Raw genomic sequence first — 244,613 nt, 5'->3', positions numbered from 1 at the left:
ACCGCATCACAGGCAGTAGGCTCTATGGCACCATTAACGGCGCGCTCCCTGAGTAACAGATTGATGTCAATCACACTTTCCCCCAATGAGAAGTGTTTGATCTTTGCGTTCGGCGTCAGGTCTGTGTTCCTGGGCGGAACTTTCCCAGGTTCCAGGCGTGAAGACGTTGTGCACGGCACGAGTTACATATATACTGTATTCGAGTAGACATCCAATAACATATATACATGCGATTAGATTATCACTCAGCATACAAGCCATTATTAAATACCACACATCTAAACCACATTCGTGTAGCTCCTGTAACTATTTGTAATGTATTTAATAACTATTCAATTGACATGTGTGCTGTAATATAGTTTAGTAGGGGTTTCGCTTCGGAAAACATTTTGGAAATTGATTTTACAGATACATAAAGATCTGGTTGGTTTGAATAAAACCTCCTATTGCTCCGGTTTCCAGCACTGTGCATGTGTTTGCGCATCATTATAGTACTGCCTCGGGTTTCATGCTCTCAATAGAACAGCTGGAGTTGGAGTGGGAAACCCTGCTGAAAGTTGTCCTCTATTCTGTGGGTGATGTTTGGACATCCTTAGAGCAGCTCTTCCAGATGTCACAGATGCAGCTTTCCTCTTCTTGCCGGTAGAGTCTGTGAGTAAAAAGCTGCTCCGTGTTTCCCGCACTTTGCGCTGTGCTGTGCTCGATACAGGACAAAAGAATGCCGCATTAGTGACGGTAAGTGGGTCTGTATGGTATGATAGCGAGGGCCTTACGTCACAGACCATCTGGAGGATAAGGCGATCAGAGGCTGATGGCTTTTCAATAATATCTATTGGTGATTAAGAAATCGGGATCTGTCTTCTATACAGGACATGAGATTCATAATATCCAAAAGGAAATGATTTATGGACAGGTTGCATTACTGCTGTAATCCAGTGGACATCACAAACCCTTAACATTAAACCTTTTAGAATAAGTGCAGGCATTAGCGATGGGGCGAATACAGCGGTTCCGAATGATTTTCCTTTAAGGTCTCACTGAACCGACACATTTCAATTGAAGGAAAATCATTCAGAACCGCTGTATTCGTCCCAGCCCTAGCAGGTCTGCATAAAGACAGGTATCTTATATTGAAATGAGTAATGGGAGAGGGTGTTTATCAATAATAACTCCAGGGAGATGTGTGTCTTTAGGGCACAGTATTATAACAGGACACATTTCTCACCTCAATGCAATAGCACCCAACTGTGATGACAGCACCAGAGAGTTATGTCATCCCTATACACCCAGAGATAAAGACTGACAGATGCCAATGGCATTGTGGGGCCTTAATGACATTATAACTTGTGACTTTACTCTCCAGAGTTTTCCCACACTCTGCCCATTCAGAGAGTGCAGGCTTGCACAAAGGAAGTGTGCCTTGTTAAATGCTAATCTGTATTTAGAAAGGCATCTTCAGCAACAGCACACTTGGGAATAAGCTGAGGTTAATATATTTCAATGAAGAGCCTGATGTACCCAAGCAACATCTTAAACTCATTTCCAAATAATAATGACACTTCATATAGAGTATGGGCAGCCTAATTAGTCCAGTGAGGACGCAAGTCTTTACGTTGTATACAGTCCAGACCATTTCTTAGCTTTTATTACATCTTCAGAAACAACCTGTGATGTGTTTGTATACTGAAAAAAACCTGAATATATTAATTACCTAGAGACCATTTAACAAGCAGTACTTGGTGTTGGTGAATGACAAATTGTTTAATAGATATTTTATATAGAAAACAACGTCTTTCTAAATCACAAATGATTACATATTGAAAGAACTGTTTCCACTTGGGATCCGAATCTCTGTAATATTTTGTAGTAACAAATAAGTGAGCCCCTCCTCTCCCTCTCCTCATCACTGGCATGTGTGCGGGATAACAAGCTTCATGGCCTGTCTCTGTGGGGGTGGGGACACTGGGATCTGTGAGGGAGTTTTCCACTGTTTCCCACACTCTCTATCCATTCATTGCATTCAATTGGGTAACAAAAGAAGTGTGTCTTGTTACACATTACATTAGTGATGGTGTTTGATCTCCCATTGTTGCTAAAGGAAAGCTTACTCCCAGCAGACCATCTGGATCCCAATATATGTCATCCTCCAGAGTCCGGCAAGCTTTTGAAAGTCACTTCACCTGTTGCTGTTTCACTCTTTCAAGCTGTTGCAATGTGTTAATTTTCTCTTCTAGCTTTACCTTTATAACTGATAAACCCAGCGAGATGTCAGAGCGCTCTGTTATCACTCTCTCTTGGAAGAGTACAAGTACAGTAACACTTATTTAAGATTATACTTTTTGAATGTGTCTGTTTGGACCCAGTTACAGGTTCATATGCCTATCTGTATACTACAAGCCATGCATCTTAATATCAGTACTGTAACATTACAATTACATTAGGTATTGCTGTGCATATTACATAGTTTTTTTTACAAATGAATGGCAGGGTAGGGTACTGTGTTTGAGAGACTGAGGCTGAAGAAACTGGCCAATACAGTAAAGCATAGATCTACTATATATCATGTATTCATCTGCAGATTATTTTCTGCTACAGTATTACTCTTTGTTTTCCTGATATTGATCCTGTTCTAGAGAATATTCCTTTGTATGCAGTTTTAGCTCTGTCCCGTATCCCAACACATCAGCCCTCAAGCACTCCCCATTGTATCACTCACCTCAATTCAGCAGCAGGAGGTCTATTGTTCTCCCGCATTGTGCTGTCAGTTTAGCAAGTCTTGGATAAAGATTTCCCTATCGTCCCTCTGAATGCATTGCTTGTGCACCAGTGTGGGAAACTCCAGACTTGCAGGGACCCACAGATTGATATGCAGATCTCATAGAGTAAATGGAAGTGTTTAATGTCAGGTATAGCTGAATATCAAGGTATGTGTGTGTAATATACAGTATGAGCAGATATGTGTGTGTAATATTCACTGCTGATCAGAGCAGTGATTATATTTAAGAAAAGAAGAGACGCACAGTAAAGAAATATAGTTCAGTTGTTTTATTTGATTCACATATGAGACACGTGTCATTCACAGATTTCAATGCTGGATTCATCAGACAGTTCTGCCAATACACTGCATTGATAATGCCTTCATACAGGCTACTCGAACAGTCCATTTCTACAGATACCCTGCACTCTGATTTACAAAATCACTACCACACCTTGAAGGAAACTTCAAGACAACATATTTCATATAAGATTCGCTCAGCATGAGCTACTCTTTGAGATACTGCCTTTATCAAAGGCACAGATACACAATATACAGTATATAAAATACACATTATACAGTATATAAAACACTTCCTTCAGTGTTTTTTTACAGATACATTTTGAGACAGTCACTCTTTAAAATGCTTTTCATCAAAGCACACACGCTTCTTGTCTAACAAGATACAATAAGAGGATATTGCCTTCTCAGAAGACACACACATAACTATAAGTTTCTTAGTATTTCTTTACAATGAAAGATCAAGTTCAAATTTTGGGAATATTATTTTTCATCAATAATACAGATTTCTTGTGTAACAAGATACACTAAAGAGATGCCACCTTCAGAACAGGTCGTTATATAAATACTGTTTGAAATATTTCAGTGTTACTTTATAAAGAAATACCAAACAGTTTCAGCAATGCATACACACTTCCTGTGTAATTATATACAATTACAGATATATTGCCTTCACAAGAGGCATCAATACCAATACTATTTAAAATAATTCCTCTACAAAGAAAAATAACTTTTAAACAATTCAAAAATCATTAGCATTAGCTATGCACATACAATTCTTACGAGACAAGATACTATTCAGGATATAGTGCCTTCACAGAGGACATAAAACCCATGTTTTAATTATCATAATATTTCTAGGAACAGAAATGACTTTTAACTCAATAGCGTCATCGCTGCATACACACTCCTTGTATAACAAGAATGATCAAATCCTATCGCACACAATATTGCCCCAACACTGGGTAACTATTGTGTTTCCTTTCAATCAATGAAAGTAGCATTCAAATCTTCTGCACAAGCAAAACAGGAAGGAAAACACCCCCTACACAATGAGAATTACTGGATATGTCCATCATAGACAGGCATGTTGAATTCTGTATGTTCAAAGTGACGGTGTCCGTTGTGATCTACCAGGGCCGCCAGAGGGCACTCTTCACCGGGGTCGCCTCTTTGACGGGGCTCTGATGCACTGGAGAATTCTGCGCAGCTTGGAAATGGTTCAGTAGTTTTCTCTGGGTTTCTGTCTTCATTTCATCCCGGGAAAGGAAGTGCACGATTTCTTGCACACACCTGGAGTAGCCTTCGTTTCCCGTCGCTGGCCGGGGGGAGGCGCTCTGTCTCAGGTAGCAGACGGTCATTTCCAGGATGTCCGCTTTCTCCAGTTTGGAATCGGGCTGCTGCTTCACGAATTCTTTTCCCAGTAACGTCTTGAGCTGCTCGATGCTGCTGTTGATACGATCTCTGCGCATCTTTTCAACCACCGGTTTTCTCAACTGCAAAAAAGAACAAGGCACACATTCAGTTAATAACCAGTTCGTGAGGAATAACAATTGAAGTTTTAAAAACACAAAACATTTCAAAAATAATCACACGTGCTCATTTGGTCTCAACTTACTTTGTTGGTCATTGTCACGTGTCCCTGTGAGTATCCCATAGCTGCAGCGATTGTAGGTGCCATTGCTGGAGTCACGGTGCTGTTAATATCGGTTTCTCTGGAGCTTAGAAGTCTCGGATCTGCTGGTTTTAGCTGCAAGCATCTCCCCTATTTATACTCCCCAGTCTCCATATGGATGTGTGGGTCTCGGGCTTGTTGGAGTTTCTCACACTCGGTAGCCAATCGGCGCGCTCGGGAGGACAATGGGAGAAGCTGGAACTGCCACACGCTGGATTAAGCGCTTATTGACGGAGGATAAAAGCCAACTCCCAGGAGAGCAGGTGGAGGGGGTGGGAGGGGGCAATAGCGAGTGACTTGCAGGGGGTTGTATGAATCTCGGAAAGTGCTGACCCCACCAAAAGATCAGATCTGCAGCCTGATGTTGGGATCAATGACACTGAAACATCACAGGGCTGGTAACTGAAATAAACACCGGCATGTGCCACATATGTTTGGATAGTAGCAAATGAGCAACGTGGAGAAGCATTATTATCCGATATGACAGAAATGGCGTTTTACTGCACGGGAAAGGAAACCACATCACAGGCAGTAGGCTCTATGGCACCATTAACGGCGTGCTCCCTGAGCAACAGATTGATGTCAATCACACTTTCCCCCAATGAGAAGTGTTTGATCTTTGCGTTCGGCGTCAGGTCTGTGTTCCTGGGCGGAACTTTCCCAGGTTCCAGGCGTGAAGACGTTGTGCACGGCACGAGTTACATATATACTGTATTCGAGTAGACATCCAATAACATATATACATGCGATTAGATTATCACTCAACATACAAGCCATTATTAAATACCAGACATCTAAACCACATTCGTGTAGTTCCTGTAACTATTTGTAATGTATTTAATAACTATTCAATTGACATGTGTGTTGTAATCTAGTTTAGTAGGGGTTTCGCTTCGGAGAACAGTTTGGAAATTGATTTTACAGATATATAAAGATCTGGTTGGTTTGAATAAAACCTCCTATTGCTCCGGTTTCCAGCACTGTGCATGTGTTTGCGCATCATTATATTACTGCCTCGGGTTTCTTGCTCTCAATAGAACAGCTGGAGTTGGAGTGGGAAACCCTGCTGAAAGTTGTCCTCTATTCTGTGGGTGATGTTTGGACATCCTTAGAGCAGCTCTTCCAGATGTCACAGATGCAGCTTTCCTCTTCTTGCCGGTAGAGTCTGTGAGTAAAAAGCTGCTCCGAGTTTCCCGCACTTTGCGCTGTGCTGTGCTCCATACATGACAAAAGCAGCGCGCCGTGCAGAATGCCGCATTAGTGACGGTAAGTGGGTCTGTATTGTATGATAGCGAGGGCCTTACGTCATGGACCATCTGGAGGGAAAGGCGATCAGAGGCTGATGGCTTTTCAATAATATCTATTGGCGATTAAGAAATCGGGATCTGTCTTCTATACAGGACATGAGATTCAAAATATCCAAAAGGAAATGATTTATGGACAGGTTGCATTACTGCTGTAATCCAGTGGACATCACAAACCCTTAACATTAAACCTTTTAGAATAAGTGTAGGCATTAGCGATGGGACGAATACAGCGGTTCCGAATGATTTTCCTTTAAGGACTCACTGAACCGATACATTTCAATTGAAAGCTGGTTAGACTTTTAAATCACACAAATAGGTTGTGCTGTGTGTATAATCTCCAAAGTGCTTTCAATTAAAAACAAATTGTCGCCTTTTAATCTGTAGTCAGGTGAGTTTCGCGTGGCCGACGCAGGTCCTCATTATAAACACACAAGCATAACAATAGTGAGTAACGTCTTCAGGTACGGTTTAAAAAATCCCTCTTGTTACAATTCTTCGACCTATTGATGTTGAGGTTTAAAAGTTTGAAACTGAGATGAGGCAAAACATACGTGATGATAATTGGCCAGTTAAAAGCGACAATTGTCTTTCAATAAAAAGCACTGCAGAACCTCGTGACATCATTTAAGAGCGTCACCATGTTCAAATCAAATGCCGGTTCCTTTTTTTTTTAAACCCTACACGAAGACGTTACAGACTATTGTTGGGCTAATGTGTTTAAAATGTGGTTCTGTGAGACCTTAAAGGAAAATCATTCGGAACCGCTGTATTCGTCCCATCCCTAGCAGTGCTGCATAAAGACAGGTATCTTATATTGAAATGAGTAATGAGAGAGGGTGTTTATCAATAATAACTCCAGGGAGATGTGTGTCTTTAGGGCACAGTATTATAACAGGACACATTTCTTACCTCAGTGCAATAGCACCCAATGACTGTGACCAGAGAGTGACGTCATCCCCTATACAACCGGAGATAAAGACTGACAGATGCCAATGGCATTGTGGGGCCTTAATGACATTATAACTTGTGACTTTACTCTCCAGAGTTTTCCCACACTCTGCCCATTCAGAGAGTTCAGGCTTCCACAAAGGAAGTGTGCCTTGTTAAATGCTAATCTGTATTTAGAAAGGCATCTTCAGCAACAGCACACTTGGGAATACGCTGAGGTTAATATATTTCAATGAAGAGCCTGATGTACACAAGCAACATCTTAAACTCATTTCCAAATAATAATGACACTTCATATAGAGTATGGGCAGCCTAATTAGTCCAGTGAGGACGCAAGTCTTTACGTTGTATACAGTCCAGACCCTTTCTTAGCTTTTATTCTATCTTCAGAAACAACCTGTGATGTGTTTGAATACTCAATAAAACCTGAATATATTAATTACCTAGAGACCATTTAACAAGCAGTACTTGGTGTTGGTGAATGACAAATTGTTTAACAGATATTTTATATAGAAAACGACCTCTTTCTAAATCACAAAGGATTACATATTGAAAGAACTGTTTCCACTTGTGATCCGAATCTCTGTAATATTTTGTAGTAACAAATAAGTGAGCCACTCCTCTCCCTCTCCTCATCACTGGCATGCGTGCGGGATAACAAGCTTCATGGCCTGTCTCTGTGGGGGTGGGGACACTGGGATCTGTGAGGGAGTTTTCCACTGTTTCCCACACTCTCTATCCATTCATTGCATTCAATTGGGTAACAAAAGAAGTGTGTCTTGTTACACATTACATTAGTGATGGTGTTTGATCTCCCATTGTCCTAAAGGAAAGCTTACTCCCAGCAGACCATCTGGATCCTAATATATGTCATCCTCCAGAGTCCGGCAAGCTTTTGAAAGTCACTTCACCTGTTGCTGTTTCACTCTTTCAAGCTGTTGCAATGTGTTAATTTTCTCTTCTAGCTTTACCTTTATAACTGATAAACCCAGCGAGATGTCAGAGCGCTCTGTTATCACTCTCTCTTGGAAGAGTACAAGTACAGTAACACTTATTTAAGATTATACTTTTTGAATGTGTCTGTCTGGACCCAGTTACAGGTTCATATGCCTATCTGTACACTACAAGCCATGCATCTTAATATCAGTACTGTAACATTACAATTACATTATGTATTGCTGTGCATATTACATAGTTTTTTTTATAAATGAATGGCAGGGTAGGGTACTGTGTTTGAGAGACTGAGGCTGAAGAAACTGGCCAATACATTAAGGCATAGATCTACTATATATCATGTATTCATCTGCAGATTATTTTCTGCTACAGTATTACTCTTTGATGTCCTGATATTGATCCTGTTCTAGAGAATATTCCTTCGTATGCATTTTTAGCTGTGACCCTCATCCCAACACATCAGCCCTCAAGCACTCCCCATTGTATCACACACCTCTATTCAGCAGCAGGAGGTCTATTGTTCTCCCGCATTGTGCTGTCAGTTTAGCAAGTCTTGGATAAAGATTTCCCTATAGTCCCTCCGAATGCATTGATTGTGCACCAGTGTGGGAAACTCCAGCCTTGCAGGGACCCACAGATTGATATGCAGATCTCATAGAGTAAATGGAAGTGTTTAATGTCAGGTATAGCTGAATATCAAGGTATGTGTGTGTAATATACAGTATGAGCAGGTTTGTATGTATTTAAAGAAGTTCAGCACCAAGGATAGCACCTGTTAGCCCAACAGGCAGCCCTCTCCCTCACTGTCTTCACTGCTGATCAGAGCAGTGATTATATTTAAGAAAAGAAGAGATGCACAGTAAAGAAATATAGTTCAATTGTTTTATTTGATTCACACATGAGACACGTGTCATTCACAGATTTCAATGCTGGATTCATCAGACAGTTCTGCCAATACACTGCATTGATAATGCCTTCATACAGGCTACTCGAACAGTCCATTTCTACAGATACTCTGCACTCTGATTTACAAAATCACTACCACACCTTGAAGAAAACTTCAAGACAACATATTTCTTATAAGATTCGCTCAGCATGAGCTACTCTTTGAGATACTGCCTTTATAAAAGGCACAGATACACATTATACAGTATATAAAATACACATTACACAGTATATAAAACACTTCCTTCAGTATTTTTTTACAAATGCATTTTGAGACAGTCACTCTTTAAAATGCTTTTCATCAAAGCACACACGCTTCTTGTCTAACAAGATACAATTAGAGGATATTGCCTTCTCAGAAGACACACACATAACTATAAGTTTCTTAATATTTCTTTACAATGAAAGATCAAGTTCATATTTTGGGAATATGATTTTTCATTAATAATACAGATTTCTTGTGTAACAAGATACACTAAAGAGATGCCACCTTCAGAACAGGTCGTTATATAAATACTGTTTGAAATATTTCAGTGTTACTTTATAAAGAAATACCAAACAGTTTCAGCAATGCATACACACTTCCTGTGTAATTATATACAATTACAGATATATTGCCATCACAAGAGGCATCAATACCCATACTATTTAAAATAATTCCTCTACAAAGAAAAATAACTTTTAAACAATTCAAAAATTCATTAGCTATGCACACACAATTCTTACGAGACAAGATAGTATTCAGGATATAATGCCTTCACAGAGGACATGAAACCCATGTTTTAATCATCATAATATTTCTATAAACAGAAATGACTTTTAACTCAATAGCGTCATCGCTGCATACACACTCCTTGTATAACAAGAATGAACAAATCCTATCACACACAATATTGCCCCAACACTGGGTAACTATTGTGTTTCCTTTCAACCAATGAAAGTAGCATTCAAATCTTCTGCACAAGCAAAACAGGAAGGAAAACACCCCCTACACAATGAGAATTACTGGATATGTCCATCATAGACAGGCATGTTGAATTCTGTATGTTCAAAGTGACAGTGTCCGTTGTGATCTACCAGGGCCGCCAGAGGGCACTCTTCACCGGGGTCGCCTCTTTGACGGGGCTCTGATGCGCTGGAGAATTCTGCGCAGCTTGGAAATGGTTCAGTAGTTTCCTCTGGGTTTCTGTCTTCATTTCATCCCGGGAAAGGAAGTGCACGATTTCTTGCACACACCTGGAGTAGCCTTCGTTTCCCGTCGCTGGCCGGGGGAAGGCGCTCTGTCTCAGGTAGCAGACGGTCATTTCCAGGATGTCCGCTTTCTCCAGTTTGGAATCGGGCTGCTGCTTCACGAATTCTTTTCCCAGTAACGTCTTGAGCTGCTCGATGCTGCTGTTGATACGATCTCTGCGCATCTTTTCAACCACCGGTTTTCTCAACTGCAAAAAAGAACAAGGCACACATTCAGTTAATAACCAGTTCGTGAGGAATAACAATTGAAGTTTTAAAAACACAAAACATTATCACAAAAATAATCACACGTGCTCATTTAGTCTCAACTTACTTTGTTTGTCATTGTCACGTGTCCCTGTGAGTATCCAGTAGCTGCAGCGATTGTAGGTGCCATTGCTGGAGTCACGGTGCTGTTAATATCGGTTTCTCTGGAGCTTAGAAGTCTCGGATCTGCTGGTTTTAGCTGCAAGCATCTCCCCTATTTATACTCTCCAGTCTCCATACGCATGTGTGGGTCTCGGGCTTGTTGGAGTTTCTCACACTCGGTAGCCAATCGGCGCGCTCGGGAGGACAATGGGAGAAACTGGAACTGCCACACGCTGGATTAAGTGCTTATTGGCGGAGGATAAAAGCCAACTCCCAGGAGAGCAGGTGGAGGGGGTGGGAGGGGGCAATAGCGAGTGACTTGCAGGGGGTTGTGTGAATCTGGGAAAGTGCTGACCCCACCAAAAGATCAGATCTGCAGCCTGATGTTGGGAACAATGACATTGAAACATCACAGGGCTGGTAACTGAAATAAACACCGGCATGTGCCACATATGTTTGGATAGTAGCAAATGAGCAACGCGGAGAAGCATTATTATCCGATATGACAGAAATGGCGTTTTACTGCACGGGAAAGGAAACCACATTACAGGCAGTAGGCTCTATGGCACCATTAACGGCGCGCTCCCTGAGTAACAGATTGATGTCAATCACACTTTCCCCCAATGAGAAGTGTTTGATCTTTGCGTTCGGCGTCAGGTCTGTGTTCCTGGGCGGAACTTTCCCAGGTTCCAGGCGTGAAGACGTTGTGCACGGCACGAGTTACATATATACTGTATTCGAGTAGACATCCAATAACATATATACATGCGATTAGATTATCACTCAACATACAAGCCATTATTAAATACCAGACATCTAAACCACATTCGTGTAGTTCCTGTAACTATTTGTAATGTATTTAATAACTATTCAATTGACATGTGTGTTGTAATCTAGTTTAGTAGGGGTTTCGCTTCGGAGAACAGTTTGGAAATTGATTTTACAGATATATAAAGATCTGGTTGGTTTGAATAAAACCTCCTATTGCTCCGGTTTCCAGCACTGTGCATGTGTTTGCGCATCATTATAGTACTGCCTCGGGTTTCTTGCTCTCAATAGAACAGCTGGAGTTGGAGTGGGAAACCCTGCTGAAAGTTGTCCTCTATTCTGTGGGTGATGTTTGGACATCCTTAGAGCAGCTCTTCCAGATGTCACAGATGCAGCTTTCCTCTTCTTGCCGGTAGAGTCTGTGAGTAAAAAGCTGCTCCGTGTTTCCCGCACTTTGCGCTGTGCTGTGCTCGATACAGGACAAAAGCAGCGCGCCGTGCAGAATGCCTCATTAGTGACGGTAAGTGGGTCTGTATGGTATGATAGCGAGGACCTTACGTCACAGACCATCTGGAGGGAAAGGCGATCAGAGGCTGGTGGCTTTTCAATAATATCTATTGGCGATTAAGAAATCGGGATCTGTCTTCTATACAGGACATGAGATTCAAAATATCCAAAAGGAAATGATTTATGGACAGGTTGCATTACTGCTGTAGTCCACTGGAAATCACAAACCCTTAACATTAAACCTTTTAGAATAAGTGTAGGCATTAGCGATGGGACGAATACAGCGGTTCCGAATGATTTTCCTTTAAGGTCTCACTGAACCGATACATTTCAATTGAAAGCTGGTTAGACTTCTAAATCACACAAATAGGTTGTGCTGTGTGTATAATCTCCAAAGTGCTTTCAATTAAAAACAAATTGTCGCCTTTTAATCTGTAGTCAGGTGAGTTTCGCGTGGCCGACGCAGGTCCTCATTATAAACACACAAGCATAACAATAGTGAGTAACGTCTTCAGGTACGGTTTAAAAAATCCCTCTTGTTACAATTCTTCGACCTATTGCTGTTGAGGTTTAAAAGTTTGAAACTGAGATGAGGCAAAAAATACGTGATGATAATAGGCCAGTTAAAAGCGACAATTCTCTTTCAATAAAAAGCACTGCAGAACCTCGTGACATCATTTAAGAGCGTCACCATGTTCAAATCAAATGCCGGTTCCTTTTTTTTTTTTTTTAAATCCTACACAAAGACGTTACAAACTATTGTTGGGCTAATGTGTTTAAAATGTGGTTCTGTGAGACCTTAAAGGAAAATCATTCAGAACCGCTGTATTCGTCCCATCCCTAGCGGGTCTGCATAAAGACAGGTATCTTATATTGAAATGAGTAATGAGAGAGGGTGTTTATCAATAATAACTCCAGGGAGATGTGTGTCTTTAGGGCACAGTATTATAACAGGACACATTTCTCACCTCAATGCAATAGCACCCAATGACTGTGATGACAGCACCAGAGAGTGTTGTCATCCCTATACACCCAGAGATAAAGACTGACAGATGCCAATGGCATTGTGGGGCCTTAATGACATTATAACTTGTGACTTTACTCTCCAGAGTTTTCCCACACTCTGCCCATTCAGAGAGTTCAGGCTTGCACAAAGGAAGTGTGCCTTGTTAAATGCTAATCTGTATTTAGAAAGGCATCTTCAGCAACAGCACACTTGGGAATACGCTGAGGATAATATATTTCAATGAAGAGCCTGATGTACACAAGCAATATCTTAAACTCATTTCCAAATAATAATGACACTTCATATAGAGTATGGGCAGCCTAATTAGTCCAGTGAGGACGCAAGTCTTTACGTTGTATACAGTCCAGACCATTTCTTAGCTTTTATTCTATCTTCAGAAACAACCTGTGATGTGTTTGTATACTGAATAAAACCTGAATATATTGATTACCTAGAGACCATTTAACAAGCAGTACTTGGTGTTGGTGAATGACATCGTGTTTAACAGATATTTTATATAGAAAACGACCTCTTTCTAAATCACAAATCATTACATATTGAAAGAACTGTTTCAACTTGGGATCCGAATCTCTGTAATATTTTGTAGTAACAAATAAGTGAGCCACTCCTCTCCCTCTCCTCATCACTGGATAACAAGCTTCATGGCCTGTCTCTGTGGGGATGGGGACACTGGGATCTGTGAGGGAGTTTTCCACTGTTTCCCACACTCTCTATCCATTCATTGCATTCAATTGGGTAACAAAAGAAGTGTGTCTTGTTACACATTACATTAGTGATGGTGTTTGATCTCCCATTGTTGCTAAAGGAAAGCTTACTCCCAGCAGACCATCTGGATCCCAATATATGTCATCCTCCAGAGTCCGGCAAGCTTTTGAAAGTCACTTCACCTGTTGCTGTTTCACTCTTTCAAGCTATTGCAATGTGTTAGTTTTCTCTTCTAGCTTTACCTTTATAACTGATAAACCCAGCGAGATCTCAGAGCGCTCTGTTATCACTCTCTCTTGGAAGAGTACAAGTACAGTAACACTTATTTAAGATTATACTTTTTGAATGTGTCTGTTTGGACCCAGTTACAGGTTCATATGCCTATCTGTATACTACAAGCCATGCATCTTAATATCAGTACTGTAACATTACAATTACATTATGTATTGCTGTGCATATTACATAGTTTTTTTATATAAATGAATGGCAGGGTAGGGTACTGTGTTTGAGAGACTGAGGCTGAAGAAATTGGCCAATACAGTAAAGCATAGATCTACTATATATCATGTATTCATCTGCAGATTATTTTCTGCTACAATATTACTCTTTGATATCCCGATATTGATCCTGTTCTAGAGAATATTCCTTCGTATGTAGTTTTAGCTCTGTCCCTTGTCCCAACACATCAGCCCTCAAGCACTCCCCATTGTATCACTCACCTCTATTCAGCAGCAAGAGGTCTATTGTTCTCCCGCATTGTGCTGTCAATTTAGCAAGTCTTGGATAAAGATTTCCCTATTGTCCCTCTGAATGCATTGATTGTGCACCAGTGTGGGAAACTCCAGCCTTGCAGGGACCCACAGATTGATATGCAGATTTCATAGAGTAAATGGAAGTGTTTAATGTCAGGTGTAGCTGAATATCAAGGTATTTGTGTGTAATATACAGTATGAGCAGGTTTGTATGTATTTAAAGAAGTTCAGCACCAAGGATAGCACCTGTTAGCCCAACAGGCAGCCCTCTCCCTCACTGTCTTCACTGCTGATCAGAGCAGGAATTATATTTAAGAAAAGAAGAGATGCACAGTAAAGAAATATAGTTCAATTGTTTTATTTGATTCACACATGAGACACGTGTCATTCACAGATTTCAATGCTGGATTCATCAGACAGTTCTGCCAATACACTGCATTGATAATGCCTTCATACAGGCTACTCGAACAGTCCATTTCTACAGATACCCTGCACTCTGATTTACAAAATCACTACCACACCTTGAAGGAAACTTCAAGACAACATATTTCATATAAGATTCACTCAGTGTGAGCTACTCTTTGAGATACTGCCTTTATAAAAGGCACAGATACACAATATACAGTATATAAAATACAGATTATACAGTATTTAAAACACCTCAGTATTTCTTTACAAAGGAATATAGAGACAGCGATTTATATGAAAAAAATGTTTTTCATCAAAGCACACACGCTTCTTGTCTAACAAGATACAATAAAAGGATATTGCCTTCTCAGAAGACACACACATAACTATAAGTTTCTTAATACTTCTTTACAATGAAAGATCAAGTTCATATTTTAGGAATATTATTTTCATTAATAATACAGATTTCTTGTGTAACAAGATACACTAAAGAGATGCCACCTTCAGAACAGGTTGTTATATAAATACTGTTTGAAATATTTCAGTGTTACTTTATAAAGAAATACCAAACAGTTTCAGCAATGCATACACACTTCCTGTGTAATTATATACAATGACAGATATATTGCCTTCAAAAGAGGCATCAATACCCATACTATTTAAAATAATTCCTCTACAAAAAAGAATGACTTTTAAATAAATCAAAATTCATTAGCATTAGCTATGCACACACAATTCTTACGAGACAAGATACTATTCAGGATATAGTGCCTTCAACAGAGGACATAAAACCCATGTTTTAATCATCATAATATTTCTATGAACAGAAATGACTTTTAACTCAATAGCGTCATCGCTGCATACACACTCCTTGTATAACAAGAATGAACAAATCCTATCGCACACAATATTGCCCCAACACTGGGTAACTATTGTGTTTCCTTTCAATCAATGAAAGTAGCATTCAAATCTTCTGCACAAGCAAAACAGGAAGGAAAACACCCCTACACAATGAGAATTACTGGATATGTCCATCATAGACAGGCATGTTGAATTCTGTGTGTTCAAAGTGACAGTGTCCGTTGTGATCTACCAGGGCCGCCAGAGGGCACTCTTCACCGGGGTCGCCTCTTTGACGGGGCTCTGATGCACTGGAGAATTCTGCGCAGCTTGGAAATGGTTCAGTAGTTTCCTCTGGGTTTCTGTCTTCATTTCACCCCGGGAAAGGAAGTGCACGATTTCTTGCACACACCTGGAGTAGCCTTCGTTTCCCGTCGCTGGCCGGGGGGAGGCGCTCTGTCTCAGGTAGCAGACGGTCATTTCCAGGATGTCCGCTTTCTCCAGTTTGGAATCGGGCTGCTGCTTCACGAATTCTTTTCCCAGTAACGTCTTGAGCTGCTCGATGCTGCTGTTGATACGATCTCTGCGCATCTTTTCAACCACCGGTTTTCTCAACTGCAAAAAAGAACAAGGCACACATTCAGTTAATAACCAGTTCGTGAGGAATAACAATTGAAGTTTTAAAAACACAAAACATTTCAAAAATAATCACACGTGCTCATTTAGTCTCAACTTACTTTGTTGGTCATTGTCACGTGTCCCTGTGAGTATCCCATAGCTGCAGCGATTGTAGGTGCCATTGCTGGAGTCACGGTGCTGTTAATATCGGTTTCTCTGGAGCTTAGAAGTCTCGGATCTGCTGGTTTTAGCTGCAAGCATCTCCCCTATTTATACTCTCCAGTCTCCATACGCATGTGTGGGTCTCGGGCTTGTTGGAGTTTCTCACACTCGGTAGCCAATCAGCGCGCTCGGGAGGACAATGGGAGAAGCTGGAATTGCCACACGCTGGATTAAGCGCTTATTGATGGAGGATAAAAGCCAACTCCCAGGAGAGCAGGTGGAGGGGGTGGGAGGGGGCAATAGCGAGTGACTTGCAGGGGGTTGTGTGAATCTGGGAAAGTGCTGACCCCACCAAAAGATCAGATCTGCAGCCTGATGTTGGGAACAATGACATTGAAACATCACAGGGCTGGTAACTGAAATAAACACCGGCATGTGCCACATATGTTTGGATAGTAGCAAATGAGCAACGTGGAGAAGCATTATTGTCCGATATGACAGAAATGGCGTTTTACTGCACGGGAAAGGAAACCGCATCACAGGCAGTAGGCTCTATGGCACCATTAACGGCGCGCTCCCTGAGTAACAGATTGATGTCAATCACACTTTCCCCCAATGAGAAGTGTTTGATCTTTGCGTTCGGCGTCAGGTCTGTGTTCCTGGGCGGAACTTTCCCAGGTTCCAGGCGTGAAGACGTTGTGCACGGCACGAGTTACATATATACTGTATTCGAGTAGACATCCAATAACATATATACATGCGATTAGATTATCACTCAGCATACAAGCCATTATTAAATACCACACATCTAAACCACATTCGTGTAGCTCCTGTAACTATTTGTAATGTATTTAATAACTATTCAATTGACATGTGTGCTGTAATATAGTTTAGTAGGGGTTTCGCTTCGGAAAACATTTTGGAAATTGATTTTACAGATACATAAAGATCTGGTTGGTTTGAATAAAACCTCCTATTGCTCCGGTTTCCAGCACTGTGCATGTGTTTGCGCATCATTATAGTACTGCCTCGGGTTTCATGCTCTCAATAGAACAGCTGGAGTTGGAGTGGGAAACCCTGCTGAAAGTTGTCCTCTATTCTGTGGGTGATGTTTGGACATCCTTAGAGCAGCTCTTCCAGATGTCACAGATGCAGCTTTCCTCTTCTTGCCGGTAGAGTCTGTGAGTAAAAAGCTGCTCCGTGTTTCCCGCACTTTGCGCTGTGCTGTGCTCGATACAGGACAAAAGAATGCCGCATTAGTGACGGTAAGTGGGTCTGTATGGTATGATAGCGAGGGCCTTACGTCACAGACCATCTGGAGGATAAGGCGATCAGAGGCTGATGGCTTTTCAATAATATCTATTGGTGATTAAGAAATCGGGATCTGTCTTCTATACAGGACATGAGATTCATAATATCCAAAAGGAAATGATTTATGGACAGGTTGCATTACTGCTGTAATCCAGTGGACATCACAAACCCTTAACATTAAACCTTTTAGAATAAGTGCAGGCATTAGCGATGGGGCGAATACAGCGGTTCCGAATGATTTTCCTTTAAGGTCTCACTGAACCGACACATTTCAATTGAAGGAAAATCATTCAGAACCGCTGTATTCGTCCCAGCCCTAGCAGGTCTGCATAAAGACAGGTATCTTATATTGAAATGAGTAATGGGAGAGGGTGTTTATCAATAATAACTCCAGGGAGATGTGTGTCTTTAGGGCACAGTATTATAACAGGACACATTTCTCACCTCAATGCAATAGCACCCAACTGTGATGACAGCACCAGAGAGTTATGTCATCCCTATACACCCAGAGATAAAGACTGACAGATGCCAATGGCATTGTGGGGCCTTAATGACATTATAACTTGTGACTTTACTCTCCAGAGTTTTCCCACACTCTGCCCATTCAGAGAGTGCAGGCTTGCACAAAGGAAGTGTGCCTTGTTAAATGCTAATCTGTATTTAGAAAGGCATCTTCAGCAACAGCACACTTGGGAATAAGCTGAGGTTAATATATTTCAATGAAGAGCCTGATGTACCCAAGCAACATCTTAAACTCATTTCCAAATAATAATGACACTTCATATAGAGTATGGGCAGCCTAATTAGTCCAGTGAGGACGCAAGTCTTTACGTTGTATACAGTCCAGACCATTTCTTAGCTTTTATTACATCTTCAGAAACAACCTGTGATGTGTTTGTATACTGAAAAAAACCTGAATATATTAATTACCTAGAGACCATTTAACAAGCAGTACTTGGTGTTGGTGAATGACAAATTGTTTAATAGATATTTTATATAGAAAACAACGTCTTTCTAAATCACAAATGATTACATATTGAAAGAACTGTTTCCACTTGGGATCCGAATCTCTGTAATATTTTGTAGTAACAAATAAGTGAGCCCCTCCTCTCCCTCTCCTCATCACTGGCATGTGTGCGGGATAACAAGCTTCATGGCCTGTCTCTGTGGGGGTGGGGACACTGGGATCTGTGAGGGAGTTTTCCACTGTTTCCCACACTCTCTATCCATTCATTGCATTCAATTGGGTAACAAAAGAAGTGTGTCTTGTTACACATTACATTAGTGATGGTGTTTGATCTCCCATTGTTGCTAAAGGAAAGCTTACTCCCAGCAGACCATCTGGATCCCAATATATGTCATCCTCCAGAGTCCGGCAAGCTTTTGAAAGTCACTTCACCTGTTGCTGTTTCACTCTTTCAAGCTGTTGCAATGTGTTAATTTTCTCTTCTAACTTTACCTTTATAACTGATAAACCCAGCGAGATGTCAGAGCGCTCTGTTATCACTCTCTCTTGGAAGAGTACAAGTACAGTAACACTTATTTAAGATTATACTTTTTGAATGTGTCTGTTTGGACCCAGTTACAGGTTCATATGCCTATCTGTATACTACAAGCCATGCATCTTAATATCAGTACTGTAACATTACAATTACATTAGGTATTGCTGTGCATATTACATAGTTTTTTTTACAAATGAATGGCAGGGTAGGGTATTCATGTATTCATCTGCAGATTATTTTCTGCTACAGTATTACTCTTTGTTGTCCTGATATTGATCCTGTTCTAGAGAATATTCCTTTGTATGCAGTTTTAGCTCTGTCCCGTATCCCAACACATCAGCCCTCAAGCACTCCCCATTGTATCACACACCTCAATTCAGCAGCAGGAGGTCTATTGTTCTCCCGCATTGTGCTGTCAGTTTAGCAAGTCTTGGATAAAGATTTCCCTATCGTCCCTCTGAATGCATTGATTGTGCACCAGTGTGGGAAACTCCAGCCTTGCAGGGACCCACAGATTGATATGCAGATCTCATAGAGTAAAAAGAAGTGTTTAATGTCAGGTATAGCTGAATATCAAGGTATGTGTGTGTGTATAATATACAGTATGAGCAGATATGTGTGTGTAATATTCACTGCTGATCAGAGCAGTGATTATATTTAAGAAAAGAAGAGACGCACAGTAAAGAAATATAGTTCAATTGTTTTATTTGATTCACACATGAGACACGTGTCATTCACAGATTTCAATGCTGGATTCATCAGACAGTTCTGCCAATACACTGCATTGATAATGCCTTCATACAGGCTACTCGAACAGTCCATTTCTACAGATACCCTGCACTCTGATTTACAAAATAACTACCACACCTTGAAGGAAACTTCAAGACAACATATTTCTTATAAGATTCGCTCAGCATGAGCTACTCTTTGAGATACTGCCTTTATAAAAGGCACAGATGCACATTATACAGTGTATAAAATACACATTATACAGTATATAAAACACTTCCTTCAGTGTTTTTTTTACAGATACATTTTGAGACAGTCACTCTTTAAAATGCTTTTCATCAAAGCACACACGCTTCTTGTCTAACAAGATACAATAAGAGGATATTGCCTTCTCAGAAGACACACACATAACTATAAGTTTCTAAGTATTTCTTTACAATGAAAGATCAAGTTCATATTTTGGGAATATTATTTTTCATCAATAATACAGATTTCTTGTGTAACAAGATACACTAAAGAGATGCCACCTTCAGAACAGGTCGTTATATAAATACTGTTTGAAATATTTCAGTGTTACTTTATAAAGAAATACCAAACAGTTTCAGCAATGCATACACACTTCCTGTGTAATTATATACAACTACAGATACATTGCCTTCACAAGAGGCATCAATACCAATACTATTTAAAATAATTCCTCTACAAAAAAGAATGACTTTTAAATAAATCAAAATTCATTAGCATTAGCTATGCACACACAATTCTTACGAGACAAGATACTATTCAGGATATAGTGCCTTCACAGAGGACATAATACCCATGTTTTAATTACCATAATATTTCTATAAACAGAAATGACTTTTAACTCAATAGCGTCATCGCTGCATACACACTCCTTGTATAACAAGAATGAACAAATCCTATCGCACACAATATTGCCCCAACACTGGGTAACTATTGTGTTTCCTTTCAATCAATGAAAGTAGCATTCAAATCTTCTGCACAAGCAAAACAGGAAGGAAAACACCCCCTACACAATGAGAATTACTGGATATGTCCATCATAGACAGGCATGTTGAATTCTGTGTGTTCAAAGTGACAGTGTCCGTTGCGATCTACCAGGGCCGCCAGAGGGCACTCTTCACCGGGGTCGCCTCTTTGACGGGGCTCTGATGCACTGGAGAATTCTGCGCAGCTTGGAAATGGTTCAGTAGTTTCCTCTGGGTTTCTGTCTTCATTTCATCCCGGGAAAGGAAGTGCACGATTTCTTGCACACACCTGGAGTAGCCTTCGTTTCCCGTCGCTGGCCGGGGGGAGGCGCTCTGTCTCAGGTAGCAGACGGTCATTTCCAGGATGTCCGCTTTCTCCAGTTTGGAATCGGGCTGCTGCTTCACGAATTCTTTTCCCAGTAACGTCTTGAGCTGCTCGATGCTGCTGTTGATACGATCTCTGCGCATCTTTTCAACCACCGGTTTTCTCAACTGCAAAAAAGAACAAGGCACACATTCAGTTAATAACGAGTTCGTGAGGAATAACAATTGAAGTTTTAAAAACACGAAACATTTCAAAAATAATCACACGTGCTCATTTAGTCTCAACTTACTTTGTTTGTCATTGTCACGTGTCCCTGTGAGTATCCCATAGCTGCAGCGATTGTAGGTGCCATTGCTGGAGTCACGGTGCTGTTAATATCGGTTTCTCTGGAGCTTAGAAGTCTCGGATCTGCTGGTTTTAGCTGCAAGCATCTCCCCTATTTATACTCTCCAGTCTCCATACGCATGTGTGGGTCTCGGGCTTGTTGGAGTTTCTCACACTCGGTAGCCAATCGGCGCGCTCGGGAGGACAATGGGAGAAGCTGGAACTGCCACACGCTGGATTAAGCGCTTATTGACGGAGGATAAAAACCAACTCCCGGGAGAGCAGGTGGAGGGGGTGGGAGGGGGCAATAGCGAGTGACTTGCAGGGGGTTGTGTGAATCTGGGAAAGTGCTGACCCCACCAAAAGATCAGATCTGCAGCCTGATGTTGGGATCAATGACATTGAAACATCACAGGGCTGGTAACTGAAATAAACACGGGCATGTGCCACATATCTTTGGATAGTAGCAAATGAGCAACGTGGAGAAGCATTATTATCCGATATGACAGAAATGGCGTTTTACTGCACGGGAAAGGAAACCACATCACAGGCAGTAGGCTCTATGGCACCATTAACGGCGCGCTCCCTGAGTAACAGATTGATGTCAATCACACTTTCCCCCAATGAGAAGTGTTTGATCTTTGCGTTCGGCGTCAGGTCTGTGTTCCTGGGCGGAACTTTCCCAGGTTCCAGGCGTGAAGACGTTGTGCACGGCACGAGTTACATATATACCGTATTCGAGTAGACATCCAATAACATATATACATGCGATTAGATTATCACTCAACACACAAGCCGTTATTAAATACCACACATCTAAACCACATTCATGTACCTCCTGTAACTATTTGTAATGTATTTAATAACTATTCAATTGACATGTGTGCTGTAATATAGTTTAGTAGGGGTTTCGCTTCGGAGAACAGCTTGGAAATTGATTTTACAGATATATAAAGATCTGGTTGGTTTGAATAAAACCTCCTATTGCTCCGGTTTCCAGCACTGTGCATGTGTTTGCGCATCATTATAGTACTGCCTCGGGTTTCTTGCTCTCAATAGAACAGCTGGAGTTGGAGTGGGAAACCCTGCTGAAAGTTGTCCTCTATTCTGTGGGTGATGTTTGGACATCCTTAGAGCAGCTCTTCCAGATGTCACAGATGCAGCTTTCCTCTTCTTGCCGGTAGAGTCTGTGAGTAAAAAGCTGCTCCGAGTTTCCCGCACTTTGCGCTGTGCTGTGCTCGATACAGGACAAAAGCAGCGCGCCGTGCAGAATGACGCATTAGTGACGGTAAGTGGGTCTGTATGGTATGATAGCGAGGGCCTTACGTCACAGACCATCTGGAGGGAAAGGTGAGTGTTTTCTGATATTCCGATTGCTGTCAGTTAGCAGTATCGATCGCTTTTATGTACTCCTGACGAGCCTTACACTGACTCGGGAAATCTGTCAAATAATAAATAGACACTTAAATGTCTTTTTTTAATGACCGTTTGCGCATATCTTCGTTGTATGGAAAACGCCCGTCTTGTGACATTAGATAAGTATTAATAATAATAATAATAATAATAATAATAATAATAATAATAATAATAATAATAAATGCAGGTGTATTTACTTTAGCCCCATCTTTCATTATTGTGTCGATAACATTCCCCTGTGGTATTGAGTAAGTCTGCACTGTAGGCATCTGGGAGTCGTTACAAAGTCTTCATAAACATTATGAACCAACACATGTTGCTGAGATTATGGCATCGTAACTGGTGACTTTACTCTCCAGCGCTTTCCCACACTTCACCGGGTCAGAGAGTTCACACATTCACACAAAAGACGCGTGCCTTGTTAAATGCGAATCTGAATTAGAAAGATATCCTGGCGACATCCTTTCCATTGACACAGAACCAGTAACATAATGTATGATAATGTATGCAAACACAGTATTTAAATAAGCAGGAAATACCTGGTAATCATTTATAGCAAAAACGGTGTTACTGTACCTAGTTTCTGTATTAGAAACACGCTATCACCTTCAATGTGACACTAACATCTTTTATTACGTTCCCAAAGTTAGTTTTATTTGTAGATTCAAACGTCTTTTTTTGTTCTTCACCTTTTTCGATTTCTCATCATAAGAAGATACATTATTCTATAGGGCGAGTGTATATTCTATAGGGATTCTGCAGATTCTATATGAAAAAGTATCACCAATAAAACGGTATCTGTGCTATCTCTTCCAAGGTGTTGCTTAGGGAACGCGTTCTGATAGGAACCGGCTTATTGGCACTGCTGCCATCACCGCAGATCCTTTCCTGTCATGACGTGCTTCTGCTTTCATGACAAACGCCCAGTGCAATCTATTCATTCGAGTAACACATTCACACAAGATCAGCCTGCAATGGATGTCAGGGTCGCTTGTGTGTGGAGCCCCGGGGTCAGCTCCTTCCCAGAGCCGAACAAACCAGTGAACAGACTGCCTCTCGAGTCCCTGCCACCCCTCCGCCTGCCCACGGGGGTAGAGGGGGGATTAGACTGCAGCTCACGCGGTTCATTTCCCATGTGGGGATTCCAGCTGCTCCCATTGTCTTGCTGAATGCATGTGTGTGTGAGAAACTGCACGGAGTGCAAGATCCACACTTCTAGCGGTCTGTTCAACCCTGAGGCCAGGGAGACTGCTACTGACCTAGCAGACTGGGAGTCAGTGCTGTAGTAGGGAGTAGCAACTTCAGGAAGTTACAATTTGGCTCCTGATCATATGACCTGTTAGGTATTCTTTATTGATGTGTTTATTGGGACTAATAATAGCTGAAAACAGGAATGCTTTAGTTTATTTTAAACGTCTTCATAATAGAAAGCGTCAGCACCATCAGGGGAGTGGGACGGGACGGGACGGGATATGATATTCTGTGACCTGAGAACAGACTGCAGAACGTTCCGAGTCCGTCACATTCCAAACACACGTGCAGCTTGGTGCGAGAAACACACCGGCGCATTTTATACTTTGCAATGCTTATTTTGGTAACATCAGTGTTCTATGTTTAATTATGTAAAACGATTGCGTAGAGACAGATGAGAAGTGAACATGGAATGGTTGAGAGAAGATCTTGAGATAGATGGGTTATGAATACGAGTAACGCTGTCAGTTATTCCCACACGTATGGTCTTTGGGGTGTAGCGTTTCTAATATTCACAATCAAAAGGACACCTATGTGAATTATGTGCTGTGTAACGAGGCACGCGTCTATTGTTATAGTGTCCAAAGCAATGAATAGGAGCGGCAGTGGGAAGCTTTGCGCAGCGTAGGCTCCCACGTTCAATGAAAGCTGGAGTTGCATTATTATACCGTGGAGAGACTGGAGGTCTCTTCTAGGAGTTGCTGTTCAGCTGTGCTTCTTGTGACAGTTCTAGAACTCGTGTCTGTCGAAGACACTTTGCCGTGCATCGTGCACAACGTCTTCACACTCCAATGTGGTTTAGATGTCTGGTATTTAATAATGGCTTGTATGTTGAGTGATAATCTAATCGCATGTATATATGTTATTGGATGTCTACTCGAATACAGTATATATGTAACTCGTGCCGTGCACAACGTCTTCACGCCTGGAACCTGGGAAAGTTCCGCCCAGGAACACAGACCTGACGCCGAACGCAAAGATCAAACACTTCTCATTGGGGGAAAGTGTGATTGACATCAATCTGTTACTCAGGGAGCGCGCCGTTAATGGTGCCATAGAGCCTACTGCCTGTGATGTGGTTTCCTTTCCCGTGCAGTAAAACGCCATTTCTGTCACATCGGATAATAATGCTTCTCCGCGTTGCTCATTTGCTACTATCCAAACATATGTGGCACATGCCGGTGTTTATTTCAGTTACCAGCCCTGTGATGTTTCATTGTCATTGATCCCAACATCAGGCTGCAGATCTGATCTTTTGGTGGGGTCAGCACTTTCCCAGATTCATACAACCCCCTGCAAGTCACTCGCTATTGCCCCCTCCCACCCCCTCCACCTGCTCTCCTGGGAGTTGGCTTTTATCCTCCGTCAATAAGCGCTTAATCCAGCGTGTGGCAGTTCCAGCTTCTCCCATTGTCCTCCCGAGCGCGCCGATTGGCTGCCGAGTGTGAGAAACTCCAACAAGCCCGAGACCCACACATGCGTATGGAGACTGGAGAGTATAAATAGGGGAGATGCTTGCAGCTAAAACCAGCAGATCCGAGACTTCTAAGCTCCAGAGAAACCGATATTAACAGCACCGTGACTCCAGCAATGGCACCTACAATCGCTGCAGCTATGGGATACTCACAGGGACACGTGACAATGACCAACAAAGTAAGTTGAGACTAAATGAGCACGTGTGATTATTTTTGAAATGTTTCGTGTTTTTAAAACTTCAATTGTTATTCCTCATGAACTGGTTATTAACTGAATGTGTGCCTTGTTCTTTTTTGCAGTTGAGAAAACCGGTGGTTGAAAAGATGCGCAGAGATCGTATCAACAGCAGTATCGAGCAGCTCAAGACGTTACTGGGAAAAGAATTCGTGAAGCAGCAGCCCGATTCCAAACTGGAGAAAGCGGACATCCTGGAAATGACCGTCTGCTACCTGAGACAGAGCGCCTCCCCCCGGCCAGCGACGGGAAACGAAGGCTACTCCAGGTGTGTGCAAGAAATCGTGCACTTCCTTTCCCGGGATGAAATGAAGACAGAAACCCAGAGGAAACTACTGAACCATTTCCAAGCTGCGCAGAATTCTCCAGTGCATCAGAGCCCCGTCAAAGAGGCGACCCCGGTGAAGAGTGCCCTCTGGCGGCCCTGGTAGATCACAACGGACACTGTCACTTTGAACATACAGAATTCAACATGTCTGTCTATGATGGACATATCCAGTAATTCTCATTGTGTAGGGGGTGTTTTCCTTCCTGTTTTGCTTGTGCAGAAGATTTGAATGCTACTTTCATTGATTGAAAGGAAACACAATAGTTACCCAGTGTTGGGGCAATATTGTGTGCGATAGGATTTGTTCATTCTTGTTATACAAGCAGTGTGTATGCAGCGATGACGCTATTGAGTTAAAAGTAATTTCTGTTTATGGAAATATTATGATGATTAAAACATGGGTTTCATGTCCTCTGTGAAGGCAGTATATCCTGAATAGTATCTTGTCTCGTAAGAATTGTGTGTGCATAGCTAATGCTAATGATTTTTGATTTATTTAAATGTCATTATTGTTTGCAGAGCCATTTTTTAAATAGTATATCAATACTATATCCTCTTATTGTATCTTGTTGGACAAGAAGCGTGTGTGCTTTGATGAAAAGCATTTCAAAGAGTGACTGTCTCAAAATGCATTTGTAAAAAAAACACTGAAGGAAGTGTTTTATATACTGTATAATGTGTATGTTATATACTGTATAATGTGTATCTGTGCCTTTGATAAAGGCAGTATCTCAAAGAGTAGCTCATGTTGAGTGAATCTTATATGAAATATGTTGTCTTGAAGTTTTCTTCAAGGTGTGGTAGTGATTTTGTAAATCAGAGTGCAGAGTATCTGTAGAAATGGACTGTTCGAGTAGCCTGCATGAAGGCATTATTGATGCAGTGTATTGTGTATCCTCAGAACTGTCTGATGAATCCAGCATTGAAATCTGTGAATGACACGTGTCTCATGTGTGACTCAAATAAAACAATTGAACTATATTTCTTTACTGTGTGTCTCTTCTTTTCTTAAATATAATTCCTGCTCTGATCAGCAGTGAAGACAGTGAGGGAGAGGGCTGCCTGTTGGGCTAACAGGTGCTATCCTTGGTGCTGAACTTCTTTAAATACATACAAACCTCCTCATACTGTATATTACACACACACACACATACCTTGATATTCAGCTATACCTGACATTAAACACTTCCATTTACTCTATGAGATCTGCATATCAATCTGTGGGTCCCTGCAAGGCTGGAGTTTCCCACACTGGTGCACAATCAATGCATTCAGAGGGACGATAGGGAAATCTTTATCCAAGACTTGCTAAATTGATAGCACAATGCAGGAGAACAATAGACCTCTTGCTGCTGAATAGAGGTGTGTGATACAATGGGGAGTGCTTGAGGGCTGATGTGTTGGGATACGGGACAGAGCTAAAACTGCATACGAAGGAATATTCTCTAGAACAGGATCAATATCAGGACCTCAAAGAGTAATACTGTAGCAGAAAATAATCTGCAGATGAATACATGATATATAGTATATCTATGCTTTACTGTTTTGGCCAATTTCTTCAGCCTCAGTCTCTCAAACACAGTACCCTACCCTGCCATTCATTTATAAAAAAAACTATGTAATATGCACAGCAATACATAATGTAATTGTAGTGTTACAGTACTGATATTAAGATGCATGGCTTGTAGTATACAGATAGGCATATGAACCTGTAACTGGGTCCAGACAGACACATTCAAAAAGTATAATCTTAAATAAGTGTTACTGTACTTGTACTCTTCCAAGAGACAGTGATAACAGAGCGCTCTGACATCTCGCTGGGTTTATCAGTTATAAAGGTAAAGCTAGAAGAGAAAATTAACACATTGCAACAGCTTGAAAGAGTGAAACAGCAACAGGTGAAGTGACTTTCAAAAGCTTGCCGGACTCTGGAGGATGACATATATTAGGATCCAGATGGTCTGCTGGGAGTAAGCTTTCCTTTAGCAACAATGGGAGATCAAACACCATCACTAATGTAATGTGTAACAAGACACACTTCTTTTGTTACCCAATTGAATGCAATGAATGGATAGAGAGTGTGGGAAACAGTGGAAAACTCCCTCACAGATCCCAGTGTCCCCACCCCCACAGAGACAGGCCATGAAGCTTGTTATCCCGCACGCATGCCAGTGATGAGGAGAGGGAGAGGTGTGGCTCACTTATTTGTTGCTACAAAATATTACAGAGATTCAGATCACAAGTGGAAACAGTTCTTTCAATATGTAATCATTTGTTATTTAGAAAGAGGTCGTTTTCTATATAAAATATCTATTAAACAATTTGTCATTCACCAACACCAAGTACTGCTTTTTAAATAGTCTCTAGGTAATTAATATATTCAGGTTTTATTCAGTATACAGACACATCACAGGTTGTTTCTGAAGATAGAATAAAAGCTAAGAAATGGTCTGGACTGTATACAACGTAAAGACTTGTGTCCTCACTGGACTAATTAGGCTGCCCATACTCTATATGAAGTGTCATTATTATTTGGAAATGAGTTTAAGATGTTGCTTGTGTACATCAGGCTCTTCATTGAAATATATTAACCTCAGCGTATTCCCAAGTGTGCTGTTGCTGAAGATGCCTTTCTAAATACAGATTAGCATTTAACAAGGCACACTTCCTTTGTGCAAGCCTGCACTCTCTGAATGGGCAGAGTGTGGGAAAACTCTGGAGAGGAAAGTCACAAGTTATAATGTCATTAAGGCCCCACAATGCCATTGGCATCTGTCAGTCTTTATCTCTGGGTGTATAGGGATGACGTCACTCTCTGGTCACAGTCATTGGGTGCTATTGCACTGAGGTAAGAAATGTGTCCTGTTATAATAACTGTGCCCTAAAGACACACATCTCCCTGGAGTTATTATTGATAAACACCCTCTCCCATTACTCATTTCAATATAAGATACCTGTCTTTATGCAGACCTGCTAGGGCTGGGACGAATACAGCGGTTCCGAATGATTTTCCTTCAATTGAAATGTGTTGGTTCAGTGAGACCTTAAAGGAAAATCATTCGGAACCGCTGTATTCGTCCCATCGCTAATGCCTACACTTATTCTAAAAGGTTTAATGTTAAGGGTTTGTGATGTCCACTGGATTACAGCAGTAATGCAACCTGTCCATAAATCATTTCCTTTTTGATATTTTGAATCTCATGTCCGGTATAGAAGACAGATCCCGATTTCTTAATCGCCAATAGATATTATTGAAAAGCCATCAGCCTCTGATCGCCTTTCCCTCCAGATGGTCTGTGACGTAAGGCCCTCGCTGTCATACCATACAGACCCACTTACCGTCACTAATGCGTCATTCTGCACGGCGCGCTGCTTTTGTCCTGTATCGAGCACAGCACAGCACAGTGTGGGAAACTCTGAGCAGCTTTTTACTCACAGACTCTACCGGCAAGAAGAGGAAAGCTGCATCTGTGACATCTGGAAGAGCTGCTCTAAGGATGTCCAAACATCACCCACAGAATAGAGGACAACTTTCAGCAGGGTTTCCCACTCCAACTCCAGCTGTTCTATTGAGAGCAAGAAACCCGAGGCAGTACTATAATGATGCGCAAACACATGCACAGTGCTGGAAACCGGAGCAATAGGAGGTTTTACTCAAACCAACCAGATCTTTATGTATCTGTAAAATCAATTTCCAAACTGTTCTCCGACGCGAAACGCCTACTAAACTATATTACAACACACATGTCAATTGCATAGTTATTAAACACATTACAAATAGTTACAGGATCTACACGAATGTGGTTTAGATGTCTGGTATTTAATAACGGCTTGTATGTTGAGTGATAATCTAATCGCATGTATATATGTTATTGGATGTCTACTCGAATACAGTATATATGTAACTCGTGCCGTGCACAACGTCTTCACGCCTGGAACCTGGGAAAGTTCCGCCCAGGAACACAGACCTGACGCCGAACGCAAAGATCAAACACTTCTCATTGGGGGAAAGTGTGATTGACATCAATCTGTTACTCAGGGAGCGCGCCGTTAATGGTGCCATAGAGCCTACTGCCTGTAATGTGGTTTCCTTTCCCGTGCAGTAAAACGCCATTTCTGTCATATCGGATAATAATGCTTCTCCACGTTGCTCATTTGCTACTATCCAAAGATATGTGGCACATGCCGGTGTTTATTTCAGTTACAAGTCCTGTGATGTTTCAATGTCATTGTTCCCAACATCAGGCTGCAGATCTGATCTTTTGGTGGGGTCAGCACTTTCCCAGATTCATACAACCCCCTGCAAGTCACTCGCTATTGCCCCCTCCCACCCCCTCCACCTGCTCTCCTGGGAGTTGGCTTTTATCCGTCAATAAGCGCTTAATCCAGCTTGTGGCAGTTCCAGCTTCTCCCATTGTCCTCCCGAGCGCGCCGATTGGCTGCCGAGTGTGAGAAACTCCAACAAGCCCGAGACCCACACACGCGTATGGAGACTGGAGAGTATAAATAGGGGAGATGCTTGCAGCTAAAACCAGCACATCCGAGACTTCTAAGCTCCAGAGAAACCGATATTAACAGCACCGTGACTCCAGCAATGGCACCTACAATCGCTGCAGCTATGGGATACTCACAGGGACACGTGACAATGACCAACAAAGTAAGTTGAGACTAAATGAGCACGTGTGATTATTTTTTAAATGTTTTGTGTTTTTAAAACTTCAATTGTTATTCCTCACGAACTGGTTATTAACTGAATGTGTGCCTTGTTCTTTTTTGCAGTTGAGAAAACCGGTGGTTGAAAAGATGCGCAGAGATCGTATCAACAGCAGCATCGAGCAGCTCAAGACGTTACTGGGAAAAGAATTCGTGAAGCAGCAGCCCGATTCCAAACTGGAGAAAGCGGACATCCTGGAAATGACCGTCTGCTACCTGAGACAGAGCGCCTCCCCCCGGCCAGCGACGGGAAACGAAGGCTACTCCAGGTGTGTGCAAGAAATCGTGAACTTCCTTTCCCGGGATGAAATGAAGACAGAAACCCAGAGGAAACTACTGAACCATTTCCAAGCTGCGCAGAATTCTCCAGTGCATCAGAGCACCGTCAAAGAGGCGACCCCGGTGAAGAGTGCCCTCTGGCAGCCCTGGTAGATCACAACGGACACTGTCACTTTGAACATACAGAATTCAACATGCCTGTCTATGATGGACATATCCAGTAATTCTCATTGTGTAGGGGGTGTTTTCCTTCCTGTTTTGCTTGTGCAGAAGATTTGAATGCTACTTTCATTGATTGAAAGGAAACATAATAGTTACCCAGTGTTGGGGCAATATTGTGTGCGATAGGATTTGATCATTCTTGTTATACAAGGAGTGTGTATGCAGCGATGACGCTATTGAGTTAAAAGTCATTTCTGTTTATGGAAATATTATGATGATTAAAACATGGGTTTTATGTCCTCTGTGAAGGCACTATATCCTGAATAGTATCTTGTCTCGTAAGAATTGTGTGTGCATAGCTAATGCTAATGATTTTTGAATTGTTTAAAAGTTATTTTTCTTTGTAGAGGAATTATTTTAAATAGTATGGGTATTGATGCCTCTTGTGAAGGCAATATATCTGTAATTGTATATAATTACACAGGACGTGTGTATGCATTGCTGAAACTGTTTGGTATTTCTTTATAAAGTAACACTGAAATATTTCAAACAGCATTTATATAACGACCTGTTCTGAAGGTGGCATCTCTTTAGTGTATCTTGTTACACAAGAAATCCGTATTATTGATGAAAAATAATATTCCCAAAATTTGAACTTGATCTTTCATTGTAAAGAAATACTAAGAAACTTATAGTTATGTGTGTGTCTTCTGAGAAGGCAATATCCTCTTATTGTATCTTGTTAGACAAGAAGCGTGTGTGCTTTGATGAAAAGCATTTTAAAGAGTGACTGTCTCAAAATGCATTTGTAAAAAAAATACTGAAGGAAGTGTTTTATGTACTGTGTAATGTGTATTTTATATACTGTATAATGTGTATCTGTGCCTTTTATAAAGGCAGTATCTCAAAGAGTAGCTCATGCTGAGCGAATCTTATAAGAAATATGTTGTCTTGAAGTTTCCTTCAAGGTGTGGTAGTGATTTTGTAAATCAGAGTGCAGAGTATCTGTAGAAATGGACTGTTCGAGTAGCCTGCATGAAGGCATTATCGATGCAGTGTATTGTGTATCCTCAGAACTGTCTGATGAATCTAGCATTGAAATCTGTGAATGACACGTGTCTCATGTGTGAATCATATAAAACAATTGAACTATATTTCTTTACTGTGCATCTCTTCTTTTCTTAAATATAATCACTGCTCTGATCAGCAGTGAAGACAGTGAGGGAGAGGGCAGCCTGTTGGGCTAACAGGTGCTAACCTTGGTGCTGAACTTCTTTAAATACATACAAACCTGCTCATACCGTATATTACACACACACACATACCTTGATATTCAGCTATACCTCACATTAAACACTTCCATTTACTCTATGAGATCTGCATATCAATCTGTGAGTCCCTGCAAGGCTGGAGTTTCCCACACTGGTGCACAATCAATGCATTCACAGGGACAATAGGGAAATCTTTATCCAAGACTTGCTAAATTGACAGCACAATGCGGGAGCACAATAGACCTCCTGCTGCTGAATAGAGGTGTGTGATACAATGGGGCGTGCTTGAGGGCTGATGTGTTGGGATAAGGGTCACAGCTAAAAATGCATACGAAGGAATATTCTCTAGAACAGGATCAATATCAGGACATCAAAGAGTAATACTGTAACAGAAAATAATCTGCAGATGAATACATGATATATAGTAGATCTATGCTTTACTGTATTGGCCAATTTATTCAGCCTCAGTCTCTCAAACGCAGTACCCTACCCTGCCATTCATTTATAAAAAAAACTATGTAATATGCACAGCAATACATAATGTAATTGTAATGTTACAGTACTGATATTAAGATGCATGGCTTGTAGTGTACAGATAGGCATATGAACCTGTAACTGGGTCCAGACAGACACACTCAAAAGGTATAATCTAAAATAAGTGTTACTGTACTTGTACTCTTCCAAGAGAGAGTGATAACAGAGCGCTCTGACATCTCGCTGGGTTTATCAGTTATAAAGGTAAAGCTAGAAGAGAAAATTAACACATTGCAACAGCTTGAAAGAGTGAAACAGCAACAGGTGAAGTGACTTTCAAAAGCTTGCCGGACTCTGGAGGATGACATATATTAGGATCCAGATGGTCTGCTGGGAGTAAGCTGTCCTTTAGGACAATGGGAGATCAAACACCATCACTAATGTAATGTGTAACAAGACACACTTCTTTTGTTACCCAATTGAATGCAATGAAGGGATAGAGAGTGTGGGAAACAGTGGAAAACTCCCTCACAGATCCCAGTGTCCCCACCCCCACAGAGACAGGCCATGAAGCTTGTTATGCCGCACGCATGCCAGTGATGAGGAGAGGGAGAGGAGTGGCTCACTTATTTGTTACTACAAAATATTACAGAGATTCGGATCACAAGTGGAAACAGTTCTTTCAATATGTAATCCTTTGTGATTTAGAAAGAGGTCGTTTTCTATATAAAATATCTGTTAAACAATTTGTCATTCACCAACACCAAGTACTGCTTGTTAAATGGTCTCTAGGTAATTAATATATTCAGGTTTTATTGAGTATTCAAACACATCACAGGTTGTTTCTGAAGATAGAATAAAAGCTAAGAAAGGGTCTGGACTGTATACAACGTAAAGACTTACGTCCTCACTGGACTAATTAGGCTGCCCATACTCTATATGAAGTGTCATTATTATTTGGAAATGAGTTTAAGATGTTGCTTGTGTACATCAGGCTCTTCATTGAAATATATTAACCTCAGCTTATTCCCAAGTGTGCTGTTGCTGAAGATGCCTTTCTAAATACAGATTAGCATTTAACAAGGCACACTTCCTTTGTGCAAGCCTGCACTCTCTGAATGGGCAGAGTGTGGGAAAACTCTGGAGAGTAAAGTCACAAGTTATAATGTCATTAAGGCCCCACAATGCCATTGGCATCTGTCAGTCTTTATCTCCGGTTGTATAGGGGATGACGTCACTCTCTGGTCACAGTCATTGGGTGCTATTGCACTGAGGTAAGAAATGTGTCCTGTTATAATACTGTGCCCTAAAGACACACATCTCCCTGGAGTTATTATTGATAAACACCCTCTCTCATTACTCATTTCAATATAAGATACCTGTCTTTATGCAGACCTGCTAGGGCTGGGACGAATACAGCGGTTCCGAATGATTTTCCTTCAATTGAAATGTGTCGATTCAGTCAGACCTTAAAGGAAAATCATTCGGAACAGCTGTATTCGTCCCATCGCTAATGCCTACACTTATTCTAAAAGGTTTAATGTTAAGGGTTTGTGATGTCCACTGGATTACAGCAGTAATGCAACCTGTCCATAAATCATTTCCTTTTGGATATTTTGAATCTCATGTCCTGTATAGAAGACAGATCCCGATTTCTTAATCGCCAATAGATATTATTGAAAAGCCATCAGCCTCTGATCGCCTTTCCCTCCAGATGGTCTGTTACGTAAGGCCCTCGCTATCATACAATACAGACCCACTTACCGTCACTAATGCGGCATTCTGCACGGCGCGCTGCTTTTGTCCTGTATCGAGCACAGCACAGCGCAAAGTGCGGGAAACTCTGAGCAGCTTTTTACTCACAGACTCTACCGGCAAGAAGAGGAAAGCTGCATCTGTGACATCTGGAAGAGCTGCTCTAAGGATGTCCAAACATCACCCACAGAATAGAGGACAACTTTCAGCAGGGTTTCCCACTCCAACTCCAGCTGTTCTATTGAGAGCAAGAAACCCGAGGCAGTACTATAATGATGCGCAAACACATGCACAGTGCTGGAAACCAGAGCAATAGGAGGTTTTATTCAAACCAACCAGATCTTTATATATCTGTAAAATCAATTTCCAAACTGTTCTCCGACGCGAAACGCCTACTAAACTATATTACAACACACATGTCAATTGAATAGTTATTCAAATAGTTACAGGAACTACACGAATGTGGTTTAGATGTGTGGTATTTAATAATGGCTTGTATGTTGAGTGATAATCTAATCGCATGTATATATGTTATTGGATGTCTACTCGAATACAGTATATATGTAACTCGTGCCGTGCACAACGTCTTCACGCCTGGAACCTGGGAAAGTTCCGCCCAGGAACACAGACCTGACGCCGAACGCAAAGATCAAACACTTCTCATTGGGGGAAAGTGTGATTGACATCAATCTGTTACTCAGGGAGCACGCCGTTAATGGTGCCATAGAGCCTACTGCCTGTAATGTGGTTTCCTTTCCCGTGCAGTAAAACGCCATTTCTGTCATATCGGATAATAATGCTTCTCCACGTTGCTCATTTGCTACTATCCAAACATATGTGGCACATGCCCGTGTTTATTTCATTTACCAGCCCTGTGATGTTTCAATGTCATTGATCCCAACATCAGGCTGCAGATCTGATCTTTTGGTGGGGACAGCACTTTCCCAGATTCACACAACCCCCTGCAAGTCACTCGCTATTGCCCCCTCCCACCCCCTCCACCTGCTCTCCCGGGAGTTGGCTTTTATCCTCCGTCAATAAGCGCTTAATCCAGCGTGTGGCAGTTCCAGCTTCTCCCATTGTCCTCCCGAGCGCGCCGATTGGCTACCGAGTGTGAGAAACTCCAACAAGCCCGAGACCCACACATGCGTATGGAGACTGGAGAGTATAAATAGGGGAGATGCTTACAACTAAAACCAGCAGATCCGAGACTTCTGAGCTCCAGAGAAACCGATATTAACAGCACCGTGACTCCAGCAATGGCACCTACAATCGCTGCAGCTATGGGATACTCACAGGGACACGTGACAATGACAAACAAAGTAAGTTGAGACTAAATGAGCACGGGTGATTATTTTTGAAATGTTTTGTGTTTTTAAAACTTCAATTGTTATTCCTCACGAACTGGTTATTAACTGAATGTGTGCCTTGTTCTTTTTTGCAGTTGAGAAAACCGGTGGTTGAAAAGATGCGCAGAGATCGTATCAACAGCAGCATCGAGCAGCTCAAGACGTTACTGGGAAAAGAATTCGTGAAGCAGCAGCCCGATTCCAAACTGGAGAAAGCGGACATCCTGGAAATGACCGTCTGCTACCTGAGACAGAGCGCCTTCCCCCGGCCAGCGACGGGAAACGAAGGCTACTCCAGGTGTGTGCAAGAAATCGTGCACTTCCTTTCACGGGGTGAAATGAAGACAGAAACCCAGAGGAAACTACTGAACCATTTCCAAGCTGCGCAGAATTCTCCAGTGCATCAGAGCCCCGTCAAAGAGGCGACCCCGGTGAAGAGTGCCCTCTGGCGGCCCTGGTAGATCACAACAGACACTGTCACTTCGAACATACAGAATTCAAAATGCCTGTCTATGATGGACATATCCAGTAATTCTCATTGTGTAGGGGGTGTTTTCCTTCCTGTTTTGCTTGTACAGAAGATTTGAATGCTACTTTCATTGATTGAAAGGAAACACAATAGTTACCCAGTGTTGGGGCAATATTGTGTGCGATAGGATTTGTTCATTCTTGTTATACAAGGAGTGTGTATGCAGCGATGACGCTATTGAGTAAAAAGTCATTTCTGTTTATAGAAATATTATGATAATTAAAATATGGGTTTTATATCCTCTGTGAAGGCACTATATCCTGAATAGTATCTTGTCTCGTAAGAATTGTGTGTGCATAGCTAATGAATTTTTGAATTGTTTAAAAGTTATTTTTCTTTGTAGAGGAATTATTTTAAATAGTATTGGTATTGATGCCTCTTGTGAAGGCAATGTATCTGTAATTGTATATAATTACACAGGAAGTGTGTATGCATTGCTGAAACTGTTTGGTATTTCTTTATAAAGTAACACTGAAATATTTCAAACAGTATTTATATAACGACCTGTTCTGAAGGTGGCATCTCTTTAGTGTATCTTGTTACACAAGAAATCTGTATTATTAATGAAAATAATATTCCTAAAATATGAACTTGATCTTTCATTGTAAAGAAGTATTAAGAAACATATAGTTATGTGTGTGTCTTCTGAGAAGGCAATATCCTCTTATTGTATCTTGTTAGACAAGAAGCGTGTGTGCTTTGATGAAAAGCATTTTAAAGAGTGACTGTAAAAAAACACTGAAGGAAGTGTTTTATATACTGTATAATGTGTATTTTATATACTGTATATTGTGTATCTGTGCCTTTGATAAAGGCAGTATCTCAAAGAGTAGCTCATGCTGAGCGAATCTTATAAGAAATACGTTGTCTTGAAGTTTCCTTCAAGGTGTGGTAGTGATTTTGTAAATCAGAGTGCAGAGTATCTGTAGAAATGGACTGTTCGAGTAGCCTGTATGAAGGCATTATCGATGCAGTGTATTGGCAGAACTGTCTGATGAATCCAGCATTGAAATCTGTGAATGACACGTGTCTCATGTGTGAATCAAATAAAACAATTGAACTATATTTCTTTACTGTGCGTCTCTTCTTTTCTTAAATATAATTCCTGCTCTGATCAGCAGTGAAGACAGTGAGGGAGAGGGCTGCCTGTTGGGCTAACAGGTGCTATCCTTGGTGCTGAACTTCTTTAAATACAAACACACCTGCTCATACTGAATATTACACACACACACACACACATACCTTGATATTCAGCTATACCTGACATTAAACACTTCCATTTACTCTATGATATCTGCATATCAATCTCTGGGTCCCTGCAAGGCTGGAGTTTCCCACACTGGTGCACAATCAATGCATTCAGAGGGACGATAGGGAAATCTTTATCCAAGACTTGCTAAACTGACAGCACAATGCGGGAGAACAATAGACCTCTTACTGCTGAAATGAGGTGTGTGATACAATGGGGAGTGCTTGAGGGCTGATGTGTTGAGATACGGGACAGAGCTAAAACTGCATACGAAGGAATATTCTCTAGAACAGGATCAATATCAGGACATCATAGAGTAATACTGTAGCAGAAAATAATCTGCAGATGAATACATGATATATAGTAGATCTATGCTTTACTGTATTGGCCAATTTCTTCAGCCTCAGTCTCTCAAACACAGTACCCTACCCTGCCATTCATTTGTAAAAAAAACTATGTAATATGCACAGCAATACATAATGTAATTGTAGTGTTACAGTACTGATATTAAGATGCATGGCTTGTAGTGTACAGATAGGCATATGAACCTGTAACTGGGTCCAGACAAACACATTCAAAAAGTATAATCTTAAATAAGTGTTACTGTACTTGTACTCTTCCAAGAGACAGTGATAACAGAGCGCTCTGACATCTCGCTGGGTTTATCAGTTATAAAGGTAAAGCTAGAAGAGAAAATTAACACATTGCAACAGCTTGAAAGAGTGAAACAGCAACAGGTGAAGTGACTTCCAAAAGCTTGCCGGACTCTGGAGGATGACATATATTGGGATCCAGATGGTCTGCTGGGAGTAAGCTTTCCTTTAGCAACAATGGGAGATCAAACACCATCACTAATGTAATGTGTAACAAGACACACTTCTTTTGTTACCCAATTGAATGCAATGAATGGATAGAGAGTGTGGGAAACAGTGGAAAACTCCCTCACAGATCCTAGTGTCCCCACCCCCACAGAGACAGGCCATGAAGCTTGTTATCCCGCACGCATGCCAGTGATGAGGAGAGGGAGAGGTGTGGCTCACTTATTTGTTGCTACAAAATATTACAGAGATTCAGATCACAAGTGGAAACAGTTCTTTCAATATGTAATCATTTGTTATTTAGAAAGAGGTCGTTTTCTATATAAAATATCTATTAAACAATTTGTCATTCACCAACACCAGGTACTGCTTTTTAAATAGTCTCTAGGTAATTAATATATTCAGGTTTTATTCAGTATACAGACACATCACAGGTTGATTCTGAAGATAGAATAAAAGCTAAGAAATGGTCTGGACTGTATACAACGTAAAGACTTGCGTCCTCACTGGACTAATTAGGCTGCCCATACTCTATATGAAGTTTCATTATTATTTGGAAATGAGTTTAAGATGTTGCTTGTGTACATCAGGCTCTTCATTGAAATATATTAACCTCAGCGTATTCCCAAGTGTGCTGTTGCTGAAGATGCCTTTCTAAATACAGATTAGCATTTAACAAGGCACACTTCCTTTGTGCAAGCCTGCACTCTCTGAATGGGCAGAGTGTGGGAAAACTCTGGAGAGGAAAGTCACAAGTTATAATGTCATTAAGGCCCCACAATGCCATTGGTATCTGTCAGTCTTTATCTCCGGTTCTATAGGGATGACGTCACTCTCTGGTCACAGTCATTGGGTGCTATTGCATTGAGGTGAGAAATGTGTCCTGTTATAATAACTGTGCCCTAAAGACACACATCTCCCTGGAGTTATTATTGATAAACACCCTCTCTCATTACTCATTTCAATATAAGATACCTGTCTTTATGCAGACCTGCTAGGGCTGGGACGAATACAGCGGTTCCGAATGATTTTCCTTCAATTGAAATGTGTCGGTTCAGTGAGACCTTAAAGGAAAATCATTCGGAACTGCTGTATTCGTCCCATCGCTAATGCCTACACTTATTCTAAAAGGTTTAATGTTAAGGGTTTGTGATGTCCAGTGGATTACAGCAGTAATGCAACCTGTCCATAAATCATTTCCTTTGGATATTTTGAATCTCATGTCCTGTATAGAAGACAGATCCCGATTTCTTAATCGCCAATAGATATTATTGAAAAGCCATCAGCCTCTGATCGCCTTTCCCTCCAGATGGTCTGTGACGTAAGGCCCTCGCTATCATACAATACAGACCCACTTACCGTCACTAATGCGGCATTCTGCACGGCGCGCTGCTTTTGTCCTGTATGGAGCACAGCACAGCGCAAAGTGTGGGAAACTCTGAGCAGCTTTTTACTCACAGACTCTACCGGCAAGAAGAGGAAAGCTGCATCTGTGACATCTGGAAGAGCTGCTCTAAGGATGTCCAAACATCACCCACAGAATAGAGGACAACTTTCAGCAGGGTTTCCCACTCCAACTCCAGCTGTTCTATTGAGAGCAAGAAACCCGAGGCAGTACTATAATGATGCGCAAACACATGCACAGTGCTGGAAACCGGAGCAATAGGAGGTTTTATTCAAACCAACCAGATCTTTATGTATCTGTAAAATCAATTTCCAAAATGTTCTCCGAAGCGAAACGCCAACTAAACTATATTACAGCACACATGTCAATTGAATAGTTATTAAACACATTACAAATAGTTACAGGAACTACACGAATGTGGTTTAGATGTCTGGTATTTAGTAATGGCTTGTATGTTGAGTGATAATCTAATCGCATGTATATATGTTATTGGATGTCTACTCGAATACAGTATATATGTAACTCGTGCCGTGCACAACGTCTTCACGCCTGGAACCTGGGAAAGTTCCGCCCAGGAACACAGACCTGACGCCGAACGCAAAGATCAAACACTTCTCATTGGGGGAAAGTGTGATTGACATCAATCTGTTACTCAGGGAGCACGCCGTTAATGGTGCCATAGAGCCTACTGCCTGTGATGTGGTTTCCTTTCCCGTGCAGTAAAACGCCATTTCTGTCATATCGGATAATAATGCTTCTCCACGTTGCTCATTTGCTACTATCCAAACATATGTGGCACATGCCCGTGTTTATTTCAGTTACCAGTCCTGTGATGTTTCAGTGTCATTGTTCCCAACATCAGGCTGCAGATCTGATCTTTTGGTGGGGTCAGCACTTTCCCAGATTCACACAACCCCCTGCAAGTCACTCGCTATTGCCCCCTCCCACCCCCTCCACCTGCTCTCCTGGGAGTTGGCTTTTATCCTCCGTCAATAAGCGCTTAATCCAGCGTGTGGCAGTTCCAGCTTCTCCCATTGTCCTCCCGAGCGCGCCGATTGGCTACTGAGTGTGAGAAACTCCAACAAGCCCGAGACCCACACATGCGTATGGAGACTGGAGAGTATAAATAGGGGAGATGCTTGCAGCTAAAACCAGCAGATCCGAGACTTCTAAGCTCCAGAGAAACCGATATTAACAGCACCGTGACTCCAGCAATGGCACTTACAATCGCTGCAGCTATGGGATACTCACAGGGACACGTGACAATGACCAACAAAGTAAGTTGAGACTAAATGAGCACGTGTGATTATTTTTTAAATTTTTTGTGTTTTTAAAACTTCAATTGTTACACGAACACGAACTGGTTATTAACTGAATGTGTGCCTTGTTCTTTTTTGCAGTTGAGAAAACCGGTGGTTGAAAAGATGCGCAGAGATCGTATCAACAGCAGTATCGAGCAGCTCAAGACGTTACTGGGAAAAGAATTCGTGAAGCAGCAGCCCGATTCCAAACTGGAGAAAGCGGACATCCTGGAAATGACCGTCTGCTACCTGAGACAGAGCGCCTCCCCCCGGCCAGCGACGGGAAACGAGGCTACTCCAGGTGTGTGCAAGAAATCGTGCACTTCCTTTCCCGGGATGAAATGAAGACAGAAACCCAGAGGAAACTACTGAACCATTTCCAAGCTGCGCAGAATTCTCCAGCGCATCAGAGCCCCGTCAAAGAGGCGACCCCGGTGAAGAGTGCCCTCTGGCGGCCCTGGTAGATCACAACGGACACTGTCACTTTGAACACACAGAATTCAACATGCCTGTCTATGATGGACATATCCAGTAATTCTCATTGTGTAGGGGGTGTTTTCCTTCCTGTTTTGCTTGTGCAGAAGATTTGAATGCTACTTTCATTGATTGAAAGGAAACACAATAGTTACCCAGTGTTGGGGCAATATTGTGTGCGATAGGATTTGTTCATTCTTGTTATACAAGCAGTGTGTATGCAGCGATGACGCTATTGAGTTAAAAGTCATTTCTGTTTATGGAAATATTATGATGATTAAAACATGGGTTTCATGTCCTCTGTGAAGGCACTATATCCTTAATAGTATCTTGTCTCGTAAGAATTGTGTGTGCATAGCTAATGCTAATGAATTTTGATTTATTTAAAAGTCATTCTTTTTTGTAGAGGAATTATTTTAAATAGTATTGGTATTGATGCCTCTTGTGAAGGCAATATATCTGTAATTGTATATAATTACACAGGAAGTGTGTATGCATTGCTGAAACTGTTTGGTATTTCTTTATAAAGTAACACTGAAATATTTCAAACAGTATTTATATAACGACCTGTTCTGAAGGTGGCATCTCTTTAGTGTATCTTGTTACACAAGAAATCTGTATTATTGATGAAAAATCATATTCCCAAAATATGAACTTGATCTTTCATTGTAAAGAAATACTAAGAAACTTATAGTTATGTGTGTGTCTTCTGAGAAGGCAATATCCTCTTATTGTATCTTGTTAGACAAGAAGCGTGTGTGCTTTGATGAAAAGCATTTTAAAGAGTGACTGTCTCAAAATGTATCTGTAAAAAAATACTGAAGGAAGTGTTTTATATACTGTATAATTTGTATTTTATATACTGTATATTGTGTATCTGTGCCTTTGATAAAGGCAGTATCTCAAAGAGTAGCTCATGTTGAGTGAATCTTATATGAAATATGTTGTCTTGAAGTTTCCTTCAAGGTGTGGTAGTGATTTTGTAAATCAGAGTGCAGGGTATCTGTAGAAATGGACTGTTCGAGTAGCCTGTATGAAGGCATTATCGATGCAGTGTATTGGCAGAACTGTCTGATGAATCCAGCATTGAAATCTGTGAATGACACGTGTCTCATGTGTGAATCAAATAAAACAATTGAACTATATTTCTTTACTGTGCGTCTCTTCTTTTCTTAAATATAATCACTGCTCTGATCAGCAGTGAATATTACACACACATATCTGCTCATACTGTATATTACACACACATACCTTGATATTCAGCTATACCTGACATTAAACACTTCCATTTACTCTATGATATCTGCATATCAATCTGTGGGTCCCTGCAAGGCTGGAGTTTCCCACACTGGTGCACAATCAATGCATTCACAGGGACGATAGGGAAATCTTTATCCAAGACTTGCTAAACTGACAGCACAATGCGGGAGAACAATAGACCTCCTGCTGCTGAATAGAGGTGTGTGATACAATGGGGAGTGCTTGAGGGCTGATGTGTTGGGATACGGGACAGAGCTAAAACTGCATACGAAGGAATATTCTCTAGAACAGGATCAATATCAGGACCTCAAAGAGTAATACTGTAGCAGAAAATAATCTGCAGATGAATACATGATATATAGTAGATCTATGCTTTACTGTATTGGCCAGTTTCTTCAGCCTCAGTCTCTCAAACACAGTACCCTACCCTGCCATTCATTTGTAAAAATTATGTAATATGCACAGCAATACCTAATGTAATTGTAATGTTACAGTACTGATATTAAGATGCATGGCTTGTAGTATACAGATAGGCATATGAACCTGTAACTGTATCCAAACAGACACATTCAAAAAGTATAATCTTAAATAAGTGTTACTGTACTTGTATTCTTCCAAGAGAGAGTGATAACAGAGCGCTCTGACATCTCGCTGGGTTTATCAGTTATAAAGGTAAAGTTAGAAGAGAAAATTAACACATTGCAATAGCTTGAAAGAGTGAAACAGCAACAGGTGAAGTGACTTTCAAAAGCTTGCCGGACTCTGGAGGATGACATATATTGGGATCCAGATGGTCTGCTGGGAGTAAGCTTTCCTTTAGCAACAATGGGAGATCAAACACCATCACTAATGTAATGTGTAACAAGACACACTTCTTTTGTTACCCAATTGAATGCAATGAATGGATAGAGAGTGTGGGAAACAGTGGAAAACTCCCTCACAGATCCCAGTGTCCCCACCCCCACAGAGGCAGGCCATGAAGCTTGTTATCCCGCACGCATGCCAGTGATGAGGAGAGGGAGAGGAGTGGCTCACATATTTGTTACTACAAAATATTACAGAGATTCGGATCACAAGTGGAAACAGTTCTTTCAATATGTAATCATTTGTGATTTAGAAAGAGGTCGTTTTCTATATAAAATATCTATTAAACAATTTGTCATTCACCAACACAAAGTACTGCTTGTTAAATGGTCTCTAGGTAATTAATATATTCAGGTTTTATTCAGTATACAAACACATCACAGGTTGTTTCTGAAGATGGAATAAAAGCTAAGAAATGGTCTGGACTGTATACAACGTAAAGACTTGCGTCCTCACTGGACTAATTAGGCTGCCCATACTCTATATGAAGTTTCATTATTATTTGGAAATGAGTTTAAGATGTTGCTTGTGTACATCAGGCTCTTCATTGAAATATATTAACCTCAGCTTATTCCCAAGTGTGCTGTTGCTGAAGATGCCTTTCTAAATACAGATTAGCATTTAACAAGGCACACTTCCTTTGTGCAAGCCTGCACTCTCTGAATGGGCAGAGTGTGGGAAAACTCTGGACAGGAAAGTCACAAGTTATAATGTCATTAAGGCCCCACAATGCCATTGGCATCTGTCAGTCTTTATCTCCGGTTGTATAGGGATGACGTCACTCTCTGGTCACAGTCATTGGGTGCTATTGCATTGAGGTGAGAAATGTGTCCTGTTATAATACTGTGCCCTAAAGACACACATCTCCCTGGAGTTATTATTGATAAACACCCTCTCTCATTACTCATTTCAATATAAGATACCTGTCTTTATGCAGACCTGCTAGGGCTGGGACGAATACAGCGGTTCCGAATGATTTTCCTTCAATTGAAATGTGTCGGTTCAGTGAGACCTTAAAGGAAAATCATTCGGAACCGCTGTATTCGTCCCATCGCTAATGCCTACACTTATTCTAAAAGGTTTAATGTTAAGGGTTTGTGATTTCCACTGGATTACAGCAGTAATGCAACCTGTCCATAAATAATTTCCTTTTGGATATTTTGAATCTCATGTCCTGTATAGAAGACAGATCCCGATTTCTTAATCGCCAATAGATATTATTGAAAAGCCATCAGCCTCTGATCGCCTTTCCCTCCAGATGGTCTGTGACGTAAGGCCCTCGCTATCATACAATACAGACCCACTTACCGTCACTAATGCGGCATTCTGCACGGCGCGCTACTTTTGTCCTGTATCGAGCACAGCACAGCGCAAAGTGCGGGAAACCCTGAGCAGCTTTTTACTCACAGACTCTACCGGCAAGAAGAGGAAAGCTGCATCTGTGACATCTGGAAGAGCTGCTCTAAGGATGTCCAAACATCACCCACAGAATAGAGGACAACTTTCAGCAGGGTTTCCCACTCCAACTCCAGCTGTTCTATTGAGAGCAAGAAACCCGAGGCAGTACTATAATGATGCGCAAACACATGCACAGTGCTGGAAACCGGAGCAATAGGAGGTTTTATTCAAACCAACCAGATCTTTATATATCTGTAAAATCAATTTCCAAACTGTTCTCCGAAGCGAAACCCCTACTAAACTATATTACAACACACATGTCAATTGAATAGTTATGAAATACATTACAAATAGTTACAGGAGGTACACGAATGTGGTTTAGATGTGTGGTATTTAATAACGGCTTGTATGTTGAGTGATAATCTAATCGCATGTATATATGTTATTGGATGTCTACTCGAATACAGTATATATGTAACTCGTGCCGTGCACAACGTCTTCACGTCTGGAACCTGGGAAAGTTCCGCCCAGGAACACAGACCTGACACCGAACGCAAAGATCAAACACTTCTCATTGGGGGAAAGTGTGATTGACATCAATCTGTTACTCAGGGAGCGCGCCGTTAATGGTGCCATAGAGCCTACTGCCTGTAATGTGGTTTCCTTTCCCGTGCAGTAATACGCCATTTCTGTCATATCGGATAATAATGCTTCTCCACGTTGCTCATTTGCTACTATCCAAACATATGTGGCACATGCCCGTGTTTATTTCAGTTACCAGTCCTGTGATGTTTCAATGTCATTGATCCCAACATCAGGCTGCAGATCTGATCTTTTGGTGGGGTCAGCACTTTCCCAGATTCACACAACCCCCTGCAAGTCACTCGCTATTGCCCCCTCCCACCCCCTCCACCTGCTCTCCTGGGAGTTGGCTTTTATCCTCCGTCAATAAGCGCTTAATCCAGCGTGTGGCAGTTCCAGCTTCTCCCATTGTCCTCCCGAGCGCGCCGATTGGCTACTGAGTGTGAGAAACTCCAACAAGCCCGAGACCCACACATGCGTATGGAGACTGGAGAGTATAAATAGGGGAGATGCTTGCAGCTAAAACCAGCAGATCCGAGACTTCTAAGCTCCAGAGAAACCGATATTAACAGCACCGTGACTCCAGCAATGGCACCTACAATCGCTGCAGCTATGGGATACTCACAGGGACACATGACAATGACAAACAAAGTAAGTTGAGACTAAATGAGCAAGTGTGATTATTTTTTAAATGTTTTGTGTTTTTAAAACTTCAATTGTTATTCCTCACGAACTGGTTATTAACTGAATGTGTGCCTTGTTCTTTTTTGCAGTTGAGAAAACCGGTGGTTGAAAAGATGCGCAGAGATCGTATCAACAGCAGCATCGAGCAGCTCAAGACGTTACTGGGAAAAGAATTCGTGAAGCAGCAGCCCGATTCCAAACTGGAGAAAGCGGACATCCTGGAAATGACCGTCTGCTACCTGAGACAGAGCGCCTCCCCCCGGCCAGCGACGGGAAACGAAGGCTACTCCAGGTGTGTGCAAGAAATCGTGCACTTCCTTTCCCGGGATGAAATGAAGACAGAAACCCAGAAGAAACTACTGAACCATTTCCAAGCTGCGCAGAATTCTCCAGTGCATCAGATCCCCGTCAAAGAGGCGACCCCGGTGAAGAGTGCCCTCTGGCGGCCCTGGTAGATCACAACGGACACTGTCACTTTGAACATACAGAATTCAACATGCCTGTCTATGATGGACATATCCAGTAATTCTCATTGTGTAGGGGGTGTTTTCCTTCCTGTTTTGCTTGTGCAGAAGATTTGAATGCTACTTTCATTGATTGAAAGGAAGCACAATAGTTACCCAGTGTTGGGGCAATATTGTGTGCGATAGGATTTGTTCATTCTTGTTATACAAGGAGTGTGTATGCAGCGATGACGCTATTGAGTTAAAAGTCATTTCTGTTTATAGAAATATTATGATAATTAAAACATGGGTTTTATGTCCTCTGTGAAGGCACTATATCCTGAATAGTATCTTGTCTAAGAATTGTGTGTGCATAGCTAATGCTAATGATTTTTGAATTGTTTAAAAGTTATTTTTCTTTGTAGAGGAATTATTTTAAATAGTATGTGTATTGATGCCTCTTGTGAAGGCAATATATCTGTAATTGTATATAATTACACAGGAAGTGTGTATGCATTGCTGAAACTGTTTGGTATTTCTTTATAAAGTAACACTGAAATATTTCAAACAGTATTTATATAACGACCTGTTCTGAAGGTGGCATCTCTTTAGTGTATCTTGTTACACAAGAAATCTGTATTATTGATGAAAAATAATATTCCCAAATATGAACTTGATCTTTCATTGTAAAGAAATACTAAGAAACTTATAGTTATGTGTGTGTCTTCTGAGAAGGCAATATCCTCTTATTGTATCTTGTTAGACAAGAAGCGTGTGTGCTTTGATGAAAAGCATTTTAAAGAGTGACTGTCTCAAAATGCATTTGTAAAAAAATTCTGAGGTGTTTTAAATACTGTATAATGTGTATTTTATACACTGTATAATGTGTATCTGTGCCTTTGATAAAGGCAGTATCTCAAAGAGTCGCTCACGCTGAGTGAATCTTGTATGAAATATGTTGTCTTGAAGTTTTCTTCAAGGTGTAGTAGTGATTTTGTAAATCAGACTAACTGTAGACTGGAGCTGCCTTTGTTACAGATCTCCCAGTCGATTACTGAAACGGTGCATTGATTGGTATGCTTGCTGAGATGTCTATTCAGGAAAGGTGAATAAAAATCATTGCGCTCTATATTTACAGTGTGTTCACTTTCTTTCGTTCTTGACTGTCAGTTCAGCACTAATGTAAAGAGGGTCACAGTTGTCAGTTTAATACTTCTGCCTTAATTTTAACTAGACAATCATATACTACTATAATAATAATAATAATAATAATAATAATAATAATAATAATAATAATAATAATAATTGCCGCCTAAGCTGCAGTTAATAGAACCTGTCTATATGTATAATGCGGCTCCTATCTGGATTTCAACAGCATCTGAAAAATGAAAAAAGCTAAATTAATGGGAGGGTTAACTACGCTACTTAAAAGTTAGTTTTCAAGAACTGGGTAACTTTTTGGTTCCTTCTCCCCTTTCAGTTCTCCAGATGGTTATTTTGTAGTTTTTTTCTAAGTTCGTTGCTGGGGTAAGCGGCGTCAGTGACGTGACATGTACCTCTGCACGCGGCTTTTGTACCCTGTTTCAATGCATTGAAGAGAGAAGTGTGTGGGACAGTCTGACAAACTCAGTCTCACGTGAAAACGGGATAAAGAGCCGGTGATCTCGCCGGCCGCGTAATGGTCTGCTCCTACTGAACTGACCGAGGAAGTGCAACACTAACTGAAAGCATGGTTTGCAAACCGAGATTTCTTTAAGACCCGTATACCCGGATGAGGAATGGAAGCGCACAAGAGGGTAAGATTTAGGGAATGTTGCCGCTAGCTCTCGGAGATGTGTTTTCACGTGCAGCAGCATGCCCAGCGCTTTCGCAGCGGCGGTGCAAACACCTGCCTGCTGTGGGGTAGAGCCTCTTATTTATTAACAGTGAGCCGTGAGTCTGAGCTGCGCTCTGTTTCCCACACTCTGTAGCCATTCATGCTTTTCAATCCCCGCAACAAAGGACGTGTGCCTTTCCCAGCACTCCCTTAGCGACGGGCTCCGACTTTCCTTTGTCCTGCCGGGGCAAATCCACTGCCGGCAGACCATCTGCTTGGTGCTTCTTTGAAAAGGGACATGACTTGAATCAACGTTAGTTAGCTCAAACAAACGGAGTTAGCCATGCCATGGAAAGGTCATATATTCGTCCCACTCTGACTCACACTTGCATGTCGTAGCTTATAAACTTTGAAACGTCTCAAACTCCGAAGTTCAGCAACCTGCTTGCAGCGGTTATGGCACTGGGTCGCATTGTTAGCGTGCAAACAGGTATCCCCAAGGGGTCCTATCAATCACAAATAAAGGTGAGTGATCCCCAGTGGATATTTAATTGGCAGAAACTTTGAAGTAGCTCGCTCATTATATATATATATAATGAGATATCCGTTTGAGCCATTCCAGGTTGAACTGTATTCACCTGAGCTTGTTACCTGTACGCCTTGGCTAACCATAAACCTGGAATGGATCTACCTGCTATGCAATGGGAGTCTCGTTTCCGTCCCTGAAGCATGTGAATTGGGCCCGTGGTTTGTAATGGATTGACAAACTGCTTCTTGTGCTGCATTAGTATCCCTGGAGGTAAATTAATTACACTGTCACAGTAAATATTTGGACAGGTGTCTGTCAAGGGAATGCATGGCAACACTGGCTGCATTATTTCTGGAACAATTCATTCGTTTTAGTCAAATCACCATTCATCAGTGTTGTAGGGCGGATTAATTAAGCCAGGGTGAGCTTGCAGGGTGCCTGTGGTGATTAAAAGCTCATTAGCAGACATTGCTCTACAGACCAAAGCCAGCCGTGTGCCTTTGATGTGTGAGCGCTCCATTGCAGCATTAAGCCACTCGGGACGGGGGACGAGGACGAGGACGAGGACGGGGACCGGGACGGGGACGGGGTGTAAAAAAACTGGAATAAGGGTACACGTCTGGAAATGAAGTGAGACACACTTAGGACTGAAGGTAGGAGACACTTTCCTCTTTGGACAAATCTGAAAAAAAGATCAAAAGAGTAAGGAAAATAATTTTTAAAATATATTTTTTAAAAAAATTAAAAGCTGATGTCTATTCTGGTCAGTATATATATATATATAGAGAGAGAGAGAGAGAGAGAGAGAGAGAGAGAGAGAGAGAGAGAGAGAGAGAGAGAGATGCGGTATTATAAATATGCAATCAATGGCACCCTTATCAAAGTTTAATATAGTAAAAGCATGGTAAAGCATAGACAGTTATTGTAAAGCCTGGAGAGGTATGGAAGAACATATTTAAAAAGATGGCGAACTACAGTAAATGCATAGTATAAAAGCATGGGAAAACCGCAGACTTTAACCAGGGCATACCGCCCGGTGTGCGATGGTATTTATATGCTAGCAGTCCTATCTGTGATGTCTCTAAAGCTGACCGGTCATTACTGCTTTTTTGTAACCAGATCTGTGAGTTCACCTTCTTTCCGAGGTTCCCACACTCCTTCCCATTGACTGTATTCAAGCAGCAGACAATGGAAGTGTGCCTTGGTGTATTATACATGCTGGCATTCTCTTGTGCTGCCTGGAAATCTTACCTGAGAACCATGGACCATATAAAACCAGAGGGTGGGCTCTGGCGCCATCGCGTGGCAGCCCTGTGTTCCTCTCCATGATGGATGATGATATTATCTTATTTCATATAGAGCTCCTACAGAACTTCACATTCTGCCCCTGTTTAATCACGGCGTGTGTTTTAAATTACGTCATGTGTTGTAATGATGTCATAAGGCTTAACCTGCTGCAGAGTCCTTACAATATTTGTATTGAGCATATTTCTATTCTATAGATAATTCTCAGTTATGATAAGGCATGGTTTGTAGTTCACCATGAAACCTTTGATACCGTCCTGTAGCATTTTGAGCTAGCTTATGGACTGTATGTACGACTTGTTTGGACCTGTTATCAAAACCCTTTGTTTCTGCATGTTTTAAAAGATTACAGTTTGCAGCTAGCTTCGCCCTGTATAATAAAAAGGACTGCCAGTGTGATAGCCTTTATTAACCCTTGAACGTATTGCAATGCGATATAATACTGCGTGAAGTTGTTCATGACGATGTCATTAGTGCACTTGCCGTTGTTTTAGTATTTAGTATAAAAAGAACGATTCTTTCTAATCTTATGTAAGTTTGTTCCCTTTTAATACAAGTTTGTTAGTAAGAGAAATAGATGCTCGATGTATTAGATTAGTGACACCGACTTGTAGTAGAAACACAGGACTGGTGTTGTTGCAGGCTTCAAACACTAGATGGAGACCTCGGACCTGTTTTGGTGCCAATTAGAATTCGGCTCCAGTTTTATTAGTTCTCTCTTCAGTACAAACTACAGTAGCCTGATGTGTGCGTTTCAGTTTAGCGTCATTAAAAAATAAAAAACAACAGGCAAAATGATAAGGAAAGTGACCATTCATAAATAACTCAACTTTAGAGGTTTACGATACATTGTAAGCTTTTGGAAAAATGTATCTGAGGAATTGTTACAACACGTAATTGTGTGAACACTGTACTGAAGTGTAGATAATGGTTTGTGAAGACTTACTGAAATGAAGTATATTCTACTTGGTTTTCAAACATCCTTTTTTCTGTCTATGGTTAATAAATAAACACATAATGAGAGGAATTATTTATTTATTTATTTATTTATTTATTTTAAGTTTGGCACACAAATTGGGTCTTTGGTCAGAACTTCAATAATCGTCATTACGCAACGCCCCACGTACTTGCGTGGATACTGAGCAAATATCCAAGATGGCGGCGTGTAGTCGGATAGGCGGAGGTGGTCACAGTATGGATAAAAGCATTACACTCCCGCCAGACGAGATCTTTCGCAACCTGGAGAACGCGAAGAGGTTCGCAATAGACATAGGTAACAGAGCCCAAAACAATGACATTTCTGTGCTTTGTCTGATACAGAAGTCACGCTGTAAAGCTAGCTGTTTGTGCTATTGGGGTAAAGGGGAGCTGGAGGCGGTTCGTTGTGCGGGGCACAGAGCGGGCTGTAGTCTTTGTGTGGGTTATTCTCCATGTATTGCAATACAAAAACTGTGGAATTCGGACTACAGTACCCAAGATGCGTCAGTGTATTGCCGTCGAAAGGGGTGTTCTGGGAGCTGTAGTTCTGTATTTCAGTGATTGTGTAGATGTATATGGAACGTTTTGTTCTGGTGGACTACACACCCCAGAGATCGCCAGGAAAAACACGGCGCATCGAGATTTAAAAGTACGAAAACAACATAGCGCTGTGGGATCTCTGTGTAAATTGTTGATAATATTTTATTTTTAAAATTTTTGAACTTAACACCTTGTACGTCGTAAACATTTTGATATTACAAAACTGCACTTTTGTGATAATATTGTGCAAGTTTAGCACGCTAAAAGATATACACAAAACAAAACCAAAATAATACAAATTAGCAAAACATTGTAAAATCTGTCAAAAATTCTACAAGCGTTATCATTCTCCCAATTAGGAACAGCAAATCGCCAGACCAATGCCTCGGTAGTTTCACAAGGTGCCAGTCAGAGAAGTAATTCGATGTAAGAAGCGGTCGCGCCTGATTTAGCCAGAGAAGATTAGAAGATGATGTTTCTGTGGGTTATTTTTGGAGCTGGTATATTTGGGTTTTGTATCGATGTGTTACAGTTGCATGTTGTTTTTCTCGAAGCGCAAAGGGTTAAATTATATTTGATAATGTTATACTGGCAAACCACTTGTTCAGGCCCGGATATCAACTTTGAATTGCTAAATATACACGTTGAAGATGTCCGTTACCCCAAAGAATAGCTAATATATCACCCTGACCTCAGCGAGCACACGTGGTTTGGTCATTTCAGATGACTTGTGTCGCACACGCATTATCCCACGTTTCAAATGACGCCTCGTTTGGCTGAGGTGATTCCTAATGTAAAGGTTTAGAATTCCCTAGTGTTGCAGGATCACGTGTATGTAATCACAAACGGGTGATTCAAGCAGGATTTACTGTAACCTTGAGCACCCCCCCCCCCCCCCCCCCCCCCATCTAATAAAGAACACTGAGCAGTCTGTAAATGCGTTCTACTTGCCCAAAGGCTATTGGAGAAGAATGCAGTTGACAATAAAGTTGCAGTTTGTTTTAGGCCACGCTGACAGCTTTGACATCCTTGTATATAACTGGCTTCTTGCTATATTAAGGAGTAATATTATGCTTTCTTGTTTGTTTTTAACAGGGGGATCTTTGACAAAACTTGCATATTATTCAACAGTTCAACATAAAGTAGCCAAAGTCCGGTCCTTTGACCACACTGGAAAGGCAAGTGAATTCTGCATGAATATAAATCCTTACAGATTCTATATTGGTACAGTATTACTGATGTGGGCTGGATTGCAGTTTGAAACATGAATTTGTGATCTGTACAGTGTGTCTTTAGTAAGACTGTCAAAATGCCAGGAGAGTGCTGCTCCCAGCCCTGGTTTCCCGTTAAGCCTTTCCCTGCTTCCGGTTGTCAGTCCCTTCCAGGCTATGAGCACGCATGAAGCTGACTGGATGAGCTTGGTTTATGCTATGTGCTGTTCCTGCTGGGAACATGCATCTAGGATCAGCCCATTGCATCAATAACACCCTGTTCTGGGGCAGGTGAAATGAACAGTGAGCTTTCAGGCAAGCCAGGAACGTGCGCCACCTTTAACGATGTCATAGGATTTTTAACGATGTCATATGTTTTAACGATGTCATAAGTTGTTCTGAACAGAACATATTTCAACACGTCACGTCTGTTTTATAGATCATTCTCCGCTACGATAAGAGACTTGAGTTGTAGTTCGCTGTTAAACTCAGGATATCGCTGTGTAGCATTATGAGCAGTCCTGTGAACTGTGAATTGTTTGTCTCTATTATCAAAACCCTTTGTTTTGTGAGCTACATTTTGCAGCCGGCTTTATAATAAAAAGGGCTGCAGTGTGTTGGCCTGAAACTTATTGCAATGCAATGTGAAGTTGTTAATGGCAATGTCATAGTATCTAAAACTAGAGCAACCCGAAACGCAAGTGAGATGAATTCAATGGCAAAGTGGTTCTTCCAGGAGACGGAGGACGAGCCCCTCTATGAGATCTCGGTGCAGGAGGAGATCACGGCTCGCCTCCACTTCATCAAGTTTGAGAACGCCTACATCGAGACCTGCCTGGACTTCGTCAAAGACCACCTGGTCAACACCGAGACCAAGGTCATCAAAGCCACTGGCGGCGGCGCCCACAAATTCAAAGACCTGCTTGAAAAGAAGCTCAAACTAAAGTAAGCACCAGAGTCCAGTCCTCGTGGATTTCACCAGTCTTTAGGAGTGATCCCTGTATAGCCGCAGATCAGTGGTTGATGCAGTCCAGCGTGTGATTCCACACTGCTGTAAAAACGATAGTATAAAATCCAGCAGGTGTGTATCCTAGCATGGTATAGCCTAGATGAAATCGCACTGCAGGAGCACAGTAATGGACTTGCTGGTGTCGCTACATCTTAAAATATCTTCAGTTATGTCATAAGTGTTCTATACTGTTTTAAGCAGTGCTTGGTGAAAAGGCTGCATCAGAGGACATGGACTTGCTCAGGTTAAAACAAGATCCATTTACTTCACACAGCTGTGATAACCTTTTCTACGCGCTTGTAACTTGAAACCGTTTCCTTGTTTTTTTTTTTGCGTCAGAGTTGACAAGGAGGACGAGATGTCCTGTCTCATTAAAGGCTGTAACTTTGTACTCAAGAACATCCCTCATGAAGCGTTTGTGTACGTGAAGCATGCAGAACCCGAGTTCCGATTCCAGACCACGCACCCGGACATCTTCCCTTACCTGCTCATCAACATCGGCTCGGGAGTCTCCATAGTGAAGGTGGGCTTGTCTTCAGGAGCTCAAGCAGTTCTCCCAGTTGATGCATCCCCATGTATGCTTTCTGTTGTGTTCGAAGGCTTTTTCTGAAGTGTCCACCTTTCTTTTTGCTACTTGCTTTTGAACGATGGAGTTCCCATTGATTGCACCTCCTGTAATAAGTACTGTGGGTTTGCAGGTAGAGTCGGAAGACAAGTTTGAGCGTATTGGTGGCAGTTCCATTGGAGGTGGTACATTTTGGGGTCTAGGAGCTTTACTGACCAAAACCAAGGTAATCATTTTATACTTCTTTTTTTTCTTTTGAGGTTGTTTCTGCTCAATCGAGCTCCTGTAATTGTACCATTCCTCCACTGGGGGTCCAGGGTCATTCTTTGAAATAGCAAAACATAAGAGAAACAGCCGAGACTGGAGCATGAAATGCTTTTCCTTCCTCATTCCAGTGAGCAGAATCAGATATCAGGGGCTGGCATGCTCAATCCAGTTAGTTTGTTTAGTGCTTTTTTTTTCCACTCATGTCAGCATAAATTTTCCAGAAAGACTATCCTTTTAAAAATGTTGTACATATGCCTTCTGTTATGTTTGGGTTAGTTCACTAGTGTGCTGCTTTGTGTGAAGTTATGTTTCCTATATTCCTGACGTGTCTGTTTCAACACGGCAGACCTTTAAAAATCATAATCAGTGTACAACAGAGTGGTGGCCTGACAGAATAGTGAGGATCGCACAACTCAAATGCATTTCTAGTGCAGGTCTTAAAAATCTACATTTAGGTATGCTTCAATAATTACAGCAATTACTTTATTTGCATAGGGGGCGAGGGGCTCCCCCCCAAAAAAAAGTGGTGTCCCCGCTATAAAAGTTTTGAGAACCACTGCTTTTATTTTCATTTCGTGTTTTCTGTCTCGCCACGGAAGAGGTTTGATGAACTACTGCAGCTCGCCTCCAGAGGGCAGCACACCAGTGTTGACATGCTGGTGAAGGACATCTATGGGGGAGCCTACGGGAGCCTGGGACTGACCGGGGATCTGATAGCGAGCAGCTTCGGCAAGTCTGCCACCGCGGATAAAGGTAGGAGCAAAACGGAGGGGAGGGAGTGAAACGCTGCAGCTGCTACCCCTCCACACAGGCATGAAAATGCAATCGTCACAAATGTTTTTAATGTGCCCAACGGGAGCATGCATTTACTGTTTGTGGTGTTGGCTTGTATCAGAGTTTTCCAAAGAAGATATGGCGAAGAGCTTACTGCACATGATCAGCAATGACATCGGCCAGCTGGCCTGTCTCTACGCTAAACTGCACAACCTGAGCCGAGTTTATTTCGGGGGGTTCTTTATCCGGGGACACCCCGTTACGATGCACACAATCACCTACAGCATCAACTTCTTCACCAAGGTAAACCAGCTAATAGAAAAATCAACATGCAAGCAACGGTTTGCATGGTAGGCAAATGACGTTACTAATTACATGCCTGGTTTTAGTTTTGTTTTGTTAAAACTTTGAACTGTTCTGTTTGTAATGAAGTATCTGGTTATTATTAATTGAGTTTCTGTCCTGATTTGGTGCATGTATTTGCACTGGGGGCTGTAGCAGTGTAACATGCATCCTGTCTTTTCCAGGGAGAAGTTCAGGCTTTGTTTCTGAGGCATGAAGGCTATCTGGGAGCAATCGGAGCCTTTTTAAAGGGGGCGGAGGAGGACAGTAAGTTTGAACTGCAGGGCAGGCGGCTGCGTTCTGTAGTTTATCTGGCATTCCTTAGCAAGGTGCTCAAATGGAATGGTATTTTTTTTACATTACGTTTTGCACCATCAAGGCAGGCCAGAGAAATGCAGAACAGTTTTGATTACACTGAGGCTGACTCTCCACCTAGAGGATGCTGAAGAGCAGCTTATCGTGTCCATGACTTGCATCCTGTAATAATTTGTTCGGGTGTGTCTGTCCTCCTATGAAGTGCAGCTGTTGTTCCAGTGATCAGGCATGCTTTTCTGAAAGGGAATGGGTTTGCTTGCCTGTTGACATGTCTCTGTGCCCGGTGCAGATCCTAACCAGTACAGCTGGGGGGAGAACTACGCTGGCAGCTCAGGCCTGATGAGTGTGTCCCCGGACATGTTCCCCATGCAGCGCACCCGCAGTGGAACGGTAAGGGCCAGCGCTGGCCATGCAAATAAATATCTGTGTGTGTTATTTGAGGCCAGTTACATACTAGTCTGCTGTGTTGAGTGGAACTACCTTCCATACACTAGAATGGCATTAGTGAGTTCTCTTATTTCCCGGACTGTTATACAGTACTTGTGTGCAGTGTTGAGTTAAATACAATGTTGAAGATACACATCGTTCACACACCCTGTGGCGTATATACTGAATGCTGTAGTGGTTACAGCATTCAGATCATTACAATTAACCCTATTTATTTATTATTTTAAATTGATACACGAAGCAGAATTTGATCCGATTGATTCAGTGAAATAGACTCGGATGTTTTTAACGTTGTGTTTGATCTATCGATCTCCCCCCTCCCACCCCCTCGTTCTCAGTGTGTGTGCTTGGTAGCTTCCATGTGCATTCATTTCTGAACGGTTTCATGTCTTTCTAACATGTCCTTGTTTTGATTTCTTTTTTTTTGTTCCCCCCCTCCTCTCCATCGCCATGCTCTCTTTATTTTCCTTCAGTTCTTCGTAAGTAATTCCCTCGTTCTGTTTTCTGTGTGTGACGTTCCATCACTGCGCTTGCGCACACTCACGCTGGCAGCACGCAAACTGCAGGCTATTGGTTTTTGTGGTTTTTAAAGACTGTACTGTACTGCATATGCAGAGTACTTTAAATAAGTGAGATGCTATTGACGGAAAAGAGTACCTGGAGTGTGAAATTTGGTGCATAGTTTATGAGACGAGTTGCATATTGCTGCATACAGATACAAGTACTACAACTGTGGAGACCAGAAGGCATCGCCCTGTGTACAGGACAGGGAGGCTTGTCGGACACAGCTACCTGATCCACAATAGCGCTGAATCCAGGGATCTGATCTCTACACACAGCCGCACAATTCAGAAGTGTTTGTACTGCAGAGATGATGAGAATTCTGTCGACCCCACATTAACCCATTTAACAAAGGGTAGACATCTGTCGCCTCCGCGTACTTTTAGGACAAATGTTAGGTTGGTATCTTGCAACCCGACCCGCACTTTCCCCTGAAGCAGGAAACCTCTGGTAACAGATGGGACCAGGTGCTGCTCAGCGGCTGCAGTGCTGTGAGGAAGCTACCAGATTCCTTTCCATTCTGCCTTCCAGGCATCTGCAGAGAGAACACGCCAGCGTGGTGTGGTCCTGCTGAGGGGAATAGGGCTGCAGAGTGAAACATAAGCCTAACAGAGCCAAAGAAGACCTGCCTCACACACTTTCATTGTTTTTTATTTTTGTATTTGTTTGTGTTGATTTGTTTTAATGTTGTAAGTACAGTGCAAAAGCCCTTTATAAAAGAGTATATGGGGAAAGCATTTTAAAACATTTTACCATGGGAAACCTGTATAAAGGGATGGAAGGAATCATTTTAAAAGGAAGAGAAATGGCAAATTGAGAGAGGAATAAACTAATCGTGATGGTATTGAAATAGGGAGCGGTTACATTATTGTTTCTTGCTAGTGTTATCAGGTTCAAATATTATATTTTCCCTTTGCTTTTGCACTTAGTGCTTGACTTGAGCACCCCAGTACGCACACACATGTACACACACACACACACACTAGCTTGGACGCAGCTGTAGATTTGTTTCATTGAAGCAATAATACTTCTCAGATTGACAGATTATTAGCAGTTGTTTTGGCTGCAATGCCAAACCAGTCCACTTAATGGAATCGCTGGTTAATTGAATCGGCTTCGTTTTGCAATCGAACCATTGCATTGTCTTTGACATTCAACCCAATTCAAAACGCTGTGCTTTGTGTGAAGGTATACAAACACAATCAGATGAAGAGGCTTTCACTCTATCCTAATGTCAAGAGTGTTATTGCTTCATTAATAGGTTAAACATGTTGCTGTTATTGTTATATATCCTCTTGCGACCCTGTGTACATTAATACTGTGCATTGTTGTCCATTGGTTATAACTGTTTTCTGAAGTTTAACAGGTGATTTTTTGGGATCTCAATTATCAGTAGTTCAAAGGGGAATGAAATCCAGTGAACAAGAGGTTATATGGGTTTTTTTATGCTATCAAAGTTGTTAATTTAAAATGCAATGGCTGAATCTCCCTCTCTCTTCCCCCTCCCTCCCTCTCTCTCTCCTCCCTCCCCGTCTCTCTCTCTCTCTCTCTCTCACTCTCTCCCTCCCTCCCCGTCTCTCTCTCTCTCTCATCCCCCTCCCCCCTCCCCGTCTCTCTCTCTCTCTCTCTCTCCTCCCTCCCTCCAGTTTGACATGCTGGAGATGGATCGTTTGGAGCGGCAGCTGGTGAACCTGCCCTTGCTGCTCGACTCCTCGTCCTACATTCCTGACACCATGGACCTGACTGAGGATGCCATGGCCCGCGAGTACTGGCTGTCCTGCTTCGAGGAGGCCCTGGACGGGGTGAGGACTCGCGGAGCCCCTGCTCTGTGCTCTGTGTCGGGGGTCGGGGGGGGGGGGTGCAGTCCGCTTGCTTATTAACCACAACCCCATCCGATTGTCATCAACCTTGCTTGGCTTATTGAGAGTATCACAACCTGTCCGTCTTCATGCACAGTATGTGTGATTACTGATAGTGTAATAGAAGAGCAGCCTGCCTCTGCAGCGCAGTTAGACGGACCGTTGCACGCAGGCACCGTTACATGCTGTCCTCTAGCCGCCTGGAATCCTGTTGTCTTGTTTTGTGCACAGGTTGTGAAACGCGCTGTCGCCAGCCAGCCTGACCTGCAGGACGCCAGGGAGCGAGCTGAGAAATTCCGTCTCAAATACCGACACAAGCTGCAGACGCTGAGGCATCAGCCCTGGTGAGTGTGCAGGTCCTAACGGGGTCAGCTCTGCTGGCCAGTGGAATTGCAGTAATGAACAGCACGCGCTGTATAAAACCACCTTGCGGTTTGTGGACCTGTCAAAGTGCCCTTGTTAGTTTCAGCGCTCTTTCTAACGTTTAGTTTTGTGCACGCTTGAAGTTTCTGTCCCTTTCTCTCTCTGTTTGCTCTTAGCGCCTACGGGTCCCTGACAGTAAGAAGCTTGTTAGACACCAGAGAACACTGTCTGAATGAGTTCAACTTTCCAGATCCTTATTCACAGGTGTGTGTGTGTGTGTATACATCTATATGTATCTTAAATACATTTTCAATGCAATTTGACCTCAAACATAAAGACCCTCATTGACAACACTGTAGCAGAGTTTATCCAGCATCTATTCTTGCGTGTGTGTGTGTCTTTGTCCCAGATTAAACAGAGAGAGAATGACCTGGCGCTCAGGTACTTTCAGAAAGTCGTGAGGTCTGTGGAGATGCTGAACTGGGAGGATCGTCAGTTTGCCCTGGTGAAGGGGCTGCTAGCCGGGAATATGTTTGACTGGGGAGCGAAGGCTGTCTCCGAGTAAGTAGAAACACGGGGAAGATGCTGACTACTCCCGTCAACACGATGAGGTTAAACATCTCGTTTTCTGTGTCATTTTACACAATTTTCTTTTTCTTTAAACAGCGTGCTTGAGACTGATCCGGCGTTCGGGTTTGATGAAGCTAAACGACAATTACAAGGTACTGCATTAGTCTGAGTTTGATCTCCGCGGTTTATCACGAGAGCGTAGTGCGGCTGTGGTTTCCTTGCAACATGTTTGAGCTGCTGTAATAAAGCACGGTCTGAGTTGAGTGCAGCCGCACTCCCCCTGCTGATTCTAACGCGTGTTCTCTACTCCCGCAGAACGTCCTTGGCTGGTGGATTCGTACAGCAAGTGGATTGAGAGGTTAAAGGTAGGAGTCTGTGATGTGTTTGCAAAATGTAAGAACTGGAAACTCCACAAGTGGCTTCCGAGTTCTGCAGGGAGAGTGATATTTTTTTAATTGCTCTTTTTAAATGGGCTCTGTTGCTCGGGTTATTGATGGTACGGAATTGGGAATTGGGAATTCAGAGATATGAAGTGTGTTTTGGTTCGAGCGAAGTTCGCTATTCATTTGTTTTATACCTTGCTTTCCCCATTTGTTCCAGAACACAGAAAGCACCACCCTAAGCTCTCATCTGCTTTAGTTTCTCATAAAAAGTGCTGTTTTTTTTATAAGACTTTGTTTGTTTGTTTGTTCCATGAAATCAGTGATTGAGTTCCGTGCATACTGGCTTTCTCTTTCAGGGTCCTCCTCACAAATGTGCCTTGTTTTTCGTAGATAATAGTGGAATAGACATCATTCTGGGAGTGTTTCCCCTTGTCAGGGAGCTTCTTTGCAGGGGCACTGAGGTAAGAGTTCACCGTCGTCTTCATCCTGTTCAGGTTTGCACCAAAATGTGATTTGTGGGTGACCTTTTTTTTACTGCACTGTTCCATAGGTTTGGCTATCTGTGTGCTTCATCAGAAACCAGACAGTGTTGGCTAGCCAGTTAGTTTGCATTAGTCTTACAGGGATGGAAATAAGACATTGAAGAGCAGTGATCCATCCCTGGTTTTCCTAGGAGTTTAGTAAGACACACCCAAGCTTGATACCAGTAAGCTTGTATTAAAACCTGGAATGGGTGCATCTTCGGCACGTGGATCTGTTTGGAGGGAGGGAGGGAGGAGGGTCCTGACGCTGCGGTTTACATTCTGAGTGTTTTTCCAAACACGTCCTTGTTTGTATCTCTTCAGGTTGTGTTAGCCAGTAACTCGGGGCCGGCTCTGAATGACGTCACCTATAACGAGCTGCAGATCCTAACGGAGAGGATAGCAGCAATGGACTCAGTCATACAGTAAGGGTTTCCTTCACGCATCTGAGCATCGCACTTCCACCCGAGGCAGAGCAGCATCCAAAACCAGGCAACCCTAACCCTGGTGCCTCTAGTACATGAGATTGTAATCACTAATGTTAATGAGTGCACATACCGTTACCTGCGCTCCGGCACAGCTGTTTGCATATTATTATTTGTTTATTTAGCAGACGCCTTTATCCAAGGCGATTTGCAGAGACTAGGGTGTGTGAACTGTGCATCAGCTGCAGAGTCACTTACAATTACGTCTCACCCGAAAGACGGAGCACAAGGAGGTTAAGTGACTTGTTCAGGGTCATACAATGAGTCAGTGGCTGAGGTTTGGATTTGAACCGGAGACCTCCTGATTACAAGCCCTTTTCTTTAACCACTGGACCACACAGCCTCCTAGCTAATCCTGGAGAGGTTGCACAGTTAAACATGTTTTTAATTGGTTTATTAACTGGCAGACTGTACCGTTGTGATGCACACCTCGTTTCTAAGGGGAGTGGCATGCACTGTATAATAATCGGGACTTTTTTTTTCTTTGTTTTTTGCAGTTCTGGGATCACGAAGGAGAGGTTGATTTTGGTTCAAAGTGGCTCCAGCTCCCCCTGTTTAGATTTGAGGTAGGTGTGTGCGGCTGGCCCTGCTGGGGCGATTCACTGACCCAGCTTAGAAATCTGTGAAGAATCACGGTTCTACGTTTTCAGGGTGTCTGCATTAATTTAGAAGTCGTTTTGGTTTAGATCATTCAAGGCGTCTCTTTTCCCCGCAGCCGCCTGGATAAAGGTTTGGCCACTCTGGTGCGGGAGAGGCACACTGACCTGGTCGTCATCGAGGGAATGGGCCGCGCCATCCACACCAATTACTACGCGGTGCTGCGCTGCGAGAGCCTCAAACTGGCCGTCATCAAGAACTCCTGGCTGGCTGAGCGACTGGGAGGGAAGATCTACAGCGTGGTGTTCAAATACGAGCAGCCCTCCAAATAACACGCGAGCACGTGACCGCGCTGGGGGGAGGGGCGAGACTTTTTAAAAAACACCACCACCTGTACTTCAACTTTTATTTTATTTCATAGATCTGTCTTTTTTTTTGTGCAAAATCTGGCTTCCGCAAATTGAAATCAGTAATCGGCCGGCTTTAGTGAACGGATCTCAGAAGAATGTAGAAATTGATTTGGCCCGGAATGGTACAAAATGATTTGCGCTCCATCTCCTAGACTGCTGAATACTCAACGATCGCAGCCACTTCCTGTTCTGAAAAGGGTGTTGGGCTTGTGGTGTTGCTCTGAATATACTCCCACCTTCATCGTTCCGTCCAGTGCTGGACGAAAATGGTCCTGCTTGTAGTGTCAAACTTTAATATCCGTCCGCGATGCCCCCGTGACTGTGTCTCTCTCCTTGCGGTGTTGGGAATGAAGCTCCCATTGCGTAGTTACTGCACTCAGTCCAGGTTGTACGTTGGATTGGATTGAAAGACATCTGTTCTGAATGTAGCATGCACAGCGGTCCCTGGTAAAACATGGACTGGCTCCCACCGCTGTGCAACGAGAGTCCAGTTCTTCAGTGCCTGGTAAATGCCTCTCGGCATTCCTGCCGTGTAACAGCACTTTTAAGTGCGAGGCAGGGCTGGGTATGTAGCTGGGTCCCAATGGCTAACGGTTCACCAGCTCAACAAATTTGGAGGCGAGTCAAGGTTTTGTCTGGTACACTGATATGAACCGAAATTTTTTAATTATTTTTTAATACTCCACATTTTGTCTCCAGTTACCAAAGATGATGCTCTTTAAGCCAAACCAGTGGAGAGTTCCCATAGTGTGCTGAACCCAGGCAGGCAGGAAGGAGTCTTACTCGCCACTTCTCAATGTGGCCACCAGGTGTCAGTGTTTCTGCACACAGTTGCTGCAGGTGCCTTTCACCTTTCACAAGCTGTGTGTTTGTTTGCAAGCCCTGGCTGCCTCACTGAAGGAGCACTCCCATTTAAAGCCTGACTTCTATTGATTTCTCTTGTATTATCTACATTTGTTCACATTCTGACAGCACCATTTGTTTCTGCAGGGATTTCTATGTTTTTTTTGTTAGTTTTCTTTCTCTAACTGACAGCTTATTGGTGCTTGCTGTGCGTCTCAGAAATAAGGCAGTTTGCGTTTCTGTGAAAGCCATTATTTTTTTTGTGATTTATAGGTCGGCCACTGCATCTTTGTGTAAACGCGAGCGTCTCTTTTTTTTTTTTTTTTTACCTTTTTAGAAAGAAGAAAAACAACCAAAACTGCACTTTTTCTCATGGACTTGAATCGTCGCTGAAGGCCACTCTCTCGAATCAGATTCACGTGTTTGTTTTGGCTTCTCCATTGAGGGCTATTCAGAAGTATTGATGCATCAGCCAGTCGCTTCGCTACGGCAACGTATTGCGTGATTTTTGCTGGTCTTGTGTTTTATCAGTGCTGTTAAATCTGGACGACTCGAACGTTTGATTTTGTGCAGCGCTGGAATATCGTTTCTACAGTGATTAGCAGAGTCGGGTCTAAAGCCTGTACATTACAATAGCGTGTTACTTTATAGACAGAGTTTCCCGGGGTATGAATGTGTCCGTCTGCCTTGGGGGGAGGCACGGGATATATATTGAAACGTATGCGTACTGTCTGTATCTATGTGTGTACATATATGTTTGATTCATTTCATTGATCTTGAGAAATCTTTATTTTAAGATACCCAGTGTTTGTGGAAAATGTATTATAATTATTAAATTGAATATTTGTTCTCTGGCAATCACATGTATTTAAATGTCAAATATATTTTTAAATGTCATCACTGGTTGTGCTTGTAAATTATTACCCCACATCTGTTGGATAAAGATCATACAACGGGTGTTATTCACAAAACATAAGGGTTGTCTTAAGGAATATTTTGTCAGGGTTATATATATTATTATTATTTATTTCTTAGCAGACGCCCTTATCCAGGGCGACTTACAATTGTTACAAGATATCACAATATACATTATTTCACATTATACAGATATCACATTATTTTTACATACAATTACCCATTTATACAGTTGGGTTTTTACTGGAGCAATCTAGGTAAAGTACCTTGCTCAAGGATACAGCAGCAGTGTCCCCCACTGGGGATTGAACCCACAACCCTCCGGTCAAGAGTCCAGAGCCCTAACCACTACTCCACACTGCTGCCCTATAGATATATTTTATTATTTTTTTATTTACTAGGTGAAGAAAAACTGGCACAAATCTCCCCTGGTCTCTTACTGAGCACCCAAGCAGGTATAGGGGTGACCTCCTGTGAAAGGACGTTTGATTTGAATAGGGCAGGAACACGGGTCACAAGCACTGCCCCTAGGATCCGTCTGAGAAGCATTGTGCCTTCATAATTCCATTCTGGAACCCATTATGTGTAGAACCCTGTTAATAGAACCTACCATAATGATTCTGTTGAGATTTATAATCCAAGTTACCAACGCTCCCTTGTGTAAGGACCAGCAGCAGTGTTTCAAATGATCGGAATAATAACACAACCTCCAAACGTAACGGTGAGTAATTAAATCGAAGCTGAAGCGAGCAAGCTGTCTTTGTGATTTGCCTTAGCCTTATTGTTTAAATGGAGATTAATGGAGGCAGATTCCTTTAGCTTTTAAACCATTTACAGTCATGTTTTAATATATTTGTGATTTATGTGTTTGCACAGGGACTTGTAATGTGGTGAATGATTCTGCCTCGTATTGCAAAGTTGCCATTTGACTTTATAATCACCAGTGCAGTTTAACTTAATAATGGGGTCAAAGAGAACAAGGCAAGCTAATTTAAAATATGCAAAGCAGCCCAAATAAAGGCCGTTTATTTTGAATTGTGCTTTGTCTTAGACTGAGGCCAGTCATTTTATGGAAAAGCCTGCGGCGTTCTGAATAACCCAACGCTTCATGAAAACCTCGGAGCGTTTCCGTTTCTGCGTCGTCTTCATTAATAGCTGGGTTATTGCCTTGTTTTATCAAGCTGCTTGGACTTCCTTGAAAAGAACACATGGTCTTGTATGTGGCAGGGAGAGGGTGTGATAAGAATTAAACTCAGTCCCCAGCCATTCCAAGTCTCCATAGAGCTGTCTACCCCAGTCTGTGCAGGACATGAGCAGTCAATGGGGATGCAAGACACCCCACTGGCAGACATGGGTGAGTCACACAAGGCAAAGGTATTACACACTGCTGGCACGCTCTTATAAAAGATTACCCTTCACGGTATGGCACAGAGAGGTATGGGAAAGCAAATTAAAAACTATGATAAAGGCATAGCATGGGGAAGCTGCAGAAATACAGGGTCCACTTTTATAATATCTTTAGATAGCACCTTTCATAGTGGACCCCCATCACAAAGCGCTTTACAGAGGTAGGCTGTGAACTGTACATTATATGCAGAGTCACTTAAAATAGCACATTGATTTAACATATCATCCGCAGGACGGAGCACAAGGAGGTGAAGTGACTTGCTCAGGGTCACAGTGGCAGGGGTGGGATCTGAACCCGTGACCTTCTGGTTACAAGCCTGGACCGCACTGTTATAAGGCAGTTAGAAAATCTTCCATCTCAACCTGATATTTCGTTTTTATGTAAATAGAAGCATGTTTCTGCAATATGATAACCGGGCGTCAGAGCTGTAACAAGTTGAAACTGGGACAGCCCTATGAGGCTCACGCAGGGGTCCTGACAGCTAAGATAATGGGAAACAAACCGGACTGCCAGTAAGGCCCGCTTTCTGATTTAGTCCTATATTAAACATGTGTAATGTAGATTTAAATGCATAACAAGTTTAACGTTGCAGCGGGACACTGTCGCTTTAAGAGCTTATACAGAAATTGGTCATGTTTGTACCGGGTGTCGGGGAAATATTTGAGTTGTTGTTTTATCGTTGTGTGTGGTCTTCCTAGTCTGTGTGTGTGGGATTACATTATATTAGTCAGCAATAAATACATAAAAACCAGGTCCTTATATGTTACATTTCTGTCACTTCCATTGAATCCTATACAGCAATTGTCTAGTTTGTTGGTACGGGTCTTTTTCACTTTACACTGTTTTGGTTTGTATTTCAAAGTTAATTTGTTCTTTGAATTCTTCAGTTTTATATTAGGTGCTCGTCAAACACTTTTGGGCGTGTCTCTTCAATTCTTTCCCTATTGCTGTACCCCACCCCGGTGTTTTGTGTCTCTCTTTGTTCACTAACCCTAAACCCCCGCCTCACCCCAGTCACTCCCAGAGCCCCTCCTCTTCAACTCTATAGAGCCGACGCTCTGTGTGCCCGTCGTGGATGCGCAGTGCGGCTGCGCGCACAGAGAGTCCGGCTCTGTAATAAAAGCAGTCCCCTCCCACTCCCACTCCCACACACAGACCGACAGACGCGCACATGCTGTCTGCGAACTCGGATCTGGCATCTTCAGCATCACTCTGAATCTGTCTGTCCCAGTCTGATCAGACATTTCACCCGAACATTTACAAATTAAAAAAAACAGGTAAGAATCAAATGCAAGTGTTTTATTTAATTGCTTATTTATTTTTATTATTATTATTATTATTATTATTATTATTAGTCTGACTTATTTACGTATCGCGTGTGTTTATATGTATTTGCTATTAACTTTAGTTTTGTGTGTGTGTGTGTGTGTGTGTGTGTAGATTTATGCTCTCTTTCCAGTTCATTCATTTTATATCAGTATATTTTCTTGCCTGTGCAGAATTTCAACTCTCTGCTGTGCTCAAAGCCAGTTTCTGCAATATTACTGTACTTTATTAAATTATTGTATCCAGACCATTTAATTCCTAACATAATACAGACAAGGGAGCGGCGCTGGTTTCTCCGGACCAGAAAGAGAACCGGACTGTCTAGCATTACCCCGTTTTGTAATTAGCCCTTCGGTTTGTAATGAAAATGTCACAGAAACAACCCGAAATGAGTCTTGTTGCAAGTGTCAGTCGGGTGCAGCAGCGGTATACACGTTTACCAGTCACGGCTGTCTAGTGGTCCTCAAACTTCGTATAGTCAACCGCTGCACGCTTTCCCGTGCGATTCTGACAGCGCCTGGTTCCTCTAATACTACGTTTACAAAGAAGTCCAGCGATTCGTTTTGCACTATCAAGCTAGCAAGCGCAGATTTATTGTCGTGCAGCGTTGCAGCGCGAGCTGAGGTTTGGACATCACCCCGTCGGCGTGCCATTGATGAAAGCGAGCGTCAGTGGGACAGATTCATTATAGCCGCTATTTCTCATTAACCTTGAGTGTGCAAGCTTCCTTCCCTACCGGCGTGGGCTGAATATAGTGCTTAAGCACCGTGGCAAGCTGTGTTCTAGGTAGCAAATGCTATACTTTCTTAAACGACATTTTTATATGCAAATTCAAAACTAATTTGTTGCAAAATTGCTGTAGATTGTGGTGAATGTTGAACCCACACAACATTTGGTCAGGGTGTGGTATACTGTCACACGCAGTTTCTTAGAACAGTTATTTACACAAATGTAAATCATTGCATTTTATTCTGCTGCCCTTCAGCTGCACGCTTTTGTGATTGTATGATTTATTTATTTTTTTAATCAGATTCGATTAAGACATTGATATAAATCAAAATCATAAACGGGCATCTGGTAGAATTACTTTTTTTTCTATAATGAATCTAATTGTTTTTTTGGTTTTTTTTAAAATATTGATTCTTACCCGAACACTTTGCTGTATGTTCTGCATAATGATGCCTCAAAGCAGGAAAGTGAATAGGAGTAATAATATCATTAGAAAGCCAAGCTCCTTTTATTATACAATGTACTCTGTGTTGCATTGTGAGGATGGGTCAGGAGGGAGACTCAAGCTTCATGAAGTCCAGCCACAGAAAGGTCAGAAATCCTTCTCTATCGTCAAAAAGAAATATTGCAGTTCTTAAATATTACTGGTCAGTTGGCTTGTCCAATAGAATACTCATTCTAGAACACTGAATATTCATTCTAGAATACAGAATGCCCTTCCGTGGTTCTCTTGTGTACTCCGTTGACAGAATGATTAAATTTTCCAGGTCTGCATGAATGGGGATGATTATAAGTGGCATGCAATATATTAACAAATGACATTACCAGTCACCAGTAGAAATCAGTGACCCACTCTTCCCAGTCTGTAATAAAGCCTATCTGTATGGAATTGCATACCTTCCCAACGCAGTCAACTGTCACACGGCACTGCCCTCTAATCCGGGTGCTATTGCTTAAGCAAAAGCATTGTAAAGTGTAGTACAGCACAGAGAATGCATGGGCAATCATAGTAAAGCACCCTGCTTATTTACCATGGCCTGCATTTCCAGTGTTGCATCTAATTGTAACACACCCTATAAAAACAGGGTGCCAGTTCAAGAGAGGACCTTATATTGTCCTATAGTTAGACATGGAAATGCGATCACACCCTGGCAGAGAGAAGCAGTGGATCACAGTCAAGACTCTGTCTGCTTTAAACTGCAAAGCCTTTACATTGTACCTGGCATCGGTCAAATCAGCCAGAAGTAACGGCAGCTTGGAAGCGATCCAGTTAAAATAGCATCTTTTCTCAGCTCATGTCTTTACTCCTAACACCGCCTCGTGCCTTTCCTAAGACGCACACACAAAAAAAACCCGCCTGGATCCGAAGCATCCAGTGAGTTTCAGTGTGGAAGACGAATGCTGCATCTTGTCTTTTTTGTGTTTCAGTTTCTTCTGAAACAAGCGAACTGCGTCGTGCTTGGAGCGAGCTCACTGGTTGCTGCTAGGGATTGTGGGAACAGATGGTCGTTGGAAGACAGGGGCTCAGCAGGTGGACTAGCACAGTCATTAACATACACAATACCATCCCCACTGCGATTGCATTGCTTCTGCTCTTGCAAAGTAGCCCAGGCCTTCATCCTTCTATTCACAGAGCATCTCTCCCCCCTTACCGCAGCGTGCAGGAGAAACAGAACCTTTCACTGCTCCGCATGATTCAGCCCCTACTGTCAAAGCGAATCACACAAGATAATCTCTCCTGTGGAAAAAAAAAACAACCACTATTTACAACACCCCCTTTCAATGTAGTCTTAAACGAGGCGCTGCGTTTTCTGCAGTGTTTGAGTTGATTGCTTTGTGTTTGAATGTAGCCCGAGGTGTCTATGCCGTGTGTATTGCTGGTTACCCTCTGTGTTTGCGTGTGCAGTGTTCTCTGTGTGTGCAGGGCAGGCGGAGCAGCGTTGAAATATTCTTTCAGTATTTCAAGCAAGCGCTCTTCTATAGAGTAGAACGGGGGATATTAATTTCACTCATCATTTCTGTATTGGTTTCCTTTGCATGCCATTTTTTTATACAGTGGTGCATAAATACATTATAAAAATGAACACGCTTTCTTGCAGCTGTAGCTGAGGTAGACTTTATTTCAAGCCACACTGTGTTTACAGTTAAAAGCATTATATAACAGTTTCACATTTCTGTCCCAAGTGCACTGCAAAACAACGCATATTTCAAACCTTTTAATGGCTTGAACAAAAGCTGAGACTGTCAGGGTTACCTGAGCACAGAGGTTGATGACCTCTGCTCTATCAGCACCATGTACAGTAACAGACAGTGTGATATATAGCGATGCACTGCTTCAATCTCAGAGTGGTCTGTTCCATATAAATCTCATCCTTTTTCATCACCAGGTTTATAATGTAATCAGGTGTTCTCGGTTGAAATATAGCCTTGTACTCCTGTAACCCGCACTCAGCCTATTAAAAACAATTGTGAATCATAACTGATTAATGCCTTTGCAAAGCGCCCCTCTGCCTGTTTTGTTGGTCTATAAAAAATTAAATCAGCCAGGTTGTGCATGAACTTGTTTTTGGTGGGTAGTTTTTTCCCCTCTTGTTGTCTTTAATGTTACAAGCACCTACCTTGAAGTGACCGGACCGGTAATTTACAGCTGTGACCCGATCCCTGGTTTAATGGGCACAGCCAGGTCCTGACCTGGCTGGAGGTTAGCTGTGAATCCAACAGCTAACGAGAGGCGGTGACTGTGGGGAGGGGGGTGGGGCATTTATAGACAGAAACACTAAACAAACACCTACAAGATGAAGAGTCAGGTATGAGAACTCAACCAGTGAACCGTCAGGGATTCGTCCAAACCTCACTACATTCCAGGCTATCCCTAGACAGCACAGCACAGCGCACAGACACACACACACACACACACAGCAAGTGCAGTAAGACAGGACAGTATAGCATGCATTGTGCTCTGTATAGAATTTCACTGTCCCAAACCGAATCTAAAGCTGGCTATTGTATTGAGCACAGCATTTCGATTCGAATATGCAGTTCATTCTCTGGGTGTCTATTGATTTCCTATAGCTGCCAACAACCCAGGCTACAGAAAACAAGCTGTTCTCTCCAGGATAGACAGGGTTTATGAAGGCGTATTGGCGTTGGCTAGATACAGCGACACACTTTAATACTACCCTCTCCATCCCAAAATAAATGAATTGTGGAAGATCTGTTGCACAGTAGACGCCTTTGGGCCGAATACCATCCGGTTTACCCCTGAGGTACCTCTTTTGAGCTCGAGGGTGCGAGAGGCAGCTGGCTTGCTTTTTGTGCTTCGTTTGTCTCCATCGGGTGGCTAAGTGGGGCAATGGGTTTTTAGCACATTTTATTGCCATTGTGTCTAAACGTTAATGCTTTTAAAAGCGCTTGGCGTGCAAAGTCCCTCGTCCCTTTGGCTGGGATCACGCTGTTGTGATTTAAAAAGGTCTGGGGGGTGTTCTGCGTCTCTCGAAGGAGCCAGGCTGTGGTGTTGCCTCTGTGTTAGCCTGGCTGCTAAGGCTAAGGGAGGAAAGTGTGTGCTTTTAAATCCTGATGACGGTGCAGTTGTATTAGTGGGAGCTGACCACTCCCTCCTTTCCCTGTGATCCGAGACGCCTTGTTAAAGCGGAGCCCGTGTGGAATTGGAATGTGATTGCCAGGGGAGGATTGGTTCAGTGCAGGGTCCTGTCACAAGCTAGACTGCACTGCAATCAGGAGGTCCATGGTTCGAATAATCTGCCATGTTTAGTGTTTACATTGTAGTAGGTGTGCAGTGTAGCCCGATTTTTTTATTTTACATTTCTTATTCCTTCACTGTGTTTTCCTTTTGCAATGAAATGCTGTACATATGCAGGTAGTCTTACACACCTAATTTTCCCAAAATGATTTTTTGCTATTGAACTCTTAAAGTCCATATTTCTTAAACAATCGCTGTGTCTAAATGCGTTTCAATGCCTTCCCCCCGTAGCACCCCTTCGGAGAGGATGGCTGCTCGTCCCTGGTGCCCAGCCCTGCTCCTCACCTTGCTGCTGGTGGGTGACTTCGCCCTGACGGACAGCGCCGAGCCCGGCTCTAGAAACAACAAGAGGGGCTCCTCCCAGCAGTTGACGGGCACTGCCAACTACCTCCAGAGCCCTGAGCTGTGGGCACAGCAGCCAGGGCACCACCGCAGACAGGGAGGCCGCAAGGACAAGGCCAGAGAGGTGCAGCAGCTGGGCCGTCCCGAGGATGACGGACCGGGCCTGGAGGGGCTGACCCCAGTGAGGCTGGAGCAGGGGGAGAGGGAGAGTCGGCCCTCGGCCCTACAGGACGAGCACCACGGAGGGGAGTTCCAGGGGTTCGGGCTCCCCTTCCACGAGCCAGACAACCACCCGCCCAGTGCAGAGTCCACGCTGAAGGGCAGGAAGCAGCACAAGAAGCACAGGGGCAAGGACAAGGCCAGGCACGACAAAGGTGAGGGGTCAGGAGCGTTCTATAAACACAGGGCCTAAGGGGTCAGGAGCATTCTATAAACACAGGGCCTGAGGAGTCAGGAGTGCTCTGTAAACGCAGGACCTGAGGGGTCAGGAGCGTTCTACAAACACAGGACCTGAGGGGTCAGGAGCGTTCTATAAACACAGGACCTGAGGGGTCAGGAGCGTTCTATACACACAGGACCTGAGGGGTCAGGAGCGTTCTGTAAACACAGGACCTGAGGGGTCAGGAGCGTTCTGTAAACACAGGACCTGAGGGGTCAGGAGCGTTCTGTAAACACAGGACCTGAGGGGTCAGGAGCGTTCTATACACACAGGACCTGAGGGGTCAGGAGCGTTCTATAAACACAGGACCTGAGGGGTCAGGAGCGTTCTGTAAACACAGGACCTGAGGGGTCAGGAGCGTTCTGTAAACACAGGGCCTGAGGGGTCAGGAGCGTTCTGTAAACACAGGGCCTGAGGGGTCAGGAGCGTTCTATAAACACAGGACCTGAGGGGTCAGGAACGTTCTATAAACACAGGACCTGAGGGTTCAGGAGCGCTCTGTAAACACAGGGCCTGAGGGGTCAGGAGCGTTCTATAAACACAGGACCTGAGGGGTCAGGAACGTTCTATAAACACAGGACCTGAGGGTTCAGGAGCGCTCTGTAAACACAGGACCTGAGGGGTCAGGAACATTCTGTTCACAGAGTTATTGAAAGGAGATGACAGGAGATTGGCTAGTCATGAAACTGTCCCATAATATTCCATGAATATCAAGCTGTATTTTATTCACAAAAACACAGTCTGTCCCTTATCTTTTCCAGGATCCTTTTTATAAAAAAAAATAAAAATAAAAAAGAAATAAAAATAAAATAAATTGCACAACATTTGCTCATTTGGAATATGATCAATTCCCTTAAAGGACGGTACCAATATGATAAAGGACGGTTTCACCAGGTACCCATATGAAAAAGGACGGTTTCACCAGGTACCCATATGATAAAGGACGGTTTCACCAGGTACCCATATGATAAAGGACGGTTTCACTGGGTGAGTTGCCAGTTTTCTGTTTGTTTGGGGAGTGGAAATGAAATTTGAGCAGCTTATTCAATTTCTAACATTATGTAGCGCAGAGAGGAGATTTTCCTTTCCGTTCCCTGGCTCCACACATCATTCAGATGAGATTTCCAGATGTCCTTGGGCTTCTAATACAATATATCATCATGGTTATCCATTCAGAACATGTCAGCACTTCACCGCGTTCATCCCACACAGCCAGTGACTCATCAATCTCAAGTATCTAAAGATGTGAAATGAGAAGCAAAGGAATTCTGAATGCTGATTGAATGCCGTTTATTAAAAAGCTCAGTAAATATGCAGCTCTGTCCTTCATGGATTCGAGCCATCATATCTCCAAGAACGACCAACTCTATTCCTATTCGTTCTGTGACATCAGAAAATGAAGAACTCTTCCAAACAATCCTCTAAATCAGCTGGAGCCTCAGCTTTTTGCTGTCGTGCTCCTCGTTTGTGGAACTCTGTTCCGGCTGACATTAGGCAGGTTCAAACACTGGATTCTTTTTAAGTCTAAATTGAAAACCTACTCTTTTGACTGCGCTTGTATATATTTGGTTGTGTTGTACATGTGGGCTCTCTTGCTTGGTTGTTTAAGTTTGTACAGGGTTCTGGGATGCCATGGTGTGAATGGCGCTGTATGGATTGTGTTGTGTTGCTCCAGCTCTAATGATCACACTCTAATCCTGCACCAGGGCGCCTTGTGGATCCAGAGCCGGGTTTGCTGTTCAAGCAGGTGGAGGTGTTTGATGAGCCCCCCCCCTCGGAGAGTGCCTCCCCCTCCTCACCCCCTGCACCCCCCTCCTTCAGCACCAGCTACACCACCACCACCACCACCCTGGTGACCATGGCAACGAGCCAGGAACCCCCTGCACCACCCCCCGCCGCTACACGACCAAAGGTATGTCCGTCCGTCTGACTGCCTGCCTGCCTGCCGGACTTCTGTCTATCTCCACTCGTTGCTTCCATATCACGCCTATATATATATATATATATATATATATATATATATATATATATATATATATATATATATTTTCTTTTTAGTCGTATTGTGGGTTATGAAATCTGTTCCTCTGCTACGTGATCTCTTAATTAAAGCTGATTGTGTCAGAAGTTAACTGACGTAATTAATTCCTGGCAGGTGTAGCGCTAAGTGAGCCAAGCTGGAGAATTTAATGAAATTGCTTTTCGGTTTATTCCGGGGGTATTGCTCCCCTAGGGTTGCCGCTACATCTGTCTGTTTTCACACCTTGCATTTCATAATGAGATTCCCCTGCACCTCGGTGTCTGTCAGTGCTGCTCACCGCTGCTGTGCAATGGCTCAGCATTGTATTCTGTACTGCTGCTAAGAGAGCTGATCAAAACTGTACTGCACCTGCTGACCGGAGCAGAATTACACTGCTAGCATATATATATATATATATATATATATATATATATATATATATATATAGGTAATACTGTTTAATAGGGTCTGCTGAATAGGTACATACGAGTATTTCAGCTGATCCAATTAAAAGAAATTGCCACAAAAAAGAAAACTATTTTACTTCTCCTAGATCACAGACAGCCCAGACCTGTCGTAACCAACCTGATTTGATCATGTCAGGCTGTAGAGAATGTGTCTGTCCCTTTAGCCCAGGTGCTACAGTGCCACACACACACTACGGTTCTCTCTGCTGTCGTCACGTTGTGTGCAGCGTGGGACTGTCTCGGCTTCTCTTCTTGTTGCTCTTTCTTTTTCCTCCCTGCTCTTGAATCATTAATCATCTCCAGCTTCCTTCAGCATTATCTGGCAGACGCGTTCTAATCATTGTTTCCGTGGGCTAATTATGTCTCAATAAAAGGCCGCTCTGCAGCCGTGGCTGTGGAGGGAACAGGCGCGCAGCAGCGTGGATGTCTGCAAGCTTGCTTTTAATAAGCTGAACCAATGTGTGGCAAGGGCCATTAGCATTTTCACACTTCACACAATACGCGCACGGCACAGCGGTGCCCAATTATCTGCCTTTGGTATAATGCTTGATCATTTATTTTTTGCTTTTATGAGCAGATTGGTGTTGACATGTGTTGGTACCACGGTGAGTGACTCGGGTCAGCACCCGTGACCCCTCGTTACAATGCCCTGTGTTCCCTTTCTCCCTGAGGGAGCTCCCCCTTGGGACGGTGAAATCCATTATTGTGTCTTGAATAGAACAGCTTTTCAGAATCGCTGGAGATAACTGGTTGTTACCAGACTGCATGGTCTAGTTTCTGTGGTGTAAGGGTTAGGGTTACTGGTCGATCCACCCAGAAATCATACTGCAAAGGGACAGAGTCCTGTTTTACTTGTTAGGGTTATCTGGGTGCACACAGCTAAAAAAAAGATGCAGAAGCTGTCAAGGTGCAGTACGGGGTTCTAAATAAAGAGCCCCAATCAAATGTTCCCATAGTAGAAGCCTAGTAAAGTGTAGTAAAGCATAGGTAAACATTGTAAATAATAGCGAGGTATGGTAAAACCTATTAATAAGCATGGCAAACAAAGGTAAACTATGGGACATGGATAGTAAAGTCCTGGGAAATGGAGGGTAACACTGTCAGAATACCCTGGGAAACTTTTAGAATGAATTTCAGTCACTCACCAGTACAGCCTAGTACCAGCGTTTCACTGTTTTCTGAAGTGATTTGTGTACAGCTGTGTCTCTGTTTTCAGAAACCCTCGCAGGGGCGTGTGAGGTCAGACGGTGATGTCATGCCAACGCTGGACATGGCCCTCTTTGATTGGACGGACTACGAGGACCTCAAACCAGCATGGCCCTCCTCCAGGAAGAAAGGCGAGACGCAATTCTGACTAAATATTTCAAAACAGTGTTCACACTTCTGCCTTGTCACTTATCATAAAGTGTTACCATGCAGGTACTCCAGTAGGGATGCAGGTAAGACTCCCATTGCATAGCACTTTGAGCCATTCCAGGTTCACTGGGAATTTAGGCAAACCACTAACTCTCAGTAAAACCAGGAACGTCTCAGACCGCTTTCCAATGGGATTCCTGTTTCCACCCCTGATTTTGAATGAAGTAATTCCACGTTGCTTACATGCAGCAATATCAACGCATTGAACTGCACCATACTAAAATGCTCTCTATGCAATCATTTCCCAGTGCAGTACCATGCATTCTGAGCACTGTGGGCAGGATCGGGGAGACTCCATTTCCACTAACTTTTGAAAATCAATTCCCAATTAAATCCCTTGGAAGGAATTTCAATTGGAATTGCTGTTTTAGAGACGTAATAATCACCGTGATTGGTCAGCTGCTTTTAAATTGAAGACAGTTTACTCCACTAACAATAAACTGTTGCCACTGTGAGAAGCTCATTTTACCAGAAAGCTGCTAATTGCAAATTTCGATCAATGATGAGTTGGAATTGATTTTAAAAAAAAAAGGGACTGGGAATTGTAATTGGAGGTTCGGAATTGATTTTAAAAAGGAACAGGAAATGACCCAACCCTCAGGTGTGTTGAGTGCCCTGCAGTATTACCAATGCAGTCTGGCAGCGTCCTTGACCGCAGTGTTTCCTGCAGACAAGCGGCGCAGTAAGAACCTCAGCAGCGGGAACGAGACTCTGGAGGGTGAGGCCGAAGCCGAACCATGTGACCACCACCTCGACTGCCTGCCCGGTGAGTGCCAGCCCAGGCTCCGCCCCTCTGTTTGTTGTTGTCTAGCCCTGCTTTTGGCAAAATACTTCACTGTGATTGGTTGATTTGCGCTCCCTCTCGCTTCCCCAGGGTCCTGCTGTGACCTCCGCCAGCACGTGTGCAAACCGCACAACCGCGGACTCAACAACAAGTGCTACGATGACTGCATGTGTGAGGAAGGTGAGTCCTGAGCACAGACCTGGCTTTGTAGACGTGCACAGAGGCTTGTAACGAACCTCCTCCGAGCGGCTGATGGGTTACTGACACCCGCGCGTGACCCTTGCTTCCCTCTCGACTACAGAGCTTGCTCTTTAGTTGAACGGTAAGGCGTTCGTCTTTGAACCGCGAGGTTAGCGCTTCGCGTCCAGTCCTCGCCTCTCTGTTCAATCCAATGGGATGAGATGCTGATTCATTGCAAGCTCAGGCTGGGATTGAAGCTTGTTCTTTGTTTCTCTGACCAGGACTCCGGTGTTACGCCAAATTCCACCGGAACAGGAGGGTGACACGGCGACGTGGCCGGTGCATCGATCCCGAGTCTGCCGACAACGACCAGGGCTCCTTCATGACGGTCTGAGAGCAGGAGGGAGCAGTGATGCTCCACGCCACACATATCCAGGCGTGCTAGAACAGCTGTCTCCACGCAAGGCCAACGCGACGTCAGCTGTTTCTATATTCAACGTTTCAGTTCTGCTTTATCGTGGATTTCTAGGGATCTTTCTTTTTGTAATATATAATACAGTATATCGAAGATTGTTACATTGTACAAGGATTTTGTCTTTTATTAAATGTGTTTTGTGTTCAGTTCAAGATGCCAAAACTGCTGTGAAATCACTGCCCTTTTTTTGTATAAAGAAAACGAATTTCATTTCCAGGTGTTTTTTATAATTTTTTTTTTTTTTTTTAACAATTCTGAAATATAGAAGAGATGAAAACTGAGATTTTATTTATTTATTTATTTATTTATTTGGGGGGGTTTATGTGCCGTAAACGACAGGCTGGTGAGCTTGTGTACATATACAGAAGGATTGCCATGGCCGAGTTCAAATCAGCATGAAGTTTTAACATCTACTCTCATGTAATGGAAATCATTGAATACTAATGAAGTTGAGGGTTTGTAATAAGTAAGATCCGGAGAGGGGTCTGGTGGATGCTGTGATGTTGTGACGTACTGCATGCATATCTCCAATGACTGTTAATAAAGAGAGGACTACTATCTAGTGCCTGTGAGACTGAAACCAATGTGAATGCATTTCCTTTTCTTGCTGTTGAACACCGGGGGATGGGGGTACGCCTCGGGTTATGTTGCTGTCATGTGATTATGTTATTTTAATCTGTAGTTTGTTTGTTAGAAATAAGCTTGTCTATTGACCTAGTTAAACCAGCCTGCTGAAGTGGTGCCAGGGGCAGCTGAAGCAAACTTGCGAGGAAGGGAGGAGAGGGGAAGGGAGAGGGAGAGGGAGAGGGAGAGGGGGAGGGGGAGGGGCACGCTCGTGCATCTTATTTCCACATGACCGCCTTTCACAGCTCGCTGTCATTGAGCTGGGGTCAGGGGGTCGGCAGAGGGTGACCCCGACACAGGGAAGCAGTGTATGGAACTGGCCCACCATCTGCCCCGATTGTGTAACAGGACAAAGAGATTTATTAACAGCAGAGTGTGAAAGACAAGAGAGAAGGAGAGAGCAGAGTGGAGACGCACAGCCCGAGTCCCTCAGCCACTCGCTCTCCCCAGACTGTTTAGCTGCCTCATTTATACAGCAATAGCCCTTCCGGAGCAAACAAAGCAGCTATGGTCAGTAGGGCTATCATGGTTTACTTGTCTGAGTCTAGGCTGGTGAACATCCAGCTTTCAATAAAGAAAGAAAGAAAGAAAGAACCTTTTTTCTCCTAATTCTCTAATTTTTCCACCATTTTATCAACAAGAAACACCCAACAGCAGAGTTAGAAAACCCCAAACAAGCAAGCGTCGCAGACGTTTCATTTAGGGGCTTGTGGGAAGTCTCATCTCATCGTTAAGTCAGTTTTAGAATTGGCATTAGTTTTAGCATTTGCTGGAAGATGAGAGGAAAACCAGGCTGTCACAATCCCAAGGTGTAAATTGCTAAAGCTGTTCTCAGCATCAGCAGTGCACAGCCGGTGCTATACATTATAAACACAGCATTCCTCAGCAATTTATACATAAAAAACACAGGCGTGAATTGAATCATACTTTAGGGAACCTGAAACTCACAGGTGTGAATTGAATCATACTTTAGGGAACCTGAAACACAAAGGTGTGAATTGAATCATACTTTAGGGAACCTGAAACACACATTTCTGCTGCTTTCAGAAGAGCTCAGGTGTTGGTATCCTGGTAAAATAAAGAGATCTGTGATTTTAAACATGAAACTGGATTTGAACGCAGGTAGGATCATTTCTCTACATAATTGTAACCAGCTCCTAAACTCCACTCCACAGATGACACATTAGAATTCACCACAGACACACAGCTGTACCTTATAAATACTGTATACTGTGTGTGTGTATATATATATATATATATATATATATATATATATATATATATATATATAGGCTATATACAGCACTGTACCAGGCATCACCAGAGTGACCAGAAGACAAACAAGCTCTTCAGAAACAACGTGAGGAGAGAGTCACGCTTGGGAGCCACAGGAGCAACGAACAGGGCATCTGGTCCATAGAACAAACAAACAGATGGACAGGAACTGGAACTGAATGGTGGTGAAAGAAAACAAAAAAGATTGGCATTATAAAGCTCTCTGCAGCCAACTTCAGTGGCTAGTTGTGCACACGAAGCTTGACACTAACAACTTATAAATGCAGACCCTACTTCCTCAGATTTAAATGCCATCAAAGAAGCTGCAGTTACAACATTCTGCCACCGTGTGGCACTGTGTGCTCTGCCAAGACCCCATTAAAAGTGAGCGCCAAAGAAAAATCGGCAGCTTGCTGTTGTGATCACTTTAACAACCTCTGTGCTGCATTTGAAAATTATTTCAGCTTTCACAAATAATGGTTTCAAAGGCATCAGACAATAACGCATGATGCATGCTGTAATGGTGCTATTATAGACATTAAAGTATCAGTATGATACCATTTTAGCACATTACTTCCACGAACCCAGCACTGGAACCAAACAAAATCAATAATTTGAAGAAAGCCGCTCCACTGTGGTTTTCATTGTTAATAGCCCAGTTACAGAGCCCAGCGGGAAACGTTTTGTTTGCGTGATGATTTTATGACACGTTCAAATTAAGATAAGTCTAAAAATAGAGAAAGAGGCGTGTGCAGTCATTATCACGTCAAAGAATGACACGCTGATAAAGAAAAAAAAGAAAATTATAAACGGTCTCTGCCTGGGCATTCAAAAGGGTTACATTTGTATTCAACCACACAGAGCAGAGAGAGAACGATGAATCACACAGCTATGGAAAAAAAATACATCTTTGTTGACTGTTAAAAAGCAAGTATTTCATGTGATCGTTTTATATCCAGTGGTGAAAGAGCACACAAACACCGACTCTTAATCAAAGGTCGTGTTTTTATTCAGACTCTGTAAAGGTTTGCGATGGTAAATTGACACAGTAACAGCTGCATTTTTAGACTTTCCGGTTACCACACTTCACCATGGTTTTACCACACGCTTTACTACACTTTACTGTGTTTTTTAGGCAGGGTTTACACCTTTGCACGGAAACACAGGTTTGGTGGGATATTCAAAATTAAACTGAAATGCAACTTTAAACTAAGTGGTTATGAAGTTATATTCCCTTCCTTATATTTACTTTAAGTATGTGACGCGTTATGCTTTGCCACTTTTTTCACCATAAAACGGTAAATAATTAAGAAAAACAAACCAAAAAATATTTAAGTGCCATTTAAGTCTTAGCCCTCAAGCTGATGGTCTCCTAGCAACCTTTTGGGCGGTGCGTGGTGCTGCAAAGCGACTGTGCGCGCGTTCACGGAGACCATTCTGCGCAGATTCTGAACAGTTTAGCCAATGGGCGCGTTCACGCAGATCATTCTTAGAAGATCATTGGCTGAATTTGGTCAGATTCTGCACAGTCTGCGCAGAATGATCTGCGTGAACGCACCCTGTGTTCTAATCACATGAAGGGACAGGCAGGAGTCACATGGTGTGAGTTTGCGTTGGACTGTAGAGACTGAGGAAGAGAGAGAGAAATAAGTTGCAACAACAGGGTGTACCCAAAGGACATGGAAATACCAGCAATAAACTTGAAGGTAAATACATATTATTTTGCATAGACAGCTATGGCTAAAAGTTTTGCATCACCCTATAGAATGAACACATTTTTGGCTTCATATTAAAGTCAAATGAACGCTGCTGAATAATGTTACGTTAACATATGGCATTACACCGCTTTGTATTTTTCCAGATACTTAACGAAAAACTGACAACAATAAAAAAGTGACATTTCGAAATCTAACATGAAGTAAAATTGTAGAGATGCGAAACTTTTGACCATAAGCTGTATATAACTAGTGTACAGCCGTCCCAGCACTGAATGTGTTAATAAGTCGTTTTAAATTCGTCTACACTTGATTAAAATGTCAGAATTAAGGAAGTGCCACCGCAATACACGGCCCTGAGTTGTTATACAGCACAGTTATTGTACTGTTCGTAAATACATGCCCTTTCTCACGTAATTGGTTCATATGTCAAATTCACCCTGAAAGTTCAGTGTTAAATGACATGTTTCAGGTGTGTTCAGTATGGCACACCTGGACTGAGCTAATGAACGAACTGAGGGGTTGCATGACGTTTAAACAGTTCTGTGTACTGTACAGCAAACTTAAGTACTAGTGTTCAGCACACACTGTAATAAACAACTGTGTCATAATCGCCATCTGAATATAATAATTATGATGATGACAATCCTTATCTCCACTCCAATTTCTCTTTCCTTTCTTCTGACACTAGGCTATCGTCTTTGTCCACTGGCTTCTAACAACATGGTGAGTGAGCTGAGCAAAAAGACACACCTTTCTTCTCCTGTTTTCCTTTTGCTGTTTCAAGGGTGGACTCCACCATGATTAGTAGAAATTAAAAGGGGGTTGGGTGGAGGGGTCCGTTTAGGGATAGAAGTACTAGAGGAGTTTATCATTGTCTTTTTGTGTTTAATTTTTTTTTTCAATTGTAAAGCATTGAAAATAATCCCAGTGTGATCCATCCCCTTGTGAGTCTGCTGTGCAGGTTCCCAGCCCAGGAGATGCAATGACAGCCTTGGATTGTACCCTGGTTATTCTGTCATGTGGAGTCACTGGTTTGAATACCCTGAAGCGGTTTAAAGTGTGTGTGTTATTTAGAAGGCCAGCTCATCAGCAGGTCTTGTGATTGTGAGCCTCACATGAGTGCGGTTTCTTCAGTTCAGCACTAGCTTTGTGTCCCTTTCTCTCTGAGCAGGAAAAAACGCTGTGAGATTAGCATCCAGCTGGGCAAATCTTATTCCGTCAAAGCTTGAAAAACATCCATGCTTTTTAAAACTGTGTTTTGCGCTGATCATGTCATGCCTGTTACACTCTAGGTGAACACCATATCTGCCTTGAATTTCATCAACATTTGTATCAGACTCCAGTCTACCTTTCTGATTGCATTTGCGTTTAATCCAATAAACTGTTGATTTTTATACAAATTTGTAAAGACTACTGTACTGTTTTATTTATTGTAGGGATGTCTATGAGTAATGGAATATACCAGCATTGTGTAACAAGCCCTTTCCAACCAAAAATGGTATTTCCATATAACTGAGGACCGTGCTAAAGGATTATTATATTTAGAGTAATGGGGTCGAGTTTAAAGAGCCTATCAAGCTTATTATTATTATTATTATTTATTTAACTGTATTAGGGTGGGACACTTCTTGTATACAATTTTGTGTGTGTCTTGTGCTTCCCAGGGGTTGTATGTACCCGTGGCTCCCTTTATCTTACGTTTGGGGTAACTTCACCATTCTTGCCATTGCGGTTTGGGCCATCGCTCAGAGGGATTCCATCGACGCTGTGCTCATGGTGAGTTTACAGATCTCTAACCTCATTCGAAACATGTCAGGAAACGAAAGGAGTTTCAGTTGTGAATGCAGCAGGGGATGGTGGAAATCACCCTGAACAGCCTACAGCAGCACAGAGATACTTTCCAATCCATTTGCAATGTCTTATTACTGTACAGTATGCTGTTGTACCCGGAACTCTTTCAGCTCCAAGTAACTGGGCAAAGAGATGCCGGCTAGTTCAATTGATTCAGTGTCTTTTTATAGGAGCTTATCCAAATCCGGTGCGGGTTAAGTGGTCTGCTGTGTTGAGCTGAAATTGTTGATGGAGATTCAGTTCAGAATGTAAAAAAAAAAAGGCTAATCTCTTGGATCGCTTCTACAATTGCTGCCCTTTTTCAGTCCTTTTTTTCCCCCCAACAATTTCTCTTCCCAGTTTTTGATTGGAATGTCGATAACCATCCTGACGGATATCATCCACTTCGGGATTTACTACCCCAGCGGGGCGATTGTGTCGTCCTTGTTCCGGTTCTGCGCCGGCATGGCGATTCTGAGTCTCATTCTCAAACCCGTGTCCTGCTTCTTCGTCTACCAGATGTACCGCGAGAGGGGCGGGGAGTACGTCGGCTTTGGTATGTAGTGTGAACACACCAGCAGCACAGCACGCAGGCGCAGGACTCTGTCCTGTACAATGCATCACCACACAACTGTTTTATTTAGTGATTGATTCAGAGTTATAGCGTATGGTACAATATAGCACAAGGTGGAACGGTTTCAATGCACACACAGAAACACTGGGGTTTCATCTGTAGGCTTGTTCTTTGTAAGTTAAATCAACAGCTTTGGAAAGAGATGGATTAAGGTCCCTCTCTCTCTCAGCCTAAACACACTGGCCCTTATCTTCCACTGTGGGCAAATTGCCCATGCAATACATTTAGTAGGGAATTTGCCTGTGGTTTGCCAGTGGGGGGAATATCAGGCACAGTTTTCAAAGTAAATTGATCATTCGGAGTACTGTAAAAGATGTCTGGATGGATTTGTGGAGAGATAGATAGATAGATAGATAGACAGACAGACAGACAGACAGACAACGCAACCAGAATTTTTTAAACAAAGCAAAAATGCAGGTTCTTTATTTAACAAGTACTCAACCTCAGTGCATTGTTTTGCTCATTGCATGAACATTGCATGAAATATATCTTTTTTTTTTAAATCCTTCTTTTACAGTATTCAAACTTTCTAGTCTGGTCCGTGAGGCTTTTCACACAAACGTCCTTCTCTGAGTTGCACTCGTTTGCATGTTCTTGTGTCATGTCTTGCTAAGATTATGTTTCTCAACTTCCTGACTCTCTTTTTTTCTCCTTTTCGGGTTTTCTTTTTGACCCTAAGACCTGGAGACTTCTTCTGTAGACAGCCGATACACGATGGACAGTGTTGAGAGTGTCCCCCACAGTCGTCACTGCTGAAACCACCACCCCATCGCCCTCCTTACCCCTCCTGCCCTACTGAACGGTCCTCTTGATCCTCTGTCTGTGATCTTCACCTCTGACCTTCATACCTCCACCTCTTCACCTCTTCATCCTTCACCCTCCTGAAGCGGGACAAGAGAGCTGCTTGATGTCTTGTGTGCCTCCTCGACCAATCACATGCTGCTTCCTTCCCCGTCAACCAATCCACTGCCAGTTCACACCCTGTTTCCATACGGCAAACCAATCCTTGTCCACGCTTTTCAATTTGCAGCCAACCAATCAAAGTCATTGCTGCTTGCCGGCAGCTCTGGGCTTCGCAGCTAGCTAATCCGATGGCTTTCTTTGTTTTTCCTTTTTGTCTTTGTAACAGTGCAGTGAAGGAGCTGCAACCTCTGCGTCCCGTCAGTTTGTGACGGCTGTGTGCTTTGCTTCGTCTCTCTGTGTTCCTGTCTCTGTCTTTGTGGTGTTGTTGTTCTTGTTGTTGCTTCTGAAGACTGTTGCAGGTATTTTAAGGCTGTTGTACTCAATGTTACATATTTAATATCTGGGACCCCCGAAAAAACAAACTGTTGAGTCTCGAGGATCCCAGTGCGCATTTGTTTGTTTTTTTAATAAAGCATTTTTAAATGTAATGTGTTGAATTTCCTAGCAGACCCTCTGACGGCTGTCTTCTGGTTTGTTTACTTGTTTATTTTTAGATAAAAATGATCTAATAAGTGGAAACAGTATTTATTTGCCTTTTACAAAAAAAAAAAGTTGATCAGCTTACTTATGGGAAGTGTTCGGGGGAAATAGAAAGGGAAGTAACATTGTTCAAAACCACAGTGTAGACAAGCCAGTACATCTGGATATTGTGTCACCTGTGACTTTGCAATCAAACTCAGTAATGCTATACAGCTTTAACCCTTTCAGTGCCGGCACCTCATCTCACCGCTCTTTACAGTTCTTAAAGTACTGACAGGACTTTAAAGTCCCATATGCCAAAATAAAAATAAAAATTTGCATTCTTCAGCTCGACAAAAATAATTCAGGACTGAAAGGGTTAAAGCTGGCAGCCCTGCAATGGAAAGGAACGGATGAGAATAGCCGCTGTAGCCCTGTGTCAGCGCTTCTTCACGATGAAGGTGATTATTTCTAGTCTTGTTAACGTTTTCTCTGACCCACGCTGTGTTTGTGCAGGTTTACCCAACGTGACTCCTAACAGAGACTCTTATCAGTCGATCGACCAGCAGAACTCAGGACCGGCCATCCCCCCCTATTCACAGGCAGGAGAGAGCAAGGCTGGACCCCAGGCATACTGAGGAGGGGAGAGAGAGCGGCCGTGATACTGCCCTCCCAGGACCAACGGAGGTGCTAAACGTTCAACGGAAAGTGACATTTCTGGGTCAATTTTACTAAGCTTCAGCTTGTGGGCAGAGTTTTCACACCATTATTTTTATGTATCCGGTGAGAAAGACTCCACAGACAGAGTTGTATCTCTTAACCGTATTTTGCTCAGTGTTACTGTCAGGCGGTATGCTGTTTGTGTATTTATTTAGTTTTAAATGTGACATGCACCAAAAGTTAAAAATCAACATCTGGGGCATGTAACAATAACTCATAAATAGTGTGCTGCCTACTGTAATTTCTTGAAAATGTTTTCTATTTGAACTGGAGCAGAGGTTTAGTGAACCTGACCATTGTCTTTGCTAGTACATCATCTGTCCTGGCTGTTTGCTACAAGATTAAAATGGCCCATATGCAGTAGTAAAAATATAAAAAATAATAATTCTGTATCACGTCTTCCAGACTTGAATATCTCTTCCAGCCACTAAAAGCCTCCACAGCATTGCACGGCAGTTTCACCCATTCCAGGTTTTACTATGAGCTTGATGTTTATGGGTAACAAGCTCAGATGTGTCTTATGAAACTCCTAGCAAAACCAGGAATGGATCAAATACCCATGCAGTGGGAGTCTTATTAACGTCCCTGGATCAGCAACCCAAACGTTTCACGTGTTTCATCTACTGTATCGCTTTTGTTTTGTATGTGTTAATCTGTTTCGCTTGTCTTTACTATAAAAAGAAAAATGATATTGTAATAATCAGACTCAATTTGTACATAGTTGTTGTTTTTACAGTCAGGAAGGTGATACATCCTCATACAGTACTTCAACCCGTCCCATTGATTTCTCATTCATGTCCACCGCCCAGATAGGGAGACGACATGCCTAAAGTGGGTGTCCTCTTACAATTTCACTTTCTCCAGTATAGCGCTGCTGTGCGGTAACAGGATAGTGCGGGTTTTGATTGGTACGTGCAAATGTGCTGACGGTGAGTGTTTTACAGCACTTCAGTTTCGGCTCATTGCCCTGCCTTTTAAAACAACGTGGCGTTGTGCTCGTGTGTATTATCCAGGGGGTGTATTTCTGTACAGTTTCTCTGTATTTGCCCTCGGAGAGAGAGAGAGAGAGAGAGAGAGAGATGTAATTAATACCCTTTCTTCTCCTTCCTGCCTGTGAAGATCATATCATATATATATTAACCCAAGGAGAGCTCCAGAGACCATGTGCCTTGTGTTTTGTTTTTCGACCTGAAGAAAATGATTTATCGCCAGGACCTCTCTGTGGTGCAGGGAGAACAGATTGGTTGTGGTCATAGGCTTTTTTCTGTGCAGTTTTAAGAAATCTGTGAAATAAAACATACGATTTTTCTTTCCAGGATGATGTGGTAGTGACCTTTCACAAAATGTGTGCACCCTATTCATTTTGTTTAATACGCTGCCTTTTCGTAGACTAGAGAATAACAGTGAATATTTAACTGGTAATTTTACGTGGCGGTGTTTTGCGTAAATCGCCTTTAATAAACTTGAAACGCATTAATGCAAGGCTTGTAATGCGAAACATATAAATTGCATCTGTATGGGTGACAGGAGGCGACTGGAAGCGTCTTCCTTTGTAAACGGCAGCGTGAGATCTTAATGAATGACTGACCGGGCTGTTAACGACTCCTCTCCGCAAACGATAACGAGCTGGAGACGCCGAGGTCAAAGACGGAGGGGGGCTGGTGAATTAAAAAGCCCGATGATTAATTGCCGACTCCTTGCCTTCATTGATATGTGAACCGCTTTTATAACAGCAAAGTCAATTCACAAGATTGATGCGCGCGGGAGCCGCGCGCTTCGTTAACCTTGATTGCAAATTAAATAAACAAACACTGTTTTAACCCTTTGGTGTCCAATATATTTGACATTGAGAAAATAGGTAAATAAACAGGTATGGGGACATAACCAGGGGCAGCGAAGCGTTAAAACAATTATGCAAACGCTGTTTTATCGAACCGGACGATTCAGCAAAAAACAGACCCGTGCACTCTTATAATACTCATTGCGTCCGAGTTAGGGAATTGTAGAGACCTGTAAACGATTTACAGAGGGAATGCTGTTAGTTATTTGGCCTTACCAGTTAATGCAAACAGCGTATGCAGGAGAGTGTCGTTTTTTGATGTCACCAGAGCGTTTCAGAATATCGCTGTATTGCATGTCAGTGATAGTTTGCATACAGATTTAAACCCTAAACTGTAAGCGAAAATAATCAAACATAAAAATGTAAACGTTTAATCGGGGAAACACCCTGTTTTATGAGTCTTGCATGTATTTATTTATTTATTTATCCTCAGTGCCATTGTTCTGCTTGAATAAAAACGATCAGTCTGCTGTACACTGGAAGCATTGATGCAACCAAGAAGAAAAAGCCCTAAGCTGTGAGATCATTTTCATTGTTATTAACATTGCGTGGCTGCCTTCCGTTTGTGTCTGTTCATGCCACAAGTTCTGTACAATAAATGTGTTCATTGTAAGTTATCCGAGTACGTCTTTTTTAAAATATTTTTTGTTTTTTTAAATGTTTTAAGTTACTGTGTAGAAATAAGTGGTTCTGTGGCTGCATAAAACAAAGTATTCTGTGCTTTTCTGTTTCATTCTTTTTTGCGGTGTGTGTTTTCTTTTTAATTATTCGTTTTTCGTGCTATTCTGTGTGTTTTGGGGGCTGGTTTCATAATTAGCTGCAGGGCTAACAAGCGGTTCTTTGTCATCAACGTCTCCCATTGAGAGACAGTGTTGATGAGCTGTCCCTATAGTCTATTAATTGGACTGAGGTGTGAAACCGGCGCTGTTCTCTGTGAAACTAGTCCCAACGGCTCCATCTGGATTGATCTGACACGGGCATCGTAATCCATCCCGTCTGGAAAACAAAGCGTGCATCACTGCAGAGCTGCGTGTACTGTACCGGCTGGAAATCGCCTCTGTAACTTTAGCGTGACCGTCACCCACTCAACAAGACAAGAGCAAACTTTTGGAAAATGTCAGGTTCCTTTAAATCCCTACCAGGTGTGAGTTCGACAACACAGGGTGTGTCTGTGCAGCCCACCCGATCTGATTGAGATCAGTCGGTTGAATGGGACGTTATCAAGCAAAATCATCCCACAGGAATGGTCCAGTAGATACCTACTAGCCTCCCAGCAGGTAGAGTCGGTCCGGATCAAGCGCTTTAATGGACGGCGGGTGTAGCAGCCGCTAGAGGGCGCTAAAAAGCGGTGTTCAAATAATAGTAAAAATGACTTCAATAGTAACACCGTTGGGTTTAAGGGTTGAGATTAGGTTGTAGGCATTAGGTTTAGGGGTAGAGGGTAGATTTAGGGGTTAGTAGACTAGTAGGTACTATGGGATGATTTTTGCTTGACAACGTCCCATTGAATCGACTGATCTCAATCAGATCGGGTGCCTAGACAGTGAAGTTGTCATCGCCTTTCATGTTTATTTTTTCGTACAGTCCAAATACAAGTTTTAAAAAAAAACTGGTTTTCAGTCTCTCCAGGTTTCGTAATTTTTTTTTTTTTTTTATATTGATATTTCTTCCTATTATTCAAGAGCGCGGATGTAATTTCACAGTTAACGTGCCCTTGGACTGATCCCGTGAGAGCTTCATAAAGAGTCGCGGCTGTAAAACGTAATTGTATTGTAATGGAAAATACCAGGTTCAATACCCTAGCTGTGAATTATACATCAAGGCTGAAATGAAATCGACCCCGCAAACCGGAGTGCGCTCTAATGTCGTGGTTATTATTTATATTCTTCCTCTTCCTCTTCTTCCTCTTCTTTACAGTTGGAAACAGAGGCTCTAAATAATACTGTCAACCCGCACATACGTCAGAGATGTAAACTGTGTGCATTAAAAGGGGCACCTCATTCAATTGCCCCTAAACTTGTATGAACGTTATGAAAAGGAATGCGTTCAGTTTACAGATTGCATGATTGGGGTGTTACGCAGCCGTGCTTGAGTGTAGATTAAACCACACCGAACGAGCATCGCTTCCTTGGTTTATACCCGCTGCGTTTTTAATCGTAGAAGTCCAAAAATTGACAACATTGCTAAGCTAATAAAACAAAAACAAAAAAAGTTGCACACGTGAAACAACCCATTGTGAATTCGATACCCCCTTCCCCTCCTCATCCCTGCTCCGTGCTGCCCCAGGGGGCGCCCTGTTCATATCTGTTCTTGTATTACATCATTCATCACGGTACCTAATAGTAATACCCCTCATGGCAATGTATTAGTGCATTAGCCGACAGAGTGTCTCCTGTACTCAGCTGGGGCACACATACATGACCCCTCCCACCCCACACACCTCGAGTGGCTGATCAGAGTCAAAGGTACCTCTGGTTGCCATTGATCTTTGTCCAGGGTTAGTGCTACACTATAGAGTCCAGTGTTGCGAGCGCTTAATTCTGAGGTTTGCGTCTCCGCCGTGACGCTGAAATACACATTAAAAGATGCAGTAGCTATAACTGTGCGTGCACTAAAGGCGCCCTATAACTAACGAGTAAACGGTCAAAGCGGCTCTCAGCGCCACCCCAGCTCCATCGTTAACACCTTTAACTCAAACCGCTGATGAAGGCATGACCTTTCCGAATGGAAAGACGCTACATTTTAAATCACAGCGCCGTCAATCTGCTTTCCGGGACCCGTGCAGTAATTAGAGCCCTGGGGATCGTTAGAAGGTTGTGAAAACAATCATTAATTAGCGTGGCTCTCTGGGGATTCAATCACAGAGCGCCCCTGACCCATTCACCTTTGACAGACCTCCCCCCTTCCGTATTCCCGATAGTTTTCAGAATAAAAGGCCGTTTGGAATAAAATGCATGCTAATGTCAATTATTGACATGCGGCTGTTCTAAGGTCAGCCGTGGAAAATCCCAGAGGAAATGCTTTAGCGCCGACAGTTTCACACCTTCTTAGATCTGAGCATACCTGACTCAAGAACACCAGCAGCTTGCAATGAGGATTAAAAAATAATAATAACAGTAATTATTTACGATTTCCTAATGTGAGTAACCTCGGATGATACTGTTGGGGTTGACGGGAAGCTAGAGAGAGAGAGAGAGAGAGAGAGAGAGAGAGAGAGAGAGAGAGAGAGAGAGAGAGAGAGAGAGAGAGAGAGAGAGAGAGAGAGAGAGAGAGAAAGGAGGGGGAGGGAGGAGAAAGAAGCGAAAGAAAAAGAGGGAAGGAGGGAGTCAGATTAAAAAAAACGGTGCCATTGCGCTGACACAAACAAATGAGCTGGCTGTGGAAATGAGACAAGAGGAAATTAATTTCTTAAACTGCTGGGGGGGGGGGGGGGGGGGGGAAGAAATGTTAACGGTCGCTGGAGAGAGAGAGAGAGAGAGAGAGAGGGGGGGGGGGGGAGTCCAGTGAACTGCTGCTGGGTAGCTATGGCAACAGAACAGGTCTTGCTTGGGGCCTTTATCTGTAGGCCCAAACAATATTTTAATTTTTGATTTAGTAATTATGTTAATAATAATAGTTTTTAAATCACTTGAGGCTGGTTTTATTTGATCACTTAGCAACAGTAGCCCTAGGGCAGCAGTGTGGCGTAGTGGTTAGGGCTCTGGACTCTTGACCGGAGGGTTGTGGGTTCAATCCCTGGTATGGTACACTGCTGCTGTACCCTTGAGCAAGGTACTTTACCTAGATTGCTCCAGTAAAAACCCAACTGTATAAATGGGTAATTGTATGTAAAAATAATGTGATATCTTGTAACAATTGTAAGTCGCCCTGGATAAGGGCGTCTGCTAAGAAATAAAAATAATAATAATAATATTAGTAGTTTTGGAATATAACATAGAAATATTGAATCACACTCCAGTCTCCAGTCTTGACAATTGATTCAGTATTGACCCTTTTAAAGTCTTTTAAAAAAGAAAACAATTTTTTGTGTCAAGCTGCCAATGTACTACTATAAACCTAACACAAACACTTCAAAGTATACATCCCATAATAAGTAGGTCAACTAATTTTAATATCAACTGGTAAGAGCCAGCATTAACTCCCATGTTAGTGTAAAATGCAACCCTGGCAGTCGCTTCATTGTTTACAACTACAATAAATGGATCCTGTTGCTGTAAACATGTTGCGGTGACTCCCCTCTAGTGGCCGATGAGCCGTACTGCAGCAGGTTGGTACATTCCAGCACAGTTCCATTCACATCGACGGGTTCCATAACCGCAGTGCACAAAGGAATTACTCCCGGAGTCACCTGGCATGCATGAAACCTGGCTACAAAAATCATTTTGCAGTTTAACAGATATTTCCCAAGCTGATATAGTGTTGTTTTTTTTTGCACAAGACTTTATATGCTTTGATATACTTTTGTATTTTTTATAGCGTATTCTTCCACCACAGTAATTATGAAGGGAAATAACCTTTCAAAGTGCACTGTAACACTGGAAAGAGGGACATTATTTCTAGGCATAGGGGACCTTGCTGTCTCACAGGCAGACGGAGCTTGACTTAGATGATTTGCATAATCGCGTGCGCTCTGGCTGTGGGAAAGAAAAAAAAAAGAAAACTCGCGATGTTTCAGCAGGGTCTCTCCTGGTCTCCAACATGGCTGGTATTAAGTTTGTTCCGGAGGGGCGAGCGAGTGTTTACAGCTTTGTCCTGGGTCTCGGTGCGGTCTGCATCCCGCTGCTGTCGGCTGCCGGCTCAGACATTGCGTGGGTGCAGACCCTGCTCCCCGGAATACGCACTAAAATAGCAATCGCTGTGTATGTCGCGTCGGTGAATGGACTGTTGCTAGTCCTGTACAAGGGACCGGTCTACCAGGTAACGCAACAAATTCTCACTCCTAACACTAACACGAGTTTTGTGTTTTAAATTTATTTTTTGTTAACATGTGCAGAGTGGTTGTCACTTTGCAATGGTAGCTGCAATGCTCGCTCATTTAAATGAAAGCAGACGAGAAATGCATTGCTTAAAATAATCTGGTGTACACAGCCACGTTCAAAGTTGTTAGTTGATCCTGTTGTTAAGCATTGAGCCGGATTTATCTCTGCTGTTCTGTCTATAGCACTGGTGAGTATTTCAGATAGAGACGCCCATTGTTATCTTCATTGAGACTTGAAACTAGAGCACAAGTTATATATTGTGGAGCACTGTTTTATTCCCACAGTGTGTATAGGATATGTTTGTAATAGTAATATGGAGTTGCTATTCGGATTATTTCCCGGTTATAATGTATTAACACAGAGAGACGGGGTAGTTTTCCATAATGAATGGGTATTAGTTGTTTTGGGGTTTTTTTTTTTATATAACTTCCTGTAAAGGTAGCTGGCTAGACCGCCCACTATCACACAACGATAGACTGCATATTTACAATGAATGACGTATGAACTTGAACATTCCACAGGCAATCATACATTGATGAAACTAATAGTAAAAACCAAAAAAGTCAGTTCTCAAATTACTTGTATCAAAAACAGTAACCTATTTTATAGTGCTTACTATTAAATTATTATTATTATTATTTATTTCTTAGCAGACGCCCTTATCCAGTGCGACTTACAAATGTTACAAGATATCACATTATACATTATTTCACATTATACAGATATCACATTATTATTTTTACATACAATGACCCATTTTACAGTTGGGTTTTTACTGGAGCAATCTAGGTAAAGTACCTTGCTCAAGGGTACAACAGCAGTGTCCCCCACTAGGGATTGAACCCACAACCCTCCGGTCAAGAGTCCAGAGCCCTAACCACTACTCCACACTGCTGCCATTCCATAAACCAATAGCAAATTGTGCTGATATACAATAACATTATTATTATTATTATTATTATTATTATTATTATTATTATTATTATTATTATTATTATACTTATACTTATACTTATTATACTTATACAGAAGTATTCTGTTGCATGCTAGCTGTCCTGTAGTGTGGTGCATTCTTACCCCGATTGAAAGAAGATCTCTTTGTGTAGCAGTTTGTTCTGGGAGTTGAGTTAGCACACCCTGAACCGGGACTGCTGTGCAATAGCAGGCTTCTTCCCAGCCCTGCAGTGCTTTCTTGAATCTGTTGCAGTAGCTGAGAGAACATGCTGCCTCAGTGAAGTGGAACGACGTGCTGAGACTCCCCTGCTCTCTCTCGCTCTTTACCAGGTTGCAGTGCGAGCCTGCTTCCTGGGGTTTGCCTTCGGCTGTGGTCTGCTGGTGAGCTTCAGCAAGACATCGTGGGGACCCTTCGGCTGGTGAGCGGCCTGCAGTGTTACACGCTAGTCTCCTTAACCACCTGACACAACCCCGTCCTGTTTTACCAGCTCCTGCGTGCTCACAGTATCCACAGTGCTGGCAGTTTCTGAAGTGTAATTGTTTTCTGATCGTCCTGTCTGTGAAGCCAGTGAATTCAGGGATGGGCTGTTTGCAGGTTTAACTCTAGATTGAAGACATTTAATAAGCTGCGTGTTTCATTGTATAGCAGCAATGGAAATAAGACTCCTATTGCAAAGCAGTTTCATCCAGTCCAGGTTTTAACACAAGCTCGATTAGCGACAGTGTATAGGTAACAAGCTCAGGTGAGTCTCATTAAACTCACAGTGAAACCAGGAATGACTCGCACTTCTATACAGTGGGAGTCTTATTTCCATTATTAATACCACTGATATTCAATTGTAGTTATTATTATTATTATTATTATTATTATACAACAATATTACATAGCATACCAGTTGTACTGTACTACTGTAGTCTGATATACACAAGCATGGCAATAAGATTCTCACTGCATAGCAGTTTGATCCACTCCAGGTTTTACTGAGTTTAATAAGACACACCTGAGCTTGTTACCTGCACACTGAGACTAATCAGTTAACGCCTGGGATGGATCACAGCGCTATGCAGTAGGAGTCTTATTGACTCCCTCCCTGTGTGTTGCTGCTCGCAGGTACATGTGCTCGCTGTCTTTCTTTCACTACTCGGAGTACCTGGTGACAGCGATCATCAACCCGCGCAGCCTGTCCCTCGACTCCTTCCTCCTCAACCACAGCCTGGAGTACAAAGTGGCAGCCGTGTCGTCCTGGGTGGAGTTCACTGTGGAGAAACTGCTCTTCCCAGGTCAGTCCGTCCTCATGCTGTAGCTGTGGAGTAAGTGTAGAGTAAAGGGTTTGTTTGGGGAGGGGAGGGTGGGTTGCATTGTTACAGATCTGCAGTCTCTCTCTCTCTCTCTGCTCTGTGAAGCGCCGTTGTTGTGGACAGGGCACAGCGGCTTCAGGAAAACAAGAGTGAAAAAAAATAACTTTTAGGAAATATCAGTGCTTGTGGGGATGTTTTGAGGGGGGGGGGGGGGGTTGAATGGAAGACCCTGACGTGCTTGTGGGGATGTTTTGAGGGGGGGGTTGAATGGAAGACCCTGATGTGCTTGTGGGGGTGTTTTGAGGAGGGGGTTGAATGGAAGACCCTGACGTGCTTGTGGGGATGTTTTGAGGGGGGGGTTGAATGGAAGACCCTGACGTGCTTGTGGGGATGTTTTGAGGAGGGGGTTGAATGGAAGACCCTGACGTGCTTGTGGGGATGTTTTGAGGAGGGGGTTGAATGGAAGACCCTGATGTGCTTGTGGGGGTGTTTTGAGGAGGGGGTTGAATGGAAGACCCTGACGTGCTTGTGGGGATGTTTTGAGGAGGGGGTTGAATGGAAGACCCTGACGTGCTTGTGGGGGTGTTTTGAGGAGGGGGTTGAATGGAAGACCCTGACGTGCTTGTGGGGATGTTTTGAGGAGGGGGTTGAATGGAAGACCCTGACGTGCTTGTGGGGATGTTTTGAGGGGGGGGTTGAATGGAAGACCCTGACGTGCTTGTGGGGATGTTTTGAGGAGGGGGTTGAATGGAAGACCCTGACGTGCTTGTGGGGGTGTTTTGAGGGGGGGGTTGAATGGAAGACCCTGACGTGCTTGTGGGGATGTTTTGAGGAGGGGGTTGGATGGAAGACCCTGACATGCTTGTGGGGATGTTTTGCTGCAGAGTTGAAGCCTCTTGCCTGGCTCAGCGCGCTGGGGCTGCTCATGGTGCTGATCGGGGAGTGCCTGCGCAAGTCTGCCATGCTCACCGCCGGCTCCAACTTCAACCACATCGTCCAGAATGAGAAGGCGCAGAGCCACGTGCTGGTGACCGCCGGGGTCTACTCCTGGTTCAGGCACCCCTCCTACGTGGGCTGGTTCTACTGGAGCATCGGCACGCAGGTGAGCCACGCGTGAACCCACCACGGGAAGCGTTGCAGTGCGCACAAGGAGAGGGGGGGTTCATGAGGAGAGCTGTAGGAAGAGAAAAGGAAACGGTCCCTTCTGATTCGCTCGCAGTACAGTCTGCCACGCCAGCGTTGCAAAACGGTTTGCTGAAATTGCAGTTACAATTACAGTGCTATTTGGTTCAGTTAGTTACAGTTCTCTTCATTTTAAATAACCAAGCAGTGATAATCTCAGCTACAAATACAGAAACAGAACTACGTCACTTATTTTTTTTTTCCAAACAAATGGGGTCACTGAAAGTGGTTGAAAATACAAGAATAATGATCGTATGACACACGTGTGTGCTTGAACTGGAGTCGATGGGTGATGTGATGCAGTTTCAGTTAGGCAGGTGTGTGCGGAGGTTCAGCTTCATTCCGGGTTGCACAGGTTTAATCGCCCCTGGTGTGGTTGTGGCTCTTGTTGCAGGTGCTGCTGTGTAACCCGCTGTGCGTGCTGGGATACGCCCTGGCCTCCTGGAGGTTCTTCCGGGAGCGCATCGAGGAAGAGGAGATCACGCTCATCCACTTCTTCGGAGAGGACTATCTGGAGTATAAGAGCAAGGTCCCCACGGGCCTGCCCTTCATCACAGGAATCAAGATGGAGCCCTAAACACAGACACCCCCCCCCCACCTCCCACCCGCTCACCCCTCCCCGCATACCCCACCCCTGCATCCTAAACAAACCGCCCTCCTCACCTTCACTCCCCTGGGGACGCACACCTCACCGAAGGCTTCTGAAGTGCGTAATGAATTTCAATTGAAGGGGTGGGGGAAGGCACTGACTGGGAGGTTTGGTGACCTCCTCAGGGAAGGGTCAGTTAAAACCCCTTTTTTGCCTCTGGGATCCCCTGTCACTGAAGGCTGCAGAGTGCGCATCAGGACTCGTCCCTTTACTTCATCTCAGAGCACGGTCGCCAGTGGCAGCTGGGTTTGCTTTGGTTGCTTTGCCGGTTATTCGTTGTCTTGTTGTTGCTTGGTTTCTGGACAGGGAGCTTTGTTGAATGAACTGCAGGTCGAGGGGGTTAATGATTTGGGGAATAAATCTACAAGGGCTCAGTGGAGTTGAGAGGCGGCGTTTGAATCGTGGTCCATGGCAGAGAGTCTCTTCAAATGTCCACAGCTCTGCGTTGAGTACTGTGTTCAGCTGTTGTGTTTTGAGAAAGCCCAAAGCTTGCTTACAAAATGTTCCACCCAACACACACACACAGACAGACAGACACAGACAGACACACAGAGACAGACAGACACAGACACAGACAGACACACAGAGACAGACAGACACAGAGACACACACACACACAGACACAGACACACACACAGAGACAGACAGACACAGACAGACACAGACACACACACAGAGACAGACAGACACACACACAGAGACAGACAGACACAGAGACAGACACACACAGACAGACACACACACAGGCACAGAGACAGACACACAGACAGACAGACAGACAGACACACACAGACACAGACACACACACACAGACAGACAGACACACACACAGGCACAGACACAGACAGACACAGACACACACACACACAGACAGACAGACACACACACAGGCACAGAGACAGACACACAGACAGACAGACAGACAGACACAGAGACACACAGACACAGACACACACACAGACACAGACAGACACACACACACACACAGAGACAGACAGACACAGACAGACACAGACACACACACACACACAGACAGACAGACACACACACAGGCACAGAGACAGACACACACACAGACAGACGAGTATTTCTTATACCTGATAATGTCCCCATTTTCGTTGACAGTGATGTTCTCTCTTGCTGTATTATTTATTTTGATTAAAATAAGGCAGGAACCCAGGCCTGTGGGGATGTTTTGTAGCTTCTTGTTTTATTGTTTAGTAAAAGCTCACTTCAAAAGGAGTTTGTGTTCAAATCAGCTTGCTTGAAGAAATGCAAACTCTTATTTTTATTTTTCTTTGCAGTGTAACCTGCACGACCACAATGCAAACCTTTGTCATGGACTCAGAATGTGCAACACTTTGAGAACAGACGACCAGTTTGTTGGAAATGTTTTTTAATGAATCAGGTTTTGAAAAGCCATCTGTTGCGTACAGCGTTCCTCCCAGTGTTAATACATTGCAAAGTGTCACGTGTCATTCATCATTTAAAAACCCAGGTGTGATTGTAAATATTGACTGTATTGGGAAGAGTTATATTATCCTTTTCTATTGTATTTTAATATAATTAAGAGATCCAGACTCTGGCGGAGGAGGGGATATGCAAATAAAGTGCTTGCATTACTAAATTCTTTTTTTTTTTTTTTCTTTGAGCATTCCTAGTTTTCACAATTGGCCGAAACCCCTTTTCAAGTCCCTGTGTTCCAGGGATGGAAATAAGACTCCCGTTGCATAGCAGTTTGATCCATTCCTGGCTTCACATTAAATTCTTCATATAATTATTAATGACCACAGACCCTGGACTGCAATTGAAACTGAAACAGGTTGGAATGAAAACCTGGACCGGAATATGGTTTTGGTGCCGGATGCGGAGTTTGTGCTGTAGAGCAATGTTTCTCAATCCCGGTCCTCGGGGGGGACCTCCATGTATTCTGGTTTTCATTCCAACTGAGCTCTCAATTACTTAACTAAACCTTTAACTAACAATTAGCTCAGTTGTTTTCAGCTCTTATAAAGAGTTGGAGATTTCAAGTTAACTGTAAAATCGTAGAAATAACTTAATCTGCAACGTGTTAGGAGCTGAGAACAGTTAAAAAGATCGAATTAAGCTAATTGTTAGTTCAGTTGAGGGGGTTCGAGGCCCGTGGTTGAGCGTCACTGCTGTAGAGTGTGCTGGCGTCTGCCTGCCTGCCTGCCTGTCTGTGTGTTTATGTATATGGTTTGGTATTGAAACAGATTTGCATGCTCCAGTGCATGTGCGGGACAGGAACCACTGGTTCAAGGGTGCCATCTAGGGGCAGGGCAGTATTTGTGATTTCTGAAAAAGGCTTTAATGTCACAGTCACTTTGATTAAATCCAAATTTGAAGAACACTTTCTTTCCTGTGATTTTTTTATTTTTTTTTATATAAAGACACTTCTTTAAACTCACTCTAAATGCTGAAATGTAATCGGGGGGGCAAGCAGGGTTAAAAGCCTTTTCATTTGTCTCATAGTAGTCTATCTTTTCTGAATTGCACACAATCACAGTTTTTTTGCTCCCCTCATCATCGTTATTAATTTGTCAGGTTGCACCATTCTTGTGTTTCCATTTGCAGCAGGCAGAACGGTTTACAGTTCGTGGTGCAGATGAAAACAATAGATTCAAACCATTTTGCATCGCTATCTGTATCCATTATCCGTAATGGTCACTAAAGTAGATTGGCTTTCTAATACAGTTTTTAGTGCATGCTCTGTACACTGCAAAACCATCACCAAGCGACAAGTTACAGAACCATCAATGGATTTAAAATTATATATGGATAATATTGCACATCTTTTACCTAAAAAAATAAATCTGTACTGGGAGTTCAGTTCAGTAAAGTCCTCAGTACTGAAGTACTAACATATATGTGTTACAGCAAACAATACAGTAATTGTGATACATTACAGCCTATAGAAAACTCTATACTTTAGAATAAGTTACTATAGTGATTTAAAGAACATTTTGACCTTTTATCAGAATTCTGCTTAAACAAATGCAGACTAAAGATATCTAAACCCCGCCTCTTCAGAAGAGTACTGCAATACTGTACTGTCCTTCAGTCCCGACATCTGCTCGCTTCCTTGGGTATATCTTCCAAGATCCTGTTCGCTTCTTCAACGCAAACGCCCGCCTGAAACCTAGTGGCAACGCCATTAATACCGTTACTGAGAGGCAAATTAACAAGCAGGATTCTACCCTGGGCTGTTCACCCAAGAGCAGGTCTACAGAACGATGCCAGGAGTTCCACTGGGTGACTTTCGCAGTATCAGGAGCGCACGGCTGTTTCGCAGCTCCCAAGGGAGCAGCCCTTCATCCTAAAGCATCCGTATATTCCGTCATGTGATGAGACTTGCGTCCGCTGGATTTCTTTTTGCCCCCTCAAAGAAAGATGCTAGTAAAAGTCTGTCCCTTCCCGCGTGTCGACGATGGCTGCGTGTCTCTGCTGAAGGACAGGAAGGGGGTTTGCGTCTCCGTTAGACGGGCAGTTCTTTTCTGCCGGGGGGGTCTCCGCTGTTTTTCTGCTTCCCCGAGCGGTAATAGTCTTTCGTCTTCAGCGCCGACTCCTCCGACAGGATGTTCAGAGAGCGGTTGTCGATTATCTTCTCTCGGTTCTCCGCCGTTTTGTCCCGGCATTCGTCGGCGCCGCACGTCAGGTCGTTTCTTTAAGACAAACAAAATTATTTCGGTTTGAGAACATGCCTGGAAAGGAAACGTACCCGTCTATTTTTAAATATAAAATTCTACAATACCTTTTCAAAAATTGCACCACAGTAGGTAAACGATCAAAGTCACGTTTCTGATATTTTTTTTGTGAGATTCAGTGTATTTTGTCACTGAAGTGGAACAACACAAAGGTCTAGAATAGGCACATGCAGATTATATGAATCTAGTTCTATAGATCAGGGGTAGTGCTGTTCCAGCTCCACCCCTCCTGCACAGTTCAACTCTCCAACACCCAGCTGAGGAACGGTAACGCAGAGTCACCTGTGCTGAGCCTCGCTGCACGCTGCACTGTCATCATAGATGTGCAGCATGGTCTCTGTCCGGTCATCCTTCAGCTCCTTGGACTCCTTCAGCCTGTGCAGAGGAGGGATGAGATGCTTATTAAACAATAATAGCAATGCAAGCCAAACTCTTGTTGAACAAGGATCTCCAGACAGCTTGTCCTCAGTTTCTTTTATAGTATTCACTTTACCACTCGAAACGGATACCAGGCTCTATTCGCAAAAGGTTGAACTCTTATGATATTTGCGAAACTGATCTCATAAAGAAGCCACTAGCAATTCAGAACAGTCTCATGAATATCAAACCGCATGTGAATATCCTTCTTTTAAATGACAAGTTGCGACTCGGGCGTACGCTGCCGTTACGGATGCAGCTGGCTGAGGCTGTTTTTCCGAGAGGTGGAGAGGCTCACTTCGACCCCAGCCTCTGCCCTGTTGTGCTGGCTTTGCTTTTTGCTCATCGGGAGGCCCCGCTGCACTGTGAGTAGGCTTGCGTTGCTCTTTTTGAAAGCGCTGTGCAATACGTTTTAAAGGAAGGGTCGGCGGCGGACCTGGGTTCGAGGCGCTCCTTGACCTTGGCGATGGAGCGGATGTAGGGACTGATCTGCTTGGTGATGGTGGTCAGGTAGGTGTTCTCCTGCCTGAGCTGCACCAGGTCGTGGAGCTGAGCTGTGCGGAGACGAGAGAGAGAGAGAGAGATTGAGTGTTTGTCGGCTTAAGGCCTCAGTATGGCAGTAAAAATGTCAGAGCCCCAGGAGGAAAGGAACATTTGCTGCCCTCAGTTGTAAAAGTGAGAGGAGGACAGCTTTTCTTGTTTTGAAATGAACACATTAATAGTGTTGTGAATTATTTAATACCTGACAATTTAAAGACTTCTTAAAGGCAAGTACTCAAACACACCCCTATCACTGAGTTATAGACAAATGAGTTTGGATTGGAGACTTTATTTATCGTCAGGTAACGCTGTCCTACATACACATCTCAATTTCAACACTGCAAGGTTGTTTACAGGTCCAGTAAGGATAACCATTAAAACCTGCAGACCTTTGCAGTATAGGGAAGACAACGCCACTCATAACTGCAAACCAGTAAACTAATCTAATGCTCTAAAGTGCATACTTTTTCCAATATAAGAAACAGATTTAATTACAGTTATCCTAGGGCGGTCGTCTTTCTGTAACTTAATACTTAGGAAAAGTGAAAGTGAAATTACCTTCATAAATCTCTTGTTCGTTTGCAACCCTCTGAAAAGTCTCTTCCCAAATCTAAATGAAACGAAAGAGACGTGAGAGTTCCGTTTCAGACCCGAGTCGCGTGTGGAACGCTGTTTCCGCGCTGGCCGGGATGCGGTCGCTATGAAGCAAAGGGTCCTACCTCCTCGAACATGGCGCGCATCATCTCCACAGAGGCGTACTCGGAGGCGATCTGCCCGTCCATCTGCAGGGATTTGTGCAGGACGTCCCCGATGGTGTCGGTGTTGACCAGGGAGTGGTGCTTGGTCAGGTCGCGATGCATCTCCTGCACCTGGTCCTTCAGCTTCTGGATCTCTGCTTGAAGGGTCTGCACGGAAACCAGGAAGACCCGTCGATCAAGCCTCAATCGCCACAGACCGCACAGGGATGTCCAGACACGGTCCTGGACAGCCGTTCCACTCCAGGTTTAACAGGTACAGCTATATCATTAACTACTTCAGGGTCTGGATGGAGGTTTCATTGGTTCAGTTAACAATTTAGAACAGGGTTTGAAGCAAAGACCAGGAGTGGAAGGGCCAGCCATGGACACCGTTGCTTAGGAGAGTTTCTGCATGCTGTACAAAGGTTGCACGGTATATACACAGTTTACTCGAGTAACAGTATTCTGTATTGCGGTGTATTATGATGTATTTGATAGGGCGGGCCACATGAGGTGCGTGTTATACAATAGGTGCATATCACTGAACTCAAAGTGGCGTAGTCGCTATACACAGGGTGCATGTTATACTCCGGTAATTAAGGTACACCGAGACCAACATGAGTGTTTCTCATTCAATCTGAAGCCATGCTGCATTAGATCCGGATCTTGCAAAGCACAGCAGCATTGCCACGCCTTGGTAAGTGTACCCGGTGCAGTGGTAACATCTCCAGCACTGGAGAGCATTCCCAAAACATCGCCTCTTTCTCTCTCTCCTCTCTCCTCTCTCTCTCCACTCTCCCTCTCTCCTCTCTCCCTCTCTCTCACTCTCTCGCTTCCTCTCTCCTCTCTCTCTCGCTCTCCTGTCTCCTCTCTTTCTCTCTCTCCTGTCTCCTCGCTCTCTCTCCTCTCTCGCTTCCTCTCTCCTCTCCTCTCCTCGCTCTCTCTCCTTACTCTCTCGCTCTCTCCTATCTCCTCTCTCTCTCCTCTCTCTCGCTTGCTCTCTCTCTCCTCTCTCTCACTCTCTCGCCTCCTCTCTCTCCTCTCTCCTCTCTCCTCCCTCTCTCCTCGCTCTCTCTCCTTACTCTCTCCCTCTCCCTCGCTCCTCTCCCCAGTGGAAACGTGTTCCTCTGGAGGGGCTGCTGCTCACCCTGTACTTGTTCTCATAGCTGCGGCAGTGCTCAGTGAAGGGGGTCTCGTCTCCTTCGGCCAGCAGGACCTTGGTGCTGATGTAGCGGTGCGCTGTGGGCTTGCGGACCACGGCCGCGGAGAGGGACATGTCGCTGGAGGAGGGGACCGTCAGGGAGAGGGGCGACTGCAGCCTGCAAGAACAGCACAAGGGAACACGTCAGCAAGGCCAGTGCACCGCGGCAGTCTGGGGCGTTGCCTTTCTGCACCTGATCTCTCATTTGCCTTTCCCTTAAAGCTTGCCACAAGGAAAGCGCAGTGAAATCTGAGAATAGCGAAAAGTGTATTACATAAAAAAAAATGCATAGGAAACGCATTACAAATGTAAAGAAGCCTTGTTAAAAGGAAACCTCTGTAACATAACCCCTCCACACCCCTTACAGAGTCTACATGTCCACGGTAGTTAAAAGCAGGATTAGGTGCATTTATCCTCCGAGACTCAGGCATTGCTTTGGCAGGGCTGCAGCTCTTCCTCTGGTTTCTTGTGCTCTCTCTCTGTTGTGCTGCTGGACACTAACCAGCCCAAACACATTCCACTACTGACCGAGTCCCTCCTGCGCAGGCTGTGCTGCCCTGGCACTGTGCAGTGGATTACTCACTATCTCCAGAGCTGTTTGAACACACGCAGACAACAACACACCACGCCAACGGCAGCTCAGGCATCGCAGGACATTCTGTTGCAATCGACTGCCTTGAATTTCCTCCAAATCTCCAAAACTCCTGTCGACCTATCTGACTTCCTTCAGATGCAAACCTGGCAAACTTACTAGGAAGCAAATTTTACAAATATTCATGGGACGTGTGTTTTAACCCTTTCGGTTCAAAGGACAGAAATCTTGACGTTGCACAGTGGAGGCGAGGTAGAAACTGCGTTTTCAGGTATGTCTGAATTCATTTCAACGTTCAGGGGGGTGCAGGTCCCATTCAGGGAGTGCAGTAGAAAGAGTAGTCAGCCATACACCAAGACATGCCTCACAGTATCAGCTAGTACACAAAGTCTGGTCTGATTCTACAGTAAGAAGCTAAGCCAGCAAAAGATGCTTAGTAATTTTCTTTCTTCCTGGGCATGCTAGAAATTGAAATCGTTTCCCAAGAAGAGTCCTTCCTAAGTATCAGAGAACTGAGCAGTGAATGAAGAAGGGCAGGGACATTCCAGCCCAAACAAACAGCTTTAATCCTTGCTGTAAAAAAAATCTGTAGCGTTTTACCTGGACTGAGTCGTGCTGTGAAGCAGTCCTGTGGATCTCTCTCGACTGCCCTGAGATATCCTTCAAGTGCTACTCACGAAATCTGGAGACTGCAAACCCTCCAGACATCTGGAAGCAGCGTAACATCAGCAGAACTAAATATATGTACAGAACACGCCTCATGCCCCCACCCCCCCCCGGAGTGCCTGCAGAGCGCTATCCTGGAGAGTTCTGTGAAATTCTGTACAGAGCACTCCCTCTGCCCTCCCAGAGTGCCTGCTGAGCGCTATCCTGGAGAGTTCTGTGAAATTCTGATAAAAATAGTCCTGGATCAGCCTCCTGCTGCTAAAGGGCCACCCAGCATTCATGAGCCGGCCAATCTCCTCGCAGCGCTCGCCAGGCAGGCTGAAAGCAGCGGCTGATTTATGTGGAAAATGTGAGGGGGACGTGCGTCACAGCTGCACTCGGGAGAGGGGAGAGCGGGGCGCGGACGGCTGTCGCTGTGCCTGCGAGAGACCCCAGCGGAAGTCACTTTCTATATAAAGGCAGGTTTGGGGCATCGTGATGCGCCCTGCATCATCTGGTACGGTCTGTCCTACTTGCTTTCTAAAGGTTTCGTATTCCTATTTCAGTGGACTTCCGATCTGCTCTCTTTACTCCATCCGCTGCACAGCAACAGACTGAAGGATCCTTGGGGGGGGGGGGGGAAATATACAGTCAAACTTGAACTTGCAACACCAACAGCTCAAAAAAAAAAAAAAAATTCAAAATACTTGACTCCTTGGTGAAAGCGTGTGTGTGTGTGTGTGAGAGAGATAGAGACTGCACAGCCCTTGTGACCTCCTCCTGAGTGTGCTCTGAAGCCAATGTCACAGTTGGCATCTATAAATATGTTGTTTCCCAGGACTGGATAACAGTGAGTTACTGAGAGAAACGGGGAGGGAGGAGGTGCAATGGATTATCAGAGTGCTCGCTGTGCCTCACACAGACACGGGAGGCCAGCCCAGATTCCAGCACCTTGACAGCACAAAGCGTGCCAATGGAGAGGGGGGGTGGAGGGTATGGGGTAGAGAGAGGGGGAGGGGGGGTGGAAGGTATGGGGTTAGGGGAGAGAGGGAGGATGGAGGGTATGGGGTAAGGAGAGAGGGAGGATGGAGGGTTTGGGGTAAGGAGAGAGGGAGGGAGGGTGGAGGGTATGGGGTAAGGAGAGAGGGAAGGTTTGGGGTAAGGAGCAAGAGAGGGAGGATGGAGGTTATGAGGTAAGGAGAGATGTAGGGAGGAGATGAGGTACAGAGGGAGAGCAGGAGAGGAAGAAATAAAGGGGAGGAGCGATCAGAATAATCTGCCAGATATACGATCTGGAGTAAGAGCTAACAATGCTCCTGTTGCCTGTGATCTTTTTAATGCAAGCTAACAGCTGTAATGATTAACAGCACAAACAGATCAAATAGCTGCTGCTTCCACGAAATCTGGATTAGAACCAGCTTGAGGAGCTGCTGCTGTGATGGTGCACTCGGGAGAGGAGGGGGAGGGGGGGGGAGAGCTGCTGTATCTCATTATTGTACACCAAAACAGGACTGACGCACAAAAATCAACTGCGGGCTGCGGTGTTAAAAACAATATCAACAGAAAGGAAACCGCGCAACTCGCATGACAAAAAATTACACTTTGAATGTCTTTTTCTAAGTAGTGTGTTTTTTTTTTTTTTTTTTTTTTTTTTTTTTTTTTTTTTTTTAAATACTGTGTGTGAGTTGCATGGTTTCCTTTTATCTCAGTATTGTCCCATTTAAACCATCTGGGACAGTTCACCTTAAAAAACAATACCAATAATAATACTGGTGTGTATTGATCAGAGGGCCCTGTGCTGCATTAACATCAGGGCACCATCTCTCTGTCTATCTATCTCTCTATCTATCTACCTCTCCTTCTGTGTATCCTTCTATCTATCTATCGCTCCTTCTGTATCTATCTGTATCTATCTATCCTTCTGTCTATCTATCTCCTGTCTCTATCCCTCTATCCTTTTGTCTCTATCTCTCAATGATTGTGCTTAAGTTTAGAGAAAGGGTAATAATATGAATTATTCTCCTTGACTTGGTTTGCTATAGTCTCACTGTACCTTAGCTGTGAGGTAGCGGGGCCCTGTGATCTGCACACAGCCAATCGGATAGCAGAAGACTCACAGTGCGCTGGCGTTGCTGATCCCTGAGGCTCCGCCCCCTCCTCCTGTCAGCGACACAGACCTGCGATGAGAAAGCAGCAGCAGGGGCTCCAGACAGCGAGCGAACTCCGAGCGGTACTCCGTGTTGATCTGTGCACATGTTAATAAATGTATTGTTGCCCATGCTGATATCGGTGCCAGTTTCCCAGAACCTCAATGTATCTCCAGCTCACCTTGCAGCTCTGTGTTGGTCTCAGCCTGTGAGGAAGCTTCACGATTTTCTTTAGCCGCTCCATCAGTTGCTACAGAAGAGAGTGGATGTACTTTACACTGAGTGTCTCCAGCTGCACTGTAATCGTTACATTGTACCTGTGTAGCGGGCGGTGTTGTGTGATGTGTCAGTGAAGCTGTTCTGTGTGGGTATCAAACGGGGGTGACACTAAAATAAACCAGTAAAGCTCTGTGGCAGTGTTTCAGTGTTTGTGCAGCAATGGATTGCTCAGGACTGTACTCACTGTCTATACTTACATAGCCTAGATCCAAGAACTCAAACTTGTTGGCGGAGCTCAGGAAAGCAGAGCAGGAGACCAGGTGGACCTCAAAACAAGGAGAAGACAGTTTCACTTTGAGAGTGTTGCACCGTACCAGCATGCCAAAGGTGAGAGACTTTCATTTTTGGAGCTTTCCTTGGTAGAAGGAGGCAGTCGAAGACCACAGGGCTGCTAGCTCCCCGCGGAGCCACTCAGAAGAGTTTCCCATGGTCAATGTTATGAAATTCCACGTACAAAGTGAAGTTGCTGCAGACGTTGCCTGGTTTACAGTATACTTTGTAAGGGGTGAGCCGTAGACTCTGAGCCCAGGGTCCTTACCTGCAGGGTGGGCAGCAGGGCGGCCAGGTGAGACAGCTGCTCCTTGAACGCTCGCTCCTTCTCCTCGTGCTGGCTGGGAAATGCAAGAGAGGACCCGTCACAGCTCTCTGTCGCAAACTAAGAGGTTAGGGCCAGGGCCACTAGCGACTGGAAACTAGCCAGTTCCTTCCTTAAAGCACTGTAAAAATGAGAACGACTTCGACTCCACCATGATCGGGGCTAGCAAAGCGCTCACCTTGATTGAACCTGCGTATGGAGCCCCGTGCAATACTCTCATTCCACAGTAGGGGGCAGCAAAGCCAACCAAAAACGCTCTTAAAAGTAAGAGCTTTGCTCCATCCAACACTCAGGTAGGCGAGGGTAAACAATACTGTATTGTATATTAAGCTTGCATTGTAACCCAGTACTTTATTGGTACTCGAGGTAGCTGTCACACAATGCCATAGGAATGCCAGCAGTGTGGACATTATTCTCAACAGACTATTCTCTACAGCATCAGGCCTGCATTGCAGGTATTTAGCCATCATTTCAGGGTTGCACACGCATCGAGTGGTGAGAATTGTCTTGTTTCAGCTACGGTATCTCGCTATGAACAGTTACCAGCAATCAGTGAAACATCACGGGATGCAGGGACCTGGAGATTGGATTTGTATTTACCTTCGGGCAGCCTTCAATAAGATCTTCTTTCTCTCTGCCAGCTTCTCCTAAAACAGACCAAAAAAACTCTTTAAGCCTTTTGACAGCCTGTGTCCTCCATGTAGCTCAGCTAAACTTGATAAAGAAATATGTCTAGCTGTGAGCTGGGACACTGCATGTTCCCAAAGGAAACAGTGACCCCTAGTGGAGATGAAGACACCTGCATGTTGGTGACGGTAATGGTTCAGATTCAGGACTGGATGTTGCATGTTGAGGTCCATGAGAGATGATCTTTACCTGCATGTTGTTGAAGAGGGTGCTGATGGCAGTCTCCTCCTCGTCCACATTGTCCCTCACCTCCTCGATCATGGCTTTGAGCAGGACGATGGCTTCACGAGCCGACGTCTGCAGCTCCTTCACTGCCTGCCAGGGCACAGGGCACAGGGCACAGGGCACAGCACTCAGTACAGTCTCAAAACCACAACCACTTTCCAATAACATGCTGTATAAAGACATGCCACCAGCAACCCATTCCTGATCAGCGGAAAACATGCATGTAATAACATTGAGAAAACTTTTATTATTAAAAAGTATAGAAAAAAATGTACATGCATGTGCTGCTAATATAATATATATATGTGAGGCCTCTACTAGGGCACCAGTGCGATTCATCAAGTGTAAAATAAAAGCTGTGGCGATCAGTAATCGATTAATGGCTTAGCTGTTAAAGGCTTCCCATTGCAATGTCTGTGTAAACAAATCTCCAGATCCTTTTTATAGCACTTCTGCAGTTGCACAGGCGCCACACCCGTGTGTTACTTACATCTGAATAAACAATCAGAAATGATAGCAATACATGTCTCTGTTTTGAATGCAGGGGCATAATTGCACACGCTGCTGGAGTCTAGCACCATTCCTCTCCCCGTTTCTACGCTGCTTGAATTACAAACCAGTGCCACTCTTACCAGGACGGCTTGGTCCAGCTTTTCACAGCCTTGCATATACGCTGTCTCAATATCAATGCAGTGCGCTCTGCTCTCCCTGTGCAGGGAGGAATGAACAGGGATGGGGAGTTACAATGGGAGATGCGCTTTCTTTAATAATCAGAAGCAATCAGAGTCTGAAAACAGGGATCCTTTACAAGTGAAAATAATCTAGTGCAGTGAATCCATGTGAATTAACAGGGGGCTGAATTCAAAACGAATGACTTCAGAACTCCGAGGAAGTGCAGATGATATTCAGGTGTGTGGGATTCATTTTGGATTTGCAGCCATTATTTGAAAGTGTGACCAAAAAGCTTTTTCATAGAGATTTCTCTGAAGGCTGATCAGCTCCTGCAATGAAAGCGCAGCTGTCTGCTTACACTTGCGTGTCTCTGAAGCAGTTGATGCAGAGCATGGACTTCTTCTCCGTGGAGAACATGATGTAGAGCTCCTCATGCAGGGCTGCAAACAGAGAGAGGGGCGGTTAGACCATCGCTGTGTCCTCCCAGAGAAGCAGATCTCCACTCAAATGTACACCCTCACGTCTGCAACGCCTTTACAAAGATACACAGCTCGGGACAAGAGCTTTGCCTCACCCTAGAGAATCAACTAATCTTGCTTCATAAAGTCCAGTGAAACCTGCTGAATCATGTTACGTTAACATACTGAATTGCATACCACTTTGTAGTTTTTCATATAGTTAACAAAAAAAACGTCAAAAATGGAAAAATGTGAAATTTGAACTCGAACATGAAATAGTACTGTACTAGACGGTAGACTTTTGCGATATCATTTTGTAGTTTCTTTGATTACATTATGTGAAATACAATTTCTAAATTACGTCTCAATCCTAAAATTCTAGGCGATGCAAAACTTTTGGCCAGAGCTGTACTTAATAAAATGTAGTATTCCTTCCATTTAGATTAAAACAACTTAAAACCTCTTAAAAGCCTCTAAATGAAATGTCTTGAGTTCTGTTTTCAGCTTGTTTTTCTCAATGTCTTCTCTGAGCCCTACTACTCAATCAATAGGTGCTCCAGAGTGTGTGTTGCTGTGCTGTAGCTGTGCACGGCTCTGTGTAGCTGTGCACGGCTCTGTGTTGCTGTGCACGGCTCTGTGTTGCTGTGCAGGGCTCTGTGTTGCTGTGCAGGGCTCTGTGTTGCTGTGCTGTAGCTGTGCACGGCTCTGTGTTGCTGTGCTGTAGCTGTGCACAGCTCTGTGTTGCTGTGCAGGGCTCTGTGTTGCTGTGCTGTAGCTGTGCACGGCTCTGTGTTGCTGTGCTGTAGCTGTGCACAGCTCTGTGTTGCTGTGCAGGGCTCTGTGTTGCTGTGCTGTAGCGCTGCAGGGCTCTGTGTTGCTGTAGCGATGCAGGGCTGTGTGCTGATGCAGCTGCAAGCAGATACTCACAGCACTTCTTGTGGATCTCCTTGGTGCGCTTGGCCAGGGACACGATCTCGTGGCGGGAGAACATTTTGGCCTTGTGGGTGTCCTCTCTGCAGGCGCCACACAGGGGCTGGTTACAAGTGTTGCAATAATACATTGCATCCACATCCTGCTGGCAACAGAGACAAGAGCACAGCAAGAGCCTTTTAAAACACTGCAGCACCCCTCCCTCTCCAAACCCTCCCCGAAATGAACAGGAGATGGGGGCCCTGAGTGCACTCCCTCCCTCCCGCCTACCTTCCCTCCCCGACCCCCAGGTCTTGAGTGAACAACACAGGAAAAACTAGAGAGCTTTCAAATCACAATGCTGTTCCATTGGGTTTCCCACACATGCTCCTGCCTGGGGATTATTAACACCTGTTGATTTGTATGTGCACTCAGGGTTACCGTGTGACTCCATGTACACCAGGCAGTTCAGGCTTTCCAGCTCACACCCCAGTGCATTCTGGTAAGTGAAGTCCTGCTGGGAAACAGGGAAAAAGGAACAAGAATGCATTGCGAGTTGAAAAAGCCCCAAACTAGTGTCCCAGTGCACACGGAGTCACGTAGTAACCCTGTGTGCACTGAAAAGCAGTGCAGATGTTAAAGAAGTCCCTAGCCTGGCTCCTGGGTACCTGTTTCTTGCACTCCAGGTCACAGTTGGCACACTGGACGGTCTCTTCGCAGTCTGCAGAGTTGTCCACCAGGAACTTGAGCAGCTTGTCCTCTGGGGGCAGCGCGTTGATTCCTTTCACTATCGATTGGTGTCTGAAACAGGGAAGCAGGGGTTCTCGTTCCTGAGCTGCTGAAACAGGATTGTGGAGCACTGCAGCTTTAAGCAGTGCTTGTGCTGTGGGGGTGGTGATCATACAAGTGAACAGCAGAGGGCGATCAAGCGGTATTTTGCATTTGTTCAGGGGCTGTTGGAAGGACTTGAATGGAATAAAGTCCAAATAAACTTGTAACTGAATTGCAATCCAACGCTGCCGAGGTTGATGCCACTTAATCACAATGTGAGAAATTATGAATTTGGAAAGGATTATGTAGAGAAATACTCAGAATTTCCAGAAGTATGACACCGAGCTCCTGTCATTTTAGGGATATAGATTTTGATTCAAATCTTGTTTGTTTCTTGTTGTTATTTCGTGATTGATTTAAACTTCAATGGACCCTTTCATTTAAACCCCTTGATGGTACACCACAGCGTGGCTGTAGGCTGATATCTGCGGTTTGTTTATTGTACACTAGCAGACGAATTGATCATTTATTGATGGGTTTGTTTCGCATGCAGTCAAGTTTGCAAAGCCAAAAAACATTATTTTTATTATTTTTTTTATTTCAAAACTAATTTTACAAACCGCCTGGCTTTAACCCTTTGTATCCTGCCTGGAAATGTATTGTCTTGACTAATACAGGTTCCAGCTGCTGTGTGGTACAAATGAGATGTCTGGTTCTTTAAAAACAATGACATCCACTTCCAAAACACATACATATTCCCAGCAGTCAAGCTGTATTAATTGCATTTTTGTTTTTATAATTAGCAACAGTGTAAAGAGCCGTAGGGAACCCTAAATCTGGGCACCACCTGATTAACCGCAACATCTACAGAAAAAGAACGCCAGCACGTCAACCCTCCCTAGCGACAGAGTTATTGTGTTCCAGAAATAGCAGCGTGCTGGATTCCTAGATTACACAAATCCTCCAGCGGCTACGACAGCTACTGGAATAGAAACAAACACACACACTGTTCCCTGACCATGTGCCCCTCAGACCTCTGGGCACTGAGCCTGCCTAAGGGCCTTTAATAAGGAAACTACAATTGCTGTAAGCAGAAACCATCTTGTTAATAAACAGCAGTGTACAGTAAAGTCAATTCCTCTGCTGCACCCTGCTGGAAAAAGACGGTATTGAGTTCGCTTCAAGCTGCAACGAACGCGGTAGAGATGGGCTTTCTTCGAGTTACCACGGTAGCCGCGGTACCGGGTGAATTTTTCAGTGGGACCCACTGCAGGAGGAACTGCAGATGTGGTTACATTGTGATTACTCAACCCTCACAGTACAGCGTGATCACAGAAGACTCCATACATTCTGTAAGCTCTCACAGTGAATGAAAGAATGGCATAGCGTGCCTGCCTATACTCGTGCATGCAGCGTTTAAAGAACACGCGTTGCAGAACAGGGGGGTGTTTGCACACGCGTTGTGGAGTGGGAGGATCCCATGCTGCCATTGACGCCTCTGCTCGGTCCCAGCCTGACACTTTGCAATGGCATGTGAACTTGTGACATTTTAATACAGGGAGCCGACAGAGTGCTTAACAGCTCAAGTCAACATTCTCCACATTCAAAATGCATTCATTCAAGATTACCCTTTTTTTTTTACAGTATTCAAACTGGATTCTAAATAGATGTCAAAAGGATTCCTTTTACTTTTTACTCATACTAGGGAACCCAGGATTAATCCACTCATTGTTTTGCGCTGTTATTTTACTGATGCATTATAATAATTGATTCATCGTCTGGCTGAAAAATAAAAAAAAAAGTTAATAATGCAAAAAATAACCTCTTTGAATGGAAACTTAATTGCTAAATTTAAAGCTGTCTGAAAATCCATTCTGAAGCTAATACAAATCAAGGCATTAGAAGGCACTCCCAAATGCATTTTGAATGCACCATCAGGCCCGTCCGTGGCACAGGTTCATGTCATATCCATGGAGTGCAGACATTGTGCAGAGGTGGGGAATGACAGCACCCCTCTGACTAGCACAGCACTCAGTGATGCTCCAGTCGTTTTTAAATAAAGCCAGACTGGAGAATTAACAAAAGCAATCATCCAGATTGCAGCTTCACTTCAGCCCTCTGTGCCAGATGGTGGGTGATGCATACACATATTAGGGACTGTCTGTGTCTCCAAACATAGCCAGAAAGAAGAACTACTGCAGCCAGGGGCCCTGCACAACACTGCTACAGACTACGACAGTGGGGTGAGACTATTGTTTGCACCAGATCACTGCAGTTGAACCACTGGGAGTGAATCTACATGAACTGTACATATGATCACATAATGATGCAGCCCTACGCTACAGTGATGTACTAGTTCCACAATTCATAATGCATATTAAATGACAGCGCCGAAGGACCTATAAATAGTGTGAAACTGATCCGCACACATCGCATAATTACCGTGCCGTACACAGCCTTTCACAGCCCTGAGTGCAGGAGTCCAAGCAGCGGCTGAGATTTCTAGAGTATAAATAATGGAATTGTAAATGCTGTGCAACAAATGACAAAGTTAATTTAGCCTGGTTCAGAAACCGGTAACGATCAAAAGCAAGAGTTACGATTAAAAATGAGCGTCAGCTTCCGTATGAGCGGACTTAGTCCCTAATTCCATTCAGTGCCTGCTTGTTTAGGATCAATTCATGTTGTTTACCTCAATGGAGTCTAACAGTAAATCACAGGCTTGTTCCCGTGTAAATACATTTGAATTCCACACACTTATTATAGAGTGTTACCAAAGTAGTAATGCAAAGCAGACCGGTTTGCGTCGCTCGTTTCTAGTCTAGAAGCTTTCTCCGCGTGCCTCCCATATACGTTGCAGTGGTGTGGTTTGCCGTGGCATTGCTCATGCTTGCCTGAGCTTCACCACGCGTTGCTTTACTTCGCTGTGCTATGCTTTTACCATGGAATACTTCAGCACTGTCTTTACAACCCCCGCTGCTTGCATGCTAACTGACTTAAAAAAAAAACAGCAAAGGAGAAGCACGCACATGTACTCATCTATCTCACTCAGGAGCATGCTGGAGAGGCCGCACTGTTCCTGCCGTCTGTCCTCCTTCTTCACTCTGGTAGCTCGCCCTTATAAAAGTCCGCAGTGAGCCGAGAGAAATAAAAAGAGAAAGAAGTCTGAGGGCTGCCTGTGACAATGTGAGCATCGCAAGGCATCGGCAGCAGCTCTCGAGACAAATATAGACTGAGAAGAAAGACTCTATCGAACCTGAAGCCGGGGTCACCCACCGAGGATAGTGTTACAGATGATATGGGGGGGGTTGCAGATAGCTGGCAGAAAAGATCTGCCCAGACCAGCTGGTGGCTGTTCATCACAACTCATAAAAAGGTCATTATAGTGAAATATAAGTGAGCCCGCAACGTGCTGAAATACAACCTGCGAGTGTTCTAGTGAAATGGATCTCGCTGCGCTCCGCGTAACAAACCAGTGACCTCCTTTTGATTTGATTAACTGAGCCACAGCTGGATTTTTATTTTTCAGAGCCTTTGAACACGCTGGGAGAATCGCCCTGGGTTGTATTGTTTACCTGTACTCGGCCAACCAGGTGCGTACCTGCAGCTGTACCCAGAGAAACAGCAGCCACACGCAGCTCGACTGCGACTCTGCTGCTTAGATGAGCTCCCCTTGCTCAGAATCCACTGCTTTATAGCTCTGATTGCAAGGGACAAAGTGAGGCAAGATTATCCTTCTTTCATCTAGCGTTTTATGTGTTTCTTATGAGTCGATACAGGCTTGCAATGCATATAAAGGGTCTAGTTCCTGCAATGCCAATAGAAACAGAGGAGGCCAATATCACTTACAAACACGGACTACAACACTGTTACAAACATGGTACTAAGATACAGGGCGTTGCAAGGTAGCACATGGACAGAATTATTTTTAATTTTTAATTTCAATTCAGTCATTTATTTTAACCAGGTTCGAAGACCCCTTGATGTGTGATGAGGTGTTTAAGTCACTGCAAAAAAAATCCTTAAAGGGGAATAAAACAAATATTGCCGATCCCGAGTAGATGCTTCAAGCAGATGTGCAGACCTGCGCTCAGGCATTGTTTTCAATTGATCTGCATTTATAACCAGCGTACCCTTCTGAGTCACTTCTCCGCATGCTAACAAAGAGAGTGTTGGCTAACCCTGTGATTAATGGGCAGCTGTCACTGGCACAAAGACCTAGTTATCTCTTTGTTATCTTGGTGTAACCCTTTACATGGGTATCCGAGTGGCATCAGGGCAGAGGCCTGCCTCAGAGATTGCTGTTTGCTGCAGTCCAGTAATCCCTTTATTTCACTCCAGTAACACATTACCTACAAGTTTTGCCAACTTGCTTTTGAGCCGCAGCTATTGTTTTTTGTTGTGTAGTACTGGTGTGTTACTCGTTCTCGACAGTATGGCCGACGGATACCCGTGGATACTTGTTACTCAGCACACCCATGATTGCTTGCTTGCTCAGTTAAACCTGCACTCATGAAGAAGACTCATAACTCGGCGTGTCCATGCAACGATGGCTGCACTTTTAAACATGGTAAAAGGCTAAGCGCAAAGCAATCTTTGTACCCTTTAAAATGAACACAATGGAGTGCGGCAGCGTACGCTGAGCTAAACCTTTAGAGACTTCCAGACAATACCAGTATGGAAGAGCGGGTACAGTAAACACAGTATTAATGACAGGGAGCTGGTGCCACAGTAATGGATATCTGTGTGTGTGTTTACTGTCAGTGTGACTGCATGCCAGCCTTATCTGTGCATGCTGTGGCAGCCCGTCACCTCGTCCTGCATTCCTGATCAGCTAAAAGTGGAACCGGATTTATACTGCAGCTGCCCATGAACTCAGCCCAGCGTGATTAGTTCTGTCAGGGGTGGGGTCTTTGAGACCCCAGTGCAATGGCACTGCTGCTTTCTCCGCTGTATGGGTGAAACATCACTATTTTGCTCAGCTGACGGAATACAAAATCAGCTGCCAAGCAAGCAGCCTGTGAAATCTTCAGTCTCACCTGTTACAAACGAAGCTGATGAACAGCAGGGAGATGCATCTTTTATGGATCACAGAACGCCACTCGGGTAACAAATCAAATCAGTCATGGGAAAATACACAAAAGTATATCTCTATATATACATGGAGTGAAGGCAGAGTTTCTACGGCAATGCAAAAGTTCAAAATTCTTTCAGATTTAAAATTACTTTAGATGCAATGATTATTCAATGTTTATTGATTGCATGGATTATTTAATTGACCCAGACATAAGATATTTAACTCATTGTTAACATAATTGGTATAAATGTAAAGCCAACTTTCAATTCACAATCAGTGTGACCCTGATGAAGACACGTTTGTGCAGAAACGCATTGTTTGTTTGTTTTTTACAATCATGTTTTTAAATTAATAAGGAGATTGTTTTTTTGAAGAAAACAAATCAGCAGGAGTTAAATAATGAATCCTTCTGAAGCAAAATGTGACCATGAAGGTCTCTACAGAAACTCTTTTGGTAAGCCATCTAAACTGAAAGCTTGGCTGAAAGAATTTGGAACTTTTGCATTGCCGTAGAGACTCTACCTTCATTACCTTATATTAGTCCGCACCTCGTCAATATATAAATATATGCAATGCATGTCCTTATTTAAATGAATCACAGCAACATACAAGAGCAGAATGTTGTGATTGGTGTATTTTCTGAGTGACAGGTTTTTGAGACCCCCTTTGCAGTTAATAGGGGCAAAAGATCACCTGTCACTTTCTCTGGGCTGCATTGCAGTCGTGTTTGTTCACTTTACTCTATTCAGGGGCTGCGGGGTCGAGCACAGTAAAGAGTGCTGTACAAGTCACAGGCCATGGGCTTGGGGCCGTCAGTGACAGCTCAGTCAGAGAGCTGAGGAGAGCTCAGGAACCCAGGTATGCACCTCCTACTCCTGCCACAGCTAGAGCTGACACACAGGGCTTTAATGAATCTGCTCTCCAGGCAGAGGAAGCAACACCACAGCCATTAACAGGCCACTGCAATTAACTGCTCTGTCAACAAGGTTGTTTCTTCAGTACAGAGCGTTGTCTACAGTGTGCCTCCCATGTAAAAGTTTACCACTGTAACGTTGCACAGTAATGTTGCAGTTTTTCCCCCTTGCTTTCCCCATGATTATATGAGGCATGGTTTGCCATGTTTTGAATGCACGTTACCACACCTCTCTGGGCTTCACAGTGGGTCACGGGCGCGCAGTACCAAGTCTTACCTGCAGAGGGGGCAGGTGAGGCGGCTGTCGAGGGCCCGGCCTCGCAGGCAGCTGGCACAGAAGGTGTGGTAGCAGTCCAGCAGGCAGGGCTGCTCGTACTGCTCGTGGCACAGGTGGCACACTAAAGGGTGGCAGTTGGCGTTGTCCAGGTTGTACAGGTTATCCAGAGGAGAGAAGATTCCTCCAGACATCTACAGGGGGAAAAAAGGAATCAGGAAGCGCTCAGCGGAGGAGAAAATGTGGATTTGCAAAACAAAGGGCATTCGTTTTAAACAGTCCTTATTACTGAAACACTCGACAGCACAGAGCTTTGAGTTCTCCCACTCTCTCCAAGTCGAAACATCTTTGCTTGTTTTTAAATTAATGATAACAGCCCACTTGTGTTGTGGCCAGCGCTATCAAAGGCTTATTTTAATACAGTTCATCCAATAGCCAAGGGGGCTGCTTGAAATGTGAGTGGGTTATCCAGCAGTCAGGTTTCTCATGGTTAACAAAGCTACACACACAGGCTGATACTGTAATTACCCTCCAACAAGTATTAGGACAATCAGTACGTAGGGGTAGAGCTCTGTACATGTTAGCCAAGACTCAAACAGGCCAGTGTACAGGAATACACGGCACAGTGTAATGGATCTGAAGACACAGAGTTCAAAAACATGACATACTGAAATACTATACCTTCAACACTAACAAAAAGGTAACTTCTATCAGCCAAGCTAGAACAGTGTGCAATAAACATACTTACATACATAAAGTGACATACTTTTAAGACTCAAGTTAATAGCACACAAGCACTGTGTATTTCTTAAAATGGAAAAAAATAGATATTAAATAATGCATACACCTTTCCAATGCCAAAACAATCACCAAGCTAGTTAGCAATCCCCCCCAAAAAAAAAAAAATTAACCCTTAATGCAAGACCCAGTGAGGCACAACCACAGCTGAACTGGACGAGTCTGAAAACAAATCAAATCTAAAGTTGTGAGAGAAGTGGAGGGTTAGTTTTTACTTTTCTCCAGCAGTCATTGCAATACAAAGCCTGCATGAGTCTGTACAGCAATCCCTACCTTGCTTAGGTCCTGTCTCTGAGCCCAGGCTGGAATGACAGAAATGTGTGAGCTCTTGAAGTTCAGCTGTGGATGCAGGGATATTGTTCTTGACGTCAGCAAGGCAGCCCACTCCCAGAAGGCTTTGCTCTAAACGAGGGGGGTGGGGGGGGGACAGCTTTTTGGCTTTTGTAATTAATGACAACAGGGACAGCAGATAGCACTGCTCTTCAATGGCATGACAAACTGCGCCTCCTATTTAATCCTCGCAGATACATCTATTTATAGAATGCTTAGAACTTTTGCTCCAAGGCCCTTGTCCTTGTGTTCTGAGCAGGATTTCGATTGGCTGGTACCTTGTTGATATCGGGGTCCCCTTTAGTAACAGGGACCCTACTGAATAGCTCTGCAGTACGCAGTGTGAAACCTGCCCCTTGCGTAAGGCTGCATCCATACCCGCATGTTAAAAAATACACAAGTCCTTGTAAAAGTTTGCTGAAAGTTGAGCAAAGTGTAGAGAAAGCACAATGAAGCACAGAGAGGTATGTGTGGTGAAGCCCATTTAAAAACCATTGCAAACCATGGAATTGACGAGACAACTAACTCAATAACAATTCATATATTTATTTTTGTCTTAATGGTGTTATATTCTTGTGCAGAGTCCCTATTGACAGAGACACTATAATATGCTAATATGCCTATTCATATATTGTCGTTGCAAAATATCGATATAATAATTAGGCATGGCATTGCATCCAGAGGTAGTTACAGTGTACTGTCCTGCAGTGTGCTTAGCTGTAATCGAGCACAGAGTGCAAGAGCGGCATCGATTCCCTCTGCCGTCGATTACAAGTTAGCCCCCCTCCTTCCCCAGATAGTGTCAAAGCGCATGCGCCGAGCTGGCTCTTCCTTTCTGCTATAGTTGTTCGCCATGGCTCCAGTGGTCAGTATTTCTATGCTTTGAAAATTGTCAGAATTATACTGTTATTTGTGTCCAGATCCGGCCAGCGATCCACTAATATAGTGTCTAAGACATTGGGGGCCACACATCCGGAGAATAATCCGAGAAATAATTGATGTTTGTTTTTTAAATGTGTGTTTTTGTTGGTGACTAGCTGTGTGCGAGGCCTGCTTTTTGAAAGCACGTTGTAGCTCTCTGAAACGTAACCCCCATCGTATCTGTGCACTCGGTCCTGTGTCGGTACCTTTTAATCGTGTGTTTAATGCGTGATATTCTGTGTTGGGTTTATTTACTGTACGAATCAGTTCTGTGTTCTGATCCAGTTATGGGAGTAATTGGTTTTAGTGAGGATGTTTTTCACTGCTGCTATAAAAGTTTTGTGTAAACCGGGTAAGGGGGGGATCGGGTTTAAACATCTATAATCATTATCCTGCGCTTTAATTTGTGCATGTAATTTTTAAAATGTGTAATCGAGAAAAAAAAATTGAGGAGGTTAAAAAAAAAAAGAAATAAAAAAACACAGTTGCTCGTGAACTGCCGCATTTACGTCCAGTTGGTGAAATTATTTTCTTGATACAGTATAGAAAAGTGCATTGGTGATCTTTAAAATAATAATAGCTACAGTATTAAAATCCTTTTGTGAATGAATCTTGTGTTTGTGCTGATCGTTGTGTGTTTGTTGAAGTTTGACGCTGCGTTGGTGCTGCACGGTTTTAATCGATACCGATTTGTTTTCTAGTTTAGTGTTACGGTATTACAACAGTATGAAAGATAGTTCATGAAAGTGTAAAGGTGTAGCGCAGTATAGAGGTCGCGCTGTAAAATGAAAATTTTATAAGTTTCATTGAATGAAATGCAGAGGTGTAGCTCACCATTAGATTTAGTGTTTTTAGTTAGTGTATTGCCACAAGCTGGTTTGAAAGCAGAGTGCTCCTTTTTAATCAGTTTATAAAATGTTTTTGATCAAGAAGTATTATGACAGAGTATTTCTTGAAGAAACGTTGTTTGACATGTTATTTGGCTGTGTTTTTGCAAGCTTACGGATCATGAACTAACTAATGTTACATTATGTAAGGTAATGCAAGATGTCGTGCCAATTGAGAACGGCACAGTGTCTGTTTCAAAATAGAATTTGGATAAAACGAACCTTTTAGCTTATTACCAAGAGCTTTATTTTAATGACATGCTGGGTTCTTGTTATGCAAGGGGAGGACCTGACTGTAAACAATTATTTTATCATAAGTAAAGCTTGAGTAATTCTGAGCCCCCCAACCACCGATACCTGAGCAAGGAACCGGGTTGATTCCTGGTGCTTGCTTCGTGCATGTGGGAGGGAGGGAGTGTTGATTTCTGTGTGAAGGAGCACTGCGCTGTGCACTGCTAGCTGTCAGTATCTTCATTATAGCACCTTGTGTTTGTGGGCAGACAGAGTGATGGAAGTGGGGTTGTAGCCACCAACCTGCAGGTTTCCCCAAAAAAAAGAAAATAAATTGCTGTTACAAGTTGAATAGTTTCCGTTTCATACTTTGCCCATTGTCCCAGGCAGATTTTGAAGGTTTGTCACAGAAAAAAAAAAACATTGCAAAGTGGACACCTGTACTTGGCTCAGCTTTCTGAATTGACTTCCTGGGAATATGACTCTGGTTTATGCACAGTCTGTTCAGTGGCAGGGCAAGTTACAGAGCTGTGATCATTTTTGCATTGCGTGATCTAGCTCAAGTCCAAAGGCAGAGTTGGGATCAAGATGTCGCTTGAGCACAGGTTTAGTTTTCTTCCTTATTTGAATTGCAGAAGAAGCTAGCAGCCAAGGGGGGCAAGAAGAAGAAGCAGCTCCTGAAATTCACCCTGGACTGCACCCACCCTGTGGAGGATGGCATCATGGATGCTGCCAACTTCGTAAGCATTGCACGCTTCATTTATTCAGCTCAACTGTTCCTGTGTTTGTAAACAGCAGACATTTCATCCCAGAAGCTTAACGCACAGCCGATGGTAGTGGACTGCCTGCCGATTTGAAGTGCTGTTTACTGTTTACTTTGTCATAATCCCACCTGTAGTGTTACATTTAAAACCAGGAAATAAGAAACGTCATTGGGCTTGAGAACAAGGATCTGGATTAACTGTATTCAAACATTTACTGGCAGTATTCAGGGAAGGAAATAAGATTCCTGTTGCATCAGTTTGATCCATTCCTGGTTTTACTATGAGTTTAATAAGACACACTTGAGCTTGTTGCCTATACACATTGGCTAAGCTTGTTGTAAAACCTCCTATGCACTAGTCTTATGTCCATCCCTGGTATTAAACTGGTAGGTGCCGTAGAAAGCTATGATAGAAGCTCCGATAGCTTCATAGTGTTTATTTGAGGGGGGCGAGCGCTCCTGTATGTTCATGCTGGGTCAGTGCCAGTTTCTGTCCTGACCTGTCGGGTGCTGTGCTTTCACAGGAGCAGTTCCTGCAGGAGCGGATCAAGGTAAACGGGAAAGCTGGGAACCTGGGCGGGGGAGTGGTGACCATTGAGAGGAGCAAGAGCAAAATCACAGTGTCCTCTGAGGTCCCTTTCTCCAAGAGGTGAGTGAAACCGCGTGGCAACGCACGACTCCCCATTACATAGCAGTCTGATCCAGTCCTGCTTTTACTATCCGTTTAATGAGACACACCTGAGCTTGTTACCTGTGCATATCCAGAAAGTAGCTAAGTGTGTTTGGGGTGGGGTGGGGTGCTTTTACAGCAGAAACGTGTCATGTTTGCAGTGCTGCTGGGTACAGTGTCTTCAGTGAGCACCTTGGTGGTTCTGGTTGTAAGGATATTAACATGTTCTACAGTGGTGTGTTTGTCTCGGGAGATTCCACAAGGCTGTGTTCTGTTCACTAGCAGTTCTGCTTTAGCTCTCTCATTGCAGATTTGATAAATCACTGCCCATGTCATTTGTGTGGTCATGGACCTGAATTTATATATGATCAGGTTATCTATCTGCTTGGGCTAAAAAGTGTACAAGAACGAATTTAAACAAATCTCCGCTCATTGCTGTAGTTACTTCACCCTAAAAGGATTGAGAATAGTACAGAGATATTCAGCACAGTCCTTTAATGAATTGAATGCCTCTCAAGTATTTTGATGGTATTATTATGAACCCTTGAATTCAGCACTGGTCACACCTTCCAGCAATGCTGGTGTCTTCTTTCAATGTATCTATAAAGGATCACTTACAGCCTACCTTAAAAACCTGTATTAAAACCTTAATATAAAATACACACACAATCCCTGTGACTTCCGAACTCCCAATGTAACTTTCAAGAGTTCTGTGGCATATTTCTGAAATGTTTTGGAATAGGCTTGTTTAATCGATGGTACTGGAAACACTTGATAATAAATTGTTTTGAGCACTGTTCAATATTAATGCCATTTGAATCTGCTTGAGCACGTTCTGCATGATTTTCCTGTATGGAATCTACATATCCAAGCATTCAGTATGCCTCACGCTTATTGCATTTAATATCCTGTCCATCTGGGCCAAGGGGGGGGATATAAAAATGTTGTTTTAGAGGAATAATTTGTTTGGACCTCCTACAGCAAACACAGTTGTTGAAGTGGGGACTCGTTCAGCCTAGACGAATTGTAATATTTAATACAGTTTAAAACTGGTCGTTGTGAACTGACCATTACAGAACTGGAGGTTAAAATGGGGGTAAACCTTGTTTTATATCTGGGGTCTGGGCTGATAGCATTTTAATCGGACTTGGCCATTACCTGGGTAATACCAGTGCCCCCATGTGAAGACTGAACCTGGCCTCTGCTGTTTGTTTTTCCCCTCCTCTCCCATTCAGGTACCTCAAATACCTGACCAAGAAATACCTAAAGAAGAACAACCTGCGTGACTGGCTGCGCGTGGTTGCGAACACCAAGGAGAGCTATGAACTGCGCTACTTCCAGATCAACCAGGACGAAGAGGAGGAGGAAGACGAGGATTAATTCTGCGCTACTCATCCGGGAGGATTTTGTACATTCACTTTAATAAAAAGCCAAACAAAAAAAAAAAAAAAAAAAAAGAAACGCTTGCTTCTGTTCACTTTGTTTATTCCTCTAAAAAGGGGTGATCATTAAGAAAAACGTGCGTTGGGTTGTGCTGCTGTAGAGATCTCTTTTAAAATATATATATACATACACACATACACAGGCGCTCCTCGACTTGCGACTCACAGCTCTTCCGACTCTTTTTCATTATTACCCTGCTTCGACTTTACGATATCGACACGGCGAGACGCGAGCCATGCGTCGTGTGTCTGATCCGCAGTACCTGTTGTCGTCCCCCGGACTCAGTCACTTAGCGTTTGTTTTTTTATGCATATAACTTTTTTTTTGTGTTTTTAGAATGTATTTGCCCTTAACAATGTCTGATAAGAGCGGTGAACTCAAAACCAAACCTAAGCTGTGAACTCTGTCACATGACGAGGGGCTTAACTTCAGGCGATCGTAGTTCCGCACACACACACTCAATATGTCATTGGAAAGCCCCGAGTCTGTACTTTTAAACAAGCCAGGTATGTGCCCGAGTAATTAGTGCGTAACCAAACTGAGCAGCTATGCAGAATGCTTCTGTAGGGACGTTTACTGTACCTTGATCAATCCTTTCTCCCACTTGTTTCAATACAAACCGCTTGGATGTTTCGCCTCAATCAGCTGACTGCGTCCAAAGCAAGCCAGCTTGGTGATTCTCAACATCCTATTTGTTTCAGATTGCTAATGCAATCTTCTCATTTTCCTAGCGGTTGTTAACCAGTGGCAGGTTTTTGGTTTCAAACAGTTACTCCTGTTTTGTATTTCTAGTATTTGCCCTCACTGCCTGCCTTTTAAGCTGGTCCTCGCAGTCTCTTATTGGGATGGCTGTTCATTCGGGCTCTGCTTGCGGTTCAAGGTGAAGTGCCCCCATGCAGTTTCTCCTTCACATCCTGAGCTGTACCAGTGATGCAGTGTGTTCATGTTCACCTTGTACTGATGCAAGCAGAAGCGTGCCTCTTGGTCTCGCTTGAGTAGCGCAGGGGCGTGCCAGGTTGTTGGGTGGAGGATGCTTGAGTTCAGATTCTCTGTCTGCCTCCGCAATGTAAACTAACTGGACTGTAATCGGGGTTGGCCTTTTATAGCCCTGTGCACAGAAGGCTGAACGGCGTGAGGTTAGCACACAGGCCCCAGTCTGAAACTGGGTCCAGGTAATTTTAAGAGTGACCCGTGGAGGAATGGAAACAATTCATCACTTCCATTTCTATGTGCAATTTTAATACTAATGTCACGGTTCTAACGCGTAAAATATTTTAATTACTCGTTCAAAGACCCAGCCTAGTGCTTTTGAGCTCCACCTCCTGTTTTAAGCAGGATATGAATTTTAAAGCCGCCTGCTCTCCCTTAGGGGGCACATTACACCAAGCTGTGATAGCACCATCACACTTCACAGGTTAGAATTGCTGTTGTGTGCACACTGGGGTGAGACGGCTATTACAGGAATACTTGACTGCAAAGAAGCAAGCTGTTTAGGTGTTGGGTTTGGGGAGGATCAGGAGTCCAGACTTGCAAAAAAAAAAAAAATAATGCTGTACTTTATATTAGCTATGGTGCCATCATGCATTTGACTTCTTGGTGTTCCTAAATTCAATTAAAAGGTGCATCTCACTGGGATGGGTGGCCTTCAGGACCGTTGGCAGCTGGTAGAATTCAAGGGGGGATGTTTTTGTGACACGTCCAGGTATTTGAGGTTTTATCCTTTTAATAGTAATTAGATTTTGGCAACAAAAAGATTCCATTATGGAACTGCTTGAAAGAATGCAGTCCCTTACACTTTGCCAACTGTCTCCATTCCATAATCTGGCAGGTGATGTCATTTCTCTTTATGCCATTTACCATAAATAAAGGTCCAATTGTATTAATGTGTGATAGGGGCCAATAGCAGATCTTCTGCTTGGATTCAGCAATGTTACCTCGAGTCCGAGACTGGTGCTAATTGAGGGTGATGATCCCACATGTTCAAGTCGTCCTGGCTGATGATTTTAAATCCCTTATTTGAAGTGCGGTTGGTACCCTTAGCGGTGCAGTTGAACCTTTCATCTTGGATGTGTTTTCTTCATCAGAGTTTAAGTGTTTAAAATTGCAGCAGTCGCACAGTTGAGTGTGTTGGACTGGTTTAGCTCCCTGAGGGAGATTCCAGCGCTGGTGTATGCTGTTGGTTTTCAGCTGGTAGTGCTGGTTAGGAACTGGTCGTTTTAATGTGTACTGTACAGTCGTATAGTGAACTGTTTGTGGTTTACACGCCTGTGTTAATCTATGATTTATACTCCTGTGAGTCTAAAGGATTAATTAATTCCTCACCCAGCTATTTTTTTTTTGAGTTTCTGAGTCGAGCATGTTATACATGACCAGGTGTCACATGAACCTCCATGGAGGTATGCTGTAAAGCGCAATACATTCTGTTATAAACAGCAGTGCTTAATCGCGTCACTTATCAACACCTTGACACCCAGAAAGAGCGAGTACGGTAATTGAAGGGTTAGACAGCTTTTTTATTTTATTTTTTGTTTGTTTTCTGCACCAAACGCAGATCATAAAAAAGTGCAACGAGAATGTATGAGCATGCTTTACAGAAAATGTTTAGCAAAATATATATATTTTTATATACACCAAAATTAAATACAAATAAATAAAATACACGAATGTCATTCTCCTAGAGATACAAAGTATGCATATTCAATTTAGATTACTGTTACGCTAAATAAACCGTGTACACAGCTTGCTGGTATTATGCAGTTTGTATATCAGTAACAGGGAGGGGGTAGACGTATCTAATGATAATAATTTGAAGTGACTGGTGCTGTGTGTGGAAAGTTTCCGCCTCGCTGTATACCGGTGTGACTATTTAAAATCTCACGGACTCCACAGACACAACCGCAGCCACTGCAATTTTTGCCATTTTTTAAAAACACAGTGGAGACGAAAAACTGGTAACTAGGCTGCACCGCTACTAACTAGTCGTGTTCAAAATGATGGGATGGGATTGCCATGGCAACAGACCGCACGTCACAATCTGGGCATGTGTGTTCCATTTTTGTCTCTTTATTTTCAGACTGGAGGATTTGAGAGAGAGAGAGCCAGCGAGAGAGAGAGAGAGAGGAGAGCGGGTTTTTTTACGCTCCTTAAAAAAAAAAAAAAAAGAAAAAAAAGGCAGCCATCTTTCTTAAAAAAAACCTCACCCTCTCTCTTGCCAACACAATTGTGTGCATGCAGTTCAAAAACCCGGCGAGGCTGGCATTCCCGAGGATAAGTTTCAATACTTTAGAGATATATATTATCGAATGGTGTATCATATGCGGTGAAGATGCCGGGGTCAGTGAGTAACGAAGGCGAAAGGCAAGACGAGATGGATTTTGGGGACGATATGCCAGGTAAGAGATGGTGGGAGGAGAGAGGAGGGGGGTGTGAGAGAGTGAGAGAGAGAGACAGAGAGAGCTGGCGTTTAGATACTGATATCACAACATCCCAATTGCCTGCGGGAGAAAAAAAACGGGCTTGCCTTGTGCATTTGTATATAGAAAAGCGAAAAGAAAAGATATATTGTTATCATAACGCTAGAAAGCTGCATGCTGGGGGTGCATTTCCACTCGCACAGCAAGCAGCTCGGGACCCGCAGCAGCGCGCAGCCTTTCCCAATTACATTACACGTCTTTGTAAATACACGACTAGGCGGTAGCATTTGATGGTGCAAACCGATTGCCGTGTTTTCAAGATGAGAAAGGAAAGCCAGGTCCTCCTCGGTCTGCATTGTGAGGTCGTGATTGCGCGGAAAGGGGAGGAGATGATGCTACAGCAGGACTAGGCGCTTCTGTGTTTTTGAAGTTGGCCACATCAGTGTTTTCTGCAAGCAGGAAGGTGAATTCAAATGAAAGAAATTGACTGTTGTAGTAGAGTCACTCGCGACTAGTATATAGCCGGATCATTATCTGTGTCATAAATCTGTAGGCAAGAATGACATTCAAGTTTATTTTTCTTAGCGATGCGTATGGAATGATATTATTATTATTATTATTATTATTATTATTATTATTATTATTATTATTATAATAATAATAATAATAATAATAATAATAATAATAATAATAATATCTTTTTATACAAGCGTGACTGCATTAAAAGAAAAAAAAACATATTTAAAAATATCTTCTGTCGGCACGGTTTTATCCATGAAAATAAAAAGTTAGTAAATTAATTAGCTATGGACGATACACAAAGCATTATTGTGGTGCAGTGATCCCCCCCCCCCTGTACAGTATGGCTCTTGCATTCCATTTCAAACTGCGTTCCAAAGTAACGTTCCATCAAAGACTGTAATAATGCTTTGATTGCAACGTAGCACGATGTAGACATGACGTGTAGATACCGAGCTGGAAAGTTCGCTTACTTTGTATTATTCCTTCTATCTGTATTGGCGTTAGTGGGTTGATCAAAGCACCTTAATATACTGTCTGAGTGCGTGTGTGTGTGTGTGTGTGCTGGCTGGCTGCATTGCTACAGAAACTAAACACCGCAACAGTGCTCTTCTCAAACCGTGCAATCTTAAGAGTGACGCGTTCAGTGAGTGACAGCGGTTTATTGACAGCAGCCACGTGCGACCTTGGAGGGAAAGCAGACTGCCGGTCCTGTCCCGTGCAGCGCTGCTGTGATGGGTCTTGCTTTATTGCCAGGCTGCTGCGTTTCGTCTTATTACCGGGCGGTGATCTCCAGTGGCTAGTTTGGAAAAGATGTATTGCTGAGCTGTCGTGGTCAAATCATTCCAAAACCTACAATTAAAATACTACCGCCATGAAGCACTGTCCTTACTATAGCGTACAGTAGTACATGCTGCCTTTTAGTGCTGGAGTGAGCATGGGGTTTTCATGCTGGAATGTTCATGCAAATGTTATTTTGAATTGTTTTTAATAAAAGCCTGCATCAGTCCAATCAGATCAATGATGGTTAACCACGACCTGTTGATCAAGACTAAATAGCGGCATTGTAAACTGCCATCAAAGGATGGTGAGTTTAATATTGGATTGCCATATGATACTCCGCCACCAGGTGGCACTGTGTGCTATGCAAAATTGTTTATTTATTCAAAAAGGTAGGTGGCGGGGCGGACTGAGTGTGAGGGGGAGGGGGGAGGGGAGGGGGTCTTTCTGGTTAATGCAGAATAGTCAGATGTCAGAAAAATGTTGATGGGGGGCTCCCGAGTGGCGCATCCTGTAAAGGCGCTCCGTGTGGAGTGCAGGATGCTCTCTATAGCCTGGACGTCGCCTGTTCGAACGGGCTTGTCTGTAAGCTGCCCTGAGCTGCGTTGTCCTCCGACGCTGTAGCTCAGAGTCGGCTGCACGGTGAGTCTGCAGTGCGTAAAGAAGCGGTCGGCTGACGGCACACGCTTCGGAGGACAGCGTGTGTTCGTCTTCGCCTCTCCCGAGTCAGCACAGGGGTAGTAGAGGTGAGCTGAGCCTAAAAAAATAATTGGATATTCTAAATTGGGAGAAAATACAAAAATTAATTGGTGACTACTAAATTAAAAAAGAAAAATGTTGAAGTGGTGAAGTGCTTTGCAGTGAGGGTGGAGTGAGTACAGTTTTTATACAACGCTGTCACTTAAGTCAATAAAATCAATGGATTCATACAAGTTTTTTTTTTTCCTAGCTTGTTCGGTGCCTTGCATGGAACATGCACTGAATTTAAATTGTATTGATTCTTTGTTTGCATAGACACCGGTGCTACAAACACGGCATTGAAATATATATATATATATATATATGTATATTTACCAGAGCAAAATTCTTCCCCAAATACCAGCCTCGTCACTTAATTCAAGGGAAAACTAGAGGGATTGGTGGCTCTGTCAGAACGAGTTAGTGGAAAAACAAAACCTGCGCGAGGTAAAGCAGTGCTGGGGAAATGAAGCCATCATCTCGGATTAGGAAACAGTTTCATCTCCTCAAGACAGCTTTGACAGGTACAGCAGAGGATTGCTCTCAGGATCCCCACACCAGGAGATGCTTGGCTTGAGCCTTGGGGTAACTTCACAGTGTCTGGGAGAGAGGACTAGCTAGCCCTTGAGACGCTGGGAAACATGCAGAGGATCTGCTTGCTGAAGTCTCGCTTCATCTGGGGGAAAAAAAAAAAAAAAAAAAACGTGTCAGATTTCAGAATAAAAAAAATTGAAAGTGTTTCTTTGAAGGCAGTTAGTGTAAGGAGCTCCACAATCTGATTTGCTAAGCAGAACTGGAGTTTTTGAGTGGGAAGTATTGGGTTTAAAACTCTTGACAGGCTGTTAACAAATAATAAACGCTGACGCTCACTCCAGCTGGGTCATGTTCCGCAGTGATGTTTACCATCGTACTCCTATCTCAAGTCTCATGCTTGCCCTGTGTGTTTTTACCACACTTCGGCATGCTTTTACCATGCTATACCAATTACCCCGATACAAGAAATAAGATTGGGCGGTAATGGTAAATTCAGTTAGCAGATGTGCAGACTCTCTCCCTAGGTGATTGCTCTTCATGTCACACATTTGTTGCTGGCTGTTGTTGGCTTTTTTTAAAATACTCCTACCACTGCCCCCTCTCCCAATATAGAGGGGAGGCAGCATTCAGCCGTACACACAATGACAAAGCCAGAACAGGCTCATTATACTCTGTGTTGATGCGCTGGCATCTCTGAAAACACAACCACAATTTTGGAGGTTAGGGACAGTGCTGCAGCAGGACTCTGAAAGGTCATACCAACCCTGAGTGTCATTTAGATTCTGTGCAGTACGTCTAAATAAATACAAACTAAAATAGAGGCTGTAATGAGATGCACGTTGTACAAGTCTGTGCATTAGTGGTCGGAGCACCATTAACTTGATATCTCTGCAGCTATCCTGTCTGCAGGCTAATGCATTTTCCTGTAAGCTGCACGCAGTATGTAATGCCTCTCCGAGCTGCTGAGCCCTTGTTGGAAGGTCAGGTCCTTGCTGGTGTCCGTGTCTCTCCACACGGCCCGTAACAAGAGGGCAGCTGACCTGCACAAGATCTGCAGCCTGTTCTCTCAGTATGGGGGCCCCCATTCTAATGACAAGCGGGCTGAGTCCCAGTGCGTTCCCCCAGTCTGTCTTCCTTGCATCACCCTGTAGAATGAACTCGTTTTGCTTCATAAAGTCGAATGAAACCTGCTGAATAATGTTGCGTTATCATATTGAATTACACAGCGCTTTCTAGTTATCCGTAGACTTGACGAAAGACTGACAAAAATGGAAAAATGTGACATTTCAAAATCTCCAGTGGCTGACAGCAGATAAGGGTTTTGGTTTTTCGTATGGTACAGTAGTAACACATTCTGTGTTGCATAACTCTGTTGATTCAAAGATTTAGTTCCTCCCAAATTACGGACGCCGTTGTTTTGTGTTGAGTGATGAACACGTTTAATCCCTTTTAATTAATACCTGAACAACTTCCGATTTCTTGAAGGTAATTACTGTTGGAATAGGGGTTTCTGCACAGCGCTGTGAGGGGAATGAGATCTGGTGGAGAAAGGGGATTAGAAAGACTTCAGGAAGCAGCATGTGTTTGCGATGCCTCTCGTCTGGGTTGTAAATTAGTAATAAGACCACGATTTCCAGTCTGGATGTTTCTACAACACTGACCTACATTGGCTCCTTAAGAAGTCTGCAGCACTCCCTGACTTCTGAACAAGGATCCTGCACTCTGTTTTACTTCCCGTGAAGCATAGGCGTGATCCCGGCCCTGTATTATAACACTGTAAACCCATCAAGGGGGTCTGAGGGATCAAAAAATTCCCCCTCAGATGGAATTACAGCGGTGAGCCATTCCTGCCCTTTGCTTATATAATGTACAATTTACCGTTTAAATGTTTGATTCCTTTTTTATTTATTTATTTATTTATTATTTAGAGTGACCAATTATTATTTTTATTTATTTCCCCCACCCCCCCCCAGATTTGGAATGTCCAGTTATGTTTTTTCTCGTTGCACCCCTACAGTGCCCCTGGCCCGCTCGCTGGGGGTCCTGTGAGATGAGTGTATTGTTGCACCCCTACAGTGCCCCGGCCTGCTCGCTGGGGGTCCTGTGAGATCAGTGTATCGTTGCACCCCTACAGTGCCCCTGGCCCGCTCGCTGGGGGTCTCGCTTATTTCTCTGCTGTTGTTGTTTCCCCAGACGAGGAGGAGGAGGAGGAGGATGAAGCAGAGCCGGCGCCAGTGCCCCTCGCTGCTCTCCAGGGATTCTTCAGAGAGGACGACCCAGTCAAACAGCAGCCCAAGAAGAAGAAGCCGTGCAAACCCAAGCAGGGCAAAACCACCCAGCTGAGCAAGAGGAAGAAGGAGGTGATGTGCTGACACTTCTCTTACTGAGAGTCATTTCAATCAATTCAGTAGCAAAAAGCCATGGCAGTGATGCTGATACTCAATTACCATCATTAGGGTTAGCATTAATAGCATTATTAGTATTATTAGTAAGAGTAGTAGTAGTAGGAGTAGTATTAAGGGTATTAATTTACATTTAATAAGTTAAACATTCACTTTTGTGTTAGGGTTACACTGAGACACACACGCACGCACATACTGAGACACACACACGCACACACACACTGAGACACACACAAACATACACACACACTGAGACAGACACATACACACACACTGAGACACACACAAACATACACACACACTGAGACAGACGCACACGCACACACACACTGAGACACACACAAACATACACAGACACACACACACACTGAGACACACACTGAGACAGACGCACACGCACACACATCGATTCCACTGGCTCGCTTGTCAGCAGTAAGATCTGTTGCTCTCTGTGGTAAATATTGACCTCCGCTTCACCTCGGACGCTGTTCCTGCCACTCCGGTGAATAAATCTTGCTATTGACCTGCAGCTCGAGTCAGCCTCTGTTTATTTAAGCGTGGATTTCTCCTGGGGCCTGTGAAGCAGTGCAGTCCTGCAGAGGCATGTTCAGCGGAGGGGGGATACACACAGTATTATTCAGCTAACCTTTCTCACTGAAGCAGCCCCCCGACAGCTGAACTTTAAAATGTGTTAACTTACAACATCTGTGGACGTTAAGAGCAAACTTGTTTTTTTTGTTTGCATTGTAACGCCGTAGAAGATGAAATCTTCCCATGGCTAATAATCTCTTGTGAGTGGCCACCTGCTTTTACCAGCCGCTTACAGTATTGCTCCATACAAGCGAACGAGGGAGGTACCTTGAATAAGCAGCCAGTGATGTCAAGGTGGCGTCTGGCTTCTCAAGACTGGATCCAGCTTCATTGCCTTGAAAGAATAGCAGTGCATATCAGTGACAGGCTGACAGTGTGAGCGTTTCTGCTTTGGTGAACACACAGCATGAAAATTGATTGCCAGCAGCATGCAGTACACACGGCACCAGTAGGTGGCGTGCTCTGGTGACTCCAGTGTGCTCCTCATCTACCCTTTCAGCAGCAGTGACTGCAGTACAGGAGAGCACACAGCCCTGTGGTCAGTCGAGATTTGAGGAAGCAGTGGAATGCATTCCTGCCATTGCCAGCTGCATTGTGTTCAACTTGAACCCTGCCCCTTTCTGCACAGACCATGAGCCTGTTTTTCAAACAAGACACAGGTGGACCATGTGGCTTCACACAGTGGGACATAAACAGCGCAGTTATAATCGGGCAGTTTTGTACTGTATTGACGGGCTAAACAAAGTGATCATTGGGGAATATAAACCAACTGGAGTGTCAACAGGGCACGCTCTCTCGGGTTACAATGTCACCAGAACCCTGCTGGAATTTAATTCAGTGTAAAACACTGTGATGCCATTGGCTTTCCTCACTGGTGTGCTAATGCTTGATTAACACAGCCCTATAATTTTATACACCTTTCGTCAATGTGCTGTCAGATTCTGAGTTTCATTTGAATTGTCTTAGTCTGCTCTACAGCACACTCCCTCAGACTGTTCATATTTCCATCTCTATTGTATTGTGAGTGAGATGAGGTGCTGCGGTCCCCCCCCCCCCCCCCCTTGTTGTCTAGACATGCTGTAGAGTACAGCCGCTTGCTACGATGGCTGGCCACATAACAAGCTCGTTATGCAAACGCATCTGATTGGATGCTGCGCTCTCATTGGCTGCGGGCGGAAAAGTCCAGGCACTGTACAGTCCAGTAACCATAGCAACGCAGATGGGCTGCTTGATGAGAAAGTGCTCGTCTGGCTCCTGCTGCTGCTGCTGCTGCTGTGAATCTGGCAGGGTCTGCACTGTACACTCCTACGTGAGCACAGCAGCTCTGTGAATCTGGCTGGGCCTGCACTGTACACTCCTACCTGAGCACAGCAGCTCTGTGAATCTGACTGGGTCTGCACTGTACACTCCTACCTGAGCACAGCAGCTCTGTGAATCTGGCAGGGTCTGCACTGTACACTCATACCTGAGCACAGCAGCTCTGTGAATCTGACTGGGTCTGCACTGTACACTCCTACCTGAGCACAGCAGCTCTGTGAATCTGGCAGGGTCTGCACTGTACACTCCTACCTGAGCACAGCAGCTCTGTGAATCTGGCTGGGTCTGCACTGTACACTCCTACCTGAGCACAGCAGCTCTGTGAATCTGACTGGGTCGGCACTGTACACTCCTACCTGAGCACAGCAGCTCTGTGAATCTGACAGGGTCTGCACTGAACACTGAGCACAGCCACAAACAACAGCTATATTCCAGTGTTTTATTATGAAACAAAGCACTGTTAATACCTGCAGAAATATATTATTATTATTATTGTTATTATTAGTATTATTATTACGCAGTTGATCTAAACTGTGGTATATTGGCACAGTTTAAACATGTGTAATTTGGTGAATGTTTTGTTAATGAATCGCAAGCCCTCTCCTGTTCCACATCATTATGCAGCATGCTTATTATGCATTTTAAAAGCTGCACTGTGCTAGGCACTCATTAATTCATGTCTGTATTTCTTAGATACATTTCATTTCAGATAAGCAGGACAAAACTGTTCTAATTACAGAGCCCCTTCCTTTGTTTTAATTCCAGTTAGTGGCTGTGGTCCCATTACTAGGTTGCAGGTAGGGGTGTAATTCTCCTTGGAATAGTCGCTATACTGTATTATTATTATTATTATTATTATTATTATTATTATTTTTTTTTTTTTTTGCTTTGTCTCAAGTCTGGAGCTTAGAGCATTTCACAAACACCATTTTAAAAAGTAACTTTCACTCTGTCTACAGTGAATATCACAAATGCCAGTATTGTAAAAGTACTGAACTTAGAATGATTCAAACTGCTGCACAATGGTCATTATTCCCAACCTGAGAACCGTTCTTCGCATTAAAAAGCTAGTTTCAGTTCAGCCTAATGTACATCCTTGTATACTGCTTAATGCTCCCATTCACAGATTCACTGTGTGCAATGCACAAGGGGGAAACCAATGCAAAGGAAACGCTGCACGTGTCCAAACAGCTGTGAAACAGGTTGGGGGTTTTGTTCTGCTGTGCTGAGCTGTACGTGAATGTGTGTGTCCACAGGGGGGCGGTAGTGAGGAGGAGGCGGCGCCCATGTGTCTGAAAGAGCTGGAGGGGGACAGGTCGGAGAGCGAGGGCAGTGACTACTCCCCCATCAAGAAGAAGAAGAAACCCAGGGAGAAGAAGGAGAAGAAGACCAGGCGGAAAAAGAAAGACGAGGAGGAGGAGGAGGAGGAGGAAGAGGAGGATGTGGGGCTCAAGGTGAGAGGAGGGGTCTCCCACCATCACTGTCACTGTCATACAGTACTGGGCACATTTATCACAACACCCCGTGGCTTCTGCGGGTTATTGGGCTCCATGCTTGACAAAAGAAAGTGTGTGAATGCGACTTCAAGAAAAGCGGACGTTATTGATGCCAAAGGTGGCCAGACTAAACTATAGCATTAAAGACGCTTTCAGACATAGCTGTGTCTTTAGTTTTGAATTAGCTTCATGTAAGATGAGTTTGCAAAAATGAAAAGTGGTTGCAGTAATAAAAAGGTGTCTTCTTTTAATCATCGCTGTGAAACTGTCCTTCAGGAGCCCAAGTCCTCTGCTCAGCTGATGGAGGAGTGGGGGCTGGAGAACGTGGACTATGCCTTCACAGAGGAGGACTACCACACTTTGACAAACTACAAAGCTTTCAGCCAGTTCCTGAGGTAAGAAGCACAGGGTTCAGGGTTCTGAACGGAGGGAGAGTTAAAAAAATCCTGGTAAACGAAGCCTTGGAAAAGTTCCTACAGTGAAAGACAGCAGAGTGTAACACAGCACAGTGAAAGCACAGCAGAGTGTAACACAGCACTGTGAAAGCACAGCAGAGTGTAACACAGCACAGTGAAAGCACAGCAGAGTAACACAGCACAGTGAAAGCACAGCAGAGAGTAACACAGCACAGTGAAAGCACAGCAGAGAGTAACACAGCACAGTGAAAGCACAGCAGAGTAACACAGCACAGTGAAAGCACAGCAGAGTGTAACACAGCACAGTGAAAGCACAGCAGAGTGTAACACAGCACAGTGAAAGCACAGCAGAGAGTAATACAGCACATTGAAAGCCTGCTCTGTGCCTCCCCAGGCCTCTCATTGCCAAGAAGAACCCCAAGATCCCCATGTCTAAGATGATGACGGTCCTGGGTGCGAAGTGGCGCGAGTTCAGCAGCAACAACCCGTTCAAGGGCCTGTCTGCCGCTGCTGCCGCCGCGGCCGTGGCTGCTGCCGTGGAAACCGTGGCTGTGTCCCCGCCCGTCCCTCAGCCCGCGCAGCCTGGAGCAGTCAGGAAAGCCAAGACCAAAGAAGGGAAAGGTAACCGCAAGACGCCGGGAGCCTGGTTCACTTTCCTTTTTTCTTCCTCTGTTTTTCTTTTGTGCTTTTTTTTCCTGACTTATTTGTTCTTTCTGTCTTTTTCTCTCTCTTCCTAATTTATATGTTCTTTCTTTTTTATTTCTTCTTTATTTCTTTCATTCTGTCATTCGGCTTTTTTGTTTATTGCATGCCCTCGTCGCTGTTGTGTTATTGTAATTTCATTCCTGGCTGTCCTCTCTTCCAGGCCCGGGGGCGAGAAAGAAAAGTAAAAACACGAAGGAAGCCAAAAAGAAAGGCAAGGGCAAGAAGATGAAAATCAGACTGGGCGGGTTCGGGAGCAAGAGGAAAAAGAGCTCCTCGGTACGAGACCGCTCCTTCACTCCCACCGTCGCTACCCCCTCACTCCCACCCTCGCTCCCACCCTCACTCCCACCCTCGCTACCCCCTCACTCCCACCGTCACTCCCACCCTCACTCCCACCCTCACTCCCACCCTCGCTACCCCCCTCACTCCCACCCTCACTCCCACCCTCACTCCCACCCTCGCTACCCCCTCACTCCCACCCTCACTCCCACCCTCGCTCCCACCCTCGCTACCCCCTCACTCCCACCCTCACTCCCACCCTCGCTACCCCCCTCACTCCCACCCTCACTCCCACCCTCACTCCCACCCTCGCTACCCCCTCACTCCCACCCTCACTCCCACCCTCACTCCCACCCTCGCTACCCCCCTCACTCCCACCCTCACTCCCACCCTCGCTACCCCCTCACTCCCACCCTCACTCCCACCCTCACTCCCACCCTCGCTACCCCCTCACTCCCACCCTCACTCCCACCCTCACTCCCACCCTCGCTCCCACCCTCGCTACCCCCTCACTTCCACCCTCACTCCCACCCTCGCTACCCCCTCACTCCCACCCTCACTCCCACCCTCACTCCCACCCTCGCTCCCACCCTCGCTCGCCCCCTCGCTCCCCTTCTCTTCCCCCTCGCTACCCCCTCACTCCCACCCTCGCTACCCCCTCACTCCCACCCTCACTCCCACCGTCACTCCCACCCTCGCTACCCCCTCACTCCCACCCTCACTCCCACCCTCACTCCCACCCTCGCTACCCCCTCACTCCCACCCTCGCTACCCCCTCGCTCCCACCCTCACTCCCACCCTCACTCCCACCCTCGCTACCCCCCTCGCTCCCACCCTCGCTCCCACCCTCGCTACCCCCTCACTCCCACCCTCGCTCCCACCCTCGCTCGCCCCCTCTCTCCCCTTCTCTACCCCCTCTCCCCTTCTCTCCCCTCTCTCCCCTTCACTCCCCCTTGTTCTCCCCTCGCTCCCCTTCTCTACCCCCTCGCTACCCCTCACTCCCTCCTTTCTCACTCCCCCTCTCTCCCTCCTCCCTCACTCCCTCATCTCTCCCCTCTCACTCCCATCGCTCCCCCTCTCTCCCTCTTCTCTCCTCCTCTCTCCCCCCTCACTCCACCTCTCTGCCCCCTCACTCCCTCCTCTCTCCCTCCTCTCTCACTCCCCCTCTCTCCCTCCTCTCTCTCTCCCCTCTCACTCCCCTGCAGTGCAGGCCCTGTAATGCCGAGCGCTTGTGTTTCACAGAGCGAGGAGGATGAGCGGGAGGAGTCTGATTTCGACGAGGGCAGCATCCACAGCACCTCGGTGCGCTCCGAGGCCTCCCTGCAGCAGAAGAGGAAGGGGCGCAAGGGCCAGCAGAAAAAAAAGAAGAGTAAGACTGGGGCTTTTTAACATGTGCTTAGTAGTTACAGTGTCAGCAACTCTGAGGGCCTGGTCTCTCTCTGTGAGCTGTGGTGATTGCATGTCCGCTCTGTGTTTGAGGGTCTGGTCTCTCTCTGTGAGCTGTGGTGATTGCATGTCCGCTCTGTGTTTGAGGGTCTGGTCTCTGTGAGCTGTGGTGATTGCATGTCTGCTCTGTGTTTGAGGATCTGGTCTCTGTGAGCTGTGGTGATTGCATGTCTGCTCTGTGTTTGAGGATCTGGTCTCTATGAGCTGTGGTGATTGCATGTCTGCTCTGTGTTTGAGGGTCTGGTCTGTCTCTGTGAGCTGTGGTGATTGCATGTCTGCTCTGTGTTTGAGGGTCTGGTCTCTGTGAGCTGTGGTGATTGCATGTCTGCTCTGTGTTTGAGGGTCTGGTCTCTGTGAGCTGTGGTGATTGCATGTCCGCTCTATGTTTGAGGGTCTGGTCTCTGTGAGCTGTGGTGATTGCATGTCTGCTCTGTGTTTGAGGGTCTGGTCTCTCTCTGTGAGCTGTGGTGATTGCATGTCTGCTCTGTGTTTGAGGGTCTGGTCTCTGTGAGCTGTGGTGATTGCATGTCTGCTCTGTGTTTTCCCGAGTTGAAGAAGGGGACGGTTACGAGACGGATCACCAGGATTACTGCGAGGTGTGCCAGCAGGGCGGAGAGATCATCCTGTGCGACACCTGTCCTCGAGCCTACCACCTGGTGTGCCTGGATCCCGAGCTGGAGAAGGCTCCTGAGGGGAAGTGGAGCTGCCCGCACTGCGTAAGCAAACCTCCGGTCAAGGGGTCAGATTGAAGCGGATTGAGTTCATTAGCATGTTAGCAAAATGTACCAGATCGGCAAGATTTCCTTCAAGATATTTCATGGGGAAGCTTGAGTTCTGGGCTCCGATCGGTTTGGATGAGAACCCGTAATAAACTATAAACGATAAGTTAACCCAGACTGGTCTAAAATCTGATTCTCTGGGAGAGTACTGCCGTTATGTGCACTAGAAACCAAAGCATGTTGAAAATGCGGGTTTGAGGTCCCCTGTAAAGAAAGCACACTGCAGTGACAAGAGATAAACTCAAGATCCATTATGTTTGTAAAACTTAACCTGAAGAGTGTGTCTGCTTGACGTGAATTCTCAGGAGTTTTCCATTGGAGTTGTTTGTAGTCACGTTGGTTCCTCAAGGTGTCTAACAGCAGGTTGTGTGCCGGCAGGAGAAGGAAGGGATCCAGTGGGAGCCCAAGGAGGAAGAGGAGGAAGAGGAGGAGATGGGGGAGGAGGAAGAGGACGACCACTTGGAGTTCTGCCGGGTGTGCAAGGACGGGGGGGAGCTGCTGTGCTGCGACACCTGCCCCTCCTCCTACCACCTCCACTGCCTCAACCCGCCCCTGCCAGAGATACCCAATGGGGAGTGGCTGTGCCCGCGATGCATGGTGAGTGACGCAGTTAAGTCTTCCGTCTCTCAATGATTGTTTTTGTGCTACCCACTTACTACCATCGCCCTGGGCTGTTCAAGCACTGCTATCCCACAGCCCAGCCACATGAGACTGCCTGTATCCACTCAAACACAGAGTCACGCTGTCTTGTCTTTCGTTTGGTTTCCAGTGCCCGCCCCTGAAAGGGAAGGTTCAGCGGATCCTGCACTGGATATGGGGGGAGCCCCCCCTGCCCCCGGAGTGCCCCCCAGCCTCTGGAGCTCCGGATCCCAGGGCCCCCCGGCCCCAGCCGCCCCTGAAGGGGCACCCTGAGAGGGAGCTGTATGTCAAGTGGGCCGGGCTGTCCTACTGGCACTGCTCGTGGGTCAGTGAGCTGCAGGTGAGTGCCAGCTCCAGCCAGGACTGCAGAACCATCGCAGATGAAGTTTAAAGGCTTCGCCCGCCACACTTTTCATTTAAATGCTACGGAAAAGCAATTTCTGAAAACCGAAGCTCTTGCAATAAACACGATCGGGGAACTTTTTTTTTTTCTATTATTATTATTCGTTGTACACATCATTAACGATCCACACCCACTTAATTTAAAATCTGTATTTCCTCTGTCTGCTGCCCCTCCCTCTCAGCTGGAGCTGTACCACACGGTGATGTATCGCAACTACCAGCGCAAGAACGACATGGACGAGCCCCCCCCCTACGACTACGGCTCGGAGAACGAGGAGATGAAGAGTGAGAAGCGCAAGAGCAAGGACCCCCAGTACACCCTCATGGAGGAGCGTTTCTATCGCTACGGGATCAAACCAGAGTGGATGATCATTCACAGGGTCTTCAACCACAGGTCAGGGGGAGGGCGAGGGGGAGTAGAAATGGGACTGGGACTGGGAGGCGAGCTGATCCAGTCTTTCTAACCCACACTGGGCAGATTGGCCCATAGGGGAAAATATGGGACTGTGTATTTAGGAATCGGGCGTACATTTACAGAACATGATTGGGTTCAATTTGAAAAGTGATTCCCCCCTGGCTGCTACTGAATACCGTTCAAGTGCTATTGTTCAGGGGGGTCGGCAGATACACATCACAGCATCTCTTTCAAACCAGTGGCACGCTGGGGGCTGCGTCCGTGTTGCAAAGCAGTTGGAAGCCTCCACGGCACCCCTTTATAAACAGCATCAGTCTGAGTCGTGTTGCACACGTGCTCTTTTTGTCTGTGCTGAAGTGCAGTCGGATGTATTGCTGGGAGTCTGTGGTAGCTGTGCCAAGCCTCCTCCTCCTTCTCCTGACACTAATCCGGAGAGATACAGCAGCTCCTCACAGCTCTGTCTCTCATCCAGACTGATCCGACACGCTCTGTAATACCAGGGCCCTGCAGAGTAGCTTCCTCCACTCAGCCAGACCATCATCCAGAGCCTGCAGCTGCTCCCCCTCCAGGAACCGCTTTTCAGCTCTGAGATCATCTGCACGACACCGAACGAAACCCGACGAATACAGATCACAGTGGGGTCCCCCTAGGACTTCTTTAGAGAGGGTGTCAGTTTATAAATCGCCTGTCAGAAATCAACCAATCACGTATAAAGAATAATAAATAAAAAATAAAAAAATACATTAGAAACAGCATTTAAAAAAGAACGCCTTTTTAAAAGTTAATACAAAAGCCGTTACAATATATAAATTCATGTGAAACATCCATTCTAAGTTAACAGCTAATGATATAAGTGTGTTTTAAGTGTAGATTTCAGTTCTTCTACAGAATCAAAGAGCAGGAGCACACAGAGAAGCCTCCACCTCCCAATGGAACAGATCTAGCTGCTGACAAGCCAGCCGCCCTGCGCCTGACAACATACAAATGCAATAAAGCTGTCAAATATGAAGGACCAGTTCCCTGGACAGCCTTATAGACACAGTAACACGCCCAGGTGTGTCATTAAATAGTACAAACCTGTCTGTTTGCTTGTCATTCTGCAGCTTCGATAACAATGGAGATGTCCACTACCTGATCAAGTGGAGAGACTTGCCTTACGATCAGTCCACCTGGGAGATTGACGACTTTGACATTCCAGAGTACAACCATTTCAAACAAGCCTACTGGAATCACAGGTGAGACATCATTCACGCACACACACACACACACACACACACACATCGGAGGCACGCCAGCCTTCCACGCCATTGAGTGACTTTATAGTTTTTACTGGATTTTACTCGGCCCATGCTTCGTTTGTTTTTTTTTTGCAATCTTTCCGAGTTGTTGTTGCAAATTAAATTTATTTATTACATTTATTTATTTTTTAATTTATATTGCGTTGATGTTTTCTGTGTTAAGGGCGCTTTGACCAGATCTATTGCAGTAATGTCCACTCAGAAGAATTGCATTGCAGTACAGGTCATGGTAAAGCTGACCCGGAGCTGAGGGTTGTGGTGTGGGAGGTGCTGATCTCTCTCTGTGTGCTCCGGGGCTCTGCAGGGACCTCATGCTGGGAGAGGACATCCGACCCCCAGGGATCAAGAAGGGGAGGAAGATGAAGGACGATAAGCCCCCGGAGACGCCCAATGTGGACGTGAGTGACCAGCAAAACTTCAACTACACGGTGATCAGGGGGGGCAGTGAAGCTGCTTCAGTTGACTGGCCATAAAAAATGGCTACGTTAATAAACAAAAAAACAAAAATGCTTTATAGTCCTTGAAGGCATTGATATAGACTTAGATACGAAATGTCTTTTTTTTTTAGTTCTTTTTAGTTCAGCAGTTCCGCATTCACTGCTGCTAACTACGTTACTAGCGTTTGAACAAAGATGTTTCAGTTTAACGTTTTGTTTCTGTCCAGGGATTGAATTGAACATCCCTCAGTTCGTTACCATGCTGGTTATTAACAGTGCAGGCTGTGCATTCTGTAGCTCTTTAAGCTTCCCCTCCCGCCTTCTCTCTTTCAGCCGACAATCAAGTTCGACAAGCAGCCGTGGTACATCGACTCGACGGGGGGCAGCCTGCACCCCTACCAGCTGGAGGGGCTGAACTGGCTGCGTTTCTCCTGGGCGCAGGGCACCGACACCATCCTGGCAGACGAGATGGGGCTGGGCAAGACTGTGCAGACCATCGTCTTCCTCTACTCGCTCTACAGAGAGGTGGGCAGCGCTCTCGGCTGGGCCTCGGTGCCCGAGCCCGGAACCAGACTCTGTGGCTCTGGGCTTGCAGGGGGATCCAACCAGACTCTGTGGCTCTGGGCTTGCAATAGCAGTTCATGAGTGCAATCTTAGTTTTTGCGATTCATAATAATCAGTTAATATGTCATGTATGGGGTCAGTTTCAGCAGGCAGAGGCTCTAGTCCAGACTGCAATAGCGGTCACTCTACCCGCGACGTGTTAACTGTTTGATTTGCCACTCAGGGACACTCCAAGGGGCCGTACCTGGTCAGCGCCCCGCTGTCCACCATCATCAACTGGGAGCGCGAGTTCGAGATGTGGGCGCCGGACTTCTACGTGGTCACCTACACAGGGGACAAGGACAGCCGTGCGGTCATCCGCGAGAACGAGTTCTCCTTCGAAGAGACCCCCGTCAAGATGGGCCGCAAGGTCTTTCGCATGAAGGTAGGAGTGCCGCGGGGGCTTGAAACTTGCTTCAATAAACTTGCTCTAAAAGTGTCCCCACAGTAACAGCACAGCAAAGTGTAACACAGCACAGCGAAAGCATGGCAAAGCATAGGGAAGCATTGTAAAGCACAGAGAGGTCTGGTAAAGCATAGGGAAGCATTGTAAAGCACAGAGAGGTCTGGTAAAGCATAGGGAAGCATTGTAAAGCACAGAGAGGTATGGTAAAGCATAGGGAAGCATTGTAAAGGACAGAGGTCTGGTAAAGCATAGGGAAGCATTGTAAAGCACAGAGAGGTGTGGTAAAGCATAGGGAAGCATTGTAAAGCACAGAGAGGTCTGGTAAAGCATAGGGAAGCATTGTAAAGCACAGAGAGGTGTGGTAAAGCATAGGGAAGCATTGTAAAGCACAGAGAGGTGTGGTAAAGCATAGGGAACCATTGTGAAGCACAGAGAGGAATGGTAAAGCATAGGGAATCATTGTAAAGCACAGAGAGGTGTGGTAAAGCATAGGGAAGCATTGTAAGCACAGAGAGGTGTGGTAAAGCATAGGGAAGCATTGTGAAGCACAGAGAGGTGTGGTAAAGCATAGGGAAGCATTGTAAAGCACAGAGAGGTCTGGTAAAGCATAGGGAAGCATTGTAAAGCACAGAGAGGTGTGGTAAAGCATAGGGAAGCATTGTAAAGCACAGAGAGGTCTGGTAAAGCATATAAAAAAAACAAAAAAAACATGGCAAATCAGGTTAAACGATGGTAAATGCAGTGTAACCATGGGGACAGCATGGGGTAAACCCCAGAAATACAGCGGTAGACTCTTGTAAGGGCTGGAGTGTGCAGCTCCTGCTGCCCCGTGCCTCTCTCGTGTCTCACTGCTGCTCTTGCCTCCCTGCAGAAGGACACTCCGATCAAGTTCCACGTGCTGCTCACCTCCTACGAGCTGATCACCATCGACCAGGCCATCCTGGGCTCCATCGAGTGGGCCTGCCTGGTGGTGGACGAGGCTCACCGGCTCAAGAACAACCAGTCAAAGGCAGGTGTCTGTGCACGTCTGCAAACCAAAGAACGACCCTTTCATTTCATCTTAAACCTGTGTGAAAGCTGTATGTGACTTTTTTTCTTCTCAATTTTTACTGTTCTGCTCCATGCTGATGGTTATGTTTTAGATTCGTTGTACTAACCCTGGTGAGGCTCCTGCACTAGCCCAGTAAACGCATGTAAAACTCTGGCTAGTTAGCTCTCCGCTTCTCCTCTCGTCTCTCCGCAGTTCTTTCGAGTGCTAAATGGCTACAAGATCTACTACAAGCTGCTGCTGACTGGGACCCCCCTGCAGAATAACCTGGAGGAGCTCTTCCACCTGCTCAACTTCCTCACCCCCGAGAGGTTCAAGTAAGCCAGCCGCGGTCACTTCAAACAGGGCTCCAGGGCACACAGGGCAGCAGGCACGGAGAGCTGGGATACTGGCCAGCCCAGTCTTGCAAAGCTCTGATGTGTCTGTGACGACTGCATTTAGGACAATCTCCCTTTCAGACGAAATATTATTTTGTGAATTATTTCCTGCAACCGGTAAATCCGGGCCAAATGAGCTGTTAACTGATCTTGAGAGGCTGAAACGTGTATCTGCTTGACTCGGTTTCCCGTGCTGTAGTTCCTCCTCAGAACCGGGATGGAATGTTTCTGAGGTTCTGGGTGTTCTCTCCTCCGTTGCAGTAACCTAGACGGATTCCTGGAGGAGTTCGCCGACATCTCGAAGGAGGACCAGATCAAGAAGCTGCACGACCTGCTGGGGCCCCACATGCTGAGGAGGCTGAAGGCCGACGTCTTCAAGAACATGCCGTCCAAGACGGAGCTGATCGTGCGGGTGGAGCTGAGCCCCATGCAGAAGTGAGTGTGGGGCTGAACCAGGGGGAGATACAGAGGCCCATTCAGTACATTATGGACATGGAAATAAGGCTCCGATTGCAGAGCAGTTTCACCCATTCCAGGTTTTAATATGAGCTTGATTAGCCACAGTGTGTGGGTAACAAGCTCAGGTGTGTCTGATTAAACTCATAGTGAAACCAGGCTTGGATCAACCTGCTATGCAATGGGAGTCAATGGGCTGGTTCATGCCTCTCCAGTCTGAGCTCTAGCCTCTCCAGTCTGAGCTCTAGTCTCTCCAGTCTGAGCTCTAGTCTCTCCAGTCTGAGCTCCAGCCTCTTGTCTGAAGTATGAAGCAGCCTGCAGCCCTGCTTTGCTGTATTTCTCACTCGGGGACTCTGTGACCCACAGGAAGTACTACAAGTTCATCCTGACGCGGAACTTCGAGGCTCTGAACTCGAAAGGGGGCGGGAACCAGGTGTCTCTCCTCAACATCATGATGGACCTGAAGAAGTGCTGCAACCACCCCTACCTGTTCCCCGTCGCCGCTGTGGTACGGGACCCCTTCACTGCTACAGGATACCCTGACACCTGAAGCACAAGCATAGCAAAGTGTATTAGAGCAGAGCTAAAGCATGGTGAAGCATAGGGAAGCATTGTAAAGCACAGAGAGGTCTGGTAAAGCATCGGGAAGCATTGTAAAGCACAGAAAGGGATGGTAAAGCACAGGGAAGCATTGTAAAGCACAGAGAGGTCTGGTAAAGCATAGGGAAGCATTGTAAAGCACAGAGAGGTATGGTAAAGCATAGGGAAGCATTGTAAAGCACAGAGAGGGATGGTAAAGCATCGGGAAGCATTGTAAAGCACAGAGAGGGATGGTAAAGCACAGGGAAGCATTGTAAAGCACAGAGAGGCCTGGTAAAGCATAGGGAAGCATTGTAAAGCACAGAGAGGTCTGGTAAAGCATAGGGAAGCATTGTAAAGCACAGAGAGGTCTGGTAAAGCATAGGGAAGCATTGTAAAGCACAGAGAGGTATTGTAAAGCGGAGAGAGGTACAATTTAAAAAAATCCTCTTAAAACCATGGTAAGCTGTAGTCACTGTAGTGGTTTCGACTCTACGAATCTGTACCGGTCTGTTTTTGAAAAGGTTTTCGGTGAATCAGGCTGACAGAAGACAGCTTGCACGATGCTGGGTGCTGGAGGGGCTTTGTGACTCTGCTGTGCTGTTTGTATGCAGGAGGCTCCGGTGCTCGCCAACGGCTCCTACGATGGGAACTCGCTGGTCAGGTCGTCGGGGAAGCTCACGCTGCTCCAGACCATGCTGAGGAAGCTGAAGGACGGAGGACACCGAGTCCTCATCTTCTCACAGGCGAGTCGCTTCTACCAGCATCACTGCCATTGCAACCTGCAGAGTCAGACAGCAACGCAGTGCCTGTATCCAACCAGAAATAAGAGGGAAACACCCGCCAGCCCTGCTGCACCCAGTCCTCCCCTTTTCTAGGGATGTTATTGAAACGACCTCGGTGAATCGGCTCTGAACTGATCGTACGCATCACAGTGCGACGAAGCCCCACCTGAGTCTGTAGGCTTTACTGATGGCAGCTAGAAAGGAGAAACACTTTATTTAACATCCTCCTGGGTCCTGATCGTGATGGTGACGCACATTTAACGAAGGTCGTTCTACAGGACTGGGTGCAGGGCTGGCGTGCGTTTTCAGGCAGTTGCTCTTGAGCTGGTCCTGAAGCTCTGGTTTAAACTCTGCCCTGCCCTTCGCTGTGCTTGCCTTGCAGATGACGAAGATGCTGGACCTGCTGGAGGACTTCCTGGAGTACGAGGGGTACAAGTACGAGAGGATCGACGGGGGGATCACAGGGGGGCTGCGGCAGGAAGCCATCGACCGCTTCAACGGTAAGAGCAGTGCTGCCGAGCCCAGCGGCTTTCCAAACAGCTTGAGAGGGACTTTCTCTGCCAGGTCCCAGGCGGGGAGAGTCCGCTTACCACTGGTCCTTAAAGGGGTTTCTGCCATCAATCCCTGGCTCCTTTGAGCTTCCTAGAGAAAAAGATACAGGGGTCTACCAGTGACAGTCTGTTACAAATTCAACTCTCTGTAAAATACAAAGTTAAACAAAATAATTATCATATTGTTAGTTGTGCATTTGAAAGTGGAAAAAATGCATACATGCATATATATATATATATATATATGTATATATATATACGCTGTGTGCTGGAGTAAAAGGTTAGTCCCATGGCCAGTATGCAGGTGTGTAGGTGCTGTGTTGTTGGGCATGCAGTATCCGAGTGTGCCACATGATGTCAGCACCCTCTTGTCTTCCCTCTTGCCTGGTGTGCCGTGCAGCTCCTGGCGCTCAGCAGTTCTGCTTCCTGCTCTCCACGCGGGCGGGGGGGCTGGGCATCAACCTGGCGACCGCCGACACGGTCATCATCTACGACTCGGACTGGAACCCCCACAACGACATCCAGGTGAACCCCCTTGCTGTGTTCTGGGCTTATTTCACCATTGCATATAATTCACAATCAGGCTATGTTGACAGTGAATTGGGATGTACTTTACTGCATAAGAGCCCTTCACTAATGCATTGCTTGAAGTAGTTTGAAATAATGTGTTGATGTGTGAATAGGATTGGGGAATTTACAGAGCTTTACCCAGTGTGTTAGGATTGAGCGTTTACAGTGTCTGACGAGCCCGTGGTGTGTGTGTGCGTGTGCGTGCGTCTCCATGGCAGGCGTTCAGCCGAGCTCACCGGATCGGGCAGAACAAGAAGGTGATGATCTATCGCTTCGTGACCCGGGCCTCGGTGGAGGAGCGCATCACGCAGGTGGCCAAGCGCAAGATGATGCTGACCCACCTGGTGGTGCGGCCTGGCCTGGGCTCCAAGACCGGCTCCATGTCCAAGCAGGAACTCGACGACATCCTCAAGTTCGGCACGGAGGAGCTGTTCAAGGACGATGTGGAGGGAGCCCGGGCCAACGGTAACCTGCTCTCACAGACACTGACACACACACCTGTCCCTTGGGAAAGCTTCCCCTAGTAAAGCAACCGCAGAGCAGTGTCATCCATTCCAGGTTTTTTACTTTACTGCTTGATTAGCCCCGGTGTGTGCAGGTAACAAGCTCAGGTGTGTCTTATTAGACTCACAGTAAGACCAGGATGGGACTCTTCTGCAATAGAAGTCTTATTTACATCCCTGTAAAGTAATGGCCAAGTGTAGTTAAAGCACAGTGAACGCGTGGTATAGCATAGGCATGCATTGTAAAACCCAGAGGGGTATGATAAAGCATAGAACAAAATGGCAAACCATAGTAAAATACTGTGCAGAAATACCATGGTAAATTTGTATAAGGGGCTGTCCACGGGTACTGTACTGAACCAGCCCCGTCTCCCCTCCTGTACTGAACCAGCCCCGTCTCCTCTCCTGTACTGAATCAGCCCTGTCTCCTCTCCTGTACTGAACCAGCCCCGTCTCCTCTCCTGTACTGAACCAGCCCCGTCTCCTGTCCTGTACTGAACCAGCCCCGTCTCCTCTCCTGTACTGAACCAGCCCCGTCTCCTCTCCTGTACTGAACCAGCCCCGTCTCCTCTCCTGTACTGAACCAGCCCCGTCTCCCCTCCTGTACTGAACCAGCCCCGTCTCCTCTCCTGTACTGAACCAGCCCCGTCTCCTCTCCTGTACTGAACCAGCCCCGTCTCCCCTCCTGTACTGAACCAGCCCCGTCTCCTCTCCTGTACTGAACCAGCCCCGTCTCCCCTCCTGTACTGAACCAGCCCCGTCTCCCCTCCTGTACTGAACCAGTCCCGTCTCCTCTCCTGTACTGAACCAGCGGGTCTCTGGCTCTGGTACTGAGAGCTGCTTGTCTCCCCCCTGCACAGGTGACAATAAGGACGGAGAGGAGGGCAACGTGATTCATTACGATGACAACGCCATCTCCACACTGCTGGACCGCAGCCAGGACGCCACCGACGACACGGAGCTGCAGAACATGAACGAGTACCTCAGCTCCTTTAAGGTGGCGCAGTACGTGGTGCGGGAGGAGGATGGTGAGGTGAGCCAGGGAACTGCACACTTCCACCTTAAAAAAAAAAATACATTAACTGTCACGCACTTGACCTAGTCGCGATGGGCATGCTTCCAAATCTGAGATTGCTGTGGTCGTGGCTGTTTTATCATGTGCAGTTATAGCAGGGGTGGACATACAAACTCCTATTGCTTAGCAGTTTCACCCATTCCAGCTTTTACTATGAGCTTGATTAGCCACTGTGTATAGGTAACAAGCTTAGTAAAACCAGGAATGGATCAAACCGCTATGCAACAGGAGTCTTATTTCCACCCCTGTAAAGTGTAATGACAGTTGTAATAAGTTCTCTGAAATGTTGGATTGATGCTTGTAACCCCTGTGCGTGTACGAGGGGCTGTCTTGTGTCCTGTGGCTCTGGTTGCTCTCTCCTGACGTGCTCCGGTCTCTCTGTGTGCAGGAGGAGGTGCAGCGAGAGATTATCAAGCAGGAGGAGAACGTGGATCCTGATTACTGGGAGAAGCTGCTGAGGCATCACTACGAGCAGCAGCAGGAAGACCTAGCCAGGAACCTGGGCAAGGGGAAGAGAGTGCGCAAGCAGGTCAACTATAACGATACCTCCCAGGAGGACCAAGGTAGAAGCCCTGCTCTGCTAACACACACACAAACACACACACCGCACTGCACACCGCACTGCACACCGGACTGCACTGCACAGACCGCACTGCACTGCACACCCTACTTCTCAAAGCTGCTTACTCCAATTCTGAAAGGACTGCTTTGTAACCCCAAGGATGGAAGTAAGACTCCCGTTGCATAGCAGTTTGATCCATTCCGGATTTTTACTAAGCAGTTGATAAGCAGTTGTTGCCTATATGCCGTGGCTAATCAAGCTGGTAGTAAAACCTGGAATGGGTGACACTGCTGTGCAGTAGGAGTCTTATTTTAGAATCTTTAGAGCTTTTAGAATCTGGCCCAATAGCTTCAGCTTGATTCAAAGATGTATTGTGTTTGCAAACAAGTTTATTCAAGAATAAACTCCGAATCCTCTTTAGAAACACCAGAGAAAGGTTTTAAGTCATTCAAAATGATGATCTTTAAAATAAAGCGATGGTCCAAATCTTCCCGCATTACTGCTCTCAGTTGAATCCAACTCTACTGAACTTAAAGTGCATGTCCTTTTACATGGTGGTTATCATCTATTTTAAGATATGCTGATACCTTAGTACATTTAACTGGGATGCAGAACTGAGACGTAAGCAAGTGTATTTTCAATACAGCTTAATAAAGGCAACTCCAGGACAGTGCCCCCTAGTGTGCAGCGTAGTTAGGGCAGTAGTGCTTAAGGACTCTGCCACAGCCTGTAATGCAGAATTGAATGCACTGTGCTGTTTCTCTCTGATCTGTGACTCAGAGTGGCAGGATGATCTTTCAGACAATCAGTCCGAGTACTCCGTGGGATCCGAAGATGAGGATGAAGATTTTGAGGAGAGACCGGAAGGTGGGTCCTGGTTTCAGATACCCTGCTAGAGGTCTTCACAGGTCCAGAATAACAAACCCACAGCTGTACTAACTTTACGTGTCCCTCTGTCCCGGTCAGTGACGGTGTCTCCCGTTGTTTTCAGGAGGACGCAGGCAGTCTCGCAGACAGCTCAAGAGTGACCGGGACAAACCACTCCCTCCGCTGCTGGCCAGAGTCGGGGGCAACATTGAGGTGTGGAACGCGGGGCCGTGGAACGCTGCAGGCAGTTTCTACCTTTTAAAAACAGGGGTGTCACGAAGCTTCATAGGGTGAACAACCAGCTCCATCACTGCACCAGCACGGAAGGCGCTGAGGAAGACTTCTTTTAGTATTGCTACAGATTCATTGAGCGTTTCACGGCTCCATTTCACACACTTAAACACGCCTGCATACACATGCATGCAAACATGTAAGCTGGTGTCTCTCGCAATGTAAGTGGCGGGCGAGGGGTCTGATGGGTCTGTGTCTCTGCCAGGTCCTGGGGTTCAATGCCCGGCAGCGGAAAGCCTTCCTGAATGCCATCATGCGCTGGGGGATGCCACCCCAAGATGCCTTCAACTCCCACTGGCTGGTGAGAGACCTGCGGGGCAAGAGTGAGAAGGACTTCAGGTAGTGCTCCCAGAGACCAGCATCTTATAACAAGTACTAGCGTGAGCTAGCAGAGGCTGCTGTGAGCGTGCGTCAGGGTTAGCGTGCGTGCGTCAGCAGTGTCTGTGTCTGTGCTCTCTCCAGCTCAGCCCTCTCTGCCTCTCTCCTCACAGGGCCTACGTGTCCCTCTTCATGCGACATCTGTGTGAGCCGGGGGCTGACGGAGCCGAGACCTTCGCAGACGGGGTCCCGCGAGAGGGGCTGTCCCGCCAGCACGTCCTCACGCGCATCGGGGTCATGTCTCTCGTGAGGAAGAAGGTAAGCCCAGGATCCGGCCCGGGACTCAGGGGGGTCTGAATCAGCTGGGACACGGCTAGCCGCCTGTCTGCATGTCCTGTGAATCCCGCTCGGTCATCTCGCCCTGTATTCGACAGCATTGCCGCAGTGCTGAAGGATCTGTGCAGGTCTGTTTGAGCCCAGCGACTCTGTTCTGCAGAGTCCTGCCGTGTCCCCTGATCTGTACCCCTCTGCGCTGGGCGCTGTGTACCTACAGTCAGGGTGGCAGCGCCTGTGCTGAGCAGTGCTGGCTGTGCTTGCCCGCCCAGGTCCAGGAGTTCGAGCACATCAACGGGAAGTACAGCACCCCTGACCTGATTCTCGACGGAGCCGAGATGAAGAAACTGACGGAGAGCATCTCATCGGACCCCAACACACCTGTACCTGCCAGCCCCGCCGCCACCCAGCCTGGTACACCTGTACCCACAGGTAAGGGGGTAGAGACTGGGCCAACGCTGGAGACAGCGAGAGCAGCATGCAGTGGAGTTAGTGTAGAAATACTCAAAGAAACTTCAGGGCTGCATTGAAGACACTGAGAAAGACTTTTAGTCCAACCGTTCGGCATTGAGTTTTGTTTCTGTTAGTATTTCTAAATGTGCCGCTGTTGAGTGTGTTATAGTTATGGGTGTAGTCAGATTGTAGTTAATACTGTGTGTACCACCACTAGATGTTAGCACCTCTTTCTATGGATCGTGTGATCAGTTGATAATGATAGTGAGTGGATACATGTGTTTCACTGGTCCAGGTGAGAATTGAAACATTGTAACTTGCATGACATGGAAGTCATGCAAGTTACAAGAATGTCCGAGATTGCTGTGTGTCTGTGGTCTTCACTGCTCCCCCTAGAGGCCGCCCTGTGTCTGGGCAGTTCCTTCCTTTTTGTTTTTAATACACAGCAGAAAAGACAGAGACTCCCTCGAGACCAGCAGAGGAGAAGGAGACCCCAGAGCTGGAGGTGAAGAAACCAGCCGGGCCTGAGGTCAGTTTGTGTGTCTGTCTGTCTGTGTGTCTGCCTGCCTGTCTGGCCATGCCTTTGTCTACTGCGTCCCGCTAATGTCTTGTTCACCTGTCTCAGTTCGGCTCTCTAACCACATGGCTCCCATTGAGATTAAACTTCGCTGTTTTGTCAGGCTGTGTGAAGTTGCCAATTATAGTCTGAATCGCTCCCACGGGTTGGCAAGGGAGTGTTTGTCTTCACTGTGTGTGTGTGAGAGAGTGAAGGGGCCCAGTCTGTCCTGTGTGTGTCTCAGTGAAGGGGCCCTGTCTGTCCTGTGTGTGTCTCAGTGACGGGGCCCTGTCTGTCCTGTGTGTGTCTCAGTGACCTGGCCCTGTCTGTCCTGTGTGTGTCTCAGTGAAGGCCTCTACCATGCTGTGCTCAGCAGGTCCCCAGCAGCAGCGAGTCTTCCCCCAGCTCAGAGAAGCCCCCCCCAGTGGAGGAGAGTAAGGAGCAGGTGAAGGAGGAGCGAGGGCTGGAGGAGAGTGAGAGTCCTGAACTGGCCCAGGAGGACCCTGGTACCACAGGTGAGCCTGCCAGAGTCTCTGTGTCTCGATCAGCAGGGCAGCGTTAGGAGGAGTTTTCTTTGCAATGTAACCACGATGCCCTGTGTCTAACCAGGGGAGGCTTGTAAAGAGGGAGAGAGACCCCCGGAGAAGGCAGAGAGCAACAGCGTCTCGAGCAGAGGAGAGGACAAGGACCCCCAGCCAGGTGAGGGTGTGAGCAGGGCAGCGTGGGGGAACGGCAGAGAGAGGGATAGATTCAGCTCATTTATGGAGGTGGGGTGCGCTCGGTCCGTTGGAGGCTGATGTTTTGGTGTCGCTGACAGGAGAGGAGGTAAAGAAGGAAGAGACGCCTGAAAACCAGCAGAACGGAGAGAAAGAAGGGAAGGAGGAAGAGGAGGGGAGGAAAGACGAGAAGAACGCCAAGATGAAGTTCATGTTCAACATCGCGGACGGTGGATTCACAGGTCAGTCCGTCCACTGTAACGTGATTGCCGTGGTTTGTGTTTTTTTTATATGCATTTCCATACCTCTCTGAGCTTTACAATGCTAGCCTATGCTGTGCCGTGCTTTCGCTGTGCTTTATTCCACTTGGCTATGGGAGGCTTGTCTCAGGCTAACGGCGTTCTGTGTTGTTGCTGCGTGGCAGAGCTGCACACGCTGTGGCAGAACGAGGAGCGAGCGGCCGTGTCGTCGGGGAAGATCTACGATATCTGGCACCGGAGACACGACTACTGGCTGCTCGCCGGCATCGTCACGTATCCTGAACTTGATTCTCAGTTTTTCAAAGCACGGTTTATGTTAACCCCGTAGCACAAACGCTCGGTCCCAGAGTGCCGAGTCACTTTCCTCACTGAAAGGTCTGTGTTGCCCTTGACTGCGCTGGCCTCAGGCACGGCTACGCGCGCTGGCAGGACATCCAGAACGACCCTCGCTACGTCATCCTCAACGAGCCCTTCAAGTCCGAGGTGCACAAGGGCAACTACCTGGAGATGAAGAACAAGTTCCTGGCGCGCCGCTTCAAGGTGGGGCAGAGTGTGTGTGTGAGTGCGCGAGAGTGACGGAGGTGTGTGCGTATTTCTGTCCCCTTGCAGAAGTAATGTGTGTGGGCTTGCTTGATACTGTTAGGTAACTGAGCGACTCAGAGGGAGAATTTTTCCCCTCACTCGGATCACAGATGAAATCTGCTCTGTGGCTCTGAGCTGCTCAGGAGGAGCGGGACTGAGCCTGTGGTTAGGCTGGTTCTTTCAGTGAGCTGCTCATGAGTCACATGAAAAAAATAAAGATATTACCTGCCATCTCTCTCTCTCTCTCTCTCTCTCTGTCTCTCTCTCCCTGTCTCTCTCCCTCTCTCTCTCCATCTCGCTCCCTGTTTCTCTCTCTCCCTATCTCTCTCCCTTCTCTCTCTCCCTGTCTCTCTCTCTCTCTCTCTCTCTCTCTCTCTCTCTCCCTCCCTCTCTCTCTCTCCCTCCCTCTCCCCCTCTCTCTCTAGCTGCTGGAGCAGGCCCTGGTGATTGAGGAGCAGCTCCGACGCGCTGCCTACCTCAACATGACGCAGGACTCCAGCCACCCTGCCATCGCTCTGAATGCCCGCTTCGCGGAGGTGGAGTGCCTGGCTGAGAGCCACCAGCACCTGTCCAAGGAGTCCCTGGCAGGGAACAAGCCCGCCAACGCCGTCCTACACAAGGGTGAGCACCGCACACCTGCCCCTGCTCCTCCTGCACGCCTTTTTTTTTTAAGCGACGTATTTGATTTTAAAATAATCTAGCAATGCTTCTCACGCTCGCACGCCCGCTCTCGCACCGGCTGTTCCCCGGGTGACAGTGCGTCCCTCTCTCGGGTGTTGTTTCAGTGCTGAACCAGCTGGAGGAGCTGCTGAGCGATATGAAGGCGGATGTGACGAGGCTGCCCTCTATGCTGTCGCGGATTCCACCCGTCGCGGCGCGCCTGCAGATGTCCGAGCGCAGCATCCTGAGCCGGCTGACCAACCGAGGCAACGAGCCCCCTCCCCAGCAGGTGAGCCACGTCCAGGAGGCCCAGGCCAGGTCATTGAGGGGCACTTAAAAAACCAGCACCCGCAGGCAGACAGTTCACAGGTGGAGAGGCGGCAGTGCTGGGTCCCCCCAGGGACTCACCTACCGGAGGCACTACTGCTCAGCCTGGGATAGTTCATCCTTGCTCTGGTGTCCAGGGCGATTGCGGTGCTCCAGTGGGTTGGTTTATTATTGCTCCTCTGTGTCTGTTCCAGCCCTTCCCTCAAGGCTCTTTCAGCTGCTCTCAGATGTACGGCAACAGCTTTGGGACAAGCTTCCGAGGGCCAGGAGCCGGGGGGATCGTCAACTACAGCCAGATGCCTTTAGGACCCTACGTGTCGGGTGAGTGCTGTGAGAACCGGGGCTCCACGCACTGCCTGCAGCATATGAGGCACTGCCTTTTAACATCATGTTGTCAAAGAAACTACAAAACGATACCGCAGAGGTCTACCGGAAGCCATAATAGCAGTGCAGTATTTCATGTTAGATTTCGAAATGTCACATTTTAGTAGATGGAAACACTACAAAGCGGTGTGTAATTCAATATGTTGACGTAACATTATTCAGCAGGTTTCATTCGACTTGACGAAGCAGAATGTGTTAATTCTGTAGGGTGATGCCAAACCTTTGGCCATGGCTGTACATTACCTGCAGGAAGTCCTGCCTTTGGACAGACAGGAAGGGGCCTCATTTCCTCTTGGTGAGTTTTGAATGCATTCGTGTTAATGTGCGTCTCTTCTGTCCCGCCAGCCTCTACCAACGGGCCTCCATCGAGCCACTCTGAGAAGAAGCTGAGCGAGTCTCTGAAGGACGGGGCCGCGCCGGAGCACAAAGGGGGCAAGCCCAGCGACGTGATCTGCATCGAAGACTAGCGAGAGAGAGGGAGGGAGGGGGAGGAAGGGAGGCAAACTATAGCCACTGTGCAGAACAAAAAAGAGTGCTTACAGAAAAAAAAAAACTTTCTAAAGGAGATTCCATCAATCTGTACATTGTATTGCACTTATTTTCCTTTCTCTCCCACACACACGCACGCATGCACACACGCACGCATGCACACACACACACACACACAGGCAGACAAACACACACGCACGCACGCACACACACAGACACACACGCACACACACACACGCACGCACACACACAGAGCAGACTCTGGTACAGGAGTATAGGATTGATTGCAGTGGCATGTTGCGTTCTTTATATGGAGGTTAGGGTCACTGAAGAAGGTTTGAATGGTTCGGACCCAGGTGAAGAGGTGGTACCGTGCCGAAGTGTTTGATGCCTCTGCTTCTTGGACATGGAAGGATTTCTTTATCTGTTGGATGGGAATCGTAAACGAGAGTGAAGCTGAAGTCTGTAGAGTTCTGTAATGAAGAATCTGTTTAAGTTTTCACCCCTCCAGCAATTTGTTTTGCTACTCGAAGGGACTTCGGTAAATCAGTGACTGGAACTGAAGTTTTTCTTTTTTTTTTTTTTTTTGCAAACGTGGCCACAAAGACCCTGAGCCCATGAGCTGACATACAGTAGATGTCTTTCCAGGACACTCTGCGACAGCAATGCATCTTCAGATCTCCCTTCATGAGTCTCCGGAGGGACTCACGGTGTGCGTTAGGTACTGTGCAGGAATCGAAACAGACGATTGGTCCTCTTCCAGGAGGACATTCCAAAAGGTTCTGGAAGTCGATCATTCCCAAGCTAAAAGGGTTGAACCGTCATCAGCTCATTGCTCCCTCAGCCAGCTCTGCTGCAAAGCCTAGGGGTGTCCGTTCTATCCAAGGCTTGGAGATTAAAAGCTATTGCACAGAAACACACTTACACACACATACACTGAGATACACTCTCACACACACTGAGACACACACACTCACTGAGACACACGCACACACACATACACACATACTGAGACACACACACTGAGAGACACACACACCTCACACATAATTGTATATAATAGATTGCTGAGCAGCGAGTGAAGGGCAGGGGTCGAACCTGGTTTCAAAACCCTCGACTTAACCCTCGTACCCGACACCGGAGAGTACGAGGGTCCCAGGAGGCGAACAGCACTTTTTGTATGCAATGCATGTTAATAGCAAGAAGCATTCAGCCCCTTTTCTGTGATCTCAGACTTCCAGCCACATCTAAAAGCAGGCTGTCTGTCTCTGTCAGCCATGTCCTTGTTATACTGCCATTACATTTCAGGCTGCCAGCTTCAGACTCACAGTAATTCTAAGCTTACTTTGGACACGCGGCTTGAAGCTTCATTAGCTAATTTAATGAGATTTGTAAAATAATGATTCTGAAGAGGAAACAGATGTGCACTACCTTTATTTTGCAATATGTGGATAATCAGATGTTCTGCAGGAGAGAGACCTGCTTGTGTTCTTTCCTTTTTATAACAAATTGTGTGTTGACAATTTTTTTTTTTTCATGAGAGAAGCATCGGTCAAAAAAAAAAAAAAAACTTTTCATAAAACCCCCGAAAAAGAACAAAAAAGATGTTGGATTTTGTAAGAATATGTACAACTTTCACCTTGAAAGGACTGGAGGGTTATCCTTGGAAGTTGTGCTTTATTAGGGTTAATGAAAAAGGTTGTGCTTGGTGTGGTTTCAGTAAATGTTTTGTAGAATTCCCCCCCCCCTCCCTCCCTCCCTCCAAGAAAGTGGACCTATAGGCTGTTTGTATGTGTATTAAAATGATAAGGTATTGAGGTCTGAATCAACAGGCAACTGAGAAAGACACCTACCTACTGCTAGCCGGTGTGGGTCCTGAAGAGAAGAGTGCTGTCAATAGGTGCTTGTGCTCATCCAGGTGGAGGTCTGACTTCAGATTGCAAAACCTCCCATGCAGTAGCTGCGATTCACCAGGAGCTTCACCAGGTGCTTGCTGGGTTTCTTGAGTTTGTGTAGTTTGAAAAGTACGAGGAATATCCTGTCTGTGGTAAGTTATATCAGACGGCACAGACAGCCTTTCTGTTAGTCCCTGATTCCCAGAACGAGGGTAGAAAGGGTGGAGCGGTGGAGCTAGCCCAGTTCTGTGCAATGCGTAGCTACAAGCCCAGGCGAGCTTCCTCGGACACCAGCGTGGGCTGTGGTCACTGTTTGAAAGCACTTTAATAGCAGCTATCAGAAGACTCTTGAAAGGGGAGCCCTGTGATTGAAGTGGCAGCCACGCGCGCACGATGTGAACCCCAGCGGAGTGTCACCACTAAGGGTTGGATGCCAGCGGTCAGTGTTCATCGATGCCATCAGTGCAGGGCATGCATCTGGAGCGGTCAGTGTTCATCGATGCCATCAGTGCAGGGCATGCATCTGGAGCGGTCAGTGTTCATCGATGCCATCAGTGCAAGGGCATGCCCTCTGGAGCGGTCAGTGTTCATCGATGCCATCAGTGCAGGGCATGCCCTCTGGAGCGGTCAGTGTTCATCGATGCCATCAGTGCAGGGCATGCCCTCTGGAGCGGTCAGTGTTCATCGATGCCATCCGTGCAAGGGCATGCCCTCTGCAGTGGTCAGTGTGTTCATCGATGCCATCAGTGCAAGGGCATGCATCTGGAGCGGTCAGTGTTCATCGATGCCATCAGGGCAAGGGCATGCCCTCTGGAGCGGTCAGTGTTCATCGATGCCATCCGCGCAAGGGCATGCCCTCTGGAGCGGTCAGTGTGTTCATCGATGCCATCAGTGCAAGGGCATGCCCTCTGGAGCGGTCAGTGTGTTCATCGATGCCATCAGTGCAAGGGCATGCCCTCTGGAGCGGTCAGTGTTCATCGATGCCATCAGTGCAAGGGCATGCCCTCTGGAGCAGTCAGTGTTTTGTCTGTGAGTGCATTTTATTTTATTATTATTAATATTATTATTATTGTCATTTTTTAAAGAATGGGACTGATCAAGTACTTGTGCTGATGGCTCGGATTGTTTTAAGTGCCAGTAAAAAATTAAATAAAATCAATTACAAATAAATCCTCACAACACTGAAGCATACTAGAAAGGACTACAGAATTGCATTGCATTTGATGGCTGTGCAATATATAAGGATTATAGGCTTCAGTATAATAGTACATTCGAAAGCTTTAAAAGCTACAGAATAAAAAAAAAAAACACAAATAGGACAATTACATTTTCTAGAAATGTGTGCTCAGCATGTGAAATGTTTTGTATGAGATTCATGATCCAATATTTAAGAAGAAATAAATAAGAAATGACCTGTGTTAAGCTATGGGCATTTCTAAAAAAAAAAAAAAAAAACCATGGTCATCTTTTTCTTTGTACTCTGTGTGTTTGTTTAATGTGTTTTAATAAATCCTTTCAGAAAGGACGTGGACTGTGTCTTTTCCTTTACTATTTGTAATCCGTGCAGCTGCTGCAGATCAATGCGGTCATTATGACAGCGTTACTTTACACAGAGCGCGCCTTTCAACTCCGCATCCGATTGTGATGACACTCGGTATGGACATTCCCTAGCACGAGCTCACGCTGCTAAACTAAAATTACTGAATTTAATGCCGGGGTATTTAGCGCCCTCTCGTGGAATAAATTAGGCTGACAACATGAATTACACAAAACTAATATACTGTACGCAACTTCATATGACGCGGGTGGGTATCAAAGTGCTGCAGCTGGCACTTGGTGGGAGAATTGCAGTTTATTTGGTAAATGTAGTTTTTTTTTTTTTTATTGAAGTAGTTTTATAAATAAAAGTTGAACTCGTAGTTTAAAGGCAGTGAAATACTCGACTCGCCTCTGGGGGGAAGGCGCCATGCCACGGGTGAAAAGCGGTGTATTTGTAAATATATATTGATTACTAATAATAATGGTACCTCGAAACAGGGCAAAGGGGTGGGTTCACTTTACTGACATTACTAATTGTAAAAACGGGGCCCTTTTACCTCCGAAAGAAACCCCCTCAAACCCCCAAGCGGCGTGTTTCAGTGGATGCAGTGCCAGCACTGACCAGCCCAGCGCTGTTCCTCCTACCTGTAGGTATACCTGCGCTCGAACCGCAGGTGCAGCGTACACTGACCACGCCCCTTCAAGGTGACATCCCCCGCTGGCCACGCCCCGCACAGGTAGATCGGAAAGATGGCGGCCGGGGTAACACGGTGAGTTTGAGCTCCGTAGCTCTCTCGTGGTTTTGAATGATTTTTATTTTCGTTTGGAATAGGTCACACAGAGAGAGACTTGCTTGTGCTGTACCGCGTTTCTGTTTCTAGATTCGTATGTTTAGAAATAAACATGTACAACAAAACACTGGGGCTGAATTTCAAAGCGACTCAAGTGTGAATTGATTACGTTTTTCAAATAAATTCCAAACTGGTAGATACACTTCTTCACTTTCTTTAAATGCCTTTTAATATCTTTCTAGTTTTGTAATTTGGAAAAAAAAGTGGTATTAAAATAACTGTGAGTTATGAGCAGAAACTACAAAGAAACAGGTGGATTATGAGTCGTTTCCTGCAGGTTTCAGCAATGATTTTTATTGTAGTTTTGTGAAAAGTTGCTACAAACCGGCCTGAAAAATGATTTTGTTCAGTTCAGAAAAACACACTCTTAACAATTAACCAAACCGCCGAGTTTGTGCGCATTTACTCTAAACCGTGTGTTAAACCCACGCTGTTTCGTTAGAGGAATGAACTCTCTTTAGTGTATGGAAAGTGATTCGCTTCTCATCATCGTTTTGGGTGCATATTCAGCGACGCTAATAAGACTCATTTCAGGTGTTCATTTGAACAGTCTGGTATTTTCTTCTCTCTGGGTTTTTGTCTAAGGAACATGAGGCGCTGTGAATTGTGAGCTGTTGCTGGTGCGCTGCAGTCCTGGATCGACACACGGATTTTGGTGATCTCCGCGCAGGTCCTGGTAAGTCATGTTTAGTTTGGTCTCCTTTCAGGTGCGCTGAGCCCAAACCTCTACTGTAGCAGGAGAGTTCGCGCATGCGTTCTGTACAGAACCACAGCTAGGGGTTCCGAATAAGGCTTTTGGAAAGACGTTTGAAATTCAAAACGATTCGCATTAATCCTGCACAAACGATGACCTGTAACTGTCAATTCCGTGTGTTTGTTTTCCAGTTCCCAGATGCCTCGGCGGAATGCACAGCCTGTCTGGTGTTTGTCAGGCTAAGTGCCCTTTCATTTGAATCTGCTTCGCAGTGTACCCTCGCATGGTTTATAGTATGTTTCGTTGTGGTTTATATCGTTTTCATTTTCTTTTCAGGATTCACACTCCCAGTTCTGCAGTATCGTTCCTATAAAACCTCTGGCAGCTTTTGGAGTCTCGGGACAGCAGATCGGTGCGCGGGCTCCTTTCACGAACCAGCCCTTTTCTATTGTTCATTTAAATAAAGATTGTATTGTAGATTATTTGTGTGTGTTTCTCTCTCCTAGCAGTCTCTAAACACAAACCATGCGATGGGACACTCCATCACATAGTCTGTGGGGGACAACGTTTTCCCCACTGGTGTTTGTTTGGATCTGTAGAGGGATTAAACCAATGAGACACGGTGGAGTCCAGTACTATTGTATTCCCTTTTTTGAGGAAAGGGTTAAGTGTTTTGGCGGGAAAATTTTGCCCCGCTGAAGCAGGGTCTAGATCTGCAGTGCCCAACAGACCATGTGATGGCGTTTCCCCTAGCAGACAAGCGCGCCAGAGAAACATCCATCGCATGGTTTGTTAGAGACTGCTGGGGAGAATTGACCTGACGAAAACCTCAGATGGGCAGTAAGAAGAAATCGGGCAAAGCAGGAGGTATACAAGAAAACATTTAATAGCATGAAAGACAACGACAGAGCAATGCAATCACATTCCCGGGTGCGGTATCCATAAGTGAGTCAATCTGCCGTCAATCGGTTTCCTGAAAGAGCACAACAAAAAACGAGTTACTGAAATTTAGAAAAAACAACAACAGAGTCGCTTGTATAGCACAGCATTCACAATACAAACTGAACCCAAATATACCGATTATCAATACACCGTGCACATTTATCCGGACAGAAGAGATATCACTGTATCAAGCAAGACTGTTCAAAGTGCTGCTTGTGAGTAACATGTAATTTTGTCAGCTGAATAAAGCTGTTCAAATTGCAGCGCCGCTGTGGTTTACTGTATGTGTCACAGGTCTGATAAATACTGTGACGTGCAGGAGCGAACGCACCGACTGCGTGTGAAAGAAGAGAGTGAATTCTGAAAAACAGCAGCATTTACAGATCATGCACACAAATACAGATGTAATCAAAAACAACCCTGCCTGCCTGCGTTGCTAGCGAGGGTACACTGCGGAGCAGATTCAAATGAAAGGGCGCTTACCCTGACAAACACCAGACAGGCTGTTCAGTGTGCAGTCCGCCGAGGCATCTGGGAACTGGAAAACAAACACACGGAATTGACAGTTACAAGTCATCATTTTTGCAGGATTAATGCGAATCGTTTTGAATTTCAAACGTCTTTCCAAAAGCCTTATTCGGAACCCCTAGCTGTGGTTCTGTACAGAACGCATGCGCGAACTCTCCTGCTACAGTAGAGGTTTGGGCTCAGCGCACCTGAAAGGAGACCAAACTAAACATGACTTACCAGGACCTGCGCGGAGATCACCAAAATCCGTGTGTCGATTCAGGACTGCAGCGCACCAGCAACAGTTCACAATTCACAGCGCCTCATGTTCCTTAGACAAAAACCCAGTGAGAAAAAACTACCAGACTGTTCAAATGAACACCTGAAATGAGTCTTATTACCGTCGCTGAATATGCACCCAAAACGATGATGAGAAGCGAATCACTTTCCATACACTAAAAGAGAGTTCATTCCTCTAACAAAACAGCGTGGGTTTAACACACGGCTAGAGTAAATGCGCACAAACTCGGCGGTTTGGTTAATTGTTAAGAGTGTGTTTTTCTGAACTGAGCAAACGCATTTTCCAGGCCGGTTTGTAGCAACTTTTCACAAAACTACAATAAAAATCATTGATTAAACCTGCAGGAAACGACTCATAATCCACCTGTTTATTTGTAGTTTCTGCTCATTAACTCACAGTTATTTTAATACCACTTTTTTTTCCAAATAACAAAACTAGAAAGATATTAAAAGGCATTTAAAGAAAGTGAAGAAGTGTATCTACCAATTTTGAATTTATTTGAAAAACGTGATCAATTCACACTTGAGTCGCTTTGAAATTCAGCCCCAGTGTTTTGTTGTACATGTTTATTTCTAAACATAGGAATCTAGAAACAGAAACGCGGTACAGCACAAGCAAGTCTCTCTCTGTGTGACCTATTCCAAACGAAAATAAAAATCATTCAAAACCACGAGAGAGCTACGGAGCTCAAACTCACCGTGTTACCCCGGCCGCCATCTTTCCGATCTACCTGTGCGGGGCGTGGCCAGCGGGGGATGTCACCTTGAAGGGGCGTGGTCAGTGTACGCTGCACCTGCGGTTCGAGCGCAGGTATACCTACAGGTAGGAGGAACAGCGCTGGGCTGGTCAGTGCTGGCACTGCATCCACTGAAACACGCCGCTTGGGGGTTTGAGGGGGTTTCTTTCGGAGGTAAAAGGGCCCCGTTTTTACAATTAGTAATGTCAGTAAAGTGAACCCACCCCTTTGCCCTGTTTCGAGGTACCGCCTAAAAACGGCGATACCCCAAAACGCCGACGCGGTAGAGTACAGAGCCCGAGAAACTCACGCCTGTCTCCCGCAGGTATTGGAACAGAATGCTGGACGCGAACCCGCGGACAGAGAGGTGAGGCTGAGCGGACCGCAGCTCCACACAGGCAAAGCACGGGAAGCTGTGCTCAGTCCGCTAAGCCAACCGCGCCGACACGCTCTCGAGCGACTTTTTAACTTGTTCAGTGTCCTGGGTGGGTGACTCCTACATGCATTTGGAATTGCATGCAACCACCTTTTTCATTTGAACTATCATGGATGCTGAAGTCGTGTTAACAGATTGGTTTTGTTATTTGGAAAAGGATCCCTATAATAATAATAGTGCAATTCAAGTAACTCGGTAAGCGCCGGTTCTCAAAAGCAGTTTAAGAACAGAGAGAATGAAATTGCTGTCAATGTGTGTTCTGCACTCGTGGCGCAATGGCATCGGCGAGGGATCATTTTTGCAATGCGGTGCATCGCTTCTGAAGTTCAAATCCCTTTTTTTGCGATTCCATTTTATGTAAAATATATATATCAATTTATTATTATAATTTTTTCTGCATTACAAAATTCCTGAAAACCCCCCTCCCCAAGTAGAAATAGCTTTTGATTAAAATAGTCTCCTATGCATACGTAACAGAGATACGCGTTTCGCACTGACGTCAGCAGCTTCCTCCCCTGGTACTTTGGTAGCGTAGCAGCCTAAAGGATAAGTTCAAGAAATAGGTGTGTGAGTCGGCATATCAATCCTGCTATTCCTCTTCATATTATTAATACACACTTCCATTTTAACAGTGATCGACCTATCTATCTATCTCTCTCTTATTGCAATTAGTGTAGGGTAATGAGAAACTCACAATACCAGGCAGGATGTTTAATATGATTTCATTTATTTATTGTCATTTCATAAATACAGAAGCTGTGCATATCGTCAGTCCTGAATTCACATTCAGAAGCACGATGCAGTTAGCAAATGCCTGCCAATGAAAAAAATAAAATAAAAATCAATCAATGATGCAGGAGTGATCACAGCCATTCATATATATATACACACAGGTCAAAGTATATACACACAGAACTGCTCTGACGATGAAAGCGTCACAGTGGGCTTACATTTCACAGCCGAATATCGTCATTATTCTTGTCATGTAACTTCTCAGAGGGGCCACTCTCCTCTGGTTTATCATTCAAAATAGAAAGGTTTAACACACACTAGCGGCCTTCTTTTGTAAAAACATGTTAACATACGCAATTATTCCTCAGAACGATATCACAACCTGCTCTTCAGAAGCACAGTACAGGTGTTTTAAATTTGTAGCATAACATCACGTGATGCAGCCATTGTAGTTAATAAAACCGTTTTTAACTGCGAGAGCACCGCTTTACTGGGAGCAGTGTTGCCTGCTGTGCTGTCCCTTATATCTAGACACTACTGCTGTAGCTGGCCGCCCATTATTAGTGTACAGCTCCCAAATCCTGAACTGCAGTTTCATGCCAGCACCCAGTGCGTTTTACAGATTGGAGAAAACATGAACCTGAATATTTGTTTCACCAAGCACTGTGGCAACACACTGCCTGCATGCCTGCCCTGTATTCAAACACTGCTGGTGGATGCAGATCTGGAGACTCACTAGAAAGGCATTGGGATGGTTTGACAGAACCGCAAGGCAGGTTATATTCTCTGGGGTCTGTGGGATTTGCTGTGGTGCACTGCAGTGTTGTACGGGGTTGTGAAACGTTGTATTATTTCACGGACTTGTCTTCAAGCTTTTCTGTACACTACAAAAGCAGTCCCGGTTTGCAGCGTTGCTTGCTCTGGGGGCGTCAGGGGAAAGCTGTTTAGGACACGTCTGTGCTGGCATGCTGCGGGGCTTTCCATAATGAAAATGAACTGCAGTGGTCTTTGGTTTGAGAGGGGTGCTCTAGTAACCCTAATACTGTACATGGCAGGACAGACTCCGCTATCTAAACTATGGAGTGGTGCATGGGCTGCTGTGTGACAGCACCAAAACATACACCCTGCTTCAGTACCATGCTGTAGCAGCTTACACGTAACAGTGCACAGCCATCCTGGCCATCATTCAACGCTCATTTGAGCTGCAAGGACTTCTAATTAAATAAATAATGATGTCATTTGTTTTACATTTCAGCTCCAATTGACTCAGCTGTCTCAACAGTACAGTACAACAGTTTCAAGGTGTGGCCACTATAAAACACTATATATATATATATATATAGATAGATAGATAGATAGATAGATAGATAGATAGATAATTGCATACTGTATATAAGTGCTAACTTCTTTTTGTGATTTCATCACTTCAAACTCAGATTTCTCTTTTGCGGTTCGGTATACCAGAGAAAATACTGTACACGGAGTTTCTAGTCTTGACAGGCATAAAGAATAATCAATCTCTAATAAAAGTGATTATAATAGTCATTGTTCATTACCATGTGCAGGATCGACATACATACACAGACCCTGGTTACTATAGTTACAATACTCAAGCATAGTTCAGCAAATTAAGCACATGTTTCTGTTGTGTTTAAAAACGCTTTTGAGCTTCATATGGTACCATGCTTCACATTCCTTTATTATTATTATTATTATTATTATTATTATTATTATTATTATTATTATTAATAATTGGGTAACTACATATCTCAAATGCTACTTACAACAAGAAAATCGCACATCCACTGTAGAAATATATATTTTTTAATGCAGTAACTCCTACTGTCCATATGATTGTGCCAGAGATGGCTTTTTTTAAATTCATTTTTTTATCCTTTGGATTCCACTCAAAGTATACAGTAGACCGGCTCTGCATTGTCCTACATGCATTTTTTTTTTTTTTAAACATTACAGTCTAAAGTGCTGCCACCTTGTACCGCAGTTCAATCCAGAACACCTTTCACAGCATGGAAAATAAACGCAGGATGATAACCTGTTGGAAATGCCATAGCCACTGAACGCTGAGGCTCTGTTAGATTCAGAGTAACGCTGGGGCAAGACCATTTCAATAATATATATATTAAAACAGGCTTTCACTGGAGTTGCAATAAAATACAAACCGAGCCCCTTGTAAGCAAACTATTTCAGAGCAATCCTTGGGATGAGCGAATGTGAAAATCTGAAATCTGCAGGTTCACTAGCAGCACGCTACTGTATATGACTGATTGAATCCGTCTGTTCAGTCCCTGCTAAAACTTTTATCAGCGATGCATATCATTAACAGGACGAGGAATGAGGGGGGACGACAAAAAAGGCCATCACCCATGAGTCTGCTGGAGGAATGTCTGATTGAGTTTGGACAGGGGTTTGATCAGATCGCATGCAGTATTACTGCTTGATTTAAGGCGGATCAACGCAAAAGTGCTTACAGTGGTATAACAGCCTAGACTTTTCTATTGATAAGTGACACTGTGCAGAACATACGTTTGTGAGGGTTACAGATTATGCAGGTTTAAGGATCGGGCTGGAAAATGACTTTTTTTTTTCTTTCAATATTGGGGTAAAACATCAGTCCTACTGAAAGCTGTTGAAAATCTTTGGCTTCAGCCACATGACAGAGAGACAGGTTTGCAGCGTTGATCTTGGGAGCGGTAATGAAAACGGAACGCCCTACCCTTCCCAAGAAACGAGCGTCACTGCGAGGGAGTCTGGAGGACAGAGGAATTGAACACACACGAGTGAAATCTTGGAAACGGAGATGCTGCACCGTTAAGTCTTAAAGGTGGAGTTACTTTGAGACTAGCAATGAGTCCCAAAACAACACTGCAGATCACACTGCCGCTGAAATGTTTCAATTGTGGGGCAACTGATCCCCCAGAATGAGGAAAAGTCACCCACGTCTGTTATATACAGACTCAGTTCTATCATTTACGTGTTTTATTTATTCATTCATATTGAAAAAAAGGATTTGGGGTTTGATTTAAAATGAAGGAAGCATGTGTAAAGCTGAAACATCATTTTACAAGTCAAGGTAAACTTGTCTTAATTGTCCTTGTGTTGTCATTTCTATGTAGATTCATTAAAAAAATGAAAATCAAAAAAAGTAAACGGAATTCATAGAGTCTGCCAAGCGAGCGCGCGTGTGCTTTTCTTTTTCTTCTTGTAAATAATATCTCTAAAAGCGCATACCCCCCCCCTCACCCCCCTCTGCATTCCATTGTGATCCTTTTTTAAATGATTCTCTCCAGTGCATTTTATTTTATTTGCCGATTCCACACTTCAGTTTCCGATTCGGTAAATGCTCAAGCAATAAGAGGAACAGGCAAAGGTTAGAGAAGAAGTACAGTTTGAGTCCAGCGGGGGGCGCTCCGCTCTGCTCCGCAGCACATTAGGACCGGTAGTCCTTTTTGCTGTACGGCTTGTTGCCCAGAATGCTATCCACTTCATGCACAATGGAAGAAGATAACTTCGGAAGAACCTGAAAAGCAAAAAAAAAAAACACAAATTACAAGCCTTTCTCAAGAGGAGTCCCGAATCAGCACCCAGGCTTGTTCCTGTATAGACGTGAGCATAACACACGGTGCATTTCCAGTAGCGCACAGGGACCCTGCAGTCCTGCAGAGGAGAGCAGGAGAAGCCTGATCAGGCAGCACTGACCTGTATTGCTCCGATGTTCTCCATCAGCTGCTCTGTATTGGAAGCCCCCAGCAGGACTGAACTAACACCTTCGTTCCGTAGACACCACGCTGCAAGAAATGGCACATCGTTTAATCACAGCCATCACAGGAGCGAGCATCGAGATGCACGACTTTTCACTCCAGTGGAAGATTTTTTATTTTTTTTGTAACTTTAATTTTAAATTTTAAATTATTATTATTATTATTATTGAGAAATGCATATTTATCATGCCAAAACGTTGGAAAGCTGGTCGTCTAAGAGCAGAAGTCAATTAGAAACTAGTCAAGGCAGCACACTGTGTAATTATTTTTACTATGTTATTTAATGCGATGGCTAAAGTCCGGTAGAAAGGGCCTTAAATATTTCAACGGAAACACACTGCTCTTCCTAAAGCACAACGCCTCTGCACACTGTGCACAGTGTACCCTACACCAAAGCACCTACTGTTCTTTGGCAGTCTCCCATCCAATCACTGACCAGGCCCAGCTCTGCATAGCTTCTGAGATCTGGTCTATAGACCGGACTGGGTTATGAGAGCCTGCAGTACAATTCTGTGGCTGTTCTCCATTAAGTGGCTAGTCTCAGGGATGTGATATAAATGAAGGCCATGTTTTAAAAAGGCAACAACGAAAAAAAAAAATCAAATTAACGCCAACGTTATTAAAAAGACAGCATTTCTGAACTTCGCTTAAACATTGTTGTCAAAGTGGCAGAATGAATTACGGTCACGGGTTGGTTAATGGTATTCCTGCAAATGCAGTGTGAAATATAATTTCAAAATCTGTCGCCCTGGAAAGCGCTGTGAATATTAATTCTAAACCAGAGGCAGATTTTTTTAGTTTAAAGCTGTTATTTAAAAGCCAAGTCGTATCAGCAAACTAGCACCACCAAATGATTTGCACAAATGAGTATTCCGTGGGCGTGATAAATAAGTTATCTAGGGAATATCAATATGTCAGCTTGTAAATGATTTGTGCCCTGCACCTAACAGAAACACAAGATGATTTATGTTTGCATTTTAAAATGTTTCTTGTGTTAGGTGTCAGGCTGCCACCCTGCTACATGTTAGCTTTTACATCTCTGTACAGGTTTTACAGACACCCACGATTTGTGGACGAGGTGGCACCGAGTGGACCTGGGTTCGGTGGTCTCTAGCTCTCAGTGGACCACAGTCCACATCACGCAGTGAAGCAGGTTCAAGAGTAAAGACATTTCTTCAGGTTGCACTGTTCCTTAACGCGAGCACTCGCTAATACAATCCAAATAGAAACTAGAGCTGGAGGCGGACTGCAAAAGTTATTTTGTAATAAGGATTTCCTATTTATGTATGTGTATGTATTAATTTTCAATCCAAAAGTGAAACCAATCAGCTTAACGGATATTTATCTCAGGTATTTAACCTGCGTTGAACTTGGCTGCAGCTCGCTGTCACTGGTCCCTCGAACCAGGAACACACACACACACAAAAAAAAAGTGAGAGTGAGAGAGGGACGGACGGACAGACAGACAGAAAGAGAGAGAGCGGCAGAGTTACGTGTACCGATAGCCAGCTGCGGGAGCGTGCAGCCCAGCCTCTCTGCGATTGCCTGCAGCTCTTTCAACTTCGCCTGCTGACGTCGACCTTCCTCGCTCAGGATCTTGTCTTTCAACCACTGGTACCCCTGCCAAACACACACAGCACACGCACAGCTCAGCCTTTACATGGAACTGTGACAGTACCTGGGAACCTGGTAGTCTGTAAAAAGTATTGAAAACGTCAGCGTGGGCCCAGTTTGTAATGTTTCAAACAGCAGCTGGGGTATTTCAATTTGCTGCAGTTCAGAGCATTACAAAAGTGGGCCCCCCACTGGGTTACCTTGAGCGACGCTCTAGAATAAGGGGGGACCCCGCTGTCGTATTTCCCTGATATGATCCCACAGGCCAGCGGAGACCACGTCATAGCGCCCACACCTGGGAGGAGAGAGCGGATTTAATCCCCCACAAGAATTGTGCTGTTGCCTTTTTTGCTGTTGCACCTGCAGGTGGTGCTGTGTGTCCGTACCTATCTTATGGAAGAGCTCCGGAAGCTGCACCTCCACCTTCTCCCTCTGGAACATGTGGTACTCCGCCTGCTCGCAGATCGGAGGGATCTGGTTGAACTGCCGGGCCACGGAGTACGCCTCCTGCAGGAGAAAGAGTGAGCGAGGGCGCCGAGAACCGCTGGAGATCAAACATTCCAACAACAATGTTCTTTGAATTTTTGTTGCATATTGAACTTGGCTTCGATAGACAGATTTATTTATTCATTTTTAGATTGTGTCCATGCATGAGACACTGGATTTTTTTTTTTTTTTTTCTGCAGTGTTTTACAAATACATTTTTTACATGTGCTTTCTTGGTAACAGTGACTTCCTATCAGACACAACCAGGCATTTTCCTCAGCTGGGATCTGAACTCTGTGTTCTCCTTGCCTGGTAAACACTAGATGGTAATCGCACAACTTCTGCATTCTAATGAGCAAGATCAAGTTACCCGACAGCTTGCTTGTAACATAACGATACCCCCACCCCCCCCCCCCACCCCAAACTATGACAGCAATTCAGCCAGACATAGAATTTCAAAAAAATCATAAACCATAGCAATTCTCAAAGGTTAAAAAAAACACTGTTGTAATGGAGAACCACAAACTGTCAAGTCTGCTTGGGGGTTTATTTCTACATGCCCTGCTGTGAACTCTGCTACGCAGCAGCATCTGGGTCAGACTTGGTCTTGTTTTAAGAGCAGCATGGCACAGCTGCTGATCGCTGGGTGTTTGCACGTAGATGCTGCTATACGGTGAGCTGTGGTGCGGATTGATGCTTTGTGAGTGTACGCAGTGCAGGATGTAGATGTAATCCGGGTATTGAAAGCAGCGTTGAGTAACTTGCCATAATCTCCATGGAACTCCAGCGGGAAGTGCCCCAGTACATGGCCATCCCCTGGTTTATGACGTGCGTCATGGCTCGGACCGTTTCTGGAGAGAGAGAGAGAGAGAGAGAGAGAGAGAGAGAGAGGAGAGAGAGGAGGGTTTAATAGGAAGCAGACAGTCTCAAAGCAGGTTTGTAGAGTGTAGAGAGGGCTATGAAACTGCATCTCAGCGTTCAATGCGCTCTGTTTTTGCTTTGTGAATTTGGGGCACTCGGGTTCCCAGCACCTCTAGTGATCGATCTGAATGCAAAAATATATAATTCAAGTGTTTCAGCTGTGGTACCCTAAGGGCAGGAGAGGGAAACAACTGAAATATTTTACCCCCAAAATAAAATGTACACAGAAAGAAATTCTATAGCACTATTATAGCACTGACCAATATGTAATTACTTTACAAAATCAATTAATTGACACTGGATTGCATAAATGGATATTTATAATTCTAGGCATGTTTTAAGAAACCCAGTATCCAGCCCCTGTTTAAAAGCCCATCAGCCCGGTCTAAAACCATGCAAGATGTGATTTCTGCTGCACAGACACAGGCCATAGAAAGGAGGAAAAAAAAAAAAAGAGAAAGTTCAGAACCACTCCAACAGGGGCAGAGCAGAGACAGGTGAGCATGCACACAGACACACTCCGACAGGGGCAGAGCAGAGACAGGTGAACACGCACACAGATACACTCCGACAGGGGCAGAGCACAGACAGGTGAGCACGCACACAGACACACTCCGACAGGGGCAGAGCAGAGACAGGTGAGCATGCACACAGACACACTCCGACAGGGGCAGAGCAGAGACAGGTGAACACGCACACAGATACACTCCGACAGGGGCAGAGCACAGACAGGTGAGCATGCACACAGACACACTCCGACAGGGGCAGAGCAGAGACAGGTGAGCACGCACACAGACACACTCTGACAGGGGCAGAGCAGAGACAGGTGAGCACGCACACAGACACACTCCGACAGGGGCAGAGCAGAGACAGGTGAGCATGCACAGGGAGCTTTCATCTTGCAAAAAAAATTGTAGCGAGTAAACAAGGCCAGCCATTCAATTATATGGGAAGTATTGGAGAGAGGGTGGAGTGTGGTATAGAGGGTAGTGCTGGGGAACACAGGCGTTGGCATTCTAGTGCTGGGCTAACTGGATCTAGACTAGATATATCTGGGTATTGGGACCAGTGATAAACTGATCAGTTTTTTTATATTTGCATTACAAAAATGAATCATATTTTTAATACATTTAAAGTTGCATGCTATCTATTTTGTCCTTCCATCTGTACTACTTTATGTCCCAGTGCAACTTGTGCAAAGAGGTTCTTTAGAGCAGAAGTACAAGCACATGAGTAAAACATTTTGGCAGGCTACAATAACATTGCTAACCGTGTTGCTATTTTATCTAAGAAAACTCTGTCAAGGAACCCCCCAGTTTGAGCTCTGCAGCACTTTATTTTACATCCATGAATGTCAACGCTAAGCCAGTCCCATCAGCAGGAAGCATGCTGGTGTTATGCTGGGGGAGTGGGGGTAGTAGTGCTTCCAAATTCAGACAGAATCGTAGCAAAGGGATCGTCTACAATGACAGGGCAGGGTATGATTCAGAAGCGACTGCAGTCCAAGCACTGAAATAAGCAATTCCTCCTCTCCAGCTCAGATTCATTACCATGCTTCACTACGTAAAGCTTGTTTGATGTGTTTTCATTTTTAATAGTAATTCATTAGCATGTTTTAGAGGCAGGGGAGCGGTTTGCTTTCCCCGGTTCCACTGTAGGTTTAGTAAGGCTAAGGCATTGATGATCATTTTAATAGACACACATTGGTTTGGGAAGTTGATACAGTCAATGAGGTCTGAATCATAGCGCAGCAATTAACCTGGAAGCACAAAGAAAATCAAACGTACCCATAGTATAAAAAAAAAAAAAAAAAAATAGAACAGAATAAATCTGTAAGTATATAACATGCTCAGTTTGGAAGGAAGAGAGTAAAAATAATGTGCATGAAAAAATGAAAATGAATGATCAGGTCTCTGTTTAATTTTATAATCTATCTATATATATATATATCTATATATATATATATTTTTTTTCCCCCAAAATTTTACTTGCAAGATGTTTTTAAAAAAAGGTCAGATTATTTACTTATTTATTTATAAAGCATTTTATGGTTTTCATTGTTTCCAAAAAAAAGGGGGGGGGGGGGTGGTGGTAAACAGGCACAGTAATAAATAAATAAGTTATAATGCCATAAAATGCTTTTTGGAAAGAGATAGCCAATACTCGGAGGGTACCGTCCGTGTACCTTCAACGATGAACGTTCTTGACTTTGGAGTGCTAAATGGGTCTCCTGGTGACAAGAAAAGATTTAGAAAAAAGACCAGAGTTTATAGCTGCAGCTGTAATTGCAGTACACACTGTAGACTACATTTACTGAAGGGCTTGGGTGGGGATGGGGAGGGGATAAAGTCAACTGCACTCATAATAACTCAATGGTGTGTTTTTTTTGGTTCGTTTGCTTTATTTTGACCTCAGCTGTGGCATTTGTTCAGATTACGAGTTCTTGGTCTAGACACTCAATGGGTCGATGGAAAGGGTGGTGATGGTATTGCTGTATGATGCAACAGAACAGAAGAAAATCAGAGACAGAGACAGAGAGAGAGAGGGAGCGTGCTGTGAGGCAGGGCCAATCTACAGTGAAGTGACCCCCCTCCGCAGAACGGAGACAACCTCAAAGACAGTTAATTTTTTAAGATCGGTTCAAATGAAGAGAAGAGTCTGAAAGCAGCCAAGAGACACACCTACCTTCCATGGGCGTGTTGGGGTCAGGTCTGTTCGCAAAGACCACGTCCACATATTCCAGCTGCAGTCGCTCCAGAGAAGCCTTTAGCCCTGGAAAAGGAGACGGCAGCATTACAGCACAACAAGGCGCTGTGTCCCCAGCACGCCTATGTATGGGTGCACTGCCACGGTCAGATCCAAAATGCACCGGAATTCACAGTGGCAAAGACGATTATGAAGGACCTGCTGAATCTCTGGAGTGCGAGAGGGCAGTATTGCATGCCTACAGTACAAGTCCTACCTTCTATGATATGTTTTCTCGAGAGCCCCCTTTCTGTCTCTGCTCTGAAAAAAACAAAAAAACAAAATGATTTTAGACGACACAGTAAAAGCAAGAAACACAACAGCAGAGATCTGACAGTTTAAAGGCTTTTTATGTGTTTGGGCAAATCTGATAAACCTTTTCAAAAACGCAGTGTAATGTATGTATATGCAGTTGGCTGGGTGAAATGCATCTCAACATTATGGCCACGTTTGTGTGCGTGTGTATCCTTGTAATACACGGACACACTTAAAGTTTAAATTTGCAAAGACATACTTTCCACCCCAGAATATTTTGGTTGTGATGACCAAGCTGGAGCGCCTGCGAGAAAGAAAACAAAAAGGAGAGAAAAAAACCGTTAAGAGAGGACAAATAAAAACGAGCGTACATAGACATTTTACAAAAAAAAAAAATCTATCGAAATAAAATAAGTACAGTATATATTGACAGATAGATAGATAGATAGTAAGGATTACCTCCATCCTTTTTTCTTTATTATATTCCCAAGTACAACTTCTGCTCTGGAAGGAGAAAAAAAAAGATAGACAAACAAAAGGCTTAGAAGTTTGAACTGACAAAAAAAAACATCAAGACGTGTGTTTCAAAATTTCAAATTGTAATTTAAAGGGTTTTGTAGAAGAGGGACACAATGAAAAGACTGCGCTGCCAAACCTCAAAGAAACAGGAAATCAGTCAGGTGCGGAACAAAACATCACTAAAACAAAAGAAATCTTACACTCCAGCTGAAGAACATCTTTATGAAGGGAAAGTGAGAGAGCAGGGGATTGGTTTGGGGGCGACAGAGCCTCTCTTTTTACTTGGTGATGAACGGAGACAGGAAACAGCCACAGACACCTCCCTGTGCACTGACATTTTTCCAGGCCTCCTCCTGGACAAAGTGTTTGCAGTCCAGAGCATTAAAGAAAGCATGCCTGCTTTACAATTTTAAAACATGTTTTTTTTTTTTTTTTAAAAAGTGCAGCCCCTTATAAAAGGGAAGTAAGAGAGAAAATGAGATTGAATGAAGAAGAAATGAAGGCGTGGGATAGCGAGGGGTCCCTGGCAGAGCGTGCAGGGTGACAGATGGGTGAGACCTGGCACCACTTCTCATCACAGAGCTCATGCAGAGCACACTGCAGTGGCGCTCCACGTTTCCTGCTGCGTGTTTCTCTCTCACAGTGAAGTACCTACTTGCCCGCAGCGTAGACCTCCGCCGTATCGAACAGATTGATCCCGTTCTCGTAGGCCAGCGTTATCAGCTGCTCTGCCATCTGCGAAAACACGAGAAAAAAATGAGAAATTCTGAAACAAAAAATAAAACCAAAAAAGGGTTTCATCTCTCTCTCTCACTCTCTCTCTATATATCTTTCATAAATACTGAAGCTGAAACGGACACGTTTATTAATGTCCAGAAATATTCAAGCTACAAGAAAAATAAAAAGCTCAGCAGAAGCCCCTACCTCATCAGTAATCTGACCTCCGAAGGTCACCCATGTTCCTGCAAAACAGAAATCCAGCATGATTTATGGAAACAACGAGCTGTCTGTGCAACACAGCAATTCCTGACATTTCACATGGAGTGCGATAATGAGGGATCAGCAGATTGCACAGCTGTGCTTCATACGTGAGGAGCTATGACGCTTCCCGTTGCATAAATACAGTGCCCTTTATTCCAGAAACTACACCTGCCAGCAGCTTTAAAACAACCCAGTAGCTTTTCTGATGATCTGAAACTACGCTGAATTAGACGGAGGACTCCACGGTGTACAGTATGGTAGCAAACACATAAACGGAAACGGACTGAGTTCACTTTGTGCTGCTCAATCCCAGGAGCACTCACTGTACTTCTGTTGTTTTGTGTGTATTGTGTCTCCCTCGCAATTTGAGATGTCGCGGTCAATTTTTCCTGATCTTGACACACTGCGTTGCTGCAATTACTACTTTAAGGAATAAGGAATAAGGATAAGAAATCCATTCTTTTGTACTGCAATTGATTATGTACTTATTTAAATGTATTTATATGCTCACCTAGTCCAAGGCAGGACACCTTCAATCCAGATTTTCCGAGGTTTCTGTTGAAAGAAAAGAAAGCAGGGTTTCAGTCGCAGATATTACTCGAGGTAACACTTAAATGAACGCTGGAGGCTGGGTACAGATTTGATGACACTCTGCAGAGAATCACTCACCTGGCTCAGCCGTGTTGTGTTTAACCTACAGATTTGCAATCACACAGTTATGTTGTTTTGTTGCTGCGTAGCATTATAGGCATTGAGCCGTCATCAGCACAGACCCACCTGCTAATACTGTGAAAGGGATCCACAGAACATACTGCACAGGTGGGTGCTGTGTCAGAACACCAGAAATTCAACAAGGTTAGAAAAAACTGTCTGAAAACTAATTTAGCAATTTTTTTTTTTCCCGGCACTACTTGCTTCACATCTCTCGCTGTTCAAGGAAAGCTGCGCAGCCAAAAACGTCAGCTGCTGTCAGGTGTCAGTACAGATTAACATGTTCAGCCCGACCGCATGAGCTGAATCAACAACTTATCCTATCATCTCGTTTTGATGAGGGAAGGAATCAAACCCAAACAAAAAAAGAAAATGCCTGTGCCTTTTTTTTTTTTTTTTACTGGGGACACACTGGCATGTCGTTTTCTTCAGGACCCAGCTTAGTCTTTTTTAATGACATTTTTTAGTTAGAAAGCTTTTCTGTTTTGTCAAACGCTTGAAAATGTTTGGCTTTCCACTCCAAACCTGATTTGGTTTGGCTGCAAGCATGCCTGCTCCTTGCTAACACTGTTACTGCTAACAGCTGTTTGTTTTGCAAAAAATGTAAGATTTATGCAAGCAAGACCATCAGCTCTAGTATAATCTCAGAAAGAGAATACACACCACAGAGAAAACAGCCAATCAGAAAACATTCCTACTAATAGTTTTACTTTTTATAATCCCAATTTATTGCACATTATGATATCAAGTGACGGTGACAAAAACAGCTCCCCAGGGACGCCCCCAGCCTCCAGTAGAAATCTCAGCCTCCTGCAGATTCACAGTCCATGTGCTGAGGAGCAAAGCCTAGCATTGCAGGTCGGTCTCAAGCACTCGTTTTCAGAGCTGCCCCTCTTACTCTGCGGGAGAGAGCTGGACTTTCTGACCCCGTGTCCGCAGTGGACAGACAGGCTCCCCGCTTGTGTGAACGGATCCCTCCCAAGACTCAAATCGAAGAGTGAGGCACAGCTATCCTTTTACTAATCTCTGCCTGCTCGGTGCACAAACGAGGGGAGCTCAGTTCCCAGTGAAATCAAGACAAGTTTCTAACATGCAGTAACAACAGCGATCATAACCGACTTCACAAAAACCGGCAACTGTGAGACTTGAAATTGTTTTATTTTTTTATTTATTGTTGTGCTGTATAGCCAGCAGCAGCAATATTCTGAAAAGTACAGTAATCAGTCATGTGTGTAATGCAATATAAATACCTAGCACAATAAGAGGCATATGAATTATTAGCATTGAGCTTTGCAGGACCAGAACACAGTGATCAATTATTGAATGCCAGGCTGCTGGATAGGGTTACTGAGTAGGAGCATTATAGCTTGGCTGATGGCTCTGGTGTCATTTTGCCTCTGTTTAAGAGGTCAATCTTCTGTGCACAGTGAGCAACCCCAGTCAGGAATTGTTTCCACAGCATCATGTAAATATAAAAACTCGCTCTGACCTTGCCCATCACTCAGCACTCTGAATTGTCCGACTACAGCTAGCTTGTCACAGAGACACACTTGTTTTAAAAAAAACCAAACACTTGGTTTATGACACTTAAGTATTTTATTTTAACCCATACATTTTAAAAGGGGAGTGCACCTTTCTCATGAAAGAGTAACGCGCCCCAGGGTTAAGGAAGCTGGAACCCTGACGTTTTCGCTGTCAAAAAGCCATCTGTCTACACAATGTACCTGCTAAATATTTCACCTGTGCTGCTCAATACTGCATGCAGGACTTGTGTCCCCAGTCTGAGATTTCAGTTCAGATACAAAGACGAGATCCTTGCAAGGATTAAGTTCTCATTAACGTCTTGTGACGGAGCCAATGTGTGCTTCCAGACTGCGTGTGGAAACAGAGAATATTCATTACATTATTAAATGATCTAAGGCTAGGAGGGAAGATTTAAACCAGCGACTCTCCCTCTCTCTCGTGATCTTGCCACGGCATGTTGAGCAGCTGGATCTATCTAACTATTAAAAACGAACAGAGCCAAAATGACAATGAATTATGTCATGAAAATGCATCTCGTTTTGACTTCTATAGAGAAATAAATAAATAAATAAATTATAAATAAAGATATAGATTTAGATACACATTTTCTTCCTTTTGCCGACATTGCATTATTCTTAAAATCTAACAAATATTTCAATAAAACGGTGCACAGGATATTAGGAAGACGTTTAGCTCTCTTATCAAATGGGTAAAGGATTATGCTCTGGGTGGGTAAAGAAACACAGTGGTGCTCAGCCACTGCGCACTGCCAAACAAAACAGGATCATTAGCCGCTCTGCATCTGCCTTTCTGCCCCCCATCCACCAACGCACTGGCAAGGCATGAAACAACTGTACCCTGCCGAGGGAAAGCAAAACCAAAGGTGCTAACTGTGTGCTGGAGAGTGATGCTACAGCGAAGGTGGGTGGGAGGGAAGGGTCATTTTGCCTGCAATATAAACACATTTTTTTCAAAACAGCTATCTGGACACATTGCTTAGTTGCTTAAATGTCTGTGATGAATTTCGGTGCTGGGACTGGGAACACTGGAGACACTGTAAAATCGTGTGGTGGTTTTGTGATGCCGAGCACCAGGCTGCAGCGTCTTTTCTTTCTTTGCACTGCATTGAGAGTGAAATGATAAAACGAGCTCTGTTAAAAAAAACAGCAAAGTGATTGTACGCAATGCTGAGGGGCAGGCCACTAAAACCTTGCCTGGTATTCCTGGTCCCCATGCGAGTGCGTCAGTCTGGTTCCTTTGCAGCTGTCGAGTTGAAAATGTCACTAAATCACACCGCTGCCTGACAACGAACTGGACGTGCTGGTGGAGCAGCAAGGGAAGCTTGACTTTGAATAGGAATCAGAACAGGACCTTGAGGGACAGTAAGGGTTAAACAACTGGACCACAGTGGGAAGGGAAGCAGGAATATTTCGTCAACAAGATCTGAATAAATACTGAGACTATAAAACAGAACTGTTTAGCTGCCCTTCTCTAACCGGTATTCACACTAAAACAGGTCCTGTTTGCATTTAGGGCTAAATTCTCAAAGCTATCTTTTTTTTTTAAGAAAGGAGAAACGGACCCAATAAAGTAACAACTAAGACTTTTAATTCGGGGGTCTTGAATGACATATCAAGCTGTTTCTTATTCGTTTTAGACCCTATGCAGAAAAAAACTGCGCAAATGACGATTTTTGAGTAAACAGCTTCGTTTATAACGATGGTGTTAAAAAACAAATGCTGTTAGCTAAGGGAGCTGTTTCAGAAGGATCTCAGCTCACTGTGGAGTTTGGGGGTGATCAGAATTGATAACCTGAGGTCCCCTGCACAGCACAATGTGACTGGCGACGAGGGTGTTGTGTACCCCAGTAGTGAGAGAGCGCGGGTATGTAACAAGGGTGTCGTGTACCCCAGTAGTGAGAGTCCGCAGGTATGTCAACAGCATGACGAGGTCCTTGAGAGGGTGAAACGTAAAACCAGACAGTTTCAAACCCCCAGCGATGCCTATCCCGTTTCACTCTGCATTCAGAGAGCAGGCCCGTGTATTACCATTTATTAAGTGCGTTCCTCTCCCATTGCAAACGGGGCGATTACAAATCCCAGCCACTTTGAATTAGTAATGAAAAAAATGTAAATAATACCCGCGCTATTGCAGTACAGTGCTTGGGCTTTCATATAATACAGCTCCGAGGTACGGCTCTGAAAATAAATAGAAAAGCCAGAGGAGGACCAATTATCCCAACCTGTTGAGATTGAAGTGCGTTCAGGTACTGGTAGCGCACACACGCACACACACACACACACACACACACAAAAAAAAAGGTTGGGAATTTATTTGAAATAATAGCGTATTAAAAAAAGAAAAATCCTAATGCACCGTGTTTAATTCCCCTAGAGAGAGAGAGAGAGAGAGAGAGAGAGAGAGAGAGAGAGAGAGAGAGAGAGAGAGAGAGAGAGAAAGAAAGAAAGAAAGAAAGAAAGAAAGAAAGAAAAAGGAAGGAGAGGAGATATCAGCATCCTGAATAAAATACAGATCTTGGTGTTCTGGGAAGCTTCCAGAAAGCTGGGCACAAGGAAAGTGATTTTTATGGACTAATCGTAGATGAGCTCCAAACAAAAAGCCTTAAAAATAGCTGAAGACAGCGCAGAGAATCAATACGGCAGATCAGATTCAATGCAATACCCCCTGCGGGATCCAAAACCTCAGCCGGAAAGCCTTCTCCAGTTCACTAATGCAGGTCTGTATACTGACAGCAAGTCTTGTAGTTTCTGCTTGGCAATGCCTTCATCAGGGCACAAAGCACACAAAAGGACTGGCAAACATGTATCCATTCCCATAACAAGCAAATTAGCAATCAATTGGTTGATAAAGATAAATTGTCAGTCAATTATGACAATTACATAGCAAAAAATAAAGTAAAAAAATATATATATATATACAAAAAAAATAATTTATATACTACTGCCTTTAATGCACTTCGTTTATTTGTGTATTTTAAAATCCTGTAATGAATCTACAGTACTGAGGATAATCACTCACTTCATGTGTGCTTTTGAGTACGTTGCTCAGATTAGCCATTACTCATCCCCAGAGAATATGTTTGCACTACATTATAAAAGTGCTGTCAGTGCAATAGCCCCACGCTAACACACCACTCTATACCGATGCCATAATGATGGATTTCAGCTCTTGTGGCATCCATGCATTGGCTTGAAAAACACTGGAGGGCTAAATGCAGCCGGATACGTCACTAATCCCAGAGACCAGCCTGCTGCCTCGGTACCCTAAGGGTGTGCTTGAATCCAATCCCCAGTAGAACCAGTCCCACCACCAGAACCGAAGCGACCAGTATATGGAAGCAAGACAGGGAGCCGACTGCGCTACTGTCCTCGCAATCTGCAGCACAGAGATTACAGGAGACTTTTCTGGTTACTGAACTGAGGTGTGATCCAGACCGATTCCAGTGACATGTTTCGTTACTCAGATAAGGATGTATCGATTTAAGCCGCCTCTCTGGCTGCTGCAGGAGTCCTAACTGGCCTGGTCCCTCTAGACTGGTATTAATCCTTTGCCTGCCCTCGTAAAGACGTTGCTCCGTATAGCAGCTAAACCACTTAGTGTGACAGCTGGCATTTTCAATCGTAAACCTTTTTCAAACAGCAGCCTTAAACTCGCTGGGAAAATATAACGTCTGTCCAGCTGTTCTTATTTTATGTTACTGCTGTTGTGCTGGATTACATGGCATCTTATTCTTTGTTGTTGCTGTTGTTGTTTTAGCTTTAAGCTTCATAGTTTTTGAAAATGGGAATTGCAAGCAGCTTCCTCCAGTTTTTTGTAAACAGTAATTTGCAATGTATTTATTTATTTGTATATGTATATGTAGATCGGGGAGGGGTAGGGGTTGGGGTAGGGTGGGGGTGGGGGTTCGTTCTGGAAGCATCGTTTATTCATCGTGGTGGTGTTGATAATTTGCATCCAGTAACACGGCTTGCTGTGTGTCTTCCTCACTGTTTCGTGTATGAGTAATGTGTTCAGGGTCTGGAGGTTGCGTTCTGCCTGATTTAATTCTGTAGCCGATGTCCCAGAGAGCACTCGATTACTACTGCATGGCTGAACAAGGAGAGGCAGAACACTCCTACACACATCCACAGAAACATGCACCCACACATACCCACACACTCCCACAGAAACACATACACCCTGTCACACATGCACTCACAGACACATCCACAGAAACACACACCTACAAATACTCACATCCACAGAAACGCACGCACACACACACACACACAAACACTCCCCCCCCCACACACACACACACACACACACACCCACGCAGACACTTCTTTGCCTCACTGCTCTTCTTTCCCTGCCTAAGACTCCCCTAAGCAGAAGCATATTGTTTATCTACGCTCTGCCGAAGTGGCAAGACCGGAGAACTGGAAAACTGGAGAAAAACAAATAAATTAAAAATCAGAACTCCCGTCTGGCATCCGTAAAATCTGTAGCAGAGACAATGTGAAGAAGTTTTTGTTGAAATGTATGTTCTTTGTTGAATATGTATGTTCTTTCTGGTGCCCATGTGATACACTTGACATTAAGGGTGTGAGTGTGAAAAATAAGCGCTCCAATCACGCTCATCCCCTGGGCTGGTGGAAGACCTGTTCACTCTGATCCCACACAATTAATCTGAGCAGCAGCAGCAGCAGCATTATTCTGCAGTTTGATTCTGTGTTGGTTTTATTCTTTCCATTCCCCCTCCCTGTTTCCGAGCCGCCTGCAGGGTCCATGTGTGCCGATACAGGCACCAGCAAATATTCTCTTCCCAGAGCGAGGGACACCTTGCACACATTTGGGGTTTCTGATACCGTCATATATAAATCCTGTTTTATAAGCTAATACGAACATGGGTATTTCGAATATTTGTCCCAGCGCTAGCGTTAAATATCACAGTTATATTGTGCTGTTTTAGAGAAAATAAGACCTTTTAATCCTCTTAACTGTCTTTTGCTTGGACTGCCCTCGTCGTAGTGGTTGCATAACGCGCACAGGCATTTGAATGAAGAAGCAAGAAAACAGTGTCAGCAGCTGAGAGGCTTATATAACTCCTGCTTTGTACAATCTGCAGCAATGAGGGATAAGCACCCTTATACAACAACTCTCACTCCCACACCTGCCACGTCCTGCAGTACTCAACAGAGATTTCAATGCAAACCAGCGCTAAAGAGTACAGTGCTTGTGAGTGTGTACCGATAACAGGAATCAAGAGATTTCTCAAGTAAATCAATCACCTCTTCCTCCACATAGTGCGCTGTGTACAGTGTACTAATAACACCCCCCACTTCGGCTTTGAGGTCATTACAGACCAGACCCCGCGCGGAGCAGGATTGCGTAATTGCATTGTTACATTAATGGCTATTTGGGAACGTCGGCTTTTGTTTTCTGAATAAAACATGTTAGGACACTAGAGCAGAATCAGCAGAGCGCTAACGCATCCCCCGGGGACTCAAATATACAGAGATTTATTTTTATTTTTGAATTATCCCTGAAGCCTCCTGGTGACTCACAGAGCATTATTAAAATACATCATTTCAAGCTCAAAATTAGCAGAGACACGACTTACAATGAAGCAAGTTCCCAGCTGAGATGAAGCTGTTAATTCATCTACCGAAAATGTTACCTTTAAGAGAGTCTCGCGATAAGCCACTGTGTTCCTCGTAAAACGCCTCATCATGACAGCGGACACCTTTGTGTGTTACTTAGGAGTCTGCAAATTACATTACAAAGGGAACTACATTTAAAGCTATTGTAATAGATCCTATCCCCTTACACAGGGTTAGGTGACTTAAAAAAAAAAAAAAATAAATGACCAGCGCGGTGAGCTGTTTGAAATTTGACACATAATAGCACCTCGAGATATCAGTTAAGAGGCTTAAACGTTTAAGTTTCATACAAGTATTTCACAAGAACCTGGTAACTTACTGCTAAGGCACAGAGGTCCTTTCATGTATCAAAGCCATTACTCCAGTGTGCAATGTAATCATTTATATGTAACAAACCTGGCACTGGCTCGTCCGAGACACATACTTTTCAGGCTTTGTTAAGCCCATGCTACCACCACCCCTTACTTAGCAAAGTCAATACCAGGTCGCTTTTTATTTCTCCAAACCTGGCGTTTTCTGCAGAAAGCAGCAGGAGTTTGGAGAAACGCTCTGTGCGCGGGGCCAGCTCTGCCTACTGCTCGCTGCGAGCCGATTATTCATCAGCCCACTGTGCTGCCACGACGACACACGCAGTCTGAAACAGACCCATTAAATGTCAACCACAGCTGCTCCTCAGTTTGTCACGGCATATATTATTCTGCATTCAGGGCTTGAAAAAACTGTACCGTTTCCACTTAGGGATCAATCTGATCAGCCTTTACAGCCGGGAGAAGCCAAGGCTTTTAAAGGGCATTTTAATGTACCAGGAAGGGAACCACCTGGATTGCATGTATTTTTATAGGAAATCTCAGGATCAGGATAACCACATGTGGAGATTCGCAAAGGGCTGGTAAATGCACCTGCTGTGTGGTGTATAGGTTATATAAAAAAACAATGAATATCTATCTATCTATCTATCTATCTATCTATCTATCTATCTATCTATCTATCTATCTATCTATCTATATATATATATATATATATATATATAGAGGACACCAAAGTAAGGTACTGTGCATGAATGGTTAATTGTTAGTACAGTAGACTGATTTAGTCTGTTGATGTGTTTTGCAGTTTAGAATATTCTATAAGGACACCATGTAGAAAGTAAAAACTCAAGCTACTGTACAGCAAAACACCAACAACGTAACACTGATTTAAACTCTCGAGATCTTTACAGAAAACGAAAATAAGGGAATAAAAAAGTGCACCCCAAGCAGACGCCCACATTCCCGCCCCGTGCGCGGAGAGGGGACCTGCAGCCTACCTATACTGCATGCCTGGGGTCTTCATGCTGCAGTCACTGGAGGAGGGCACGTTCTGCACGGTGAGGTGGCCCAGGCTCCGTGCCACCATGGCCACGGCCCGGAACTTGCTCCTCGTACCCATGCTCGGGCTGCTGGCGTTCTGTCGGCTCAGCCGGTCCTCCGTGCTCCGGTTTTTTAAGCCGTGGTCCGAGCATACAAAGGACACCTGCATCCTTCCTTGAGAAGCAGGGGAAGCTGGCTACAAGCGCAACAGTAATGCGCCGAAGCACAGTGCCACAGTATCTACCGCTGCGCAGTATTAGGACTGGAGTGCCTTCCACTGCAAAACAGTACTACCAGTAGTAGTTGTATGCTAAATGTTTTCTCAGACAAACTGCTCCAAAAGCAGTATGTGAAAGAATTCTAACAAGAATAGACACTGGAGTAGAATGGATGACATCAGACACCCTCTTATTGTTTCTTTATGTTCAGCATCCTTCTGCAGTCAGCTTGAAGAGATTTTTTTTTTTTATATATCAACCCTGAAACAACTTCCTGCGGTCTTAAATCAATCCATAACCACGGACAAGTCCAGAGACTCAGATATGTGTTTTTTTTTTTTTTTTTTTTTAAATTCCTGCTCCAGTGAGCTACCTCACTATCTGTGGTCCAGCTTCTTAGCTTCTTTCCTTCTTCCACATCTCTCCACTCTCCTCCTGTCCTTCCTTGCTGGCAGGATAAAACTGTGCTGTTGTATGAATCCGAAACAGGTTTGAATTAAAACACACACTCACTCAACTAGATCTCTCTCTCTCTCTCTCTCTCTCTCTCTCTCTCTCTCTCTCTCTCTCTCTCTCTCTCTCTCTCTCTCTCTCTCTCTCTCTCTCTCTCTCTCTCTCTCTCTCTCTCTCTCTCTCTCTCTCTCTCTCTCTCTCTCCTCTCTCTCTCTCTCTCTCTCTCTCTCTCTCTCTCTCTCTCTCTCTCTCTCTCTCTCTCTCAGGACTGCAGGAGAAGCTCTGCCACTGTACTGTACAGTACAAGATTATTCTCCCCTCGCAAGCTGATAGACAGAAAGGTTTCCAGCTCCTGCTGCAGCTTCATGTTCATCCAAGTGAAGTAGATGACAGAGCACAGCATTGTAGGGTTCTCCTTTGTGACAGGCTTCAGCTGCTTGTATTGTGTGTGATTGTTGTGTCTGTGTGTGTGTGTGTGTGTGTGTATGTGTGTGTGTGTGTTTTAAGAGTGCAAAAAAGCAGATTTATTTGTTGTTGATAAAAAAAAAACCAACACATTTACAAAATCCTCCCTCCTGTAGTGAACTAGAGAGAGAAAGGGGATGGGGGTGTTAAAATGCTTTCTGCTCAAACTGAAGCCCTTGCTGCTGTCACAGGATAGGTCAGTGCACCAGAGAGGTACCAAGTTCAACCCCTGCTCTACTATAGCGTGCCTGAGTCAATACCCCTGCTCTACTACAGCGTGCCTGAGTCAATACCCCTGCTCTACTACAGCGTGCCTGAGTCAATACCCCTGCTCTACTACAGCGTGCCTGAGTCAATACCCCTGCTCTACTACAGCGTGCCTGAGTCAATACCCCTGCTCTACTACAGCGTGCCTGAGTCAATACCCCTGCTCTACTACAGCGTGCCTGAGTCAATACCCCTGCTCTACTACAGCGTGCCTGAGTCAATACCCCTGCTCTACTACAGCGCGCCTGAGTCAATACCCCTGCTCTACTACAGCGTGCCTGAGTCAATACCCCTGCTCTACTACAGCGTGCCTGAGTCAATACCCCTGCTCTACTACAGCGTGCCTGAGTCAATACCCCTGCTCTACTACAGCGTGCCTGAGTCAATACCCCTGCTCTACTACAGCGCGCCTGAGTCAATACCCCTGCTCTACTACAGCGTGCCTGAGTCAATACCCCTGCTCTACTACAGCATGCCTGAGTCAATACCCCTGCTCTACTACAGTGTGCCTGAGTCAATACCACCACTCTACTACAGCGTGCCTGAGTCGATTAGGTGATCAGCTAGCTAGATCAGAGGAAGTACTGTGCTGTCTATTATCAGCAGTGGAGTTGCTGCAGCAGGGAAGAACAGGCTGTCAGGCTGTTTTTTTTTTTGTATAACAGTGGTACTGCAGAGACTGAGACAGTTAGCACTGCAGAATGGAATTAAATACGATTTCTAGTGACGCTGCCCAGGTCGATACTACCTTTCATGGAATGTGTTTACATGCAGTTAAACCTCATACACCATCCATGTTAACTGTGTCAATGTGTGTGTGTGTGTGTGTGTATCTTTTATTTACAGACTTAAAAATACTATTATATATATATCCTTATTTACTGACATAAAAACGTTTTGTAGGGAAACTGAAAAATAAATTAGAAATCAGCTTCCAATATGCATACAAACACTCCTCCCTGCTTACTGGTGAATCGCACGGCTTGTTTAAACAGATAATGGATGATGCACATTGCTGGCCCACTGCTACCCAGGTGTCTGGTTACCTGCAGCACTCTCCTCCTCATTGTGCTCCATTGTGTTTGGTCATCAATAATTCATACATTAAAACAGAACAGGCCATCAGGATGCTCTTGTGTTTGCGGTTTCTCCTGCCTGGTAATCACAAGAACATATTATTATCAACATCATCATCATCATCAATCATTTCTGTGTCTACAGAATAATACCCGAAGATAATGAAGCACATAAGAAACGTTTGGGAACGAGAAAAGGCCATTCGGCCCATCAAGGCTCGTCCCTTGGTTAGCACATCATTCTCCCCTACTGGGGGGCAGAACTAATTTAAAAGCACAGAATCTAGTCTTTTTTTTTTAATGTTCCCAGTGTTTTAGATCCTACTATTTCATCAAGATGAAAAGAGGAATTAAAAGTATTCAAGCACATCTTACTATCAACACTCAAGGAAGACAAATACCATCTGGGCGCCTTACAGGTAATGGATGGTCCAGCATACTGGATAGAATGGGTTAAATCCAGCTCAAAACAGAAGGGTATTCTCAAAAGCAAACCGACAATGGCACGATCTCCCCAAGTTTTCCTCTCTTTCAGTTGGCGTGCCATCCCTCTTTCACCAGATTTAATCTCCCAAACCTAGTCTGCTGGCTTTGATTAAAATCCCTGAAGCTCATATTCTAACAAAGCCTAAGCCACTGAAATCCTTCAAAGATCTACAGCAGTTAACCTCCCAGGGATTTCCTCCCCAGATTACGCAGAGCAAAACCAAACTAGGCGGTCGCGACTGCAAATTAATGAAAGTCTTTTATTACGGCAAAATAAAATCAAGCACGTGGGTTAACTCAAATATAATTCAGAGGGCTCTGGGTACCCTAAAGTGCCACAGAACGTTTTCAGCTTTAAAAATTCAAACCCTGTGTAGAATAAACTGTGCTAATGCCTGAGATCGTAACCTGCAGATTATCTGATAAATTAAACATGTACTCTGACACTGAAAGGCACTTAACACAGGGGGGGGGCGTACTCGCCAAGAGAAACTCTACAGGAACCAGGCTGTCGAATGTTATTGGTGCCCCGCTGACTGTGGTGATAACCTTAACCAACAGCACTCAGCACTCATAATTCATCCGTTTTTAACATCAAAGCCTAAAAATACAGTTCTTCTTAGCCACATATTTGTTTTCCTTAATTGCCATGATCTGTTTTATAAATTCTGCATCCCTTTCTCGTATGCAGTTTCATCTAGGAGTAATCTTATTTGATTCCCTGTAGGAAATCCGGATCTAATCTAGGAAAGCAATTGGAAAAACAAAGGCCAAGCACCGCGCTTGGCATGGAAACAGACCCGCCACACCAGCTAACACTGCAGGTCACTCTACAGAAAATCTAAATGTCACTGCAAAATGAGGAAGGGTTTATTTTTAGTTGCAGGTCTGATTTGATGCAACCGCTCGTGTTACAGAGAGTTTCCTAGACTCTCTGTGTCACAATGACGCAGAATCAGCAGTTTCAAGTTTCCGAGTTTGAGAAGCTATGGGAAGAAAGGCGGCTCTGGAGTCTCTTGAAATGACTCTCCAGAAATTGAATAGTCTTTATTTTTTTTCTGGGCATCTCTCAACACAGAGTTATATCTGTATAAAAACTGAGAGAGTTAAACAGATGACAGCCGCACGCAATCCAGAACGTCTACAGGGCACTAGGAGAGTACGATCAAAGGCTGGTGTGCAAACTGAAGGCAGGTATCGTGTGCACCATGTGTGACTGACAGACGGACAGACAGACAGGATTAGCACATAAGAACACTTTTTTAAAATTAGGACCCTAAAAAAAATAAAAATAAAATTATTATAGATGCAGCGGGCTATTTCAAATATGTAAAACAACGGTGTATCTAAACACATGAATGCTGCCCGGGTTTGATTTACAGTCTCTCTAGTCTATCCTTCCCTGGCTTTTACAGTCCGCTTATTGGATTGCAGGCATCCCATTATAAAGTATGTCATGCAGATACAGGGGATCGGGTATCACTTTTCCCGTAATTCCACTTGTCACATGACCTGTATAATCGACCTCTGTGTTTAGCTTTGGGATGCCATAGACAGTACCTGCTTGCTGTGCTAAGGAATAGGGCTTTTGAAAGTGCATACTACTACGCTAGATTTCAGTATAGAAAATGAGCGAAACATCCATGTGTGTATGTATAACGTTCTGTAGGCTGCGGTGAATATTTGTTCCATTGCATTTTAATAGGCAGGAGGGTCCTTTCAAGTCCAGTAATTTTAGAATTGTTTTTTTTTTTAACACATTAATAAGGACGTTTCCTTATTTAGAGCTCCGTTTCTGTTTCCTTGCTCGCTCCACTGAACCGTTTACACATTCAGATTTCAGTGAGTTTCTGCACTGAATAGAGGGCTCCCTGCCTCAACATATAATTCCACATCGAAGGGATCCTTATTAGTAACACTTTACATACACACATTTATATATGTATATAGGTCGAGTAATTTATAAACTGTCACAGAAACCTGAGATGAAATTGTTTTCCTGTAACTCACTGAAGAGGCCCATCTATTAGTTTTTATAATCCACGGATACCCTTGTGATGCTGATATTAAAGAAGACGAGGTTCAGCAGTCCAGTTGGTTTTTTTTTTTAAAACATAGTGTTCCAGTGCTGTACAGACGTTCTGTGTCGTTATCCGTTAGTGCTTCAGCTTTATTTGGATGATTGCCTTTACCTTGTTTTAATTTCCTGTTCCTCTCCAGTTTCTCTGAGATACGAATGTACCAGTTTTACAGCATTTTTTTTTTTTTGTATTCTCATTCTGTTGATCATTAATGAACATTTCTGTACTGTGGGTGTTGTCGAGCGATTGAAAACAAGACATTCTGTGTTTCAATTGAAAGTGATGGTCTTGAGGAGTCGAATGGGTCAAAGTTCAAGTATATTTTCCTCTAGAGGAATTATCACTTTTTGATGTCACTACTGTGGTATTATGCCTTTTTTTTCAAATGGCTCAGGACGCAAATATAACCTTCATCCATATATATATATATATATAAAGAAATACAATTAGATAATGAACAATAGAGAAGAATAAAAGAAAATAAATGAATACATCATACATCAAATACATCATTAACTATGTAGTAAATGACATCACAAACACAAGCACAGATTTAAATACAGTCAGCACTCGGATATCCGTTACCCAGATACACGTCAGCGTCACCAATCAAACTCTACCAACATCTACCAAGATTTGGACAGAATAAATCTACTGCCCCCTTGTGTTGACTGCTGGGAAGTACATACAAAGGCATGCCTTTCCTAGGGGAGAAAAGCACTCCTGTGATTTTATGATGGATCATTTTGAATATTAGCACAGCAGGAGTCATAAACTGAACCGTGGTCCTGCTGAGTCACCTTTTTCTGTTTTACTTTCTGTGATCAATAAATCAGAAATGCATTGGAAATGCATATAATAAACCAAATGAATGCAACAAAAGAAATGTCATACGGATGGTACACTGCTGAATTAGCATCATTGAGGTGCTGAATTAGCAACTGAAATGAGCATATCTGCAGCTTGTATAAAATTATAGCACTCCTTTCTTCAAAAAGGGAGTTTTCTTTTTTTTGGCTACAAACAGTTGGATAGAACAACAGTGCCATCTGCTGGTGATGCATGATAAAATAAAAACTAAATACCAGAAACACAGGGATAACTACACAGTACTAGAAAGGTTACAAATATGGGACGGAAGTAAGACTCCTATTGCATAGCAGTTCCACCCATTTCAGGTTTTACTACCAGCTTGATTAGCCATGGTGTATAGCTAACAAGCTCTAGAGTCACTAGAAAGAGAGAACTATGCTTCTGCTGTCGTACTGAATCCTCCAGTACTGTAATACTGTAAGGATACTTGAACTGTTATACATGGGGGGATATTTAGTATCCTTCTGATGCTTTAAGGAATTTAGTATGAAAAAGAATTAACGTTGTGCTGATGCATTACTATATGACTGAAAAATCACATATTTAAAATCAATAAATAGTTGTTTCCCCAAGTTTTACAAAATACAGCACGTTGAATACAATACAACACATTGAAGATCTGTTATTTACTGTATATGGGGAAGATTTAAACTGGGAGGATGTATCCATTAACAACATTCACTTAGGATAAAAAATAATGATGATACTAATAAAAAAAAAGACGACGAGCATTCACTACCATGCAAATAAAAATAAAAAAATCAATAATTATAATAATAATAAAGAAAATCAATAGCGAAGCTTTATTACAGCTCTTACAAGATGCTGAGTGATGCGTTCCATAAATCATCTTGACTTTAGGCAGCGAATTGGCTTTTTAAGAAGCTACCAGGAAATGGTAATTAAACATGGACAGTAAGAGGATAGGCTCTCCTTACAGAAAGACTCCCTCCCTCCTCAAGTCTTTCCAGAGCCACTGAGAGTGCAGGGAAGGGTATGAAGCTGACAAACAAAAGAAGACGATGATCTGTGATTAATACACTTCCAATGCAGTAAACTCAAGATTCTGACCATTTTCAGGTCTCTTATACTCACTTTGTGCATGCAAGTGCCAATGTAATTGCAATTATATTTACTTGTAATTTTGGGAGTTGCTAAAACTTAATTTTAGTGTAAATAAACGATCTGTCTGCTGTCCCAGCTATTAATGAATGCAAGTAAAGTATTCTCTTCCATTCAGGGGCGCAGGGGTAACAGTAAGACATTATATGGAATCAAGGGTCTAGCAATGGGTCAAACTCGCTAAGTATTTATTCCACGGCTGCATTTGCAAATGGTAATGATGCAATAATTTAAATAAATAATGTAGTTCTCAGTGCATTTACAGATTTGCTATTCATCCTTACTTTGTAACACTACCAGTTTATATCTTTATAGATGCTGTGAAAAGGTGGGTTTTTATGATGGATGCATGAATGCATGACAAAAGTGTTCACTGAATAGCACAACAAAAGCTGTTAAAATAAAGTGCATTCATTTCACTGCTCAATTAGTTGATATGTATGACAAAATAAATACACAAAACTGCATTGATGTTTCTAGTGTTGCACCTTGTTCAGATTCAGAAAACCATTATTAGAATGCATGTGTAAACTCCAGGTTAAATGAGGTGGAACAAACACAAGAGCCATGAATGAAGAAACAGCCGGTTAGACGTCTGAATGCACTCTGTTAAACAAATCTCTCGAGGCATGTGAACCCATCCGATAGACCAGCGGGGGGGTGGGGGGGGGGGGGTGGTAGACACGGTCCGCTCGGCAACGCTACGCAATAGACAGAGTGCGTCTCTGACTACATTTCATTAGCTTGGGCAATGGTCTGCTGCTTCCCTGATCATTAAAGCACATTGCACATTTTAAAATCCCTGTGTGTTCTGGAAGTTCAACAAAACAGACAAAAAAAAAAACAACTTCTGAAGATGCCATTTATAACCCCCTGCTGCAGCATGCGGTGCAAGAAGTGACGCACTGCAATGGCAAAAAGGTTGCAAGGAAGCTTGTGCCCCTGTCCTGTGTGTGTACAAACAAACCGGACAGTCAACTAAGCCTCCCCGGTAAGAGTAGATTGCACTATGCTTTGATGACTCTGCTTTGCCATATACCCAGAAACACCAAATTCAGTGCCAAACAGACTCTGCCAGCTATTTTAATCCCAACAGGCAAAAGTGTCACAATCACTGTGCAGTGTCGAATGCCATCTCAAGTTCCAGACACATTAGTCTCTGGTTCCACTTCACTTGGCAATTGCTTTGCTAATGATCTCTAATGCAGAGTCCTGGGACTGTAAGCAGTCAGGGGATTGTCCACATTACGAAGGCGCATGTAGACTTACTAACCTGAAGAGGTAAGATTGCAGGTTTAATGTGATTTGCAAAGGAAACACACACACACTCACACACTCAGCAATGCTCAGGTCAGGTGAGTTACCCATCCTCTGGTGAATAAGTAATGATAAGGACACTGCAGGCTCATTAACCCCGGGACTGTCTTTTCCTTGACCTGTTTTACCCCTTTGAAAGAACGCGACTGATCAAAATACAACACACTGTTAGGGCAAGAGACTCAATTACTGATAGAAGCCCTTCCGGCAGTCACAGGTCCCATCTTCTAGAGGAAGTATAGAGTTGCCCTCGGCAGCTACTTACTATACACACCACTGAAGAAACGAGAGCGACACAGTATCACTGAGAATAGTGTTAATCATAGAACAGGACAAGGGGTCTAGCAGACAGGAAAATGAAATACTTACTATGGACGTTGTTGCATCTTTAATGGAACTACCATCGGATAGATTTGCAGAAATGAACTGGGGGGGGGGTGGGGTAGAAGACTGTGGCATTAGACAAGTACATTTCTGCAAACACCCCCCCAAGGGCAGTTCAATTAAAGGTAAAACTATTTCCACAGTATTTTATTTTTGGACGTCACTTGGAGCCGAAGTCCCATCTTACAGACCCTTATACTTTGCATGACACACTCATGTGCTTTTGCAATTTTGCATTCACTGGTTTTACTATACTCCTAGTGCTTTAACCCAAACCATTACTTTAAGCGGTGAACAGAAAACAGGATCCGAGGCAGAAACCCTGGGATCCTTTAAGAGCCGACTTGACAAAGTTCTGAGATCAATCAGCTTCGAGGAACCGGACGATCGCTGATGGGCAGAGTGGCCTCTCCTTACGTTCTCATGCTCTAATGTACTGCACTTGAGTAAATGTTAAACCAAGACATGTCTACACTGTGGACATGAATGATCCCATCGTACTGTAGGTCTCTGACTTACCTTTCACATAATACCACAGTTCCTTGCTATAGTGGTTATATTTATGAAACAGGTAGTGGATAACTGGTGCCATCTGTGCATAAAGTGGTTAAGATAAAACAGCCCACTCTACACAATGTGGCAGGTGACAAGCGTCTCTGAGACCAGAACCCCGAAGTGTAACTATAGCTCATGGGAACTACCACCACATCAGACACGAATGAGTGACTGAAGCACAAGCCGACATTAATCCAAATAATTAAATACTTCCCTTTGTTGCTGTCTGATTTATAACCTTTGTAACACGACTACTACACTTACTTACAGCATGTATGCGGCCGCACTCTCCCCATCTCCCCAGTGTCAGAGAATCAGCTGGAGCTGGTGATACTGCACAGTGTATTCCGATCTCATGCCTTTACTTCCGTGCTGATTCTAGCAATCATTTTTTTGGTGAAGATTCTCATGCATAAAAAGAAGTGATAACTTTCCCCCGAAACAGATGGTCGTCTAGACAAGAGCACAAAACCTTCCAACCACATGGAATGGGCAAAATATTTTTATGATCAAACAAGACACAAGGGAATCGGCTCACGTTTATACAGCACCTTCAATGGATCCATTTCAAAGAAGAATTGGATTACTTTATAGAAGCCCTTCTTCAATCTTCAAACATGGGCTTTCACTTTGCTTCATAACACTTTCCCTGCTTTCACTTTGCTTCATAACACTTTCCCTGCTTTCACTGTGCTTTATTACACTTTGCTATGCTTTCACTGTGCTTTATTACACCTTTCCCTGCTTTCACTGTGCTTTATAACACTTTGCTATGCTTTCACTGTGCTTCATAACACTTTCCCTGCTTTCACTGTGCTTTATTACACTTTGCAATGCTTTCACTGTGCTTTATGACACCTTTCCCTGCTTTCACTATACTTTATCACACTTTGCTATGCTGTCACTATGGGGATACCTTTCCAAAGTGCCAGCCCGGTGTCCCGACGCTTACCTATACCTCATGCCGGTGCGGTACGCCACGCACTCCTCCAGCGAGAGCCCGTTCATCTTGAGGAACTCCTCCATGTTCTTGGCCTGTGCGGCCGCCCGCACCTCCCTATGCCGCTGCAGCTCCCCTGCGTCAGCCTGGCGCGGCTGGCTCAGCCCCGGCTCCGAGTGGAAGCGATGGGTGCCGCTTCGCAGGCTGTTCTCGCTGTACGACATGGACAGCATCTTGCCACCACCGCTGCTGCTGCTGCTGCTGCTTCTTCTGCCGCCGCTGCCCGATGGTTTTGGTATCTGCGGATTTTCAGCGGGGACACTTTGTTTACGAGCCAGGCCCTGCCTCACGCCCCCAGGGATGCCCCTCACCTCGCTGTAGCTGAACATTTTATTTCCCGGCCGAGGAACGGCGAGCCAGAACGGGCCGAGCGCGTGGCATCTCTTTCAAACAGCAGCCGGTTTATAAAATAGCTCGCCCTGCTCTGGAAGCTACACCATCCACCACCCCCACCCCCACACACCATGTGGCGGTGCATCCTGTAACCGGAGTCCTGCTCTGGCGCAGCGCCTTGGTCTCAGTGTGACATGGAAAACAATACAGGAGCTTAACTGATAGGGCCCCCCCCTCCTCCCCACCCCTCTGGGTACGTTCAAGGATCCAGCGTGTAATTAAGACGCAAATCAAAAGGCAACATAAACCGCACGCATGCAAAGAGTTTGCTGAGAGTGCGGTCAACAAAGGGGCTCTGCAGTGAGGCATGCAAAGGCATGGTTCGGGCAGGACTGGGTTATGCAGTTTTGGGAGGGGAGTGCTGCTGCTGCACAGGACTGGGTTTTGCAGTTTTGGAAGGGGAGTGCTGCTGCTGCACAGGACAGTGCAGGGAGAATGCAAATTGTTCAAAGAAATTGATACTTAGGTCATGGTTGAAACAAACTCCCTGACTGTTAGCGATCCCTCAAGGCCTGGAGTTGAAAATCACTGGAGTATGGAATTGGGAAACCCGAGCAGTCAAGTAGTAATGTGATTATATTTACATTACAAAAGGACATGTGTACAGTAAAAAAACAAACAAGCCAGGGATTTGGAGTTTGCAATACAATACAGAACAGAGGCTGACCTGAATGTTCCCGTTGAGCTGCGGTCGGCTGGGTTTTGGGGTTCAACCCAAGTTACCTTCCCAACGACAATTAAGAAGGGGTTCCTGCGGTCACCCCTGTCTTCAGACGCAGCGCCCCCTCGATATTTCACAGCTCGTTAATTCACTCATTTAGATCATTCGTTGTTGGGCTATGTTGACAGCAAATCATGCTGGCTATCAGTCATTTTAATACTACAGATTTTTTTAAAAAAAATGATGCATGTTATGTTTGACTGAACTGAAATCTAGCTGTGCATTCAACAAACTATTTATGCGCCAACAGTAATGAATATCAGGGCAAGAAGTCGACAAAGAAATATATCTCATTAACTTTGCAACTAGATCCCCGCACCCCCGCCTTAACCTTTAAGAAGAAGGGATACCTCAGCGATATCAACTCCTGTTACCTTATTATTGAACTGAAGCCACTTATTTTAAAAAAAAAAAAAATTATAATTTTACAAATAGGACACAACTGTGTTAAAAGACAGAGAGAAATCTGAAAGCGCTTTACATTAAAATCAAAGAGATAATTTATGCGTTAAACAGGCGTTTTATAGTAAAGCCAATAGTTTATTTTATGAAGGCGGGTCTCTGTGACTTAAGTCCGTAAGATTGCTACACCAAAGAAATGCAAGTCCCCTTTACAGATCAGCGGGAGATCAGGATTTCGCTGAAGTTATTATTATTATTATTATTATTTATTTCTTAGCAGATGCCCTTATCCAGGGCGACTTACAATTATTATAAGATATCACATTATTTTTACAAACAATTACATTATTTTTACATACAATTACCCATTTATACAGTTGGGTTTTTACTGGAGCAATCTAGATAAAGTACCTTGCTCAAGGGTACAGCAGCAGTGTCCCCCACCCGGGACTGAACCCACGACCCTCCAGTCAAGAGTCCAGAGCCCTATACTCCACACTGCTGCCCCTAGTTAAATAATAATATTGGAAGGTCTGGGTATCAGCTGCTCCCGAACGCACTCCCCAAACAGACTCACTTCATGGTTTCTCCCTGGCCGTTTCCACTGTACTGTAAAGCATAGCGAAGCAGCAGCAGCAGCCATGCAATGGCATGTCAACCTCTCCTGCACGACACATCATTATTATACATGGGAATAAAATCTCAGAAACTCACCCTATTTCTTGGAGGACGGCTCATGAAAGAGGATTTGTTTCATGCAGCTCTTATAAATCCAGGGGGGAAAAGGCGGCACTACTAATTTCAAAAGGGAGGGTCTTAAGGAGGAGCATTAAAACCAATTAGCGAATAAAAACCATTTTCCCCTTAGATTATGCTGCTTCGAAGAGGAAATCCACTTAGGCCTGGTGACTTGCATCTTTTGCAAACCACAGCAAATAAAAAACAGTTCAATTATTCAAGGAGCCTTTTTCGCTAAAAGCCTGCAAATTGCTGTGTTCTGCAAAGAGCGCTGAAAGCATTTACCCCTGTAATGAGGCACACACGCTATCTGAAAGGGTTCACATACTGTATACCCCACCCCACACCCCCACCCATGCACAGCAGGGCTAACAGGTTCCCAACACTCACCAGCTCTGTTGATCAAACACGCCACATGACATTATTTAAGAGTAAGCTGTCCGTCAGCATTCGTATATTTCAGCACTCCGGAGAACCACTGCTCTAAAACTGCCCCTGAAAAATTACCCACGAAGGGTTTGATCGCCCTCTCTCTTTTAAAGGACAATCGATTACCTTTGAGCTGTGTGTTGAAAGCTGCTGCAGTTACATGGTAATGTGATTATATTGACATTAGTAAAGGACACGTGGTCCCCGAGTGGCTCATCCAGTTAAAGCTCTGCCGCTGGGAACGCAGGATGAGTCACACAGCTGGGACGCGCCGGTTCGCATCCGGGCTGTGCAAAGAGGATGAACTTTGCTGGGGATTCAGAAGGGGGGCGTCACATTGGCTCTGACGCTCCCGGGATGGGAAACCGGCAGGGACTATTTCTCTTCATAGCGCAACAGCGAACTCTACTGGCCAGTCACCGAGCACATTCAGGGTGGATAAAAGCAGGGCTGGTCTGTGTTCTCAGGGATCGATAGCCCCGTCCACCTCTGCTCTGGATTGCTCGGCGTAAAAACGATTCTGGCTTCAGGCTTGTGAGATCGGAGGACACTCGCACACCCTCAGAACGTCTGTGCTGTGTGGGGATCCGCTGCGGTGAGGAGAAAAAACATAACTGGACATTCCAAATCGGAGGGGGGGGGGGGGATAAATAAAAATAATAATTGGTCACTCTAAATTTATAAAAAAAAAGGAAAAAAAAAGAGAAGGACACGTGTACTGTAAAGTGGGAAAGCGATTTTGCAGTGTCAAGACTTTTCCAATTTAAACCACATTTATTTGATCTGTATTTATTTCAACTACCTGTTCTTTCGCCTTGCTTGCATCCCCTTAGCAGAGGCAGCAAGTATTGTTGTGCAATTACAGCTGGTTTCTCTGAATTTGAATTATGAAACCCTGAAATCCCAAACTACTACACATAGAATAATGTAACCACCCATTCCCAACACCCCCAAAATGTGTACCCCTAGATAACAAGCCATGTAACAGGGTGGAGGCTGGGGGCAAACTGGCGACCCTGCGCACCGCACGCGGGCATCTTAACCACTGTGCAAAAGAGCCGGGCTCGAATGCATTCGTGGCGTTAGAGTTTTCAACCTCATCTCCCCGACAGGGGTCAGAATCCGAAACAGCAATGTATCAAACAACACTGCCCGTTACACCTGCACACTGATGCCTTTCAAACCACCGTCACCAATGCACACAGCCACCAGCCTGTACTCGGTCACAAGTGAAGTAACTGTATCTAAAGTACATGTTGTTTTCTACAGAGACCGGAGAATGAAGCTACCATGCAGCAAACCCAAGCTGTTATTTTAGACGCTTATCAACAGCCACTAACAACATTACCTTGGGTTTCAGATCACGAGATTGCACACACTTATAGGATTAGGAAGCTATTGTTCACTGAAGAAGATTTTCCTCAATGGATGCAGGCAAGACACAGGGTTCAACTAATCAGATGGGACAGGGTTTTGTTTTTCTTTTTTTGTCCTGCTGTTTTGTAAAGCTCCCCATCACTGGTCTCAACACATGTGTTTTTAGACTGTCAGTCATTTTAGTTTGCATGTGGTTGCCAGTACACACACCACTTTTTCTCTTTTGTTCAGTCTGATGCACCACTTAAATCCTGCACAATCAGACAGTCTGTGTAAAGAGCAGGAACGTCCATCCTAAGCACTGTAAGAAGACACTGATGGTGAAGCAAAGCAGTCAGGGATCAGCTAGCTGTATCAATATTTAAAGCTTAAAAGGTCTAGGCTAATGAGTACCATGTTTTTAATAGGGGTGTGAGAATTCATTGTGATACAACCCTTATCCATTAGACTACGTCACCTAAGCTAGTTCGATAATAATCAGAAATCACACTTTGCATGTTTTATATAGCATTTATTTTGGAGCAATTAAATAGAAAAATCATTGCATGCATATTTAAATACAACGATTCGTATATCACTACTGTACTTTAAAACACACACACACGCCATCCAAACCCATTTATAAAAGACAAAGAGAACAGGGAGCAATCGATACCTCCTTTGAAACCGGAAAATTGGCCACTATGCGTTTCAGAAGAGAAAATGTTAAAAGGCAGTAAAGCTGAAATTCGATACACTGTATTGCTCATTGCGTTACACATTCGGATCTGTGTAGCTGTCTCAGCTAAATGCAAGATAATTGGCACAGAACGTGCCCATCCTCGTTGGTGTACTGGGCAGCATGTGGAATGGTACCAAGCACATAATGGCAGATGCGTTTTAATTCAAAATGTTTCACCAGGGTAGCAAAAAAAAAGGAATTAAATAAAAAAACAGCCGTAGGACCTTACATTACAGAACATTAAGACATGTATATCAGAACAAATACAAGTAGTTCATTACTGCACTGAAGTATTCAAATGAAGCATGCAGTATTTTCTGTCCACTTCACAGAACACAATCACCTAGTGACATCTAGTGGCTAGTGAGACACAAGACCGCACTGGAGGGTTAATCCGAGCGATTCCTAACCTGCTGGCCACTGTTGCAAACTGACACATTGCTGCATTGTTGAGTCGTTCCTCAAAACTGCGCATGTAAAGCTGCTATTGTACAGGAAATTCAGCATTAAAGATGAATAAAAAAATCACACGTGTGTCCAAAATAGTACTGCTAAAATAACACCAAATAAAGAATGCAAGAGTAAAATGACCAGTCACTGGATTCAAAAATGACATCATAAAGCAAACCACACTACGAGCCAGTTTCACAAGCGGTCTCGCTCAGGATGTCACTTTGAGTATTTTTGAAACTCTTAGAAGAGGTAGCGCAAAGAGAGACCTGCACTGAATTAGATCAACTACAGTACATGTTGGTTACAGGTCTGATAATAACACACATTAACCATATTAGTTTTAATACATCAAATACAGGGATAAGGAGAGAGAGAGAGAGAGAGAGATTTTCAATACAAAATTCAGTTAAACTACCCAACAGTTTCGTCTGGATAGATCTGAATGGAATTTGAAAATAAATGAATAATTAAAAAAAAGAATACAAAATAAATCCGTAATTGTTTATAGAGTTTTGAAACGCAGAACAGACTTATAAAACTGATCTGGATGCGGATTGCTGAACTCTTTTTAGTTTCTCAAGACAGAAAGAAGTGTAAAAACACACACACATGGGCGACGAGCGCAGCTCCGGTGTACAAAGGGGTACAACGCCCTCCCGCGCATGCAGAGCGAGAGGCGGCAGTGTGTTAGGCTGGGAGAGAAAGCAGAGAGGTACCTGTAGAACTGAAGCTGCCGCTTGGGACTCCCATACCGAGCACTGTGGCCAGCGTGAGAGAAGAGAAAAGAAGAGAAGAGAGGGTTCTGCACATCACAATGGAGGGAGACATTGGTTAGAACACTGCAACTCACCGTCTCATGCATCCACACCTGCGCTGCGCCTCTGGTACATTTTACATGACGGCAATGACGAGAATGTGGACTCTCAATACTTACTGAAAAGTCAGTTTCTATAGGACAGGCACACAAGAGCATACTAGAATGTAAAGGCTGGGAATGGACACGGAGATATTTTTTTATAATTATTTTGTTTTTTAATTTAGTGATCTTGTAGCACAGTCTAGTGGTTAAACTGCGTAATTACAACTGGTCCTTTTATATAATGCAGAATATTCATTATCTAGTAAATCATTGCCACACTGAACTGAATACACCCTGTATGAAAAATAAATGGAAAGTACTGTACATCCAACTGTATCTAGGATTCTTATCATGTTATGTTTCATTGAAGGTTATATGGGTGACTCCACCACCCCCTCTCCCTCCTCATCCACCAAGATCCTCTGTGTCACCCTCGACTCCTCCCTCTCCTCCTCTCAGCACAGCACATACTTACTACCTGCTCTTACTGGACTTTAATCACATAAGCAAATATTTACTGTAAGTTTTAACTGCTCTTAGCCAATCTCGCTCTTACTTATAATTTACTGTATCCTTTATTTTGCTCTTGCTTGAATTTTATCTTATTGTACTTTCAAAACTGCTCTTATTATTATTATTTATTTCTTAGCAGACGCCCTTATCCAGGGCAACTTACAATTGTTACAAGATATCACATTATACATTATTTCACATTATACAGATATCACATTATTTTTACATACAATTACCCATTTATACAGTTGGGTTTTTACTGGAGCAATCTAGGTAAAGTACCTTGCTCAAGGGTACAACAGCAGTGTCCCCCACTGGGGATTGAACCCACAACCCTCGGGTCAAGAGTCCAGAGCCCTAACCACTACTCCACACTGATAGTCTGTAATGTGATATTTTATAATGTGATAACTTGTAATGTGATATTTTATAATGCTATACTTTGTAATGTGATATTTCTGGATAAGGGCGTCTGCTGTTACCTGTGTGACATCTGGTGGCTGCAATTCGTAACTACAATTAGCCCTTTTTTATTGCAAGGATTGTATGAGAAATAAAAGAGGGTTATTAATAATTATTAGTCATTTAGCAGATGCTTTTATCCAAAGTGACTTACAGAGACTAAGGGGTGAACTGTGCATCAACACCTGCTGCTGCAGAGTCACTGACAATAGGACATCTGTCTTTACGTCTCACCCGAAGGATGAAGCTTTAAAGAAATCAGTTCCCAGCATGAATCAGACTGTGTTTAGCTGTGTGTTCATGCCTGTACATGCGTGTGCATGTGTGCGTGAGCGCTCACCTGTAGATCATGCCTGGGGAGCCAGTCTGTCGGAGCGAGAGTCGAGCTGGGGAGTCGGTGGTCATTTCAGGATACATGGAGCCACCCTGGTTGTTTGGACAACCTGCAGTGGATTCACGCGCTCACCTTGCAGGATATCTGATAAAAAACAAAAGAAAGAAAGGAATACAAATTAAATAAATCCCCCATTGCACTGAGCAGTCCAAGATCAGTGCTAATCGAGGTCTGTGAAACCAGGTTCCAGTAGGGTAGACTGCTTCAGCTAAAAACTACCTTTGGGGAACGTAACCATACCGTACTGTCAACAAGGCATGCATCAGCTGCTCTGTAGTCACGGACGATCACAGCGGTAATTCCATGACAAAATAAACAAAGACATATTGGGAAGAATGAGATCAATCATGCTAAACTTTTACAATGGGTATCCAGTACAATAGAGCAGTGAAGCACCTGTGTTCCAGAGGTACCTGCGTACAGCAAAGAGCTCATTGTGACAGACACGACCCCCAGTGACTCCTGGTACAGCACATGGTCTGTGACCTCCCCGCCTTGCTTTTCTCTTGAAACTTTACTCTCTGGCTGTTGGGCAACTCATTTGTTCCATTTATAAGAAGCTCATGTTACAAACACAAACACAGCGACACTGAGACATGGTCCTGGCAGGTCAGGAAACAGACCTGTTCTTTTACACTGAAACCAGGAACAGGCTGTCCCTTGCTGAACCCTGAGCTGGAGAGAGAAAATCAACACCTACAGATAATGTGACTGGGTGAACTCTGTCTGAACTCTGGCAGATCTGTACACCGACCGCTCCAGCCACTCAACTGCTCCGGGGCTGAGGACAGGCTGTCGACAAGGACCACAGCTGCTAACTAGGGGGAGACTTGCAGTGCAGTATAATGAAGTGTTGTTTAAGAAACAGGCATGCTGTACCACCTACCACCTCATCACTAACTTTCAGCACCCAAAATCTTGCTCAGTTGCCTTTGAAATCAAATCAGTGACTAGATGTGTTAGTTTGTCACATCAAAGTCATTGTTTTGAAACGCTGTTATATATAGATCTATTCATAATATATATATCTTTCTTTTCAGACCCCGTTGGATTTGCACAGTGCAGTACGTCGACTGGATAATTACTCATTACACCAACTCCTCCAGGTGGCCTATCAATTATAACCCATTAGCACACGCTGCATTTAACATGGTCTTCATTTTTAGCCTTCTTCGTAAAGAAAAAAATCCTAAGGCGACTTTCGTAATAAAACAATTCATTTCAACTCCAAAAGGACAAGCATCACATAAACTCAATATCAAGATTTGCCTTAAAATTTAAAGCGACAGTGTCTGACAATCAGGGTCAATTTTAGACTAAAATGCTGCTGTAGCATAGCTTCCCGTACACTGCCTTATCAGGGATGGAAATAAGAGCATAGAAGTTTGATGCATTCCTGGAGTTTAATAAAACACACCTGAACTTGACTAATCAAGCTTGTATTAAAGCCTGGAATGGATCAAACTGCTATACAACAGGAATCTTTATTTCCATCACTGCTTCTGAGAAACCAGTAGAGATGCAAGAATTCTTAAATAATAATAATAATAATAATAATAATAATAATAATAATAATAATAATAATAATAGGTAACTGGAGATCTCCTTTCTTTTCTTATTTTGCCTTTTTAAGGATTTACAAGAAACATGTTCTCTGGCTTGTGAGGCTCGTCAGTGTAATGACCGTCTTTTACTGCCTTCAGTACCAATGCATAACTTTATTCCTTGATGTGAATTCATACTGGAGGCATGACAGTGGGTCTAATGGCTGGTTTCACAGACTCTGATTAGTAGTAATCCTGGATTACCTAATGCTACCTCAGGTAAGGCAGTTTCATGAATACTGTCAAATCGGGGTCTGTGAAACTAGCCATGAAGGTTTATCCCTGCTGGTCTTGTGAAATATACCAGGTGGGGGGGCAGCAGCATGGTTACAAACGAAGGTAAAACTGTAAAGAAACCGCACACTGAAGAATACACTGGCTGTAATGTTGGCCTGCTTGGTTTGCTTCTTTACATTAGTAAATTCTGCTTGAGTATTTTGAAGTTATGGATGGTTACATATAAAACATGTGCAACAATCAAATTATATTTAAAAAAAAATACTTCTAATAATGATAATGATAATAATGATAATAACATGTGTTGCTCCCAAGAGACATGGGCCAGCTTCCCCTACACTCTAGAAAAACCTAAAGCTAAATATCGCTAACTGGGAAATAAATATTGGTAACTGTCCATGCCCCATACCTATTAAACTATCACTCAAACCCAGTCTAGCACATGCTAGCTCTGACCCCAGTGTTAATCTAATCCATGTTACATTATAATAGATGCCACCAAATCCATATTAATGGAGATATATACAGCAGGCGCTCTTGTGATCTACAGCGAGCCAATCCATCAGTCCTCCAACGCCTCTTCCCAGACAAGGCACACACACCCGGCAGTGACTGAACTCAGACAGCGTGGATCAGGGCTGCTAAAAATAGAAACCGCTCGCGCTGCTTGTGATATAGCGGGAGTTCAGCCAGCATGATCCTTTACTGACGCGGAGACGGGAAGGGCATCAATCATTTTTTGTTCAGAGCTTTAAAAAAAAAAAAAGTATAGCACAGTTCCAAAACTGTCCCTTCATTCCTTCTCCTGTACTCGCAAAATATGTTTTTTAAGCTGTTGAAATATATTAGACTTTGATTAGTGGCAGGGCCCCCAACTGATAAAAATAACAACAATGTGTACAGCAGGTAGCTAATTCCACTAAACTACTATAATTTAGTACTTGCCTGCTGCTCATTATAATGTACAAGCCATCTGTGTTTTTTTTCCTCATCCTAAATTAAGAATGGGCATCAACTTGCTTTAGACTTCCCATTACTTCTTATTAGAGATACCAAAAAAAAAAAAAAAAACCTGAATCCAAATGATGGTTTTATTATTAGTGTGAAGGACACAGAGGCAGCAACAGCCTAGTCGCGCCATCAATCAGCCTTAATATGTACTAATCTTTCAATTTACTGCAGAGTGCCGTGCCGAGGCAATGAATTAATGGGAATCTATAGGAGTTGAAAAGGCAATAATAGGAACAAGATGAAACACATATTTGGGTGAATCAAGGCAACAGCGGACTGGCAAGGATTAGAGTTCAGAGAGTGAAGAGCCCCATGCGGGCCACATGTTCATAAAATCATACAAATCTGAATCTACATGACAAACAGTGGTGTTAAAAGATTTAACCAGAGCCCTGAAAAAGACTTTGTCGTCCTCTCGGGCCTTGTAATTTGAGTTAGTTGCCTATTATCTCCAGACGACTGGGTGAAGATTGAATTCTGCTCCCCCCATGTTTATAAATGTCTGGATGCTTCACACTTTTCCGGATTGCTCGGTGTGAAACCCTGTTTGGGACGCAGGCTCGGCACTGGCTTTGCGTCACATGAGCAGCTTGGGTAGGTAGCCAGCCAGGTTGGAGCGCGGACACCTTATGGCAGCCTCAGAGATCTCCAGTTTCTTTTGCATTTCAGCTTTCTCTCGCTCTTACAATTCTGTTAACGTAACTTATGCATTGGTTTCCACTGCATGATATCTTTCTGAGACGCTCATTTTTTAATTCTGTTATACTTTTTTTTTTTTACTCCCTGAATACATTCCAAGTAGTTTTGTTAGGATATTTTAATACTGGTACCCTGCCCTATATGTTGAGGTTTTTTACAATTGCTACTGTAGGTAGACACAAGTGTAATAAAGATGTCATTTAAAAAAATTTTTAACATTAATAATTCCCCATACTGGCACACTACACCAGCCTCTGTACTGTACGGATCCGCCGATGCTAGAACACTTATAAATACGAACCTCAACCTAGCCCTTGTTACGAGAGCCGCTGACACCAATCACCTTTTCAGCACCATGACAATCTCACGTTGCTTTAAACTCTGTGTAAATAACTTTCATTAAATATTAACTGCGCTGAAAACAGGAGCGGAGAGTAAGCCCGCACTGTCAAGGTGATTTATTCAAAACGACAAAGTGGTACCTGAGGAGCGAGTGTGGCTTACCTCCAGCCACAACGAAATGCATGGTGCATTAATGAACAAAATTAAAGTGTACAGAGTCTGGTATCTTGGCATCTAGCTTCCCAAACAACTGAACAACAGACATCTTAGAAGAATGCATGGCTCCAGTATAAACATCCCTACTGGCATTATCTTGAAAACTCTAGTAAGGAACTGAATGTGCTAATCAGTGTATTAATATTATTATTATGGTTACATGATCCCGGTACAGTACATCCGGGCTGTCAACAGCACATTACTGATTCTATTTGACTTTAATACATTTTGTACATAAAACGTACTGAATAAACTTGTAGAATACAGCATATAATTACTTAGAATATAGCAATTATCGACGAACCAGCAGTATAGTAACTTTGATATGAAACTGCTCTTGTAAGCCGCAAGCAATAATTGATGTCTTTCACCACTAATGGATTTGATCTGCTGTCTCCTGGGTCTTTATGTTTTTATGATGTTTATACTGTGATCATTCAGAGTGGTCCTGAGTGTCTTCGATCTAATATTGATTTGTATTTGTATTTGTAGGTAGCCTGTGTTTAAGCTGCTTTACAAGGTCAGCTATTCAGCAGGGACTGGCTTTCTCTTTTTAATGCCCTTGTTCCTAGCAGAGTCACTGTACAGACACAAAGACTCCCAGCTGACAGATCCATTTCTGGTTTTATTAAGAGTTCAATAAGCTTGTTACCTACATTTAGGCCTCTTCGTTTTGGGTTTTTATTTTTGGTCATGTGATGTCTCTTTAAATGTTATATTCTGACAAAATGGAAAGAGACTTCCGGTGAAAAGTCAGTTACATATTTACAGTCTACAGTATAAACCGGATTGCCACAACACACAAACTACTGCACAACTTCCTAAGCAACCCTCAGTCAAAATGTTATCTTGCAGGATATTGCAAAAGCTCGTCACAGCCAATAATTGTGGTCAAAGCTCCTTTTCGTTCTGACTCAAGGAGGTGGCTGTTGGACCAGCATGTAGCAGAGGGAGGTGACAGTAGCACCTCCCTTCTCTTGCTTGTCTAATTTAACCCCCCCCACCCACTCCCCCGCCTCATAACTCTGAACGTATCGAAAAGTCTAAACCGTCTAAAGCAGAGTGGCTCTCACCTGCAGGCAGCAAACAGTAAAACTGAAACCCGTCACATGTGCCCAATCTCTGCCTGCCTCTCCCTCTCTTCCCCCGAGCGCTAATTCTAATGCTGTGAGACAGACAAAATGCAAGATGCAGGGTCATAAATCACAAGTCATTTCCCACCCCCCCCCTCTCCCCCACATTGCAACAGACAGAGCAGGTTTCATTGGTGGGCAGAGCCACGCAGCATCTCTCTCATTGGTCACTGCCCAGCTGCAGAGCAGAGAAAGAGCCACAACTTTACTCAGCGATTCAGTCCTGAAGCATCTTCTCTCCACGGAGCAGCCAAGTCACTTGCAGAGAGGAGGCAGGAGGCAAGCAAGCAAGCAGCTGTAGCAGTACCAGCTCACAGACAGAAGAGACGAGCTCTACCAAGCACGAGGGATTAGGCACAGGACACAGGCCCAGGAATGTATTAACAAAACAGAAAAAAACACACAATATGTACAGTAAGAGAGACAGATGTCCAAAAAAAAAAATGTAAAAAAAATACAAAATACAGCAGCAAAAGACGTACACATAAACCACTCAGGCACATGTGCACATGTATATACGGATCATATGAATGTACCATGCCCCTGTAGCTTTGCTACAGTGGGATGGATAGTTGTTGACAGTCAGTCAGTTTGAAGAGCTGGCTCTCAAGCCGTGACCCTAAATAAAAGCCCCATCAGTGAGGGGGGCTTGTTTCTTTGATTCATGATGGAAGCAATGTCAGGGACTACGAAGGGCAGCAGGCAGACAGGCAGTACTGCGGCAGTGCACCGAGCGTTTTTACAGCGGTATTGATCCGAGAGGCTGCTATACTAAAAAGAGAAAAGCGCAAAACACTTTTCAGCGACCTCTTTAACCACCTGCCTCCTCGGTTAGGCTGAAAGCAGTCTTGGGAAAACACCAACTTAATATACGCCTGTCAAGACATTAATTTGCAATCTGTACTTAAGCCCATCAATAACATTCGGACACACAATAAGACGCGCAGGATGTTCTTTTAATGCATTCTGGAGAGGGTGCTTTGCGCTTTTTAATAGGCTCGTAATGCATGTTGATGATAAATAGCTGTTCCTGACTGAGAGCACCACTTAGGAGTAAAAAACAAAACCAGCGAGGTTCGGAGACCATGCTGGATTTAAAAAGCTGTGTCCTCAAATTGCTGTCGTTATCTTTCTTGCTGAATGGGAGAACTGAATATCCTGGATGCCTATAAATGGAGATCTGATGCCCTATCAGTCACATCTGGCTCCTCGCCACAGTCCAGAGTTAAAACTAACAAGGCAAATGTTCTGTTTACACTTGCTGTGTACTTGAAATGGAGTTGTCAACAGCGCTCTGAAAATTACATATATTCCTCACAATGCAGCATTGTTCCTTTTTATTAAAATGAAGCACAGAGTACTTATTAAAATGATCAATGTCAACACATGTTAACATCCTCATTGTTAACCCCAAATTATTGCTGACAAATAATAAAAACATATTTATTCTTGTGATATAACCTCTCCTGCATGCATGTTTTATAATCCCCATGATCAAGAGCAGATTTATGTAATAAACAGTTAACACATCATTGGTACAACTAAAGCAAAACTGCCAGATCACATAATAAATAAATAAAAAAAACAGTGCACACGTTACAGGGAGGAAAAGGGTGCTGCGTCAATTAATAAACTTCAAGTCTCTACAGCAGAATCCATGACTTTGCCCAGGCAATGCAACAACTTACTTACTGCACCAAAAACATACTGGCGACACTGTATTCAGTTTTATCAATACAGCATTCATACTTGTTTTACACACTTCCAAATATAGATTCTTATAGAAACTATACACTGCATAACGCTGTCTTAAAAGACTGAAGTCATGAAATATATATATTTGATACACTAAGCTTGTTTCTGTAATAGATGTGGAGTAACATTTATGCAAGTACCACTACATGTAGTCCCTGTTCATTTATTAGGTCTTATGTAAAATAAATATATTAAAAAAGTTAACTGATATATGCACTGTTCTGCAAAAGGATGTGTAAAGGAGACTCAAAACATTACCACGCATTCATACAGATGTATAAACAGTACATCTAGAATATCCTGCAATATAGCTAGATTGTAAGATTAAATTAAAGAGGATAGGACATGCATTAAACATGACAGGGATGCTACAGGGGAAGCAAAACCTTCCCCCTGTGTAATACGGTATGCATAGATGCCTCTCTATGCAGCAGGAAAGATGGGGAGAGGGAGAGAGAGATAGAGGAGAGAGAGAGACAGAGAGACTCACAAGCAAGACTCCTGCTGCACTGCATCTGCTAGTTAAAAAAAAGAGACACAGAGAGAGGGAGAAAGAACACGAAAGAATCTTCCAACAAGACAAGAACCTTACCTACCTCTGTCCTTTCCTGTTTTCCCAGGTCGGCAGTCCCAGCTTGACTGGTGATGGAAAGTCTTGGGAGGGTGAAAAATAGGGGGAAATCCAACAGGAAGGTGTGAAAAAAGGGGTTGGATAAAAGGCAGGGATGGTGCCTGTGTTTGCGCGTGTGTGCGAGTGAGAGAGAGGGAGGAGAGAGTGTGACTGAGGAAGAGAGGTGCAGATGAATAAAAGGAAAAAGGTCTCCCCTTAGCACAGTCAGCACAAGAGCAGACGAGTGAAAACAGAGAGAGAGAGAGGGGAGAGAGAGAGGAGAGGAGAGGAGAGAGAGAGGGGAGAGAGAGAGAGAGAGAGAGAGAGAGAGAGAGAGAGAGAGAGGAGAGGAGAGGAGAGAGAGAGGAGAGAGAGAGAGAGGAGAGGGGAGAGAGAGAGAGAGAGCGCTAGAGGTTTCTCCTGATTAGCAAAAAAAAATAATAATAATCAGCTGACACTGAAGCTCTGCTAGCCCTGCCTGGCTGAAATCCATGTAAAATATCACAGGGAAGGAGAGGAGAAAATAAAAAATGTAATTACTGCAGCAAAACGGCGTCTTGATAAGGATTTCAAGCTTGCCTGCAAGTTAGATGTATATACTCCTGCTACATAACATAGCACAATATGTACTGTACTGAACACAAGCCGAAACATTTTAAATTGCTATTACAGACTACTCCTCCTAACACCGTCTTGCTTGAGGAAGGAAACAACATTTTCACACACGTCTCTGCTGCAAGCAAGCAGCAGTGACCTGGTATTACAAGCTCTGCTCTCAAAATGAAAGGCCATGCATCTTAATGAAGGTCACATGAGCCCCTATCGAGACGTGCTTGTCTTGACCTGAATATCACACATCATATTGCTGCTCTGCTTGTTTTCTGCCACTCAGCTAAATTCCCCTTGAATAGCGGGACTGGAGAGTGTCCCAATGTTATTTTATTATTTCTAGGGCTGCTAAAATGGAAACGTGAGGGACAATGGTACTGGATCCAAAAGCTGCTATTCATTGCACTCAAGTAACTGGCGACTGTGACGTCATTGAAAAACGTTCTAGTGCTACTGTACAGTGCATTACATAATGTAATCAATACCTCATTATAAACTTATGTGTCGTTACAGGATGCTTAGACCAAGGACAGGCTGTTATTAAAAAAAATGGAACGCAAATAAATTAATGCATACTGCAGCATTTCTGTCAAAAGAATGACGGTCAGGTTTTGAAAAGGGAACAGATTATTTTAAATCGATTTTAAGAATGACCAGTTTTTTCAATATGAAATCTACAGTCAGTTTGGCTCGACTGTTAGGGCTGAGGGCCGGGAGCCTGCAGATGCTGGTTTCAAATGTAACACAGACACAGATTTACAGCCCAACTCTGAGAAAGTCACTCCACCTTCAAATGTCTCCGACCACCGAGCTCCAAAACTGGACTCAGGCTGGACCCCGCATTATAAACTATACGCAGTTTGATAGGAGGTGGGCGAAAACATTTGTAATTAAAAACACAAATACAGCTCTAGCCAAAAGTTTAGCATCACCTAGAATTAAAAAAAAAAAAACTATATGAACGTAATTTATATTTTATTTAACATCATGTAATCAAAGAAACTACAAAATGATATCGCAAAAGTATCGCGGAAGCCACAATAGTGTACAGTATTTCACGTTAGATTTTGAATTATCAGATTTTTTTCAATTTGTCAGTTTATGGAAAACTACAAAGCGGTATGTAATTCAGTATGCTAACGTAACATTATTCAGCAGGATTCACTCAACTTTATGAAGCATAATTAATTCATTTTGTAGCGTGATGCAAAACTTTTGGCCATAGCTGAACATACATAAATACACAATAATACAAAATATAAAAATCAGCAAATGAACTGCACGCCGTTTAATATAAAGTGACAAGCGGCCTTCATGAATATTCAACGACATGCATCTGAGAGCCTGCTGCAGCATGCAAACACATTAAGCAAACTTCATCATTTTCAAGGTCAACAGCAAAAACAAATTGGTTTGCTGTGATTTTAAGGGTGAGGTTTTCCTTTGGCTGAATCAGACTAAACCCACCTTCCCTAAAACCATCTCAGAGATCGTTCTCCCTTGCAACTGTCTCTCTTGTTAAAATGGACAGGACTGCCCTGAAACTGGCTCACAATATGCTTGCGATATAGAATTGCAATAGTTTACCCCAAAACATTCAGTAGAACTTTTACATTGAAAATTACCATAAGCTTGGGCAGCTGCTTCAGTTAATGCGATCTCTGTTTTAAAATGACCCTTTTTTGTATTTAGAGTTTAATGTTATATTTCAGCTACACGTATTTTAAAATCAGTTAGATTTGCCTCTACTCTTTTTTTACAGTCTGTTCTATTGAAGCTCTAACCATTTGCTCTCTATGTAGTGATCCTCCACAATAATAATGATGTAACAGAGTAAACTTTTAAAGTTAATTAGAATAACTATCAGCTTGGGACTGCAGTATGTGTGTGCGTGTTTACATTAGATAAGCAAGCGTGCCAGTAAATGTGTACTAAATGCAAGATTATGTATTTCTGACAATTCCTATAGGAATACACAATGCAGAAACTTTTTTTGAATGATTTATTAGCTGGGTTTACCATTAATCAAAAGCTTTTGCCCACTCGGAGAGCTCTGGTACGAGAAGAAAACGGTTCATTAATTAAAATCAGACGCAGCGACTATTCAAAGCTTCAGAATTCAAAGCTTTTCAAAGAAATTAGTTGGACAGCATACTGACACACATACAATTAGCTCTGATTATATACCATCTACCTGTGCCAGTCTAGGCTATACAGAACATTATTGTGATAGAGGGGACAAATGGCATATTAACAAATCTGCTAAATGAATGCAGTACAGTTATGGGCTAGAGCGTATACCGGTCACTAAAGGATTACATTTTTCATGTGGCCGGGATATAAAAGATAAATTCAGCTTTCTATGGAGCCACTGAAGTTCCATTAACACGGCATACGCGTCTAATGGTAGATAAGGGGACCGAGTCACGAAGTGCAGAAGTGTAATGGAAGCCAGGGAGGTTGAAGGGTACGGATGTAGGGATCATACTGTAGATGCGTAGTAGTAGGGAATTATTTGTCTCAGCTGGCTTCCTGATAAAGCCTGCCTCTTCCTTCAATGTCGAGCACCTATGTGCCAACCCTGTGGAGGGCTCAGCAGTGCTTCAAACCCCCCTTTGTCTCCGAGTCACGCTTGGGGTTTACTGTAAAGTACATGCACTGAGCCAGAAAAAACTAGACAGTACTAAACAAATTGCTTACTACACATGCACCCTGAAGAACTCTGACGGCACTGCTTGAAAGAGTTCCTTTTCATAAGCATTACTCTTGCCATTATGGACATATAATTCAGCACGTTCATTTTTAACCATGTGTCATAATGAGACAATAGAACAGCCACACTCACCACCCCCATTATTCTGATAGTCATCATTCAGTATTATATCACATTCATATTTAATTGTTCATAGAATATTCTACACTTGAACAGACACAAATAACGCTGTAACCCTATCTAAATGCAACACATTTAAACTCCAGGCCTCCGCAGATTGGAATGCATTACTGGTGTCGCTGTTGATAATTATCTCTTAATCGCTCCCCCATCCCCTTAAACAGATACGGGTTAGGGCCATAAAATAGACAAAGACAACAGGGGGTTGTTTTTTGGTGAAAAGATAATAAACGGTCTGAATTTTACTGGGTTGGAATAACTTGGGATCCCCAGCGTTAAGTGTCATAACTCACAAGCTTCTGGGTCTCTGACGTACATTACTATGCAGAGTCTTTCCCACACCATTGCTGCTATGTTACAGCTACCAGCATCTACAGACAGTCTGCAACAAAGGCAAAAAAGACATCCGACAAATAAATTCATTAATTTCAACAAAAAGTTTAGTGTCATTACTCTATTAATACAATCAAGACCAAACCCACTACTGTATGTGATTACCATTAACTCGCTGGAATGGAGCCCAGGCTGTAAGCACTGGCTAGCCGTGAAAGTGCTGCACAAACCAAGATATCAAGAGGTTTAAACACTGGCAAGCTGTCAGCTTCTGCCCACTACAGCTGTGCAGTCTAACACATCTCATTCATTTAAACTACTCCCTATTCAGTCCACATCCGCCGGAAATGGGCTGGGTAGGAACTATCAGATCATTAAATAACCCTGGCACCTTCCTGACCCTTAAACTCCTTTCAATTTTAATATTACGAACGCACCTAAGGGCCAAGATGTGTATTATGATGTCAGTGTGTCTTTTTTTTCCTTGTTGTAGATGTTTGATGCACCCCTAAAGCTGTTCCTGGATTCAGCGGTCTGAAAATGCAATGCATGTCAATGGTGGTAAGATGTCATGCTTGTTTCTTAGACATTGTGGCTCATCACGGGTGAAACTGCTGCACCGATAGGAGCCGTGTTTCCATCCCTGGAACCGGCAACCTTAAAAATACCTTTGTCAGTGAATCACTGTTAGATGACAATAAACTACAACACATGGCTTGGTGTGCTCTTGCTAGCTGCGATGAGCGTTCAGCATTTCAGCTGTTATCTTCCTGCGCTACAATACCCTGGCACTGAAAGAGAACGGAAAGTACAGTAAGACAGCAAACAAGCCTCGTCAGAAGAATATATTCAAAACAAGATAGGCTAGAAAGACGAATAAGCTACGACTTCTTAGCCTGTGCTGGTAGCTTTATTTTATATTATTTTTGTCCAACCAACAAACAGAACGCATTGTGGTCAGGTAGAAGACCCGACGAGGTGAATCAGGCACATTTTTTCACATGTTTGTCACATGTTTTTTCACTTGTGTCATGTACCTGATACTGTATAGTGTCCTATTAAAATCAAAGTGATTTTAACTGAGTTTCAGTTCACAGGAAAGTTGGAGTAGTGGGTATTCTTTCCTCAATATACTGTATCCATTTTGCACAATGATATGTGAGGACGCTGGAAAAGCTACACTCAAGGTCCCCATGTGCCAGGGAGGAAAACTGATCCTGTGTGAAAAAAATATATCCTGGAAGATCTACCCTGTTGGTATCTATTCCAGCGACGATACATCGGTCACATGGTTTTAGTTTCTCCCTGTCCCGTCGTGTCGCCTCGCGTCCCGTCCGTGCTTTACTTTACATAACGCCTGTAGTGTGTGCTGGCAGGCTTATGCCCAACACTTTCTTGGCTGTGTTTTTACTGCCGCAAACCATAACACCATAAGCGAGAAGCAGAGACTTGCAGCATTCGACTGATGAGTGAGGAATTAAAAGAGAGATTTCCACTTTACAGAAAAATAAAAAGCACAAATCTAATCTTACTCCAACACAGTCTGAAGAACGGGAAGATTACTCTGCTGGGTGCCGCACTGTCAGATACTGGTAATGTTGCTCAGACACTGGAGTTTTTCAGGCTGGTTCACGCGTTTAAGCCCCCCTACTTTGGGGCAAAGTGCAAGCCAAAGCAAAGCAGGAATAGCAGAACACAACATTTTAAAATCTGTCATCGATAATGTCACTAAGGATGGCCACATTTGTGGGCTTGTCAAGCTTCATATTATAATACAGATGTCAGAGAGATTGCCCTTCACATATGCACTACCTGCAATGTGCTGATTTTTATTGCGATGCCCTTCACAGTGCCGCACCTGTGCCATACACACCGTCCTGTAATGCCTCATTTCATTTTATTGAAATACATCAAATGTCTTTCCTGTGCGGTAAGCCTGTTGAGGGTATGCCTGCTCGCTCCGCAGATGAGATTGCTGATGCAAACAGGGGATCTAGGGAATACAAATTGCATTTTCCATGAGAGGATTACTGTAGTAAAATAATAATACTGGAATATTAAGATGCCGCCCAATATGAAAGATTATAATTTCAGCACATAATCATAATCCTTTTTACTCCTACACATTTAAAGGAGTTTAATTTTTGTTTTTCTAAACAAACTACATGCAAAAATTTCCACTTAATCACATAATAAATCACATGCCTCTTTAACTGGCAAAATAACAGCTTTTTTATTGAATAGAATTCATCCACAAAATGAACAGTGTTCTGCACAAATCTCACTTATCTCCAGGTCGGTTAATGTCAACTAGTGCATTTCAAAAACTATTAGAACATTTCAATACATTAATCTCTCTGTAGAAATCTGCTACACCATACACCTTATGGAAATGACTAACACGAGTCACCTCTAAAAAGGTCAATGAACATCGTGAGGAATAAGCCTTGATCAAACACACACACAGGCTATAAAATGCTAGCCTAGAACGGGTTTAATATTGCTGTGCTGAACATGTTTTTTTCTTAAATCTCTGGGGCAGAAATGAAAGTCAAATGAGGACAACCTAGGGATATTATTATTATTTGTTTATTTAGCAGACACCTTTATCCAAGACAACTTACAGAGACTAGGGTGTGCGAACTATGCATCAGCTGCAGAGTCACTTACAATAACGTCTCACCCGAAAGACGCAGCACAAGGAGGTTAAGTGACTTGCTCAGGGTCACACAATGAGTCAGTGGCTGAGGTGGGATTTGAACCGGGGACCTCCTGGTTACAAGCCCTTTTCTTTAACCACTGGACCACACAGCTGGTACAGCTTATAAAACCTAAAGGAGCAATATGGAGAGTACTCTGCAGGATATGCTAGAGCCTGCATGGTGCATCAGTTGGGATAGTGCATTTATTTAATGTTAAATGCACCCTCTGATCTAGCCTGCTGCACAAAGATATGCATCAGGAGGTCAATGTGGTGCTCTGGTTACAAAAATCAGATGAACAACAAAAAAAGAATGTGTTTAAGTCTACAGTAAATAAAAATAAAAACATCACTGCCTTGTCTAATACACGAGAGCCTATCACGGGGCATTACTGCATCCATTAAATGTATAATCTCCTGATTGATTTCATGTTCAGAAGCAGGCCCATGGCTGCAATGCGATTCAAGGTTGATTTTTAATCCATGCAGAACAGTTTCAGGCATGTGGGGGGGGGGGGGGGGGGGGGGAGTGCTGAGAATCAGGGGACACAACAGGTTCCCTTCACTGGGAGTGAAACTCGAAATAGCCCTGAACCCATACCTGCATTTCCCAGCCTCCCTTGTGCCCTGCTCTGAACTGATCACACATATCACAGCATGAATCAGACACATGCTCTTGAGTCTGTAGGTTTACTAACAGGAGCTGTCCATGCAGCTACATAGGGCACGACAAGGTATTTATCAGACATCAAGCTTGTGGGTCCTGTTCATTTAAAGAATATTCTTTACTGGAGTGAGCTTCAAGCCCTGTGAGTTCTCTCTCTCTGAGCCGGAGTCCCTGCCTTTATTGACGACACAGCTCGGCTTTTGCAAAGGGGTTTGTGTGGCTGTTGCTATTTATGGCGACTTTCTCAACGCTGAAGTGCAAAAGAAGGGGCGCTGACAAAGAGGAAACACCACAACAGCTTGCATGAAGTGCGTGACTGACGGCAGCTCTCAAGTCTTCCTGTTTGAACACATTTTAACACCAACACGCTTCAAACACACGCGGGGGGGGAAGATCATCGGTAAATAATTCTAATTTTACTAGCAAGCCAGCAAGCCTCCCCTGCTCCCCCGTGCTAGTATCATTTCATTAGTCTGTTAGAGAAGCAGTGTGGATTCACCACCTGATTGTAATGTTAAAAAAATACTGCTGTTCACAGCATGCTGGTATAATGAGCATCATACAAATATGGTATTAGTGTGCTGCATTTGACATTGAACTGCACTTAATAGGTGAAGAAATCACTAGTGCCATGAGCTATGCTTGACACATGTAGGTCCACAATGCTAATGTTAAGAACTACACCTGTTTGTTACATTATATATATACAGACCACGGTGCAGTGCGGTTCTGCTGCAGGGAGCTGCATCCTCTATCATGCTGCTGTAACTCGTCCCAGGTGCAACCAGAAGATGACAGCACCTGCGACTATATCCTATCCGTGTTGCAGAGGCGGAGCTCACCTATTTCTGACAGCGCAGTGGTGCAACACAATGCAGCTAAAGCCAGCGCCATGCAGCACTCCGGGTTATACAGAGCATGCCCACTCCCGGCCGCACAGCGTCCTCTTAACACAAGACGAGCCAAACGCATTATTATTTGCAAACACACGCAATTGAAAACGCAGTTTTGTACGATCAGTTTTTTTGGGTTTTTTTTTAAGCAATCCCTTTACTTGCCGAAATGGATCAAATTAAATAAGAACAATAATGACAACAGCAACAACAAACACGGTTTTTAAATAAGTCACAATAGCCAAATTAAACAACCTGCATATATTTCTATTTTTAAAAAAAACAACAAAAAAAACATAAATACTGTATTATTACACACGATCTAGCTGTCGCCCTGACGCCCTAAAAAGGTACACTGTCGCTTTAAAACAGATCAAATAATATTGACAGAAAAGAAAGCACCTTTCAGTTCTGGTAGATTCCCATCGCAAGCACATATAATTACAAGTCATTTTTTATTAGCATTTTAATCAGGTCAAGTTAATATTACCGTATCAACATTTTTAGTAGATCACTGCATAGAGATACACGCGTAGGTTTCACAATTGGTGGACGAACCCCCTGCTTTTCTCCTCTGAGGCAGAGCAACGTTTTTATAATTTGTTTTCTGAAGCTGGGCCACGATTTAGAAACAAATAAATAACAACAAGACGTCTAACCTGTCAGTTTCCTGTCAAGACCAACAGCAAATCCAGACCTTTTGTTTTTGACAGCGACCATCTACGACCCAGCGTTGCTGCAACTCCGCTTGTTTTTACCGCTTTGGAATCCCCACCACGAGCTGCCGCAGACCCCCGCCCACTCGCCTATTGGGGACCCGTCATTGGTCGACAGGGCAACTGTCGTGATTCCGAATGGCCGGAGCGGCTGTCAGTCAGAGGTAGTTCCCCGAGGCAAGCCTTGCTTAAACGTCCCGCCCCACTCGCGTCCCCACCGCCCCTATTGGTCAACAAGGGAGTCTGTCTCCCAACACTGCTTTCTGATTGGCTCAGGTGACAGTTTTAAATGCTGAGTTTGCCGCACTCTCCTCGGCGCTGTACTATCAGTCGCTGCCGCTTTATCGGGATATCTAGGGAGAAATAAAAAATATCCGAAGAAGCGGCCGTCCCAGTTAAGCATTTGAGAGACCTCGGACTTTTTTGTTTATAAATGAAAATAAAGACATCACATTATGATTAAATGTTAAATACGTCATTTACATTTCGACTCATTTGTTTATTTTTTATTTCCTAAACAAAATTAATCTTTTTTTTTTTTTTTTTTTTAATTTCAACATGAAATGGAAAAATAATGAAATCATATCTCATCACAAGGCGTGGCGGCGCCTGTGATGTTGTCACGACAACTTTCTTTGCAACTGCAGCCTGAGAAACCACAGCAGACTCCTTCGAGAGTTTACAGTGGCTTACGCAATTTACGCAAGTCACAGCGTAATCACGTACTCACTGCACTGTGCTCTAAAATAAACTATTCATCAGCCATTCATTAGTTCCGTTTAGGCTAACACAAATACTCCACCACTTAGAAAAGACGTAACAACGGAAATATATGAAAATAGCAATTCGCCATTTATTATAAAGTGTTTAAATTTCATTCACTTACCCCTGCGCATAATGCATTTTAAAAAGATAAGTAATGATAGCGACAACATAAACAAACTTGAAAAAAAAATCCCTCTTCCTTGTAGTTGCATCCTTCGTTTCCTCAATCACAGCAAACAGGATACAGCTCAAAGCGTGTATTTGCATATCGGGTCATGCAATGCAAATTAGCGGCGACACTGTGACTCGCCCCACTCGCCAACAACAGCTAATCGACCTCCTCGTTGGATTGCTTTGCAGGACGTTTTAAAGCTGGTCACAGCCCGGACATCACAGTAATGAAATGATTCACCTGCACTCATGCCCACAGGCACCAGACTCGTGCTTTCACACTAAAACTGCACGCTGCATGCTCAAGAGCTGAACTGTGCATGCAAGCAGCAAAAACGAGCAGCCTGCAGTGTGAAAATAATTCAACCACGTTCTATCTCCAAACTGGAGATGCTGTACAGTGGCACCTTCTTACCATCGTGTGATTCACCCTTCCCGAAGCTCAGATTCTGATTTACCATCTTTCACACAGAGAATTCAACCTCCTCCTGCCCCCTTTCCTACCCCCTGTGCATTACCTCTGTGGGTTATGAGGCTGCTCATGCTACATCAATGTGACTGTATCTTACCATTAGCACATTTTATTTAAAAAGATCCTGGATTGCAAAGAGCCGTCTTTAACCCTAAAACAACTCAGCAGACAATCTCTCAAGGATACAAACGCTCCTTTAAAACCAGGGACGGTAAGCTTTTTCTTTTTAAAAACGACATTTCACACAATCAGTCAAAGGACAGATTACATTTCAAGTTTATTGAAGTTTGATCAAGCAGACGCTCGCTCTTTGTTAAAGCACAAGAAATCAACTATAAAAAGCCACAAAATCATGAACCCGCGATTCCAGCTTTGCAGCGCGGTTCTGCCGAGGTGGGTGCTGGGTACAGTCACCGAAGTGCGCAGGGTTTTGCAGATGATGTGATGAAGGTGCAATTAGAAGGCCACAGACGACAGCCACCGGACAAGCTCTCTTTGATTGGTTTGAATCCCGCGGAAGCGCTGGTCCCTAGTCTTTCAGCACGAGAGGAGCTTTCACTCGGTCGGCCACTTCCTTGCCCATTAGGGCTTCCACGATGGCCAGTGCAAACTCAAAGCTGGTCCCAGGCCCGCGGCTTGTGATGAGGTTGCCGTCCTTTTCCACGCGAGACTCGGAGTACTTGTAGTGATCTGCAGGGAAGAGACACAGGGAGACATGACAGCGTGAACTCAACTACTTTTAAGCTATGAAAGTACTTAGAAAATAAGAGAATACAGTAGTTTATTTGCCATTTTATCTTCAGTACTACACTGATTTTGGGTCAGAAAGGTTATTTTGAGTACCAGGATAGGGAATGCATAGCAGTCCGGTATTTCCCAGGTTTTAGAGATATATAGCTCAATACAATATGGACAGGTTCAGACTGCTATGCAATGGGAGTTTTAATGCCATCCCTGTGAGATATTAGATTATATGATTTTAATAACAGCAATGAATTATCCCTAAAGTACTGCCCGGCAGCAAATGACCTTGAAAGAAAAGCTCAGATCAATTGCAGCTGTGAGGCGAAACAAAAAAAACCAAGAGCTTAGACTGCCCCCTTCTGGACACAACGTGCTACTACAATTTGCCTTCATGCATGCAACAGCAGCTTGTTTGCCTCCCTCCCAGCTGCACGTTACCTCCAGTCATCATCTTGTCCCTGGCCAGCGGGTGGGTGGTGACTCTGCTTCCGTAGGCAATGCCGTGTGCCAGGAGGGCTGTGGGTCCTGAAAGAGGAGAGAGCGGAGACTCATCACTCTGAACCCTCGACAGCACGTGCAGAGTAATGCACGGAACCTCGGAACACAGGAGGCTTCGGACGGAATGTCAGCGAATTCTAGAACAGAGTGGAGGATGCTGGGCATACAGTTAGGGGAGAAACAGCGAGATGCATGCAAAACCAACTAGATCATTGAATAAAACTGAAGAAAACACTCCGAGTCACTGGCAGTGTTAGACAGGGGGCCAGCCCTGGCTTCCCTACCTGCACAGATAGCTGCAATCAGCCTCTTACTGCTTTCTTGATCCTTCAACACGTCCTTCACAGCAGAGGACTGACAAAAAAAAGAATAAAACAAAACAAAGACTGTCGCTTGCGGAGCAATTTAAAAGGACTTCATCTGCAAGAGAAAAGCAGTTCACATTTACAGCACTGCAATGCATTTCAGATATAAAGGAAGCTTTAGCGCATGTCAAGTGTACTTTCCTTGGAGGTTACTTGCACCCTGCTCTGAAAGGTCTCCTTGTTGAAACCCTCCCATCTAAGCTCGCTCTTACCTCAGAGAGGTTCTGGGCTCCCAGGTTTCCTCCTGGCAGGACGACAACATCATAAGGACCCTGAAGAAAAAAAAAAAAAAGACAGAAAGGATGTTATTGTAGGGCGACAGTCAAAACAGTTGATCTACCATTTCCCCCCCTTCTATGCCCCCCTCTGCCCTTACCCCTCACCCCTCCGAACCTGTTTCCATGCCTCTTCCAGGCTGGCATCTGGGCAGAGGAGCACATCCCGGCTGCACTGCACCGGCTCCTTCCCACTCAGTCCCGCCACGGTTACTGAAATCTGGGACAGAACACAGAGACTCCTTTATACCTGCAGCAGCTCCACTTAGAACAATACAGGACGGAAACAAGACTCCTATTGCATTGCAGATTCACCTAGTCCAGGAGGCTATGTGGTCCAGTGGTTAAAGAAATGGGCTTGTAACCAGAAGGTCCCCGGTTCAAATCCCACCTCAGCCACTGACTCATTGTGTGACCCTGAGCAAGTCACTTAACCTCCTTGTGCTCCGTCTTTCGGGCGAGACGTAGTTGTAAGTGACTCTGCAGCTGATGCATAGTTCACACACCCTAGTCTCTGTAAGTCGCCTTGGATAAAGGCGTCTGCTAAATAAATAAATAATAATAATAATATTACTACCAGCTTGATTAGCCCCAGTGTACAGCTAACAAGCTCAGGTGTGTTTTATTAAACTCAAGTTGTTTTTCTCTTCCTAATCCCTGAAGTTACATAAAAGAAGGATCTGCACAGATCTTACATGATTTACATTTCTGAAACATTGCAGGTGCTTTTAAATGCATAAAATGATGTACCTGTCTGTACCTCTGCTTAGCAATTTTACACAAACTGTGGAAGTGTGCATGCAAGAGATGACTATCAAAGCAATCCCACTCTAAACTCTGACATTTGCAATCGCCTGCGGGTCTATTTCCATCACAGAACACATTCCTTTAACTAATCCATTTCCACGCCGGACTTTAATTCGCACAAGTGATTGGATAATGACACGCATGTCAACCCTGCGGTAATGCATCGGTAAGGTTAACTAAGCAATCCACAGCTTCTTTCTACAGAACCAGCTGGTAATTCAGAAACACTAAGGCCTTGCCTGCTATCCTAGTATCTGGACGGCGATTATAATCGGACTTCAATAATATCAATAGTCTTTGTACCGTAACTCGCAGTTCTTGTGTAAAAACACGTCGTATGTTGATTATAATCGCACACAGAAATAAGGGCAACATGCACAAAGCACTAGCGCCCCTTCCTCAAGCACATGTTGTAAAAACATGACATAATATATTATTAAAGTGTACAGTTATTATTTTTTAGGGCTAGTCGTGGGAGGTCGTGCATTTGGACCGGCCGTGTAAACTGCAGACTGGCCGATATGTTGCTCCTTCTCACGACATTAGAATGAACACACGCTCGAGGATTGAACACACGCTCGAGGATTAAACACACGCTAGTTATATAACTGACCCCGGCTCTACGCATGATGTCCACCGGTATAACCGTCTCCATCTCCTCGGCTCCTTTTGCCAAAATGACCATTGCACGCTTGGCCGCCATGGTTGGTTATCGGTGGATTTAATTTGCAAGGTGCAGTTGTGCGACACGGCGGGGTTTGCAGATCGACAGTCTGCAAAGTGAGATGAGACAGACAGCCTTTTAACTCGCGCACACCCCTTTACAGGTACGGCGCCAGAACAGGGACAAAATACAAAAGAAATATAAACGCGATATACAACATGTCCTTATCTTTACACGGTAATGTTAATGTTGCAAAGTCAAATAAATGATGATTATTATTTTCTTAGCAGACGCCCTTATCCAGGGCGACTTACAATTGTTACAAGATATCACATTATACAGATATCACATTATTTTTTACATACAATTACATTCTTTTTTTACATACATTTACCCATTTATACAGTTGGGTTTTTACTGGAGCAATCTAGGTAAAGTACCTTGCTCAAGGGTACAGCAGCAGTGTCCCCCACTGGGGATTGAACCCACAACCCTCCGGTCAAGAGTCCAGAGCCCTAACCACTACTCCACACTGCTGATGGATACGTTTGTTTTTTTGTATGTAGTTTTTGTACTTTTTGTTTTATATAGCGAGAGTTTACATTAAGTTCTAATATTTAAAATAAAACAGTAAAAGCTATAGAAAGAAAAACTATGTTCTCAATTAAAAGGCGGTTTCAACTCATTTGAAATTGCACCTGGTCAATATGACCCGAAACAGAACAGACGGACCTACATAGGGAGGATTAATGACCTCAGGAAAATACTGCACACCGCTGAAAAAACAAAGGCGTTGTGAATATTTAAATCTGTTACACCATTACCTTCCACCAGTCGGCAGGCTTGCCTAAAGAATAGTCCATTACTTTTCCAATCCGTTAACATGTATACCATTCGAGGGAGCCGTTCACCGCGAGTTAAATACAACACCACAGTAAAACCACACATTTGCACGTTAAAATGGTGCCGGGTGTGACTGCAATAGCAAACACAGTGACCATAATACTGCTCTCCCATACACACCAGGGGTCTATTTTGTTCTTGTGTGTGTGTGTGTGTGTGTGTGTGTGTGTGTGTGTGTGTGTGTGTGTGTGTGTGTGTTGCTTTACTTCTGTGCCAGTTACTATGGTGGGTTTGTGATGAGGGTCAGTTTCAATCCTGGCCATATTCAAACGTGTTTCATAGCCAAAGATATTCCACCCTGAACACTCTAGAACAATGGTACTGTCCCGTGACTCTGTCAATCCATTCTAGTACATCACCTGGTTCCAACCGCGTTCTTAATTACAGAAAGCAATTATGTCATTAGGGACCTTGCCCTGAACTGAATCATGTTTACGGCACCGACATACAGCAGCTGTACTTTATAATGATTTAGCTGTCTTTTATTTACTTTTAATCCTGGCCCTGGTTGGTACAAGGATTGGACTGGAGTCGCAAGTGAGTACTCCAGAACTCAGAATCGTTCCTCAAAATGAAGCAACGGCTCCCCTCCTGTGATGCGATCAAAGAAAAAAACAACAACTGATACTGATAGCTAAGCTGATACCCAAACATACTGTTTGTGGGCTACAGTATAGATATATGTCCCGTGTAACGCTTTTAATAGTTTGACAAGAGTGCAAAGACAGTCGTAGCCACTGTAGAAGCGAATTACAGGAGTCGAGCTGCAGCAGATTTGAGAAATCCCTGGTAACCGGGATCCCTCTCTTATGCAGATCACTTGGTCAGGCAGTACAGCTCTGAAGCAGAGCAGCGCTGCGGTGTTAATCCACGTGGTTAAGAGCACCCCCTTGCATGTGCACGCACTGGATTCATACAGTGAAAGAGAAACAACATGCCTTCCCCCCCTCCTCCCTGACCCCCCCTCTCCTCCCTCCTCCCTGACCCCCCCCCCCCCCCCTTCAAGCTTGAGCCGGTATTGATTGATCGGTACCCTTGAGATCGAGCAGGTGAATTCGGCTGCAATTCCCACAGCTCCCAGTCTGTCTCCTCTGCCTGCCCATCAGAAACAGGCCTGGGAGAGCTGCGTGACCGATCAGCTGTCCCTCTCTCACACACACCAGAGCGCTTTTCACACGGTAGCTGTCTTAAGCCGCATTAGCCCGCACCCTGCATTTGGCTCAGGTCAGGCATTAGGTAATGCAGTTTACTGTACGCACCCAGACTCAACTGCACATATGTTGTCCATCAATTTGTCAGTGTGTGTTTTTCCTATTGCTCCCACTACCTCTCTCCCCCCCCCCCTCTCTCTCTCTCTCTCTCTCTCTCTCTCTCTCTCTCCCCCTCTCTCTCTCTCTCCCTCTCTGTCCCTCTCCCTCTTTCTCTCTCTCCCCCCCTCTCTCTCTCTCTCTCTCCCTCTCTCTCTCTCTCCCCCTCTCTCTCTCACTCTCCCTCTCTCTCTCTCTCTCTCATTTCTCATGCACGCTTTTAGTTCTTCCCCCCCATTTCTTGCACAATCAGTTTGCTTTTGCCTTCGTCACGCTGGTAAAGGTTCACATGGTAGCTGTGTGGCGTGTTTAGGATTAGAGGCCGTTTTCTGCTAAAACTTGGCTAAGTTTACATGTTCGTTCACACCTGATTACCAGTAAAGGCTTCTCTTATGTTGAGTAATTGAGATCCATATGTGGGCAAAATCTACAGCACTGACAGCGATATAATTTATATATATATATAATTCTGCTTATATAGAATAATACATAGCTTGGAGTTCTGTAGAACGTTTCTATAGATGGATTTTTTGCATAGAGCATGCTGCCACCTAATGGCCAAATTGATATGGTTGCAGCAAGGATCTTTAAAGGGGTAATCCAATCTGAATTGTCAGCACACACCAGCTCCATGCACAGTGGAGCCTTTGGTTAGAGCTGCCTGGTAATCTGTATAGGCTGCTTCAAGAATAGCTAAGCAATAAGAAGACTGAGCATGGTTAGCTGTTATACTGTGTCGAGAGGTGTGTGAAAGTGGCGCTTTAAAATGTGCATGCTTTTCCATTTAAAAATCAGCATTCACATAAACAAATTCAACAAATTATAAAGAAAAATGTCATGAAAAAATATTAAAGAAAAAATGATTATATATATATATATATATATATATATATATTATATATATATATATATATATATATTATATATATATATATATATATATATATATATATATATATATATATATATATATATATATATATATATATATATTAAGAATTTCTGACATGAATGTTGATTTCCATTTAAAACAAAGCCTTTTGCAGCAAACAGGGTTGATTTGAATGTAATCTGGCTGGATTTGCTGTTTCACGGAGATAAGGTAAGTGTCGTGTGATTTGAAAATAAAACACTTACAAACACTTCTCTCTTCTCCATCGCGGCTTGAAAGTCAGAGAAAAAAACAAACCGAACGTGTTTGATGCGTGCGCCTTTCATTCTCCTGCTGCTGTAACATCACGCGTGTGACATTTCAGAGGCAGCACTGACATCCAAAGCTGGCTGAGCTGCTAGAACAATCAATTATTTCTGCATAATATGCCATCAGGATGCAAAAAAAATAATTAATCAACCGAGATCATCCGTCCCCCAGACTTTCTTTCCCATGAAAAGAAGAAGTGAAGTGAAATCCCAGGGTGGATACAAATGCAACGCAAATCCCTTTACATTGTGAAAACTCTTAGAAAGAAGTTCCCACAGTGAAAGCATGGTCAAGCACAGGGAAGCACTGCAGGACTAACCCTTATAAAAGTTTCCCACAGTAAAAGCATATCAAAATGTACTGTAATAAAGTATAGTGAAAGCATGGTAAAGCATAGGGAAGCATTGCGAAGCCCAGAGAGGTCTGGTAAAGCATAGGGAAGCATTGTAAAGCACAGAGAGGTGTGGTAAAGCATAGGGAAGCATTGTAAAGCACAGAGAGGTCTGGTAAAGCATAGGGAAGCATTGTAAAGCACAGAGAGGTCTGGTAAAGCATAGGGAAGCATTGTAAAGCACAGAGAGGTATGGTAAAGCATAGGGAAGCATTGTAAAGCACAGAGAGGTCTGGTAAAGCATAGGGAAGCATTGTAAAGCACAGAGAGGTCTGGTAAAGCATAGGGAAGCATTGTAAAGCACAGAGAGGTGTGGTAAAGCATAGGGAAGCATTGTAAAGCACAGAGAGGTCTGGTAAAGCATAGGGAAGCATTGTAAAGCACAGAGAGGTCTGGTAAAGCATAGGGAAGCATTGTAAAGCACAGAGAGGTCTGGTAAAGCATAGGGAAGCATTGTAAAGCACAGAGAGGTCTGGTAAAGCATAGGGAAGCATTGTAAAGCACAGAGAGGTCTGGTAAAGCATAGGGAAGCATTGTAAAGCACAGAGAGGTCTGGTAAAGCATAGGGAAGCATTGTAAAGCACAGAGAGGTGTGGTAAAGCATAGGGAAGCATTGTAAAGCACAGAGAGGTCTGGTAACGCATAGGGAAGCATTGTAAAGCACAGAGAGGTGTGGTAAAGCATAGGGAAGCATTGTAAAGCACAGAGAGGTCTGGTAAAGCATAGGGAAGCATTGTAAAGCACAGAGAGGTGTGGTAAAGCATAGGGAAGCATTGTAAAGCACAGAGAGGTCTGGTAAAGCATAGGGAAGCATTGTAAAGCACAGAGAGGTCTGGTAAAGCATAGGGAAGCATTGTAAAGCACAGAGAGGTCTGGTAAAGCATAGGGAAGCATTGTAAAGCACAGAGGTATTAAGAACATGATATGATAAATGCATCGTATAGTCGTGTGATGCCTAATGATCTTCAATACCACTGCATTGGCCATGATCCTCTGTGTGTGTCTGTGTGTCTGTGTGTGTGTCTGCATGTGTGTGTGTGTGTCTGCGTGTGCATGTGCGTGTGTGTCTGTGTCTGTGTCTGTGTGTGTGCGTGTGTGTGTGTGTGAAGCATTACATGCAATCCTCAAATCCTGTAATGGTAACACAGTGCAAATACAAATGAATCCCCACCGTTACAGAGATGGATTTGTCTCAGGGATTTTAATTAGATATATTTTTAAGAGGTCCCTTTCTTGCTTTTCTTACTAACAGCAACCAGATGGATTGAACCATGAATTCAGAATCTAGGATCGCTGCTCGGACAACAAAAGAACAGAAATCATGGTTATTGAAACCTATCGGCATCGTGATGTACAGTGAGGGGCAATGCTGGAGATAGAAGAGACCATTCAAGTCTTTGGTCAGTTAAAAGCAGGCCCTGAACCCCCCGCTCACACGCCTAATAATAAAAAAGGCTGATTCTTCCCTGCCAGTCGAAGCGGTCGGGTTTCTTTAGAGCACGCTCTGAAGAAAATGAAAGTGATTCACTTTGTTTAAATTCTAAACACATCTTCTGCTCTTTAGAAAGGGTGCAAATTGATGTTTCGGCCAATTGCCCGACTAACTTGTGTTTCCTTCACAGTGACTTCCTGAACAAGCCCCGACGGTCAAGCTGCAGATTCTTCAGCCTTGTAACATTTACATAATCGCTATGCTGTCTTGTTGATGCAGACTGAAAGTAACGCATAATTGAGTCTCAACAAGCGTCCGACTGGAGATGTCGCTATATCGAAACAGCTTGGTGCAGAAACAAAACGTTGAAATAACGGGGCCAAAATGTTTCTCGTGAACTTTTCCCTCTGTCTTTACACACGCTCTGAGATTCAGGTGCAGCGCCAGCAAACCATCAACAGAGGGCGCTGTTGTCAATTACAAAAAGTTTCCAAGCTTTCTGAAATTTTAAATTGCAGACTTGTAAAGCTTCTGGTTGACAATACACAAGCGCTTGTGGTTTGTTGAAGTAAATGACTACAGATTAAGGTTTTTAATGAATATTCCCACTAGGCAGGTGCTTGTCTACATCGGTGTATATGAAATGTTTACATGTCCTGAATGAACATTAAAAAAAGAAAACTATATCTCAGCACAACTCAATGTTAATAAAACTTAATGAAGCCCAGTGCCTTCTGCTTGTAGTTTAGCAGCTGGTTTTTCAACCTGTGTTGTATTTTTGATCTGCCGGCTTTTTACAAAACAAGACAACTTGAAGGTCTGCAAAGAAAGCTTTGCAAGGGTTCTGAAGAACAGCCATCCGGGGACATTACTGTCCATCTTTATTAATGAAATCAAAGACAGCAAGTTAGTCTCCTGCTTCTCAGCAGAGGTCAAGCAGCAGCATGCCTGTGCATTACAGCACTGTAGGGTTATTATAGTGAGTGTGTGTGGGGGGGGGGGGGCCGGGTAAGAGGATACAGCAGATTAAAAGCTAGCTACAGCAATACACTGCATGCTTTTGTAAACGCAATTTCCAAGGGAAATGGATGCCCTGAGGCAAACGCTCTGTCACCAGCCACTTGTCCCATTATAGATACAACTTGTTTTATGATGATGTGTGTGTGTGTGTGTGCGTGCATGTGTGTGTGTGAGTGTGTGCGTGTGTGTGTGTGCGTGCATGTGTGCGTGTGTGTGTGTGTGAGTGTGTGAGTGATGAGTGTGCGTGTGTGTGTGGGGGGGGTAGTCATGTGATTTTTGTTCACATAAGTGCAGTCTACTAACCAGCAGCCCTAAACAGAAAAACACAACCCAAGAAAGTACAGTATTGACTAACAATAGCAGGGCTGATGTAGATGCAAACTCTGCAGTTCACTGGATCAACAAACAGCAAGCTGTACCACAGGACCGTCTGTAACTGTGCAACCCCAACCTTCATTCAACAGTGTATTTCAATCCACAAATATCTCTATAGAGGAGTGTGCTGTTCTATTAGAGCAGGCCTTACAGTATACGGTAGCTTTGGGTGTCAGGGCTGACAGTCCATTTTCATAAGCTCCATCTGCAGCTTTGGCAGCGCGTTTTATTTCCCAGTTAAGCAAAAGAGACTTTCAGGGCAGATTGTAGCAGTGTGAAGGGACGCTGTGAAGGGCTCTGCTCTCAGCTGTGTCTGCGCACCCAGGGCTCTGCTCTCAGCTGTGTCTGCGCAGCCAGGGCTCTGCACTCAGCTGGGTCTGCGCAGCCCGGTGCCCTGCTCTCAGCTGTGTCTGCGCAGCAAGGGCTCTGCTCTTAGCTGTGTCTGCGCAGCCCGGGGCTCTGCTCTCAGCTGGGTCTGCGCAGCCAGGGCTCTGCTCTCAGCTGTGTCTGCGCAGCCCGGGGCTCTGCTCTCAGCTGTGTCTGCGCAGCCCGGTGCTCTGCTCTCAGCTGTGTCTGCGCAGCCAGGGCTCTGCTCTCAGCTGTGTCTGCGCAGCCAGGGCTCTGCTTTCAGCTGTGTCTGCGCAGCAAGGGCTCTGCTCTCCGGTATATAACACTACAGTATATTACACTGCTGAGCCTATAGAACACTACAATACATTTCACTGGTTTTATCTGGCAGGGTTTATCTAAGCAAGGGTTTCTGGGTGGAGGGTTTTGGGGTGAGTTATTAAACAAAGGGATGATCTTTTACTTTTCTTGGTAGAGCAGGATCTTGTGTAATAGTACAAGTCTTTTCTTGGTAGAGCAGGGTCCTGTGTAATAGTACAAGTCTTTTCTTGGAATTTTCCTCCACACCTGCAGCTCTTAAGTCAGACCACAGCCTGCGGCTTCCTAATCGGAGCTGGGAAACAAACACACCCACCTCATCTGCCTCTTACATCATAGCGGAATTGCGTTCTGTGATGCGTACCCCGGGCGCCAGCTGCCTCCCGATGACATCACAGCCCGTTTCCAGCTGCGTTGGGCTGGTGACATGAGCAGATATTCACACTGCAATCCTCTACCCGCCCCCTGCAAAACACACACAAACGTTCCAAACGTTTCCCACACACAGCGGCTGCCAGCTTCCAGCACTGGCACCTGCTCTGCGGGGGGGGGGGGGGGGGGGGGGGGGGTCCACATCCCCGTGGCAACCCGAGAACCCACCTCACATCACCCCGGCAACATCCTGCCGGTACGTTGCAACACATTCCACAGCACTGACAGAACGATGGGTGCAGACGGCTGAACGGTCACTATACATTGAGGGCTGTATTCATAGAAGGGTGATGAAGAGAACACCGCCACGTGGCTGAGATAGGTGGCCGATTATGATGTCACCGCTTTGAATCGACTTTCGCTTATTGACTTGATCTTATTCTGGGTAACTGATTCACCACTTCCCATGACTCATTACAGCAGCATACGATTATGTTTCAACAGTTATACGTACATGCTGTATATAGAGGGATACAGTGCACAGATATAAGGGATTACCAGACCCTGCTTCTATTACTACAGATATCCCAGTAGCCCCAACTCCGATACATGCTTTGTATCTGCTAGCAAGCCACAGTGCCACCTATTGACTGAATCTTACCGTGCCGCTCTCTGTGTTAATAACTTTTCACTAGCAAACTTGACAGGTATGTCGCGTAACAAGTAGCTGATTGATCTTAAAACCTTGTCAACTTTGTCAAGGACCCATGGTAGCCCATTCCATCCCCTCACCACTGCCTGCGTATAAAAACCTCTTTCCTAAGCCCACTTCATGTCCAGCTGTGTGTCCTCTGGTCCTGGTTTCTGTGCTGCACTTAAAGTATTGGCTAGGATTAACTCAGTCAGCTCCTTTAAAGCTTATGCCTTGATTTGGTCCTATATGAAAACGCAGAGACAGCATACCCCACTCCATCATGTTATCATTCACATCAAACAGCCTCCTCCCGCACCCTAGACCGTAGGCATGCCAGTGCTGTCCAGTGTGCAGGACCGTTCTGTTCCCTTCTCCCCAGCAGCTGAGCAGACGCCTTGGATCCCAGCTCCCTTTATCATGATTCACTCGGAGAGAATGAGCCGCAGCTGCACCTTAATAAATTCTCATTCTCCTGGAAAAAAAACCACACAGCTCTAAGTGAGAACGCGTCCTGATAAACCCTCTGTTTTCTCATTACGAAACGTTGGCTGTTGGCATCACATCAGAACCCCCTCACCCTTCCGTCCACTCCAATCTGTGAAGGAGGCTCAGCTGTTCCTGCTCTCCCGTAGCCTGGGAAAATGCAGTTTTTTCCAGCAGCCCGGCAATGATAAGTGCCCTTCTCTTTAATACCAGTGAAACCCGAGTCTTCTGCCCCCTCTCATATTTTGCTGGTGACTCTCTTAGAAGAAGGAGCTCTTGGTACCAGGAGGCTTAAAGAACAATTTAGGAGAAAAGTGCCCATTCCTTTTGGTTTGATTGATGAGGCTCTGCTGTCTCTTTCTCGTCTCTTTGCGCCGGCTTTGCTTTAGCTGTAAACCCCTGAACGCTACACAACACAGAATATAAAAACAAATATCCCAGAGTATCAAATAGTCAGCTCCCGGTCAGCCAGGTCATGCAGAGCCACGGTGAAGCACAGCTGGGATGTGAAGAGCTGTGTGAGAATCTGTGCAGGCTGGGTCTCTATATGCACCCCTGTCTCAAGAGCACTTTTCTGGACGGGGTTTCTTTGATAACTGCAGCTGCTTTTTATACATTCCATAAATGCATCAGATAATACAGCATCCTTCTATAGTGGAGGACAAAAGACTATAGCTGACAGTACCACTGTATATGTATTACTGTGTAGTACAGCTATGAGTCAAAAGGGTTGCATCAACTAGAATTTTAGGATTGAGACTCTAATAAACTACGGTGCCACAGTGCTGCAGGAATCGTATAGGATCGGAGGTTCTTGTAGGATGCGTTTGGAAGCGACTGCTGTCTGATGTTGGGAAGACAACGGCTGCAGAGGACTGTGAGGTTTTGGAACGAGACACAGCTCCCAAGGCAAGGCGCTGCGTTCTGCGGTTCACAGTTGCCTCTGTCTGCTGCGGCTGCGGAACCCACACCCCTCTCTCCAGGAACAGCATTTCAACCCCAGTGATCCGCGAGGTCTGTGGAACCAGATGCCAGCTGCATCACACAGGTTCTGTTTGATTTCATCCCCTCCTCTCCCCTCTCTCCTGTAACCCTCCAAATTATAACATGTCTCCTCTGATTCAAATCACAGCTGGATTGCACATGCATGGTTCTAATGAGGGTGGAGCGTTCTAGTGATTGATGGCTCACAAGAAGCACATTAAATCCCATTGCAATCGAGTTCTGCGGAACTTAACAAAAACCAAAAGATTCCAAACAGAACCTCACTGGAATCAGTGGAATGCACGGAACTTCTAACCAAGAGTTCAGAACATACGAAGCGCTGCACGAACTGAACCACTCAAGATATAAGGCTGGTGGTTTTCATTTCATGCTGAATCCATGAACACAGTCTTCTCTTACCCGGCTCTCACATGCAGATATATGTCGATAATGTTATGGCCCATCATACTAACACACAGCAACAGTGTGACCAGTACCTGCATTCAAATACCAGCCACACCTGTTAACCCACTGCTTACCTCACAGAGAAGAATGGTGCTCTATACAAACAGAAATCTATTAAGGGTTCTAGAGGGGAGCCCCGTAGAAGCATGTCAGTTTTAGAAGCTGAGGAACCCTGTTTGACTGGGAGCACAGCACCAAGGACCAAGCACACGACCCTCAGAGACCTCCAAACGGGGTCTTTATCCTCAGCCATTGCATTCATAACTGCTGTACAAAACAGTGATGCAGAATTCAGAAATACTGACAGCAACCTTCAATGCTGAAACGGTTTTGCAAGGTCTTCTGGGATGAGCTGGGGTTGAGATGCAGACTCCCCTCTCCCAAGTGGTACAGTGTGAAGGATCTCTTAATGGTCCTGTTAAGAGGAATGTGCAAGTGACGGGTTTTGCAGTGTTACAGTAACACCTTGCACAGGTGTGAATTGGGCTGGTTACAGTCTTTATTTATTTATTTTTTACCTCAGCTTTTCACCCAAACTTAAAGCCAACGTCCATTATGAAAACAAGCACGTTTTTTAACCCCGCTAAATACCTTTGCGAGTTGAACACAAAATAAACGGGTTTTTTTTTTTTGCATCTTTCGCATTAACAGAAACATCATCGATACATTCTCCCTCTTTTTTTTTGCAGGAAGCATAAAGGTGGTAATGTTTTTTAGACGTTTAAAAAAAGGGTTTTAAATTCACTCGAATGCTTGTTTAAATACACACATTTTTTAAAATACGCGCAGTCTCATGAAATAGGTCGCTGAATAAACATTTGAGATGTTAAAAATATAAAACAAATTAATAATAATAATAATAATAATAATAATAATAATAATAATAATAATAATAATAATGCATGTATTCTCTCTTCTGAAGAGGCGTCCTGTGTTGTTTGTGTTTCTGTCTGTCTGAGCTGGCGCTGGTCAGGCAGGTGTCAACGAGAGATGAGTCTTTGACAGTCTTTAATGAAAAAACTGATTACAGAAAGACAGCTATTCGTTATCTTTAATCGAGACAACAAATGAGACACGTCTTAACAGCTGTGAAACGCCAGAGAACACAAACGCGTCTCCACAATGCAGAGTCCAGGCGCATCATTATTAATATATAAAACCTCATGCTTGTTTAAAATGTCATTTGTTTGTATCTAAAGTGTAGTTGAGAAGTTGAGCTGCTGTTGCTAAGGTGAGAAGTTAGCAGCTGTCTGCTAAGCCCGTTCTATTGTGGTTGAAGAGTCCGGGACTTACCGCAGGTGCGTCGAACAAACCCCGCCCACGTGCCCAGGTGAATGGAACTCTTCGGGAGTGACGCGTCGGCGCTTAGCACGTAGACTCTACTGGAAATGTGAAACATGTGGAGGTCTTTGGAGCACAAAGACACACCTGTATACATTTGTTAAATGTCACGTTTTCTTTTCTTTTATAATAATAATAATAATAATAATAATAATAATAATAATAATAATAATAATAATAATAATTCCTCTTTATACAAACTATACATTTTAATTTTTGTATTCGTGTTTTCAAAATGTTTTTTTCTCGTTTAGAATTTTTATTGAACAATTAATAATTATTACATATAGTATAGTATATTTACAAATAAATAATTGATTATTATTTTAACATTACCAGTGGCGTTGTCAACTCTAAAAGCAAGATTTCATGTAATAAAGTAATGATAATGGGAATATGTATTATAAATGAGTTATTTTTTAGTCCATAAGTTGTTTACATTAATCTAGGCATGACTGATAAAAAAAAATACGGTCCATCATACAATTCAATAATCATTAATAATAATGATTAATAACAAAGTATTCTATATTCAGTACATTATTAGATACTAGGAAATGTTGAATAATAGGACTAACTATTTGACAGGAAAGAGTTTATAAAATAATACACGCTACTATTTTTGAAGTGTAGATATCAAATTTAACTTTGTGACGCAGGGTAACTAAGAACCAGCATGAAGTGTCTAACATGCAAGAATTGACTTCTTAAAAGTTCCATCCACCGGGATATCATCCAAATCAAATCACAATGGCACTGCAGCACCAAGCAGAGGTCAAACACCGAACCCTTTACAAGCCAACAACAGACTGCAAAAGTACTGTCAAGTTTTATTTAATTCATAAAAAACAGGCTTTAGCTCATCAGGTGACTGCGTATTACCTCAAAATAATACCCCTTCCTTGTTTCCCAGCTTTAAAACCCCTGGTGATGTCATAGGCGAATATTCTGAAGCCTCTGATGACGTCATATATACAGGTGAGGATTCTAAAGTCGTGTTCAAAGCGTTAATCTTCTCTTAAGTGTGGTTTCATCAATGTGCAGCAACTTGGCACACGCAGGTGTTTATGAGTGAGTGCTGAAAAACAGTGGCTGCATGAAACACCGGCAAAAACAATTAAAAAAACAAAACAAGAATGACCCTCCCTGACGGGAACTAAACGACACACACAACAAAACGCCGTCCATAACTCTCAATTAATAAGAAACGCAACCGCGCTGGGTTAACCAGGCAGAACATTTTGTTTGGCGTCATACGAATTAATCAGTCAAAGGCGCGGACGTGTTGGGTAAACACAGGCTGGCTTCGTTTCTGCAGTGCGATGGCGGTGCTGATTGAATTAGAAGGCTCTCTGTCTGCAGCAGTCACGTCCGGACACACATGGCAGGCTGTCTAGTGCGAGGGGGCAACACGGACTGACAGGCTGGCACATGCCCGTCGGTTATCTGTGGTGCACTCATGAGCCCTGAGCGGCAAAATCAGTAGTGTTTTGCACAGCATGCTGCACGAACCCTGGTGCTCCACGCACGCCGGCCAGGACCCCATTGTAAAAGAGTGGTTTGATTTGAATTTGTATTCGAACTTCTTAAACAGTGCCAGATCTTAAGACCTTGACAGAAATGTTTTATTATAAGTAGTAGTGTAAGTATGTAATTCAATCTGCTAACGTAACATTATTGAACAGGTTTCAGGTAAAGCCTCAGGTGAGACGGAGCCTAGCCGGTTTCTCCTCTGAAGGTTCATTCAGAAGACGTACCTGTAAGAACGCATCCCCAGTTGAAAGCGTGCCCTAAGCCTCCTGCTGTATGTAATTGAATGTAATTGGTGTAAGAGCTCAAAGCAGTGCAGGAATGCTGGCAGGGCTGTGTCTGCTTGACGTGTGAATGGCGTGTGAGAGTGAGGTGCTGGGTGTCACGTCAGGGCGTGCTGCTGTCAGTCACTGCCAATCAGAGCCACGGGTATCCTGACGAGGCTCTCGCACTTTGTACCGGCGCCCTGAAGGACAAGCTGGCAGTCTTTTCGGACCAGGTGAATTACAATAACTAACAGTGGCGCGTTTTTCTTTTGTCGGTTTACACGTTCGACTGACGAACTGCACGTCAGACGGCTAGCTCTGCCTGTTTGCTTGTCATGTGGACCCTGCGCGGGATCGTTAGCTATGCGTCGAGAGTTTGGGCTTGTCTCAATCCCTCTCTTATTACAGTCACTCTCTTACAAACTATATATTTTACTGTATGCTGCCATCTAGGGAGAGCTGATGGAAATGCACTTAGCACCATTGTGTACATGTGGAATCGATATTGTGAGTGAAACCTCCATTTTAAGGCCAGTCAGCACCCAAACAAAGGATTCTGATTATGTAAAAAGCTCCTCAGCCAAAAAGTTTGTATAAACATTGCAGTTCAAGCGTTAGCGAGGTCATTTGATACTTTTGGGACTGGAGATGGTGGCCTTAATACCGAACACAGGGGTTGCTGTATTCCCAATCGGGCACCACTCTAAAGGGTTAGTTCTCCCATTCTGCAGGAGAGAAACAATGCTGTGCTCACACACACATGCACACGCACACACACACACACCTTTCTTCACCGTTAGGTTTGCAAAGTCCAATTGTCAGCTAATACTGGGGTGGTGACAGAAGGAGCAGAGGGCCTGGTAGGAGATAATGGCTTTGGAATTGTAAATATTGGTTCCAGCGAATCCCCAGTGAGAGGAGTGGAGGAGGAGATTTCCATCGAGGCTCTCCGAGTGTCGGCGGGATAGCTTTTCCATGCTAGTGTGTCTCATTAGATTTCCAGAGGGGCTCGCTGGTCGGTACGTGGCATTAGTGACACTTCACGTGGTAATGAAGCTTTTCATTTGTCGGCCGCGCAGCTCATGAATGAATAAGGAGCCGGGCTCCAGCTGTGACAGGCAGCCCAGTCTCGCAGTGCTTCAGTGGGTCTGCAATCCACAGCCCTCTCGAGAGCGGAGAGGGGAATCCGGCCAGCTGAGGTGCCCCGGATTCATTAATAGCAGAGTGGCTGGAGTGACACAGCAACTGCATCGCCGGACCGGAGCAAACCTACTGGACCGGATTCGAAAACGCTCGGTCACAAAACGGGAGTGTCAAATTTAAAAGGCACATGTTTGTTTTCACGTCGTTTGAAAGCTCATCGTTTGCACACACTCTTTCTAGAGGCTGGCTTGTTTTAAATCAATTAAACAGAGATGAATGTCATAGCCTATATTGTCTTGTATACAGTAAAGGCACGTCAGTATTCTGTTTCTGTGCCTGGTTGAAACCCTGATTTAGTTTTCAATGCATTCTGCATTTTACTCCACAACACACACAGGCATAGCAATGCATTTGAAACTATAGACACAAAGCTCAATAAACAAACTTCTCATCTGTCTGCCAGACCGCTGCACGCTCGACATATTTCATTCCGCTTTTATGAATGAGCTTTTTTAAAGTTATGGTAATACGCTGTGAAAAATGACAATTAAGGAAGTGCATTAATCATATCATTCCGTGCTGCGGCACACACTGCATTTACATTGCATTGCTCGGCCAATAAGCGTCCTGTGTACAAGTTCCTGGGCTGGCTGTTTTTATTTGACTTTTCTCTCCCCCCACCCCTCTAATTAATTGACTGAAACGATGCAAAAAACGCTGCCATGCTTTTTGTCAATAGCTGCACTCTCTGTGTAACGTATCAAAAACTCCTGCTGCACAGAAACCAAATCACAGAGGTAGAAAGCAGTGCTTGGCAGCTCAGATATATTACATTTCGCAAGGAACAAGTTGGCCTTAATTTCCCTTTCATCTTGTCTGTGAAATTGGCTGTGGTGCTGCCTTGACCCTTAGTATTAGGAGGTCAAGCTTCGAATCTGAGGCTCGTCTCTGAGGCTGGCTGGGAGGGGCACGGGTTTATAAAGAGCGTCTCTCTAAAAGTGCGCCTTTACAGGAAACATGTTGCGAAAGGAACGCTAGCCACCTTTTTAAAAGCAATCCACTCAGGTGATATTGCTGCCGTTCCGCTGGCTCTGGTGTGTTTTACATTTTATTTTATTATTATTATTAGTTTATTTAGCAGACGCCTTTATCCAAGGCGACTTACAGAGACTAGGATGTGTGAACTATGCATCAGCTGCAAAGTCACTTACAATTACATCTCACCCGAAAGACGAAGCACAAGGAGGTTAAGTGACTTGCTCAGGGTCACACAATGAGTCAGTGGCTGAGGTGGGATTTGAACCGGGGACCTCCTGGGTACAAGCCCCTTTCTTTAACCACTGGACCACACAGCCTCCCGCTATTTTATACTTCAGCTTGGTGTAGATGAGAAGTTGCTGCAGCTTCCTGGTACTTAGTCACTTCCTGTGGTGTTGCAGTTGATCACTTCCTGTTGTGCTGTAATTCAAACTCACTCACCAAGTGCCTCACAGCAAAGGTACCAGGATGCAGCAACATTCCCACATTAAAAAACTTATAATGTTATTAAAAATGATGAGAGGAATCTATTTCAAAACATGGATTAGAACTTTTTTTTCATGGTAGTCCGACAAATATGAAAAGACAAACAAAAAATATTGATTTCTTTAGTCCAACCAAAATAAAATCCTTATTGAAAAGCAGTTTGTGTATCCTGTAGAAGCTAGTCCGAGTGTTTTGAGACACAGTGTATCGATAACAGCACGTATCTGAGAAGCTGTCTTTCAGAGTGATGCTATGCTGTCACATTTCCTCCCGGCTCCTATGTTTTTTTGAAATGATCAAGTCTATAATTGCAAATCTGCAACCCTTACACAGCATCGTCAACTCTTACCTTTCTCCTTTCTCTACGATGAAATAACCATCTGCTTTTTTTTTTTTTTTTTTTAAGTTAGAGTTTGGATTGAGGCAGAACTTTGTATCTAAATTCTCTTCAAAGGCAACCGATAATGACAAATAAATAACATTTCTAGTAGTTAAGGGGGAGATGGGGCGGAGTGGAATAACATACAAGCTGATGAGTGCTAGACTCGATTCCACTGATAAGCTTTAATAATTCAGCTTTCAGAGATAAACTCCAGGGGCTTTGGAGCTGAACAGCAACAATTTACTTTATTTTATTTATTTATTTATTTTTATCTCACAAGTTGAAGGCTTTTTCATCTCTGATATATATATATATATATATTATTTATGTATTTTCCCCAGAAGGTGAGATCACATACCCACAGAAGCCAGAGTTGCATGTTTTAAAGCGACGGACAAAATACAAATATTTGAAAATGTATTTCATGGTAATTATGTCAAGTTTCATGGCCCCAGCGTAGTACTGAGGCACTGCCTGGATGCCTTAATTTGTATAGAAATTGTAATCATTTGTTCATTTCAAGGTGAAAATTGCATTTTTTAATTTAAATTGTATCCTGCGTGATAGGCTATTATCTAGAAAAATTGTCTCTGTGTATGTGTCTATGCCCAGGCTTCACGCCTGTTAAAAACCCTACTTATATTCAAAAGGGGTTTAATGTACAAAAAGGCACCAGGTTGTGTTCTTTATTTAGGTTTTGCTCGGTCTCTGCTCATTTCCATTTTTGTTATTAATATTAATTAGTCTGGAAGCTGAGCTCTGAATTATTATTTTTTTTAAATGTAAATCAAACATAGGCTTTATAGTGATCGCTATCTCTTGCATGATCTAGGGATTTGTGCAACCTTGTTTCTCCTTGTTTTATTTTTATTTATTTTGGAGGGGCGGATTAGACAACTTAAAGAAACAGAACTGTTACAGTTTCTAACACCGATGTGTCTCAACTAAATAGACTGCGGAGACTAGGGGCTAGACATGAGGGCTACGGAGGAGGGAGACAGTATGGCTGTAGAGGTTAGAGCACAGAGAGACTGGGTGTGAGGGAGGCAGTGGTTAGAGCTGAGAGACTGGGTGTGAGGGAGGCAGTGTTTAGTGGTTAGAGCACAGAGACTGGGTGTGAGGGAGGCAGTGTTTAGTGGTTAGAGCTGAGAGACTGGGTGTGAGGGAGGCAGTGTTCAGTGGTTAGAGCAGAGGGAAAAGATCCTTCTTTCTGAAGAAGTAAGTAACGATGGAAGCTGAACTGGCTGCTTACCTTTCAAAGCTGTGAGGCGATCAGGAGATCTTGCTGCACAGGCTGATTATCTGCAGTCAGGAGAGGCTGTCAGGGCTCAGATACTGTGTCTATCCTGTTCTAATTACAGGATTTAAAGAGATGTTAGGCTTTGTAAGTGCTTTCATTGTGACATCCTCAAGGGTTTAAATACCAGACTCCTGGTGCCAGAATACCTTCGGGGCTGAAGAAAAAATTAAGTTTGAACTGCCGCAACACCTTTTTAATCTCGCTTGACTACTGTGTTTCTTGCAAGTAGCATTTAAATTTAAAAAAAGAGAAATTGTTACCCCCCCGCCCCCCCCCCCCCCCAGACCTGGCTAACTGCTGTAAAGCTGTATGTTCTAGTGACAGTTCTCTGAAGGGGTAATTGCTCCACGGTGAAGCTCACATTTCTGGGTTACAGTAGTTCGCTCTCGTCCACAAGCTTACCAGGAAGCCTTTTCTTTTACCTTTGCAGTTTTTTTTTTTTTGGTGTTTGCCAGAGTGGTTCTCAGGAAGTCCTTGTCACACTGCAGGCAGTAATGCACAGCAGACTCATTCAGCCTCGCCTTTCAGAAGAAGATGATGCTTTTAAACTGAGCACGCCTACTTGTAGAAATGAGATTCATGCATGATCTATTATAGGTGTTACTAGAAGTTCAGTTTGCAAATACAGCGTGAATTCGTATAATAATTCTTGTTTAACAAAATCTGTATTTTAGTGGCGTTCCGGTACTGTCGGATTTAGGACACTGGTGCTAGTGTTTTATTTTAATAATAGTCCTTTACAGCTTTGCTGGATCTGTTATTGCTCCACACTGACAGCCATGGTCCGAAGCCACATTTCCACCTCATGTTGAATTCCACCCCCTCCGCTACGATCCCAGATTTATATCCACTGTCACTGCAAAGAATTCCAAGCAGACTTCGGGTTGCAGCTCGGGGAGTACGTCGGTTATGATAGGGACAGCGAGCGAGATAAATGACCTCCTACAGGTGGGAAGTATAGCAAGAGATGTCTCAAGTTCCCCGCTCGCTCGCTCCGTGGATCCTTTCCCAGCTCTTCAATTACAGACCCTAATGATTAAAAGAAATCCCTGGGAAAATAAAGCAAGCAGCAGCCTAGTCCACTTTATCTGATCTCTAGATCACTTCTGAAAGATTACAGCAGCTGTCAAACAGGCGCTTAAAAACAGAAATCCTTTGAATAATAGAGAGTCCTCTAACGCAGATTATAACCACTCAGGGATGGAAATAAGACTCCTATTGCATAGCAGTTTAACCCATTCCAGGTTTTAACATGCGAGTGAATAGCCACGTTGCATGGGTAACAAGCTCGGGTGTGTCTTATTAAACTCCTAGTAAAACCAGGAATGGATCAAACCGCTTTGCAACAGGAGTCTTATTTCCTTCTCTGAAACACTGATCCAAAGGTCACCATCTAAAAGCTTAAGAGACAGGTTCAGGTGATTTAAAACAGGTTATACACACTGCCTGGCTACTTTATCAAGACCTACCTGACTGGAGTCGCATCGCCCTGGTGTGGGGCATGTTCTCCTGGTCTACCCTGGGTCCGGTGATTACTGTGGAAAGCAAAACTAGTGCCAACATATCTATATCATCACAGACTCACCAGCATAGTCACTACTGACAGAAGGTCCTTCTGTACAGGGCTGATTGCATTGCCTGAAGCAAGGAAAACAACACCTCACTGGAGTGCAGTTCATTTAATAGAACAGTAATATCTTTATATAGAGCCTTTCATAGTGCACCCCCGTCACAAAGCGCTTCACAGAGGCAGGCTGTGAACTGTGCATTCTATGCAGAGTCACTTCCAATAGGACGTTGATTTAACATCTCATCCGCAGGACGGAGCACAAGGAGGTGAAGTGACTTGGTCAGGGTCACACACAGTGAGGCAGTCAGTGGCAGGGGTGGGATCTGAACCCGTGACCTTCTGGTTACAAGCCCTGGACTTTAACCAGTGGACCGCACTGCCTCGATAGATAGGGATGATAACCTGCCATTGCGAAGGAGTGAGTGTGTGGTACACTTAGAGTCACTGATTTCGGCTCACCTGGTATGAAGCTTTGTCAGGTTATTGATTCATTGTAAACGCCTATTCACTGCACCTCTGATCGAACGGCGCTATGGAACATGGGTGTTGAATGTGGGTGCTTGTTTTAATCGACTCTGTGAATGGAAAACATGTAATATTCTTATGGGAGTCGTGGGAGACACAGCGATTGGAATGGAT

General features: G+C 44.1%; 17 protein-coding genes, 1 long non-coding RNA gene and 1 pseudogene across 44 annotated transcripts; 12 read left to right on the top strand and 7 right to left on the bottom strand.

Moving 5' to 3' along the window:
• Positions 1–3,030: 3,030 nt before the first annotated feature.
• LOC131701897 (transcription factor HES-5-like) lies at positions 3,031–4,815 on the bottom strand. Its single transcript, XM_059002571.1, has 2 exons — positions 4,674–4,815; positions 3,031–4,551 (listed from the first exon to the last, which is right to left on the bottom strand). Exons 1-2 carry the CDS (start codon positions 4,734–4,736, stop codon positions 4,186–4,188), a joined length of 429 nt encoding a protein of 142 aa, XP_058858554.1. The 5' UTR covers positions 4,737–4,815; the 3' UTR covers positions 3,031–4,185.
• A 4,002-nt stretch (positions 4,816–8,817) lies between these two features.
• LOC117963723 (transcription factor HES-5-like) lies at positions 8,818–10,582 on the bottom strand. The gene is made up of 2 exons (XM_034904748.2): positions 10,449–10,582; positions 8,818–10,323 (listed from the first exon to the last, which is right to left on the bottom strand). Exons 1-2 carry the CDS (start codon positions 10,509–10,511, stop codon positions 9,958–9,960), a joined length of 429 nt encoding a protein of 142 aa, XP_034760639.2. The 5' UTR covers positions 10,512–10,582; the 3' UTR covers positions 8,818–9,957.
• A 4,015-nt stretch (positions 10,583–14,597) lies between these two features.
• LOC117963673 (transcription factor HES-5-like) lies at positions 14,598–16,364 on the bottom strand. The gene is made up of 2 exons (XM_034904638.2): positions 16,228–16,364; positions 14,598–16,105 (listed from the first exon to the last, which is right to left on the bottom strand). The coding sequence occupies exons 1-2, from the start codon at positions 16,288–16,290 to the stop codon at positions 15,740–15,742; spliced, it is 429 nt and encodes a 142-aa protein (XP_034760529.2). The 5' UTR covers positions 16,291–16,364; the 3' UTR covers positions 14,598–15,739.
• Positions 16,365–19,781: 3,417 nt separating this feature from the next.
• On the bottom strand, positions 19,782–21,552 carry LOC131701902 (transcription factor HES-5-like). Its single transcript, XM_059002619.1, has 2 exons — positions 21,416–21,552; positions 19,782–21,293 (listed from the first exon to the last, which is right to left on the bottom strand). The coding sequence occupies exons 1-2, from the start codon at positions 21,476–21,478 to the stop codon at positions 20,928–20,930; spliced, it is 429 nt and encodes a 142-aa protein (XP_058858602.1). The 5' UTR covers positions 21,479–21,552; the 3' UTR covers positions 19,782–20,927.
• A 4,079-nt stretch (positions 21,553–25,631) lies between these two features.
• LOC131701903 (transcription factor HES-5-like) lies at positions 25,632–27,112 on the top strand. The gene is made up of 2 exons (XM_059002620.1): positions 25,632–25,770; positions 25,893–27,112. The coding sequence occupies exons 1-2, from the start codon at positions 25,708–25,710 to the stop codon at positions 26,256–26,258; spliced, it is 429 nt and encodes a 142-aa protein (XP_058858603.1). The 5' UTR covers positions 25,632–25,707; the 3' UTR covers positions 26,259–27,112.
• Positions 27,113–30,701: 3,589 nt separating this feature from the next.
• Positions 30,702–32,379, top strand: LOC131701904 (transcription factor HES-5-like). The gene is made up of 2 exons (XM_059002621.1): positions 30,702–30,812; positions 30,935–32,379. Exons 1-2 carry the CDS (start codon positions 30,750–30,752, stop codon positions 31,298–31,300), a joined length of 429 nt encoding a protein of 142 aa, XP_058858604.1. The 5' UTR covers positions 30,702–30,749; the 3' UTR covers positions 31,301–32,379.
• A 3,642-nt stretch (positions 32,380–36,021) lies between these two features.
• On the top strand, positions 36,022–37,742 carry LOC131701905 (transcription factor HES-5-like). Its single transcript, XM_059002624.1, has 2 exons — positions 36,022–36,131; positions 36,254–37,742. The coding sequence occupies exons 1-2, from the start codon at positions 36,069–36,071 to the stop codon at positions 36,617–36,619; spliced, it is 429 nt and encodes a 142-aa protein (XP_058858607.1). The 5' UTR covers positions 36,022–36,068; the 3' UTR covers positions 36,620–37,742.
• A 3,500-nt stretch (positions 37,743–41,242) lies between these two features.
• LOC131701906 (transcription factor HES-5-like) lies at positions 41,243–43,069 on the top strand (annotated as a pseudogene).
• A 3,467-nt stretch (positions 43,070–46,536) lies between these two features.
• On the top strand, positions 46,537–48,296 carry LOC131701898 (transcription factor HES-5-like). The gene is made up of 2 exons (XM_059002573.1): positions 46,537–46,689; positions 46,812–48,296. Exons 1-2 carry the CDS (start codon positions 46,627–46,629, stop codon positions 47,175–47,177), a joined length of 429 nt encoding a protein of 142 aa, XP_058858556.1. The 5' UTR covers positions 46,537–46,626; the 3' UTR covers positions 47,178–48,296.
• A 3,610-nt stretch (positions 48,297–51,906) lies between these two features.
• LOC117962326 (4'-phosphopantetheine phosphatase-like) lies at positions 51,907–64,752 on the top strand. Of its 2 annotated transcripts, XM_034905124.2 has the most exons (19): positions 51,907–52,088; positions 53,429–53,511; positions 54,281–54,489; positions 54,893–55,076; positions 55,252–55,344; positions 55,985–56,138; positions 56,281–56,462; positions 56,687–56,768; positions 57,106–57,206; positions 59,471–59,626; positions 59,915–60,027; positions 60,223–60,310; positions 60,456–60,607; positions 60,713–60,768; positions 60,932–60,981; positions 61,356–61,460; positions 61,845–61,945; positions 62,503–62,571; positions 62,721–64,752. In XM_034905124.2, exons 1-19 carry the CDS (start codon positions 51,971–51,973, stop codon positions 62,932–62,934), a joined length of 2,310 nt encoding a protein of 769 aa, XP_034761015.1. In that variant the 5' UTR covers positions 51,907–51,970; the 3' UTR covers positions 62,935–64,752. The 2 variants fall into 2 exon arrangements, 1 of the variants encoding a protein (XP_034761015.1); XR_009309051.1 differs by lacking the exons at positions 62,503–62,571; positions 62,721–64,752 and having other exon boundaries at positions 61,390–61,460.
• A 2,569-nt stretch (positions 64,753–67,321) lies between these two features.
• On the top strand, positions 67,322–78,326 carry LOC117963774 (draxin-A-like). Of its 2 annotated transcripts, none has more exons than XM_059002392.1 (7): positions 67,322–67,455; positions 72,225–72,709; positions 74,481–74,686; positions 76,478–76,598; positions 77,348–77,443; positions 77,552–77,641; positions 77,923–78,326. In XM_059002392.1, the coding sequence occupies exons 2-7, from the start codon at positions 72,241–72,243 to the stop codon at positions 78,033–78,035; spliced, it is 1,095 nt and encodes a 364-aa protein (XP_058858375.1). In that variant the 5' UTR covers positions 67,322–67,455; positions 72,225–72,240; the 3' UTR covers positions 78,036–78,326. The 2 variants fall into 2 exon arrangements, with proteins under 2 accessions (XP_058858375.1, XP_058858374.1); XM_059002391.1 differs by lacking the exon at positions 67,322–67,455 and adding an exon at positions 69,721–69,764.
• A 3,232-nt stretch (positions 78,327–81,558) lies between these two features.
• Positions 81,559–87,652, top strand: LOC117425460 (type-1 angiotensin II receptor-associated protein-like). 2 transcript variants are annotated; one of them, XM_059002301.1, is made up of 5 exons: positions 81,559–81,721; positions 82,422–82,456; positions 83,398–83,509; positions 83,924–84,119; positions 84,877–85,609. In XM_059002301.1, exons 1-5 carry the CDS (start codon positions 81,695–81,697, stop codon positions 84,951–84,953), a joined length of 447 nt encoding a protein of 148 aa, XP_058858284.1. In that variant the 5' UTR covers positions 81,559–81,694; the 3' UTR covers positions 84,954–85,609. The 2 variants fall into 2 exon arrangements, with proteins under 2 accessions (XP_058858284.1, XP_058858283.1); XM_059002300.1 differs by lacking the exon at positions 84,877–85,609 and adding an exon at positions 86,136–87,652 and having other exon boundaries at positions 81,574–81,721.
• A 5,193-nt stretch (positions 87,653–92,845) lies between these two features.
• Positions 92,846–98,906, top strand: LOC117963806 (protein-S-isoprenylcysteine O-methyltransferase-like). Its single transcript, XM_059002129.1, has 5 exons — positions 92,846–93,096; positions 94,443–94,531; positions 95,224–95,393; positions 96,296–96,513; positions 96,988–98,906. Exons 1-5 carry the CDS (start codon positions 92,878–92,880, stop codon positions 97,168–97,170), a joined length of 879 nt encoding a protein of 292 aa, XP_058858112.1. The 5' UTR covers positions 92,846–92,877; the 3' UTR covers positions 97,171–98,906.
• A 1,114-nt stretch (positions 98,907–100,020) lies between these two features.
• LOC117963631 (RING finger protein 207-like) lies at positions 100,021–119,257 on the bottom strand. Of its 3 annotated transcripts, none has more exons than XM_059002126.1 (18): positions 119,178–119,257; positions 118,110–118,300; positions 111,740–111,872; positions 111,090–111,237; positions 110,063–110,144; positions 109,665–109,740; positions 108,997–109,122; positions 108,721–108,767; positions 108,064–108,136; positions 107,723–107,791; positions 107,428–107,496; positions 107,217–107,344; positions 103,809–103,980; positions 102,644–102,829; positions 102,483–102,534; positions 101,821–101,938; positions 101,250–101,342; positions 100,021–100,925 (listed from the first exon to the last, which is right to left on the bottom strand). In XM_059002126.1, exons 2-18 carry the CDS (start codon positions 118,298–118,300, stop codon positions 100,739–100,741), a joined length of 1,950 nt encoding a protein of 649 aa, XP_058858109.1. In that variant the 5' UTR covers positions 119,178–119,257; the 3' UTR covers positions 100,021–100,738. The 3 variants fall into 3 exon arrangements, with proteins under 3 accessions (XP_058858109.1, XP_058858110.1, XP_058858111.1); XM_059002127.1 differs by having other exon boundaries at positions 111,090–111,234; XM_059002128.1 differs by lacking the exons at positions 118,110–118,300; positions 119,178–119,257 and adding an exon at positions 114,872–116,718.
• Positions 119,258–119,995: 738 nt separating this feature from the next.
• LOC117425307 (large ribosomal subunit protein eL22) lies at positions 119,996–124,157 on the top strand. Its single transcript, XM_059001907.1, has 4 exons — positions 119,996–120,099; positions 121,909–122,013; positions 122,561–122,685; positions 123,942–124,157. Exons 1-4 carry the CDS (start codon positions 120,088–120,090, stop codon positions 124,084–124,086), a joined length of 387 nt encoding a protein of 128 aa, XP_058857890.1. The 5' UTR covers positions 119,996–120,087; the 3' UTR covers positions 124,087–124,157.
• A 2,594-nt stretch (positions 124,158–126,751) lies between these two features.
• Positions 126,752–159,740, top strand: LOC131701824 (chromodomain-helicase-DNA-binding protein 5-like). 6 transcript variants are annotated; one of them, XM_059001906.1, is made up of 40 exons: positions 126,752–127,541; positions 132,327–132,493; positions 135,700–135,897; positions 136,216–136,334; positions 136,750–136,976; positions 137,221–137,336; positions 138,582–138,708; positions 139,335–139,501; positions 139,943–140,161; positions 140,334–140,543; positions 140,788–140,999; positions 142,124–142,255; positions 142,623–142,716; positions 143,089–143,280; positions 143,543–143,743; positions 144,636–144,773; positions 145,008–145,129; positions 145,451–145,624; positions 146,012–146,153; positions 146,839–146,970; positions 147,392–147,509; positions 147,961–148,085; positions 148,349–148,595; positions 149,494–149,666; positions 150,097–150,271; positions 151,072–151,137; positions 151,262–151,350; positions 151,634–151,767; positions 151,920–152,064; positions 152,352–152,511; positions 152,979–153,061; positions 153,462–153,603; positions 153,698–153,787; positions 153,906–154,046; positions 154,229–154,337; positions 154,472–154,604; positions 155,072–155,267; positions 155,432–155,595; positions 155,828–155,954; positions 156,363–159,740. In XM_059001906.1, exons 1-40 carry the CDS (start codon positions 127,475–127,477, stop codon positions 156,482–156,484), a joined length of 5,895 nt encoding a protein of 1,964 aa, XP_058857889.1. In that variant the 5' UTR covers positions 126,752–127,474; the 3' UTR covers positions 156,485–159,740. The 6 variants fall into 6 exon arrangements, with proteins under 6 accessions (XP_058857889.1, XP_058857885.1, XP_058857883.1 ...); XM_059001902.1 differs by having other exon boundaries at positions 151,051–151,137; positions 152,982–153,061; XM_059001900.1 differs by having other exon boundaries at positions 151,051–151,137.
• A 648-nt stretch (positions 159,741–160,388) lies between these two features.
• Positions 160,389–161,785, top strand: LOC131701825 (uncharacterized). Its single transcript, XR_009309038.1, has 3 exons — positions 160,389–160,710; positions 161,377–161,467; positions 161,677–161,785. It is a non-coding gene; the product is annotated as an uncharacterized LOC131701825 (long non-coding RNA).
• Positions 161,786–165,113: 3,328 nt separating this feature from the next.
• On the bottom strand, positions 165,114–220,772 carry LOC117962290 (voltage-gated potassium channel subunit beta-2). 17 transcript variants are annotated; one of them, XM_059002010.1, is made up of 17 exons: positions 220,751–220,772; positions 203,392–203,529; positions 201,934–201,975; positions 176,951–176,994; positions 176,383–176,420; positions 176,114–176,193; positions 175,399–175,443; positions 175,199–175,243; positions 174,902–174,945; positions 174,625–174,711; positions 174,125–174,169; positions 171,784–171,869; positions 170,919–171,039; positions 170,733–170,827; positions 170,418–170,538; positions 168,857–168,945; positions 165,114–168,677 (listed from the first exon to the last, which is right to left on the bottom strand). In XM_059002010.1, exons 2-17 carry the CDS (start codon positions 203,466–203,468, stop codon positions 168,588–168,590), a joined length of 1,149 nt encoding a protein of 382 aa, XP_058857993.1. In that variant the 5' UTR covers positions 203,469–203,529; positions 220,751–220,772; the 3' UTR covers positions 165,114–168,587. The 17 variants fall into 17 exon arrangements, with proteins under 17 accessions (XP_058857993.1, XP_058857989.1, XP_058857992.1 ...); XM_059002006.1 differs by lacking the exon at positions 220,751–220,772 and adding an exon at positions 219,808–219,938; XM_059002009.1 differs by lacking the exon at positions 220,751–220,772 and adding an exon at positions 219,639–219,764.
• A 752-nt stretch (positions 220,773–221,524) lies between these two features.
• On the bottom strand, positions 221,525–224,785 carry LOC117425447 (protein/nucleic acid deglycase DJ-1). The gene is made up of 6 exons (XM_034042397.3): positions 224,575–224,785; positions 223,273–223,374; positions 223,092–223,151; positions 222,799–222,868; positions 222,455–222,541; positions 221,525–221,962 (listed from the first exon to the last, which is right to left on the bottom strand). Exons 1-6 carry the CDS (start codon positions 224,662–224,664, stop codon positions 221,802–221,804), a joined length of 570 nt encoding a protein of 189 aa, XP_033898288.3. The 5' UTR covers positions 224,665–224,785; the 3' UTR covers positions 221,525–221,801.
• Between the last annotated feature and the right edge of the window lie 19,828 nt (positions 224,786–244,613).

The sequence above is a fragment of the Acipenser ruthenus genome, chromosome 27 (assembly GCF_902713425.1).
Source record: "Acipenser ruthenus chromosome 27, fAciRut3.2 maternal haplotype, whole genome shotgun sequence".
Taxonomy (NCBI): domain Eukaryota; kingdom Metazoa; phylum Chordata; class Actinopteri; order Acipenseriformes; family Acipenseridae; genus Acipenser; species Acipenser ruthenus.
This window is presented reverse-complemented; position numbering and strand designations above follow the sequence as displayed.

Bases quoted from the DNA above. Each gene is read 5' to 3' on its own strand.
- LOC117425447 (XM_034042397.3), bottom strand. From the start codon at position 224,664: ATGGCGGCCAAGCGTGCAATGGTCATTTTGGCAAAAGGAGCCGAGGAG. The intron at 223,152-223,272 runs GTTCGGAGGGGT...TTTTTTCTTCAG, and splicing joins TGGAAGAGGCATGGAAACAG to GGTCCTTATGATGTTGTCGT. The intron at 222,542-222,798 runs GTAGGGAAGCCA...CTCCTCTTTCAG, and splicing joins GATTGCAGCTATCTGTGCAG to GACCCACAGCCCTCCTGGCA.
- LOC117425460 (XM_059002300.1), top strand. From the start codon at position 81,695: ATGGAAATACCAGCAATAAACTTGAAG. The intron at 83,510-83,923 runs GTGAGTTTACAG...TTCTCTTCCCAG, and splicing joins CCATCGACGCTGTGCTCATG to TTTTTGATTGGAATGTCGAT. The intron at 84,120-86,135 runs GTATGTAGTGTG...GTGTTTGTGCAG, and splicing joins CGGGGAGTACGTCGGCTTTG to GTTTACCCAACGTGACTCCT.
- LOC131701904 (XM_059002621.1), top strand. From the start codon at position 30,750: ATGGCACCTACAATCGCTGCAGCTATGGGATACTCACAGGGACACGTG. The intron at 30,813-30,934 runs GTAAGTTGAGAC...TCTTTTTTGCAG, and splicing joins ACGTGACAATGACCAACAAA to TTGAGAAAACCGGTGGTTGA.
- LOC131701903 (XM_059002620.1), top strand. From the start codon at position 25,708: ATGGCACCTACAATCGCTGCAGCTATGGGATACTCACAGGGACACGTG. The intron at 25,771-25,892 runs GTAAGTTGAGAC...TCTTTTTTGCAG, and splicing joins ACGTGACAATGACCAACAAA to TTGAGAAAACCGGTGGTTGA.
- LOC131701902 (XM_059002619.1), bottom strand. From the start codon at position 21,478: ATGGCACCTACAATCGCTGCAGCTATGGGATACTCACAGGGACACGTG. The intron at 21,294-21,415 runs GTAAGTTGAGAC...TCTTTTTTGCAG, and splicing joins ACGTGACAATGACAAACAAA to TTGAGAAAACCGGTGGTTGA.
- LOC117962290 (XM_059001998.1), bottom strand. From the start codon at position 196,312: ATGTTCAGCTACAGCGAGGTGAGGGGCATCCCTGGGGGCGTGAGGCAG. The intron at 174,170-174,624 runs GTAGGTGTGTCT...TCTTGTCACCAG, and splicing joins CCCCAACACGCCCATGGAAG to GAGACCCATTTAGCACTCCA. The intron at 168,946-170,417 runs GTACACGTAACT...CATTTCTTGCAG, and splicing joins GCTCCCGCAGCTGGCTATCG to CGTGGTGTCTACGGAACGAA.
- LOC131701905 (XM_059002624.1), top strand. From the start codon at position 36,069: ATGGCACCTACAATCGCTGCAGCTATGGGATACTCACAGGGACACGTG. The intron at 36,132-36,253 runs GTAAGTTGAGAC...TCTTTTTTGCAG, and splicing joins ACGTGACAATGACAAACAAA to TTGAGAAAACCGGTGGTTGA.
- LOC117962326 (XM_034905124.2), top strand. From the start codon at position 51,971: ATGGCGGCGTGTAGTCGGATAGGCGGAGGTGGTCACAGTATGGATAAA. The intron at 56,139-56,280 runs GTAGGAGCAAAA...GGCTTGTATCAG, and splicing joins GTCTGCCACCGCGGATAAAG to AGTTTTCCAAAGAAGATATG. The intron at 56,463-56,686 runs GTAAACCAGCTA...TGTCTTTTCCAG, and splicing joins GCATCAACTTCTTCACCAAG to GGAGAAGTTCAGGCTTTGTT.
- LOC117963723 (XM_034904748.2), bottom strand. From the start codon at position 10,511: ATGGCACCTACAATCGCTGCAGCTACTGGATACTCACAGGGACACGTG. The intron at 10,324-10,448 runs GTAAGTTGAGAC...TCTTTTTTGCAG, and splicing joins ACGTGACAATGACAAACAAA to TTGAGAAAACCGGTGGTTGA.
- LOC117963673 (XM_034904638.2), bottom strand. From the start codon at position 16,290: ATGGCACCTACAATCGCTGCAGCTATGGGATACTCACAGGGACACGTG. The intron at 16,106-16,227 runs GTAAGTTGAGAC...TCTTTTTTGCAG, and splicing joins ACGTGACAATGACCAACAAA to TTGAGAAAACCGGTGGTTGA.
- LOC117425307 (XM_059001907.1), top strand. The intron at 122,014-122,560 runs GTAAGCATTGCA...GTGCTTTCACAG, and splicing joins TCATGGATGCTGCCAACTTC to GAGCAGTTCCTGCAGGAGCG. The intron at 122,686-123,941 runs GTGAGTGAAACC...TCTCCCATTCAG, and splicing joins GAGGTCCCTTTCTCCAAGAG to GTACCTCAAATACCTGACCA.
- LOC131701824 (XM_059001900.1), top strand. From the start codon at position 127,475: ATGCCGGGGTCAGTGAGTAACGAAGGCGAAAGGCAAGACGAGATGGAT. The intron at 146,971-147,391 runs GCGAGTCGCTTC...CTTGCCTTGCAG, and splicing joins GAGTCCTCATCTTCTCACAG to ATGACGAAGATGCTGGACCT. The intron at 151,768-151,919 runs GTAGTGCTCCCA...CTCTCCTCACAG, and splicing joins AAGAGTGAGAAGGACTTCAG to GGCCTACGTGTCCCTCTTCA.
- LOC117963774 (XM_059002391.1), top strand. From the start codon at position 69,736: ATGGTCGTTGGAAGACAGGGGCTCAGCAG. The intron at 77,444-77,551 runs GTGAGTGCCAGC...TCGCTTCCCCAG, and splicing joins CCACCTCGACTGCCTGCCCG to GGTCCTGCTGTGACCTCCGC. The intron at 77,642-77,922 runs GTGAGTCCTGAG...TTCTCTGACCAG, and splicing joins TGACTGCATGTGTGAGGAAG to GACTCCGGTGTTACGCCAAA.
- LOC117963631 (XM_059002126.1), bottom strand. From the start codon at position 118,300: ATGTCTGGAGGAATCTTCTCTCCTCTGGATAACCTGTACAACCTGGAC. The intron at 111,238-111,739 runs GTACCCAGGAGC...CTCTGTTGCCAG, and splicing joins ACCTGGAGTGCAAGAAACAG to CAGGATGTGGATGCAATGTA. The intron at 107,497-107,722 runs GTAAGTATAGAC...TCTCTTCTGTAG, and splicing joins AGTTCTTGGATCTAGGCTAT to CAACTGATGGAGCGGCTAAA.
- LOC131701898 (XM_059002573.1), top strand. From the start codon at position 46,627: ATGGCACCTACAATCGCTGCAGCTATGGGATACTCACAGGGACACATG. The intron at 46,690-46,811 runs GTAAGTTGAGAC...TCTTTTTTGCAG, and splicing joins ACATGACAATGACAAACAAA to TTGAGAAAACCGGTGGTTGA.
- LOC131701897 (XM_059002571.1), bottom strand. From the start codon at position 4,736: ATGGCACCTACAATCGCTGCAGCTATGGGATACTCACAGGGACACGTG. The intron at 4,552-4,673 runs GTAAGTTGAGAC...TCTTTTTTGCAG, and splicing joins ACGTGACAATGACCAACAAA to TTGAGAAAACCGGTGGTTGA.
- LOC117963806 (XM_059002129.1), top strand. From the start codon at position 92,878: ATGGCTGGTATTAAGTTTGTTCCGGAGGGGCGAGCGAGTGTTTACAGC. The intron at 94,532-95,223 runs GTGAGCGGCCTG...TGCTGCTCGCAG, and splicing joins TCGTGGGGACCCTTCGGCTG to GTACATGTGCTCGCTGTCTT. The intron at 95,394-96,295 runs GTCAGTCCGTCC...GTTTTGCTGCAG, and splicing joins GGAGAAACTGCTCTTCCCAG to AGTTGAAGCCTCTTGCCTGG.